General features: G+C 38.5%; 7 protein-coding genes and 1 pseudogene across 20 annotated transcripts; 6 read left to right on the top strand and 2 right to left on the bottom strand.

Moving 5' to 3' along the window:
* The first annotated feature begins 3,955 nt into the window (after positions 1-3,955).
* On the top strand, positions 3,956-29,374 carry ANXA7 (annexin A7). 4 transcript variants are annotated; one of them, XM_005226418.5, is made up of 15 exons: positions 3,956-4,015; positions 6,089-6,152; positions 7,310-7,364; positions 9,362-9,566; positions 10,143-10,244; positions 10,858-10,922; positions 11,333-11,398; positions 15,456-15,558; positions 15,775-15,869; positions 18,329-18,442; positions 18,683-18,853; positions 21,563-21,733; positions 21,814-21,889; positions 22,939-23,051; positions 25,434-29,374. In XM_005226418.5, the coding sequence occupies exons 3-15, from the start codon at positions 7,311-7,313 to the stop codon at positions 25,554-25,556; spliced, it is 1,458 nt and encodes a 485-aa protein (XP_005226475.1). In that variant the 5' UTR covers positions 3,956-4,015; positions 6,089-6,152; position 7,310; the 3' UTR covers positions 25,557-29,374. The 4 variants fall into 4 exon arrangements, with proteins under 4 accessions (XP_005226475.1, XP_005226473.2, XP_005226474.2 ...); XM_005226416.5 differs by lacking the exon at positions 6,089-6,152; NM_001075991.1 differs by lacking the exon at positions 11,333-11,398 and having other exon boundaries at positions 3,984-4,015; positions 25,434-25,911.
* Positions 29,375-29,615: 241 nt separating this feature from the next.
* CFAP70 (cilia and flagella associated protein 70) lies at positions 29,616-112,906 on the top strand. 4 transcript variants are annotated; one of them, XM_024986691.2, is made up of 28 exons: positions 29,616-30,066; positions 31,795-31,897; positions 33,093-33,282; positions 38,846-38,944; positions 39,114-39,193; positions 44,124-44,303; positions 46,444-46,626; positions 49,431-49,525; positions 53,067-53,166; positions 60,134-60,268; positions 69,058-69,228; positions 69,413-69,493; positions 71,809-71,900; positions 75,206-75,266; positions 75,576-75,770; positions 77,131-77,262; positions 82,202-82,327; positions 84,388-84,521; positions 84,634-84,749; positions 84,948-85,172; positions 96,363-96,521; positions 97,206-97,327; positions 99,070-99,222; positions 99,655-99,816; positions 101,942-102,031; positions 106,658-106,759; positions 111,243-111,290; positions 112,579-112,906. In XM_024986691.2, exons 2-28 carry the CDS (start codon positions 31,835-31,837, stop codon positions 112,657-112,659), a joined length of 3,375 nt encoding a protein of 1,124 aa, XP_024842459.1. In that variant the 5' UTR covers positions 29,616-30,066; positions 31,795-31,834; the 3' UTR covers positions 112,660-112,906. The 4 variants fall into 4 exon arrangements, with proteins under 4 accessions (XP_024842459.1, XP_059738522.1, XP_024842460.1 ...); XM_024986692.2 differs by lacking the exon at positions 29,616-30,066 and adding an exon at positions 30,079-30,378; XM_059882539.1 differs by lacking the exon at positions 31,795-31,897 and having other exon boundaries at positions 29,832-30,066.
* Positions 112,907-114,236: 1,330 nt separating this feature from the next.
* MRPS16 (mitochondrial ribosomal protein S16) lies at positions 114,237-116,068 on the top strand. The gene is made up of 3 exons (NM_001075474.2): positions 114,237-114,418; positions 115,085-115,345; positions 115,828-116,068. Exons 1-3 carry the CDS (start codon positions 114,406-114,408, stop codon positions 115,959-115,961), a joined length of 408 nt encoding a protein of 135 aa, NP_001068942.1. The 5' UTR covers positions 114,237-114,405; the 3' UTR covers positions 115,962-116,068.
* Positions 116,069-119,507: 3,439 nt separating this feature from the next.
* On the top strand, positions 119,508-126,325 carry DNAJC9 (DnaJ heat shock protein family (Hsp40) member C9). Of its 3 annotated transcripts, none has more exons than XM_059882490.1 (5): positions 119,508-119,807; positions 119,977-120,117; positions 120,720-120,974; positions 123,150-123,236; positions 126,076-126,325. In XM_059882490.1, the coding sequence occupies exons 1-5, from the start codon at positions 119,628-119,630 to the stop codon at positions 126,145-126,147; spliced, it is 735 nt and encodes a 244-aa protein (XP_059738473.1). In that variant the 5' UTR covers positions 119,508-119,627; the 3' UTR covers positions 126,148-126,325. The 3 variants fall into 3 exon arrangements, with proteins under 3 accessions (XP_059738473.1, XP_059738474.1, NP_001192615.1); XM_059882491.1 differs by having other exon boundaries at positions 125,542-126,325; NM_001205686.1 differs by lacking the exon at positions 126,076-126,325 and adding an exon at positions 123,594-124,004 and having other exon boundaries at positions 119,519-119,807.
* On the bottom strand, positions 125,820-175,867 carry FAM149B1 (family with sequence similarity 149 member B1). 4 transcript variants are annotated; one of them, XM_005226424.5, is made up of 14 exons: positions 175,634-175,867; positions 170,662-170,766; positions 169,585-169,714; positions 156,097-156,239; positions 155,230-155,346; positions 147,861-148,025; positions 144,320-144,507; positions 135,517-135,641; positions 133,896-134,002; positions 131,038-131,262; positions 129,536-129,659; positions 129,173-129,298; positions 127,355-127,433; positions 125,820-126,175 (listed from the first exon to the last, which is right to left on the bottom strand). In XM_005226424.5, the coding sequence occupies exons 1-14, from the start codon at positions 175,678-175,680 to the stop codon at positions 126,102-126,104; spliced, it is 1,755 nt and encodes a 584-aa protein (XP_005226481.1). In that variant the 5' UTR covers positions 175,681-175,867; the 3' UTR covers positions 125,820-126,101. The 4 variants fall into 4 exon arrangements, with proteins under 4 accessions (XP_005226481.1, NP_001071462.1, XP_005226482.1 ...); NM_001077994.2 differs by having other exon boundaries at positions 169,587-169,714; positions 175,634-175,831; XM_005226425.5 differs by lacking the exon at positions 131,038-131,262.
* A 97-nt stretch (positions 175,868-175,964) lies between these two features.
* ECD (ecdysoneless cell cycle regulator) lies at positions 175,965-204,672 on the top strand. 2 transcript variants are annotated; one of them, XM_005226400.4, is made up of 14 exons: positions 175,965-176,130; positions 177,853-178,058; positions 181,467-181,584; positions 184,018-184,105; positions 184,216-184,394; positions 185,979-186,171; positions 187,049-187,177; positions 188,852-188,977; positions 190,789-190,874; positions 199,049-199,155; positions 199,289-199,472; positions 201,957-202,024; positions 203,565-203,779; positions 204,387-204,672. In XM_005226400.4, exons 2-14 carry the CDS (start codon positions 177,854-177,856, stop codon positions 204,615-204,617), a joined length of 1,929 nt encoding a protein of 642 aa, XP_005226457.1. In that variant the 5' UTR covers positions 175,965-176,130; position 177,853; the 3' UTR covers positions 204,618-204,672.
* On the top strand, positions 199,479-201,950 carry LOC101902840 (tRNA (guanine(10)-N2)-methyltransferase homolog; annotated as a pseudogene).
* A 194-nt stretch (positions 204,673-204,866) lies between the features above and the next one.
* Positions 204,867-223,022, bottom strand: NUDT13 (nudix hydrolase 13). 2 transcript variants are annotated; one of them, NM_001045905.2, is made up of 9 exons: positions 222,912-223,002; positions 217,363-217,454; positions 213,981-214,120; positions 212,338-212,472; positions 211,244-211,350; positions 209,628-209,753; positions 209,400-209,511; positions 208,198-208,352; positions 206,321-207,099 (listed from the first exon to the last, which is right to left on the bottom strand). In NM_001045905.2, exons 2-9 carry the CDS (start codon positions 217,443-217,445, stop codon positions 206,899-206,901), a joined length of 1,059 nt encoding a protein of 352 aa, NP_001039370.1. In that variant the 5' UTR covers positions 217,446-217,454; positions 222,912-223,002; the 3' UTR covers positions 206,321-206,898. The 2 variants fall into 2 exon arrangements, with proteins under 2 accessions (XP_005226396.1, NP_001039370.1); XM_005226339.5 differs by lacking the exon at positions 213,981-214,120 and having other exon boundaries at positions 204,867-207,099; positions 222,912-223,022.
* Between the last annotated feature and the right edge of the window lie 3,515 nt (positions 223,023-226,537).

Below are 226,537 nucleotides of genomic sequence, written 5' to 3'. Positions count from 1 at the left end.
GGAAAACAGTCTGGCAATTTCTCAAGAAGTTAAACATTGAGTTACCATTTGATCCAGCTATTCTGCTCCTAGGTATGTAGGAGCAGAGAAATTAAAACATTTGTGCACAAATGTTCATAGCAGCGTTACTCATAATAGCCAAAAGGTGAAAATAACCCAAGTGTCTGTAAACTTGTGAATAGATAAAATGTGGTATGTACATATAATGAAATATTTGGCCATGCTGGGAAGGGTTGAGGGCAGGAGAAGAGGGTGACAGAGGATAAGATGGTTGGATAGCATCATCAACTCAATGGACATGAGTCTGCACAAACTCCAAGAGATAGTGAAGGACAAGGAAGCCTGGTGTGCTGCAGTCCATGGGGTTGTAAAGAGTTGGACATGATTTAGTGATTGAACAACCAGAATGAAGTACTAATTCATGCCTCACATGGATGAACTTTCATTCATCCATCTTCATGTTAAGTGAAAAGCCAGTCATAAAAGACTACATATTGTCTGAGTGCATTTATATAAAATGCTTAGAGTAGGCAAATGTGTGGAAACAAAGTAGATTAGTGGCAGCGTAAGATGACTGATGAGAGTATTGAGGATGATAGATAAAACATATGGGGTTTATTTTGGGGGTGATGTGTTTGCTAAAATTGATTGTGGTGATGGTACAGCTCTATATTGAAAACCATTAAAGTGTACACTTTGTATCAGTGAATTAAAATGAAGCTGTTACCAAAAAACAGTTTTTTAAATCAGAGAATGTAAAAGTGAGAATATTTGGTAAGTGCTTAACACAGTGCCTAGCACATAGTATGTATTTAATAAATGGTAGCTATTACTGAATACATACCACTTCAAATTTTATTCAGTAACATAAGTAGATTGAATTTACTGTGCAAGATGGCTTGACAGTGGAAAAATGGGTTGGAATGCCATTTTTATGGTTCAAATGATGTACACGTCAGCTAAAGTCGTTTATAGAACGTATGGCAAAGAAGAGGTAATTTCTAGCTGTAATGAGGAAAGCAAATAGGTAAATAATGACATTTTGTAGCTAGAACATATAAGTAAAATATATAGGGCTTGATTACTGATTGATATGTGTGAAGTGTGATATAGCTAAGAGTCTAATCAGGAGACAGAAACCACATAGCAATGGGTGACACAAAAATTTCCAGCTTAGAATGGTGATGACAGTACATGAAAGTGCCTTCACTTCATGCTAAATGCTGACGATTCCAAATCTGCTTTTGCCCTTAAAGTGTTTACAGTTTGCTAGTAGAAGACTGACAAAAGCAGGAGCAATATAATGAGTTATATTTTCTAAAGTCAGCATATGAAGTAAAAAAAATCTGTATTTTCAAAACTACATTGAAATTCCCTTAGGATAACACTCTACTGTGGATGACAACATATCCATCTCTCAACAAGTCTATCAGAATCAGTTTTTTCCTCCAGTATTGGGGAAAAAAAACCAAAAAACTATTTAGTTATCACTGGATGAAATAATTGGCTTGAGTTTGGGGGGCCCTGTTGTAGTCAACAAAGGATTTATTGAACATTTATTTCTCGTCACTAGGGATATCCCTGTTCTCAAGGAGCTTACATTCTGAGGGCAGCAGAGGGAGATGACACATAGTAAATACAGAACTTGATCTGCTTTTAAGTGCTACAAAGAAAATTAAATAGGGTAATCAGTGTGTTTAACTGGTGGTGGTGGTAGTGGCAGTGGGGCTACTTACGCTACAGTGCTCAGGGAATACGTACCTTTCTGAGGAGATGGATGATATTTGAGATATACAATGCAGAACATTCTAAGTAAGAGCAATAACAAGTGCAAAGATCCTGAGAATGTCTGGTGTGTTTGGTCACAAGGCTGGTATGTTTAGACCGAAGGTCGTTTTGATCAGAGTTTACTGCTTGAGAAGGTAGATGAAGAGGGATGAAGTCAGCAAGGTAGGCAGGGGCCAGATTATGTGGGGCATAATAGACCATGGCTATTTGAATTTGGATTTTATTCTGCTTTCAGTGGAAGTTAGTAGAGTTTAATCAAAGAAATAATATGATCAAATCCGTTATTTGGGAAGATCAGTCTAACTCAAGGAGTTTCTTAACCTCAACATTACTGACATGTCAGGCTGAATAATTCTTTGTTGTAGGAGGGTGCCCAGTGCATTGGAGAAGGTAACATCCTTGGCGTCTCCCACTGATTCTAGTAAAACCTTTCTCCTGGTTGTGACCAAAACATCTCCCAACTTCGCCAAATGTCCCACTGGGGACAAAATTACTGTTCTGTCTGTACAAAAGCTGTGTGTTAAGAATGTTCACATTAGGAGAAGCAAAATGGCTCCTGTTTCACATGAACTCTGGAGAAATTGATGACCTTCAGAGGTGTTTTATTTTGTTTTTGCAAAGTTTATGTGGTTAAATACAGGTAAGGTAAATGTATGCTATGACTACTGTTAAATGTGCCATAGCAGATATCTACAAAAAGTTTAGTTTGGTGCACAAAGGGAGTCTACCCAAGAGAAGGTAAGGAAAAGGTCAGGAAAAGCTGCTTGAGGCAGGAAGGAGATGGGTGATCTTTGAATTGAATCTTAATAGATTCATAATTGTTGGAAGGCATACAGTGCTTTCTAGGGAGAGGCAGTATGAAGAAAGGACCTCTGATCCTAGAAGGCCTTGTCAGGAAAGAAGGATGAACTGAAAGGATGAAGTGGAAAATCCAGTGGTACTGCCTGAATAGGCTAGTGGATATTTGGGCCTATAGCTCAGGAAAGTGGGCTGGAAATAGGCTTGGAAAATAACCTCTCAAGGTGATAGGGCAGAGGGAAGGGCAGGGATGAAATCAGCAAGGTATTAATAGTAATATAGAGCAAAGAGAAGTAAGGACACCCTTGTTATGGAATGCTGAGATTCCAGAAGTCTCCAGGCAGACTGGGCAGAAAGGCCCAGTGTTTGCCAGACAGACTGGTGGGAGCTGGGAAATTAATGCTGGGTTCCCAGAGAGTTGTGCAGTATCGTTTAAATTTTGGCAGTGACCTTTCTCAAGTACCTTAGATTTCATCCCTGTTGTAGGGCCATGCATATTTTGCCCTTCCCACTTAAAAATTTCATCTACCCTATCCCACCCCCATGAGGAAGCCTTGGATAAGTTCTCGAAGTTTAGTGTGCATAGACCTACCTTGAGGACTTGTGAAAACAAACTGCCAGGCTTCACCGCTAAACTCTGGAGGTGAATTAAACTAATTCAGAAGGTCAAAGGTGGAGCCCAATAATTTGTGGTTCTAACACGTTTCCAGGAAATGTGGCAGCTGCCAGTCTGGGGACCACAGTTTGAGAACCACTGTAAAAGGTAGCTGTCTTTTTGTTGCTTTGGAATATAAACTTTCTTAATGAGTTTAAAATACTGCTCTGGGCCTTGAAATGCCCTCAAATGTTTAATGCTAGTGTGTGTGTAAATTAGGGCTCTGGTGTGAGGGGAGCCTAGAATCACCTAACAACTCCCTTCTGGAGTGGTTTTGATTAATGAATCTCGTATTCCCACTATTTATGATCCCCATGAATATTCATTCCACAAGGCACTATTAAAAGACACCGTTCTTGTCCTTAGAAGATAACCAGAGAGGATTGCACATCAGGCAGAGAGGCTGTCCCTGGTCTCCAGTCTCGAGGCTTCTGCCGCCCTCCACTGATGCCTCAGAACCGGCTGAGTTTCTCAAATGGCTTGAGAGAGCCCGGAAGGAACTGTGATAAAACTGGCTGGTGCACCCGAAAGGACCTCCTCCTCGCAGGTGGAGCGGCGACGCGGGGTCGAAGGGAAAGCCCGAGCCGGGGTCCCAAAGGTCGCCCGGATGGGCCCCGCCGGCACCGCCCTGTCCTACCCCAGAGGCGTTCCCGGCCGCGGCTGCGGCCCTAACGGGCTCCGGTGGCAGCCCGGCGCCCCGCCCCTCCCGGACCCGCCTCCGGCTCCATCTTGCTCCGGACCAGGTTGGGCCGTGACGCTGCTCCGCGGGGTCAGGTGAGGAACGGCGCCCCCTACCCTTGCAACCCCTCAGCCCCTCGGATACCTCGCCCCGCCCAGCTCCGTGGCCGGCCACCCGGGAGTGGGCGGGGCCCCGCCTGCGGCCTCGAACCGGCGCGGGGGACTGGGGGGAGGCTGGAGGGGCCTATAGGCCCCAGGGGTGGCCGGCGAGCCGGTGCGCGCATCTTGGGACCCGGGCTGCCTGGTGGGGACGTTCGGCCGGGGGTGCATTCGGGCGGGGTCGGCGAGGTGGCCAGACCACGGGAAGTCCTGTTCGTCAGTTGTCTCTGCCCCTCGTCTGTCCAGGGATCCTAGGGAGCAGTGAGGCCTCCGGCGCAGGCAGGTGGACCACAGGTGGAGGGACTGAGGCCAGAGGATGGGCCTGCTGAAGCGGCCCTCTAGGAGAGCTGAGTAGGAAAGCCAGTGAGCAGCTAAGTCCGACTAGATTTCTTGGTGACACAGCAAATTTAGGGAAACTTGGGGAATTTGTACTTTGCTTAGTGAGCCCTAGGACGAATGCGGAAGCCTGAAATTGTACACTGGCCCAGGTTTATAATTCTTGGAAACTATTGTAGGAAGTAGCATTCCAGATTTGATTCCTAGTTCCTAAACGGCAGCAAACCTATGCGGATATGAGCCTAACCTGGGTGAACTCTTCTTCAGAAGAAGATGGCTGATGTCCACTGTAAAGTGACAGAAATGAAAGGAAGTCGTCCAATTGCCTCTAAACTTCCTTAACTTCTGCCAGTTGGTGGGGAACTGATCTGATAAAGTAACCTGTCCTAATTAGATAATGAGTATAATGAGTTACCTACCAGTCAGGGAAGGGGTTTCAAGCACTAGATAAGGAGGTAGAACTACTGCAAACCGAAGCCTTTCAGTCCTCACTGGTGGTGACCTGCCTCCAGTTCTTTATCGAAGAGCCCTTGCTGACAGATTTAAATGGTCCTTCCCAATCAAGAGGCAGATTTTGGAAAATCCTAGTATCTACTGTTGGCCATCTTCATTCACCCTTCCTGTTTTGTTTCATTTGTTTCATAAATTTGGAACAGCTACCTCCTGTGTACCTGGGCATCATGCCATCTCTGAGACTTGCCTAGGGAGACCCAACCCTTTTAGTAGTTGACTCACTGGGTGGAGATGGTCTGGAGAACCAGGAATGCTTTTCTAGTCTTTTAAAAAGTAGTTGCTGACTAAGAATGTTGAAAAGGACGTAAAAGCTGTGGTTCACCAGTATAGTCTAATTGTTCTTTGGGCAAAGTTGAGTAGTTTGTTGAGTCACCCTTGGGTTTGTTTAAGCTTTGTACAAAAGCTTTTAAAATCTGAAATAGATGATACATGCATAATTCCAAAAGGTCTATCGCTACTTTGAAAAGTCTCCTTATGCTCTAGTTCTCCTCTCCGAGGTACTGTTTCCTACTTTGTTGAGTCTACTTTCAGGGATATTCTCTATATACAAATAACTGTATGTTTTACACATTTGGTTGCAGAATATCTATGCAGTTTTTCACGTTGCTTTTTTCCCACTTAATGTGACTTAGAGATGGTTTCTTATATGAATAAAAGGAGAGCTGCTCATGTTTTTTTATTCAACTGTTTCTTTTGTATTGGAGTATAGCCAGTTAACAATGTGATACTTTCAGGTAGACAGCAAAGGGACTCAGCCATACATATAAGAGAGCTGCTCATTTTTAATAGTTGCGTAACATTTTATTGTATGGCTTTCTGTAATCTGTTTTAGCTGTCCCTTATTAATGGTCTTTTAGGTTGTTTTTAATGTTTTATTTTAGCCACACTGTATGGCTTGTGGAATCTTAGTTGCCCGACTACGCCCTAGCAGTGAAAGTGCTGAATCTTAACCATTGGACTGCCAGGGAATTCCCTAACCTTTTTTTGTTACAAATAGTGCTGTAATGAATAGCTTTGTATGTATAATAATTTTGCATTTTTGTAAGTATTTTTATAAAGTACATCCTGGAAATGGCATTGCATTCTACTCTTTTAAATTATTATTCTTTAAAATATACCCAGATTCACTTTCTTAAAGTTGCATTGTTTTCTTATATGCAGATAGTGTTTATCTTCATTCTGTTCTGACACTCTTGTTGGCATAATTCCTCTAGAACCCTTTAAGGTAAGACTTAATGTAGTAGTTTTAGACTGTAGAAATAGGACTTTGTCACTGGAACAGTTCCTGAGATTCAGAAATTTAAATAACTTATGTAGTCTTTGGTGCTATAACACTTGTCTTTAAAATTATTATTAATTTCTCCCATAAATTATTTTCAGACTTTTTCTTTGGAACCTGACCTCTTTTACCCTTGGTCCCTCTGACTGTTCTTAGAGGGTATTGCTTCTCCTTTATTCCTTTTATCAACTGGGCTTGGAGAAGAAGGGAAAAAAAAATGATTTAACATCCTTTGCATCCAGGTCTTTGGATCCCAGATGACTGGTTCAGAACTGTCTGAATCAGTATTCTTATTATCTTTCTTAATAATTTTTAACTTCCGCTAGATATATGCCCACTCATTTTCAATTTAGCAAGTTTTTAGCTTCTGCACTGTGCTATGTCATAAGGGACTCAATAATAATTTAAATTTATTTTCTAATTTTCCTGTACTATATATTCAAAAGGCAGGCTACTTCCCCCTGCCCCTCTCATCTCTTTATCAGCACCTAGAACAGTGCTTGTTACATTATGGGTTTTTGTAAATGTTGAACTGGATTTGTTTGGGATCTTTTTTATTTTAACTGGAGTATAGATTTACACTATTGTGTATATCAGTGTTAGTTTCAGGCGTATAGCAAAGTGAATCACTTATACATATATCCACTCTAGATTCTTTTCCCATGTAACCCATTACAGAGAATTGAGTAAAGTTCCCTATGCTAAACAGTAGGTCTTTATTTGTCATCTATTTTATATATATTAGTATGTATATATCATTGTTTGGGGTCTTGATAAAAGAAAAATACAAATCATTTATAGCTGTACTGGGGAGAAGAGCCAAAACACATATTGATAAACTTGCCAAATTAAATGGTAGATTCAGAAATGCCTAAATATTCTGATATCAAAATATTGCTCACAGACCAGCAGCAACAGCATCACCGGGAAGGGTAGTTAGAAATACAGAAGCTCGGGCCCCATCTCAGAACTACTGAGTCAGCCTGCCTGATAGGCTCTTTCTTTCAGAAGATGTGATTTGATTTAGATTGTGACAATGTATATCTTCAAAGGTCTTATTCCTTATATGAAATTACAGAGGACATTTCTTATTGTTGTTACAGAATGTCATACCCAGGCTATCCGCCCACAGGCTACCCACCTTTCCCTGGATATCCCGTAAGTATTGCCACTTAGGATACTAAAATAGCTCATGTCCTGGGAACAGGTGTTGCATAGGACCAGCCAACCCATGACAGATGTTACAAATATGCTAGAGCAGCAGTCATAAATTCAAACAGCCAGAAGTACTGAGTAGAGTACGTGAGTGAAGGCAGGGTTGTGGAGGAACTACAAAGACTTGTGTCACCTATGGAAAAGCACCTGTTAGTCCTCTTCAGCCTGATGTGTCCATACAGGGAGGTTGATTCAATGTTGCTGGATATTCTATTTCTTTAAGTAAAGCTTAAATATAAATAAAATCTAGATTTTATATGAAACTGCCCATTTTTTTAAATTGGGAAATGCATATTTTAAAATGTTAAATACTGTATGATTCAATACAACACGTATGTAAACTAAATCCATCCTATGAGTCACTGGTTTTTAACCTGTGTGTTGGATGTTTAAATTAAGAAGGGCTTGACTCAGAGAACGCAAATTGCAGTGGATTAGAAGGCCCTGGATTTGTAGTTCTGAGACTTTTAGTATTCTGAGTACATGTTATAAATGTGCTACCAAGTTCTACTTTGCTGTTGACCTGTACTGTTCCGAGGACTAACCTCATAGCGGTTAGTGTATTTCCGTTTTATGCTCATAAGTATGTAGGGCTTCTTTGTAATTCTGGGTAAATAGAAAGAGGGGCCTATATGGATTAGTGACAATATGTGTACCTGTGTGTAAAGTGAATATATAGTTCTCCTGAATTTGTCATAAGAGAAATGAAATTTGTAACTATGTTCCCAGGTCCCTATATACTAAACTGGACTCTGGCAACCATTTCTGTCAGTATAGGCTAATGCTAAAACAGACAATCTCAACATCCCGATGGCTCAACACAATAAAAACCTATTTCTTGCTTACTCCAGTCTCCTAGAAGTCAGTGGTGGGGATGATGGGGGAAGTGTGTGGTAGGGAGCTAAGAGACCTTGTTCCATTTCATCCTGTGGGTTTTCAGGCTCCTTCTATCCTCTGTTGCCTTAGTATATTGACTCTACCATCCTCTAGTGCTTTGGAGTCCTCCACTGGATTCTTTGCTTCCAGCTGGCAGATGAAGGAAATGAGAGAGGAAGAGACATCTTAGAGGATTGGGCAGGAAGTCATGGGGACCAGGCTGGAAGTGGTGTACATTACTTCTGTCCACTGTCCTTTACCAGTATTCAGTCATATCCTGGGAAATGTAGTCTCTGTGGCCTGGAAAAAAGTTTAGTGAACGTGTAACAGTCTCTTTGGGCTTTTTCCCAGGTGGCTCAGTGGTAAAGAATCCACCTACCAAGCAGGAGAAGTGGGTTCAATCCCTGGGTCAGGAAGATTCCCCTGGAGAATGAAATGGCGACTGATTCTAGTATTGTTACCTGGGAAGTCCCACGGACGAGGAGCCTGGCAGCTACAGTCCATGGGGTCTCAAAGAGTTGGACACGACTTAGTGACTAAACAACAACAGTCTCTTCAGACTTAGACATTGTATGATCTGAATTGAGGTCCCAAATGTCACACCTAGTATGTGCTCAGGTCACTTTTTTATTCTTTCTGTTATACACAGGTCCAGGTGTATTACAAGAAAGCCATGAATTCTTCTCTTTAGGGTAGAGAGGCAGATCTTTCCCGTATTTCCAGGTGCTAGGAGAATGAAGAAACTATACTGAGCTTTGCTAGTTGTTCATGAAGCCTTGAGGTGTTTTGTTTTTTTTTTTTAGCCTTGAGGTTTGAAAAGAGACACTCCCAAATAGAGAAACAGACTCTTCTTGCCTAACACACGTAGATTTACATAAAACTGAATTCTGACAGGTATCCTGACAAACTACTATACTGATAAACTAATATGAGATATCAGGACTTCTAATGGGCTTTTTAATATGTAAAAGAATAAGCTAGATCTTAACAGTTATCTCTGTTTTCTTAGCTAGGTTCTGTTTCTCAATGATCACAGTCATTTGAAAACTTTTCTGGTTTTTCAGCCTACGGGTCAGGAGTCATCTTTCCCCCCTCCTGGTCAGTATCCTTATCCTAGTGGTTTCCCTCCGATGGGAGGAGGTGCCTACCCACCAGCACCAAGTAGTGGCTACCCAGGAGCTGGAGGCTACCCTGCCCCTGGTGGCTATCCAGCCCCTGGAGGCTATCCTGGTGCCCCACAGCCAGGCGGAGCTCCATCCTATCCTGGAGGTGAGTCGTGGGTTGTGGAAGTAGTGTAACACTTCTTTTCTTGTCTCTTTAATCCTTTTTGTTCCTGCTTGTTTTGTATGAAATCAGAGTTTTTCTTAGCCTGCTTTCTACCTTAGATAGTAAGGACTTAGCTGGCAAGGTAGAGGAATAAAGATTCTGAGGAGGCATGAAAGCTGGAGAATTCTCAGGAGCGATCTCCAAAATTCTGTGGGAATTAGAATAAATCTCATGGTCATAAAGGACTAATGGTTCACTTGATAATTTGTAATCTTAAGAACTGATTGAGACATTTGGTTTTAGCATGATTGTGACCTTAGGACAGCTCTCGCCACAAGATGTAAAAAAAAAAAAAGAAAGAAAAAACTTAGCACTTTTATATTGTAAGTCATTAGGGCAAACGAAAGAAGTAACATTTTTTTAATGTATTTTTTAATGGGGAAGGAGTTGTTGAGAAGTTGAATTTAGACCAAAGGGACTGCTACTGTAGCATTATAGATTATTTCTTTTATTATTTGTAAAGTTTTCACTTCGATCATGAGACCTGTCACTATAGTTTATTTTTCTCTCTTCTTCCAGGCCAAGGGTTTGGAGCCCCACCAGGTGGAGCAGGCTTTCCTGGCTATCCACAGCCACCTACACAGTCTTATGGGGGTGGCCCAGCACAGGTCCCACTGCCTGGTAGGTATCAACTGTCCAGAAAAGCACAATGGCTTGATATTTTGAATTTTTCAGTTGCCATTGAAAGAACTTAGTTTGTGTTTGGGATCATCTTTAGTAAATGTTTATACTAAATACTTATTAGGTACTATCTGGTTTCATGAAAATGTATTAACCTGATAAAAAAGGTTTAATCATAAGATGGAAAGAAGGACCAGTTTTTTTCAATTAAAAAAAATTATCTCTCCTGAAGCCAAAAAAAAACGAAACCTTTAGGAATTTCTCTGTCATTCGTGTAACACGAAGGGAATGAGCCCAGAACCATGTGCTGCCATCCTTTCCAAACAGAATCAGAATTTAATCTGGTTCAACTATTTTGTTCTTCTTTTTAAAGTATTATTTTTAAAGAAATTGTGTTAAATTGTTTTAAAGAAATTACAACATGGAATATTTTTAAAGGTCCTTGTGACCAAAGTTGTTTTTTGATTCAGTATATCATGATACTTAAAAATTATTCTAGTGAATAACATAAGTGTGAGTGTTCTCATATGTTTCCATATTCGTAATAAATCAGTGCTGTTTTGAAAAAATAAATCAGTTAATACCTTTTGCTGTATTTTTTCTTAATATATAGGTGGTTTTCCTGGGGGAGCGATGCCTTCTCAGTATCCTGGAGGACAATCTCCTTACCCTAGTCAGGTATTTTTGGTTCCTGTCTTTTAAATTAAGTCTGCTAAAGAAGGGCCCTACGCCTTTATTGATCTTAGAGATTTCCTTGAAGCAGGGAAGATGGTCTCTAAGAGACACTTAAGACTTTAATCTTTGCTTCTGATAGACTGCATGCGCTTTGGTCCACCCGTGTCCTGATGACTTTGATAAGACAAACATAGGTCCCTTCTCTCAGGTGATGACACCCATACTCTTTTTTCCATAGAGATTCAGTCATTAGATTGGATTCTTGGCATTGGTTTTAGTTCTTTTTCCTCCTCCCTTGCTGGCAGTATAACTATGAACTCAGGTGGCTGGGTGATTGATATTTCTAGCCGTGTTTTATGAAGTATGGTTTTATTTTCCATTTTTGCCTTTATAACTTTCCACTCTTCTTTCAGATCAATACAGAATCCTTTCCTTCCTATCCTGTTTTCTCTCCTGTTTCTTGGGATTATAGCAGTGAAGTGAGTAAGGTTTTCTGATGTTCACTAATCACTCAGTCCCCTAAACGTGCCTTCATTTGTTTCTAATTTCTTGTGTATTTGTCTCTCACCACTTCCTCGAGGGCTCACGATAGCTATTTTATCTTCATGTCCCTGTAGTGCTTGGCAGGCCCTTTAAGCATGATAGTGATTAATGTCTGTTAAATTGATTTTTCAGTAGTCTCAGAAGGTCTCCCATATATCAAATCCTTGCCCCATTTCAGTATAGCTCCTTACTTTAATATTAAGTTTTATTCTTTAATTGACTTGTTAATTCCTTTATACCCTATGCAGGTTATTAGGAACATAAGCAGTTTTATGTTTACTTTATCTTGATTTTCTCATTTCATACTGTCTATTCATAAAAGTCTAGCGTTTTTAAGCTTTTTCTTCAGCTGGGTTGGGAAAGGGATTACAGTATTGGAAGAGAAACAATTTAGCCATTTTCTGGCTTACTTTCCTGATTTGAGGTATTTGAGCTCCAGAGAGATTAAGGAACTTGTCCCGGGCCACACAGCTAGTGAATGACAAAGCTGAGACTAGATCCTAGCTCTTCTGCTTTTCAGAACAGCAGTCTCTTTGTTAAAATATGCTACTTTACTGATAGAGTAAATGATATTCCTTGAAAGCCCATAGTAAATTGCTTTCACTTCTTTTTTTAAAAAATCGTTGAAAGTTGATTGTTAATCATATTATAAATCTGTAGCTATTCTAAACATTTGTTATGAGAATTTTTATTTTAGTTTAGTTTAAGCATGCATATACTTTTAAAGACATCATTTTATGACTGAATATAAAAGATTTTTAAACATAAAAACACTTAAAGTAAAATACACGTATACCTGCAGCTTATCTTGTGTAACAATTACTACCTTAAACTAAAACCAGGCAGTTAACAGAGCAGTAGATTTTGGAAGAGCTTTTAGATGGAGATGGAATAGACTACCTCGTGAGCTCCCTGTCACTGAAAATCCGCTGGTGGAGGTTGGTTGCTGTGTGTGTGACTTGGTTGAGCAGTTCAGGCAAGTGACCTCTCTTGATTGATCCAGTTCTAATTCTATGGCACTTTTTCAGCAAGAAGGTTGGAATCAAATGGGTGTCAAAGGGTGGAAGTCTTGGTGGCTGATAGTATGGGCTTTGCGTGCTGGGAAATCCTCTGCAGTTAGAGATTTGACCTCAAAAACATGGACCGTGATTTCTTTTGAGTTCAAAATAATGCCTGCAGGATGATAGTATTCTCGATGACAAGAGACACTTCAAACTTAGACTTTGAACAAAGAATAAAACAAAGCCATTTTTCCCTCCAGATGAAAAATGGAATAGGTTTTTGTTGTTGTTTTTGTTTTTAGAAACAAGATGACAAAATGCGAGTCATCAAACAGTACCTGATGGGAGTTGGTTTCTCTTTCTACCTAGTTCAGTGTATTTTAAACAGAACCTTCTGCCCTGCTTAGGATTTTAGTCACAATGGTTACATCAAAGGAAACTTTCATAGTTTTTGATGCATTAAGCCTCATGTAAAGGCAATATGTTGAAAAAATTTTTCAACTTGAATATATGCTACAAGTAGAATATTTTTAGTTTTCCTTAAAACCACAATACAAATATTTCTTGTTAGTTCTTTGCTTACATTGCTAGCTTAGAAACTAGTGACAGATGATTGTTAGGCTTATTGGTAGGAAAAAATGTATAGATGAGTGGGAGGAATTACAGACTGTAAAAGTGTTTGCTGAAAGATGGTCTGGTCTGCTTCTCCCCAAACACTTTGTCCCCACTGCTGCTGCTAAGTCGCTTCAGTCGTGTCCGACTCTGTGCGACCCCGTAGACGGCAGCCCACCAGGCTCCCCCGTCCCTGGGATTCTCCAGGCAAGAACACTGCAGTGGGTTGCCATTTCCTTCTCCAATGCATGAAAGTGAAAAGGGAAACTGAAGTCGCTCAGTCGTGTCTGACTCTAGCGACCCCATGGACTGCAGCCCACCAGGCTCCTCCGTCCATGGGATTTTCCAGGCTAGCATATTGCTGTATTCAATGGGTATAACTTGAAATACAGTTTCAGTTGCCTACATAGCAGCTGAATAATTTTATATTTTGAAACGATGTTGATTTCATCTTTAAATGATACTTTAGAAATACTTGGTTAAATAAAATATATTATTAAAATTAATTTTTAAAAAATGTGGTGGGATATCATCTTGTCTCATCTCATCTCTCTTAAGCCCTGATTTGAGTCTTTTAAGAAAACTAATAAACTGTTTCATAACTTTGTATTCAGAATTTTTAAACTTAATTTTGTAATAATTTCAAACATTGAAAAGTTGTAAAAATTATATATGGTTTAGTTACTAAGTGTGTCTGACTTTTTGCGACCCCATGAATCGTATGCAGCCTGCCAGGCTCCTCTGTCCATGGGATTTTTCCAGGCAAGAATACTGGAGTGGGTTGCCATTTCCCCCTCCAGGGGATCTTCTGACCCAGGGATCAAACCCAGGTCTCCTGCATTGCAGGCGGATTCTTTACTGACTGAGCCAATTCCTATATACATACCCTCTACTCAGATTCCCCAAATATTAACTTCTTACATAAATACAGTGATCAAGAATTAATGTTTTAATGACACTATTACTCCACCTTTAGACCTTATTCAGATTTCATTAACTGTCCCAGTAATGTCCTTTCGGCTCAGGATCAAATCCAGGATTAAACACTGCGTTTGTTGCCATGTCTCTTCAGTTTCCTTTAATATGAAATAGTTCTTCAGTCCTTGTTGTTCATCACCTTGACACGTTGGAAGAGTACTACCAGTTATTTTGTAAAATATTCCTTTATTTGGGTTTGTCTGATAAGTCCCTCTGAGTAAATCTAGGTCATGCCTTTCTAACAGGAATACCACAGAAGTGATGCTGTGCCCCTAGTGCCTCTTACCAGGAGGCACTTACTGTTGATGTGCCCTCTTCCTGGTGATAATTGGTGTTGATCATTTGTTTCAGATGATGTCTGCTAGGTTTTCTGCTGTAATGTTACAAAGTATACACATTATACTTTTACCCACTAATTTTAGCATCAAATTAGTGATTCTTGCCTGAAACACTTATTACTGTGGTCTTTGTCATTGGTGATTTTTAAATTTCTTCATAGATTGGTGTTTAAAAAATGTATCCATTGTTTTGCTTTTTGGTTTATCCTTAAAAAATTGATGAATAACTCCAAGAGTCTCTAGTCATCAATTTCATTTTTTGTGCTTTTCTTGTTGTAAGATGTTTTATTTTATGTCTAATAATCAGAGCCTATACTGAAAATGAAGAGAGATTACCAAAATTACATTGCTTGTTTGAAATCTCACTGGGCAACTCCGACTCTGCCTCCCTAAAGCCATTATTATATTCTTTAAATAAAACACTGCCACTCATCTCACACTGCTCAGGGATCAATCTCTTTTCCCCCCTATTCTCCCTTGAAGGAAACCAAGGCATAGAAAGATTGTGACTAACTTCACAAGCTTGACTGTCTTGTTTCCTGAAAGTTTGGCGTCTTGCTGTCTTTTGGCAGGAGAAGGATGGTCTGTATCTGTTCCGCCACAAAAATAAATATTCTTGTCCTGAAATCTCAGCACTGGCTTTCTTGCCTAAGAGTGATGATTGGAGAAGTCTTAAGTTGTTGTCTTATTAGCAGAGAAACCTGAGTTGGGAGGGATTTTTTTTTTTAAGCTAGTGTTTCTAGTATTAAAGATGTTGAACATTTTTTCGTACTGTTTTTCTCCCAGTTTTATTGAAACCCAATTGAAATAGAACATTGTGTTAGTTTTAGGTATGTAACATGTTGATTTGGTATATGTATATATTGGAGAAGGAAATGGCACCCCACTCCAGTGTTCTTGCCTGGAGAATCCCAGGGACCGGGGAGCCTGGTGGGCTGCTGTCTATGGGGTCGCACAGAGTCGGACACGACTGAAGTGACTTAGCATAGCATAGCATAGTATATATTGTGAAAGGATTAGATTACCACAACAACTGACTTGGATTTTATGCCTCTTGTTCTTAGCCTGCTCCGATGACTCAGGGAACTCATGGAACAATCCGACCCGCTGCCAATTTTGATGCCATGAGAGATGCTGAAGTTCTTCGTAAAGCAATGAAGGGTTTTGGTAAGGAAAACGTATTTTTGTCTTATTTATAGTAAGTTCAAGTGTTTGGATATAAAGTAAAAATAAGGTTTATATCACAAAACCAAGTTTATATGTGAGCCTGTGTGCACACGCCTCAATTTAATCTAGCACCAGCCACCTTGTAATCGAAAAAATGTCCTCAGCGAGCACCCCACAGAGACCTCATCCTTATTTAGACATGTGTGGTTCTTTCAGGTACAGACGAGCAGGCAATTATAGATGTTGTGGCCAATCGTTCCAATGACCAAAGGCAAAAAATTAAAGCAGCTTTTAAGACCATGTATGGCAAGGTATGTTTTGTTTTGTTTCATTTTCTTTTTAGGACTCAGCAAGAACAGTGGCCTGTAGGCCCTGAATTCTGTCAAGTTGGATACTACATTTTTATTAGTACTGATAAGTATAAAGTAGAGATAGCTAGACTTCAGAGACCCCAGAAGAGGTGTATTCAATATTTATTTCTCTTAAAAGCCTTTCCAATTCTAGAGTAGTCCTTGATCTCATAATCATACCCATTTACTATGTCTGATAGGTGACACACGTTCAGTAGAAAGTAGATTATGACCATAATCATAATCAGTACCTTGGTTCTCAGTCTTCTCCTTGAAGTGGGATTCAAGGACTTCTTATGTGGCCGTTGCTTATTCTTGGCCTGTGGCATCATCTTTCACTTCTCTCCCTCCTTGTAAACATATCCTGTTTTACAATTTTATAGAACCTCTTGCCATTCCCTGCACACATGCTTCTGTGGTTGATATATGTTGTTTTCTTGTCCTGGAATACCTTTTCTTCTTTTGCTGCGTGGCAGACAAGCTCTCCAGAATTTGGCTTGTTTAAGCTACTTTGTGAAGTTTCTCTCATTGCTTGTTCCACTGTGATCTCATAGCACTTTGTAAAACCTCTACTGTAACTAATCTCAGTGCCCACTCCCTAAAAACTGTGAGCTGCCCTAGGGCAAACCATGTCATATTCATCTTTGTGTTTATAGTACCAAGGACAGGAACAATAACAGATAGCCACATAAATATTTGTTGAGTGGATGATCAGTGACTAAATCCAGCAAGGTTCTATGGCTGACAGGTGCCATGGCTTCTTAAATATAAAGGGCAAGAGTGGGTAGCATTGGTTTGTCATTCAGATAGGAATCCTAAAAGTTTTCTGACATTCTCTGGATCCAATTAACTTTTCTCAGAGTGGGAGTAGAGGCCCACTGACCTGATTCATCTTTTCTACTCTGCTTTCCCTCTCTGCCCAACCCAGAGTCCACTTCCTTACTCTTAAGGCTCCTTAAGCGACACAAGGTCTAGATTTCCCTTAGGGTTCAACATCAGACTCATTTTTCTCACAAAAATATTTTTTGTTTTATGAATTTCTTTAGTTCACATGTAGTCTGTGCTTTCTTGTCCTAAATTTTCTCATGTATCACTTTTGAGTTAAAACTAAATTCCCAGACTATTTTCCTTACCCACCGCCACTTTTTGTTTGGACTTCTTATTAGTAAAAACCCTGTCCTCTAGCCAGCTGTGGAGTCTTTGGTCCCACATTCTTCTTTCTCAGTCAGTCAGTGAATATTGTTTCAGTGCCTGTGTATGCCAGGCACTGCGTTGTCCTGGCAACTGGTTATTGCTTGTCTTGTTGATCTAATCTGTAAAAAGGCTCTTTAGAAATGTGTCTTCTATCTCCTTTTTTTCTTTCCATTTACACTGTCACCACTCAAACCCAAACCTTTATTACTCCTTATCTAAATATTCCAGCAGGCTAAATTTCATATATATCTTTGGTCATTATAATCCATACTGCCTGTTGTTTTCTTATATAAAAATTTTCAGTGACTCCTCCCAGCATGCAGAATCAAATCCATGTTCTTTAGCTTGGTATTCAACGTAATAATCCAAGAATATAGTTACAACTTTGTTTTTATTAATGTCTAAAAACATTATTCGTAACAAAATTGGTTGTCTTATTGTCCCATTGAAAAAATTTTGCTCATTCTTGTGTCTATACTAAGTAATTCTCAACCTGAGCAGAATATCATAATTTCTTTCCAAATTTAAAAACACATGCAGAATCTCTGAGTATTCATTCTTGACATAATTTTTTTTTTTAGAAAAATTCTGCAGATTATTTTAATGCATATAGCCAAGGCTAGGAACAACTTTTCTGTTCTTGTTTGTGTCCCTCCTCCTTACCTGAAATATCTTTCTCCTTTCTCTTTGCTAATTTTTACATACTCTTCAATACCTTCACTAAAATTTTCTCTGAAGCTCTCAGCCCACTTTAACTTTTCCTACTTCAACTTATTTCTGTGCTGCTTATTCATCTGGTGCTGGAGAACAGGCTGCTTTATTTTAGTTTTTAGATGTTTGTCTTTTCTTCTCAAATAAGAACACAATGATGATGATTTCTGCTTCCTCATAAAACAAGAACAGTTTTTTATACTAAGAAAATACGTGTTTATCATTTTGTTAATTTGAACTATTCTTTGTTTCCGATTCCTCTTTTTTGGTACCTGGTATAGTGGCGGAACTACAATAAGTTTATTATTAAGTATTTATTAATAGAACAACTAAAATATATCTTCTTGAATATAATAAGCTTAAATACTTAATTCTGTAGTGTATGATATTCTGAACAGAAATTGAGGTTTTCTTAAAGTAGTTCAATTCCATTTTTCTCGTATTTCCCTTAAAAATTTTAAGCAAAACAAAATTTGGAGAGCTCATATACTGAATTTGTGTTTGTTATGTAACAGGATTTAATCAAAGATCTTAAATCAGAGTTAAGTGGAAATATGGAAGAACTGATCCTTGCCCTGTTCATGCCATCTACGTATTATGATGCCTGGAGTTTACGGAATGCGATGAAGGTACTATATGGCATTTACTTTGAGTATTTTATCCTATTTCAAATGTAAAACCCCATAAATTATGCAGTTCTGAGTTTACAGTGACAGGTAAACCAATACATTATTTTATACCATCTGAATATATAGAGCTTTTCAGTCTGGAGGCCAAAGTTATGTTTGGTAGAACATTAAGATTTAATAACTTCCAGAAATTTGCTTTTTGTTTGTAATTCTCTCTCATTCTCCCTTCATTTCACATAGGGAGCAGGAACTCAGGAACGTGTGTTGATTGAAATTTTGTGCACAAGAACAAACCAGGAAATCCGAGAAATAGTCAGATGTTATCAATCAGAATTTGGACGAGACCTTGAAAAGGACATTAGGTCAGATACTTCAGGGCACTTTGAACGTTTACTTGTATCCATGTGCCAGGTGAGTATTGAATTCAGTGTCTGAGTGTTGGTGGAGGGAACATTCTTTACTGCCTACTGCCAGTGGGCATTCTTTATTCCTTTTAATATCTAGCCCCCGTGGAATCTTGACATCTTTAAGAGGGACAACAGAGAATCATCTGTATGGGTTTCTTTGTTTCTGTATTGAAAATTATTTCTGTAAATCTGGTTGTTGTAAGGAGTCAGCAATTAACCACATGAAGGTTGTATGAAATCAGAAATCAACTTGAGGCTCTGTGTCTTAGAATGAAGCTGCATCTGTATTTTTAAGGTTAGCATTGTTCTGCCAGTTAATTGGGACCATCGGCTGAAGATATGCAGGTCTGCCATGCGAGTGCAATAAGAGTGAGACAGAAATGCAGAAAACATGTCAGCATCCACTGAAACACTGTGCTTAAGTACCGTCCTTGTTCTGATTCCCTAGATGTGCTGGCAGAGTTGCAGAAAATTCTCCAAATAGGGTATATGTAATGATACTATAAATAATCAGGGTATATTTGAAAGAGATGATGCAAAAGACTAGCACACTGATTCGGTATCAGGAGTTACTGGCTCTCCTGCTAGTGCACAAGGTTGGACAGTCTTGAAGATTCTAAAAGTAGACAGGCTCTCAGAGCAAAGGGATGTAGTTGCAGAAAAGGCAGTGTGCCAGAGCGTGTGGGTATGGAAGTGAGAAAACAAAGCAAATGGTGGGAGGACATTGAATTTACCTCAACCAGTAACAGAGCAGGAGGGTAGGTTAGCAGGAAAAGAAAATCAGAAACAGAGTTAATGCTAAAAAACGAGTATTCAGACTTTAATGAGGTGCTGAATGTCTCTTTATGCAGGGTTCAGGGCCCAACCATTTTACAAAATAAAGAGCCCTTGTCCTGGAAGTGGCTTTCTAGGACAATGGGACCATATTGTGTGCTTGAAGCCAAAGGCAGTCATCTGGGGAGTTGTTGTTGAGCTCCTATTGCCTGTGCTGTATTCAGCCCATTTAGAATAGGCTTCTATACATTGCTTGTGCCAATGCTCTTCAGACAACAGTTCCTCAACCTTCAAGGAACACATCTCCATTCTGTTCCTCAGACAGACACTAAGACTCTAGAGGGCGACCTTTTCCTTGTTTGGGTTTGTGTTTCTGTTTTAGAGAGAAACCAACTACCCAAGTATAAGCTTTACTCTTATTCAGGCCCAGAGCTTCCTCTCTCCCTCCCTCCCCGATCCCATCCCAGGGAAGAGTTTGGTCTATAAATTGATACAGCCTGTCAGTACTTGTGTTATTTATAGCTTCTTCTTAAAGTCTCACGCATCATTTTTATGCATACATTCATAATAAATACTTACATATTAAGATTACACTTGGATGAATGAAAGGAAGTTCACGGAGCCTCTATATTATATGCTTCCTCATTTGGCTTAACTTCCTTGGAGGGAAGGGCCTTGTCTTGTCTTGTGGCCCCACCACATAGCACATCCTGTTGGTTCTGTTCCTCTGGAGAACCCTGACTAATACGGCCTGATACAAAATAAGTGCTCCATACCTTTCAGGTACATGGTGAATATAAAGTGGAACTCAGTATAATGCTGATCTTAAATCCCAGCTAAGCAGAACCATACTTTGTTCATTTGAGTGGTAGTTCTTATCTCCTAGGAGACCAGGTCCTCAAAGCATGGCTTAGGAGTCGCTTCATCATGAGAAATCTAAAGTTACTTCAGACCTTGGAGTTCAGGGATATCCAGCTTCTGGGACGTCTCAGTGCGTCTCTCCCCAAGCTAGACGAGAGACAGTGCTCACTGGCTCAGAACTTGGACTGATGGAAGGAGACCTTATCACCAGAGAAGCGAAAAGTGAAATTCCTTTGATGGCCGAGGGATTTCTCCCAGAGGGTAGAAGTGGCTGCATTGTTAGTGTTCAGGACTTGCTGGATCATGAGTCTGTGTGTGTGGCCACAGCCTCTGGAGGTGCTATAGTTTGCAGTTTCAATACATACCAGTCTCTTTCTCCTGGCCCAGTTACCACCCTTCAAAGCACCTCCTCAGAGAAGCTTTCCTGGACTCTCCTGGGCCATTTGTCATTCCCTGCTCTGAGCCTGCATTTAATTCCCAGAGATTTTGGTTGTAGCCCTACTCACTCTTTGGAGACATCTTTTATCTCCTTCATGGGAGGAATGGAGTAGTGATAATCATTTCCAATCTCTGTGGTTTGTATCATACCTAGACTTTCAATACCTGCTACTGGAGAAATGTTTATTGAATAAAAACAAAAAAACCCTGCAGCTTGTAAACCAAGGATCAAACCCAAAAGAGTGATTTATTTAAGAATCCCTGTCTCTTTAGTCTATCGAGAAAGCTTTTTAAACTGAATATCAGTAAAATTTTCTATACCTTCAAAAGTAAAATGTCTGTGTAATTTTTTATGGAAACGTTTTCTAATTTAGCTCTCAAAGCCCTGTAAAACCTCTCGTTTTAATATAACCTCATCAAACCATGATCTACATTATAAAATCCATAGTTGGCAATGTAATAAAATATTAGTTACACTAGTATAGTTTCTTTGGAAATGAAAGATAAGCGTGACAAACTTTATGCATTAATTTTTAGTAAATTGTCCTTTTAAATTCAAAAATGACCAGATTGGAAAACCTTGTTTTAAAAATAAGACTTGTATCACTTTCTTCTAACTCCTGCATTCCTTTTTTTGCAGGGAAATCGTGATGAGAACCAGAATGTTAACCACCAACTGGCTCAGGAAGATGCTCAGCGTCTCTACCAGGCTGGTGAGGGGAGACTAGGGACAGATGAATCTTGCTTTAACATGATTCTTGCCACAAGAAGCTTTCCTCAACTGAAAGCTACCATGGAGGCCTATTCCAGGGTATGAGCTTTTCTTTTGAAGATTTTGCTTCTATTTTAAGGTGTCAAAATATTTCAACCCCTATACTTTTTTGTCTACAGATGGCTAATCGAGATTTGTTAAACAGTGTCAGCCGTGAGTTTTCCGGAAATGTTGAAAGCGGTTTAAAGACCATCTGTAAGACACTTTTCCTGTTTTCGTGATTTGCTTTGTTTTGTTTGTAAATGAGTGAGGCTTTGAATAGTTGTTCCCATTAAAAGGTGATTCTTAGTATAGCCTCCCTGGAGTCTGCTTAGGCAGAGACAAGATAATCCTATGTTTTTATATGCAGTTCCCTATGAATGGTTGGTGGTGTGATCAAATAGGATTGTTTTGGAATTATTTGGTCGTTATTTTCTATGCCCTTCTTGAGGACTATACAAAAGTATATAACGGATTGTAGCATTTCCATTAAGGTAAATGGGAAAGCCCTAAGGAAACTAGAGAGTGCCACCACACAAAGCATCATTTTGAGCCCCCAAATGCCTTTCAAGTATTTAGCCAAATGAGACTCTTTTCCATTTGAAATTAAAAACCCAATTTTTGGTCCTGACGTCCAGAAGCTTAATGAAATGGAAATTTTGTTCTCATGGAGAATATAAGACTAAAGAGAATATTAGTAACACATTGGTATTAGCAATTGAATATCTTATAAATACTACTATTGTAATTGTAGCTAACACAGTAATGTACAGTTAGTCCATCTCTGTGAAAGGTAGAGCCTTTGCTAACTTAATTTTCCTATTATCATTCTCAAGTCTGTGTTTTCTTATTTATATTGGAATCTGTCTTACATCCTTCTTTCAGTCAAATGATACATTTGACATCTAGAATTCAGATTTTAGTCATTATTCCGTTTAGTTAGGTATTACCAGGGTACAGTTGCTACACATTTTCTCATGTTAAGGGGGGAAAATGTTAAGAATTTTAAGTGACTGCATCTGTGGAGAGAAAATGGGATTTACTGGCCAGAGGGAATCTTGTAGAATTGAAGGTAGACTATCTGATGCAGCTGGAAAGAAAGATGGATGCTGAGAAAAATCAAGGGGGAGAGCACTCTACAACTCACCTAAGATTTCTGAGATAATTACATAGGAAATGATCAAAAGCAGCTGGAAGTGATAGATGAAGCTGGTGTGTGGACATCTTTGTCATGATTTCACGTCTGAAGCCTCTCTCACTTTCAGTGCAGTGTGCCCTGAACCGCCCTGCCTTCTTTGCTGAGAGGCTCTACTATTCTATGAAAGGCGCCGGCACAGATGACTCCACCCTGGTCAGGATTGTGGTCACTCGAAGTGAGGTGAGGCGCTTACTTTCTGTCTGATCTTCACTTGATTTTGAATATTGATTCTTTTTTCTTAGCAATATTAAACACAATTTTTCTTCTAGTTTTATTGAGATGTAATTGACATACCTCACTGTATAAATTTAAAGTGTGCCGCATAGAAATTTGACTTACATACATCAGGAAGTGATTATCACAGTAAGTTTAATGAACATCCATCATCTTACAAAATATGAGATTAAAGGAAAACATTTTTCCTTGTGATGAGAACTTTTAGGATTTACTGTCTATACATAAAGCAGTGTTAATTATATTTATCACATTGTATATTACACCCCTAGTAACTTATCTTATAATGGGAAGTTTGTGCCTTTTGATTGTCTTTCTCCAATCTGCCCCCCTCAGTCCGCTACCTCTAGTAACAAATCTTATTATCTTTTTGTTTGAGTTTGTTCATTTTTGAAGTGTATTTGCCTACAGTACTCTGCTGGTTTCTGTTATAAAGCATTGTGATTTTACATTTCTATACATTTTAAAAGGATTCCCGTGAAAAGTCTAATTATGACATATCACCATACAAAAATACTACTTAGTTATTGCCTGTACTCCCCACTCATTCACACTCTTCACTCATTTACTTTGCAGCTGGCAGTTTGTACCTCTTACTCTTTCACCCATTTCCTTCCCACCCCCAACCCCCTCCCTTCTGGCAGCTACCTGTTTGCTCTTTGTGTCTATGACTGTGTTTTGTTATATTTGTTCATTTGTTTTTTCAGATTCCACATGTAAGTGAAATCATGCAGTATTTGTCTTTCTCTGTCTCACTTAGAATGTTAATTTCTTAAAAGTTCCTCCGTTGGTTGTCAGTCCATGAGTGACGTTAAGAAAGAGCTCTCTTTCATTGTTGGCGGAGGTTGTATAAAGCATAGTGTTCACCTTTTTCCTGCTGTGAGAGACTTGCTTTAGTGAAACAGACTGCCAGGAAATTCAAGAAGAGTTTATCTTTTGGGTTTCATTTTGCTTATGTAAAAAAGTGGATGAGGGAATTCCCTGGTGGTCTAGTGGTTAGGGTTTGGCACTTTCACTGCCAGGTTCAGCACTCAGGGATTGAGATCCTGCAAGCGTGAGGCGCTGCCAAAAAAAAATCAACAGGAAGCTGTATGAAAGACCTATGTAGATCAACCTTATTGGACATAGAAATTCTTAAAATTTAGCATGCACTGTATAATAAAATAACTTAAAGTTTTATCTTTATCTTTTTACTTAAATATAGCCTCAAATGTATTCCTTTCTTTGACTTAGTATATTTAGTAGACTTTTTTTAATTGAAAGAAGCATATACTACGAAATTATATGAAAGAAGGTAAATCATTTTTTAAAAGACAACTATAATACAATATTTGGAAAAACTTTGTTGTGTCTTTGTTTTTAGATTTAAATTTTCTAAGCAGGATCTCTTTTTCTTTATAATAAAATACACATAACACAAAAGTACCATTTTAATCACTTTTAAGTGTATAGTTCCGTGACATTAAGTACATTCCCATTGTTGTACAACCATCACCACCAGAACTTTTTCAACTTAAAAAAACTGAAAATCTATATTCATTAAACAATAATTCACCATTTTTTTGCTTCCCAACTCCTAGCAGCCACCATTCTATTTTCTATCTTATGTATTGCAATATTTGACTACTCTAGCTAATTTATATAAGTGGAATCATAAAGTATTTGTCCATTTTAACATTTTTAGGGTTCATCCACATTGTAGCATGTGTAAGAATTTCCTTCTTTTCTAAGGCTGAATGATATTCCATTGTATGTATACATCATGTTCATGTCTGACTCTTTGCAACCCCAGGAACTATAGCCCACCAGGCTCCTCTGTCCATGGGATTTTCCAGGCAAGAATACTGGAGTGGGCTGCCATTTCCTTCTCCAGGGAATGTATACACTACCTTTAGTTTATCCTTTCATCCGTCAATGGACACTTGGGTTGCTTCCACCCTTTGACTGTTGTGAATAATGCTGCTTTTAACATGGGTGTACAAATATTTGAGCCTGTTTTTCACTTTTGTGGATACTCAGAAGTGCAATGGTTGTGTCATGTGGTAATTCTATTTTTATTTATTTGAGTAATTACTATACTGTTTTCCAGTGGCTGCACCATTTTACATTCCTACCAGCAGTGAACAGGGATTCCAACTTCTCTGCATCCTGGCCAACACTTTGTTAGTGCTGGTAGAAATGCTAGCTATAAAATGTCAGTCCTTTGGTGTTTTTTCCCCTCTGCTTTGGTTATACTTAGGATCTTTTCACTATTAAAGAACAATTTAATAAATTATCAGTTTTCTTTAACTTTTTTCTAATATTACAAATATCGTGTCTTGCATGCAGATTGATCTTGTCCAGATAAAACAGATGTTCAGTCAGATGTATCAGAAGACGCTGGGCACAATGATTGCAAGTGACACGAGTGGAGATTACCGAAAGCTTCTTCTGGCCATTGTGGGCCAGTAGGAGAGATTTTTATAAATGAATGAAGCTATTCAAAGCTTATCTTCAAAGCAATGACTGACCTGCATGCAGCAACATCAACCCTCACCTAACCAAAAGAGCTTTTACTAAGGACCGTGTCAGGGTATTGTGCTTGGTTTGCACATGTGGTTATTGCCTTAATTCCAATGTTCTTTTTTTCTCTATGTACAATCAAGTAAAGCCATATCACAATGATGAAGTAATAATGCAATGTTTGTAAAGCATAATTCTCACTGCTCTTATTCTAAATAGGACACCGAATTGAGTAAAAGTCACAACAGTTTCAAATTCTGTGTGATAATATTGAATAAATTTTAATAAATAATATTGAACATTAGATAAACCCTTTGCTTTCCATTGGACAGTTATAGTTGGTAGTATGTCAAAATTGTATTACTTTTTAAAACAAATTCCGCTGTTTTGACCTAAAAGAGTAATTTGCATCTTACTTCACATAAATCAGTATTCTATATTCATAAACGTTGAACTTCCCACATAGAAAATAGTTTAGTATTGGCTGTAGCAGCTTTTTAAAAAGAGATTATATGTTTATATGCCTAAAATATATAGCCTACTTTTATGTCTACTAAGACTGCCTATAGATCTTTATTGGCCCTTGATTTAAAAAAAAATTATAAAATACTTTTAGTTGCAGTTTAATCATGATTCAAGAAAATGAAGCTTGACACATAAAAGGTGCCAAATTAATAAATAAATGAAACTTAAATCATCTTCCTGGGAGATTGAATATTAGTTCTTTGGAGAAGTCGTTCAGGAACTCAGTGCTATAGCAGTGTGATTTCAAACCTGGGTTTATTCCCAGTACTGAGCAATTGCTTATTATGTTGAGCATTACAATAGGTAGTTAGGGAAAGTACAAAGGAAGGAGGTTTGTAATCTAGTGGGTGATCTAAACAAAACTTAGGATACAAGGATATTGTTACATTATAAATTCTTCTGAGAATAATAACCCTATTTGTTCTTTTTGTTGAACTCCCTGGCACAAAGCAGGTATTTAATATATATATGGTGAATGATTGTAGTAAAAATTGAGGGAAAGAAGAGTAAATATCAGTTATAATTCAATGAACAGTTGTTTGGGGGTAAGTGCCAAGGGACATACATGCAAGGTGGTATAAGACACAACCTGACTCTTAGAGAGAGAGGCCTATGTACAAGTGTAGTGTGAGGCGAAAGCAAGATACACTGGTAGAAGGGTAACAGGCCAAGGTAGATTTCTGACATAGATTTTGGAAAAATAACTAACAGCAATAGGATTTGGTAAAGGAAAAGGGGTATAAGTTATTAAAGGAAGAAAATTTGTGAGGAATATATTTTTAAACTTTTAAAGATTGATATATATCATACCATTCATCCTTTTAAACTGTACAATTTAGTGGGTTTTTAGGATATTCACACACTTGTGCAACAGTCACCACAATCAATTTTTGAATATTTTCATCACCCAAAAAGAGAACTTAACACCCATCAGCAGTCAAGCCGTCTTTCCTTTCTTCCTGCCTGTCCCCTGGCAGTCACTAATCTACTTTCTGTCTCTATGGATTTCCCTCTTGGGGGCTTTACGTATGAATGGAATTACACAGTGTGTGGCCCTTTGTGTCTGGCTTCTTTTAATCAACGTACTGTTTTTAAGGTTCACCTGTGTTGTAGCATGAATCAATACTTCATTCTGTTTATGGCTGAATAATCCATTGTTTGGATCTACATTTTGCTTGTCCATTTATCAATTGATGGACATTTGGGTTGTTTTCACCTGTTTACCATTATGAATAAGGCTGCTATGAATATTCACGCACAAACTTTTCTATGGACACAAGTTTTCAATGCTCTTGGCTATAATAATAGGAGTGGAATTGCTGGCAGTAGTATCTTTATGTTTAACTTTTTGAGGATCTGCCAAACTATTTTCCAAAGCAGCTGTACCACTTTACAGTCCTACCATCAGTGAATGAGGCTCCCAGTGTCTTCATTCTTCCCGACACTATCATTGTCTCTTTGATTCTAACCATCCTAGTGGATGTAAAGTGGCATCTCATTGCAGTTTTGATTTGCATTTCCCTAATAACTAATGAATATATTTTCTTGATTGGCCATATTTTCTTGATTGTCCATTTGCATATCTTCTTTGGGAAAATATTAAAATGCCTGTTTTTAAACTGGGTTACTGAGAATTCCCTGGCAATCCAGTGGTTAGGACTCCATGCTGCTGCTGCTAGAGGCCCAGGTTTGATCCCCTGTTTGGGGAACTAAGATCCCACAAGCCACATGGTCCCAAAAAAGATTACGATGTGTGTAAGGCAGGATAGTTATCTCAACACAAATACAGTCGCAATCTTCACTTGGGAAAAAATCCAGGGAGAAACGTCTTACTCAACAGTTACATGTTTTTATATTTGAGAACTTTTATGACTTATAACACTAACTTTAAAAGCATTTTTCTCAATTTTTATAATTTTAACATGTTTATTAGCAGAAATGCAATTTATTTTTAAAATTAGACTCTGGTGACTATCCATGGAAAGTAATGTGTGAGTGTGTGTATAGTTTAATAATTTGTTTTGAAATAATTTCAAATGTATAGAAAAGTTGCCAGGACAGTACAAAGAACTCCCATGTCCTCTTTACCTAGATTCTCATACAGTTAACATTTTATTGGTTCATTACTTACTCTGAGTGTGTGTGTGCGTGCATATGTCTTTTGTTATTGGTCTTTATTTGAACTGTTGGTGGGTTGAGAGAGCAAACTGCAGTCATGCTGTCTCATCACTCCTAAACACTCCAGTGGGTGTTTTCCCCTGAACAGGGTCACTCTTCTACATAATGGCAAACAATCTTCCACATCAGTAAATCAATATTGGTACAATACTACCACCCAATCTAGTAAGCCTATTCAAATTTTGCCCACTATCCCAACAATGTCTCTTCATTTCTGGGTCAACATCCTATACAGAAATACGTACTGCATTTAGTTGTGTATTTTCAGACTCCTTTAATCTGGAAGAGTTGCCAGTCTTTTGTAGCTTTACAGTTTTATTAAAAGGTACAAGCTTTTATTATAGGATGGCTTACAACCTGGGTCCTTTGTCTGTAGGAATACCACAAAATGATGCTTTGCTTTTCTCAGTGAGTCTCATCAGGAGGCATAAAATGTAGACTCGTCCCCACACTGGTGATGTTAACCTTGATCACTTGATCATGCTGGCTTCTTAAATTCACTGTTTTTCCCTTTGTAATTGATTAGTATTCCAAAATCATGCCAGTAAACTACTCCTTATCAAATCTCCACATACCAGCCTTAGCACTGAAGACTCCTGTCTAAATCATCCACTCCTATAGTTGGTGCCAAGTGGTAATTCTCTATTTCAATCATTTCCTCTCCATTATTGGATTGGCATTCAACTGCTATAAAGAGCTTTCCTTTCTCTTCATTATATCAATGTGAACTTGTGTATTCCTATCTTATTCAACAGATTGTAATCCATTATTATTGTTTACTTTGATGTTCAAATTGTCTGATCTGGCCAGTAGCCCCCCTCAAGTGGCTCCTAACAGTGTAACATTTTAAAGTATGTATACTGCTAAGATTCATACACACGGTGAATAGCTATAGTTCATTCATTTCGACTGCTTTGTAATATGCGATTTTTTAAATATATTATCAGTGTATTCATCCTCTCTTCCTTTGGGTTGTTTCCAGGTTTTTGCTATTGTATTTTGCCTTTCCAACTCTGAGGTAATGCTGAATTTCAAATGTATTAAATTTTTCCATTAACATCATATACTTGGGAGTCTGTTTATTGTGTAAATATTGCGCACTAGAAGCAGAGTGGTTTTGCATTCTTCCCAACAATGTGTGAGGCACTTATTTTGCAAATATTGTCTTAGCTGCATTTTTCACGGAGAAAGACTTAAATCATCTGTTTTCAAAATCGTTTAATAAAGATTTTTATCTTTAAATAAATTTCCTTTTGGTTTGCCTATTTATGGAGGGTTATTGAAAGAAAGGAAATGGCAACCCACTCCAGTACTCTTGCCTGGAAAATCCCATGGACGGAGAAGCCTGCAGGCTACAGTCCGTGGGGTCGCGAAGAGTCGGACACGACCTTCGTGTGTGAAATACACGAATTTCAATAGTGAAATTAAACTTTCACTATTGAAAGAAAGGAGTCAAGAAAGCAAACTCGAAAGTGGAAAACTTTGTACTTAGCCAACACCCTGGGTAAGGGAAAGTGGCATCTACGAAAATACGAAACCCCAGCTAGACACGGAGGTCGTGGCTCAGGAGCAAGGTTTCCAGGGCGCACGCGCAGAATCTCACCTGGCGCCCCCATCCTTCTTTCTTCCCCCGGACAATGTTATCGCGAGTCTTGGGATCAAGTCTTGGGATCAACTTGTGGCGATTGCGGAGGCAAAGTTATCGCGAGAAGTAATTGGTTGCTATAGTTGCGAAAAACGCTTCTGCGGCTGTTCGGTAAGACTGATAGTACTCCTTAGAAAATCATCCCTTTTCGGGCTCACCACTCCAACCCTGTGGCCACACCGCGTTACCTTAGTCTCTTCTCCTTCAGCTTAACCCACAGGCCGCATCTCTGCACGATTTTACTCGCATACAAACCTGAAAGCTGCCGACCCCGCTAAGCCCCCGACTCTCCCGCCAGGCCCAGGCCTCCCACTCAAAGCCAGACTCAGAACCCACTTCCCGGTTTGTGCCGAGATTCCCCCACAAGATAAGCGCACACTGGACTTCTGTCCCCAGACCACCGCCAGTAACATCATCTTTCATGTAAACTGTTCCTTTTTCGTTGTTTTTTTTAGCGATTTAAAAATTGTTTTATTATATTAAAATTTTAAAGATTGTAGTATAGTTGATTTACTGTAGTGCATCTAACCTATTTCTAAACTGACTTCCCCTCCTGAAACTTCTGAGCAGATAACAAGAAACGCGTACCTTGTCAGTGGCAACAGGAGCCCCCACCTGACTGCCTTGACTATAACTTTTAGCTGGCCAGATTTCTTGCACTCATTTAACAAATATGCTGCTAATGACTCTTGCCGACAAGGCATGATGCCAGGCACTCAGGGGCTGCAGAAATGTGTGACAGATTACTTGTCTTTAAAGGAGTAATTGAGCATTCAGTAGCACTCAAGTAGTGCCTGTCAATAACACCTTTTGTGCAGTGCTTCATTGATTAAGCAGTTTTACTATTTTAGTGGATATTCACAACAAATGTGTAACAGAGCAGGTTATATTATCTGTTTTACAGAAGGTGACACTGAGGCCCAGAAAAGTTAGGCATTTCTCCAGGGTCAGGCTAGTGAAGGCCTAATTCGTGTACTGTTATTGAAAAAGAAAAAAGGAAACTTATGTACAAGATCATTTCAAATATAAACTTGGTAAGAAAGTTGTCAGGGCCACTTAGGCCCTAAGTCAGCCTGGAGACGTAACTGTTTCACAAGTGATCTGAGACTTGTAGGTAACGGAAAATGAGCGAGTTGTTAGAAAGAGGCAGAATACTTACAAAGCTTGGGGACAGAAATATCTCTCTTTTTTTTGTACCACCAGCCTAGACACACTTAACAAAGTATATCCTATGAAAATGTTGGAATTGCATTAAGTTCCATTTTTAATTGAGTCAGAAAATATGACCTCTTTTTTTCCTTAACAGCTATCCAATTTATTTTTGAAATTGTGTCCTTAGTGTTGTAAAATCATTTGAAAATATCTTTGACTAAATAAGACATAATGTCAGAACTTTTTTCAGTGGGCTAACATTCTGTATGCTTGCTACTTTCTTGTTATCAAAAGATGTTTTTCTAAAACTGAGAGATTAAATAACCCTTGAGGGGAGTCTTGCACATCAGAAAAAAAAAAAAGAAAAAAGCTACCAAAACCACTATGAAGGATGTGGGGGATGGGAGGTGGGGTGATGGCTTTCCTACCCTCTTTGCCTTGTCATAATTTGTTCTTAATGGGTAGTTACATGTATAAGGACGATTTTTTAGCACTAACCAGCAGAGTCATCCTTGTGACTAGCTCCCTAAAGCACTGCCTGTCTGGCACCAATGATTGGAAAGGGGACAAAGCAGTACCAGAGTAAGGCATTTCCCTAGGTTTTCCCCTGGTATTGGTTATGCTGTACTGTGGATAGTCGTGCAGCTGTGGCGTATAAGGGAACAGGTTCACTTATTATGTTCACAGAGCTCAGAGAAGACCAGAGAGACTTTGCCCAGGTGCTGATATGGAGCAGGTGTCATCAACAGGCAGACCTGTGCAGATCACTGTGACAGAGGGATATGACTTGGTAAAGTTATTTTCGGGAATCCTAGAAGTCCCTAGTTTATTCGTTCTTCTTAAAAGTACTTTTGTCTTCAGTCTCTTGTCTCTCTGTCAGTCATCCTATTGTGGCTTGGGGAAGAATGTGTTGGGAACATTAGCAGGAGGAATGGAGTTCTGCATATTTCTGTCCCACCAGATCCCTTGGCTTTACATAGTAATGGCACTTCCTTCTCAGTGTTCCTTATTGTCAGTCTATAATCTGCAAGTCATGTCAGTGTGCATAAAATACCTGGCAATTTAAATACTAAACTTAATGAGGGTAAAACAGCTGGTTTTCATTTTCCTAAACAGCAGTTCCTTTCTCCTGAAAAGGATCTGAATTCTTCCAGAGCTTCTCTTGTGATTAATTTCATTTGATGAAACTACAGTATAAGTATTAAACTTTAAAAGAATAATGAAATGTCAAAATATTCATTCAGTACTATGAAGTCAAACAGCTTATTCCAAAACAGGATATAATAAATGATCTCTACTTTATTTGAAAGGTATATATAAATGTGTATATATATATACATAACAGCAAAACACTAGAAAATATATTATTACAGGTAATTAGTTTTTCTATGTGCTTTCCTCACTTTTTCAAAACTTCCACTCCAATTAAAAATGAAATCATAAAAAATTTCCACAGTGTGCTTTTATAATCATATAAACACAATTGAAAAACTTATTTTTCAAAACTTCCAACTTAATGGCCTTTAAATAGAACATTGCATTTAGCTACAGCTGTATTCGTTTAATGACTTTCTGCTGCTGCTGCTGCTGCTAAGTCGCTTCAGTAGTGTCCGACTCTGTGCGACCCCATAGACGGCAGCCCACCAGGCTCCCCCGTCCCTGGGATTCTCCAGGCAAGAACACTGGAGTGGGTTGCCATTTCTTTCTCCAATGCGTGAAAGTGAAAAGTGAAAGTGAAGTCGCTCAGTCCTGTCCGACTCTTCACGACCCCATGGACTGCAGCCCATCAGGCTCCTCCATCCATGGGATTTTCCAGGCAAGAGTACTGGAGTGGGTTGCCATGACTTTCTACTTCCCCCATTTGTATTTGTGGTATAGCTTGTTAGAAAAATGTTTAAAATGTGTCAGTTTAAGTCACAATGGGTTGCCAGAGGTGGGAAAATTCTCTATTTGAATATAATTGTGAAGTATGTTTCTGTCAACAGAAAGGTTTTAAAGGAGATACTTCAGTTACCTTTATTCGTGCAGAATTCAATCAAGTGGTTCTGGGAGACTCTGCAAAAATTACTGTTTCTCCAGAAGGAACTGCAAAATACAACTTCACTTGCAGCTTTGAGTTCAATCCTGAAGGAGGAGGAATCGCTTTAGATGACCTCGCCCACAAGCCTGTGTTCTGTAAGTCCTTGTGATTCTAGATACATTAATTATGTGAGTGATCAGGGTATTCTGAGGTATTTAGTAGCTCTTGTTGGGACAGATGAACACATCTTAACCTTTTTAATCTAGGAATAACACAGAATAATTTGAGTCTTACCTGGTTCTGGCAGTTGTCACTATGACCTGCTAATTTTAATCAGTTTGTATCAAAGACCTTTTGACATGTAACTGGACTTTTTAAAATGACTTAAAACTTTTTTCCAGATTGGCTTTATTCTTTCCAGCGGTTGATAAGAAAACACATATATGATAAAAAAAAAAAAAGAGAATTTATACAATTTTGAAGAAACAGTAAGCAATAACATAGTGAAGTATACATTATACAGAGTGAAATATAAGTATAAGTATAAGTATACATTATACATAAGTATAAGTATATGTATATGTATAAGTATACTTATAAGTATATGTATAAGTATACTTATAGTATAAGTATATGTATAAGTATATGTATAAGTGTGTATAAGTATATGTATAAGTATATGTATATGTATAAGTGTGTATAAGTATAAGTATATGTATAAGTATAAGTATATGTATAAGTATATGTATAAGTATATGTATAAGTGTGTATAAGTATATGTATAAGTATATGTATATGTATAAGTGTGTATAAGTATATGTATAAGTATAAGTATATGTATAAGTATAAGTATATGTATAAGTATATGTATAAGTATAAGTATATGTATAAGTATACTTATACATAAGTATAAGTATGTGTATAAGTATATGTATAAGTGTGTATAAGTATATGTATAAGTATATGTATATGTATAAGTGTGTATAAGTATATGTATAAGTATATGTATAAGTATATGTATAAGTATACTTATACATAAGTATAAGTATGTGTATAAGTATATGTATAAGTGTGTATAAGTATATGTATAAGTATATGTATAAGTATAAGTATATGTATAAGTATAAGTATATGTATAAGTATACTTATACATAAGTATAAGTATGTGTATAAGTATATGTATAAGTGTGTATAAGTATATGTATATGTATAAGTATAAGTATATGTATAAGTATAAGTATATGTATAAGTATAAGTATATGTATAAGTATATGTATAAGTATACATTATACAGAGTGAAGTAAGCCAGAAGGACAAACACCAATACAGTATACTAACGCATATATATGGAATTTAGAAAGATGTTAACGATAACCCTGTATACGAGACAGCAAAAGAGACACTGATGTATAGAACAGGCTTATGGACTCTGTGGGAGAGGGAGAGGGTGGGAAGATTTGGGAGAATGGCATTGAAACATGTGAAATGTCATGTATGAAACGAGATGCCAGTCCAGGTTCAATGCACGATGCTGGATGCTTGGGGCTGGTGCACTGGGACGACCCAGAGGGATGGTATGGGGAGGGAGGAGGGAGGAGGGTTCAGGATGGGGAACACATGTATAATTTTTTTTAAATTAAAATTGAATAAAAAAAAATAATAATGATAAAGCAATAACATAGAAAGAAGTAAACATACTCTTTTATGAAAAAAAAGAACCCCAAATTTGAAAGCAAGACCAGTGATATATAGATAATTTGATCTATTCATGTGTACAACTCATTTTAATTTCCCTAAAAATATTATTTAAGAACTATTTAGTAACTAATAAATTCTGTTAACAGTCAAACAAGAATGAAGATAATCCTCAAATAAATCCATGGGCATAAATGAATAGACATATAATTGGACTTTGCCGCGTTGGTCTCCTAAGCTGGTTTGGAAGGTTTTCCTTTGTATTCTTATATTTAGGGCTGTCAGATTTAGGGGGAAAAAAAAACAAAGCAAAAAACTATTTGAGACATATTTACACTAAAAAATTATTTGTTCTTTATCTGAAATGCATATTTAATTGGGCATCTGGCAACCCTATCTATACTTCTGTATATTCACCATACTGTAGAATGGTGTAGAATTCACCATACTGCAGTTTTTAACTATCTTCCTTTTTAGAGGAGATACTTTTTGAAATCAGACTGTATCTTAGTTCAGAATTTCTAGCACCTGGAAATATCTGGGATATAAAAGGGCTCAAAAATATTTGTTGAAAGAATGAATGGATAAATAAATGGATAGTTTCTATATTCACACTTTTACAGTTTCTAGCTACATAATATTATCTCTGAAACAGTTTGTCCCTAAACCTATGCTGCTAAGTCACTTCAGTCATATCCGACTGTATGCGACCCCGTAGACGGTAGCCCACCAGGCTCCCCCGTCCCTGGGATTCTCCAGGCAAGAACACTGGAGTGGGTTGCCATTTCCTTCTCCAATGTGTGAAAGTGAAAAGTGAAAGTGAAGTCACTCAGTCGTGTCCAACTCTTAGCGACCCCATGGACTGCAGCCCACCAGACTCCTCCGTCCGTGGGATTTTCCAGGCAAGATTGCCGTACTGGATTGGAAGTCTTTTTTTGTTTTATTTTGTTTTAACCCATATCCTTTTTTTTGATAGGGTGATTTTAAATTTTTTATTTTATTTCTTTATTTTTATTGAAGTACAGTTGATTTATAATGTTGTGCTTGTAAGGTAAGGGAGTTAGAGAAGGCGAGGTTCAGAAAAAAAAGGAGACTGGCACTTTACAGGAACAGATCACCTTTAACGAGGCGAGAGGGGGCAGCAGTCAGATTAGGGAGCTGCTGCACTAACCTAAGAAATGAGTAAGTGTAAATAGGCATGTATGTGGAAAGTTAGGGTCTTAAGGAGACCCTAACTTAAGAAGAACCTGTTCTTCTCCAAGGTTGTTCAGAGTAGTTATCTCTTAAATGCCTGGGGCAAGGAATTTTGGAGATTGGCCAGGGGCTGGACTAGCTAGGAGCTGGGTGAAATCGACCTTAATGTCCATTTTTTCCTTCCCTTGAGAGTTCTTTGTTTTGCATAGAATGGTGGGGAGGACCCGAAGGGGAGTGTTAGCTCCAGGCTATTTTGAGCCTTGTAACTTTCCTTCAGTGCTAATTTCTACTATACAACAAAGTGACTCAGTTATACACATATATGCATTCTTTTTTAATATTCTTTTCCATTATGGTTTATCCCAGGAGATTAGATATATTCCCTGTGCTATACAGTAGGACCTTGTAGTTTATCCATTCTAAACTTGATAGATTGACTTATTAACCTCAAACTCCCAGTCCATCCCTCTCCCTCACCCACTTTGCCTTGGCAACCACAAGTCTGTGGTCTGTGTCTGTGAGTCTGTTTCTGTTTTATGGATAGGTTCGTGTGTGCCATATTTTATTTATTTATTTTTGTTTTGTTTTGTCTTTTTTATTATTAACATTAGTAGCCTTGAGATATGTTTAAATTAGAATTGTCATTTTGAATGTTCACATAAAGATATACTATAACTTGACTTATGAGGACTTTTTTAATTTAAAAAGTTTTTATTGGAATATAGTTGATTTACAGTGCTGTGTTAGTTACTGCCATACAGCAAAGAGTCAGTTACACATACATATATATCCACTTTTTTGTGCCATATTTTAGTTTCCATGTATAAGTGATATCATATGGTATTTGTCTTTCTTTTTCTGACTTACTTCACTTAGTATGGTAATCTCTGGTTGCATCCATGTTGCTGAAAATGGCCTTATTTCAATCTTCATTATGAATGTCTGATATTCTGTTATGTGTGTGTGTGTGTGTGTATGTATGTATCCTCCTTATCCATTCATCTGTCAATGGACATTTAAGTTGTGTCCATGTCTTGGCTATTGTGAATAGTGCTACCATGAATGGGAGTACATGTGTCTTTTTTGAATTTTTTGAATTATGTATCTTTTGAATTATAAATTATAGATGGATAAAATGTGCGTACAAAATTAAATTATGTACCATAATTAAATAAATAGAATAGTGAAGCCTATCTAAGTATTTTGCTAATGCAGAAGCCACAGAAGGAAAACAAAATACATTTTACATAAGCAACTATAAGATATCACAAACTGAGATACAATTTGCAGTTCTGTTCTGTACTTTCCCTTTAAGGAGCTCCTATATACCAATTAAAAAAACACCTAGAACCTAATAGATAAGTCCACAAAGCATATGAAAGAGATCTGAAAATTTCACAGATAAACATAACTTACGGTTAAACATATGGAAAATGTTCAATCTCATTTAATACGAGAAATAAAATTAAGCAGAGATTCCATTTTTACAATTAGCAAGATCACAGAGTTTAATAATGTAACATTTAGGCAAGTATGTTACCAAATTGTATTAACTTTGCCAAAAATGCTGACAGAGGAACCTAAATTTAGAGGAAACAAGGATTGAGAAATAAATACAATGAGAAAGAAAAAAGATGAATCCAGAAGATGAGATTTTCTCTGTAACTGTCCTGATGTCTTCAAGAAAGCAGTGCCATATTAAAATAACGTATGTGGGAGGAGGGACGGTTGTAAATGAAAAGAACATGAAGAACATGACAGCCAATTGCAACATGTGGCCTTTGAGACAAACCAGCTACAGAATAAATTTTGGGGCAGTTAAGAAATGTTAGATGTAGACTGGGCATTAGATGCATTAAGGCATTATATTTAATGCTGTTATGCATATTTACTAGATGCGATAGAGATGTTGCGGTTATATAGGAAAGAATAATATTTTGGATTTGTATACTTTAATATTTGGGAGTAAAATGTAAAGATGTATGTAACTTCCTTGGAAGTATGAAGCAAATATATGCTAACTGTTGTTAAACCTCTGTGATGGTTATAGGGATATTCATTATACTGTGTGTGTGTGTTAGTCGCGTCCAACTCTGCGACCCCATGGACTGTAGCCCACCAGGCTCCTCTGTCCATGGGGTTTTCCAGGTAAGAATACTGGAGTGGGTTGCCATTTCCTTCTCCAGGGGATCTTCCCAACCCAGGGATTGAACCTGGGTCTCCTGCATTGCAGGCAGATTCTTTACCATCTGTGCTACTCATTTTTACATATTTGAAATTTTGCATAATAAATATTGACACATACAAGGAATGATGCTGCAGTGAAAAAACTGGTACATACCTTGCATGCTCTATAAATTACTCCAAGGTGTGCTAAGGCCTGTGCTAGGCAATATGGGAAGATCTGGAACAGTGTTTTTCAAACTACAGATGGTGATTTTTAGTCTTTCTGAAAATTGATTGAGGGAGTCATGACCAGTAATTTCTTATACATGAAACATAATAGAAAATACCTAAGGATTTTGAGCTAGTAAGGATGAATAATACGTGAAACTTTGTTATAATCATATGTACCAGTAAATTATACTTATGTGTGTACATGATTATGATATAAAATCCTTTTTGAAAATAACTTGCATGGAAAAAAGTTTAATAAGTCACTGAGAAGGTCCAGTGTCTCCCACAGGGAGTCGCTAATAATGGTGCCTTCTCGAGTTTCCAGTTCATTTCTCTTAACTTGATTTCTTTGACAGTGCTTTGTTTGTTGCACCTTGGTTATCTGATTTGTGAGTTAGACATGTTCTCATTTCTTTGTTTTGATTTTTCTAGTAACAGTGACTGAAGTTTTACCAAAGGAAAAGAAACAGAAAGAGGAGAAGACCATGGTTCTTGGTCAAGCTGCGGTGGACCTTCTTCCTCTACTGGAAGGTCAGATGTGTGATTTGCTCAACAGCAGAAATAACAAAGCTCGTAAAACTTAGTTCCAGAGAAGTACAAAAATACCCTCAATGAATTTGAGAGATGCGATGAAAAGATGAGCACAGCTATCTCTGCAAAACCCTTCCTTTTCTGGCTTGACTTGGGCTTCTTTTCACAGGAGAAAGTTCGTTTGAAACAATGGTACCACTGCACCCTGTGCCAGGTTCGCCCATAGAACCTTTTCGATCAGGTGTTAAGGTAATCAGAGTTTTAACTCTCCAACATTTCAGCCTGATACTCAGTCAAGACTGTCTGCACTTAAGGTTCAGTTTAGTTGAGTTTAATTCTTCAGGCACCTTCTTTCCTTGTTTTCACAGGCACAGTAGTACTAGGTTCTGGGAAACAAAGATAATAAGGCAGAATCCTACCTTAGGAGTTCATAGTCCACACATCAAAAGTTATGACCACCATTGTGATTAAATGGTGGGGTGGGGTATATGGACACAGAGTAGATATCTGTTACTTTGCCCAGGGGTATATATAGGGAAGGTTTAACCGTAAAAATACTTCTTTAACTGTGTCCTGGTGGGTTAAATTAAGTAGTATATGAAGGCACCTAACACAGTTTCTGTCATGGCAGCCTGCCCCTGACCACTGGAAGAGGGGAAGCATGAACTGGTAGGCTGTGCCACTGGTTTGTGTTCTGGGCTTTGTTTCACAGTTTCTCCTGGCATCGGTAGCTTCTTGAGGCTCTGCTTTTACCACTCTTGTGCAGGTACACACTCACTCTTCAGCGGATACCACAGCTGTCTTCTGTTTCGCACAAGTCAAGGAGAGAGAAAGGCCTAACTGTCCCAACTATTCTGAATGCAGTTCCCTGTTTAACAATTGAGGTGGATCCTTCCTGATTGTTGTGGATTCTGCCACAATCCACTCCTACCTCTGCTGTGATTCTCTCCTCTTATTGTAGGATATGATTGTTTTTTTCTAGTTTTTTTTGGTCGATCTGATTTAATTTTCTTTCTGTCTTTCAAGGATTCCTAAAACTGTGTAGTCCGGTGATGGCATTTCTTGTTCTCGGGCTGTTATAGCATTATTGTTTTATTGATGATAAGGATAATCATTTAGTATCTTTCTGTCATTTCATATGCTGGAAAGAGGTAGATATTTGAGCTCCATTTGCCTTCCTTGGTCCAGTGTCCCAGCTCTGTGCTGTTGATTTCCTTTAAATCACTGTAGGAGAAAAGTTAGTCAAATGATTTGCCAGTCCTCATGACCTCTGCTCATAATATTCCTGTGTTTAATTGTTTCACATACTCAAGGAAAAAATATATGACAAGAGTTCTCACTAATTTTATGTATTAGCATATATACTAGTTTTTTCAAGACTCAGAGACTAAAATTATATAAACCTGTCCTTGAAAAGGAGACTTCAATTTGTCATCTGGTATTCCTTGTCATATTCAATAATACATATTAGAAACCTGAGGGACATTTCACTTATCTTCTCAGAGACGTATTGATCAGAGATACCACATTCTCCAATGTCTCTCTTTCTTAAAAATCTTTCCTCCCTTTGGTATTCTGATTTCTAGCTCACTAACTATACGTTCTTAGGTTCCTGCATTGCATCTCTTTCCCCTGGTGGTGGTGGTGGTAGTACTAAGTCATGTCTGACTGTAGCCCCATGAACTGTAGCCCACCAGACCCCTCTGTCCATGGGATTTCCCAGGCAAGAATGCTGGAGTGGGTTGCCATTCCCTTCTTCAGGGGATCTTTCCGACCCAGGGATTGAACCCAGGGCTCCTGCACTGCAGGCATATTCTTTACCATCTGACTCACCACTGAAGCTCCTCTTTTTCCTCTATCTGTTGCTTAGTATGAAGGTTCTGTCCTTGGTCACCTTCTTTTCTTAATCTGTGTTCAACTCCTAGGGGAGGGCTATCATCCATAAATTTGAGGGGAAGGGTATCATCCATGAATTTCACATGCAGAGTCTGACATTCTGAAATTCAGGAGAGGGGTCTGAGCTGCTGAATTAAATTCTTCAGACCCCTCTCCTGAATTTCAGAATGTCAGACTTTACAATTGCCTACTGATGTCTCTATAATGAAATTCCACTCAACATTTTAAAACTGAACTTAGCATCTTCCTTTTATTTTATATTGGATAGTGGCATCACTCATTCATAAATCATAGGACATATATAGAATCTATATTACTTCCATGACTGCTCACCTGGACTCTGACAGTAATCTGCAAATTGGCCCTACACCAAATCCAGCCTTTTCTATCTCCTCAGTGCCTTTGGAATCTCTCTTCTTAGCTTTATTCTTACACTTTATCACCTTGTAATCTCTCACCTGGAACATTACAAGTAGACTTGTAGCTGCCTTTGCTTCCCTCCAGTTCTGCCTCTTTGCCACCCCATGGCTGCAGCAAGCCAGGCCTCTCTGTCCATCACCAACTCCCGGAGTTCACTCAAACTCACATCCATTGAGTCGGCGATGCCATCCAACCATCTCATCCTCTGTCGTCCCCTTCTCCTCCTGCCCCCAATCCCTCCCAGCATCAGGGTCTTTTCAAATGAGTCAGCTCTTCGCATCAGGTGGCCAAATTATTGGAGTTTCAGCTTCAACATCAGTCCCTCCAATGAACACCCAGGACTAATCTCCGTTAGGATGGACTGGTTGGATCTCTTTGCAGTCCAAGGGACTCTCAAGAGTCTTCTCCAACACCACAGTTCAAAAGCATCAATTCTTTGGTGCTCAGCTTTCTTCACAGTCCAACTCTCACATCCATACATGACCACTGGAAAAACCATAGCCTTGACTAGACGGCCCTTTGTTGGCAAAGTAATGTCTCTGCTTTTGAATATGCTGTCTAGGTTGGTCATAACTTTCCTTCCAAGGAGTAAGTGTCTTTTAATTTCATGGCTGCAATCACCATCTGCAGTGATTTTGGAGCCCAGAAAAATAAAGTCAGCCACTGTTTCCACTGTTTCCCCATCTATTTCCCATGAAGTGATGGGACCAGATGCCATGATCTTAGTTTTCTGAATGTTGAGCTTTAAGCCAACTTTTCACTCTCCTCTTTCATGTTCATCAAGAGGCTCTTTAGTGCTTCTTCACTTTCTGCCATAAGGGTGGTGTCATCTGCATATCTGAGGTTATTGATATTTCTCCCGGAAATCTTGATTCCAGCTTGTGCTTCTTCCAGCCAAGCATTTCTCATGATGTACTCTGCATATAAGTTAAATAAGCAAGGTGACAATGTACAGCCTTGATGAACTCCTTTTCCTATTTGGACCCAGTCTGTTGTTCCATGTCCAGTTCTAACTATTGCTTCCTGACCTGCATACAGGTTTCTCAAGAGGCAGGTCAGGTGGTCTGGTATTCCCATCTCTTTCAGAATTTTCCACAGTTTATTGTGATCCACACAAAGGCTTTGGCATAGTCTATAAAGCAGAAATAAATATTTTTCTGGAACTCTCTTGCTTTTTCAGTGATCCAGCGGATGTTGGCAATTTCATTTCTGGTTCCTCTGGCTTTTCTAAAACCAGCTTGAACATCTGGAAGTTTACGGTTCATGTATTGCTAAAGCCTGGCTTGGAGAATTTTGAGCATCACTTTACTAGTGTGTGAGAAGAGTACAATTGTGCGGTAGTTTGAGCATTCTTTGGCATTGCCTTTCTTTGGGATTGGAATGAAAACTGCCCTTTTCCAGTCCTGTGGCCACTGCTGAGTTTTCCAAATTTGCTGGCATATTGAGGGCAGCACTTTCACAGAATCATCTTTTAGGATTTGAAATAGCTCAACTGGAATTCCATCACCTCCACTAGCTTTGTTTGTAGTGATGCTTCCTAAGTTCCACTTGACTTCACATTCCAGGATGTCTGGCTCTAGGTGAGTGATCACACCATCGTGATTATCTGGGTTGTGAAAACCTTTTTTGTACAGTTCTTCTGTGTATTCTTGCCACCTCTTCTTAATATGTTCTGCTTCTGTTAGGTCCCTACCATTTCTGTCCTTTATTGAGCCCATCTTTGCATGAAATATTCCCTTAATATCTCTAATTTTCTTGAAGAGATCTCTGGTCTTTCACATTCTATTGTTTTTCACTCTTTCTTTGCATTGATCACTGAGGAAGGCTTTCTTATCTCTTCTTCCTATTCTTTGGAACTCTGCATTCAGATGCTTATATCTTTCCTTTTCTCCTTTGCTTTTTGCTTCTCTTCTTTCCACAGCTATTTGTAAGGCCTCTTCAGACGGCCATTTTACTTTTTTGCATTTGTTTTTCCTGGGGATGGTCTTGCTCCCTGTCTCCTGTACAATGTCACGAACCTCCATCCATAGTTCATCAGGAACTCTTGTCTATCAAATCTCGTCCCTTAAATCTATTTCTCACTTCCACTGTATCATCATAAGGGATTTGATTTAGGTCATACCTGAATGGTCTTATGGTTTTCCCCACTTTCTTCAATTTAAGTCTGAATTTGACAATAAGGAGTTTATGATCTGAGCCACAGTCAGCTCCCGGTCTTGCTTTTGCTGACTGTATAGAGCTTCTCCATCTTTGGCTGCAGAGAATATAATCAATCTGATTTCGGTGTTGACCATTTGGTGATGTCCATATGTAGAGTCTTCTCTTGTGTTGTTGGAAGAGGGTGTTTGCTATGACCGAATCTTGGTAGCCTTACTAAAAAAGATCATTCCTAGAGCTTTTCATGCTGCCAGAAATGCTCTTTCATCTTTGAAAAACAGAAATATGTTAAAGAACATGATTTTCAAATATTTAATAAAAAACATAAAATTTTTTTCAGCACTATATTTAAATTACAGAAATAATCATAAAATACAGACTGGCAATAAAAGCACCCTAATCTCACTCACTCATGTGCAACTATTAATAACATTTCAGTATAAAACTTTCTGATTCCTCTTCTATATATATTTGTATTCACACTTGCCCTCAGAAAGAAAGGGCTCCAACTTTGAGATAAGATTCTCTTCTTGGCTTTGTCTCTAACTTATGGGACCTAGAAAGAGTTATTTGAATCCTCTGTATGGAAATAATTAAACCTGACCTTCTTACCTTGAACAGTGATGTGAGATTCAAATGAGATAATGTAAAACCTGGGGAGGCCTCTGGTGTTTTAAAATTTCTGTGTAATTTTACTCTTTTATAGCAGTGCAGCCTTGAAGTTAAAGTATTTGTCGCAGAGCCCTTATTGACCCCAGCCCAGATCTCAGGAGGCAATCTTCTGAAGGTCACATTGGAGGCTGCCTACTCTGTGCCTGAATCCTTCCTTCCGATAGGGCCGCTGCAGAACTACATGGTTGGAATGCAAGTTCCGTCAGCTGGAGAGGTAAAGACTTACAGCTCGATATTTATACAGATTTAAACACTCGTATGGCCATCTCTTCCTCACCTTCTAAGATTTTATTCAAAGCAAGCTCTGTTAACAGCTGAGTTTTTTAGGCTCAAAAAAATGAAGTTTACTTCTGTTTTATACATTTATGTTAATTGTATAGTTTACATGTTACATATAGTCTATGTATAATTTATATCAATAAATACATATTTATTGTGGAAAATATGTAAATCACTTAAAAACTGACAATTTTTGGAAGTCGTATTTGTACAAAGATTACTTTTTTGCATATATATTGTAAATTTTGTATGGTGTTTTACATTATAGTCTTTTACATGCAAGTTATTTCCTTAGTCCAGATTTCTATAGAATGATGTGTATGGGTTTTTTGAGGCTCTTAAAAGAGATTTCAAATTGCTTGCTAAAAAAGCATAATTAGTTTCATCTGCTTTATTGCCATTTTACACTTTTTGTCTGGAAATCTCCAATTCCTCGTCACCATCAGCACTCTCACCTGCAGTGCGATGTCTCCAATATTTACCAACTCTTGTTATTTTCTTTTTTCATAATAGCCATTCTAATAGGTATGAAGTAGCAAACCTTATGTGTTTGATTTATATTTCCCTAGTGAAATAAAAATTAAAAGATGCTGAGCATCTTTTCATGTGCTTACTGGCCCTTTTATATCTTCTTTGGGGAAATATCTATTCAAGTCCTTTGCTCATTTCTGACCTGAGTTGTTTGTCTTTTTGTTGTTGGCATTTTGGGAGTCCTCTATATTTTTTAGCTGTTAATCCCTTACCAGATACGTGATTTGTAAGTATTTTCTCCCATTCTGTTGGTTGCCTTTTCTTACGCTGGTTAGTATCTTTTGATACCCCAGAGTTTTCAGTTTTGATGAAGTTCTATTTACCCATTTTTTAATTTTGTTATAACCAAGAAATCATTGCCAAATACGATGTCCAGAGGCTTTCCCCCTGTGTTTGCATCTAACAGTTTTATAGTTTTAGCTCTTATGTTTTGGCCTTTGATCCATTTTTTAGTTAATATTTGTATATGGTGTTAGGTAAGAATGAATCTCATTCTTTTGCATGGGAATAACTAGTCTTCTTAGAACCATTTGTTGGAAAGACTGTCCTGTCCGTATTGAATGGTTTTGACATCCTTAATTTTGGCAATTTTTGCTAGCATTATTGGGTTTTTTTTTGAGGAGCAGATTTTCAAAGATTGTTACTCTACTATCCTGTAGAGGCCCCTCCTTCACAGAAGTCTTAAAACCCAAAGAATTAGAATATTTGACTTATAGGTTATGCCAATTTTAACTTTTATAATAGACTACAAAATTGTTTTCCATAGTTATACCAAATTACATTTCCATCAACTATGTGTAAGAATATCATTAACTTTACAGTGCTGTCAACACTTAATATTTTCAGACTTTGACTCTGCCAATCTGTGGTTTAAAACAATATCTCATGGTTTTAATATGCATTTCACTTATTCATATTTAGCATGTTTTTATTTAAATGTTGGATTTTCTAATTTGCCTTTCTCTAAATTGTGTATTTATAGACTTTGCCAATTTTCTGTTGCAAATTTATTTTGGATGAATTGCAAATACAAAAATGTTTATATTTTTAGCCTTTGTCACATTTGTTTTGTAAAAGAATTTTTAAAAAGGTACATCATGACTCTCATATAAATATAAAATGAAATAAAGGGATTAAACCAATTCAAACAAGAATCTGAGCAAATGACCCAGATTTGTTCAGAGGTGAGGTTGCTTACCTTTTCCTGGTAAGCAACCAGGAAAGTTGTAATATGTTTGCTGATAATTCAAAACTTATCATCAGCCATAGGGCAATAATCAGTTATATTTTTACTGGACGAAATACATGTGCATATCTATGGACAAGAATAATTTGCATTATTATCAATTTTCTATAAATTACAGAATTATAAAATAGCACAAAGACAAATGAAGGACATAAGCCCCTCTTTAGACTCAGATAATCACAGAAGGGTCTATTAGACAATACCTGATATTCCATTGAAAAGACACTTCAGTAATCTTTTTTTGTCCACTTCATAGTCTTTTACAAAATTTCCTGTTACATGGTATTTATTTCTATAGAAGGACTATCCCATCTTCTTCAAGAACGGAACTCTGAAGCTTGGAGGGGAAAGAGAACCTGTTCCTAGGCCCAAAAAATGGCCTATTCCCAACATTCTGGCTCCCGGAGCCAACAACATTCCTGACAGTTTCATCGTTGGTGGTCCTTACGAGGAAGAAGAAGGGGAACTCAACCACCCCGAGGTGAGAGAATGAGATGGTTTGTGGTGGCAATCTCAGTGCACTGGCATATGATAAAACACGTTTACAGTTTGTAAATCACTGTAACTCATACACACCCATTACCTCTTAAACAGTTATGTCAAAACAATTATCTATAAAAATTCTGATTAAAATGTTTCCTGACTTAAGTCCAACAAGCAAAATAATTGATTTACTTCATATTTTACTCTTTATCTCATTTGCAATTTATTTATTTATGAGTAGGTTATGATACAGTCACAAGTTGAAAAAGCATTAAGAGATATGCAGTTGAATTCTCCCTGCTCGTCCTTGTCTCTTCTTCCTAATTCCTTCCTCGATCATCACCCTGAAAGTTAACCTTCACTATAGTTTCTTGTGTTCCTTTTTGGATACTTTTTTATGAACATAAATAAAGCAAAAGTACATAGTCAAAGGAAAACTCAGAAGCAAAAACGTTTAGAAAAGTAAAGTTTCCTAAAGATTCCTCACAAAAGGCGCAAGGGAGTCAGATTCCAGAAGGACTGGCTTATAGACATCGACAAAGTAAAAGGCAGGGATCAAATTGTTTTTCTTTAGGGAGTCCGCATTTACAGAAAGTATTCAAAGTCTTGCTGTTTTCAGAACTAGAACCTGTCAGGAAGACTATGCTATTTTTGCTTTATTTCAAGTGTGAAGTGTTTATTTATTTTTAACTGAGTATTAAACTACTACTACCGCTAAGTTGCTTCAATCGTGTTCAACTCTGTGCAACCCCATACACGGCAGCCCATCAGGCTCCCTGTCCCTGGGATTCTCCAGGCAAGAACACTGGAGTGGCTTGCCATTTCCTTCTCCAATGCATGAAAGTGGAAAGTGGAAAGTGAAAGTGAAGTCGCTCAGTCGTGTCCGACTCCTAGCGACCCCATGGACTGCAGTGCACCAGGCTCCTCCGTCCATGGGATTTTCCAGGCAAGAGTACTGGAGTGGGGTGCCATTGCCTCCTCCGAACTGAGTATTATATAAAGTGCTTAATCATATTGGAAGCACAGAAACTGTGTTTTTTCTTCATGTATTCATACACACAAATATCTACATGTATTCTTTTCCTATCATTTTTTTCCACAAATGGTGACATACTCACATACTTCTGCAGCTTGCTTTTTTTGCTTTATAGTATATCGTGGAGATTTTTCCCACATAAATATACGAAGAGCATTCTCATTCTTTTTCTTTATTTGTACTTGCTATATGATATGAAGTAGTATGAACATACTTTAATTTGCTTAATTAGTCTCCTGTTGGTGGACATTTAAGTTGTTGAAATTATTCTTTATATTCCTTCCTTTGTTCCCTCCTTCCCTCTCTCCTTCTGTTCCTTCCTTCCTTCCTTCATATTTTTCTACAACATATGTTTGTCAAGGGCATAGGAAATTCTGTAAACACATTTGCAAATGTGTCTTGAACAAACTGATAATCATTAGTGGAAACATTTGATGAAGTAATTATATAGTGCGTGGTTGAATTATTTTGGCGTCTGATTCTAAATATTTTAAATAGCGCCACTTGGGAAGCCCAGAGATAAGGCTAGCAGTATGTTAAAAATATTGTGTAGTGTCTTTTCTCATCATTGTGATTACTAAAAATTCATGCTTTACTTATATTAATATTTTCACTTAGATATTTTATTTTAGATATTTAGATTTTATGTCCCATTTTAGTTTGGATAACTAGTTCTCAACCTTGGTTGCTCATCACAGTCACCTAGAAAACTTTTAAAACAATGGTGGCCAAACTCTAACCAGGTCAATTGTATAAGAATTTACTTTTAAAGTAATACCATTGTGTATACGTACCACAGCTTTCTTAGCCATTCATCTGCTGATGGACATCTAGGTTGCTTCCATGTCCTGGCTATTATAAACAGTGCTGCGATGTTATGTCCATCAGCAGATGAATGGATAAGAAAGCTGTGGTACATATACACAATGGAGTATTACTCAGCCATTAAAAAAAATACATTTGAATCAGTTCTAATGAGGTGGATGAAACTGGAGCCTATTATACAGAGTGAAGTAAGCCAGAAAGAAAAACACCAATACAGTATACTAACGCATATATATGGAATTTAGAAAGATGGTAACGATAACCCTGTATACAAGACAGCAAAAGAGACACTGATGTATAGAACAGTCTTTTGGACTCTGTGGGAGAGGGAGAGGGTGGGATGATTTGGGAGAATGGCATTGAAATATGTATAATATCATATATGAAACGAGTCTCCAGTCCAGGTTCAATGCACGGTACTGGATGCTTGGGGCTGGTGCACTGGGACGACCCAGAGGGATGGTATGGGGAGGGAGGAGGGAGGAAGGTTCAGGATGGGGAACACATGTATACCCGTGGCAGATTCATTTTGATATATGGCAAAACCAATACAATATTGTAAAGTTAAATAAAATAAAATTTAAAATAAATAAATAAAGTAATACCAATGCCCAAGTTTTGATTTTTTGTTTTTAAAAGCTTCCAGATAGTTCTAATATGCATTCAGGGTTTAGAATCACTGATTGAGGTTATGTGAATGAATGTTTGGCAGTTAGTATTGGATTGAAAAAAGGATAATATAAGTAATTTCTTCTGTGTACTAAAGTACTCAAAACTTTAAGATGGTGTTAGTGTTTTTAGTAGTAGTCATACTTAAAGTAGTAATAGTAGTAGTAATAAAACTATTATGATCAAATCCATTAAAAGAATGCCCTCAGATGGAGCTGGAGGCAACCATGCCATACTGAGAGAATAAAAGTCTCTGTCTTATGATTTTATAGGATAGGGAATTTAGGAACCAAGCGGAATGCATGAAGAAAAGGATTACTTGGGACTTGGAAAGTCGCTGCTACCTTGATCCTCCTGCAGTGGTCAGGTAGGAAGAGGGAGGGAGTATGTCTAACCAATAGGGACTGTGGGAAGAAATGTTTTATTATACTTTTGTTTATTTACAATTGAGTTAAGGTGATCTGAGAGTCTCTTCTACCACACGTACTAATAGCAGGCTTCTAGTGATGGTGGTTTAACCATGTGGATTCTTCTCTTTCATATAAAAGAAGGTCAGACCTAGTATGTGTGGTGGCTCTAGGTACTATTAGGTATGCAGCCTCTTTCTCTTTGCTCTGCCTTCTTTGATGTGTGCATTCCATACACAAGGTTATCTCATGGGTCAAGATGGCTCATTGGCTCTCTAGCCTGCACGGTCACATTCCTGGCAGAAAGTTGGAAGAGGCAACTGCTCATGGATTAAAAAAGGAAACATGCGGGCTGTATTAGCCCTTTTTGTAGAACCTTCCTTCATCTCATTGCCCATCTCTCGAAGAAAAAGAGACTTAGGAAAGAGTGGTTTTGTTGGACACATTGTCACCCATACCAGATCAGGATTTATTTACTAAAGCAGAACATGACACAGTTTTGTGTGGTTACCTGTCAATCTCTGGTTGACCTAGTGATTAGGGAGAAGTGAGAAATAGAGGATTATCAATGTATGTATTATCTGAATGAAAATATATATCTTTTTTAATTAATAGGCTATTTTTAGAACAGTTTTAGAATTTTGGAAAAATTGATTACATATTTCAGAGTTCTATATACCCAACTTGATTGTAGTGTATAATATAAATGTACACTGTTTGATTTGCTGATACTTCATTAAGGATATATTTTTTGCTATTATTACTTTGAACAGTTATCTATTTGACTAATTAAAAGTAAGAAAAAAATTTAAATTTATTTTACCTAAATCTTTTTCATTCTGATTCTCTTCCTGTCGTTATATGGATCCATATTTTCTGACCCACCTCATATCTTTTTCTGTGAAGACTTTTAGCATTTCTTGCATGACAGGTTTACTGGCCACAACTTGTTTCCATTTTTGTTTGACTAAAAGTCTTATCTTTCCTTCATCTTTGAAGGATAATTCCAGTAGATACAGAATTCTAAGTTGGTAGTTTGTTTCTTTCAGAATTGTAAGTATTACACATCATTCTCTTCTTGCTTGCATGATTTCTGAAAGAAAATCCAAGATAATTCTTATCCTTGTTCCTCTATAGGTAAGTTTTTTTTTTTCTCTGACTTCAAGATTTTCTTTCTCTTTGGCTTTCTACAATTTGAATATGATATACCTAGGTGTAGATTTTATATATATATATATTGTGCTTGGTGCTCTCAGCTTTCTCGATCTGTGGTATCTGTCATTAATTTGGTAAAATTTGCAGCCATTGTGACTTCAAATATTTCTTCTGCTTCTTTCTCACTTTTTTCCCCTCTGGTATTCCTATATACCTTTTGTAATTGTCCCACATTTCTTAGATATTCTTTTGTGATTTAAAAACTTTTTTCTCCTTTCTGTTTCAGTTTGGAAAATTTTTATTGGCTCAGTAGCTTCAAGATCACAGATTTTTTTCCTCAGTTTATGTCCAGTCTGTTGATAAGCCCATCAAATTAATTTTTCTTTTTTGTTAGTGTTTTTGGTTTCCAACGTTTCCTTTTGATTCTTTCTTAGAATTTCCATCTCTCTATTTATATTACCCATCTGTTCTTACATGTTTTCTACTTATTCCATTAGAGCTCTTATCATATTAATCAATTATTTTAAATTATCTACCTGATAATTTCAAAATCTGTGTCATATCTGAGTCTAGTTCACACGATAGCTTTGCCTCTTCAGATGGTATTTTTCTTGCCTTTTAGCATTTCTTGTAGTTTTTTTCTTTTGAAGGCTGGACATTATGTTTTGGGCAATAAGAAATGTGGTGATTGGGTTTTCCGGGTGAGGTTTTATGTTAACCCGATTGGGAGGTAGGCTGTATTTAATTCTTTCAATAGCTGTGAGCACTAGAGGCTTCAGCGTCCTTTTACTCCTTCCCTATTGTCTCTGGGTATGCTCAGAGCTTTTTCCCAAATAGGGTTTGTGTTTGAAGATTCTCACTTATAATTCACTGTTATTATACTGGATCCTGTTGAATGGTGGTAGTGTTGGGGAAAGGAAGTTTTCTATAATCCTGTGATTAAATCTCAGTATTTTAATGAGTTTGAGTCCCGAGGTTGTGACTTCATAAGTGTATCTTTTTTTCTTCCTCGTCTCATGTGAGAGAGGAAGGCTAAATAGGGCTACTACTACTACTAAGTCGCTTCAGTCGTGTCCGACTCTGTGCGACCCCATAGACGGCAGCCCACCAGGCTCCGCCGTCCCTGGGATTCTCCAGGCAAGAACACTGGAGTGGGTTGCCGTTTCCTTCTCCGATGCATGAAAGTGAAAAGTGAAAGTGAAGTCGCTCAGTCGTATCCGACTCTAGCAACCCCATGGACTGCAGCCTACCAGGCTCCTCCGTCCATGGGATTTTCCAGGCAAGAGTACTGGAGTGGGGTGCCACAAATAGGGCTAGAGTTGTCTAATTGCCCTTTCCCTGGGTCAAATAAAACTCTGATGTAGTTTCCCTTATAGAGCAGGCCTTTATTACAGAGAACACTCTGGACATATTGTAATACAGTTACTTTTCCCTTCTTTCTCCCTAAGATAATTTTTCTTCTGTTTTCACCATAAGAATCTGATGGAACTCCTTGATTTAAATCCCAAGAAAGTATAGAGACTCCCTAAGAGTGGGCATCCAGTTTTTAACTCTCTGGTTAGTTCATTCTCAGTCTCCAGCAGTTTTTCACAATTATCTTTAAAGTGTTTCTACCAGTTAAACTGGCTCTAGTGGCTTCTGACGCCTGTAAGCTAATCTTAGCTATGCTTCTTTGTACTTGCTTGTTTCTCTATATTTCAAGGTGGTGATTTGCCGTATGAACTTAATTCTTAGGTGGATCTAAGAAAAGTCATTGGTTTTTTATTTGAACAGCTTTTTTCTTGTTGTGAAGACAAGAATGACAGCTTTCAAGCTCTTTATGTGTCCAGGGTGACACTGGAAGTCCTACTGGGATTACTTTCACAGTAGAAATAAATGTATTTTGTACTTTGTGCGTACTTGTTTGATTATTTCTTTAGAATTAATCGCTAGAAGTAGAATTTCTGGGTCAAGGACTATGAACATTTTAAAGACTTTTGATTCGTATTGTCAAACTGCTCTCAAAAACTATAATTTGCTTCTCCTAGCAATATAGGATAATTATTTTTGGAATTTTATAACTATGAAAAGGTTTTAAAAGTTCACATACCGAATAAGAATTTTTGCATATAAGTATTCGGTTACTTTTAAAGAGAGGAATACTTCATTTTTTTTTTTCTTCTTCTTCTTTTTTTTTTTACGACCCCATGGACTGTAGCCTACCAGGCTCCTCTGTCCATGGGATTTACCAGGCAAGAATACTGGAGTGGGTTGCCATTTCCTTCTCCAGGAATACTTCATTTTAACCTTAATTATACTAACCTCATTTTTGCATATAATGCTAATGGGCTGATTCTTGATTTGCAGCTTTCAGAAACGAATTGCTGATTGCCGATTTTGGCCTGTAGAAATCACAAGGGTTCCTCTGGTTGCTGTGCCCAAAGGGAAATCTGCTAAATTCGAAAAGGTAAATTTGTTCACTTAAAAATAATTGTAGAAGAAATGCTATGTCAGACCCAGCCTGTTACTCTGCTTCTAATTCTGATACCAAAGGAAAATGTGAACCGTGTGGCTGTTCCCTAGGGTAGCCAGTTCATCCTAATTTGCTTAATATTAATAATTTCCCAGTTTTAGTGCTGCAAGTCTCATGTGTCAGGAGACTCCCTTGTTCCTGGCAAATCAGAATGACTGGTAACCCTAGTTCCCTGTTGTCCACTAAAAGTTATTTAGGCTTTATTCTCAGATATCCTATTTCCCTTTAGCCCTCTGTTATAGTTTTACCACAAGTAAAACTATGAAATAGGCTTTGAATACATCAAAAGTAGCTAAATATTGGCTGTATGGTTCAACCTAATACATCTTTCCAAATTTATTTTAGACTGACCTACTTAAAATGTTTTAGCCTGCTAATTTTCATAGGTGTGCTACTACTCTGAAAAGATATAGCTTTGATGAGCCTGGAACAAGTTCTCTACTGTTTTTTGTTTGTTTATGATAAAAATAAATGCATGTGTCCGAATGACTCTATTTCCAATTCATCCCACTGACTATGCCAACAGTTGCTTCCTATCCTGCTAAAGAAGAAAACCACAGGAAGTAGGTCAATAAATGTCTACTGCAAAAGACCTGTCTTTAAAAAAATTGAAATATAGTTATTGCACAATATCGTTAGTTTTTCAGGTGTACTATATAATGATTTGACACTTACATACATTATGAAGTGTTCACCATGGTGAGTCTAGTAGCCATCTGTCCCCATGTAAAGTTATTACAGTAATATTGACCACATTCCTTATGTTGTGTATTATTACAGTATATCTCTGTGACATATATTACATAACTGGTTGTGTGGACCTCTTAATCTCCTTCAGTTGTTTTCTCTCACCCACTCAATCACCGCTCCCTTCGGGCAACTACCCGTTTTTCTCTGTTTTTGTTTTGTTTTATTCTTTCTTTTTGATTCCACATATAAGTGAGATGATGTGGTATTTGTCTTTCTGTGTCTGGCTTATTTCACTTAGCATAATACTTTCTAGATCCATCCATGTTGTCACAAATGGCAAGATTTCTTTTTTATGGCTGAGTAATATTCAAAAGCAGAGACATTACTTTGCCAATAAAGGTCTGTCTAGTCAAGGCTATGGTTTTTCCTGTGGTCATGTATGGATGTGAGAGTTGGACTGTGAAGAAGGCTGAGCACCGAAGAATTGATGCTTTTGAACTGTGGTGTTGGAGAAGACTCTTGAGAGTCCCTTGGACTGCAAGGAGATCCAACCAGTCCATTCTGAAGGAGATCAGCCCTGGGATTTCTTTGGAAGGAATGATGCTAAAGTGGAAACTCCAGTACTTTGGCCACCTCATGTGAAGAGTTGACTCATTGGAAAAGACTCTGATGCTGGGAGAGATTGGGGGCAAGAGGAGAAGGGGACAACAGACGGTGAGATGGCTGGATGGCATCATTGACTCGATGGACGTGAGTCTGAGTGAACTCCGGGAGTTGGTGATGGACAGGGAGGCCTGGCGTGGTGCGATTCATGGGGTCACAAATAGTCGGACACGAGTGAGCGACTGAACTGAACTGAATATTCCATTGTATATGTGTGTGTGTATGTGTGTGTATATATACCCACACATACACACACACATATACATATGCCACATCTTCTTTGTCTTTTTATCTTTTTAAATAAAGGTATATATTTATTTTTGGCTTTGCTGGGTCTTCGTTGCTTCATGGGCTTTTCTCTAACTGCACTGTGTGGATACTAGGCTCCAGTTGAAGCGCACAAGCTTCTCATTGCACTGCTTGTTGCAGAGCGTGAGCTCTAGAGCGTGGGGGCTTCAGCAGCTGTGGCATGTGGGCACAGTAGTTGTGGCTCCCGGGCTCTGGAGCACAGGCCCAGTAGTTTTGGCACTTGGGCTTAGTTGCCCCGTGGCATGTGGAATCTTCTGTACCAGGGATGGAACCCATGTCTCCTGCTTTGTCAGATGGATTCTTTACTACTGAGCCACCAGGGAAGCCCTTTATTTATCTATTGATAGACACTTAGGTCACTTCCATATCTATTTTACATAATCCTGTGATGAATATTGAAGTGCATATTTCTTTTCCAGTTAGTGATATTGTTTTCTTCAGGTAAATATGCCAAAGTGAAAATGCTAGATCAGATGGCAGGTATATTTTTAATTTTCTGTGGAACCTCCCTAGCGTTTTCCATAATGGCTCACCAATTTATAATCCCATCAACAGTACATTGTTGTACTGTTGTACTGAGAAGAGACTTCCCTTTTCTCCACATCCTTGCCAGTGCTTATCATCTTTTGATGGCAGCCATTCTGACAGGGGGCTTCCCACATGGCTCACTGGTAAAGAATCTGCCTGCCAAGACAGAAGACACAGGTTCAATCCGTGGGTTGGGAAGATCCTCTGAGGAGGAAATGGCAACCCACTCTAGTTTCTTTGCCTGGACAATCCCGTGGATAGAGGACCCTGGTGAGCTACACTCCATGGGGTCACAAAATGCTGGACACGGCTGAGCACACGTGCATGCTTTCTTACAGGTGTGAGATGATGTTTCGTTGTGGTTTTGATTTGCATTCCCCTGATGGTGCTTGATATTGAACATCTTTTCACATACCTGTTGGTCATCTGTATGCCTTCTCTGGAAAAATGCCTATGAACAACTTCTGCCCAGTTTTAAATCCAGGTGTTTGGGTTTTTTTTAGGTTGTGTTGTATGAGTTCTTTGTACTTGTTGGATATTAACCCCGTTTTGAATATATAGTTTGCAAATGTTTTCTCCCATTTAGTAAGTGGCCTTTTCGTTTTGCTCATGGTTTCTTTTCCTGTGTAAAAACGTTTTAGATTGATATAGTCCAATTTATTTTTACTTTTGTTTCCCTTGCCTGAGGAGTCATATCCAATAAATACTGCTGCCAAAGAGTGGATTGCCTCTGTTTCTCTCTAGAAGTTTTATGGTTTCAGGTGTTACATTTAAGTCTTTTATCCATTTTGAGTTTAGTCTTGTGTACATTTTGAGAAAGTAGGCCAGCTGATTCTTTTGCTTGTCCAGTTTTCCCATCACCATTTATTGAGGAGGCTGTATTTTTCATTGTGTATTCTTCTTTCCTATGTTATAAATTAATTGACCATATGAGTGTTATTTCTTTACTCTCTATTCTGTTCCATTGATCTATGTGTGTTTTTGTGCCAGTACCATACTGTCTTTATTACCCTAGCTTTGTGCTGCTGCTGCTGCTGTTAAGTCGCTTCAGTCATGTCCGACTCTGTGCGACCCCATAGGCGGCAGCCACCAGGCTCCCCCATCCCTGGGATTCTCCAGGCAAGAACACTGGAGTGGGTTGCCATTTCCTTCTCCAGTGCATGAAAGTGAAAAGTGAAAGTGAAGTCGCTCAGTCGTGTCCGACCCTCAGCGACCTCATGGACTGCGGCCTACCAGGCTCCTCCGTCCATGGGATTTTCCAGGCAAGAGTACTGGAGTGGGGTGCCATTGCCTTCTCCGACTCTAGCTTTGTAGTATAGTTGAAATCAGGGAGCATGATATCTTCAGCTTTGTTCTTCTTTGTTGAGATTGTTTTGGTTATTCAGAGTCTTTTGTGGCTCCTTTTAGAGCCTTTAGAGCCTCCTTTTTCGCAAATTTTAGAATTATTTGTTTTAGTTCTGTGAAAAATGCCCTTGATATTTTGATAGGAATTGCACTGAATCTTTAGTGCCTGGAGAGTAGTATTTTAACAATATTAATTCTTTCAATCATAAGCATGGTATATTTTTACATTTGTTTGTGTCATCTTCAGTTTCTTTCCTTAGTATCTTGTACTTTTCAGAGTACAAGTCTTTTGCTACCGTACTTATATTTATTTCTAGATATTTTATTCTTTTTGATGCATTTTTAAATGGGAGTGTTTTCTTAATTCTTCTTTCTGATAATTCATTGTTAGTATGTAGAAATGCAGTGGATTTCTGATATTGATTTTATATCCTGAAAATTTATTGAATTCATTTATTAGTTCTAGTAGTTTTGGGAGGCATCTTTAGGATTTTCTATATACAATACCATGTCTGCAAACAGTGGCAGCTTTATTACTTCTTCCTTTCCAATTTGGATTCCTTTTTTTTTTCTTTTTGTTTTCTAAGTGCTGTGCCTAAGACTTCTAATACTATGTTGAATAAAAGTGGTAAGAGTGAGCATCCTTGTCTTGTTCTTGATCTCAGAGGAAATACTTTCAGCTTCTTACATTTGAGGATGATGTTGGCTTTGGATTTCTCATATATGGCCTATATGATGTTGAGATGCATTTCCTCTATACCCACTTTCTTGAGGGTTTTTAATCATAAATGGATGTTGAATTTTATCAAATGCTTTTTCTGCATCTAGTTTGCAAATATGATTTTTATTCTTCAGTTTGTTAATGTAGTATATTGCATTGATTGATTTGTGAATATAAAGCTCCAGGAGTTAGTGATAGAGAGGGAAGTCTGGCTTGCTGCAGTCCATGGGGTCACAAAGAGTTGGACACGACTGAGCAACTGAACTGAACTGAACCCATTCATATATCCCTGTATTAAATCCCAGTTGGTCATAGTGTACAGTTCTTTTAATGTATTGTTGAATTTAGTTTCCTGATATTTTGTTGAGGATTTTGAAATTTATATTCATCAGGGATATGATTTCTAAAACAACATAATGCTATCATATGAAGACAGGACTTTAAGTCTAATTTCTGATTATTGTTTTTGTCTTGTTTTCTTTTTTTTTTTTTTGGTTATGCTGCATATTCATTGCTGAGCAAGGGCTTTCTCTAGTTGTGGTGAGTGGGGGTGACTCTGTAGTTGTGGGCTTCTCATTGCAAAGTACAGGCTCTAGGTGTACGGGGTTCAGTAGCTGCAGCACACGGGCTCAATAGTTGTGGCTCATGGGCTTAATTGCTCCATGGCATGTGGGATCTTCCTGGACCAGGGATCAAATCCATGTCCCCTGCATTGGCAGGTGGGTTTTTATCCATTGTATCACCAGGGAAGTCCTTTGATATTGTTATAATCAGCAAAATCAAAGAGATTACTTTTAACGTTGTAGAAATTAAATGTGTTTTCCTTCATTTAATTGATTTTTTCCTTGTAAATGTTTTCTATGGCAAACCATACAACCATTAAAAATTGTGTTAACATATATTTACTGACATGTTCTTCATCTTTGAAATGAGAATGTAGATGAGGTTAGGGTTGACAAATACATGATGGCAGACTGTCATTCATCCACCTTCATCCATGGCAGATATTACTGATCAATCAAAATATTCTTTCCTTTTGAATCCAGATAAGGACGTCGAATCTTTGTCAACACAGTATTCTAAAACACCTCCACTGATATCAGAATTTAAGCACAAGTTAAATCCTGTTTGTCATCACTGGTCCAGATGATTTGTAAGGCTCTTTTCATTTACGTGAACCTGTGAACTAAAGCTAAGGCCACAGTCTGATTTCTGTTAAGCTTTTGTTATTGTTGTTTTTTTGCAAAATTTCATTTTTTTTATTTTCTTTTTTTTTAATATTTTATTTTGTTTTTTAACTTTACAATATTGTATTGGTTCTGCCATATATCAAAATGAATCCACCACAGGTATACATGTGTTCCCCATCCTGAACCTTCCTCCCTCCTCCCTCCCCACACCATCCCTCTGGGTCATCCCAGTGCCCCAGCCCCAAGCATCCATTATCATGCATCGAACCTGGACTGGTGACTCGTTTCATATATGATATTATACATGTTTCAGTGCCATTCTCCCAAATCATCCCACCCTCTCCCTCTCCCACAGAGTCCAAAAGACTGTTCTATACATCAGTGTCTCTTTTGCTGTCTCGTATACAGGGTTATCGTTACCATCTTTCTAAATTCCATATATATGCGTTAGTATACTGTATTGGTGTTTTTCTTTCTGGCTTACTTCACTCTGTATAATAGGCTCCAGTTTCATCCATCTCATTAGAACTGATTCAAATGTATTCTTTTTAATGGCTGAGTAATACTCCATTGTGTATATGTACCATAGCTTTCTTATCCATTCGACTGCTGATGGACATCTAGGTTGCTTCCATGTCCTGGCTATTGTAAACAGTGCTGCGATGAACATTGGGGTACACGTGTCTCTTTCCCTTCTGGTTTCCTCAGTGTGTATGCCCAGCAGTGGGATTGCTGGATCATAAGGCAATTCTATTTCCAGTTTTTTAAGGAATCTCCACACTGTTCTCCATAGTGGCTGTACTAGTTTGCATTCCCACCAACAGTGTAAGAGGGTTCCCTTTTCTCCACACCCTCTCCAGCATTTATTGCTTGTAGACTTTTGGATCGCAGCCATTCTGACTGGCGTGAAATGGTATCTCATAGTGGTTTTGATTTGCATTTCTCTGATAATGAGTGATGTTGAGCATCTTTTCATGTGTTTGTTAGCCATCTGTATGTCTTCTTTGGAGAAATGTCTATTTAGTTCTTTGGCCCATTTTTTGATTGGGTCTTTTATTTTTCTGGAATTGAGCTGTAGGAGTTGCTTGTATATTTTTGAGATTAGTTGTTTGTCAGTTGCTTCATTTGCTATTATTGCAAAGTTACATTTTGTCCTAAAAAGCAACATGGAGAAATTGACTCTTTGGTTGAATATACATTATTAGAGTATTTGCTGATCAAACTACTATCTTTACTGTTAATTAACACTGTTAATATATATTATCTCAGTGATCATGGTATTATTAAACCCACTTATAAATAAATAAGCAGAGACCCAAGATGTCTATATAACTGGCTCAAATCAAGTAGCATAGCTAGTTCCTAAAGTTAGGTCTTTGCTCTGCTCAGTCAGAGCTCCAGACCTTATGGTACATTACTCTGTAACACTAACAGCTATCTGTTTTTATTCCTTTAGACTGATGACGAAGGTCAGTTTTCATTTCATGGTGTGGCTTATGTTAATATGGTGCCATTGCTGTATCCAGGTGTAAAGAAGATTCGGGGAGCTTTTCATGTTTACCCTTACCTAGATAGTACAGTCTATGAAAAGGTAAGAAAAATTAGTATAAAAGTTATCATCCTAATTTATTCTTATATATGTGTTTACTTATATCTTTAGCACACACATCTTTGCAGTTGATATTTGAAAACAAATGATACACTGGGATGTTAAATATAGAGCCTTGAAGTCTTTTGCCCTTGAATCTTAAAAACTTTAGGATAACAAAAAGCCCCAAACTGGAAACAACCCAAATTTCTATCAACAGGTATTCAGAAAAACAAATTATGTGGTATAACCATACAATGGAATACTATTTGGCAATAAAAAGGAATGAACTATTAAACATGCAACGTGGATGAATCTCAAATGTATTATGATAAATGAAAGAAACCAGACAAAAGAGAGTGCATACTGTATGATGCCAATGAAATACAGTTATCAGAAAGTAGAAAGCAAATCAGTGGTTGCTTGGGAACAGGGATAGAGGGAAGAATGGATTACAAAAGAAATATGAGAAAAAATTTAGAGATGATGAGAATATTGGTTATTCTGACTGATGAAATCATATACTTTAAATATGTAGTTTATATTGAAAAGCAGAGACATTACTTTGCCAACAAAGGTCCATTTAGTCCAGGCTATGGTTTTTCCAGTGGTCATGTATGGATATGAGAGTTGGACTATAAAGAAAGCTTAGTGCCGAAGAACTGATGCTTTTGAACTGTGGTGTTGGAGAAGACCCTTGAGAGTCCCTGGCACTGCAAGGAGATTCAGCCAGTCCGTCCTAAAGGAGATCAGTCCTGGGTGTTCATTGGAAGGACTGATGCTGAAGCTGAAACTCCAGTATTTTGGCCACCGGATGGGAAGAGCTAACTCATCTGAAAAGACCCTAATGCTGGGAAAGATTGAGGGCAGAAGGGGACAACAGAGGATGAGATGGTTAGATGGCATCACCGACTGAATGGACATGGGTTTGGGTGAACTCTGGGAGTTGTTGATGGACAGGGAGGCCTGACATGCTACAATCCATGAGGTCTCAAAGAGTTGGACACGACTAAGCGACTGAACTGAACTGATACAGGCATGAGTGCGTGTGTAGTCACTCAGTCAGATCTGACTCTTTGGTACCCTTTGGACTGTAGCTCACCAGGCTTCTCAGTTCATGGGCTTCTCCAGGCAAGAATACTGGAATGGTTTGCCTTGTCCTGCTCCAGGGGATCTTCCAAACCCAGGAATCGAACCACGTCTCCTGTGTCTCTTGCATTGGCAGGCAGATTCTTTACCCACTGAGCCACTGGGGAAGCCTCATATCAATCAGAATATTCTTTCCTTTTGAACCCATCCTTTTGAGTCCAGATAAGGACGTAGAATCTTTGTCAACACAGTATTCTAAAACATCTCCACTAAAATCAGAATTTAAGCATAAGTTCAGAGAAGGCAATGGCACCCCACTCCAGTACTCCTGCCTGGAAAATCCCATGGATGGAGGAGCCTGGTGGGCTGCAGTCCATGGGGTCACTGAGGGTCGGACACGACTGAGGGACTTCACTTTCACTTTTCACTTTCATGCATTGGAGAAGGAAATGGCAACCCACTCCAGTGTTCTGGCCTGGAGAATCCCAGGGACGGGGGAGCCTGGTGGGCTGCCGTCTATGGGGTCACACAGAGTCGGACACGACTGAAGTGACTTAGCAGCAGCAGCAGCATAAGTTAAATCCTGTTTGTCATCACTGGTCCAGATGATTTTATAGGCATACCTTATTTTATGGTACTTTGCTTTATCATTCTTCACAGATGTTGTATTTTCTTTTTACAAATTGAAGGTTGGTAGTAACCCTGAGATGAGCAAGTCTGTGGGTGATATTTTTCAGCCGCATTTGCTCACTTTGTGTCTCTCTCTCACGTTTTGTTAATTCTCACAGTATTTCAAACATTATTGTTTTATTTGTTATAGTGATCTGTGTTGTTCCTAATCTAATCATTTTGGCCTTTTTTTAAGTGAAGAAGTATTTTTAAATTAAGATCTGTACATTGGTTTTTGAGACATTGCTATTTTACACTTAATAGATTACAGTATAGTGTAAACATAGCTTTTATTTGCATTGAGAAACCAAAAAATCCATGTCTTGCTTTACTGCAATATTTGCTTTATTGATGTAGTCTGGAACCAACCTGCAGTATCTCTAAAGTAAGCCTATATTTCAATTTACCTCAATAAAGTTGGATACAAAATCTTTAGAATAATGCAAGAAGTCTATTGTGTTCAGTATGCGAAAATTTAAATCCATATACTGATTAATGAGCTATAATATGGTTCTTGCAATTTTCAGATGTTAAAATTAAAATTATTTATTTAAGAGAAAAATCAGTTTTATCATGTTGCTTCTTAGGAGAAAGTGCACCTTTATAAAAATCAATAATAATAAAAACACATTACTATTTCATCATCATTAGGACAGCTATTACTCAATAATAGAGTCATGAAAGACCCATCATCTCTATTTGAAAACCAAATGAGTAATAAACTCTGTATAAGTATCCTTTGAATCAGAAGTCAGGTTTATAGGGATGTGTCTGAAATAAATAATAGGATCAAAGCCCTTATATTCATGAAAACTTTTGGGGATCAATAATAGCAAAACTAAACTTAAGATTAAATGTCTAATAATACAGGATGGATTAATAGATTTTTGTAAATAAAAATGGTGGGACTTGCACCCATTAAAAAGGTAAGCATCATGGCTTCCCTGGTGGTCCAGTGGTTAAAGAATCCACCTTGCAACACGGAACATGGGTTCAATCCTTGGTTCGGGAAGGTCTCGTATACTGCAGGGAAACTAAGTCTGTGCATCACAACTGCTGAAGCCTACTTGCCTAGAGCCTGGGCTCTGCAACAAGAGAAGCCACCATAATGCAAAGCTTGGCCCCTCAACTAGAGAGCAGCCCCCATGCTCCACAATTAGATAAAGCCCAGTACAAAAGTGAAGACCCAGTGCAGCAAGAAAAAAAAGTAATGAAGTATATATACTTAGGAAATAAAAATTTTTAAAAAGATAAACATTAATGCTTTGTAGATAATTAAATGCAAAAAAGAAAGCAAAAATTTTGCATATAGCATGCTGCTGCTGCTGCTGCTAAGTCGCTTCAGTCATGTCCGACTCTGTGCAACCCCATAGGCTCCCCGTCCCTGGGATTCTCCAGGCAAGAGTACTGGAGTGGGGTGCCACTGCCTTCTCCGATAAAAGATTTAGATTGCCAAAAAATAAAAATCTTCTATACATAGAAGAAACCATCACAAACCAAATTACAGTGTACCTAAAAAATCAGGGAAAATGTTTGAGTATGTATCAGAACGATGACTATTATTCCTAAAATATAAACTACTTTATCCTACCAGTCGTTTCAAGGTGTTTTGGGTGAATCTGAGGGAAACAGAATATCATAATCAAAAGGTTATAGGCTTTGATGTCAGGCAGTTTCTAGATTGAATTCTGGAACTTCCAGACTAGCTGCTATTTACTGACTCTGGGCAAGTAACTAAATTTCTCTCAACTTTATGCATTAGTAAAATGGAGACAGTACTTATTTCCTATCATTGTTTTACATATTAAAAGAGATAAAATATGTAAAGCACTAGAGATACAGTTGACACACAGACATTTTTATTTATTACTTTTATTATATGCATGTGAAGAAGATTATTCAAATTATTCTTAGGAAAAACTTAAAAAACTTGAACAGATACATGTGATAGTCTGTTAAATGAAAAAGGATGTAAAACTACATCCACTGTGATCACAACTTTTTATAAATACATAATCATAATTTTTTAAATATATGAAAAATACTTGAATCACTTCTGGCTATGTCTGAGTGACAAGGCAGTCAAAGTATTTTCTCCCCCTAGAAGCAACTATAAAGCTCAACCCATTGACAAAATGCCATTTCAGCACTCTGGAAATTGACCAAAGATATCAACAAACTGAGAAGTATTAATGCATGAAAAACTGTGGAGTTTGAGGCATTCTTGCCAACATCTGCTTCTAAACCACCTCCTCCTCCCTTTACTCTGAAAGTGAAAGTCACTCAGTTGTGTCTGACTCTTTACGACCCCATGGACTGTAGCATGCCTGGCTTCCCTGTCCTTTACTCTCTCCTGGAATTTGCTCAAACTCATGTCCATTGAGTCAGTGATGCCATCCAACCATCTCACCCTCTGTCATCCCCTTCTCTTTTTGCCTTCAATCTTTCCCAGAATCAGGGTCTTTTCCAATGAATCAGCTCTTCACATCAGGTGGCCAATGTATTGGAGCTTCATCTTCAGCATCAGTCCTTCCAATGAATATTCAGGGTTGATTTCCTTTAGGATTGACTTGTTTAATCTCCTTACTGTCCATGGGACTTTCAAACGTCTTCTCTAGCACCACATTTTGAAAGCATTACATAGATATAACTTATATACGATAATAGTAGCATAAAGGATGGAGAATAGAATGGAGCTGTAGTACAGTAAAGTTTCTGTTTTTACAAGAATTAAGTTAGGCTCAATGTGCAATAGATTGTGATTAGTTCAGATGCATACTGTGATCTCTAAAGCAACCACTAAAAAAAGTATGTGTGTAGGTACCATACACATGGAAAGATCCCCTAGAGGAGGGCATGGCAACCCACTCCAGTATTCTTGCCTGGAGAATCCCATGGACAGAGAGGAGCCTGGCGGGCTACAGTCAGTAGGGTCGTAAAGAGTTGGACATGACTGAGCGACTTAGTACTCACTCACTCACCATACACATGCATAAAAGTATATATATATATATATGTATTTAATATTAAAAGAAGGCACTTAAAGGAGGAACAGAGGAGCAAAAAAGACAAGATATATAGAACACAAATAGAAAAATGTCAAATATAAATGTAAATATTTTAATAACACATGTGAGTAGTCTAAATACACCAATGAAAAGAAAGAGGTTATGAGACTGGATTTTTAAAAAATGTTGGGATTTGAGAAATCAAATATATGATACCACTTATGTGTGGAATCTAAAAAATAATACAAATGAATTCATATACAAAACATAAACCTACTCAGATTTAGAAAATAAACTTGTGTTTACCAAAGGGGAAAGAAAGTGAGGGGAGGGATAAATTAGGAGTATGAAATTAACAAACTACTGTACATAAAATAGATAAGCAACAAGGACTTACTTCAGAACACAAGGAATTGTTTTCAATAACTTGTAGTAACCTATAATGTAAGATAATCTGAAAGATATGTGTAACTGAGTCACTTTTCTGTATACCTGAAACTGAAAACTGTAAATCAACTATATTTCAATAGAAAATCAAGATTCAATGATATGCTACCTACAACAAATACGTTTTGATTCAAAGACACATAAGTTGAAGTAAAAGGATGGAAAAGATAAACTCTGCAAATAGAAACAGAGCTAAGTGGCTATATTTATATCAGATAAAATAGACTTCAAGATGAATAATATTATTACAGATATAGTGTGGCATGTCAATTAATCAGGAAGATGAGATTTATAAATTATAGATTATTATATATAATACATGTGTAAATAATAAATGTATATACATATATACTAACAGCAGAACCTCATTATGCATGAAGCCAAACTCAACAGAATTGAAAGAGGTAATAGGCAGTTTGGCAGTTAACATTTAGAAATTTCAATATTCTACTCTTAATACTTGGTAGAACAACTATTTAGAAAATTTTTGTTAAACGTAATTAATTTATGTTTAATAATTGTTTATAATTAATAATTTAATAAACAAAATTACTTTAATATAGAAAATCTGCATTAAATATAACCATAATCTATATTAAACTTACCATATGTGTGTATGTGTGTGTGCTCAGTCATGTCTTTGCACCCCTATGGACTGTAGCCCACCAGTCTCCTTTGTCCATGGGATTTTCCTAGCAAGAATACTGGAGTGGGTTTCCATTTCCTCTTCCAGGGGATCTTCCCAACCCAGGGATTGAACCCATATCTCCTGTACTGCAGGCGGATTCTTTACTGCTGAGCCACCTGGGATTCTCCAAATTTACCATGTGAAGTGAAGTGAAAGTCACTCAGTCATGTTCTGTCTTTTTGCAACCCCATGATCTGTCCATGGAATTCTCTAAACAAGAATACTGGAGTGGGTAACCATTCCCTTCTCCTAGGGATCTTTCCAAACTTACCATACAACCCAGCAAATCATTCCTAGGAACCTACCAAGAGAACTGAAAACTCGCTTTTACATAAAGACATGTATATGGATGTTGATAGCATTATTCATAATAGCTAAAAAGTCACAGCAGTCCAAATGCCCACAACTAGTGAATCAATAAGCAAATTATGGCACATCTATACTAGGGAATCAGTTCAGTTCAGTCGCTCAGTCGTGTCCGACTCTTTGAGACCCCATGGATTGCAGCACGACAGGCCTCCCTGTCCATCAACAACTCCCGGAGCCTACCCAAACTCATGTCCATTGAGTCGGTGATGCCATCCAACCATCTCATCCTCTGTCGTCCCCTTCTCCTGCCCTTGATCTTTCCCAGCATCAGGTTCTTTTCCAGTGAGTCAGCTCTTTGCATCAGGTGGCCAAAGTATTGTTGTTTCAGCTTCAGCATCAGTCCTTCCAACGAACACCCAGGACTGATCTCCCTTAGGATGGACTGGTTGGATCCCTTTGCAGTCCAAGGGACTCTCACGAGTCTTCTCTAACACAACAGTTCAAAAGCATCAATTCTTCGGCACTCAGCTTTCTGTGTAGTCCAACTCTCAACATCCATACATGACTGCTGGAAAAACCATAGCCTTGACTAGATGGACCTTTGTTGACAAAGTAATGTCTCTGCTTTTTAACATGCTGTCTAGGTTGGTCATAACTTTCCTTCCAAGGAATACTAGGGAATACTATTTAACAATAAAAAGGAGTGAACTACAATTAATGTAATATGCCAAAATCATTGAATTTTATTTTTCCAGAGCAAAACTGGAAGAATTCATTTCCTTGTCTCTTTTGGACTTGCTGCTGAAACAGAACCTTATTTCGCCTTTATTGATCGTCTGCTCCATTCTGAAGCTTGCTTAGATGTTGCCCAGTGAATTCCATTTTTAATATTCATGGGCTAGCAGTCTTTAGTACCATCCCCCTAGCCTAAACAGAAAAGATCCAAAATTGTAAATGCTTCATTCTGTTTCAACCAAGCAGAAAAACAGATTCTCATAGGAAGATGCTGTTTAGACCTGGAAAGCAGATTTTTTTCTCCCCCAAATCATGGAATTTTGACTGTACTTTAAATGGGTAAATTGTATGGACAACAGAACAACAAAGCTGTTTTTAAAAAGGAATGAACTACTGATACATGCTGTAACATGGATAAGCCTCAAAAACATTATGCTGAGTGAAAGGAGACATAAATGACTGCATGTTGTGTAATACCTCTTACATGAAATGTTCTCTTCCAGATGTTAACATTTGGAAAAATCTGCATCTTAGAATATATGAAATACAGCAATTATGGTAGAGGTGGCAGGGTTGTGAATAGTATTTAGTATTCATAATTTCTCTTTAATATTGCCATACTATTTTTTAGCAGGTTTATTAAGGTATAGCTGACATATAAATTGCATATATCTAAAGCGTACAATGTAAAACTTCTAATGTAGGTTTGCATATGTGAAACTATTACCACAATCATGAACTGAAAATATCCATTATCCTCATCTGTTACCCTTCTCTCCCTCCTCTGTCCGCTCCTCCCCGCTTTTTGGGGGGAGGGCAGTCTTATTTCTTTCATTTATCATAAATTACATTTAGATTCATCCTTGTTGTTTAATTATAAAGATTATTTTTAGATTCTTTTCTAGTTATTTATCTATAGTTTGAATTTCCCCTTGCATAGTTTTACTTTAAACTTGTACTATTCTTCCAACTATAAGTGATAAGCCAGTAGTTTTTAGATAGATAATATTTCTTGTACAGAAATAAATTCTATCGCTTAAAGTTAATCTGAAACTATGTGTCAAAGTTTAAACACTTTGTGGTACCAAGTTATGAGAAACCAAAACAAGTGAGTTTGAAATTTCTCTTAAATTTCAAACCCTAGTTTAAAAACTAGGATAGGCAGCTAATTTTCTATGAATGGTTTTATCAGTTCAACCTGTATGGCAAGGCAATTAAGCTTTTTTGCTTCTATTTATCTCTGATTGTACTATACTAAAATTATTTGGAAAACTAAATGATGTTAAAGAATAATGTGCTCAGAAGTTCCTCCACCCTTATACATAGTGAAATCAGCAAGAGAAAAACAATATACTGTACTAATGTATATATATGGAATCTAGAAAAATAATATTGATGAACAGCAGGGAAGGAAAAGAGACACAGATGTAGAGAATGGTCTTGTGAACACAGGGGAGGGAGGGAGTGGGAGAAATGGGGACAGTAGCCTACGGGGTCGCACAGAGTCAGACACGACGGAAGTGACTTGGCAGCAGCAGCAGCAGCAGCAGCAGCATATACACGCCATCCGGTGTAGGAGGGATAGCTGGTGAAAAGTTGCTGTGTAGGACAGGGAGCCTAGTCTGGTGCTCGTGATGACCTGGAGGGGTGGGATGGGGGAAGGAAGGAGACTAAGGAGGGAAAGGGCATGTATATAATTATGGCTAATTTGTGTTGTTATATGGCAGAAACCAACACAACATTGTAAAATTTTTAAAAACTCAATAAGAACAATATAAAGTTGTTTTTTTTTTAAGTTTGTTTCATTTGCCTGTGAGTAATTACATTTTTTGTTTGTTTCTTTTCAGACCAAGTGTTTATTTAGCTTGTTCCGGGATACTGGCCATAATTTGATTCAGAATAATAAAGTAGGCGGAATTAATTCTCCAGTGTCTAAACCAGTTGTTTCTAAGAACCTGAAAGAGGATAAAACAGTCAAAGAAAAGGATATGGAAGGAAAGCCTAGGCCTGGGGATGTGGTAGGTTGTCGAGAAGTTGATGATTTTGCTGGTTTTGTTACTTTCCAGAGGCTTGCATTGATTTCTGTTTTGATGAATTGCTTCATTTTAATTGACATTTTGATGCAACATAATGGTCCTTGCTCCTGCTGTTGTGGAGACCATGTAAGAATTGAGTTTTTGATGTGTGCTTATTTTGTTTCAGCAAGCACCTAGTATAAAATCTCAGAGCTCAGATACTCCTTTGGAAATGGAACCCTCCCTTTGCAACAATCCAGAAGGACAGGTAACTGCATGAAGAGTTAGAAAATTAAGTTTGAATCCATCAGTCCTTTACTAAGCAGATTGTATCATATAGTGGAAAATGCTCAGGAAAATTCATTTTCTGAGTAACCATCCCATATTTGCCATGACTAGCTTATGACCTTGAGTAAGGTCATGTCTTTGTCTTGTTGAGACTCTAAAATGAGTGGATAACAGATTAATTTCAAGGTCCTTCCTAGCATTAAAAAATTATGTCTCGTTAATTATGCTTATTAAGCCCTATTAGGGATGTAGAGATACATCATGTACAGCATTTATTCATATGCTCTCAACACTCTGGTGGGCAAAACAGATTGGTATGTAACTAAGTGTGAGACAGACCCTTGATGACCGCTGTAGCAGAGGCACAAATGAAAGCGCTGTGTGGGCTCAGGAGTCAGAGGAGGCAGCCTCAGAAGTCTTCAGGAAGGGGTGGCATCCAAGCCAAGTAGTGAAAGATAAAGAGAACCCTCTGCCAAATGGAGACGGAAGGAGAAGAATTTCAGGATCAGAGAATAACTTGAGTCAAGACACAAAGAAGGTAGCAGAACTCAGGGTATGTCAATTAATTCAGTGTATGATATAGAGAAATGACAACCCACTCCAATATTCTTGCCTGGAGAATCCCATGAACAGAGGAGCCTAGCAGGCTACGGTCCATGGGGTTGCAAGAGTCGGATACGACTTGGCGACTACACCCCCACCACCACCATGATACAGAGAAATGAAAAGAAAGTAATGGCTCTAGAAGGAGGTGATAAAGAAGAGAGAGATTGAGTTGGGGTTTAGAAATGCTTTGAAAGGCTTGCTGAAAAGTGTGGGTTTCATTCTGTGGATGATGAGGGACTGTTAAGCCTTATCTCAGAAATGCACATTTAAGTTTTTAAGTCATGTAGAAATAATACCTCATGAGTGTGTCAGGGCAATACTCTTGCCAGGATATAGAAAAAAGAGACTGAAGTTGTGGTAGGGGATTCAGACGTCGGTGTATAGGTTTTTCCTATAGTACAGGTGAGTGTCAATGACAGTTTAATCTAGGGACAGGGTTGTAGTAAAGAAAGTAAAAAACTCGCAGAGGCAAGGTATGAAATTTGAAAGCTTTGGGTGTTGAGGAATAAAAGTTAAAGCTAACTTGGGTTTCAAGCCTCACTTTCTGGAAAGATGACAGAATCATTAGAGAAAAATAAAGATAGTGGTTATTATAGGGGAATGATAAATTCAGTTTTGGACCTGATATATTTAGGATGCTGGCAAAAATCTAGGTAGAAATGTCCTAGGTTGAAGTTGATAGATGGTACTTAGAAGGGTGTGGGTGGGAATGTCAGAAGGTTATGATATTATTTCTGCAAGACTCCTGAAAGATGTTTGCTAGAAGATAGAATGACACTCACTTAAAAGAATTTTAAGAATGATATTGAACAAATTAAACAAGACTTCAGCTGGGGTAGATGTTTTCAAGAGTAAAATTGAAAACCTTTTTCTGCAAGAGATAACCACTGCCACTATTTTTTAAAAATATTTATTTATTTATTTACTTATGGCTGCCCTAGGTGTTCGTGGCTGTGCTTGGGGCTTTCTCTAGTTATGGCAAGCTGGGGTTTCTCTTCGTTGTGGTGTGCAGGCTTCTCCTTGCAGAGGCTTCTCTTGTTGTGTAGGAAGGGCTCTAGGCACACTGGCTCCAGTCATTGCAGTACTCAGGCTCAGTAATTACGGTGCATGGGCTTAGTTGCCCTTCTGCATATGGGATCATTCCAGACCTGGGGTCAAACCTATGCCCACTGCATTGGCAGTCGGATCCTTAACCACTGGACCACCAGGGAAGCCCCCCCCCATTACTATCTTTCTTTCCAGTTATTTTTCTATCTAAAAAATATTTTAAGTCGTAATCACACTTGCTTGCTTGCTTGCTAAGTCACTTCAGTCGTGTCCTACTTTGCGTGACCCCAGAGATGGCAGCCCACCAGGCTCCCCCGTCCCTGGGATTCTCCAGGCAAGAACACTGGAGTGGGTTGCCATTTCCTTCTCCAATGCAGGAAAGTGAAAAGTGAAAGTGAAGTCACTCAGTTGTGTCCAACCCTCAGCGACCCCATGGACTGCAGCCTACCAGGCTCCTCCGTCCATGGGATTTTCCAGGCAAGAGTACTGGAGTGGGTTGCCATTGCCTTCTCCGCATAATCACACTATATATAGTTAAATATACAATTTTCTCATTTATATTGTGAGCATTATAGTACTAAAATTTTTTCATGAATATGTATTTTCCTGGAAAGAATAAATTAGAGAAAAATGTCTTTGCAGCAATATGTAGAAGCAGGGACTTACATTGTGTTGGAGATTGAACTGGACAAAGCCTTGGTTCCGAAGAGAATGCCAGAGGAACTAGCCAGAAGGTGTGTGCCGATGGTTCTTATACCTGTTTTGCAAGACAATTTAGGTGACTTCCTTTAAAGGAAGTTGTTTTGTCCACATAAATGTAATTTTTCTTGGGTTAAGCAGCAGACAGTTTTCTGGGTGTTTTTTTTTAATGAAGTTTTTTTCATTACTTTTGTCTTCTTTTAAAAAAAGCCATATATACCAATTACAAAAATATTGAAAATTTCAAGATCAGCAAGAAAAAAAAAATCAACAAGAAAGTATCTAAAAATACCCAGATTTCTTTCTACTCACCCAATGATAACCATTTTTAACACCTTGGTATTTATCCTTCTGGAGTTATTGTAAGTCTCTATATTACACACACACACACACACTCCTCTCATATAAATATGTGTAATTTTTTAGAACTATGCTTACGTTGTACCACAGTGCTTTGATTGTGTTGATAAGAAGTTGTCTGTTTCATCAAGGTTATCCAATTTATTGATGTATAATTATTCATGGTATCCTTTATTGTCTTTTTTATATAGATAGATGGAGAATAATGTCTCCATATATATGAGGAATCCCTCTACATTTCCTCTCAATCCTCATGCCATTTCCCTACCAACACCCTGCACCCCAGGCCTAAGCAATCACGTATCTACTTTTTGTCTGTATAAATTTGCCAACTCTGGAACATTTCATTTAAGTGGAAGCATATACCAATGTGGTCCTCGTTGGCTGGTTTCTTTCATCTAATATGATGCTGTGAAGGTTCATCCAGCATGCAGCGTGTATCAGTATTTCATTTCCTTATTGTTGAATAGTACTTCATTCTATGAATGTACCACATTTGGGCAATTTACTCTTACTATAGCATTCTGTAATGATTATATTAAAATGGAAATCAATTCATATAACTCCTCTCTTCAGAAGCTACCAGTGACTCCCATCATACTCTGAGCAAAAGTCAGTCTATATGACCTACAAGGGGCTGGCTATGTACTCTGCATGTATTTTCTCCTCATTTTTTTCTGTCTAGCCAAAGTGGCCTCTTGTTATTGCTCACACATGCCAGGCATACTCTTGCAGCAAGGCCTTTACACTTGCTGCTTGCTTTTCCTATAATTTCCTTCACCCCAGATATCTACATGACTTGCTTCCTTACTTCTATCAGGTCATACTCAAGTATTATCATCTCAGTGAAGCTTTCCCTGGTGAAATATGCTCCCCATCTCCACCACTCCCAACCCCCAACATAGTTTGTCTGCCTTCTTGTATTATTTTTCTGTGTGGAACATATCACTAACATATTTATCTTATTTATTGTCCTTTTTTCCCCCAACTAAAATGTAAGTGCCACGAGGGCAAGAATTTTTGTCTTTGCTTAATACTCTATCCCTGGCACCTGGAAAAGTGCCTGGTGGATAATAGGCACTCAATATATATTTTCAATGAATGAATAATATTGTCTCTGGAAAGGAAACTGGGTGGCTAAACAAGGTTGGCAGGAGACCACTTACTATATATTGGTTCATATTTCTTAAATTTTGAATCATATGGATATATTATCTAGTAACATAGATAAAATTAAAATTAAGAGTTATGAGCAAGGTCTACAATTACATAGAACCTATTCTCACTTTTCTTTTTGGCCATGCCACATAGCTTGCAAGATCTTAGTTCCCCAACCAAGGATTGAACCTGGGCCACTGCAGTGAAAGCACCAAGTCTTAACCACTGGACCACCAGGGAATTCTCATGCGAAGAGCTGACTCATTGGAAAAGACTCTGATGCTGGGAGGGATTGTGGGCAGGAGGAGAAGGGGACGACAGAGGATGAGATGGCTGGATGGCATCACTGACTCGATGGACGTGAGTCTCAGTGAACTCCGGGAGTTGGTGATGCACAGGGAGGCCTGGCATGCTGCAATTCATGGGGTTGCAAAGAGTCCGACACGACTGAGCGACTGATCTGATCAGAAAGAAAAATTGGATTTGTGAATTTTTTGGTAAATTTCAAGACAGTATAGTATACCTAAGTAGGAATCTGAAACTCTTAGAAGGAAGAACTATAATTCCGTTTGTCTGTGTGCTCAGTCACTCAGTCGTGTCCGACTCTTTTCAACCCCATGGACTGTAGCCTGCCAGGCTCCTCTGTCCATGGGGATTCTCCAGGCAAGAATACTGGAATGAGTTGCCATGCCCTCCTCCAGGGGATCTTCCCAACCCAGGGATTGAACCCAGGTCTCCCACATTGCAAGTGGATTCATTACCAAGTGAGCCATCAGGGAAGCCCCTGATTTCTTTTGGGTTCTTGTAAGAACTCCTGGAAATGGAAGGTAAAAGTTTTGGTGTAAGTAGTTTAACAGTGATAAAATGTATTTTCTTATTCACTGTAAAGTTTTTTTTTTCCACTGTAAAGTTTAATGTCTTTACTGTAGCTTAATGCAGTCTTATAAATTATGACCAAGAGTATACTTTTTATCCTTATTGTTATTCAGTCACTCAGTTGTGTCTGACTTTTTACAGCCCCATGGACTGTAGCACATCAGGCTTCCCTGTCTTTCATTATCTCCCAGAGTTTGCTCGAACTCATGACCATTGAGTCGGTGATGCCATCCAACCATCTCGTCCTCTGTTGCCACCTTCTCCTCCTGCCTTCAATCTTTTCCAGCATCAGGGTCTTTTCAAATGAGTCAGTTCTTCACATTGGGTGGTCACTGTATTGGAGCTTCAGCTTTAGCATCAGTCCTTCCAATGAATATTTAGGATTGATTCCTTTTAGGATTGACTGATTTGATCTCCTTGCAGTCCAACAGACTCTCAAGAGTCCTCTCCAGCATCACAGTTCGAAAGCATCAACTTTTCCTACTGAAGAGGAAAGAAAAGCTTTCACTTGCTTGTACCATTTATATTTCCAAAGCTTTGTGCTTTCAGAGACTCTACCAAAAGTCATAACAGCTACTGTTAGTAGCTACATAAAGCTACTAAAGTCGAAACACCCATTTCTTTCTAATGCCTGAGTTATGTAGTTTCTTGTGTACAAGAGATTTTAAAAAAATGAATAAGGGTAAAGCCTGGCCTCAAATTAGCCAGAAGTGCAACTTAGCTACTTTCCAGGTAGCTATTTAGTGGTTTCCTACCTTCCTTCCTAATTCACAGTTATATGCTGTTCTGAAGTTCACATCTAGGTTCTTACATGAGATAATAGCATAGTGGTCCAGTGTGATGGGCAACTGACCTTTGATATCCCTCACCCAGACCTTTGGCGCTGGGAAATAAAAGAACATACATCTGGATATAAGAAAGTTTGTGTGTTTTTTTTCTGATACAGGGTCAAGGAAATGATTCCTCCAAGGCCACCTCTTACCCGTAGGACAGGAGGAGCTCAGAAGGTAAGTGCCAAAGCCAAGGTGAAACTCTGCGATGTTGAGTGCACCCACTTGAAAATAGAGCTTGGGCTCTTCGGTGTGTTTTCCAGAAGGGGTGAGAAATTGTAGCTTCACATATTTTCCCTCATGCTTCTATCTGACCAGATTAAACATACAGTGTTTAATCTTTGGCTGATGGTTTCTGAGATGGGAAGAAAAGGGCAATTTATACCTAAAGTATTACTGAATGTAAAACCCAGTCCAGTTTCAGACTTTCCTTCCACGTCTTGACCTCTTTGAGGCCCCTTTACCAGACACTTTGTATTTTTCTAGGCGGTGAGTGACTACCACAAGCAGATCAAGAACATTTCTAGAGCCATTCTGAATGAATATCACAATATGTTTGGGAAACAAGTAGTCAAGACTGGTAATGATATAGACAGTGAAACCCTGGAGGAGCAGAAGTGCCAGCTCAACTATGAACTTAATTGCTCTGGAAAATACTTTGCTTTCAAAGAACAACTCAAGGTAAATATTAATTTATTAAACCGTGGATTTTTATGAAGCATCTTATCTGCATATGTAGTTATCATTTCTTTTCCAGTGATGTTCAGCTATGCTCTACCTTTCTTGCTACTGATACAAAGACCTATGTCCTCCATGATGGAATGTCTAGAGACATTCTTCCACTCCTGTATAGTCTTGGTATGGTTCAGTATCCATACTGAGTGTAAGCTTGTAATAAACTAATTCCTCACTTGAAGTTAGGCCAGATTTGGGGCCAGATTTCGTGTTGCATTAGCAGGCAGACACTCTGTACCTGGTGTTGATTCCATGACAATTTTCTGTTTCCCATTGCAAACCTTTTCCAGCCCATAGAATCACTAAGATTTGAGAAGTATTTACTTAACAATAATTTCCCAAATAATAATGGCTAACATTTATTGAGTATTTGTTGTATACAGACGAATTTTTAAATATTCCATATTTTACTAATTTAATCCTCACAACAACTATAAGAGAAAGGTACTCCTCATTTTATAGATAGAGAATTGCAGTATTTAGTTGATTAAATAATTTGCCTAAGATTACAGAGCTAGTAAAGGTCAAAGATGGGATGTACATTCAGGCAATCTGGCTCCAGACTCAACATTCTTATTTGCTAGACTGCATTGCCTTTCTATGTACATTTACTATGTGCCCTAAACTGTACCAAACAGATACAAAGAAAGTATGTGGAAATAATAAAGTGAAAAGCAACGGATACCCATGGAGACAAGAGGCCATTCTCAGGTGGCATAGGCACATCTCAGTTTGATTCCTGGTTCTACTATTACTAGCTGGATGTCCTTCTTCACCTGTTATTTCTCTTTGGCCTCTCAATCCTCTTTTGAAGTAAGATAGGAATACCAGAAGTACATATCCATTTAATAAATGAGGAAACCGAAATACCAAATGTAAAATAATTTATGAGGTTGTACAGTGGCAGGATTAGAACCAGGATTCCATTGTTCAGTCTCTCAAATCAGGCCTTTCTCCTTTTCTCCCTTGAATCATGTTGCCACTATGAAAAACATGATGCATAAACATAATGCTAAGGTTTTCTTTGTCTTTGTGACTCTCTTTGCAAAGTGTGAATCCTGTATTGACCATATTGATGATGATGGTAATGTCAAGAAAAGAATGATGTCATGAATACATACTTTGATGTCATGCAAAGTATGTTGATTGGGGGAAAATCAGAGAGCCAACGGTCTAGCAGTCACCAAGGAAAATCATTTCACCTTCTGGATTTCTGATGAGCCTTAGATCAGAAGCTCAAGGGAGGTCTGTGCTGTTAGCATGCTGCTGAACTGTGTTATCACATGGTGATGCGTGTCTCTTGCAGCATGCTGTGGTAAAGATTGTGAGAGAGAAGTACTTGAAGACAACATCATTCGAAAGCCAAGAGGAGCTGCAGAAATTTATCAGTGAGCTGTATGTTTTCTTGGTGGATCAGATGCATGTGGCCTTAAACCAGGTAGGTGCCTTAGAACTAAGCACTCTTCCTTTTCTCTGTAGGTCATCAGGGTCTCCTCTAAATAATTCCTTTCTTCTTGCCTCTTTTCTTCCTTAACTCCACAGACATTTATTGGGGTAGCTGCTCTGTGCTAGGCATTGAAAACACAAAGATGAATGAGAAACTGCCTAACTTATAAGACTAATTTTTGGAAAAATAAGGGGGTATCCTCTTTCATGCAATCTCAGAAACTACAGAATGATCTCTCTTCATTTCCAAGGCAAACCATTCAATATCACGGAAATCCAACTCTATGCCCCGACCAGTAACACTGAAGAAGCTGAAGGTGAACAGTTCTATGAACACCTACAAGACCTTCTAGAACTAACACCCAAAAAAGATGTCCTTTTCATTATAGGGGACTGGAATGCAAAAGTAGGAAGTCAAGAAGCACCTGGAGTAATAGGCAAATTTGGCCTTGGAATATGGAATGAAGCAGGGCAAAGACTAATAGAGTTCTACCAAGAGAACACACTGGTCATAGCAAACACCCTCTTCCAACAACACAAGAGAAGACTCTACACATGGACATCACCAGATGGTCAATATAGAAATCAGATTGGTTATATTCTTTGCAGCCAAAGATGGAGAAGCTCTATATAGTCAGCCAGGAGCTGACCGTGGCTCAGATCATGAACTCCTTATTGCCAAATTCAGACTTAAATGGAAGAAAGTGGGGAAAACCACTAGACCATTCAGGTATGACCTAAAGCAAATCCCTTATGACTATACAGCAGAAGTGAGAAATAGATATAAGGGACTAGATTTGATAGTGTGCCTGATGAACTATGGACAGAGGTTCATGACATTGTGCAGGAGACAGGGATCGAGACCATCCCAAAGAAAAAGAAATGAAAAAAGGAAAATGGCTGTCTGAGGAGGCCTTACAAATAGCTGTGAAAAGAAGAGAAGTGAAAAGCAAAGGAGAAAAAGAACGATACACCCATTTGATTGCAGAATTCCAAATAGCAAAGAGATAAAGCCTTCCTTCAGCAATCAATGCAAAGAAATAGAGGAAAACAATAGAATGGGAAAGACTAGAGATCTCTTCAAGAAAATTAGAGATACCAAGGGAACATTTCATGCAAAGATGGGCTCAATAAAAGACAGAAATGGTATGGACCTAACAGAAGCAGAAGATGTTAAGAAAAGGTGACAAGAATACACAGAAAAACTGTACAAAATAGATCTTCATGACCCAGATAATCACGATGGTGTGATCATTGACCTAGAGCCAGACATCCTGGAATGTGAAGTCAAGTGGAACTTAGGAAGCATCACTACAAACAAAGCTAGTGGAGGTGATGGAATTCCAGTTGAGCTATTTCAAATCCTGAAAGATGATGTTCTGAAAGTGCTGCACTCAATATGCCAGCAAATTTGGAAAACTCAGCAGAGGCCACAGGACTGGAAAAGGTCAGTTTTCATTCCAATCCCAAAGAAAGGCAATGCCAAAGAATGCTCAAACTACCACACAATTGCACTCATCTCACACACTAGGAAAGTAATGCTCAAAATTCTCCAAACCAGACTTCAGCGATATGTGAACTGTGAACTTCCAGATGTTCAAGCTAGTTCTAGAAAAGGCAGAGGAACCAGAAATGAGATTGCCAACATCCACTGGATCATCAGAAAAGCAAGAGAGTTCCAGAAAAACATCTCTTTCTGCTTTATTGACTATGCCAAAGCCTTTGACTGTGTGGATCATAATAAACTGTGGAAAATTCTTCAACAGATGGGAATACCAGACCACCTGACCTGCCTCTTGAGAAACCTATATGCAGATCAGGAAGCAACAGTTAGAACTGGACATGGAACAACAGACTGGTTTCAAATAGGAAAAGGAGTACGTCAAGGCTGTATATTGTCACCCTGCTTATTTAACTTATATGCAGAGTACCTCATGAGAAATGCTGGGCTGGAAGAGGCACAAGCTGGAATCAAGATTTCCGGGAGAAATATCAATAACCTCAGATATGCAGATGACACCACCCTTATGGCAGAAAGCAAAGAAGAACTAAAGAGCCTCTTGATGAAAGTGAAAGAGAGTGAAAAGTTGGCTTAAAGCTCAACATTCAGAAAACTAAGATCATGGCATCCAGTCCCATCACTTCATGGCAAATAGATGGGGAAACAGTGGCAGACTTTATATTGGGGGGCTCCAAAATGACTGTAGATGGTGATTGCAGCCATGAAATTAAAATATGCTTACTCCTTGGAAGGAAAGTTATGACCAACCTAGACAGCATATTAAAAAGCAGAGATATTACTTTGTCAACAAAGGTCCATCTAGTCAAGGCTATTGTTTTTCCAGTCATCATATATGAATGTGAGACTTGGACTGTGAAGAAAGCTGAGCGCCAAAGAATTGATGCTTTTGAACTGTGGTGTTGGAAAAGACTCTTGAGAGTCCCTTGGACTGCAAGGAGATCCAACCGGTCCATCCTAAAGGAGATCAGTCCTGGATGTTCATTGGAAGGACTGATGTTGAAGCTGAAACTCCAATACTTTGGTCCCCTGATGCAAAGAGCTGACCCATTTGATGCTGGGAAAGATTGAGGGCAGGAGGAGAAGGGGATGACAGAGGATGAGATGGTTGGATGGCATCACCGACTCAATGGACATGGGTTTGGGTGGGTTCTGGGAGTTGGTGATGGACAGGGAGGCCTGACGTGCTGCGGTTCATGGGGTCGCACAGAGTTGGACACGACTGAGCAACTGAACTGAACTGATGCCAGTTATATGTTCATATAGCTAGGGAGAAAAGAGAAAGTCTGAAAAGATTTTTTTGAATTTGGCAATAAAGAGGCTGTTGTTAACCTTTTCATAGCGGTTTCATTGGTCTAATGAAGTAGATCCAAGTTATAGTGAATTGAGGAGTAAATGAGTGATTAGAAAGCAGGTGGATAAACATTCAAGAAGTTGGAAGATAAAAGGAAGGAGTAGGAAAGTAGTAGCTAGAAATTAGAGATTTTCTTTTTAAGATGGAAAAGTCTTTAGAATGTCCTCAGGTTTAGGAAAAGGAGTCAGTAGATTGGGAGAAGTTCAAAGTTGAGGGGAAAGAGAGGACAATCAATGGCAAACTTGGGATATACAAATGGAAAAGGATCAAGAATTTAGATGTAAGGATTAGCCTCAAAACAGAGAAGGATGTGATACCTCTTCCTCTGAGGTTGAAAGCAAAGACATACAATGGATGCAGGAATAAACAGTTTAGGGGCTTCCCTTCTTGAGCACTGGTGGTTAAGTGGTTAAGAATCTGCCTTGCAATGCAAGGGATGCTGGTTTGATCCCTGGTCTGGGGAGATTGCACATGCTGTGGACCAACTAAGCCTGTGCACCACAGCTACTGAGCCCACGCTCTAGACCCCGAGAGCCACAACTGCTGAGCCCATGTGCTGCAGCTGCTGAAGGCCCATGTGCCTAGAGCCTGTGCTCTGCAACAAGAGAAGCCACCGATGAGAAGCTCACACACTGCAATAGAGAGTAGCCCCCGCTCTCTGCGACTAGAGGAAGCCCACATGCACCAACAAAGACCCACCACAGCCAAAAAATTAAATAAATCTTAGAAAAAAGAGAAACAATTTGGTTGTGGGATTCAAAAGTTGAAGGATTTTTTTTTTTTTGCCTAATAATTTCTATTTCCTCTGTGAAGTAACATCTTTACTGAAAGTGAAAGGAGTAAGTGTTGAATGTAGTTTGAAGAGAAGAAAATTTAGATACTGCCTAGCATAATGGAAAATGTTGCTGAACAAGGACAGATACATAGATTGTTGAGAGTAGTAAAGTCTTCAGCTAAGACCATATGCAGTTTTCTTCAGGCTCAATTAGCAGCTTCTGCCTAAGAAGGAAGAAGTCAGATTGTGGGATTGTTTTGATTTGGGAGTTGTCTGAGCAAGTGCAGGAAAAGGACAAGGATGCCCAGGACTTGAGTGTGCTGGTGAGAGAGCAGTATGAGTAGATAATCATGAGGTCCAGGCTTATCCATTTGGGAAATTATAGGTGTATTGGAAGTCAGAGAGCAGTTTTAAGGGGACTAAATGACAAGAAGACAGAAGGCTTGTAATGTGGGTATGGGGAGTGGATATTAGAGGTAAAATATTTCTGGTTTGGGCATAGGAGTGTGTTGCTATAGGGATTTGGAGCTCAGAATTAGAAAGAACGGAGTACAGAGGCATTAACAATGATCAGAAGCTCTCTTTGGCCCATCTCAAACTGAGCTTCACTCTTCACATTCCTTAGTAACTCTCATTGTTAAAGTCAACGATACAAGTTTTATTTCTGGTTAAGAAATCGGGGGAGGGGTCTTCCCTGCCCCTGGCCTCTGGCCCAAGAGATTGCTTATTATACCAGACCTCCTCTTTCCTATCTGGGTATAAAGGATATGTTATTTTTCCTTCTACCTTTCTGGCTATGTCTAAAATGTCTCCTTGGTAGAATCTGTCTATATATCCCATTGAAAATATAGATGTAGCTGCCAAAGATTTGTTTTCTCGATGTTTGAAGATTCTGGCTAGTTCTTGACAACCTTTTCATGTCATGACCCCTAAAAAATGATAATATTTCTGTACACTAGAGAAAAAGAAAGAAGCTATTTGGGGTTAAAAGTGACTTAGGGATGCTGACTGCCCAGCCTTGAGGAGAGCAGTTCTGCTGTAAATAATTTTTACTCACTTCCATGAGCTCAGACTGTTGGTGTTCAGATACCTGAGATTCTATTTCACCCTCGATATTTATCTGTTGGTTCACACTCACTCTGTTACTGTACTGGTAAGACTGTGAGAAACCTCAATATCATTTCAGACATCATAACTAGAGTCTCATATCTGGTTTATTCTTATAAAACTTCTCTGCTTATAACTGCTTCATTTTGTCTGCCTGTCATCTTGATGCTGACAAGACCATGCCAGATGATGTCCAAGGCACCCCTCCAGCCATTTATACTAGCAGTGAACAGCTTGGACTCTTTGCCTTTGAAGCAGAAGTCAATGAGAACTATGAAATGGCAACAGTGTACTATGAAGAGGTAATTAAACATCTTTCTGGTGGTTGTTGCTACTGCTAATTGTATAATATGGGTATAATACATAGGAGTGTTTGATTGTTTAAAATCCAACCTTGTTGGTGAAAAGATGGACACATAGATCAATAAGAGAGTCCAAAAATAGGTCCATAGAAACAGAGCCATTATATTTTTGACAAAGTTGTTTACAGATTTAAAAATTCAATGCCTAAAGGATAGGCTTTTCAAAAAATTGTGTTAGAACAGTTGGTTATCCATATGCAGAAATGAGCCTCAAGAGGCAGAAATAAAGATGGCAGAGTAAGGGGACTTGGAGGTCACCTCCTTGCCTTAAGCATGTTAAAAATATACCTACATGTGGAACAATTCTCACTGGAAGCTGACAGAAGGGCTCATGTACAAGCAAGGCTGTAAGAAAGATACACGCATAATTTAGCTGAAAGGGAAGAAAAGTGAGCTGGTTGGGACCTGTGACCCTAGGAGGGGACTCAGAGGAAAAGGGAGAGTGCAGTGGTGAATATTCACACTGAGGGGTAAGTGAGTCAAGCCGCAGACTGGGTGTCCCAGTCCTGGATTACTGTGTAGAGAAGACAGGGCGCCTTTGCGGGTTGGAGGACTGACTGCTGGGACAAACAGAAAGGCTGGAGAAGCCTGGGCTCCGTTTATGAAGAATGCAAGTGTCCTGGCTTGCCCCTGAGGCAGGGCAGAGCGAGATCTGCCCTACAGGCTGGCACATTCCTCACGGCCGCCTTACCATGCATCTGGGCCCAAGCCAAGCCAGTGCTCCAGCCCCACTCAGACCACACCACAGCATGGCACTGGATCTGGGGGCCACAACCAGGAAAAAAAAGTCTAACCTGGGCTGCATCTGAGAAGAGCCACAGATGGCTACATAAGCAGCCATTGTTACAGCTATATGCACAGGGCCCAACTTGCTTCACACACCCTCCCTCTGGTACAAATGTCCCAGTGTAGGGAGAGGGAGAAACATGCACTTAATGGGAACATAGCTGGAGGAAGATTGTCACATCCAGTTGTGAAACTGTTGCCCTGTGTTTTCTTAGGAGAATTTTATAGTTTTAGATATTACATTTAGGTCTTTGATTCACTTGAATTATTTTTTTGTATATGGTGTTAGGTAAGGGTTCAACTTCATTCTCTGCATGTGGATACTCCGTTTTCCTAGCATAGTTTGCTTAAAAGATTGTCCTTTTCCTACCGAATGGTCTTGACACCTTTGTCAAAAGTCATTTGACCATATATGTTAGGATTTATTTCTGGGCTCTCCATTCTATTCCCTTGGCTTATATGTCTGTCTTTATACCAGTACCAGACTGATTATTGTAACTTTGTTAAGTTCTGAAATCAGGAAGTGTGAGTTTTCTAGTTTTGTTCTTTTTAAAGATCATTTTGGATATTCAGGATCCTTAAGATTCCATATGAATTTTGGAATGGGCTTTTATGTTTCTGCAAAAAAATATCATTGGGATTTTGATAGACATTGCATTGGGTCTATATATTGCTTTTCACAGTATTAAGTCTTCTAATCTAATCTGTGAACATGCAATGTGTTTTCATTTGTTTATCTCTCTTCTTTTTAATTTCTTTCAGCAATGTTTTATAGTTTTCACTCATTATAAGTTGCTTTTATTATTACATATTTGTGGATAAGCTGATATTTGCCTCCTCAAGACTGTGACAGAAGTGATTATATGTAAATTTTTAAAATGAAACATAAATGAACCTTTTGGTTCCCAAGTAATTGGATGAGCATATGGTGACCAAAACACTGATACTAGAAAGCAGTGAATTGAGGATTTATTTTTTTTTTGAGGATTCATTTTTTACATTATTTCAATAAATATTTATTGACCACATAATATAAGCCAGACAAGTGACTGTTCTGGGCATTCAGAATTTAATGGTAAGCAAAAAAGAAGTCATACTTCTAATTTCATAGAGCTTATAGTATTTCTGGAGTGCTTGCTATGTGATGTTATGTGCATGAAGGATGTAGCATAGTGTCACGGTAACCTTGGTCCTCCTGATGTTTCATGTGGCAGAGGTTAGTTCGTGAGCCCCAGAACCTGGAGCACTGGCTGGACTATGGTGCCTTCTGCCTCCTAACTGAAGACAATATCAAAGCACAGGAGTGTTTTCGAAAAGCCCTTTCCCTGAACCAGAATCATATCCAGAGGTATGGTTGGAAGGGAGAGGAATGAGTAGGAGCAGATAAGCTTCTGTGTGCGTTTGCCCTGGTTCCTGCAACATGGGCCATGTGGTCAATCATGCTGGTGGTCTCTTCTCAGCTTGTTGCTGTGTGGTGTCCTGGCTGTCCTGATGGAGAACTATGAGCAGGCAGAAGTTTTCTTTGAAGATGCTACTTGCTTGGAACCGACCAATGTTGTAGCCTGGACTTTACTTGGTTTGATACTTTCCTATGATACAAATGTATCTTCTTTCATTAGAAGATTTTTCCTTTCTCCTTCCATTCTTTAATGGCTCATCATGTAATTCTTAAACTTTGGTAGAAGTGTGGGAAATTTAAATGAAATGTTGTCATTCTTCAGTATTTGATAGTGGGAAATTAGTCACCTTTGTTTCAACGTCTTTTTTTATTCAGGCTTATACTATGAAATTCAAAATAATGATATTCGAATGGAAATGGCATTTCATGAAGCCTCCAAACAGCTTCAGGCACGAGTTCTTCAGGCACAAGTCACGAAGCAGAAGAGCACCGGTACTATAGAGTATGTTGAAGAAGGAGGGAAAGCAGAATCCAGCTTAGGTCCTTGGGGAGTTACCAATGTTTCTTCTACAGCAGCCCTCAAAGTGGAAGCCCCCACAGGTAGGACCAGGGAGATGGTGTGTGGCTATTGGAAAAATTACTGGCCTCATGAGTAGGCTCTGGCACATAGTAGGTACTCAGTAAATAGTTGTGAAATGAATGAGAAAGTGGAGTTTTGAGTTGTTCCAGGGCTACCAGGCAACAGTCCTTCTAAACATTTCCTCATTCATGTGACTGAAAGTCGGAAATTTCTACTGTTGTTGCTTGTCAATTTTTTGAGACTTAAAATTTTTGAGAATTTAACATCTCTATGTATCCCTAAAAGGGGTATCATTTTAGCAGATTCTTTTCCCCCTCACTCACTTCCCCAGGATCTAAAGTCTCAGTCTTGTGATTGTAAAATTTTTAAATTTATTTAATCACTTTTTTTCCCTGTTTTTCACTGACATTCTCCTTTCCTCCACTTAAGGAAATCATTCTAATGTGTTTAAGTTGTGTGTTTTTGTGTGTTTCTTGCATATGTTATTTTGTTTATAAGTTATTACACTTATTAACACAAAATTGTTATTTTGTGTACATGTATTTTCAACAGTTTAGGGTATAATGAATATTTCATAAACTGCACATATTTAATGTGTACAATTTGAAAAGTTTTGACACGTGAACACATCCATGGAAACATCACCACAGTTAATATAATGAACATATCTGAAAACTCCAAAACTTTCTTTGTGCCCATTTGTAATCTCTTTCTCCCATCCAAGTACTCAACAGGTCTGACCCTGATCAGATGAGATCTGGCACATTCAGGGTGGTGTGGCTGTAGACTGTAATCTCTTTCTCTTGCCCCTGTTTCCATATAACCACCAATCAACTTTCTGTTACTATGGATGAGTTTGCATATGTTAGACTTTTACTTATTTATTTATGGCTGCCCTGGGTCTTCATTAATGTGTGCAAGCCTTCTCTAGTTACAGCGAGTGGGGACAACTGCTCTTTGCCATGGTGTGTGGGCTTCTCACTGTGGTGGCCTCTCTCATTGCAGAGCAAGGGCTCTAGGGGTATGGGCTTAGCTGTGGATCACAGGCCCAGCTGCTTCGCCGAATGTGGGATCTTCCCAGACCAGGGATCCAACCTGTGTCCTCTGCATTGGCAGGCAGATTCTTAACCACTGGGGATGTCCCAATTTTAGAATTAAGAAGAATTACACAGTATATACTGTTTTTTTGTCTGACTTTTTGCACTTCAGTTAGTCAGTCAGCTCAATCACTCAGTCATGTCCGACTCTGCGACTCCATGACTGCAGCACGCCAGGCCTCCCTGTCCATCACCAACTCCCGGAGTTCACCCAAACCCAAGTCAGTTGAGTCAGTGATGCCATCCAACCATCTCATCCTCTGTCGTCCTCTTCTTCTCCTGCCTTCAGTCTTTCCCAGCATCGGGGTCTTTTCATGAGTCAGCTCTTCACATCAGGTGGCCAAAGTATTAGAGTTTCAGCTTCAGCATCAGTCCTTCCAATGAACATTCAGGACCTATTTCCTTTAGGTTGGATTGCTAGGATCTCCTTGCAGTCCAAGGGACTCTCAAGAGTCTTCTCCAACACCACAGTTCAAAAGCATCAATTCTTCGGCGCTCAGCTTTCTTTATAGTCCAACTCTCACATCCGTATATGACTGCTAGAAAAACCATAGCCTTGACTAGACAGACCTTTGTTGGCAAAGTAATGTCTCTGCTTTTTAATACGCTGTCTAGGTTGGTCATAACTTTCCTTCCAAGGAGTAAGTGTCTTTTTATTTCATGGGTGTAGTCACCATCTGCAGTGATTTTGGAGCCCAAGAAAATAAAGTCTGCCACTGTTTCCACTGTTTCCCCATCTATTTGCCATGAAGTGATGGGAACGGGTGCCTTGATCTTCGTTTTCTGAATGTTGAGCTTTAAGCCAGCTTTTTCACTCTCCTCTTTCACGTTCATCAAGAGACTCTTTAGCTCTTCTTCACTTTCTGCCATAAGGGTGATGTCATCTGCATATCTGAGGTTATTGATATTTTTCCTGGCAATCTTGATTCCAGCTTGTGCTTCATCCAGCCCAGTTTTTCTCATGATGTACTCTGCATATAAGTTAAATAAGCAGGGTGACAATATACAGCCTTGACGTACTCCTTTTCCTATTTGAAACCAGTCTGTTGTTCCAATTCTAACTGTTGCTTCCTGACCTGCATATAGGTTTCTCAAGAGGCAGGTCAGGTGGTCTGGTATTCCCATCTCTTTCAGAATTTTCCACAGTTTATTGTGATCCACACAGTCAAAGACTTTGGCATAGTCAATAAAGCAGAAATAGATGTTTTTCTGGAACTCTCTTGCTTTTTCGATGATCCAGCAGATGTTGGCAATTTCATTTCTGGTTCCTCTGGCTTTTCTAAAACCAGCTTGAACATCTGGAAGTTCACGGTTTATGTATTGCTGAAGCCTGGCTTGTAGAATTTTGAGCATTACTTTGCTAGCATGTGAGATGAGTGCAATTGTGCGGTAGTTTGAGCATTCTTTGGCATTGCCTTCCTTTGGGATTGGAATGAAAACTGACCTTTTTCAGTCCTGTGGCCTCTGCTGAGTTTTCCAAATTTGCTGGCATATTGAGGGCAGCAGTTTCGCAGCATCATCTTTTAGGATTGGAAATAGTCCAACTGGAATTCTATCACCTCCACTAGCTTTGTTCGTAGTGATGCTTCCTAAGTCCCACTTGACTTCACATTTAGGATGTCTGGCTCTAGGTGAGCGATCACACCATCATGATTATCTGGGTCATGAAGATCTTTTTGTACAGTTCTTCTGTGTATTCTTGCCACCTCTTCTTAATATCTTTGGCTTCTGTTAGGTCCCTACCATTTCTGTCCTTTATTGAGCCCATCTTTGCATGAAATGTTCCCTTGGAATCTCTAATCTTTCTCATTCTCTGGTCTTTCTCATTCTGTTGTTTTCCTCTATTTCTTTGCATTGATCACTGAGGAAGGCTTTTTTTTTTTTTTATCTCTCCTTGCTATTCTTTGGAACTCTGCAATCAAATGGGTATATCTTTCCTTTTCTCCTTTGCTTTTGGCTTCTCTTCTTTCCTCAGCTATTTGTAAGGCCTCCTCAGACAGCCATTTTCCTTTTTTCATTTCTTTTTCTTCAGAATGGTCTTGCTCCTTGTCTCCTGTACAACGTCACGAACCTCCATCCATAGTTCATCAGGCACTCTGTCTATCAGATCTCGTCCCTTAAATCCATTTCTCACTTCCACTGTATAATTGTTAGCGATTTGATTTAGGTCATACCTGAATGGTCTAGTGGTTTTCCCCACTTTCTCCAATTAAGTCTGAATTTGGCAATAAGGAGTTCATGATCTGAGCCACAGTCAGCTCCCGGTCTTGTTTTTGCTGACTGTATAGAGCTTCTCCATCTTTGGCTGCAAAGAATATAAGCGATCTGATTTCAATATTGACCATCTGGTGATGTCCATGTGTAGAGTCTTCTCTTGTGTTGTTGGAAGAGGGTGTTTGCTATGACCAGTGTGTTCTCTTGGCAGAACTCTATTAGCCTTTGCCCTGCTTCATTCTGTACTCCAAGGCCAAATTTGCCTATTACTTCAGGTGTTTCTTGACTTCCTACTTTTGCATTCCAGTCCCCTATAATGAAAAGGACATCTTTTTTTGGGTGTTAGTTCTAGAAGGCCTTGTAGGTCTTCATAGAACCGTATAACTTCAGCTTCTTCAGCAGTACTGGTCGGGGCATAGACTTACATTACCGTAATATTGAATGGTTTGCCTTGTAAAAGAATAGAGATCATTGTATTGTTTTTGAGACTGCATCCAAGTACTGTATTTTGGACTCTTGTTGACTATGATGGCTACTCCATTTCTTCTAAGGGATTCTTGCCCACAGTAGTCGATTTAATGGTCATCTGAGTTAAATTCACCCATTCCAGTCCATTTTAGTTCGCTGATTCCTAAAATGTCGACATTCACTCTTGCCATCTCCTGTTTGACCACTTCCAGTTTGCCTTGATTCATGGACCTAACATTCCAGGTTCCTATGCAATATTGCTCTTTATAGCATCAGACCTTGGTTTCATCACCAGTGACATCCACAACTGGGTGTTCTTTTTGTTTTGGCTCCATCTCTTCATTCTTTCTGGAGTTAATTCTCCACTGAGCTCCATTATTAGCATATTGGGCACCTATTGACCTGGGGAGTTCATCTTTCAATGTCCTATCTTTTTGCCTTTTCATACTGTTCATGGGGCTCTCTAGGCAGGAATACTGAAGTGGTTTGCCATTCCCTTCTGCAGTGGACCACATTTTGTCAGAACTCTCCACCATGACCCATCTGTCTTGGGTGGCCCTACATGGCATGACTCATAATTTCATTGAGTTAGACAAGACTGTGGTCCATATGATTAGATTGGTTAGTTTTCTGGTGGTTTTCATTCTGTCTGCCCTCTGATGGAGAAGCATAAGAGGCTTATGAAAGCTTCCTGATGGGATAGACTGACTGAGGGGAATACTGGGTCTTGTTCTGATGGGCGGGGCCGTGCTCAGTAAATCTTTAATCCAGTTTTGATTATTTTGAGACTCAAACATGTTGTTGCCCATATCAGTAGTTCATCCTTTTTTATCGCTAAATAATATCCTGATGTATGGAGATACCACACTGTATTTATTTAATTACCTGTTGATATATATTTGGGCTGTTTCTAGTTTGGGACTGTTAAAGTTGCTGTGGATATTGTGTACAAATTTTTAGATAGACATGGACTCTCATTCTTTTGGATAAATACTTATTATTATTTTTTATCACAAAGTTGTGTCTGAGTCTTTGCAACCCCATGGAATGCAGCATGCCAGGCTTCCTTGTCCTTCACCATCTCCCAGCATTTGCTCAGACTCATGTCCATTGAGTCAGTGATACCATCCAACCATCTCATCCTCTGTCGCCCCTGATACTGGGAAAGATTGAAGGCAGGAGGGAAAGAGGATGAGATGGATAAATACTTAGAAGTTGAATAGCTGGGACTGTTCAACTTAGAAATTGAATATCTGGGTTATCTAGCCATATGTTTTTTAATTTTCTAATATATGAGAATTTTTCCAGATATACTTGTTTCTTACTTCTAATTTAACTTAATAGTGGTTAGAAAATGTACTTTACATGATTTGAATCCTTCTACTTGTTTTATGGTCTAGTGTTTAATCTGACTTGATCCATGTACACTTGAAAAGAGTGTATATTCTGCTGTTGCTGAGTGGAGTGTTCTATAAAGTGAGTTTAATTAGTTGATTGTGTTGTTCAGCTCTGCAAATGCTTTGTGGTTTTGTGCCTTTGAAGTTTTGTTTAAATAGTTCTTCCTACCTCAAGTCACATTTTCTTCGATTAACTTTATAATATTAGTTTTACATTTACATGTTTAATCTATCCAGATTCCATCTTTGAGTGTGATGCTAGGTGGGAACTAGTTTCATTCCACGTAGAGAGATAATTTTCTCAAAAGCATCTGTTAAACAATCATCTTTTATCATTTGATTTAAGGTGTACATGTCTCTGAGCTCTAAGTTCTGATTTGTCTGATCTTAAAGCAACATCACACTCTGTATTGCTGTGGTGTTACACTGTGCCTTGGTTTCTGGCACATGAGGTTTTCCCATTTACTTGCCTTTTGTATACCTGATTTACCTGTTCATGAATCTTTATTCACCTATATGAATTTTATAGTGAGTTTATCAAGTATGTTAAAAATCCAGTTGGACATTTTATTTTGACTGTATTGAATTTATAAATTAATTTAGGGATAATAGACATCTGTGCTTCTGTGCTTGGTCGCTCAGTCATGTCCAACTCTTTGCGACCCCATGGACTGTAGCCTGCTAGGTTCTTGCCTGGAAAATCTGGGAATACTAGAGAGGGGTTGCCATGCCCTCCTCCAGGGGATCTTCCCAACCCAGAAATCAAACCCAGGTCTCAAGCATTGCAGGTGGATTCTTTACCGTCTGAGCCAACAGGGGACTCCAGTAGACACCTGCGTATTATTAACCATTCTATCCAAGTGTGGAGAATCTCTCCATTTACTCTGGTCATCTTCTGGGTTCTTTTATTAAAGTTTTTAACATTTTTTCCCCAGTGAGGCCCTGTTTAAGTAATTCATAGTTGTTTTATTGATTGCATTGCTATCATAATAGTATCTTATTTTAATTATTTTCTCCTTTTATCTATTAGTATAGTGAACAACATACTTAATATTTATTTTCTAGTTGGTTATTGCTGGTATTTTTTAATGTATGCTATTGATTTTCTACATTTTAGTGTATACTATTGTTTTGTAGATTTGACTTGTATATGATAATCTAATTTGACTCATTTTTTTAAAATAGGGAGCTTAGTTTATTTATTTCTTTATTTTCAGCAGTGCTGAGTCTTCGTTACTATGCGGGCTTTTCTCTAGTTGCGGAGAGTGAGGGCCACTCTCTGGTTGAGGGCAGAGTTCTCATTGCAGTGGCTTTTTTTATGGCAGAGCACGGGCTCCAGGGCATGCAGGTTCAGTAGTTGCGGCACTTGGGCTCTAGAGCAGAGGCTCAGTAGTGGCGCACAGGCTTGGTTGCTCCTTGGCATGTAGGATCCTCCTGGACCAGAGATGGAACCTGGGTCTTCTGCACTGGCAGGAGGATTCTCCACCACTGAGCCACCACGGAAGCCCGTAATTTGACTCTTATTGATTCAGATAGATTATTACTTCTATTGTTTTTTCCAGATATGATTATTATATCATCTGCCAATAGTGATAGTGTTACCTTTGCTTCCCAATTCTCATACTGCTCACCTCTTTTTATTATTTACAGTAATATGTTGTAGTTGTAGTGTTCAGCCTTGTCTTCTTTCCCTAAGGGGAATGAGTTTAAAGTTTGTCTGTTAAATCTAAAATATGGTTTAAGATTTTTCTTAAAAAAAAACAAAACCTTTACAGAATTAAGAAGTCTCTTATGTTCTTAATTTCCAAAGTTTTTTTCATTAATAAGTATTGATCCTTATCAGATTCTTTTTCTGCATCAATTAAAAAAAACTATTTTCTCCTTTTATCTATTAGTATAGTGAACAACATTGATAGATTTCTTTTATATTTAACAATCCTCACAATAATTGAATAAATACTGCTTGATCATAATGTATTAATTTTTAATATACCTTTTGATTTGAATAGCTAACTCTTTATTTTGGATCTTTGCATCTGTATTCATAAATGAAAGCCTATAATTTTTTTTGTCTAGTTTTATGATCCAGATTAATAAGTACCTTTTATTCTTTTGCTTTTAGTGTTTAATGTATTTGTATTTTATATTTATTAGAGTTATTCATGGCATTTTCTACTTTTTTTGCATTTTCTACTTTTTAGAGTTTGTCAATTTCATCTAGGTTTAAAAAATTCATTAGAAGGACATGTTTTTTCATATTAATATATTATTTTTATACAGACTTTATTTTTTAGAGCAGTTTAAGTTTCTAAGGTTGTGTCTTGTTCTTTTATTGATAACATATTCAGCTATCTCTTCATTTCCCCATTCTCTGTTTACTTCTGTGTGTTAGATAGGTCGGTTGGCTACATTTCCCAGTCTTGAAGAAGTGCCTTATATAGGAGATGTCCAATGGGGTCCAGCAGGGCACTCTTCTCAGGTCACCAGAGGTATACACTCTAGAAGTATCCCTCTTCTCTTGTGGCAAGGTGAACTTTATGGGCATGCTGGTAAGCAGGACTGGCCCCTGGCCCAATTGTCCATGAGGCTGTGCCTCATGTGGTAACTGAGGGCCCACTGGATGGCACAGTATTTTTCTGTGTGGTTGGTTGTGCATCCCCGAGGGACTCAAGGCTGGTGCCAGTCCACTGGTGGGCAAGTCCGTGTCCCCAAACAGCTGTTCTTGAGCTCCAGGGGAGCTCACAGCTTTGCCAACCCACTGGTGAGTGGGGTCGATTCCCAGTGGTAATAGGCCAAAGGGAAGATTCTAAAATGGCATTTGCTAGTACCAATGTTATTGTGGTAGAATGCTTCAAAAATGGCTGTTTCACCAGTGTCTGCATCCCTAGAGGGAGTACCAGTTAACTTCTGCCACTCCAGAAGGTTCTCCAAGACCAGCAAGAGGGTCTGACCTGGGCTCCTTTCAAGTTAATGCCTCTGCGCTGAGACATGGAGCATGTGACATTTTGTGGATGCCCTTTGAGTGGAGTATCTATTTCCTATAGTCCTTTGCCTCTTCTTATCCTAAGCCCCACTGGTTTTCAAAGCCAGATGTTCTCGGGGCTTGTCTTCCTGATGCAGAATCCCTAGGTTGGGGAGCCTGATATAGGGCTTAAACCCCTTGCTCCTCGGGGAGGACCTCTATGATGGTGATATTCCTCTTGTTTGTGGATCACCAAACTGAGAGTGTGGATCCTGACTATACCATGTCCCCATCCCTCCTACCATCTCATTGTGGTTCCTTTTTGTCTTTAGTGTGGAAAACATTTTCTTCTAGTCTCTGTCATTTTCATAGATAAAGACAGCTGTTCTATAAGTGGTTGTAAATTTGGTGTATCCATGGGAGGTGGTGAGTTCAGGGTCTTCCTACTCTGCTATTTTGGCCACCTCCAGTTTCTTTTTTTTCCTTAAGATCATCATGTCTCAATGATCAGTCTGCATATATAACCAGTCTCTTTTTCCTGAAATGCATATTGGATTACCTCCATCTCTAATAGTTTGGGTTTCCTTCTCTTTCTTGTTCTGCCTACAACGTGGGAGACCCGGATTCAATCCCTGGGTCAGGAAGATCCCCTGGAGAAGGAAATAGCAACCCACTCCAGTACTCTTGCCTGGAAAATCCCACGGATGGAAGAGCCTGGTAGGCTACAGTCCTGACGCAACTTAGCGACTTCACTTCACTTTCTTGTTACATCCATTAGGTGTAATCATTTCCCACTAATACTGCCTTCCTTTCTAAGAGCTCACCTCCCTTCACAGTTTCTATTTCACTTCTCATAACTCTCAAATGTCTGTCTTTAATGCTGACGCCCCTCCAGAGTCCAGCAGTGGATTTTCCCACTAGGTAACTCATCTCCTCATATGGGAACCTGACTGCATTTTTATATTAGGCACCCAAGCTCGTGATCTCAGAGTCAGTCCTGCTTCTTCTTGCTTGCTTACTTGACCTTCCCCGTTTCCTTATATCAAATTGATTTCCCAGACCAGTTGATTGTCTTTCGAAATGCTCTCTGCACCTCCCTTTTATATTTCCACTGCTATCCATTACCAATATCCAGAGCATTATAACAGCCTCATTACAGACTTCTTCATCAACATTTTTTTCTCCTTGCTGCATAGTACTGCTAGAGTAATCTTCATAAAATACCACTTTAATCCTCTGATTTTTCTGCTCAAACTCTTCACTGTAACCCTATTCTTTTTCTTATAGAAGAAAACTCCTAGCATTCAGATATCAATACAGTCTAGCCCCTAACCTCCCTTTCCTTAATTTTTGCTATGCAATCCTCAGTACCCATTAAAATAATTAACTTGCTACTCCCAAGCTTTAGCCCCTACCTCTTTACCTATCCAACTTTTACCTATTTTTCAAAGCCATATCTTTTTCTCTAGCTGAGAGTGACCTCTTCTAAGTCAGAGCCAGTTGGCATTGATCATTTCCTAACTGACATTGCTTTTTATTTTTATTCCTAAAACATGTATTTATGTGAGAGGCAGCATGGTATGTTTAAGAGCTTCAGGAAATTAACTTTTCTGTGGTTCACTTTGTTTAATGGAACATAACAAACATATCTCATAGTGTTGTGAAAAATAAATAAAACTATGCATTACAGTCCTTATGTTCAAATACAGTCATGTTCAAATAGAGCTACTTTATATGATGATGATGGTGATGATTTTTGAATAATGAGATAAAATAGAATTCTTGTCCTTAAGGAGTTTTAATATTTTCTAAAACTATGTTAATATTCTCCTTTGGATTCTTGAGATTCTAGGTTTGGCATATAGCTTTTGCAATAGGTATTTGACACTATCCGGACTTGGCTTACAGCAGCTTTGGACTAGGGAGTCACAGTGACAGGAGCTGTGCTGTCAGTGGGGCTTGTACTCTTTAAATTAATCAGAAACATAAAAGTCTGCAGAACAGTGTTTCTTCCCATGAAATATTTAGGGGATATGTATGCTCTGGAAGTTACTTGTATTTTATCTCCTTTTATAATAAAATTTTTTCACTGTATTTGTCTTTCATTTTTTACATTATGAAAACATGATAACACATTTATAGGAGACTTGAAAATGCAGAACAGAGTTACATGTAGTTCCACTATATATTACAATTACTTTTTAAAGTAGGTAAATTAAGAGTTTTAGTTGGAGATTCAATATCAAGCTCTCAAAAATTAACAGAATGAATATACAGAGAAATAGAAGGATGTAGTAGACCTGAAAAGCACTATAACCCAATTTGACATAATTAAGATTTACACAATTTTCATATAACAATAGGATACAAATTCTATTCAAGTTCCCATAGACTATAAACTATGAAGACATTGGAACACATCCAGGGATATAAGACCAGGTGCAAAAATTTCATGGTCTAAATATACTGAAATCATGCATTCTGTTCTCTTTTCACTGTGGTATTATGTTAGAGATCAATATCAAAATATATTTGAAAATAACCCACATATTTTCAAGTATAATATGACATTTAGCAAGAGAGATATTTGACTTAGGTATTGAGAGCCTCAACAAAATTAGAAGACTCAAAAAACACAGAGGGTGGTTGCAGAGAAGAAAGTGTTTGAATGAGAAATTAATATCAAAGATACTTTAAAAATCTCATTTTGGGGAAGTTAAATGTCAAAATTATTTGTAACAGAATAAAAGTGAAAAGAGAATTTACCAGAATTTGTTGTACACTGAAGCTGCTCAATGCAATTAAATACAATGTGGAGTCTTGAATGAACTATGAAAAGAAATAATGGACACTAGCAAAAGATTTTGTGAAATTTGAACAAAATCTTACTTTAATAATACTGTATCACATGTTAACTTCTTGTTTTTTTACAACATAGTATTTCTTTATAATTTTCAGAATTGGATTAGAAGTTTCAAGCCTCGTTCAAATTTTTTCCTATAATAAACATTTAAATATTAATACAGTTTAGGAAGGTGTTTTTTTTTCTCATTAAAATATAATCTTTTTTAGGACTAGGAGCTCCATTATCCATTCTAGATGAATTTCTTGATGAATCCTCTCAACTGCAGTCTGATTCACATGAACCCATTTTGTCTGTACAATGTCAGGATCCAGCTACCAGCCAAAAAGCATCCAACATATTTATCAAGGAAACAGGATCAAAAAAAGGTAACTAGAATAAGGATTTCTGCTTGAAAGAAGGGCATAAACAAAGTAGACAATGATAAAGACTCTTATGACGACCAAAATGGCAGTCTCGTTTGAAGTTGATTGGCTTATCTGTTATGCTAAATTCCTTCATATGAGGCTAGTCTCTGAAATCTAATCTCAGTAGTGCCACTCTTTCACTTTTAGCTCAGAGAAATAGCCAACAGATCTACGACTTTCTAACAGTGAATTTTCATGTTTGGGATATCTGAAGGTTCAAAGTATCTAGAAATCTGTTTCACATTCAAGAAGATCTGAATACTTTTTTTGGCCAGAGAGGGGGTGGGTGCATGCTGTCCAATGTGTGGGATCTTAGTTCCCTGACGAGGGATTGAACTCATGCTTCCTGCAGTGGAAGGGTAGAATCTCAACCACTGGACTGCCAGGGAAATCGCAGGAAGATCTGAATTAAAAAAAAAAAAAAAAAACTTTCATTTCAGTCAACTTGTATTTGGAACCATCAGTAGACTAACCTTGAGAACCTGTGAGATCTCTTTGGGGGTCATTGTTGTAGAATAATCTATTGCTTTCAAGATTATACTTTCTCTCTTGTAATTGAGTAGAATACTCTCCCTTCTATGTGTCTGAGCTTCTGAATTTTTTCTTTATATCTAATTGTCTATTATTTTAATATCATATTTTCAGAAGCCCTAAAATCTCAAGAGTCATCAACTTGTCTGCATTCCACCCCTTATAGCGTTTCCCAAACTCCTACCACCATTTTCATGGAGACCATACGCTTCTTGATGAAAGTCAATGCTGTGCAGGTAAGAATATTTGGAATAGGGCAAGTAGAGGGAAAGATTTTAATGAACTACTTATTCTGTTCTGCTGCTGCTGCTGCTGAGTCGCTTCAGTCGTGCCCGACTCTGTGTGACCCCATAGACGGCAGCCCACCAGGCTCCCCCGTCCCTGGGATTCTCCAGGCAAGAACACTGTAGTGGGTTGCCATTTCCTTCTCCAATGCATGAAAGTGAAAAGTGAAAGTGAAGTTGCTCAGTCGTGTCCGACTCTTAGCGACCCCATGGACTGCAGCCTACCAGGCTCCTCTGTCCATGGGATTTTCCAGGCAAGAGTACTGGAGTGGGGTGCCATTGCCTTCTCCCTGTTCTATTATAGTGGTGTCTTTGCAAGTTTAAATGTGTATGATGCAGAAATCAAACATGTTTCTAAGAGCACACTGTAGGCCTAGTGGTATAAACATCCAAATCTGAACTCCTCTCTGTGGAAAGCGTTAGCAGACCTCACTGCCAGTCTGCTCCCTATAGAACATCAGCAAAGCAAAGTCAGACTCTGAGCTGTGTAGCCTGGTGTTACTTTAATATGGGAACTCATATTATGTGAGCGTTAGGGATTCACAGGAGCCTAAGCACACCCTTCTTTCCTTCCAGATTCTGAACCAATTGAAACTATTACACAGTGCTATTGAGGGATAAAAATATTAATTTTTTATTGGTAAAACTGGGCTGGATATGTGATTGATCCCAGATCTGACTTAGCCATGCAGTCATAGGTGGAAGAGCTTGAGAGTTGCAGTCTCCTCCCAGAGAAGAAGAGCATCCTGCAAGGTCTACCTACCGCATAGGCAGTGAGAAGCATATCCATGAAGCAAGCAGTAAGAGAGAGAGCAAGATTCAGGAGCCAAGAGAGCTGGCCCTCAATCTGTAGAGTGCATGCCCCACTGAGGGTGGGCAAACTCAAGAAAGGGCAAGAATTACAAACTCATTGAGAGTGGACCACATAAAACAGGAGCCTTTAATATACTAACCATTCACAGTAGAGAAACAGGCTTTCTGTCTCCCTAATTAGATGAATCACTTCCCCCCATATCCAAGAGCCTGAATGCAGATAGAGGAAAGAGCTGCAGAACCTTCTCCTGTGTTTTCCTAACCAGGTATTAATGTCAGTGGAAGTTTCTGTGTTATAGGCTGGGATGAGAACAGAGGGAGAAGAAGGGTTTCCCTTCTACCTAGCAAGTACATATGAGTTTGTCAAATTTGCAGGCCTTAAATCATATTAAAAACAAAGACTAGCCCAAAGTGTAACTGGTGAATATAACCAATGTTTGAGAGTATGTCAGAAACAGACATTATGTTTCTAAGATCCCAAATCTACAATTTTAGAAAGGGAAGTTTTGCCTCATTCTGAGTTTCCTTGTAAACACAAATGCCTGAACATTTACCTTATATGTTAATTTGGTGGTTGATGAAATGCCTATGTATGCTACGCAGCAGGCTAAAACTCGTCTAGTGTGACGAGCAAGACCAGGATTGTATAGTACTACAGGTAATTAATTTGGAAATATTTCTACATGAATAGCTCTTAATGGAACCATGATATGCTGAATGTTCATAACTCACCTCTAACCTTTTGAAATCGATAATCATCTCATTCTATAATATGCTCTTTATTATTTATTATCAGAGACATAATCTTCAACCATGAGAGCTGTGGAACTGACACAGTGCAGTCATTTACATGTTTCTTATCATCTGATTTTTCCTTGCAGTACGTACACAGAGTGCTTGCCCATGAGCTACTGTGCCCTCATGGAGGCCCCAGCTGTGAGTATTATTTGGTGCTGGCCCAAACACACCTTCTCAAGAAGGACTTTGCTAAAGCAGAGGAATACCTTCAACAAGCAGCCCAGATGGACTACCTGGTAATTACTTTTGCTAGAGCATCTTAAATTTATTTTGGAGAAGGGACAAGCAGTTAAGTCATTTTATCTGGTTTCCTCCCATTTGTTTTTCTTACTTAATCATGACTTTTACAAAGGCCAGAGAAAAGATAAGGACAGCTCTTTAGCAGACAGCTTATCTACTTCAATTTTCCTCAACTTCTGCTTTCTCTTTGTGAACACCGTCATGGTTATGCTTGAATGTTTTCTTAATATTTACCCGAAGGACAAAATGACTTTGAAGAATGAGAGGGCAGTCCTAGAGCAGTATTTCCCAGTGCAACTGTGAATGGCTCTCTTTCTAATTTGCAAAAACACACGGACTTCATTTAAATCAAAATGTTAGACAAAAATCATTAATATGCTTTTAAATACTATCTCATCCCCTGTGCTGCTTGTTCTTCACTTTCTCAGAACCCTAATGTCTGGGGCGTGAAGGGTCATCTCTATTTTCTGAGTGGAAATCATGTGGAGGCCAAGGCATGCTATGAGCGAACCATCAGTTTTGTAGTGGATGCTTCTGAAATGCACTTTATCTTCCTGCGCCTGGGGCAAATATACCTGGAAGAGAAAGAGGTGAGGAATAGAGGATGGGGAATAACTGGTCATGGTCTGGGACCTGATTAACATTAGCATTCTTCTTTGAGGACTAAAAAATAGTAATATGATAATGATACTTTTACATCCAAAGGTAAAGTGACTTGCTCAACATCAGATAACCAGTGATTAATAGAAGTAGAATTCAAACACAGGCAGTCTAATATTCAGTACAGTTCAGTTGCTCAGTTGTAGCCGACTCTTTGCGACCCCATGGACTGCAGCACCCCAGGCCTCCCTGTCCATCACTAACTCCTGGATCTTACTCCAACTTATGTCCATCGAGTTGTTGATACTATCCAACAATCTCATCCTCTGTCGTCCCCTTCTCCTCCTGCCTTCAATCTTTCCCAGCATCAGGGTCTTTTCAAATGAGTCAATTCTTCACATCAGGTGGCCAAAGTACTGGAGTTTCAGCTTCAGCATCAGTCCTTCCAATAAATATTCTGCAAAAAAACATTTATAAAGGATATACTGCTTTGTAATAAAATAAAAATACTGTGAAAAAAATACTGAGAAAAAACATTTACAAAGGATACACTGCTAAAGGACTGCTATCCAGAATATACAAAGAATTCTTAAAACTGAACAATAAGAACATTAAGAACAACAGTTCTTTAAGAAAACAATATTTAAGAAAAGGGCCAAAGACCTTAACAAACAAAATACAGATGAAATACAAAAGAAAGAAGGGACCTGCCTGATGGTCCAGTACTTAGGACTCCATGCTTCCACTGGAGGGGTGCAGATTTGATCCCTGGTCAGGGGACTAAGATCCTGCATGCCACACAATGTGGCCAAAAAATTTAATGAAAGAAGACATACAGATGGAAAACAAACACATGAAAAGATGCTCCACATCATCTATCATTAGGGAAATGAAAATTAAAACAGTAACAACCCTGGGGAAGGAAATGGCACCCCACTCCAGTACTCCTGCCTGGAGAATCCCATGGATGGAGGAGCCTGGTGGGCTACAGTCCACGGGGTCACAAAGAGTCGGACATGACTGAGCGACTTAACTTTCAACAAGCATACAAAATGTGTTGTATGAAAGTAGGGAGACATGCTAATTAAAATTAAAACATCATTAAAAAAAAAAAAACAGTAACGAAATATAACTATACACCAAAATGGCACATTGACATTGCCAAACGCTGCTAAGGATGTGGGAGCAACAGGAATTCTCTTTCATTGCTGGTGGCAATGCAAAATGATATAGCTACTTTGTAAAACAGTTTGGCAATTCCTAACAAAATCAAAAATATTTTTACCCTATGATCAGCAGTTATGCTCCTTATATTTACATAATGAAGTTGAAAACTCATCTCCACACCAAAACCTGCACATGGATGTTCATAGTAGCTTTATTCATAATGGCCAAAACTTGGATACAACCAAGATGTTTTTCAGTAGGTGAATGGATAAATAATCTGTGGTATAGCCAGATAATAGAATATTATGCAGTGCTAAAAAGCTATCAAGCTGTCAGGCTATGAAAAAACAAAAGGAGCTTAAATGCTTTATTTAGTGAAAAAATCAAATGTGCGCAAGCTAGGTGGTGTATGATTCCAACTGTATGATATTCTGGAAGAGGTAAAACCATGGTGACAGTAAAGGTGTCAGTGATTTCCAGGGACTGGAGGAAGGAGAGTGATGAATAGATGAAGCACAGAGGGTTTTAAGGGCAGTGAAAATACTCTAATGATGGAAAAATGTCACCCGTTTGTCCAAACCCATAGAATGTACAACACCAAGAGTGTACCCTGAGGACAACCGTGGACTTTAGGTGATGATGATACGTCAGTGTAGGTTCATTAGTTGTAACAAAGATAGCCCTCTGCTGGAGGATATTGCTAATGGGAGAGCCTATGCATGTGTGGGGACTAGGGGTAATTGGAAAATCTCTGTATTTTCAGTTTTGCTGTGAACATAAAACTTCCCTTAAAAAGTTGTAATGTGAGTCCTTAATGATCCAAGGACTCATCTAACTTAGACTGGTGTGGAGTGTTAATACAATTACAGAAGCCCCATGATTATTCTGGCAATGCAGTATTTAAAGCTTCTAGAGAAACAACAGCTTAGTGGTGCTTTCTTTCTACAGTATGAAAAGGCAAAGAAAACCTACTTGCAAGCCTGTAAAAGATCACCTTCATGCCTTACCTGGCTAGGACTGGGAATCGCCTGTTATCGGGTAAGAGTATGAGGTATTGAGACTAGCCTGTGCATACAGCTGACCTTGACTCCTTGGCCTTCCAGGCATCCATGGGGTTTGAATGATGGTGGGAAGGCTATCAGGGCAATCTTCTCTAATAAAAAGCTGCTCTTCAAAGCTGTTCAGTAGAAAACTGAAGTTCAATCTGAACTACAAAAATAAAATGTTCTTTAAAAATCTCACAAAAACTAGAGTGTGAAGCTATATAATAAAAAAAATTAATGTTATTTGGTACATAAGCTCGTAATTTTATGATGTTACCTGTAAGAGAAAAGTGATATAGGATGTGAAGAATCTACTCAATTAAAGAAGCTAATTGATACTTATTAAGCTCTGTGGCCCTTCTATATTCAGGAAAAGTTGCTACAGCTTCTTGTAGATCTTCTGTTCCTCTGCCACTGAAAACTCTTTAGTCACCCTTCCCTCCTTTCCTCTAATCTTTGAAAGAGGCATGCATTCTCCTGTTCTGGTCTAACTCCTTCGTGCGTGTTTGTGGTCTTTCTCTCTCCTTTTCTCCTAATCCCTTACTTTATTAATATTTTTTTTTTATTTACATCGTTAAGCTTTCCTTCTCACTCAGCTCTTTCCATGTACTTTCCTCCTTCTTCAACAACAACCACCTCCCTGGTTGTTACCCTTAACCAAAAGAGTGTTTATGTGCCTTGATTCCTATCCATCATTGCTGTTTTATTTTTTAAATCATAAAAGTAAAATATGATCATTATAGAAAATATAGATGATACACAATATGAAGAAAACATGAAAGTATTCTTAATCCCGCCACTGATGATAACCAATGATGTTAACATTTGAATGCAATTTCCTCCAGTCTTTTTTGGTACATATATGGTGCTAGTGGTAAAGAATCTGCCTGCCAGTGCAGGAGACACACGAGACACAGGTTTGATCCCTTGGTTGGGAAGATCCCCTGGAGGAGGGCATGGCAACGCACTCCAATATTCTTGCTTGGAGAATCCCATGGACAGAAGAGCCTGGTGGGCTATAGTCCATGGGGTTGCAAATAGTTGGACATGACTGAAGTGACTTAGCACGGAAGTAATTTTAATGTATAAGATTGTAAATAATATATTTGCTGCCTTGTAATCTTTTTTCTACTTGACAATATAGCATTGGTACTTTCTCACATCATCAAATAGTCTAAAACATGAATTTCGATAACTGTGTAGTATTCCCTGGTTTGGATGAATAAGTAAGATTACCATGTAATTTATCATATAAACCTGGACTTTTAAGAATGTAAAGGGCAATATTAATAATTACACTGGGATATAGCCAACTGGGACTTATATAGAAGCTGTGTGCCCTCGGTTCCACCTTCCCAGAAAGGATGTAAAACAACTGTTGGTGTTAAAAACCAAACAGCACTTTCGAAAGTACAAGAAACCAGCTATATAAACTAGTCAGCATAAATCATGCTTCTGTTTAAGTAGCATGAAAATATTTTTATTGATATAGAAATTCAGAAAAACTTGTGTTAAGCCCTACTGCTAAGATGTCCAAGTAATCTCTGCCCGCAATGAGTGTTTCAGGCATAGTTATACTGTATCTACGTGTGGGTATATCACAATTTACTTGACCAGCCACTTAGTATTGGACTTGTCATTAGTTTCTACAATTATTATAAATAAAGCAGGAATAAACATTCTTAGACATAAATCTCTGTGCTTAATTCTGTTATTTCCTTAGGATATATTCATAGAGAATGTAGAAAAATGTTAGTCTTTATACTGTCAACTCGTGTCCTAGAAAGGCTATATACTGATTTTTACTCTGCCAGGTATGAGAATCCATTTTACTGTTAACTTCATCAACAATGGGCGTTATCTTTTGCCAATTTGATATGTATCTTTTTTTCTGGCTGTGCCGCACAGATTGTAGGATCTTAATCCCCTGACCAGGGATTAAACCTGGGCCCTTAGCAGTGACAGCATGGAGTCCTAACCACTGGACCACTGGGGAATCCCAATATGTATCTTAATTTACATTTTCATCACTAAAGAAGTTGAAATCATGTGATACAAGTATTTCTTTACTTGTAAATTATATGTTCATTTCCTAGGTTGCATTTACCCTTCACTTCCTTGCAATTGGATGTATAACCCTAACACTTGGCTGAAACTTCTCTGACAAGGACCACATATAACTTCCTAATTGCCAAATGCAGTAGACTCTTAGATAAATTCTCTGTGACACTTAACCTGGTGACTGCTAACTTCTTGAAGCCCTCTCCTCCATTGACTTCCACAAGGGTGTCCTTCTCAGCCATTTTGCTGACTCCTGGTCTTTTACCCACCACAATTGTTGGGTCCTCCTGGGTTCTATAGCCAGCTCTTCTCCTGTCACCGTATTTCTTCTCACTAAGAAATATCATCCACCCCAGTGGGCTTAACTACCGCTTGTGCCCCAGTGAATTCTAAAGTTTCAGTTCCTAACACTTGCATGTTCTGACCCTTATGTCAAACAGCTCCCTTTGGTGGAACCCTAGACACCTCATAATGTACATATCCAAAGTATAACCTAACTTGTCTCTGAAGGATTCTCACTTTCCTTAAGCCTGTAAGTTCCCCTTTATTCCCTGTCTCAGTGAATGGGACTAAATGAACTCTGTCAACCAAGCCAGAAACTTAGAAGCTCTCCTAGTCTACTTCCATTACTTTTAATTAGGCACTGAATACCCTATTAATTTTGTCTCCTAAACATCTCTTGAATCTGTTCTCTCCTCTCATCCTACTTTTGCTGCTCGAATTCAAGCTTTATCCCCTTTACTTGCTAGGCTGGTCTCCCGTCCTCCCTCAGTTCATCTGCTGCGTTGTTGTTATCAAAGTGGTCTTTAAAATATGCACATACCTATTACTTCCCTATTTAAACCCTTCAATACTACCCCTTGTTTCAGAATAATAATCAGATTTTTTTTTGAATGATCTGGTCTCTCCCGAACTCTTTCAGTGTTATCACTTCCTCTGTTCTCTTTCTCTCTCACCTTATTTCTCTCTCCCCCACCCATCTCTTCTCCAGCCACACAGGTTTATTAAGAGTTTCCTGAGCATGCCATTCTCTCCGAAGCCTCCATGCTTCTGTATATGAAATTCCTCTTACCTGGAATGCCTTGAAATATAGCTAACAAACTCTTATTTATTCGTCAAGATTGACTTCAGCAATGTTTCTTCTCTGAAGCCATCCTTTACTCTCAGGAAGAACTATTCCTCTGTCCCTCCACTAAATTATATATACATACATGTATGTGTGTGTGTGTGTGTGCTTGTTTTGTTTCAGAACTCTTCATGTGTTTGAGTTTTCATTTTGTCTTAACTTTTTATATATCGGTCATAAAAGGGCAAAGGTTGTATTTTTTTCTTTTGTATTTGAGAACAAAGGTTGTATTTTTTTCTTTTGTTCAAATTATCTAGCATATTGCCTGGCACAGAGTAAAGCCTTAGCAAGTATAGGTTGATTAAATAATTAATATCTCCAAGACATTTAAAGTGTGGGAAAATGTATGGGCATTTTTGAAAGGCCGTTGTTCATATTGTCTTGGGCCTAGAAACCTATTATCATCTTTTATAAAGTAGGAAAATGAACAGCAGTTTTACTAGGGAGAGAGAAGTATTTTATCCTTTCCTTAGGTGGCCTTTTGGAAGATTTTACAAAGCAAACTCACCATATTAGGAGCAACAATGATATCCATGTGCTCAGAGCTCAGGGAGCACCCTAGAATCTCTGAATATTTTATAGATTGCTCAAGACTGTGCTATCAATAACTAATGTTAGGGGGAAGAGGAGCTTTCTGACCAATAGTAATTTGACAGACTAATAGGACTTTGACTTAAGAAAGGGATACATGATGTAAATGAAACAACTACAGATGTGTCTGACATCCCATTGTGTACAGGGAAATCACTGAATGATGCACATATGATAGTGAATACTTTTGGTTTTTTCATCCCTGGCACCTGAAGCTCCATGGGGCATGGAAGCCCTCATGGGCCTGCTGCAGAGAGAGGGAAGAAGAGGTGTATAAATTGAGAGCCCAGCAGACAGGGCTCCAGATTCGCCTACCTGATTTTTTTTTCAGTAGTATTTTTTTCTGCATGCTTCTTATTTACTTAATTATTTTTGGCCACATGTGGTCTTAGTGGCAGCATGTGGAATCTTTGTTGTGGCATGTGGGATCTTTGCAGCACATGGGCTCTTCCTTGTGGAAGCATGCTTCTCTCTGTTGTGGTGAGAGGACTCAGTTGTCTCATGGAATGTGGGATCTTAGTCCCCCAGCCAAAATCGAACCCACATCCCCTGCACTGGAAGGTGGATTCTTAACCACTAGACCACCAGGGAAGTCCCCTACTTGACTTTTTAATCAGAGCAGTTCTACTTTTAACTCGTTCATATATGGTAACACCACCACAAAAGATTTTGTTTGAACAATGATTTTTGTTGCTAATTTTTTTTTAAGTTGGAAATTATTAGTATGGGTCACATATACACCAGTACTATTTGGACATAGCATTTTCAGCTGAACAGATTCTAGCTGGCTTAAGTGGAAATTTCTCTGACTTAACAAATCACGTATCTTCTTTTTCTTTCAAGCTGGAGGAGCTCACAGAGGCTGAGGATGCTCTCTCTGAAGCCAATGCTTTGAACAACTACAATGCTGAAGTGTGGGCATATCTGGCTCTGGTCTGCCTGAAAGTGAGTGTTTATTATCATTACACAGTGTCCTTGGGCAGAGAGGTGAGGGGCCAAGTAAAGAAAGGGATAGTGGGAAGGCCATCAATTCATGATAGTTGAGGTTTGATGAGCTTAGATTTGGTCATTTTACTGATGATGAAGGAGGGCCCATGTCTAGGAAGCTTCTCCTTAGAATGTGCCTGAAAATTATATGTTTAGGCGTGTTTGGAAAAGAGGTTCTAAAAACAGACGTGAGGCACTTGGACTTGGTGGCCTCAGGTGAGTGGTAAAGGGGTGGACTGGAATTGACCACCAGTGGGGGTTTCAGGTGGAGTGGGCTCTGTACGACATTTTTGAGCTGCTCATCAGGCCCAGCCCCAAGCCACACAAACCAAGCCCAGCCCAGTGTGTGCCCTGTCCCAAGATGAAGGAGCATGTACAGATCAGATCGTGGTCTGGGGCTGTAGTTAGGAGATGTGCAAGGGTTATGCCGTGGGATGGCAGATTAGATTTGGGGAAGAGAGGTTCTCCTTCTTCCCTCCTTAGCACCCCTCTCATGTTTAGGACCTCAAGTCTGGGAATTGTATAGTCACTCCACTTATGCTCTGGATCTACCAAATGTAGTATATGGTCTATAAAATCCATATAAAAATCCAATGATTAAAAAAAAAGGCAAAGTAGCCTATAAGGGTATAGACATAAATGAATTACCAACAACAGGAACAACAGAAATCTCTGATAGACTGAATCTATTTTCCCCAAAAGTCCTATCATTTAAAACATGTACCCAATGCTGTGAAGCATTCTTCTTTGTAATTGTCTCTGACATTTTTCTCTGAGAGCAGAATTCAGGTAGATAGCTTAGCTATTCAGAAAGATAGGTTAGATATTTACCTGAGTTCTTACCTCAGCTCTGCCAAACTAATCAGGAAAGGCATGGTGTTTATATTTTAAATGTATTCAGGACTGAAGTGACTTAGCAGCAGCAGCAGTTATATTTAATGACCTGAGTTCCTGTTTCATTAAAGTAGTTTTCATTTAAGGGAATTAAAAATGGGAGTGATATTGTATCAGAATGTAACAAGGTCAGATACCAGCAAAGGAGAGTCTCTTATAGTGTTTCTGAATCATTCCTTCCTGTTGAACTGCTGGCTAAGGGTGGAAATTTGTGATAGCTGCTTTACCTGTAGGAAATAACCCTCTCATAATTAAAATAACTTGCTTCAATAACTTGCATATTAGCGTAAGATTCAAATTGGGAATGATGAGAGTGGCCCTCAATTTTTTGTTGGCCAACATAACACAGAACCAACAGGGGATATTGTGATTATAAGAGAAACTAACAAACTAAAAATGATCGAATTTTCTCTTTGGAGTAAATATCAGTATGAGGAATACCTGAGTTCTTACCCCAGCTCTGCCACAACTAACTGTGGGATCCTGGACAATTTATTTAAACTTGCTGGGCCTCAGTTTCTTTATCTATAAGCTAAAATGCAAGATTTCAATATACTTTGCTCAGAAACTGATTGATAAAATATGGAAAAAATTACGGATATGTAAGTATAGGAGACAGGGATCAAGACCATTCCCATGGAAAAGAAATGCAAAAAAAGGAAAACAGCTGTCTGAGGAGGCCTTACAAATAGCTGTGAAAAGAAGAGAAGCGAAAAGCAAAGGAGAAAAGGAAAGATATAAGCATCTAAATGCAGAGTTCCAAAGAATAGCAAGGAGAGATAAGAAAGCCTTCCTAAGCCATCAATGCAAAGAAATAGAGGAAAACAACAGAACGGGAAAGACTAGAGATCTCTTCAAGAGAATTAGAGATACCAAGGGAACATTTCATGCAAAGATGGGCTTGATAAATGAGAGAAATGGTATGGACCTAACAGAAGCAGAAGATATTAAGAGGTGGCAAGAATAGAACTGTACAAAAAAGATCTTCACCAAGATAATCATGATGGTGAGATCACTCACCTAGAGCCAGACATCCTGGAATATGAAGTCAAGTGGGCCTTAGAAAGCATCACTACGAACAAAGCTAGTGGAGGTGATGGAATTCCAGTTGAGCTATTTCAAATCTTGGAAGATGATGCTGTGAAAGTGCTGCAATATGCCAGCAAATTTGGAAAACTCAGCAGTGGCCACATGACTGAAAAAGGTCAGTTTTCATTCCAATCCCAAAGAAAGGCAATGCCAAAAAATGCTCAAACTACCGCACAATTGCACTCATCTCACACGCTAGTAAACTAATGCTCAAAATTCTCCAAGCCAAGCTTCAGTAATACGTCAACCGCGAACTTCCAGATGTTCAAGCTGGTTTTAGAAAAGCCAGAGTAACCAGAGATCAAATTGCCAACATCTGCTGGATCATGAAAAAAGCAAGAGAGTTCCAGAAAAGCATCTATTTCTGCTTTATTGACTATGCCAAAGCCTCTGTTTGGATCACAATGAACTGTGGAAAATTCTGCAAGAGATGGGAATACCAGACCACGTGACCTGCCTCTTGAGAAACCTATATGCAGGTCAGGAAGCAACAGTTAGAACTGGACATGGAACAACAGACTGTTCCAAATAGGAAAAGGAGTATGTCAAGGCTGTATATTGTCACCCTGCTTATTTAACTTATATGCAGAGTACATCATGAGAAACGCTGGGCTGGAGGAAGCACAAGCTGGAATCAAGATTGCTGGGAGAAATATCAATACCCACAGATATGCAGATGATACCACCATTATGGCAGAAAGTGAAGAAAAACTAAAGATCCTCTTGATGAACATGAAAGAGGAGAGTGAAAAAGTTGGCTTAAAGCTCAGCATTCAGAAAACTAAGACCATGGATCTGGTTCCATCACTTCATGGCAAATAGATGGGGAAACAGTGGAAGCAGTGTCAGACTTTATTTTTTTGGGCTCCAAAATCACTGCAGATGGTGATTGCAGCCATGAAATTAAAAGACACTTACTCCTTGGAAGGAAAGTTATGACCAACCTAGACAGCATATTCAAAAGCAGAGACATTACTTTGCCAACAAAGGTCCATCTAGTCAAGGCTATGGTTTTTCCAGTGGTCATGTATGGATGTGAGAGTTGGACTGTGAAGAAAGCTGAAGGCCGAAGAATTGATGCTTTTGAACTGTGGTGTTGGAGAAGACTCTTGAGAGTCCCTTGGACTGCAAGGAGATCCAACCAGTCCATCCTAAAGGAGATCAGTCCTGGTTGTTCATTGGAAGGACTGATGTTGAAGCTGAAACTCCAATACTTTGGCTACCTGATACAAAGAGCTGACTCATTTGAAAAGACCCTGATGTTGGGAAAGACTGAGGGCAGAAGAAGGGGACGACAGAGGATGAGATGGTTGGATGGCATCACCGACTCAATGGACATGAGTTTGGGTAGGCTCCAGGAGTTGGTGTTGGACAAGGTGGCCGGGTGTGCTGCGGTTCATGGGGTCGCAAAGAGTTGGACACAACTGAGTGACTGAACTGAACTGAACTGACAATATACAGCCTTGACATGTTCCTTTCCCAATTTGGAACCAGTCTGTTGTTCCATGTCCAGTTCTGTTTCTTTTTTTTTTCTAACTGTTTCTTCTTGACCTGCATAAGATTTCTCAGGAGGCAGGTCGGTGGTCTGGTATTCCCATGTCTTTCAGAATTTTCCATAGTTTGTTGTGATCCACACCGTCAAAGGCTTTGGCATCATCAATAAAGCAGATGTTTTTTGAGAACTCTCTCTCATGCTTTTTCGATGATCCAGCAGATGCTGAGTGAAGTCTATTAGTGAAGTCATATTATTCTCATTTAAGTCTTTCATGAGTACTTCATACAAGAAATAACTAGAAGTAGTGTTCTCCCTTCATATCCAGATCTACATGCAAGTAATGCCAGTATCTGCTTCTTCCAATTCATAGAGATGGGATAAATTTTTGCAGTTAAAAACTTGGACTCTGGAGCCAGGCTGTATTGTTTTAAAACCCCATTTACTAGCTTCATAACCCTGGCAAGTTATTTATCTTCTCTGTGCCCAGACTTCTCTATCTGTAAACTGGGAATTATAAATAATAGTGTCATGTAAATAATATACAATATAAATGTAAATAATAGTGGTATATATGTAAGTAAAGCACTTTAAAAGTGTAAGTGATTAAAACAATGTAAACTACAAAGCAAGTGCTATGTGTGAGAGCTAATATTAACAGAATAGCTTCAATACTGAGAGGAACAAATGACTTATGGTGCTTTCAGGAAAAAAAAAAAAAGGCCAAGTTGTCTTTCAGCTATTTGAAATGGAGGAGGAATATATATATATTTATTTATAAGTATATATTATATTTACTATCTGGTTTTCCCCCCACCTTTCATTTTCCTGCTTCCACTCTTCATTCAGAGGTTCTTAACCAAGAAGCTGTGGAATCTTCTGCTTTAGGTAGCAATGGCGGCAGTGTGCCTTCTCCTTTGAATGATTATGGTATGTCATCATCACTAAATTGTGCTGTTTTTTCAGGCTGGACGGCAACTGGAAGCTGAGCAGGCCTACAAGTACACGATGAAGGTATGATGCAGATACCTTTGCTATTTGTAGTATACTGACGTTGGGAATGCTAGGAGGAAGGTGCTGGCTTAATTCAGGACTTGACTTCACAGCATTTCATGATATGAAGATTTTCTAGAGGACTTTCTTACCATCTTTGCCATACCCCACATATTACCATGGGATATCTTTTTTTTACCCTCCATGGGCCTCATTATCCTCACATACAAAATGAAGGTGTTCTTCTAGTCCAGCAGTCAGCAAATTTTTCTGTAAAGGGCAAAATAGGATTTGTGGGCCACGTGGTCTCTCTTGTAGCTACCACACTGTGCCCTTGAGGTGCAAAAGCAGCTACAGGCAATATGCAAACAAATGAGCACAGCTGTATTTCGAATAAAACTTTACTTACAAAAACAGGCAGCAGGCTGGATTTGGCTCATGAGCTATTGCTTGTGAATCCCTGGTCTAGTCTATCAGTTATGATTGCAAATAATGTGACTTGGAAGCCAGTGGCTTAAACAAATTAGGAGTTTTATTTTTTCTCATCTAATGAAAAGTCCAGAACATACTGGTACCACAGCTCCACAGTGTTAACAGAAACCCAACCTCTTTCTGTTTCACCTATCATAACATGAAGTTCCCAGCCCTTACAGTTGCAAGACAGCCATTGTACCTCAAGCTATCACATGCATATTTCAAGTATAGTAAAGATCAAAGCAGGCAAAGGACAAAAGGGCCACACTAGCTATTTCACCTCCCTTTAAAGAGATGTGACTTTAGCTTATATTTCATTGATCACAATTGAAATTATTGCTAGCTGCAAGGGAAACTCTGTCGCTTTTTAGTTGCCTACATTGCTGCCCTGAAAAGAAATGAAGATTTTGTTAGTAAAAGAGGAGAGTGGATTTGTAGGCAACTAGATGTGTCCATTACACATTGAGATTTTAAAATTAAATTCAAATCTAATGATTTTGATTCCTATGTATTTTATTCCTGTCTCTCACCTGCCAAGAATATATTTGGGTATTAGGGTAAATTTTTTAAAAATAAACTTTTTTTTTTACACAAGAAAAATGCACAAATTGTGAGCATTCATACCATGTAAATTTTTGTAAAGTGGACACTTCCATGTAACCAGCACAGTGTTCTGAGGACTTTTTAATGGAGTTACCATGAAACAGAGAATATAGGAAGAGCCAATTCCAACCTGAGGAACTATGTTCTTTAGCTGTGGCCCCACAAATAAGGAATCTCCACATAACTATGTCAGGGGTGACGTATGTGTTCTTCCCTTCTACCTCTTACACAGTTAAAACTGAAAGATGAGAATCTGCTTGCAGAGCTCCACATGGTTCAGGAGACGGTTGGCTTTGGAAATCCATCTTTCTGACATCCTTCTACCTGAAGAATTTTCTGCATAGGATGCTGAGCCCCTTTCTTTCCAAGAGAAATTAAACCCTGGATGTTTTACCAGAATAAAAACTGGGGATAAAGAAAGAAAGGATCATCAATATAACTGATACCCATTCATTTATTTCCATTGTTTTACTGAATGGCTATTGTTACTGGATGTTTCACTGTTTGACAGTTAACTGGATGGCAATAAAAAAAAATCTAAATAAAAAACTCAGAATTCATCAGTTATGGTATGCTGAGATATACATAAGAATATAACTATTTGTGTGTGTGTGCATAAGTAAGGTATAGTATGTTCATTATTAGTTTCAGGTGAAAGCTTATCAGAATTACTCCTGTAGGAAGTCAACTGCTAAGATCTGTGACCAGGTTCACTTACTGGAACTTAGGAATTAAGGCATCATTTTCTAAGGTGGGTGGAAAGGAAGAATGCTGTGCTGGGTCACTGCATTAGGACAAAGAGCACATGAGTTGTGCCCAGATCTAACAGTGAACAGAGAAGCTGAATCGAGTGGTCTTTGCTTACAGTATCTTCATGGATGTAAATCACAAGGGCTCCATGAAGGATCCATTACTCTTTAATAGATATAAAACTCCTCACAATTGAGGCCGTTATTCTAGGGCTAGAAATGACAAAGGAACCATACCTCACCCTTGTCCTCTTGGATCAGTGCACAGCAAAACCAAAAATAAAGGCTTCCTGTCTTTATTTTTTAAAGGAGGACACAGAGAATAAGAGGGACATGGAAAAACAGGAGGGGAAGTGAGAGGCACATTGGTAAACACAGGATAAAATCAACTCTACATTCATTTATAGTTCTTCTCTAGTCTCAGCCCTAATGCTACCTCCTTTATGAAGTCTTCCTGAGGAATTACTAGGTTCACCATCTCTTCTGCTCACCCCAAGACTGTGTACTGACCACCCCTAGTTACTCTGATGTAACCTCACCGTCTCTCCCCGCCGGCCCACAACCGCCTGCCCCTCCACCTCCCGCCACGACTGTCAGCTGCCTAGGGGCAAGGACAGCCCTCTTTCATCTTTGCGTTCTCTGGCACTGCGCCTAGGCCCTAACTGGTGCTCGGAAAACATTTGCTGGAAGGATGGATGGTGGCCTTCTCTGCTGGTCTCAAAGCGGTCTCAAAGAATCTGCCGCAATACGTAAGACCCGGGTTTGATTCCTGGGTCAGGAAGATCCCCTTGAGGAAGGAATGGCAACCCACTCCAGAATTCTTGCCTGGGAAATCCCATGGACCCAGGAGCCTGGTGGGCTACGATGCATAGGGTCGCAAAGAGTCGGACACGGCTGAGTGATTAACACTTTCACTTCACCCCTTTCCGGGATTCTCCCAGTATTCCTCCCTCGGGCAGAGACCTACAGAGCAGTGAGGGCCGGAGATCCCATCGGGCTCGGCTCGCAGAGCATTCCCAAGTTGTACCGCTCCTTCTTCGTGGCAGTTAAGACACCTTAAGGCTCTCCGTGTTGTGTTACGGAAGTGCAGGGACGGGACCGGAAGAGGCGGGGCGAGTGGACAATTCCGCCTCCGGTACCAAGGTGCCTGGGCTGGAGTGGCGGAGAGTTGAAGTCCGCGGTTCTTCAGCGTTGAGCCTTCTGGTGGGTTGTCCGCGCAGCCGGAGGCCGTAGAGCGGATTCGCTCCGGCTCCGGGAAGCTCCGAGGCGTCGCAACTGGCGCACAGGCCCCGGGGCCCGCCGGCTGCGCCATGGTCCAGCTCAGTGAGTGCTGGGGGCCTTGGGAGACCTTCCGGGCGGTCGTGGGGATAAGAGGGAGTGTGGACTGACTGGAGCTGCGCTCTCCTAGACGAGCTAGAGACAGTCCGTACCTGAAACTGCACACGTTTGATTCTGCCCTCAGTGGTTTTCTTGTTCGCTTTTAAAGTTTTCGCTGAACTCCTATGAGATAAATGGCGTTCATTTTATAGATGAGGCAGCTGGGCTTCAGCTTGTTCCAGAGACAGTAAATAGCAGGCCTGTGTTGAGTGCGTTGGGTATAGCTGGAGTGTTTAAGAGGAGTTTCACAAAGAAAGGGTTTCTGAGGCAGACTGACAAGAATTGGTTGAAAGGAAGGACATTTTGGGCTTCCCTGGTGGCTCAGAGGTAAAGAATCTGCCTGCAGTGCAGGAGACCCGGGTTCGATTTCTAGATCGGGAAGATACCCTGGTGGAGGGCACAGGCAACCCACTCCAATAGTCTGCCTAGAGAATCCCATGGACAGAGGAGCCTGGCTGGCTGCAGTCCATAGGGTCGTACAGAGTTGGACACGACTAAAGCGACTAAGCAGCAGCAGTAAGGACATTTCAGTGGATGAAGGGGGTTGTCTCATTTCATTTTCTGCATTTTGTGCACTCGATTCTTGTGTCTTAACCACTTATTTGTCTACAGCTACTGTCCTTTGCAAGGCCTACCGTGGAGGCCACTTAACCATCCGCCTTGCGCTCGGTGGCTGTACCAACAGGCCTTTCTACCGCATCGTGGCTGCTCACAACAAGTGTCCCAGGGATGGCCGTTTCGTAGAGCAGCTGGGCTCCTATGATCCAATGCCCAACAGTCATGGAGAGAAACTCGTTGCTCTCAACCTGGACCGGATCCGGCATTGGATTGGCTGTGGAGCCCACCTCTCAAAGCCTGTGGAAAAGCTTCTGGGTAACTCAGCTAAGCTTACCTCTTTGAGGGGATTTTAAATTGAAGTCATTTCCAAGATGATGAGAATTAAGAATGATTTTCACTATCTCCAGGCTAATCAGGACTGGAGGGAGAACTGAAATTGATCTAGTTGCCCGTTGAAATCTGGAGATTGCTTTTGTAGAGACTTCATGAGACCTTTTGGATGACTGAGATTTTATGCTAAAAAAAATGGGAATGGTGTGTCTTGCATGACTGTCAGTTGATCATTTTTTCAAGTAAGGAAAATAGTGTTAAGAAGTAGACAACATCCATTGTGACCTTGCAGTAAATGGAAGGAAGGGAGCTGGGGGAAGAGGTAAAAACATTTTGGCAAGTAAGGAATTTGTTTTGAATCTTTGTCTTGGATCAAATCTCTGCTAGACTTCAGGTAAGTGAAACTAAGTTCCCAGGTAAACATTAGTTTGTATTGTTATAATGAATGAAAATCCTGTTACTTTTAGGTCTTTCTGGCTTTTTCCCTCTGCACCCGATGGTGATCACAAATGCTGAGAGGCTGCGACGGAAACGGGCACAAGAAGTCCTCTTAGCGGCTCAGAAAACAGATACAGAGGCTACAGAAACAAAAGAGAACTGACTTCAGTGAACATAGCAGTGGAAACAAACTTGAAGTCCTCTTAAAATATTTGTGCAGAACACTTAGTTTTATTATTTAGAGGTCAATAAATGGAATTTTTTAAGTCATCCATGATCATCTGGCCTGATCTGAACAGAGCCCTGGGAGAAGTTTGTTCTTGATCGACATAAAGCTGGGTATAGATACTAATTAATTCTTCCAGCCTTCTTGAGGGGAAAGACAGTGGCTGTGGGGGAGGTTGGACTCTAGGTCCCCTGGGCAACTTTATAGCCTACTACCTTCCAAGATTTCCCTGTTTCAAAGTCCCCAACCAGCATGTCTGTGTCCTTTCCAAGTATTTCCTTCTTTAATCATTTATGGTCATCCCACCAACTCAAGAATACAGTTACTTCACTTACTGTTTTTGTAATTGCAGATTTACATTGTCTTGTCAACACACAATTTCAAATTTACAAAGGTAGTTTGTTACATGCTTTTAGGCTCTAATAATCTACTTTTTAAAGAAAGAATAACTGGAAGAAAGTAAAGTACCTATGTACAACTTCCATGCAAGGTTATTGGTGAGAATTATAAGGTATCATGAAATTAGGTAGGATTGTCTCCAGTTTATCAGTGGGGAAGCTGAGGTTCAGAAGTAGAAACTCGGTCAAGGCCACACAGTTTTAGTATTGGGCAGAACAGAGTCAGACCCCAGTGTTCCTACCTGGAGAGCCCTTTCCAACATGTTATGTCTGTAGTGGGGGTAGTGAGTAAAGATAAAGGGCTTTTCAAAAGTCCACTTTAAAAGTCAATGACAAAATTAGGTTGAGGTATCATGGTTAATATAAATGACTGGTTGTGTCTCCCAAAAGCCTGTTATCTGTTCCACCATAACTGTAGCAGGGTTAGATGGCTTTAGTCGTCACACTGAATAATATAAATTTCATAATCTGGTGTAAAACTAAAATATGGGAGATTTATAGAGGAGATTCTAAAGCCCTATTGTTGTACCAACCTATTCTCAGTTTTGTATTCTGAGAATAATTGCCAGCCACCTCAAACTCAGGTCATCAAGGCTCTCTGAGTTGTCACTGGATGGCCTCCACTTGCTTTGGGGAGGATTTAAAGGCAGGACAGGCAGAGAGCAACTGACTTTATGGGAGTTTGATCTTGAAGGTAGGAAAAAGAAATGCTTTGAAAACCATTTCAAAGTTTAAAGGAGAACAGTCTACCCTGGAGAGTTTGAAGTCTTTGGAGAAACCTTAACTGGTAGAGTAGAGGAGAATGTTGGAGAAGGCAATGGCACCCCACTCCAGTACTCTTGCCTGGGAAGTCCCATGGACGGAGGAGCCTGATAGGCTGCAGTCCATGGGGTCACAAAGAGTTGGACGTGACTGAGCGACTTCACTTTCACTTTTCACTTTCATGCATTGGAGAAGGAAATGGCAACCCACTCCAGTGTTCTTGCCTGGAGAATCCCACGGACGGGGGAGCCTAGTGGGCTGCCCTCTATGGGGTCGCACAGAGTCAGACACGACTGAAGGGACTTAGCAGCAGCAGCAGCAGCAGAGGAAAATGTAATTCTGGAAAGTATTGACCAATGAAGGGAACTGATGTGAAATAGGTATTATTTTGAGCTGATGAATTTCTGCTAATTCGCGTATTCACTTTGTGCCCTGGTCTGTCTTGTCTTTAAGACACACATATGGAAACTTCTGTGTAAGCTCATCCTCTCCCTGATTTCCGAAGTTTCCTCTATTCCTCTTGCTTTGGATTTCCAGGCCCAGATTTTTCACCAATTCTTGGATGATTGCATCTGTCTGTCTTGCCACCATCTCAAATCCAACAAGCTCAAACCCACGTCTGCACTTTAGAAAGCCTTTGTTGCTAAAGCTTATATTTTTATCAAGATGGGGGTTTGGATCATGTTATCTCCACCAAAGTGGAAGGTGATTCAGGAACTGGAAGGTGAATGGAAATGATTCTGTAATAAATGTCAAATCTAGAACTATCAATTAGAGAATTTTTAGAAGACTGGTATTTTGTGCTTTTTGTTTAATGTAGGTTTTTACAATTGCAGGGCTCAAGGGAAAGTCCCTGCCTAGCAGTCCCAACTTGTTATTCAGTCACTCAGTCGTGTCCAACTCTTGACGACCTCATGGACTGTAGCATGCCTATTCTTCACTCTCTCCCAGAGTTTGCTCAAACTCATATCTATTGAGTCAATGATGCCATCCAACCATCTCATCCTGTTGTCCCCTTCTCTTCATGCCCTCCGTCTTTCTCAGCATTGGGGTCTTTTCCAATTAGTCGGCTCTTCACATCAGGTGGTCAAATAATTGGTGCTTCAGCATCAGTCTTTCCAATGAATTTTCAGGGTTAATTTCCTTTAGGATTGACTGGTTTGATCACTGTGCTGTCCAAGGGACTCTGGAATCTTCTCCAGCACTACAGTTTGAAAGTATCAATTCTTCAGCACTTAGCTTTTTTAATACTGTCTAGGTTTGTCATAGCTTTTCTTCCAAGGAGCAAGCGTCTTTTAGTTGTATGGCTACAGTCACCATCTGCAGTGATTTTGGAGCCAAAGAAAAAGTCAGTCACTGTTTCTGTTTTTTCCCTATTTGCCATGAAGTGATGGGCCTGGATGTCATATCTTGGTTTTTTGAACATTGAGTTTTAAGCCAGCTTTTTCACTCTTTCACCCTCATCAAGAGACTCTTTAGTTCTTCACCTTCTGCTATTAGGGTGTTGTTATCTACATATCTGAGGTTTTCGGTATTTCTCTCTGCAATCCTGATTCCAGCTTGTGATACATCCAGCCCAGCATTTCGCATGATTTACTCTGCATGTAAGTTAAATAAGAAGGGTGACAATTTACAGTCTTGACTGACTCCTTTCCCAATTTGGAACCAGCCCATTGTTTCACGTCTGGTTCTAACTATTGCTTCTTGTAGTAGTGTAGTTAATCGCTCAGTTGTGTCTGACTCTGCCACCCCATGGACTGTAGCCTGCCAGGCCCCTCTGTTCAGTCCATGGAATTCTCCAAGCAGGAATACAGGAGTGGGTTGCCATTCCTGTCTCCAGTGGATCTTCTCCACTGGGGTATCGAACCCAGGTCTCCATTGCAGGCCGATTCTTCACCGTCTGAGCTACAGGGAAGCCCATACAGGTTTCTCAGGAGGCAGGTAAGGTTGTCTGGTATTCCCATCTCTTTTAAGAATTTTCCACAATCTGTTGTGATCCCCAAATTTAAACCAAATGAGATTGCCAAATGCTGATGTTTCGCTGTTTTTTACTGGGAAAAAAGGCAAAAAGAAAGCAGCGCTAGGTTCAACCTAATATGAACCTTTACATTGTTGCATAAACTGAGCTGGGACATTGGGGAAAAGGTAGGGATGAGGTTTTCAGAGTAAGGGGAGGACGTCCGGAGCTCAGAGAACTTGTGGAAGGAGATTGCGGTGATGGGAGACTCACCGCCTCAATCCTGACAGTCCCGTTTGGCCACGCCCCCATCCCTCAACGGCCGTAAAGTGCGGCGGCGTGACCCCGCCTCTTCCGGCGCCTCTTGTGACGCTAGCGCCTCGGGCTTTTTGCGCGGGAAAAGGTAGGCGCTCTTGAGCTGTACTTAGTGTGGCTGGGTCAGGTGTTTTCGCTGAGCCCGCCGCCCCCTTCGCACCGCTGCCGACCATGGGGCTTCTGGAACTGTGCGAAGAACTATTCGGCACCGCCGACCTTTACCAAGTATTGGGCGTGCGGCGCGAGGCCTCAGACGGCGAGATCCGACGCGGCTATCACAAGGTGTCCCTGCAGGTGCACCCGGATCGGGTGGGCGAGGGCGACAAAGAAGACGCCACCCGCCGCTTCCAGGTGCGCTAGACTCTATCCACGGCCGCCCGGGCTTCCCTCCGTCTTATGACCGCCCTGCCTCTCGGGGTAGAGTGAGCCGAGCCCGGCCTGGCGTTTTCTAATCTTTATTTCTCGCGGCGCGGTTTCAGTGAGAGGCGGAAGGGTGATTTTAGTGTACTCTTTCCCGCAGATCCTTGGAAAGGTCTACTCCGTTCTGAGTGACAAAGAACAGAGAACATTATACGATGAACAGGGAACAGTGGACGAGGATTCTGATGTGCTCAGCCAAGACCGGGACTGGGAGGCCTATTGGAGATTACTCTTTAAAAAGGTAAAGAACTCTGGGGATTTTCTTACGACCGTTCCCATTTCTCATTCAATAAACCTTTATTGAATGCCTCTAAGACCTTGCGTTTTGTGTTGTTAAGAATGAGGATTTTTTATTTGGTCTCTAAATATTAGAGAGACCCACTTCTTTGAAGAAGGGCAAATTTAAGCGTTCTGTTGAACCATGTATATATGTGTGTTATAACACATGCACGTACATACATAGATGCACACACTTACTGAAATGGGCCTTTAACTCTTGGTGTAGAGTGTAGTGAAAGGGAGACATTACATTTTTTTATAATATATGCTTTATTTTACAAAGCCAGGTGTAAGCCCCAAGTATTTTTCTGGGTCTCTTCTCACCTTTGGAAACTTCACTTAAATTTTCTGGTGTGTAGCTTAGCAATTCTGAAGATTGGACTAGGGAGAACTCTAGAAAATCTTTAGCATAGAAAATTTGCTTCCTTGCAACAATTTCAACTCAAGCAGCTGTTGTATTTGGGGAGAAATATTTTGACACCTGAGTTAACTTTTTTCTTGTATTCCGATTATTTAAAATTAACTTTGAATCAAAGTTACAGCATGTGTCTCTCATTTGTTCAGATATCTCTGGAAGACATTCAGGCTTTTGAGAAGACATACAAAGGTTCTGAAGAAGAGCTGACTGATATTAAACAGGCCTATCTGGACTTCAAGGGTGACATGGATCAGATTATGGAGTCTGTGCTGTGTGTGCAATACACAGAAGAACCCAGGATAAGGCACATTATTCAACAAGCCATTGATGCTGGAGAGGTCCCATCCTATAATGCCTTTGTCAAAGAATCGAAGCAGAAGATGAATGCAAGGAAAAGGAGGGTAAGATTTTGAATGCCATATATCTTGACTACTTCCCAAAAGAATTTGAGGATATATATAACAACGAAAATATATATAAGACTGCTGAAATAAAGATAAGGCTTAACTTCTTTTCTGGTTGCCATCTAACTTAATGAGCTCACTAAGAGAAACTTTTTTCCCCTACTCTGTTGTGCTCAAAAGGATTTTACTGCGTGGATTAGATAATCAGTATCATTTGAAAGTAGCACTGAAATATTCTTCATATGGGCCAATTTTTTTAACCTTGCTGAGGCATTCTAAGGCAGTAAAGTAACAGAATCCAGATACCTAGGCTCCACATTCTCACTTGGTTAAGGGGTGAGAAGGTGACAGAGACTGTAGGACTATGTCTTATTAATTCAAATTCCTGTATTCTTGCCCAGTTTTGATGGCAACCCATTCCAGTACTTTTGCCTGGAAAATCCCATGGAGGAGCCTGGTAGGCTCGTCCATGGCGTCGCAAAGAGTCGGAGATGACTGAGTGACTTAACTCACTTCGATTCTTGAGTTGGACCCAGAATATACATTAAAAAAACAAAAAAAAATGGGGAGATGGGGTGAGTGAAAAAAAAAAACAACCAAAAACCAGTTTATTTTGATAATGATGTATTTCCAAACACCCTTTGAGGTACAATTTTGTAGAGTATCAAGGATTGTGGTTTGTGTGTCCTTTTCACCCATATTAAACTGGGGAGTTGGTAAGGGGAAGGACGATGGCAAGGGAAAGGAGCTTAAGGACATCTGGGGTTCAGGAGGGAGCAGATTCAAGGTAACAAATACCTGTGCCTCTGGTCTTTAGGGGAAGACCGGACTGGTATTAAAGTCACTCTTGCCTCAGCCTGGCTTTCATAATGGGAACTCTAGGGAGAGCAGATAGTGTAAGACTGTAGCTTTTTGGTGGGTACTTTATTTGTATGGCTGAATTGGAGGTGGAGTTAGGTCTGTGGCTTTTATGTAAAAAGATGCAGGAAAAACCTGACAAGTGTGTTGAGAGAAGTGGAATGTGTATCAAGATCATCACTTTGGCTTATAGGCTACATCTGTCTAGATTTCAAGCTGACAGTTTAAGTTGGCAACTTTTTTTAGGTGAAACTGAGCACAGCTGTGTTCAGTAATAGCCTATTAGCTTGAGAAACTTCCCTAGAGTTTGTGGGGTGGAGTGGGGAATGGAATAGTTTTGACAAAGAGTTCTGCAAACTTAGAGAAAAAATAGTATTAAAAAAAAATTGATTTCAAGGACTGAAGTAGGCAGAGGAAACTCTTTTATTAGAGTAACAAGGTCCTAACATATCATCATTCTCAGTATTAATAGTATTCATTGCTGTTGAGAAAATTCTCTGGGGACTGGGGCCTCTCATAGTCTTAGGTGTTGCCCTGGAGAATGAACTTACTAACCTTTCCCAAGGTATTCTTGTAGTAGTTTGGAATCAGTGCCCTAGTAAAATTTGGCAAGAGGAGGTGGGTTTGAAATCTGGTAAAGAAACGTTAAAACGGAATTTGTTAGAGTTTATCCTAACTACTTAGGGGAAATTTTAAACCAGGGTTGCACTCTTGGCTACCACAAGTCACATGTAGTAAATTTGGTTTCCAGAGGAGGAATCTGAGGTGCCTGTGTCCTGGCAACGTTTGAGGGCATCCTTGGTTAAGTGACCTTTCTTAGCTCTTCTAGCATTTTGTTTTCCTTACTGTCCCCCTATGGTTTATGGAACCAAATGACCTGCTGCTGCTGCTAAGTCGCCTCAGTCATGTCTGACTCTGTGCGACCCCATAGAGGGCAGCCCACTAGGCTCCTCCGTCCCTGGGATTCTCCGGCCAAGAATACTGGAGTGGGTTGGCTGCCATTTCCTTCTCCAATGCAAGAAAGTGAAAAGTGAAAGTGAAGTCGCTCAGTCGTGCCCGACTCTTAGTGACCCCCATGGACTGCAGCCTACCAGGTTCCTCCATCCATGGGATTTTCCAGGCGAGAGTACTGGAGTGGGGTGCCATTGCCTTCTCCGACTAATTGGAAAAAGAGGATCTACTGCTTGATTTTATCCTTTTAATTTATATAATCCTCAAATTGAAATGGTCTTAACAGATTTACTTTTGGGAAAGAGGGTGTATTTTTAGTATTTGCTAGGTTGGCATTGTATCTCACACGAGTTTCTGTTTTAGGCTCAGGAAGAGGCTAAAGAAGCAGAAATGAGCAGGAAGGAGTTGGGGCTTGATGAAGGAGTGGATAACTTGAAAGTAGCCATTCAGGTAAACTGTCAGGTTGTCTGTGAAGCTTACCGCCATTTCTTCCAATTTCTGCTTCTTACTGCTAATATTTCTTTGGAGTTTATGTAGTATTGTAGGCATTTTGTTTTCATCTTTTAAGACATTCAGGTACCATACAGTCATCCTTTTAAAATGTACAATTCAGTGGTATAATTCAGTGGTTTTTTAGTATATTATTGATCAGGTTTTACAATCATCAGCACTATCTAATTCCAGAACATCTTCATCACTCTAAACACTAGCAGTCACTCCCTATTCTCCCTTTCAGCAACTGCTGAATACTTTATTTCTGTGGACAGTCTTGAGTTTTGAAAGCTTGTGTTTTAACTTCTTAAACAGAGCAGACAAAAGGATCGGCAAAAGGAAATGGACAATTTTCTGGCTCAGATGGAAGCAAAGTACTGCAAACCTTCCAAACGAGGAGGGAAAAAAACGACTCTCAAGAAAGAAAAGAAATAATGGAATATTCTCTTCAAAAGTCCATAGGTGTTAACTGATGCCTTTGTAGGCAAGGTACAGTCAAGATTTGAAGACAGAAGTCAACTCAACTCTTGAGAAAAGTTGTCTTTCAAGCCTAAATTATTTGGATCAACTATCTAAACCAAGTAGACTCTCTCAGCCTGGTCTTAGTTTATCCTAGAAATAGGCTGACATTCTGTGAGGTCCTCCTCTGAAGGCATTGGTGGTGATCACCGAGGGAGCGGGAGGGGAATGCTTCCCGAGAGCACTCTTCTGTGTGTCTCCTGTATGAGGAACTCTCTAGCATGCAGATCTGTCCCTACCACTTTTAGCAGTTGTTATTTTGCCACGTAGGAGTGAGCTTCAGGGTATTCAGTGGTGTGTGTTTTTTAGGACATGTGCTCTACCTAGCCTTCGACACTTGCTGGGCATCTGTTTTCCAAATACTTGCCAGTTTGCTTTCACTCTTAATGTTCTTGCCTAGGTCCTCTCTTTTTTTTTCCCTCCTCAACCAAGTTTGGCACTCTTTGCTTGAGGTGTATAGGAGAAACAGGTGTTCAGATTACTTCAAGCACTTTTGTAAGAATTGTACAAGATGAAATAATCAAGTGAAAGATGACTGTTAAGTTCCCAGGGCTTTTTAAGTGATCCCAATATGATCATTTAAAAGATGATTTATTAAATATATGAATGGTGCCTAGGATAAAGGAGAGAAGAAAAGTAATTCTAGCCAGCATTGTAGCAGATAGCCTGGTTTAAGTTCCATAAAGAGATGCTGTAATCCTCTGTAACTGCTGAATGTCCTTAGAGTCAGGTTACTGAGCTTGTCAGAACTTGTTTCCTCATCTATAAAAAGGTGAGGCTAAATGATTGTTAACTCTGACCTTGAAAGGCAAGCTGTCTTGATCCAGTGGTTTGTTATCATGTACTTATGGTATTGATTTGTGAGAATAGTACAGAGATTTTCATTTATATTTAGTAGAATTGGTAGGAGTTCATTAGAATATATGAAAATTTTTTAGAGACTGTTCAACTTAAAATCTCTGATTTGTAAGCTAATATATTCAATACCATATGCATAAAACAAGCCTCCTGTTACTGAGATTCATGTACATAATTTATCTGAGGTAAGCGTAAGACATGTTTTCAGTTTGTGATTACAAATAGGTTAAAAAATACTCTTAATTGTATTAAAAATACAGTTTAATGCAGGTTGTCTGCTGTATCTGTCTTCATATGATAGTATTAGAACACTTTGAAACAATAAAATTATCCCAATTGATGATCATTTGAATTTATCAACTCTGAAGATTAATAGAAGATCTAAAACCAATATGATCATCAGAATTAAAATTCAACGAAATTAAATAAGTTTAAGCCATAGTTAAAACCATTGCTGCATTCATGAGTGCACTTGGGAAAGGTCCATGTGAAAATCAGAAGAATATCAAATCAGAAAATCAGAAGAATGTCAAAGTTCTCTTCCTTTGCTCTAGTATATGTTTATACTAAACAGAACAGCAGGGTTTCAGGAATTTTAAGAAGTTGTGTCTTGCTGGCTCACTAACAGAAAGATTCTATAAATTTTTAAATTGCTTTTCTTAGACCTGCAGGAGAAAATCTAGCAAGGCAGGTGTGATATTTGGGGCAGCAGGGGTTTGAGGGGGTGGGTAGGAAATGACCACCAAAGTACTTTGAGAAGAAAACAAGTGTAACCTGATGTCAGGCAGCTGTTGTAAGGCTGAATTGTCCTACCTGGGGGAAAAAAAACATTCATTATTTATTACATGGATTACTTTATACCAGTGCTCAACATTTATGTTTTTAGTTATTCATCCCTGCCATATATATCTGCCTATGGATTTGGACATCTAAGAGAAAAATTTAGGAATCACATCTGTTTTTTAAGGAACTGTCTCCTAAAAATGACTTAAAAGTGAGTACACCTCTCCAGAAATTAACACAATAATGTTAAAATAAATTAACACAAGTAATTAAGCCAATAATAATGTTATCAAATGATTTGCTACATTTTGTGTACACGTAGTCTGATAGAATGCTGTAGTAATTGAACTGATCATTGTTAACAGACAACATGAGCAGTGATTTGGAGGAAATTATTCATTTGTTACATCTTTGGCTACAAACTTTACTGTCCAGTGAAGTGATTAACTTATGCTGAACAGAAGACAGTAACTGGAGATAGAAACAGTACCCATGTAGTCTTTGGCTGATACTGTTCTCAGTCTGTTGTACCAAAATAATTCACAAAGATGGTTTCAGGTTGTCTCTTGTATACAAGGTCTGCATCATGAGATGACTGAACATTGATTTGTGAAATCTTCCCATGTGTTCCCTGCAGCCCGAAGCAAGTTCTCCTCATTCGTGCTACGGTCCCTGCCTGGTTCTAGAGATTGGTCCACTTCTGTTTTGAGATTTTGTAGATCCATGTAACTGAGGACCTGAGAGACAAAGATAACATCGTAGAGTAACATGAATAGACATTCTAGATTTGATCGTCTTGAGCTCCTATGTACAGACTTTTTTTGCTCCAGTTATTAGACTTTAAATTTGGAGACTGTGACTAAGTAGTAAAGTTTATATTTACTAAAGCAGTGAAAATCGTGTTTGCATATTTTATCATGTAAAAACAAACAAAATCTATGTAAGATGTGATGTAGTAACCTAATTTTAGAAAATAGTCACTAATTGAAAAGGAATAAAATGTGTTTCACTTAGCTAAACATTATACTAGTTACACTTGACCATCAGCATGGCCAGATGTAGTAACTGTAGCTCAGAGGCAGTAGTGCTTCCCTGAGGACTGATCCAAGAACAGAATCTGCTGACGGCATCGACTACTAAATGTTGCTGCTAGGAACCTGAACTAAGAGAATTCACTTGAACTACAGAGATGATTTCAGGCAGATTACTTTTTAACATACTTTAACATACTTGCTAATTAATCTGATTATTAACAGGAAACATTTCAACTGCCTGGTAATTCTAAATTTCACCTATAACATAAGGAAAAAATGACCCTGATGGTGAGAAGACCATTATAGGAAAAATTAAGATGTTCTTAAATTTCCTCCTATCACTCCTATGAAAATAGAAACTATAGAATATAACTTAGAAGACAAAAAAGTTAATGGGATGGAATCAGACTCCTCATGTCTTGACATTGTGAATTTCTTTTCTTACCTTGGCCTAGCAGTTTAACTAAATTGAATGAATGTGGTGGCTCTGCTCTAAGAAAACTTAGAGCAGTTTAATCCATAGCAATACAGGTTTTTGCCTACATAATAAAATCCATGCAGTGTTTGAATGTTATGAAAATGATTTATTTGGCTTAATTTGTTTATATTAAAAAAAAAAAAAAAAGCATTGTTTACTCTGCCAGAATGGCAAGAGGAAAATTTATATATGAGAAAACAGATCTGGAACTTCTTGGCTTTGAGCAGTTAGAGTTCTCTTATTTTTCTTTTTATTACTATATCCTATATTCCAAAATGAATTTGAGATGATTTACAAAGATGTAGGAAAACAAAATATAAAATCTGGAGGAAGAAAAAATAATAAGCATGGGAAAAAAGCAAGATCTTAACAAGACTGTAGTAAAATAAGAGCCATGACCCCACCTGTCCCCGCAGATCCCCTACCAGGTCGGGCCTGGTGAGGATACTCAGCAGCACACACACGACGATACTGCGTATCTGGCTGAAAAAGAGAGAAGATGAGTCACTGCTTACAGTGTGACTTCTTCCAGAGGATAATGTGTTAGTTGTTTTACAAGGGAAAGTCGGACAGCAATGTAATTGGCATCATCTGTCAGTCTGAGGGACAGTTGGCTGAATATACACTTAACATTCCAAGTTAAAAATCCCAAGCCAGCAGCCCACAGAATGATTGTTAACTTGTAAAAATTGCAAGTTCTGCAACTTTATTAATATGCCTTTAAGAAAATCTTAGCATTTATAAATAATCCATATGGTTTAATATTTCTAAGTACTCATAATTGGCTCTCAAGGGAATTTGAATCTGATTTCCATTGCCTGCTAACTGTTTAAAACAACAGAACAGAACGACCTCCATGCTTAAAATGTGACTCTCAATATGGGACTCAAACATTTCAAAACTGCTTTAAGGGATTTAAAGGTTTTAAGATACAACTAAAATATCCACATGCAGATACTAAAAAAAAGAGCTATCAATGCCGTTTTGCTGATACTTCTGGAATAAAAAACATCTCAGTTTCTTGTCAGCATTGGAATAAGAGATTTGAGGGTTTTTTTTTTTTCCTCTCCTGATGAAGCCCCATGTTTTCTATCAATGGTCAGCAAACTTTTTTTTTTTTTAATAGAGGACCAGATAGTAAACATTTCAGGTTTTGTGGAACATACTGTCACTGGAACTAGGAAAGCAGCCACAGAAAGTACAAATGGTGGCTCTGCTCTAAGAAAACTTTATTTACAAAAACAGTCAGTTAAGCTGAACACCTCATGAACTAGAATAGAGGCAAGAAAAGATTCTTCCCTAGAGCCTGCAGTGGGAACGTAGCTCTGCTGATACCTTGATTTTGGACTTAACAGACTCTGGAACTGAGAGAATAGATTTACATTGTCTTAAGCCACCCAGTTTGTGGTAGTTTGTTAACGGCAGCCCTAGGAAGCAGTACAATGTCCCATTCATTTATTCTCACCACTCTTCTAATGGAGGAAAAAGATCATATGGTGCTTTAGGCTGATACAGTTTAAGGATTATGAGTTGAGATAAGTGGGTTGCAAACACCACTGTCTTGAAAACTGGTTTAGGATGTGGGTGCTTGGTTCTTGAGCCATAAGTGTGCCTCAGTCACTCTGAGCTTTCCAAGCCCTCTTGTACAAAGCAAATGCCATGGGGCTGAGCTCCTGGCTTGTAGTTTGGGGCAAGGTCAGTGCATGACCTCTAGTCTCCCAGTCAGGTTGTTTCTGATGTTTAAAAGTAAAAGGGCTAGTAAATGTACATTTAGTGGTGACAGTGTTAGCATTTCAAACACCAGTTAACAAAACTCTGAAAGTCTTAACTTGCTCATCCACCAGCCCACAACATAATCTCTTACCACTTTTTGTTTAATTCCCTCAGAGCAATGTTAAAAGAATGAAGGTAATGCTAATCTGATATGCACTGGGGTTTAACGTTTTTTTGCTTATTCTCAGAAATATCTAAATTTTAAATTGCTTAGAATTTGCTATTTATATATAAGGCTTTTTACCTTATTTTTACAAGTTAAAATAATGAGTGGCAGAGAGCAGTTAGAGTTTCAACAAACATACTTAAAATGTAAAACACTATTTTTATTAGAACCTCAGCTTTTACTCTTAGAGTTGATTAAGTCACCATATAAAGCTTTAAGCCTGCCAAACTAGTTTTTTTCCCATTTCCTCAGCTATCAGACAATAGAGGAAGTATGTCACTACCAAAAATGACTGAGTTGTATTGGGCCTGGAGAAGAAGTCAGGTAGCAGGAGCTTCTCCTGGGGCTGCTGATGGTTAGGCTCATCCACCACAGCACTTCGAGCTCGACTGGAATCGCTATGGGTTTTCTGCAGAAGGGATAAGAATTACAGAAACAGTTAATTTATAGTGGAGCTGTGCGTGTCCAGTATCAGCCCTAACAGGTATGGTAATTGCAGGCCAAGCAGCTCCAATTCCATTGTCAAATTAGAATTCAGTTTGTACTTTTGACAAAATACAGAAGTCAAGACCAGAGCACAGATCCTGCAGAATTACTGACTATGAGGTTTTATAAACATTGGAAAGGCAATAGGAAGGAGACATACCGTTTGCCTTTGTGGCCCCACCGTGCTCAAGTGTTCTGCTTCAGCTGTCCCAATAGGTGGCAGCAGATTATTTCGACTCAGTGGCAGTGGTGAGGGAGAGGAGAGCGAGTCGGCCGCCACAGGGCTGCAGATCCCACCAGCAAAAACCAAGATATGAAAGCATAAAATTATAATATAAACAAATTGGTTAGAATCAAATACATTGAACAGATGAGTTTAATATCATGCACAGAAAGCTTTAAGCTGCCTACACTTATAAATGAAGCGATCTCAAAGGATTTTGGAGAATGAAAATTTTGGGCTTTCTTCACAGTATTTTCTTATTTTTTGTTGAAACGTCATCCTGAGTGCACAGCAGAATTTGACCCTTTGTCCCACAAAGAACTGGAATAAAACAATTTTCCCTATCCTGAGTTGTATTTTTTCTGACAAATTCATAGATTTGTAATTTCGCATCTGATGAAACTCACAGTTCTGGGCCTTCTGGTTGTCCTTTCCACTAAAAATTATAATTCCCAGGTACGGATCCTAAACTTTATTTCCTTCCAAAGGATTTGGAGCAGTTACAATATTACTCATGCCCAAGACAGTAATTAAAGCTGAACGATACTTTTCATATCCCAGAACAAAACAAAGCAACTTATTTTTCCACTTCGGGAAAAAAAGCATTGTCAGAGGGATGAGAGATTAATTTTACATCAAAACCACTCATACCCAAGTGAATGTATAGCTCTATTGGTATAGATCATATACCAATAAAGTCAAAATTAAGAAATGTTGGGAGAGAAGTATAGTGACATATGCTTCATTCAGAGGCTGAATTCAAAACGCTGAATTCAGTTATGGTGTTATTAATTCCTACCCTTGATCATAGTCTTAGAAATCAACCCTCGTAACATGTTTTTTAAATTAACAACTAATGGAAGGATTTTATTTTAAAAACTTGGAGTCTTTTGCACAATGAGGTGGGAAAAGGGAAGAGGACATGTTTACTTTTATTTCCTAAGATGTGCCAAGGGACATTTTTTCCCTGGTGTACAGGCAACTACTTATCTGAGATTTACAAAGTTTTCATTGTCAGTGAAATAAGTAAATCCTATTGGTATGGAAAAATATTAAAGGAGATTTAATCATCATTTGGGGGAAGAATTTTATGAGCATGTTCCCACTAAGGAAAATGTTTTAATAAAAATATATATAGAATGTCTTCTATTCCTTTGATGAGTTCTGTTGGAATATTCTAGCCAACATTTTATTTGTGGAAATATGTTTAGCTAAATCAGAAGGAAGATAAGTATAATCAGAAGATAAGTATATATTTTATTCAAATATAACTCCATTTTCTTCTGTATTAGATTTAAACCAGTGTACAACTCATCATAAGAATATGTAGTGATTACTGCCTAGGCATATATTTCAATCTTATCTTTAAATTCATTCTATATGTAAAATTCTTCATTAGTTTTACCACAGATTCCAGAAATTCTGCTTTTGAAACCTACACTCGGGATCCTCTGCGTATTTCGTCCATAAGTCTTGGTGTTCCAGCGCGTGAATGGCTTGTGCTGATGGGATGAAGGGTACGCGGTGGGGGGTTGCGTCTCCTGGCGGACTGCACTGTATATGACAGAAATGATGTACTAAGCTTCAGGGCTCGATTTGGCCAATTTCGAGTTGAAAAGATGGTACTGGACCCAGGTCTCATAAGTAGCTTGTCATCAAGATCTCTAGTGGCCAAATATCAGAAACCCACAGTGAGATCAAGACTGCTCTGTACAGGGAGACAGAACTCAAAGGGTAAAAAGCCTTAAACTTTCAAGTACATTCAAGGGAGAGAAAGGCAAAAAGAGAAAACAATCAATAAATAACCTAGTTTTAGATGTCATATAATCTATCTCAGGAATGAGAATGTGTACCTGAAAGAAGGACATCATTTCAGTCTTACACATGATTTACTAGAATGGAGACTTGGGAAAGCAAGTACTTTATTCACCTGCCATCAGAGTCACTTCTTCAGTTACTGGTAAAGGCTAACCTGCAGTGTAGGTACTCCAAAGTGCTTCCCAGAAGTTTACCTCAGGGAATGAGCTTCCTACCATGCTGGAGGCATTCTTTTTGCTGAAGGCATGTCATCAGAAAGACTTAGTTGAAGGGCCAGTATTGCTGCTTAGTAGTGGTGTGGCACTAGTGTGCTTCCACTGCAGAGATTAAAATGCTGAGCTAGTTAAAGCCCACAGGGGTAGGGGTTCCTTAGAAAAAGCTGGGAACAGGAAAAGGGTTCAGAGCCTTGTGCAGCCCAGGTCAGTAGATCTCCATTTGCGTAAACAACTGTGAAATACAATACTCTTTTGTAAGTCCTCTGTAAATAAAATACCATATTCAACAGTTCAGTAGCTTAAACTCTGCCCCACAGATTCAGGTGCTTCGTTTTTGTGTTTAAGCAGATGAGAGACCGTTTGATTTTATTGTAAGGCACCTAAGAGATAGTATTTACGCTGTGATATGGAGGGAAAGTGGAAGAATAACACTCTGCCACAGGCTTTGGCTTTCATCACGTTCTTCAAGCTTTCAGGCCACTTTGGTATCCTCTAGCACAAACTATGCCTCAGTGTTTGGAGAACTTTAAAGGAAAAACGCCCATCACAGAACAGGGCTAAACCTTGAGCATTACTTGTAAGAGATATTTCTCGTCTTGCCTCCCTAACCATTCACTTAAGCCCTTTGTTTACACAGCCTACCTGCTTTCTAATTATAGGAGTTTAGGCCTTAGCTGCTCTTCATTTATCTTTATTTTTCCTCTGGACTACTCACTCGTAAGTGGATTTATCACCTCCACACTTCTAGATCAGTCTCCAAATCTGACCTCTTCTATACAGTCCATCATCGTAAACTCAACAGACCCTACACTCATCTCCCCTGTCCCCAAACCATCTTCCCTTGAGCTTGAAATCTGAGTTCACCTTTATTCCTGTTTTTTATAGAATCTGATTTCTTTTATGATAACTCTTCAACTATTTTATTACTTTTTTAGTCTTGGCTACATCTTGAGAACAGACCCATAGCTGCCTGAATTCCTGCATTAGATTCCTTTACCTTTAGTTCCTCCTTCTTTAATCCAATCTATGTTCTACTGCTATGAAATCTTTCAAATTCCTGATTTAAATTGATGTTCTCCAAAGCTGACTCATACACTGCTGGGTGGGAATGTAAAATGGTACAATTCTTTTGAAAAAATTTTATGAAAGTTTATTATAAGATTAAACATACCCTTTCACTTCTGTATATTGATAAATGAGACCATATGTCCACAAAAAAGACCAGTATAAGAATATGTATAGTGCCTTTTATATATAACAGCCCCAACCTAAAAAACAGCCCGTGTTCATTAACAGAAGAATGGATAAATAAATTGTGGTATATTATTAGAATACTAGTTGGCAGTAAAGGAGAAGGCAATGGCACCCCACTGCAGTACTCTTGCCTGGAAAATCCCCTGGATGGAGGAGCCTGGTAGGCTGCAGTCCATGGGGTTGCTAAGAGTCAGACACGACTGAGCGACTTCACTTTCACTTTTCACTTTCATGCATTGGAGAAGGAAATGGCAACCCACTCCAGTGTTCTTGCCTGGAGAATCCCAGGGATGGGGGAGCCTGGTGGGCTGCCGTCTATGGGGTCGCACAGAGTCGGACACGACTGAAGCGACTTAGCAGCAGCAGCAGTTGGCAGTAAAAGAGAATCACATGCAACATGAATGGATCTCAGAAACAAGACATTCAAAACCCTCCACTGTCTGGTTCCAAAGTTCTTTAATTCCAGTCTCTGCTTTCCCACTAATCACACCAGTGGTCTTTTGATCAGAACATTGAAGTTCTAACCTATTGCCTCCTATTCTACTATAGCAAAAAACGATCTGCTTTCTCTTCTAAATATTTGTATTTTCCTGTCTCCAAACCTTTCCCCACATCATTTTTCATATCTAGAATAGCCTTGCTACTCTTCTCTGCTTATCCAAACTTCCATCTTACAAGGACACATTTAAAACCTGAACTTCCCACCAAAATGCTTCCCTTCTTTGGGGACTGCCATAGTGTTCACTCACTCGAAGTACACACACTTGGTACTCAGCCACAGGAATGCCCTATATGGTTAGGTCTCTTTTTAGTTGTGTGTCTTCTCACCACTTATTTTATCAGCTCCTTGAAGTTGGAGACCATTTTCCTTATATGTTTTTACTCCCCACATATCTCTGGTTGCTTGGTAGGTACTCAATACATGCATGTTGATTGACTTGACTTTGCTTTCCTTTTATTTTTTAGTGATCTACTTAAACTCTATAGTCGTAAAATTTTATACTTCTTACAGGAGCTTGTCCATTAGAGAGAGATTTCTTGGCTGTAGAGGCATCCCATGAACCAAGAGACCATTCACATTTGGCTGATGACCACTTGCTGCTTGACAGAGACTCATCTACATGTCAAAAGAAGATGTTTCTCATTGGTTGGTGAAGATACCAGCTTAGTTTCCCAACTTTGCCAAAAGTTAATATTTCCAAATTAGATCATTTATATATTTTTTTTTCCCATGCCTTAACTTTTGTAGTATCTTGGCCAGTATCCCAGCTGGGGCCCCAAGTCCACTGTTAAGATGACAAGATCAGAGTCACCCTCTTCATTTCTGAATGGGGAAGCCTGATCAACTTATGTGAAAGCAATTAATAGCCAGTCTCATAGGGGAAAGAGAACCTTTATTATTATTTACATTACATTAGAAAAAACAACATGGAACAAAAATGGGGAGAATAAGGGTAAACTCTAGTATATAATCTCTTTTACCATCACATAATCCTGTGCTCTGCTAATGCTTTCTCTGCTACACCTGGAGCAGTCAGCTCTCAATAATAAGCTCAAATCTGAAGACTATTAGAAGGAGTTAAGCTTATTTGTTCTAATGTTGGCAGGATTTAGTCTTACATGGACTGCCACTGCCACCTTAGTGTCCTGTTTATTTTCTCTCTTAGGTAATCAGTTCAGGGCCGTTTCTGGTTAGCTCCTCCTCTCCCAAGTAGGCATTTTTCTCCTACTTTCTCTCTAGAATATTTGGATTATTGCTTCTCCTTCCTTTGGTCATCAACAACTAGAAACGTGTATGTTAACTTTTCAGAGCTTGGGCTACTTAAACCATAAGCAGACCAGTTTGACATATAGAAGTATTTTATTACTGTCACAGGAATATTAGATTACCTGGGTCATCCTCCAGTGTGATAAGATATGGGCCTTACTGAGTTTATTTTTTAATTGAAGTATAATTGATGTACAGTATAAGTTACAGGTATGTATAGTATAGTTATGTACAAGCTGAATTTACTTTTAAATAACCATTTAAAAAATATAGCTGCACAATATCTGGCCAGTATACCAACAAAGCAAACACTAGATCAGGCTCATCAACCTGCAAGAAATGGCCATCTTTATATGCTTAAGACTTTTTTGAAACCATTTTCTCTTCCCTTTGGTTTGCCTTTTACACCTGGGTAATGATTGCTAAACCTCCAAAAGCAAAAAAGTCAACAGATTCAAATATAAAAAATAAAAACCAGGTAGGTCAAGATAACAGAAAAAAAGAGGGAAGAAGTCAAAAAGAAATTCAAAAGATATAATGTTAAGGCCATAGAAAATCTGACATTGGCCCCTCATTTCATTATATATTTCATTCTTCCCAAAGCTGCCTGGAGCTGACCATATAATTGAATCTCAATTGCACAGCTTATAGATACCTTTTCAAAAGAGCTGAAAATTACTTATCAACTCTAACTTGCTGTTTTTTCAAAATGAAACTTTTGCAAGGAATCGCTGGATTACTATGAAAACACATAAGTTTACTGGAAAAAAAAGTCATAGTGATACAATTAAGGCAAATAACTGAGCAGACTTCTCTATAAGAACAGGCCTAGGCTCTCCTGTTCATTCCCCTGTGGGACTTACCGGATGTGAGGTGACAGACAGCACCTTAGACTGTGGCACTCGAGGTAAGACCAGAGGTTGTAGTTCACTCAGCACACAGGGGCTTTGTGAAGCTGGTCTGGTGATTGCAACATTACTCTCATCATCTGAGCAAAGGAATAGAATCTATTATCCATGGATATCTTCAGACCCACAGCAACAGTACTGTGAAAAAAAATCTCCCCTGAGAATTCATAATCTCAAGCTAGGCTTCACTAATCTTTATAACCCAGTTTCACACCACCTGCATGGTTCCAAAAAACCCTTTAAACCATGAATTTATTTTAAAGTGGTTTCTCAGGCTGGTGATGCCTGTTGGTTCCTGGAAGAATGAAAAGCAAAGATTATTAGAGCAAAGCTATCTAATGGGACATTTGGAGATTGAAGGAAATGTTCTACATATGCACTCTCCATGATAGTGGCCTCCAGCCACATGTGGCTATAGAGGATTTAAAATTTGGCTAGTGTGGGGCCTAGTAAAACTTACAAGTTATTGCAGAGTAAAAGAAACCATAAACAAAACGAAAAGACAACCTGCAGAATGAGAATAAGTGTTCGCAAATGACATGACTTAATTTCCTAAATATACAAACAGCTCATATAGCTCAACAAAAAACAACCCTATCCAAAAACTGGCAGAAGACCTAAGTATATATTTCTTCAAAGAAGACATACAGATGGCCAATGGGCACAAGAACAGATGCTCAACACTGCTAATTATTAGAAGAAATGCAAATCAAAACAGTGAGGTACCAACTCACATGAGTCAGAATAGCCATCATTAAAAAGTATACAAATAACACATGCTAAAGAAAGTTCAGAAAAAAGGGAACCCTCCTACACTTCTAGTGGGAATATAAGCTCATGTAGCCACTGTAGAAAACAGTATGGAGGTTCCTTAGAAAACTAAAAATAGAGTTACTGTATGATCCAACAATCCCATTCCTGGGCATATACCTGGACAAAACTATAATTCAGAAAGATGCATGTACCCCAGTGTCCATAGCACCACAAGAGCCAATACATGGAAACAACCTAAATGTCCACTGACAGATGAATGGATAAAGATGTGTGTGTGTGTATATATATATATATGGAATACTACTCAGCCATAAAAGAATGGAATAATGCCATTTGCAAAAACATGGATGCAGTGAGATTATTACACTAAGTGAAGTAAGTCAAAGAAAGGCAAATATCACATGATATCATTTGTAGAATCTAAAATATGACACAAACCTATTTGTGAAACAAAAAATTATGGACATAGAGAACAGACTGGTTTCTAAGGGGGAGGAGGATGAAGGAAGGATGGAGTGGTAGACTGGGGTTAGCACATGTAGGCTTTTATCGAATGGATTAAAAAAAACAAGGTCCTACTGTATAGCACAGAACTATATTCGGTATCCTATAGTAAACCATAATGGAGAAGAATATTAAGTTATGTATATATGGATGACTGAATCACTGCTGTACAACAGTAATTAACACAACCATTGTAAATCAACTATACTTCAATTTAAAAAAATTTAGTGTGATTGAGAATGGAATTTTAAAATTACCTAATTGTAATTAATTAAAAATTTAAATAGCCACGTGACTAGTGAAACTTCATACCCATTACCACTGCCAGTTTTTGTGGCAGCGGTAATTACATGTCTCTGGAGAAGATATATACTGAGTGTATAATAGTGTCACATGTATATCCACTTGCATGCATATTGTTTATGGCTGCTTTCAAGGACAGAGTTAAGTAGTTGCAATAGATTGGATGGCTGGCAAAGGCTAAAATATTTACTGCCTGGTTCTTTATACACAAACTTTGCTGACCCCTATTTTAGGACATTTCAGTCAACCCACCAAACCAGTCAGAGATCCTCTAGCTCCATTTTAAAATTACTTTCTTCTTTTTTTCAAACTTTAAGTTTCACAATAACCTTAATTTATGGATACACAGAAAAATAAGTGGTGGTTAGCATATTTGAAACGTTGTGCATGAAGTATTAGTTACTTGGGCTGCCATTAAATGCCAGAGACTGGGTGGCTTAAACAACAGAAATTAATTTTCTCACAGTTCTGGAGCCTCAAAGTCCATGATCAAGGTACTGTTGGGGTTGGTTTATAGTGTGACCTCTCTTCCTGGCTCCTAGGCACAGTTGCCTTTTCGCTTTGTCTTTGTTTGCATGACCTTTGCTCTTTGCATGCATAGAAAGAACTCTCATGTCTCTTCCTTTCCTTAAGGATACCAACCCTATAGGATTAGGGTCTCACCATTCCGACCTCATGTAACCTTAATTATCTCTCTAAAGGCCATATCACCAAACATAACCACATTGGGTGTTAGGCCTTTTGGATGTTAAGGGGAACACAATTCAGTCCATAACACATGGATAAACCATTTGTTTATCCATCAGCTGATGGATGTTTAGGTTGCTTCCACTTTTTGACTCTTATGAATAATGCTGCTGTCAGCATTCATGCAAGGCTTGTGTGTGGCTATATTTCACTTCTCTAGGTTATATACCTTTGAGCAGAACTGCTGGGTCATATGGTAATTTAACTTTTTGAGGAACTGCCAAACTGGTTCCATAGTGACTGTACCACTTTGCATTCCCACCATTAATTTACAAGCATTCCAATTTCACATCCTCATCAATATTTGTTACTGTCCTTTTTTAATCTTTAATACAGTCGCACTAGTGGGTATGAAGTGGTGTCTCATTGTGGTTTTGGTTATTTGATTCCCCTAATGAATAATGATTTTGAACATCTTTTCATGTACTTATTGGCTATCTGTATATCTTCTTTGGAGAAATTGCTCTTTGAGTTATTTGCTGATTAATTGGATTGTTTTTTCTTTTGTTTCTGGGTTGTAGTTCTTTATATATTGTGGATACTAGATTCTTATTAGATGTATGGTTTACATAGATTTCCTCCCATTTTGTAGGCTGTCTTTTCACTTTCTTGATAATGTCCCTTGATACACCCTAAAGTATTTTATTTTGATGAAATCCAATTTATCTGTTTTTTCTTTGGTTATATGTGGTCTTGGTGTCAGATGACATCTAAGAATCAGCTGCCAAATCCAAGCTCATTGAGATTTACTCCAATGTTTTCTCCTAAGTTTTATGTAGCTCTGAAGTGTGTTCCTTTGGTCCATTTTGAGTTGATATTTTTTATATGATGTGAAGTAACGGTCCAACTTCATTCTTTTGCAGTTGTCCCAGCACCATTTCCTTTTTTTTCCCCATCTGAATTTTTTTTTTTTTTGATTGACAGAGTTGATTTACAATATTCAGTAAGTTTCAGGTGTACAACATAGTGGTTTACAATTTTAAAAGGTTATACTCCATTTATAGTTATGATAAAATATTGGCTATGTTCCCTGCCAGCATCATTTCTTAGAGAGACTCTTCTTCCCCCATAGGCTTGGCTCCCTTGTTGAAAATCAATTGACCATAGATGTGTGGGTTTATTTATGGACTTTTTATTCTATTCCATGGATCAATATATGTTCTTATGCCAGTACTACACCGTTTTGATCACTGTAGCTTTGTATTATCTTTTAAAATCAAGAAGTATGAATCCTCCAAATTTGTTCTTTTTCAATATTGTTTTGGATATTCAGGATATCTTGCATTTCTATATGAATTATCTCTGCCTTTTAAAAAAGGCAGCTGGAATTTTGATAAAGTTGCACTCAGGCTGTAGATATATTCAGGGAGACTCCTGGAGAAGCCCACGGATGGAAGAGCCTGGTGGGCTGCAGTCCATGGGGTCACGAAGAGTCAGACACGACTGAGCGACTTCACTTTGACTTTTCACTTTCATGCATTGGAGAAGGAAATGGCAACCCACTCCGGTGTTCTTGCCTGGAGAATCCCATGGACTGGGGAGCCTGGTGGGCTGCCGTCTGTGGGGTCGCACAGAGTTGGACACAACTGAAGAGACTTAGCAGTAGCAGCAGCAGCCATCTTAACAATACTAAGTCTTCCGATACATAAGCAGAGCCTGTCTTTCCATTTCTTTGTGTGTGTGTGTGCCCAGTCACTCAGTCAAGTCCAACTCTTTGCAACCCCGTGGACTGTAGGCTGCCAAGCTCCTCTGTCCATGGAATTTTCTACACAGGAATACTGGAGTGGGTTGCCATTTCCTACTCCAGGGGATCTTCCAGACCCAGGAATCGAACCTGCATCTCTTGCGTCTCCTGCATTGGCAGGCAGATTCTTTACCACTGCACTGCCTAGGAAACCCCTTCCATTTCTTTCAGTTCAGTTCAGTCACTCAGTTGTGTCCGACTCTTTGCGACCCCACAGACTGCAGCATGCCAGGCTTCCCTGTCCATCAGCAACTCCTGGAGCTTATTCAAACTCATGTCCATCAAGTTAGTGATGCCATTCAACCATCTCATCCTCTGTTGTCCCCTTCTCTTCCCACCTTCACCCTTTCCCAGCATCAGGGTCTTTTCCAGTGAGTCAGTTCTTTGCATCAGGTGGCCAAAATATTGGAGTTTCAGCTTCAGCATCAGTCCTTCCAATGAATATTCAGGACTGATTTCCTTTAGGACTGACTGGTTGGATCTCCATGCAGTCCAAAGGACTCTCAAGAGTCTTCTCCAAACCACAGTTCAGAAGCATCAATTCTTCGGCACTCAGCTTTCTTTATAGTCCAACTCTCAAATCCATACATGACTACTGGAAAAACCACAGCTTTGACTAGATGAACCTTTGTTGGCAAAGTAATGTCTCTGCTTTTTAGTATGCTGTTGAGGTTGGTCATAGCTTTTCTTCCAAGAATCAAGCGTCTTTTAATTTCATGGCTGTAGTCACCATCTGCAGTGATTCTGAAGCCCAAGAAAATAAAGTCTCTCACTGTTTCCATTGTTTCCCTATCTATTTGCCATGAAGTGATGGGACCAGATACCGTGATCTTATTAGTTTTCTGAATGTTGAGTTTTAAGCCAGGTTTTTCACTCTCTTCTTTCATCAAGAGGCTCTTTAGTTCTTCTTCTCTTTCTGCCGTAAGGGTGGTGTCATCTGTATCAGTTCAGTTCTGTGCAGTGGCTCAGTCGTATCTGACTCTTTGCGACCCCATGATCCGCAGCACGCCAGGCCTCCCTGTCCATCACCAACTCCTGGAGTTCACCCAAACCCACGTCCATTGAGTCGGTGATGCCATCCAACCATCTCATCCTCTGTCGTCCCCTTCTCCTCCTGCCCTCAATGTTTCCCAGCATCAGGGTCTTTTCAAATGAGTCAGCTCTTCGCATCAGGCGGCCAAAGTACTGGAGTTTCAGCTTCAACATCAGTCCTACCAATGAACACCCAGGACTGATCTCCTTTATCTGCATATCTGAGTTTATTGATATTTCTCCCAGCAATCCTGATTCCAGCTTGTGCTTCATCCAGCCCGGCATTTCACATGATGTACTCTGCATATAAGTTAAATAAGCAGGGTGACATATTGTCACCCAAGGGTGACAGCCTTGATGTACTCCTTTCCTAATTTGGAACCAGTGCATTGTTCCATGTCTGGTTCTAACTATTGCTTCTCAACCTGCTTAAGATTTCTGAGGAGGCAGGTCAGGTCATCTGGTATTCCCATATTTCCACGGTATGTTGTGATCCACACAGTCAAAGGATTTGGTGTAGTGAATAAAGCAGATGTTTTTCTGGAATTCTCTTGCTTTTTCTATGATCCAACTGATTTTGGCTATTTCATCTTTGGTTCCTCTGACTTTTCCAAAACCAGCTTGAACATCTGCAAGTTCACAGTTCACAAACTGTTGAAACCTAGCTTGGAGAATTTTGAGCATTACTTTGCTAGCATGTGAGATGAGTGCAACTGTGCCGTAGTTTGAGCATTCTTTGGCATTGCCTTTCTTTGGGATTGGAATGAAAACTGACCTTTTCCAGTCCTATGGCCACTGCTGAGTTTTCCAAATTTGCTGGCATATTGCAGCACTTTCACAGCATCATCTTCCAAGATTTGAAATAGCTCAACTGGAATTCCATCACCTCCACTAGCTTTGTTTGTAGTGATGCTTCCTTAAGGCCCACTTGACTTCACATTCCAGGATGTCTGGCTCTAGGTGAGTGATCATATCATCATGGTTATCTGAGTCATGAAGATCTTTTTTGTACAGTTCTTCTGTGTATTCTTGCCACCTCTTCTTAATACCTTCTGCTTCTGTTAGGTCCATACCATTTCTGTCCTTTATTGTGCCCATCTTTTCATGAAATGTTCCCTTGTTAGCTCTAATTTTCTTGAAGAGATCTCTAGCCTTTCCCATTCTATTGTTTTCCTCTATTTCTTTGCACTGATCACTGAGGACAGCTTTCTTTAGGCCTTACCTATTTTCTTTCAGTGTTTTGTAGTATTCTGTGTAGAAGTCCTATACTTCCTTGGTTCAGTTTATTCCTAAGTATTTTATTCTTTTTGATAATAGGTAAATAAATTGTTTCCTTAATTTCATTTTTGATTGTTCATTGATAGAAGCTGGAAGAATTTTGAGACGCATGATAGAGAAGTCACAAATTACCTTGAATAGACTTAGGAGAAATTTGGATTTGGAGGGTGCTGTAGGGAGGGGAAAGCTCAGAAGGAAATGAGGAACATACTAGAAACTGGAAGAAGGGAGAACATATTAGAAACTGGAAGAAAGGAGATGCTTGTTATTTTGTGACAGAAAGTTTAGTGAAATGGTCTTTTATGGTCATGTGGACAGGCTGAACTTTCAAAGTGATGATTTTGGTTATATAGCTATGGAGATTTCCTAGCAAAGTGTTAAAGGTGAAGCCTGATTTTTTTTCTTGCTGCTTATGATAAGACACGAGATGAGAGAAATTGAGGGAAAAACTATTAAACATAAAGAAAACAGGACTCAATGATTTTGAGAATTCTCAATCTCTCTAGATGCAAAAGATTCCAAAAAAAAGGAAGGCTATCAGGCCCCCAAAATTCTACTGGCAGGACACAACCTAATAAAATTACTTAGCTACAAACATGATACCTTTCATGTTAACAGGGTGACTCAGAGGGTGAAATCAAGAGCTTAGAGGGGAGACCAGAGAGCTAAGAGGATTATTTCCAGGCCTTGAAACTTGATGAAGGAATCCCGAATATTTTCACATGTGGATTTCAGAATTGCTAGGGATCCCTTCCCCACCCCAGCCTTTAACTGGAGTGTCTATAATGGTTATCCTTTTCATGGCACACTACTATATGTTGGGTTTGTTGAGGTCAAATACCAATAATTTGTCTCTAGGAACAGAATGGCTGGATTAAATAGTTAGATGTTTATGTACCTTTGTATTTAGTTTCACAGGGCTATAGAATAGAAATGAATTGTGCCCCCAATAACTTCACTTGCCCTGTATTACATCCAGGAACTTCATTCTTACCTGATTTCAAAAATCTTTGGAGCTGAGGCTCCGTCATTCCAAGAATGATTCTCTTGGAAACTTTTAAAGACAGTTGACTGTACTTTGCATGTGGGAGCACATGACTTACTGGTGGCCAGTGGGAGGACTGTAGTGGACAAATTCCAATGTGGCCCCCCGCCGCCAGCCCATGATTCTCATCTCTGGGTGTTCACACCTTTGTGTAATCCCCTCCCTTGGACGGTGGGCAGGACCTGTGACTTGCTTCAAACCAATAGATGATGGTAAAGGTGATGGAATGTCACCCCCTTGATTATGTTACATAATCTTCTGTCTTGCTAGTAGATTAGCTCTCAGTCTTTCTTACTGAGAAAGCTTTGGAGAAGTAAGCTACCATGACTACTACAGCTACAAGAAACTGGATGCTTCCAAAAACATGAGCTGCAACATGAGAACCAGCTCTGACCAACACCCTGATTACAGCCCTGTGAGATCTTAAGTAAAGGACTAGCTGGCTGTTATTGGACTTCTGACTCACAGATCTGTGAGATAATAAATGTGTATTGTTTGAAGCTGCTAAGTTTGTGTTAATGTTTTGTGCAACATAGAAAACCAATGCAGACAATTGTTAAGACATTAAATATACATTTGACCATATACTCTGACAGTTCCACTCCTAGAAATCTACCCAAGAGAAAAAGGAAATATATGTCAAAATGTATGTCTTGTACCCTAGTGTTCATAAAAGCACTAATAGACCAAAAATGAAAATAGTCCAAACATCCAACAACAAATAAATGTATAAACGAGTTATGGAACAGTGGAATACTACTCAGCAATAAAAGGAATAAATTATTGACACATGGATGACTCTTAGAATGATTTATACTGGGAGAAAGAAGATGATTAAAAAAAAGAGTCAATACAACATGATTCCATTTAAGCAGGTAAGTTGTCACTTCAGGATAGTGAGTTGGGCAAGGGTAGGAGGGAGGGATTACAAGGTCATGAACTTTTGCGGGTAATGGATATGTTCACTGTATTGACTATTATAGTTTCATGGCTGTATATACATAAATCAACTTATTATATACTTTAAGTTTTACTAGTTTATTGTAAATCATTTCTTCAATAAAGTGGTTTTTAAAATGTATTTGTGACTTGCACATGTTTTTTTTTTTCTCACAAATAATTACATTCAAAAAGAAAGCTCAGTCTCTAGTCATCATAGACTAGGCCTCTTTACTCATCCAGTCATTCCCAAATATTGTCCAACTATCTGTTAGTTTCTATAAGAAATACAAATATGATTCTTTTGTACTATTAAGCATATAATCTAATAGACTGGTTAGGGTTTGGAAGTCTTAATTATTTTTTTATATTGTTTTCACAAAGAGCCTTACCAGAAGCAAATCCCTCCCAGTGAGTACGTGTCAGCTGCTCCATACAGCTTAGGACCTTGCTCCACACATCGTCAAACACATAAGCAAGGACATCCTCTTTCATGCAGTAAAATGGAGCAATGGGCGGATACCCTAATTTCTGTTTCTCTGTAGCTGCTTCTGATTTCTTTCCATGAAACTCCTCTTCCCTGTAACAGAAACAAGAGGGAAAGATTTCATGGTTCTTCTTCACTGAGTGTTCACCACTATCTTTTGTGCTGCTTAGGAATGTGATCTGTGCTTCTCCCCGCTAAGTCTGACACCCCCCCCCAACCCTTGACATATGTAGCACAGATATTAAGTTCTCTTGTGAGCTAAGGAAGTTTTTAACAGAGGAGACTCTGCATTTTCCTTTTTACCCCCATTCCACCCCATATTCTGGCAAAAAACAGAACAAGAAAAAGAAGGGTGAGAATCATTGTACTTTTTTTTAGCTTTAAACAGATGGCACTGTCAGTTGAGCAACAAGCAAGCTATGACTTGAACACAGAAATAATCTTTTTCTTGTAATTGGATAACATTTAGATTATATTAATGTGACACACTGAATGGTGTAACTGTGATTAGCTGCATAGTTATTTGAGGCAGTGATTCATTAGGGAAATAGTCCACATAGATTATTATATTGTATACTTTTACTAACCTAAATAAACATTTGGTAGTTGATTGTAAAGGAAAAAGAGAGAAACCCAACAGCATAGGAAGCTACTCGGGCTCTTCTGGAATCTGTATCTAAAATTCAGAAACTCCCAGTTAGGCAAGGCTATCTCTTCTCTGGCACTGGGTATCAATAGCACAAATAGATTTCTAGGGGAAGAAAATCTGGCTGATAGATGTGCTTATCTGTGACAGTATAAACTAAGACAAAGCAAATTGTGGAACTGACTTGGGTAACAGTGAAAGTTACTCCTAGGGTAACAAAGTACTCAAGAATGAAATAGGAAACTAGGCTGGAAAGAAGGATGCTAAGATTTAAGCAGGACAGCCAGACTCTCTTTGCTTCTCCTTTCCAAAGGAAGAGCTAGCCTGGCATTAAGTGGTGGAGGAGGCTGTGTGTGTGTCAGTTGCTCGAGTCCGACTGCGACCCCATGGACTATCGCTTGCCAGGCGCCTCTGTCCATGGGATTCTCCAGGCAGGAGTACTGGAGTGGGTTGCCATTTCCTTCTCCAGGGGATCCTGACCCAGGGATGAAACCCAGGTTTCCTGCATTGTAGGCAGATTCTTTACCATCTAAGCCACCGGGGAAGCTGAATAGTATTGACTGTATTTCAATTTATATTTCTTTTAAGAGGAGATAACATAGCCATATGATGAAAATTCAAATTGCTTAGAAGGAAATGTATACATGTAGTGAAAAATAAGTTTCCTATATCTCTAGCCCAGTCCTCATTCCCAGAAGCAAACATACATGAGTCCAGAGAATGTTCCACCTTGCTCATCCAATTATCAATGTATCCTGGCCCATGATCCCTTATCAATATATATATATATAAATCTGCCTCTTTAAAAAAATAACTGCAGAGTATTCCATTGGATATACCATAATATATGCAGCCAGGCAGCTGTTGATCAACTAACTTTTTGCTTTTATAATCAATACCACAATATATTTCTAGAGATATTCCTTATATATTAGGTTACAGCCCAATAAACTAACAAAAATGTAAGTAAAAAATGCATTTAATATACCTAACCTGTTGAACATTATAGCTTAGCCTAGCTTCCTTAAATGTGCTCAGAAGACAAATTAGCATACAGCTGGGCAAAATTATCTAACACAAAACCTATTTTATAATAAAGTGTTAAATATCCCATGTAATGTATTTCATACTCTACTGAAAGTGAAAAGCAGTGGTTGATGGGTATAAAATGGCTTAAGTGTGTTGGCTGTTTACCCTCATGGTAGTGTGCCTGACTGAGAGCTGCAGCTTGCTGCCACTGCGCAGCATCCTGAGAGAGTACTGCATATCGCTAGTCCAGGAAAAGACAGAAATTCCAATGGACAGTTGCTATTCAATGTGTATCACTTCTATACCATTGTAAATTCAGAATTCATAAGTCAACTCATCTTAAGTTGGGGACTGTATGTATGTAGTTCTTTGGCTACATAGGTGTCTTATTTGTAGGGTAGATTCCTATCAATAGATTATTGAGTCAAAGGGTATGTGCATTTCAATTTAAAGAGGTGGTATAATTCTCCAGTAGTGAAAGAATATGCCTATTTTCTCGTTCAAGGAATTATCAAATTTCTTTATCTTTTGTCTTTTGATAGTCTGTCAGGTAAAAGAGTACTCATGATAATTTTGATTTGCATCTCTGAATGAGACTGAGTTTCATTTCATATATTTAAGATCCATTTTCTTATAATGTGAACTCTGCCATGTTCTTTGTTTTGTCCTTAATTTTTTCCTTATTGATATACATGTTAAGGAAATTAAGCCTCTGTGCATGCATTAACTGCAAATATTTTTGCCAGTTTGTCTTCTGACTTTATGAATTTTTTATGCAGAAATTTTATTTTAAGCAGTTATTTTTAAATGACTTGTAGATTTTAAGCTATAGTTAGAAAGGCCTTCCCTATTCCCAAACTATTAAAAAAAATCTTTCATATCTTATTTTCTTCCAAACTTACATGATTTCATTCATGACATCTCAGTATCTCAGTGGTATCTCTAAAGAGAAGACTGCCTTCCTAAAAATCTTCCCTGTATTACTTGAAAATTCATTTGGGTTTGAGTCATGAACATCACGTTTTGGAGTAGTTAAATCAGCTTTATTTAAAGCTAAAATGAAGGGAAAAGACCTTTGAGGAAAAAGGAGGAGAAAAAACAGATAATTTGACTCAGGCCAGATGAAGTGAAAGGGAAGGGGGAAATCTCTGGAAAATCAAAAGAGCATACATATGATTCTCTTGGAACAATTAGCTAACTCATTGGTACTATGTATAGAAATCTGAGTTATGTCTACCTAAGCCTAGGACTGTATACATTGAACATAAAAGTCAGCATGGCTCAATAGGAAATAAGGGAAGAAAAGTCAGAATCATGTGACACTAACTAGACCTAACCACAGCCTCATAGCCTGAAATTCTCACTTCCAGATGTGCCACTGTGACTATCATTCTGAACTTCTAAAGACTTAGAGGAATAGTTTAAGACGTTAATATTTCAGGGATGTAGCATGGAACAGTAAGGGAGCCTGGATTTAGAATAAGATGAATAAAGTTTCCATGAATTACTGGTGATAACTGACAAAGAAAAATCAAATTATGTGGAGAAAAAATTAATTCATTTAAACTGTTTAATCCCAGGAAGAGGCAAATGACATGTGCAGGAAAAAACAATGTATATCAATTAAGTCTATGAATGCTGGACAACTGAGAAGTAACAGAACATAAATAACATAAATTTAATTATAGATAATACTGGTGCCATACTTTAGAAAAATAGATACTAATACACAAAACAGGGGAGTAAAAAGTTTAAAAGATACAATACTCACATATCTGTGTGGTCAAACGCTAGGTATTCCTCTATTATTCCCTCAGAAAATATTATACAGTCTTCTTCTCTTTCCATAGAACACAAGCAAGGGGATTTGGCAATGGAAGATGCTTTAGGACCATATGAAGATGAAAAATGTAACTTCTTTCCCCTAATGCCAAATCTGGGAGACGGGAAAAACAGTAATTATGTTCAACATAAACAGTTCTCACAGGAACTCATTCATACAAGTTTCAGCTCAAAGTCCCTTCCCCTGGTGACACCTTCCTGGGCTACTCTAAACCTTAATACCTATTATTTCTCAGAACAGGAATAAATATGAGCCACACACCCACTCCGCGTAGGTGTATTATGCACCTAATACTGAAGCAGTTGCATACTACTTGCTATCTTTTCAGCTGCAATGGCTATGGCTACAACATAAGCTTTTTTTTTTTTTTTAATCTAAGAATATTTACATTCATGTTCAACTCTTTGAAGTACCTCAGGAGATTACAGGTTTATTTCAGTAACTTCATTGTTGTTGAAAATGCATGCACATTATTGTGCAATCGATCTCTTGAACTTATATTGCAAAACTGAAACTCTAGTATCCCTTAAACACTAACTGCCCCTTCTCCTTCCTCTCCTCCTTTGGGCAACTATACTTCTACTTTCTGTTTCTATGATTGGACTACTTTAGATACTAAATATGGGTGGAATCATATTGTATTTGTCCTTTTGTGACTAGCTTATTTCACTTATTAAATAATACTTTCAAGGCTTATCAATCCATATTATAGCATGTAACAGGATTTCCTTCTATAATATTCCATTGCATGTATATAAATTTTCTTTATCTATTTATCTGTGATGACCATCTGGGTTGTTTCCACCTCTTGGCTATTGTGATTAATGCTTCAGTGAATATTGGTGTGCAAATATCTCTTTGAGATCCTCCTTTGAATTTTTTTTGGATATATACCTGAGTGGGATTGCTGGTTCATATAGTAATTCTATTTTTAGTGTTTTAAGAAGCCTCCATACTGTTTTCCAAGAGACAACAGGAGACTTCTCTGTAGCTCAAACGGTAAAGAATCTGCCTGCGAGGCAGGAAACCAGGGTTCAGTCGCTGGGTTGGGAAGTTCCTTGGGAGGAGGGAATGGCAATCCACTCCAGTATTCTTGCCTGGAGAATTTCATGGACAGAGAAGCCTGGCGGGCTACAGTCTGTGGGCTCACAAAGAGTCAGACACGACTGAGCACCTAACACAGCCCACACTGTTTTCTTTAGTGGCTGTACTGTTTTACACTCCATTCCCCCCAACAGTTCACAGAGTTCCAATTTTTTGTCTACATTTTTGCCAAAAGTTGTTGCTTTCTGTTCTCTAGATAGTGGCCACCCTGATGATGGGTGGTGGTGGTTTAGTCACAAAGTCGTGTCTGACTCTTGCGACCCCATGGATTTATAGCCCACCTGACTCCTCTGTCCATGAGATTTTCCAGGCAAGAATACTGGAGTGGGTTGCCATTTCCTTCTCCAGAAGATCTTCCTGACCCAGGGACCAAACCAGCATCTCCTGCTTTGCAGTCAGACTCTTTATTGCTGAGCCACCAGGGACACCCAAAGAGACTGTTAAATGTTGACTAAATGCTTTCTCAGGCCACAAAACTAGACTGCATTTCCCAGGACCCCCATACAGTTAAACGATGAGTTCAATTCAGTTCAGTTACTCAGTCATGTCTGACTCTTTGCGATCTCATGAACTGCAGCACACCAGGCTTCCCTGTTCATCACCAACTCCCAAATTGCTCAAATTTATGTTTAACAAGTTGGTGATGCCATCCAACCATCTCATCCTCTGTCGTCCCCTTGTCTTCCTGCCTTCAAACTTTCCCAGCATCAGGGTCTTTTCCAACGAGTCAGTTCTTCGCATCAGGTAGCCAAAGTATCAGGGCTTCAGCTTCAGCATCAGTCCTTCCAATGAATATTCAGCACTGATTTTCTTTAGGAACGACTAGTTTGATCTCTTTGCTGTCCAAGAGACTCTCAAGAGTCTTCTCCAACACCATAGTTCAAAAGCATCAATTCTTTGGCGCTCAGGTTTCTTTATGGTCCAACATTCACATCCATACATGACTACTGGAAAAACCATAGCTTTGACTATATGTACCTTTGTCATTAAAGTAATGTCTCTGTTTTCTAGTATGCTGTCAAAGTTTGTCATAGCTTTTCTTCCAAGGAGCAAGTTTCTTTTAATTTCATGGCTGCAGTCACTATCTGCAGTGATTTTGGAGCCCCAAAATAGTCTCTCATTGTTTCCCCATCAATTTGCCATGAAGTGATGGGACTGGATGCCATAATCTTAGTTTTCTGAATGTTGACTTTTAAGGCAGCTTTTTCACTCTCTTCTTTCACTTTCATCAAGAGGCTCTTTAGTTCTTCTTCATGTTCTGCCATGAGGGTGGTGTCATCTGCATATCTGAGGTTATTGATATTTCTCCCAGCAATCTTGATTCCAGCTTGTGCTTCATCCAGCCCGGCATTTCGCATGATGTACTCTGCATAGAAGCTAAATAAGCAAGGTGACAATATACAGTCTTGATGTACTCCTTTCCCAATTTGGAGCCAGTCTGTTGTTCCATGTCCTGTCCTAACTGTTGCTTCTTGACCTACATACAGACTTCTCAGGAGGCAGGTAAGGTGGTCTGGTATTCCCATCTCTTTAAGAATTTCCCACAGTTTGTTGTGATCTACACAATCAAAGGCTTTACTGTAGTCAATGAAGCAGATGTTTTTCTGGCATTCTCTTGCTTTTTGTATGATCCAGTGAATGTTGGTAATTTGATCTCTGGTTCCCCTGCCTTTTCTAAATCCTTCTTGAACATCTGGAAGTTCTCAGTTCACGTACTGTCGAAGCCTGGCTTGGAGAATCTTGAGCATTACTCTGCTAGCATGTGAGGTGAGTGCAGTTGTGCCCTAGTTTGAACATTCTCTGGCTTTGCCTTTCTTTGGGATTGGAATGAAAACTGACCTTTTCCAGTCCTGTGGCCAACTTTTCACCAAATTTGCTGGCATACTGAGTGCAGCATTTACACAGCATCATCTTTTTTAAAAAATAATATTTATTTATTTTGGCTGTGCTGGGTCTTCACTGCTATGTGTGGGCTTGCTCTAGTTGCGGCTACTCTCTGGTTGCGGTTTGCAGGCTTCTCGTAATGGTGGCTGCTCTTGTTGTGGAGCACAGAGTCTAAGGCGCATGGTCTTCGGTAGTTGCCTCACATGGGCTCAGTAGCTGTGGCACCTGGGCCTAGTTGCCCCGTAGCATGTGGGATCTTCCCAGACATGGGACTGAACCGGTGTCCACTGCATTGCAAGGTGGATTCCTAACCACTGGACTACCAGGGAGGCCCTCACAGCATCATCGTTTTGGACTTGAAATAGCTCAGCTGGAATGGGTATGAGGTGGTTATTTCATTGTGGTTTTGATTTGCATTCCTCTTATGATTAGTGATGTTGAGCATCTTTTCATTTACTTGTTGGCCATTGGCTTATCGTCTTTGAGAACTGTCTATTCTCTTGTCCTTTTTCTATTTTTAAATTGGGTTCTTTTTGTTGTTGTTGGATTGTAGAAGTTCCTCATGTGTTCTAGATATTAACCCTTTATCAGACATGACTTGGAAATATTCTCCCCCATTCCACAGGTTGCCTTTTCACTCTAATGATTTTTTTCTTTGGGTACACAAGAATTTTTGAGTTTGATGTAGTCCCATTTGTTTATTTTTGCTTTTGTTTTTAGGTTTTGATGTTCTATCCAATAAATCATTGCCAAATCCAATATCCTGAAGCTTTTCCCCTATGTTTTATTCTAGGAGTTTTAATAGTTTTAGATCTTACATTTAGGTCTTTGAAATCCATTCTGAGTTAAGTTCTGTATATGGTGTAAGATCAGAGTTCCACTTCATTCTTTTGCATTGTCTTCCCAGCACCATTTGTTGGGGGGATTGTCCTTTCCCCACTGTGTAATCTTGGCACCCTTGTTGAAAATTATCTAGTCATATACACAAAGGTTTATTTTCTAGTTACCTATTCTTTTAATGATTTTTTAAGGGTTATAATTCTGCATACAGTCATACACTTTGGCAACTTATTAGATATTATAGTTAATTTTCGTTGCAGTATGTATTTAAACTAAGGGTAGATAAGCCCCTTAAACTAACTTGCAGCAGAAGATTACGAAGTTTTTTTTCATTTTAAAAAATCGTATTTATTTATTTATTTTGTGCTATACAGCAGGTCTTTGTTGGTTATCCATTTTAAACATAGCAGTGTGTACACGTCAATGCCAAACTCCTTAACTATCCCTTCCTCCCATCCTTACCTGCCCTGGACCTGGCAAACGTAAGTTTGCTCTCTGTGAGTCTCTTTCTGTTTTGTAATTAAGTTCATTTGTATCATTTCTTTGTAGATCCCACATATAAGGGGTGTCATTCGGTGTTTCTCCTTCTCTGCCTTACTTCACTCAGTGTGAAGCTTTAGGTCCATCCATGTTGCTGCAAATGCATTATTTCATTGTTTTTAATGGCTGAGTAATATTCCACGGTATATGCTGCTGCTGCTAAGTTGCTGCAGTTGTGTCTGACTCTGTGCAACCCCACAGACGGCAGCCCACCAGGCTTCTCTGTCCCTAGGATTCTCCAGGAAAGAATACTGGAGTGGGTTGCCATTTCCTTCTCCAATGCATGCATGCATGCTAAGTTGCTTCAGTTGTGTCCAACTCTGTGTGACCCCATGGACAGCAGCCCACCAGATTCCTCTGTCTGCGGGATTCTCTAGGCAAGAATACTGGAGTGTGTTGCCATTTCCTTCTCCACCACTGTATATATGGACCACATCTTTATCCATTCCTCTGTTGATGTTTTTTTTCAAATGGGAATGTTCTCAAACTCATCTGTTCAGGATCCTTTTCTGGCCTGTGTTTTCTCCTATGCTACCACCATTTTCTATTGTTAAAAAGTTCTTGGAATTCCATTTTGATCTATACAATAATTGTTTTGATTGATAACACTGTTTTGCAGCCATAATATAAGTTCATTTTCATGGAGTTTGTTGTGAAATAAATATGATATTTAATTTAGTTTTTTTAAAAAGTTGATTCTAACTATACTCTAGGCATTGTTTTAGGTGTTAGAGATACAAAGAGAAAGCGACTGTATTTTTGTATTGTTTTTATACCAATTTCCTCTGGCCCAAGAACTCAAGAATGGAAGCTGAACCAAATATCTTATTTAGTACGTTTGAGATGTGAAAAAAAATCCGATGTGGAAGAATTAATGAATGAGAGTGACAGAAGATAAAGACACGTATGTAGACTGGGGCCAGTTTATGATATAATTTTAAATTTATCATAAATTCAATGGGAAGCTACTGAAGATTTTTAAGTGAAGGACAGAAAGGACTAACCATGAACTTTAAAAGGAAAATCTGATGTAATGTGGAGGGGCAAGAATGGATATAATTTGAAATGTTATTTTGTAGAAAATCTTAGTAGCTGATAAACCTCATATTTCATGGAAAACTAATTTGTTAAACTAAAAAATACCAAAGTTGTATTTCTGACACATTTTTTTCACATCACTTATTTTAAAAAGTGGAAAAATTGCAGCATCACCACCAACTTACATATCCTCAACTACCCAAATTTTGTTCTCAAATACTAGTAGTCTCTCAAAGAAGTTAAGTGTTTCCTTGACTTTCAGCTGCTTCCATGTCTTAAAGAAGAAAAAAATATTTTTCCAGGATAGGACTGGAAAAAAAGGACAAAAATGAACCAGCGTGACATGGCTGTAACAATTAGAGCATCAATAATAATTATGGTTAGTTAAAATATATAAATATTTTGCAGTACAATGAGTTCCTTAATGGTACTCAAGAGAAAAAAATATCAAGTATGGACAAACTGGTAGTGATATGAAAGTAAATATGGATTATATTTAATTTTTTATTATTTTCTTTAAGTAGTGATATCCTAATATAGCTGAATAACTTGCTTCATTTAACTATATGTCTGTATAAAGTACAGATAGGTATTTATTTCATCTGTATAGTGAAGAAAAGTAATTATTGAATACTGTTAAGTCAAATAATCCAGAACCAAAAATAAGAAAGACCAAGCAGCAATGGTAGTAGCAAGTAAAACGGACAGAAAAGATGTCTGCAGTGTGTTGCAGAATCATGATTTAGCCAAACGTCCTAGAGAAGGAGGAGTTAACTGCTCAGACTTGTTCCTCTGGAATCTCTAAAAGGAAATGCTATTTACAATTATAAAATAAAAGGTATATATAAAGTTTAAACTAATAGATCAGGTAAATATATCTTAATCGCAGGATCTAAGTTATCTAATTTTGGTCTGTGAGAATTAAAGAATACATCCTTTCTGTGGGAGACAAATTAGTCTGTAAAAATCTGAAACTTATATAAAAGGAGTAAATTTTAAAAGGCTTATTGGTGTAATACATGAGGCTTAAATTTAGAAAGAAATCTCAGCCTGGTGACCAGAACCTTGAGTTTAAATCACTCTGAAAGAAGTAAACAAATCCCACTCTCTGACCAAAAATCAGTTAGTTGATAATCCAGATCCCATAACCTTAACTAACCTAAGACAATAATGTTTTACTTTGTGGTCTGATGAAATTACTACAAGCTTTAAAAGGCATCAAAAGCAAGCATCACTACAACTCTTAACCAGTATCAGTATAAATAAAATTACAGTCTTAGGCAATAGTTAAGGAATAATTTTAAAATGAATTAAAACCGTGACATTTTACTACAGAATTAAGGATAAGCATAGGTTTTTAAAGCAATCCTATCTGGGTTTATTGTGCTACTGTTAAAAGAGTTTGAGGTATTCAAAGAATTAGCCATTTTAGCTAATGACTAATTACCCATTTTAATAATATCAGTTTCAGTTCAGTTCAGTGGCTCCCATAATAATTAGTATTACATGTTTAAGAAAACCACTGTTTCAAAGTTTTTTTCAAAAAATTTTTAAATTCTATTTCTTAGATCCCTGAATTTCTTTAAACCACTCTGTTGACACATTTATTCCAAGAAGAAAGTGCTTGTATTTATAGATAGACATAGATATGACATAGATATAAGTATCTATGGATATTAGTAACTCTTAAAATTCTAGAGAAAACCTTTTTTTTAAATTAAAACCTAAGTAAAAAAATTCTAGTATGCATAAAGACTATGATTAGTCTTACAGAATTTGCTGTGCTTTACTAAATACCAATAAATAAGTATTTTAATCCTTTAGTGTAAGTGGTAGAATAAAATACTTGCATATTTAGAATACATAGACACTTACACATTAGAATACTTACATAGTAGAATCTCTTTCTTGAGACAGTGTTGCCTCACGTGAAGCTGAAACAGCAGAAGGGGATCTAGGGTACAGTCCATAACCTTCACTTGGAGTGATTATCTGCCGACCCAGAATCCTTCAAAGTGAAGAACATAAAGAGACGGTTAAGCACCTTCATCCAGCATACATACAAAATATAGGTATTGTTGGAACAAATGTGATGGCTCTACAGAGAAGTCTAGTACATAGTCCCTTACTGATTTAGAATGATTCTTGAGAGAAATGTGAATCCAGAGCCTTTCTGAAGGTATCTCTCTCTCCTATACAATGGACACAGAATGGATGAAGCTTTTCCACCCCACGGAAAAAGAATCCAAGGAAAGTGGGCAAACATTTAAATTTACCCTCCACCCTCCATAACAATCTTCATTAAATTTGCTAAAATGGGTGAAAGCCAGGCCAAATTAGTAAAAACTGAATTATATTCTTAAGAACATGAAGCTTTATAAATTTTAAGTATGTGTAGTAGTGTGGTTTCTAAGGGAAGCTTCCTAATAGCCTGTATCTGCTTTCAAGTATACATGTATAAGAATTTACTTATAGACAGTAATCAAATACATTTTCTGACGCTTTTGTTCAAAAGGTCTCTTTTGGACAGATACAGATCACAGCTACTGATATAGAAACTATTTTACTTGATTAGGACAACTAGTTATGAAAACTCTGAGAAACTTCCATCAACATGAGTTTTCTATCATCTGAGGCTTTATACCATATCACCTTAATGATACAAATCCATGCCCATAAAGATTTCAGAATACAAGGTTTCTTGGAAATCTGCTTTTCAAATTTTAGTATTAGCCATGAATGTACAGGATCTCAGTACCTGAGATGAGGAAAGCTACGTGTCCACTGTTGGCACTCTTCTCGTAGACTTTTAGTGTGTACACTCAGCTCCTGCTCATACAAGAGCTCGTCAATGGCTGTGAACATGGCCTGGACTTTTTCAGTGGCATTTTGATCAAGTTCCTAAAAGAAATTATCACCCCAAAATATTTAGGTGAGCTTCAGTCTCTGTTAAGAATCATAATCATAAAGGTGGAAAGCAATCAGATTTTGTTTTGTTTTCAATATTTAGTCCATTTGTGTGAAAGAAAAGTTAGTCAGTTTTTGAATCTTAGAATATTCAGATGGCTTCCCTATTCCTATTTGAAGAGAATTTGTAGAAATAGCAATGTTTCTAAGCAACATTTTCTTATCATACAATCCAGAAACGAATAAAGAAAAATAAAAATTACCAATAATTCTACCACTCAAAGACAATGATTGTTAATTTTATTACAGTTGCTTGGTTCCAGTATTTTTTTAGAGCTTAATGTAGACAGTCAATCCTAAAAATATATTATTTTGTAGTTTACAGTTTTCACCTCACAATTTAGGTTAGATCTTTACCCTATAATCTATCCTTTTGCAGCAGCCAAAGGGATGGGAATCTGATCATGTTATCTGATTCTCTGCCTACTCTTTACTTCATCTTTTTTATGTGCCCTTTTACATTCTGGAGGAAGAAAAGTTAATACCTTTTAAAAGTATAAGGTAAGAAATATGTATTTTAACTTTTAACAGTGAAAGTCAGGTTCTATCCAAAAAAAAGGAAGTGGCAACCAATCCGTTTTCTTACCTAGAAAATTCCATGGACAGAGAAGCCTGGTGAGCTACAGTCCATGAGGCCAAAAAGAGTCGGACGTGACTGAGTTACTGAGCACACAGATAGATTTAAGGTTTAACATTAAAGACTCAACACAAATATATATATATATATATTTATATATATATATTCATTTATTTGGCTGCGCCAGTTCTTAGATGCTGCACACAGGATCTTTGATCTTTGTTGCAGCATGCAGGATCTTTAGTTGTGGCATATGAAATCTAGTTCCCTGACCATGGATCGAACCTAGGCCCCCTTAGTGGGACCTCAGAGTTTTAACCACTGGACCACCACCCGGGAAGTCCCTGTGTTTTATCTTAGGTACACATGCTGGGTTGCAATATCAACTACATGTCTTAGTGTGGGTTGCAGTTTAAAAAGTTTGAAGGTTACTTTCTAGTCTAAACCTTCCTTCAGCTTACAAGATTACTGAAAGGGACAGAAAGGGATGTAGGGGTTTAAGACATCTTTCGCCACTTTGATAAATGACATTCCAATTATGTAAAACAAAAAATTTTTTAAAAAGGACTTTGATATGCTTCAACTTCCCTGAAAGCATCTTCTGTGTGATTTTTATCTTTGATATTCTTTAACTTCCCTCTCAGCATCTTATATTGAATTTTAGTATTAGTGTTGTTTTTAACACATAAAATGTTATTGTTATTTGTTTTAGTAACTACCAATAAGGCGTGCCAATTATTTTTCTCTCTGTTGCTTCTTGTATCCCATTTCTTTCTTCTGGCTTTATTTCCCTTTTGCTTCAGTCTGTCCTTTAATCATTCTTTTAGTTGAGTATACGTGAATGGGAAACTCTATAGATATTCAAAATGTCTTTATTTTGCCTTCTCTACACACACGCACACTGAATGACAGTATATCATATTTATGTAATAATTTTATTATTTATCATATATATGATGGAGATACATCACTCATTTTTTCCTTAGCACTTTAAAGATACAGGATCATTGTCATCTGATGTTGTTAATTGTGAGCAACCTATTTTAAGTCTGAATTTTACTCCATTATATGTAGTCCCTCTTTTCTAGTAACTTTTGTAATTTATTAAAATCTTTGATTTTAGTCTAGAAATTTGTCTGTTATATCTAAGTTATCTAAATTCTTGACATGAAGTTGCTTATTATATTTCCTTAGTCCTTTTTCTTTCCATAAGGTCAGTAGTTATGTCTTTGTCTTCATTTCTAATCTTGTTAATTTATGTCTTATTTTTTTCTTGATCAAACTGAAAACTTGTCAATTTTGTTTACTTTCTCTATTGTTTTTCTGTTTTCTATTTCATTAATTTCTACTCTCATCTGTATTATTTCCTTCCTTCTGCTTGCATTAGATTTAATTTGCTCTTCTTTTTTAGTTTCTTAAGGTGGAAGCTTATGTTAGTGATTCAAATATGCTCCTTTTTTTCTATAGGCATTTTTCTTCTATGGAGGTATAACTGACATACAAGATTATATTAGTTTCTGGTGTGTATAACATAATTCAATATTTGTATATAAAGCAAATCAGTCTCCCCAGTGAGTCACCATACGTTGTTACAGAATTTTTTTCCTTGCGATGAGAATTAAGATCTTTTATCTTAGCAACTCTCAACTGCGTATAGAGTATTTTAACTATAGTCACTATGCTGTACATTACATCCTCATGACTTATAACTGGAAGTTTGTACCTTTTGATATTCTTCATCCATTTCACCCACGCCCAATCCCATCTCTGTCATCACGAATCTGTTCCATATCTGTAAGCTTGATTTTCTTTTTACATAGGTATTTAAAGCTGTAAATTTCCCTCTAAGCACCACTTTAGCTATATCTTGTAAATTTTGATATTCTGTTTTTCCCTTTCATTCAATATATTTTCTGACTTCCCTATAGATTGTTATTTAACTCATCAGTTGTTTAGAAGAGCACCGTTTTAATTGTCAACTACTTGGGGATACCTAATTTATATCATTGTTCATTTCTAACTTAATTCTAACATGGTTGAACATACCCAGTATAATTACAATCCTTTTAGATTTATGAGATTTGTTTTTTATGTGAAGATTATATATTCTCTTGTCATTGGGTAGACTCAAGTTAGGTCAGGTGTTAACAGTATTGTTCAAGTCTTCAATATCCTTCCTGATTTTGTTTGGTTGTTATATGAAATATTAAAAGTGGAGTACTGAAGTCTCTAGCTACAACTTTTTGTTTCTTATTTCTCTTTTAAATTCTGTAATTTTGCTTCATATACTTTAAGGCTTCATTGTTAGGTGTGTATACATTTATAACTATTTTATTTTCCTAAAGAATTGGCCTTTTAAAACAAAACAAAAAAAAAAAGAATTGGCCTTTTTATCATTATGGAAATGTCCTTTTTTCTCATGGTATTTTCTGTCTTAAAGTTTACTTTGTGTTCAAATTCAAGCAGTTTTATGGTTCTTAATTTCTGTGCCCTCTCAGATCACCTCTGCATTTGTGTGCTAACTCACATCAACCAGGGATGTGTGCATAGTTTGGGCCCTCTCTGTTCTTTCCTGCATGGATATGTGAAGAGTTTATTAGGGCCTCCTGTGACTTATTTCCCAGATGCTTGATAAATTTCTGGATAGTCTGCCAATCCATTTTTTGCCCCAGTTAGTACTGAAACTTCAGACTATCTGAGCCACTGTTTTTCCTTCTCCATATGCCACTGAGTGTGCTACTGTTGTTTAAAATGATATTGGATATAAAGCCCATCCAAGTTCCACTCCAAATCTATTGAGACCTCTCTGGTAGTGAAACTGCTAGTTTTCAGGGGCTTCCTTGGTAGTACAACAGGTAAAGAATCAGCCTGCACTGCAGGCAACCCCCATTTGATTCCTGGGTAGGGAAGATCCCTTGGAGAAGGGATAGGCTGCTGCCGCTGCTGCTGCTAAGTCGCTTCAGTCGTGTCCAACTCTGTGCAACCCCATAGACGGCAGCCCACCAGGCTACCCACTCCTTACTCTTGGGCTTCCCTGGTGGCTCAGTTGGTAAAGAATCTGCCTGCAATGCGGGAGACCTGGGTTTGATCCCTGGGTTGGGAAGATCCCCTGGAGGAGGGCACGGCAACCCACTCCAGTGTTCATGCCTGGAGAATTCCATGGACAGAGGAGCCTGGCCAGCTGCAGTCCATGGGGTCACAAAAGGTCAGAAATGACTGAGTAACTAAGCAAAGCACCCTTTAAAGTTGAACAGACTTTTAGTGTTCCTAACTCAAAGTTTTCTTAATTTTGATGAATAACTGCTTCTCCATTTTCTGTGTACCTTAGTTAATTTTCAGAATCCTGAAATGGTTGCTTTTGACCATTACATCCAGTTTATTGTTGCTTTTGGGGGTACTCACTCTGTCATACTATTTACAAGTCCCACCTCAGAATTTTCTCCTATTATATTTATTGCCTTTGTCCGGTTTTGACATCAGTAGTACACTGATCTATAAAGTGTTTGTGTGACTGTTATTTCTTCGACAAATGTATGTTCTTCCATCTGAGCCTGGAGTTTTCTTTATGAGAATAGATTGATTCAGTTTAAGAGTTTTACAGCTGTTCAGATTTTTAAGGACTTTGTCCATTTCTTTTAAGTTACAGAATTTAGTGGCATAAAATTGTTTATATTATTATGTTAACAGTCTTTTATTTAATGTCTGTAGAATTTGTAGTGACATCTCCTCTTTCATTCCCCATATTTGTAATTTGCATTTTCTTACTTTTCCTTGACTAATACCACTAGAAGGCTTACTATTAATCTTTTCAAAGGGTAAACTCTTAAACTTGTTCATTTTCTCTTTTATTTACCTATTTTCTATTTCACTGATTTTGCTTTTAATTCTTTCATTCTACTTTGGGTTTAATGTACTCTTCTTTCCTAGCATCTAGGGTAGAAACTTAGGTTATTCATTTTAAAGCTTTCTTCTTTTCTTAAATAAGTATTTAAAGCTATAGATGTCTTTATAAGGACTGCTTTAGCTGCTTCCATAAATTTGGATGTTTTGTGGTTTTATTGTCATGTAGTTGCAGAATACCCTCTAATTTTCCTTGAAATTTAATATTTAGAGCAGTGTTGTTTAATTTCCAAATACTTAGGAATTGTTACAGGTATTTTATTGTTATTGATTTCTATTAAATCTATTGTAATTAGAGAGCATACGCTGTACGATTTCATCTTTTAAACAATATTGAGATATTTTATGGTCCATCATACAGTCTGTCCTTGTGAGCATTCCATATGCTCTTAAGAAGGATATGTACTCTGCATTTGTTGGGTATACCATCAGATCTTTTATTTATTTCTGACTTTCTAATTGCTTTATTAATAACTAAAATCTCTAACAGTAATTATGGTTTCACCTAATCTCTTTAATTTTATCAGTTTTTCTTCATACATTTTGAGACTCTATTAGATGTTTATTTATTTAGAATTGTTATATCTTCCTGGTATACTGTGTTATGGACTGAACTGTGTCCTCTCAAATTCCTATGTTGAAGCCCTCATCTGTAATGTGATGCTATTTCGAGTTAATGCCTTTAAGGTGGAAATTAAGGTAAAATGAGGTCCCAAGGATGGAGCCCTAATCTGATAGAACTAGTGTTCTTGTAAGAAAAGGAAGAGAATCAGAGATGTCTCTACCTATGCTCATGCCCAGGAGAAAAGTTACAGAGGATACAGTAAGCCAGGAAGAGTAGTCTCACCAGAAATCAGCCATGATGGCATCTTAAGTTTGGATTTCTAGCCTCCAGAACTGTGAGAAAATAAGCACCTGTTGTTTAAGCCACACAGTCTGTGGTATTCAGTATGGCAGCTTCAGCTAAGGCAAACTGCCCTAAGTGTTACTATATTTTGTTTTAAACAGGTTTTTGTTTGTTTGTTTTTTGCCACACAGCATATACAGTCTTACTTTGTGCCCCCTGCAGTGGAAGCCTGGAGTCTTAACCACCAGACCCTCCAGGGAGGTCCCCAAACTGCCTTTTTATCACTAAAAAATATTCTTTCCCAGTGATCGACTAGGTGTCTTTAGGTTTATGTTGTTTCATGTTAATACAACCTTGTCAGCTTACTGTGTGTATAATTTTCTCTGTCCTTTTCATTTTAACCTACTTGTGTCTTTATATTTAATCTCTTCCATATGGTGTATGGGCCTCCCAGGTGGCACTAATGGTAAAGAACCTGCCTGCCAACACAGGAGACATAAGAGATGCAGGTTTGATCCCTGGGTCAGGAAGATCCCCTGGAGGAGGGCATGGCAACACACTCCAATATTCCTGCCTGGAGAATCCCATGGACAGAGGAGCCTGGCAGGCTACAATCCATAGGGCTGCAAAGAGCTGGACATGATTAAGTGACTTAGCATGCACACATATACTATACAGTTGAGTCTTGCTCTTTTTTTTTTTTTTAATCCATTCTGCATTTTATCCATTTTTTACCCATTCTATTTACATTTGTCTTAATCGTTGACATGGTTGGATTGAAATCTACCATCTTGCTATTACTTTTCCATTTGTCCCGTTTTGGGAGGTGGGTCCTTATTCTTTTCCTTTCCTGTCTTTCTCAGGTTAATCAAATGTTTGTTACTATTCCATTTTATTTTTCCCATTGGCATCTTAGCTTATTCTACTTAAACATTTTTAATGTTTGCTCTAGGGCTAATAATGTGCATTCTTAACCTATCAAGGTCTAGTCAGTCAACATTTTACCACTTCATACCTCCCTCTTCATATACTTTTCACTTCTCTCTCTTGATACCTGACACAAATGTAATAACTTTTTGTTATCACAAATGTAGTAACTTTATAACACTATACTTCTGTTTATATTCACCCATCTTTGAGTTGTATTTGTCTCACCTTTTACTTCTATAAATATAAACTCCATCTTGTACTTTTTTTGCTTTATTCAGCTACTCATCCCTTAGAGAAATCACCAAATAATATAGACTTTTCACTTATTTATCTTCTGGTGTTCTTTATCGCCTCATGTCCTAAAGATTCTAACTGCTTCATCTGCCCAGAATTCTGATCTCTGTTACTCAGCAAAATGGGACCACTATGCTTTGTTTGGACTCTGTCTTACAACTCCATAGTCAGAAAATTATTCGCAGGCAGGAAGCCAGGTTAAATAGGGGCCTACCTTATGAGTTTCTTTTCTCTCAGGGATTATAGGTGTAGGTTGCCTGTTAACCAATACCTCAAGAGACAGTCAGCATGGAGTTTCAAAGCCAGAAGAGAATAAGGAAAGCATCAACCCGGGAAGGCAGCCTGGTATAAGACATTGAAACCCAAGCACAGTAAGAAGGGCATCTGTGTAGGAAGATGGACTCTTGTATGGTAGGAGCCTAAGAGAGATAAAGTGAACATCTAAGCAGTTTTCTGACCCTGAGCAGTGTGAGAAGGGTGTTCTAATTACTTTGGCAGTGTACCAAATTACTCCAGAACGAAATGGCTCAAAATAGCAATGATCATGTGTTATCTCTCCAGGTTTCTACGTGTCTGGGATTTACATAGCTCACAGCAGGAATGGCTTGTCTCTTCTCCACAGGTGAGATACCAGTTGAAAAGCTCAGAGGCCTGGAGCTGAAAGTATCTGAGTGCTCGTTCACTCAAATGTCTAGCAGGTAATACTGGCTTTCAGCTGGGGCTTCAGTTTCTCACTACCTGGGCTTTTCCATGTTGTTTAAATGTTCTCACAATGCAGTGGCTGAACTTCAAGGTTAAGCATCCAGAGAGAGAGAGAGAGAGCCAGATAGAAGCTGCGTTGCTTTCTAACCTAAAAATCATGCAGCATCACTTTCACTGCATTCTATAGGTTGAGGCAGTTAAACAGTCCATTCCAGGTTCAAGGGGAAAGAACACAGACACTATCTCTCAATGGAGGAGTATTAGTATCTTGTAAGAAGAGCATGTTAGATGCGATATATATTAGCATGGCTTTTGAAAATGTAATCTGTCACAGTGGGTGTTTGCATGGGAAGCAGTTTGTTGCAGAGTGATGGAGCACAAGTGAGATGTGGATGTCCATGTGGAAGAGCAGTCAGCTTATAATGTTAGAACAACATTTAAGAAAGGGAAGTTACCATACAGGGAGTAGGCAGCCCCACACAGGGTGGCAGCCCAGTGTGAGGAAGGTTACTGTACAGAAGCGAGGATAACATTGGGTGTCTGACTGAGCAGGATGAGGAGATCATTCAGTGGGTGGGAAGGTGCAAGGGGCAGTGACCCAGCACAGGGTGTTGAAACATATGTGGAGTGAGAAGGGCATTTGCAGAGGTTAGGAGGCAGTGAATTAGTGGGGAACTGGTTATGTTCAGGGGGATTAATCAAATAAGTAAATATATTAATTATAAGGGGAGCCATGTTCTATCAGAGAAAGAAGTTACAAATTTGCAAAAGGAAAAAACTAGAATGAAATGGGTCATTTCACAGTGGAATAGGAAGAATACTTCTGTTCCCTAGTTCTGTCCACTGGGAGGGTTTAGGAATCAGTGACACCTAAAAAGCAGTAAGCACACTTAGCACCCAAATCTTGTTTCTAAACATGGCACTGAAAGGAATTAGGGCTTGTTGGAGAAGTGGCTGATTCCATGGCTGGGGCAAAGAAAATATAAAATAAGCCTGGATACCTTGTGTCAGACAGTAAGGAAATACTCAAAGAATGATGGGAACATGTCAAAATGGCACAGAAACCAGCTTGAAGAGAACTCTTACTGGTCAAATCTGGGACAATTGGAACTTCAAAATAAATAATGATAACTATGTATTATAACTAACTGAACAAAATAGGAATCCTTGAGTCTATACTGATGTAAACCATAAACTGAAAGTTAGAGGAGGAATAGGATAGTAGCTACATAATTTCAATGTACCTCCCCATAAAATACTTGTAAATGCAAAGGAAAGTCATATTAAGTGATTAAAGTGAACAATATCAATAATGGGAACTACACGCCATCTAATAGAATGAAATGAGAAAAGCAAGCTCATTTCTTGGGTATCACAGATTGAAGAACTAGTCCAGATTGAGGGAGAGTACAGAGACAGGACAATGTGATACAAGATTTTGCTATGAAGAATATTATTGGGACAACTAGTGAAACTTTAATGGAATCTGTGTATTAGATGGCAGAAGTGTTAATTTCCTGAAATTGAGGCTTGCCCTTTAGTTACATACAGTGTCCTTGTTTGAAGGAAATACACACTAAAATGTTTGGTGCAAGTATCATGTCGGTAACTTACTCTCAAACCATTCAGGAAAAAAACAGTTGGTCTTCCATATCCATGGGTTTGTAAATGTAAAAGCCATTTACATTGTATTAGGTATTTTAAATAATCTAGAGAGGATTTAAAGTGTGTGGAAGGATGTGTGTAGGTAATATGCAAATACCGTGCCATTTTATATAAGAGATTTGAGCATCCATGGATTTTGGTACTCATGGGGGGTCCTAGAATCAGTCCCTTATGGATATCAAGGTACGAATGTTCTTTTTACTATACTTGTAACTTTTCTGTAAGGTGGAGGTTGTTTCAAGTTATTAAGAAAACACAGTATGCAGTAATAGCAACTGATCACAAAACTTGAATTTCATTAATTAAGATACAACCTTACTAACAAAATAATGGATTTCAAAGGAATAACCTACTCTGACATACATGTGAAATCTGCAATGAAATGTTTGTGTAATTCAAGGAAAATATCAACATTATTTACATACTAACCAGGAACCTTGAACAAAATCACAATTATAGGTATAAATTTTAAAGAGAAATGTATTCTTCAAAATGTTAAACATAAAGTTTTTATATCACCCAGCAATTCCACTCCTAAGGGATATACCTAAGAATATTCAAAACATGTCCACAGAAAAAGTCATACACAAATGTTCATAGTAGCATTATTCATAATAGCAACAAAGTGAAGCAACCCAAATGTCCATCATCTGATGGATAAATAAAATTGGTATATCAATGCAATTAAATTATATTCATCAGTAAAAAAGAAGTACTGGCATATGCTATAACATGGATAAAACCTGGATATATGCTAGATGAAATAAGCCAGATATAATAAATGACACAGTATATGCTTCATTTATATGAAATATCAGAACAGGCAAATACATAAAGACAGAAACCATATTAGTTGCCAGGGGCAAGGTGAAGAGAGAAGTGGAGAGTAATTACTAATGGAGACTGGGTTTCTTTTTGGGATGATGAAAATGTTCTGGAATTAGGGTAGTTTACACAACAGTGAATATACTAAAAAACACTTGTTTACTTTAAAAGAATGAATTTTCTGTAGGTGATTATAATAGTAAAAAAGGTAAAAATAATCCATAGTCTAATCTAGTGTTAAACAGATAAGAAATCTATTAAAATATTTAAATGAAATATCAGACGTTTTGAACATGTGACAAAGAATATACATTTCTGCCAGAAGTCAATATTAGCCTACAACTCAGTTCCCTTAAAAAAGATAACTCTATACCTATATACTAGCAAAAATAGATTAAAAATACAATTTTTCATATACCATGCAAGGTACCTAGGAGTAGATTTTCAACAAATGTATATTACTTTTATGGATAAAATTATAAAAATGTATTAAAAGACATTAAAGAAATGGATATTAAATGGATAGATTTATATACCAAATTTATGATTAGGAGAATTCACTATCATAAAGATAGCAGTCCTCTCCAAATTGACCTATGCAATTTAATAATCAGATTCTAACATACATGAAAAAGACTGGCCAATACAATTATGAACAGTGTAGTAAGACTTCCCTATCATATATTATAGATTATTATAAAGCTATAGTTTCATTAAAGTCAGTTGTAGTAACATGATTTTAGAATAGAACAGATTAGATAGCTCAGGAACAAACCCTTTTATATTTTGAAATTTAATCTACATCAGAGGTAACAGCAAATCAACAAGAAAAGGATGCAAAAAGGATCAGGAAGATCCCCTGGAGAAGGGAATGGCTACCCACTCCAGTATTCTTGCCTGGAGAATTCCCTGGACAGAGGAGCCTGGAGGGCTACAGTCCATGTGGTCACAAGAGTCAGACACAACTGAGCGACTAACACTTTCATGCTACTACTTTCACATGGAAGAAGCTGGAAATGTGTATGTGCATTTTTAGTGATCACAATGACCAGAGTTGCTACAGGTATTTAACAGGCAGAGATGATGAATACTAAACATCCTGCTATATATATGGGACACTTCTGTATAGCTATATCCAAAATGCCAAAAATGCCCTTGCTTAGAAATCCTGAACTAGTCAGTAAATGGTGCTGAAACAATTCATTATCCACATAGAAAAATTAAAATTATGTTCCTTCTATATGAATGTACAAAAAAACCATTCCAGGGGATTAAAGACCTAAGTGTGGAAGAATTTGTGAACATTACAAAAGCCACTTATCAGGAAAAGATATTTGCAATACATTTAACAAAGAATTAGTGTATTAGTCATGAACTGCACTTAGTTACTATTAACAAGAACAATAATAGTGGCTTAAACAAAAGTTTATTTTTCTCTCATGAAAAAATTAATCTACAGGTAGGCATTAAAAGCTGATATGGTAGCTCAGCTGATACGGTAGCCCCATGGCTATCAAGAATTCAGTTTCTTCTATCATTTCCATCCTCAGTGATGCTTTATGGTTCAAAATGGCTGTTTTTACCTTTAGCCATAGGTCCATGTTCCAGGCAAGAATTAGGAGAAAGGGGATAAATGGAAATAATGGCATTCCAGAAAGCCCCATCTCCTGACTTACTGTACAATTCATTAGCTACCTCCACCTGTAACAGCAGTTGGTAAATAAGTTTTCAACTGGGTACAATACCCAAAGTTCTGTAGTTCTATAGGGTGAAGGGACACAATACAGCTTCCTAAGAGTCTCTGTTAAAAGTATTTAGAGTAGGGGTCAGCAAACTATGACCAGTGGGATAAATCCAGCCCACAATCTGTTTTCTAATAACATTTTATTGGACTTCTGTCATGCCCATTTATTTATACACTGCCTATGGCTGCCTTCTCAGTGAGCACTGAGGGTCCTGACAGTCTGCAAAACCTGAAATATTTACTCTTTAGTCCTGAAGAGAAAAAGTATACCTTCCTTATAGCTCAGCTGGTAAAGAATCCACAGGCAATGCAGAAGACCCTGGTTCAATCCCTGGGTTGGGAAGATCCCCTGGAGAAGGGAAAGGCTACCCACTCCAGTATTCTGGCCTGGAGAATTCCACAGACTGTATAGTCCATGAGGTCGCAAAGAGTTGGACACAACTGAGAGACTTTCACTTTCACCACACCTAATCTAAAAGATAAAGAACTCCTACTAATTAATATTATTAATTAGTAATAGAATAGAAAATGATAAATTAAAAAATAAGTGAGTATGAAACATAAATAGGCAATTCACAGACTACAAATATACGCAATATCATGTATGCACTGTCCAAAGAATTCTAAGCAAAAGTAGCCAGATATAACTATTAATACATACTATAGGATTCCATTTATATGAAGGGCAAGAAGAAGAAAACCTGGTGATAGAGATCAGAATAGTGGTTATCTTTGGGATTGGGAGAGGGCATCGAGGAGCCTTGTGGGAGCTGACTGTCTATATCTTGGTCGGTGTACTGTTTTCATACACACACACGTGCATGCATGCACACCCAATACATAAGTTATGCACTTTTCTATAAGTTGTATAATTTTTTTTTCCTCATCAACCCCACTGCATCAGATACCCTTTAAAAAAAAAACTAAGGGACTTCCCTGACAGTCCAGTGATTAAGACTTTGCCTTTCAATGCTGGGGGTATGGGTTTTGGGGAGCTAAGATCCCACATGCCTTGTGGCCAAAAAAACCAAAACACTAAACAGAATAAAAATACCTATTGCATCAAGGTGATAAACATGCATAAAATTTGTCTTTTAAATTTTCTTTGAAGGTTGCTGGTCTTAAATACAATGGGAGATAGTCATGAATGAATAAATAAATCTCATCACAACACTCAGTTAATTAATAATAGCTGAATAACATCTTAGGTAAATACCTTTAATCTTTTTTTCTAGTATATATAAGCAAAAATCTATGTAAAATAAAATTAGAACCACACTACACATATTGTTTTTAATGGGCTTTTTTTCATTTAACAATATATTTTAAACACTTTCCGAGTCTATATGGCTTAGTAGTAACTTTCAAAAACATTTTAAACAACAAGGTAATATTAGTAGTGGAGAGACACATTAGTGGACTGAGCACAGCAAAATAGATCCAGGGTCCAGATCTATACTGACCTGCAGCTGTTTAAGCCAAACACTAAGCATCTTTAAGGATCAACTACTCAGAAGATTGATGCCTTCTTTACAGCTATTTTAAAGGGTAAATAAACAAAGTAGGAGGGACTTTCCCGGTGGTCCAGTGGTTAAGACTCCACACTTCCACTGTTTGATTCTTTGTTGGGGAATTAAGATCCTGCATACCACATGGCGTGGCCAAATAAAATAAAATAAAATAAAATAAAAAATGTAGGAGAGGGAAGGCATGAAATATACTGACCAAACTGACAAATCCTAACTCCCAGAAGAGTCACACAAGCACTCCATTAGACCAGTAACATAAAACTCACACCATATCCCCAGGAGAAGTCTGAGCTGCCCTCAGTAGAGATCCCTGTGCTTGTATAACTTGGAAAAGCAGATGTTGAATTTCCAGTGTCAGCTGATGTAAAAAGTGATTCTTGTGTGATGTCAGATTCACTAAATGCACAAGTGGGAAGGAAAAGAGAAAACAGAAAAATTCTTATATTTCCTCAAGTTTCTGTAGCATTAACTACTCAGCAATCTTTTAGGTGATAGGCATTTGTACAAATACATCCAGAGAGACAAAAATAAATGAAGAATTTGAAATGTAAGCATCACAGTAAAGTCTGACCCAATTCCTACAGAATTGATGGCAGCCATTCTAAATAATTCTAGTCTTAGTTTACAATTAATATTTTTTAACACTTCACTTATAACATCTGCCCTCAAGAAACTGAAGACATTTCAGAAATACTAGGAATAATATGTGAACTTGTATGCCACTTCTGGTTTACTAAGCACTTTCACAGACATTAACTGCATTTTATCCTCACAGCAATCTGGTGATGGAAAACTCACCAGTACATCTAGTGATGTACTTTAAGACAAAAACTCTTGCAATTTAGTACTAGATTTTGAAACAAGGTTTTATGACTATAATTTTTGTATGATACCACAATTGCTTTTCAGAACCCTCTGTGAAGTTACCATCTCCTCTGTCCTATTTCTTAAAATAATAATTGCAGCTAATATTTACTCTGCGTTTACTATATTTTATCTCATTTATATTCACTACATCCTTTAAGGGATACTATTACCAGGTAAATAACTTGCCCAATACTATTCAGCTAATAGGTGGCAAAACCAAGATTAAAAATCAGGTCTGTTTGGATTCCTCCTGAGTTTCTGCTATTAACTACCTCATAATACTGTTTTTCAAAGATTACAAAAATAAGTATGTTTCCACTAGTTGTTCCAGAATGGAAGTTGAATGGTATTGAAAAATGTGACAAAAATTCTTTTGTTTCATTAGTACAAGGCTTGATACCAATCCTAAGGCAAAAAGCCCAAAACTTTTGCCATTATCAAGTGCAATAAGCAAACAGTACACTTTGTGTCATTACCTTTGGGAACTTAGGTCTTTTTCATGGCTGTCATTGGTAGAGGAAATTTCATCCAGTTGTTCAGGAAGAGGATGATGATTAAGAGCATGTTTTGTTATTCTTTTCCTGTGAAATGGAAAAACAGTTATATTTTTTTGTAAAGAAAAAAATATATACTTTTCAGTAACTTGATCTACAAGTTAAGTCACCTACTTCTTGCTGTTCAGGAACTATCCAATGCAATAGCCATTAGCCACTAGGAGTTAAAATGTGGTCAGCTGGAAATGCTGCTGCTGCTGCTGCTGCTAAGTCACTTCAGTCGTGTCCGACTCTGTGCGACCCCAGAGACGGCAGCCCACCAGGCTCCCCGTCCCTGAGATTCTGCAGGCAAGAACACTGGAGTGGGTTGCCATTTCCTTCTCCAGTGCATGAAAGTGAAAAGGGAAAGTGAAGTCGCTCAGTAAAACACACAGAATTTTGAAGTCTTAGTACAACAAGAATGTACCACTAATTATTTCATTTTGGTTACATGTTAAAATGATAATATTCCGGATATACAGGGGTTAAACAAAATATATTAAAACTTATTTCACTGCAAATTAAAAACATAATAAGGTATAAAACATACTTATTAGAACAGCTAAGATAAAATACAGTGATAACACTAAATGCAGGCAAAGATATGGAGAAACTGGATTTCTCATACATTGCTGGTAGGAATGTAAAATGGTACAACCACTCTGGAATAATTTCACAGTTTCTTATAAAACTAAATGCATGCATTTATCATAAGACCTACCCATTGCACTCTTAGGTATTTAATCCCAGAGAAATGAAAATTTATGTTCACACAAAATCTGTACACAAACATTCAGAGCAGCTTTATTTATAATTGAAAAAAAATTAGAAGAACTGAAATGTCCTTGCACAGGGGAATAATTAAACTTTGGTATCTCTACACACATAGTGGAATATGATTTAGCAATAAAAAGGAGTGAACTGATACATGCAACAACTTGGATGGATTGCAAAGGCATCATACTTACTGAAAAAAGCCAATCTCTAAAGGTTACATATACTATATGATTCTGTTTATATTACACTCACAAATGAGAAAAATAGAGAGGTGAAGAAAAGATTAGTGGTTCCAGGGTATGGAGAAAGGAATGGAAGTGACTAAAAAGGGGTATATAAGGATGTTCCTTGGTGGTGATAGAACAGCGCTGTATCTTGATTGCACTGGTGGTTTAATAAATATATAAACGAGACCAAATTGCATAGAACTATGTATACATACACATACACAAAAGAGTGGATATAAAAATTGATGAAAACTGGGTAAGGTTTGCAGTCTGCTTAACAGTACTGTACCAATGTCAGCTTCATGGCTTTGAAAGCTACATAAGTTGTCATCATTGGGGGAATCTGAGTGAAGGGTTCATGGGACTCTATGCACTATTTTTGTAACTTCCTGTAAGTCCATAGTTACTTTAAAAGATTAAAAAGTTAATTTCACCTGTTTCTACTATTTTTTAACGTATCTGAAAATTTTAAGTTATGTGTTTTGTATTATATTTCTATTGAACCGTGCTGTTCTAGAGAGTTCAACATGTGCGTTAGAATAAACTATGAAAAAAGTGGAAGTGTTAGTTGCTTCAGTTGTGTCTGACTCTTCGTGACCCTATAGACTGTAGCCCGTCAGGCTCCTCTGTCCATGGATTCTCCAGGCAAGAATACTGGAGTGGGTAGCCACTCCCTTCTCCAGGGGATCTTCCTGACCCAGGGGTCGAACCTGGGTCTCCCACACTGCAAGTAGACTCTTTACCACCTGAGCCACTAGGGAAGCCTCAGAATAAACTATGGGGTCAATTATTGTATGTTCCAGTCCTAATTATCTATAGTAGACTTTCTTTCCCCACAAAATCCTATAGTCCAATAACTTGATAGGTTAAACAAAGTTACACAGGTTTATTTACAATAGGTTTTCCCAGGGCTTTTAATACGGAAATGTGTATTATAAATGTAATACTCTTGTTTCACAAGAAAGGAAAGTGAGGTACTGAAGGATTAAGTGACTTGCTTAAGGTCATATGGCTAGTAAGTGATGGAGCCAGGATTCAAATCCAGATAGTCTGAGGCTGCTCAGAGCAGATGAATAGTTTGAGATTTTAATAAATTGTACCATTTTTGTATATAAAGACCCACTCAGCAGAATACTTTAAATTATTTCTCAAATGGTGGAGCTGAATTAGTGGAGAGCTTTTTTCTTCTCTCATTCAATGATATTATAACCAAAAGCTTGTCTTTGAAACAGTGGTGGTGATCAGAAATGTGGATTCCAGCGATGAAATAGAAACTTAAGACATATTTTAGTCTGTCAGAGAAATTTGGTTATGAAGTAACAATCAGATAATACCAAAGATATATTAACTTTGATCATAGACTTATGGTTATTAAATAAGAAAATGTATATAATTTTTAGAAATGGGGTGAAATGATAATGTCTGGGGTTTTCCAATATTTCATGGATGACAGGCTGAAAAATATACAGATGAAATATGAAGCAAATATACTAAAATTTTGATAACTGTTTTAATGTAGGTCATTATATTATCCACTATACAATTATGCTTGAGATTTATCATTTTAAAAATGTTAAGCTGTATGCTTATGCCAAAATCTTTTTAATATCTATAATTTGTAACTATTAGAAAACTAAAGTTAGTTCTTCAAAGCAAATTATCATTATAACACCAAAAGGGAAAAGTACCTTTAATATACTGTTATTTAAATGCATATAATCTTCATTATTGTCATTATTCACACTATTCTGACACTTCTAGAGAATCATCTTTTGGGAGAGTTATCTTTAGGGAGTATGAAATCAACAATAGAGAACAAGTAACATAACCAAGCGGTTCAGTGGTAAAGAATCTGCTTGCCAAGGCAGAGAAAGCAGGTTCTATCCCTGGGTCAGGAAGATCCCCTGGAGAAGGAAATGGCAACCCACTCCAGTATTCTTGCCTGGGACATCCCATGTTCAGAGGAGCCTGGTGGGCTACAGTCCATGGGGTCACAAAAGAGTCAGGTGACTAAACAACAACATCATAACCATTCTGGGTCAATAATACCGGTCCAATAAATGCAATCAACAATTTTTTTCCATAAATGATACTTTTTTTCACTCTCATAATGGTCAGAATTAATTATAAAAGCAGGTTTTTGGCTAAGCCCTGCTCCCTAGATTTGGAAATGACTTTCTTCTTCCTAGTTCCTAAAAAGCTTAACTGAGTTGCTTCTGTGTTCTATCCTATTATTTAATAGATAACAAGCTTCTGAAAGGCAAGGAAAGATCATAGACTGATTTTCTTTGTATGGCTATTGTACCAAATAGAGGTGGGAAGGGACAAGGAAATTACCACTTACTGAGGACCTACTATGTGTCAAGCTCTATGCCATCACTTTTAGATAAGGTCTTAGCCTATATTGCAGAAGTGAAAGCTCAAAAATTTAGTAATTTGCCTACAATTAATAAGGCTAGAAAAGAGTCTAAACACAAACCCAGATGTAACTGAAAATACCATGCCTGTTATTACTCTGTATAGGTAATAGTTAATAAATGTATGGTTGTTAAAATTACACAGTTCCGTGGAAGAAAAAAAATTGGCATTTGGGGTTGAAAAGCCCAAGCTCAAAACCTATTGGTTATATAATCTTAAGGTATGTACCTTTCTTATATTTCATCTGCTGAAAAACTTAAGATAATCATACTCATCTTACAGAGTTGTCACAAGAATGAAGATGTGAAAGTATTTTTGAAAGTATAGTGAAAGTGAAATCGCTCAGTCCTGTCCGACTCTTTGCAACCCCATGGACTGTAGCCTACCAAGCTCCTCCATCCATGGGATTTTCCAGGCAAGAGTACTGGAGTGGGTTGCCATTTGCTTTGTATCTTCCCAACCCAGGGATAGAACCCAGGTCTCCCTCATTGTAAGCAAGACACTTTACCGTCTGAGCCACCAGGGAAGTCTAAAGTATTAACAAATGTATGACAGTATCATTACTTTCTAAATTACAACATTTCACTAGGGGTGGGAGGTGGGTCTTTAAGCCAGAAATATTTGCTCTCTGGGCTTCCCTGGTGGCTCAGATAGTAAAGAATCTGCCTGCAATATGGGAAACCCAGGTTCCATCCCTTCATCAGGAAGGGCATGGCAACCCACTCCGGTATTCTTGCCTGGAAAAATCCCATAGACCGAGGAGCCTCTATGGTGATCCAGAGAGTATCTAAGAGTTGGAAAAGAATGAAGTGACTTAGCACACAGCACACTTGCTCTCTAAAGTCTCAAAAGCAAAACTGATTCTCAAGGATTCTGACACTAAGTTGCAGAGGTGGGGAGGCAGTTATGTGTAATGTTTATCCCCACAAGCTTCAAAATCAGACAACAGGTTTATATTTCAGTTCCACCACCTTCTGGCCGTGTGATCTCTGGCATGCTACAACCTTTAAACCTGAGATCTTTATCTGTGCAAAATAATAATAGTTCCTATCTGGTATCCTTATTGATAAGAGTTGTGAGCTAATGCATATAAGTAGCTTTGCATTGCGGTTGGCACCAGACGTATTCAACTTTCTTGTAGCATTCAGCTATTAACAGCTTCACTAGTTGTCAATGGCCATTGACACTGGGGCATGAGACACGTGGAAACTACAAAATGCCTTAGGAAACCAAGTTCCTAAGCTCAAGAAGTGCAGGCCAAACAGACCAAGTTTCTGGGACTGCACAAGTAACATGCCCTTATTAGCGGGAGAAGGAAACAGAAGGGCCAACGTCCGGCAAAGCTGGTAGGAGAAAATTACAAAGATTTTCTTTTCCCTCACCCTGGGAAAGGTAAAAGGAGCAAGGGACTGGGCAGGAAGGGTTCCCAGCGCGCCTGCGACCCTCCTCGGCACCCCCCGGCCCGGGCTGGAGTAGCTGAGCAGTTCACTCACAACTCCAAGTTCTGTGGCACCGCCTTCCTAGTGTATCTGGAGGTCATCCTCCTCTTCCTCCTCAGCCTCGGCGGGGGCGGACAAGCCAGGGTGGGGGCCTCCAAGCCTGGCCCTCGCGCCCGCTCCGGCTCGACCCCCTCCCGCCACCTTCCGGCCCCGTCACGCCCCGTTTCCTAGACTCCAGATCGCCACTTTCCCAGGGTCCCCACCTCCCTAGTCTTCCGGCTTGCCTGTGGGGGCGGAAGTGACGATATCACAGGAGCACTCGCCTAATGTTTCCGCCGACGTGCATCGGGACGACGGCCTGGGGTTCCGAGGCTGAGTCGTTTCTGACTTTCGGAGTTTCCTCTGGTTCTGGTTCCAGACGAACGTGTGGACCCATCCTGGGCCAGGCTGTGTCTACTGCTGGCAGTTCCCCACCAGCTCACTAGGTAGGAGAGACGGCTAAGGAAAGGTGCTGCAACAAAGACTTGCCTAAGAGGCCCAGGCCCAGAACGGTAAGCGGAATTTGCTTCATTTTGTTGGGTGAAGGAGAGAGCCTAGTCTGAGTAAAGAGCCCCTAGACTCCAAGCCAGGCCTCTGGTGCTTGGTTGCTCCTCTTGCTATGCTCCCAGTTTTCTCATATATACAGTGTGGAGTTAGGCTTCGTGGTCCCAAAAGTCCCTTCTAGCCCTGTCACTAGAGGACTTCCCTGGTGCCTCAGACTGTAAAGCGTCTGCCTACAATGCTGGAGACCCGAGTTCAATCCCTGCGTTGGGAAGATCTCCTGGGAAGGAAATGGCAACCCACTCCAATATTCTTGCCTGGAAAATCCCATGGACGGAGGAGCCTACAGTTCATGGGGTTGCAAAGAATCGGACACGACTGAAAGACTTCACTTCAGCCCTGTCACGAAATTCTTCGTAATAAGGCTTTCCTGTGGCTTAGATAGTAAAGAATCTGTCTGCAGTGGGATAGGCCTGGGTTCGATCCCTGGTTCGGGAAGATCCCTTGGAAAAGGAAATGGCGACCCACTCCAGTATTCTTGCCTGGAGAATCCCATGAATTCCCAATCCATAGGGTCGCAAAGAATCGGACACGACTGAAGCGACTTAGCACGCAGGCACTTGGGTTAAAAGGCCAAATGATAATTTGGACGGTCTGTAGTGAAAGAATGTCTGGATAGAAGACGCAAGTTCCTTTGGACCTCATTTTACTAATCCGTTAGAAAAACAAGTCTGAAAATAGAATTGCAGCCGTAAGATCCAGCGCAGTTTTTTCTTTTACCAAGCCTCTGCTGCTGCTGCTGTTGCTAAGTCGCTTCAGTCGTGTCCGACTCTGTGCGACCCCATAGACGGCAGCCCACTAGGCTCCTCCATCCGTGGGATTTTCCAGCAAGAGTACTGGAGTGGGTTGCCGTTGCCTTCTCCGTACCAAGCCTCTCCTGGCTACAGTAGTGAACTAGTACTTTTGTATGTAAGCGAAACCTTTAGAAAATAGTTATTTACCATCTCCTAATATCCCAGAGTTATACCCTCTGAAACCTGAAAAGGGGGAAAATTTAGAACAGATAGTTGTAGGATCAAGAGCCATGGGCAGATTATTTGGGGATGAAATGATAGGAATGAATGTTTTGTAGTTTTGAATTCCTCTATCCCACACAATGGGAAAGATTTAAATTCTGCAGAGGAAGGAGATTGTGCTTAAGAACATTTAAATATTAAAAATTTAACTAGGGGAGGATTATAGAGATGATAGGTAACAGTCTCATTCTCCAATTAAGGGAAAAGCCACAGAAAGGGAAAATGAAATGCCCAGAACACAACTGGGACTTTTGGCAGACCTGGGACTTTTGATAGTGTTTCAAAAGATGTTATTGCAATGTTTCCAAAAGTGTGTTTTACACACCACTGATAATGCAAGGGCAAACATTTTTTATTTTATTCTTAATGCTTATTTATTAGTTTGGGAATGTGGTAGTGGATTTCCATGTATTGTATATTAAAAATTCTTTTAATATAATTATGAGTATAAAGCTATCATTAAAAGAATATTAAATAAGTGTTACCATAGTTGGTATGTGGTCAATGCAAAAATCATGATGATGGTATGTGAATCATTGAATTTGGGGAAACAATGTTAATGGAATTGCCTAGCATAGTTCAGGGACTAGGATATTACTTCTACATTATTCTATATGGCTTATATTATTGAAACTTTAAATGTAACTTTCAAAGAAGAATGGAGGAAAATATGAAGTTTGCTACAGTGGAAGACACCGTAGAGTATCGCCTGTTCCTGATACCAGATAAACCAGGGGACCCAGAAGAACACAGAGAGATCCTTCAAAAGTGTATTGAGAGGATAATGACCCAGTTTGCACCTATGCTGGTCCCCTATATCTGGCAGAATCAGCCTTTCAATCTCAAATATAAACCTGGGAAAGGTAAGGTTCTTTTGCTTATTTTGCTTTGATACATGTGACTCTTGATGTCATTCTGACACCAGTGATGTGTAATAGTCCACAGTTCATTCAGTGTTGTCAGGAGATTTATATCCTGAACTTTTATGGTATTTGCCGAAATTCAGTTAAGCTCTTGAACTTAAAAAATTTTTTTAAAAATTCATGTTGATGAAAGCTTTCTAACAGTCATTATCTTAGGAATCAATATATACTCAACATTATCAAGCCATGGCTTTTCTTTTGAACTTTACTATGCCATCATATATCTAGGTACCTACACTAAACAGGTTCAGGCTGGCTTCTTTAACCATAGTTCTTTCAGCTGTTACTCTGTATTCCTCAGTCTTGATGGTGTGCTTACTAGGCTGCCTTGTTTCAAATAGTTGTTTTGCTAAGGGTCTAAGAGTGGCTCTGCTTGGCTTATAAAGAGAAATGATTGAGCTAAGTAACCACTATTTTCCACACAGAAGCATTTTGTCATTCCTTCACTGCTTCCCTGTATTGTCAGTGCTTGAGGTCTGACCTGTGGCCAAATAATGGCACTTTGTCATCTCATTTCTTATAACTTTACTAAAATGAGTCATGGATAACTTACCAAGGCTCTACTAATACAACAACAACTTCTGTGGGGTCTTATTTCATATCAGGAGCCTGACATCTTGTGATTCCTTCATTCTGGCTCATTTTAGTGCTTCTCTGTTACCTTTTGGCTGCTGCTGCTGCTGCTAAGTCACTCAGTCGTGTCCAACTCTGTGCGACCCCATGGACTGCAGCCCACCAGGCTCCCCCGTCCCTGGGATTCTCCAGGCAAGAACACGGGAGTGGGTTGCCATTTCCTTCTCCAAGGCATGAAAGTGAAAAGTCAAAGTGAAGTCACTCAGTCGTGTCCGACTCTTAGTGACCCCATGGGCTGCACCCTACCAGGCTCCTCTGTCCATGGGATTTTCCAGGCAAGAGTACTGGAGTGGGGTGCCATCGCCTTCTCTGACCTTTTGGCTAGCAGTTGCCAAATGTAAAACGTTAATTTTATTGAATGCCTTATCACTGATACGTGTGATACTTATTGGCAAGAACACTGTCCCATTAGCATAACACAGCCAAAACCAATTCCCTATCTTTTTTGTCAAAAATAATTTTTACACAGTATTTTCTTGTCTTGCTTAATTGTATTACTATCCACCTAGTAGTCAAGCTTGTTAGTAATTTAAAATCATCCTCAAATCCTCACTTCACCATGTTCCACAGGCACTAAATCCTACTGTTATTACCCCTGAAATCTGACCCTTTCTCACATCTCTTTGGCTACAGTCTAGGCCCTCTTCATCTGGAAGACTACAGTGGCCCCCTAACTAATCTCTCTGGTCCCAATGTCTCCAGTTCCTGACAGAGTTGACAGTTACCTTTGTAAAACGAATCTGATCATGTCACTCTCCTAACACCGTGCAACTGTTCTGCATTGCTTCTGGATGAAATTAAAATTGAAGTTTTAATATGTAAAGTGAAAGTCACTCAGTCATGTCCAACTCTGTGACCGCATGGACTATACAGTCCATGGAATTCTCCAGGCCAGAGAATTCTCCAGTGGGTAGCCTTTCCATTCTCCAGAGGATCTTCCCAACCCAGGGATTGAACCCAGGTCTCCCTCATTGCAGGAGGATTCTTTACCAGCTGAGCCACAAGGGAAGCCCTTAATATGTAAGGTAGATAAAAATGAAGGCACTCTAACTGGAGCTTCTCTAGCTGAAGAAACTTGGGAGATCTGGAGTAGGGAGAGGAGTTGGTTGGGCAGTTTGTCCCACCTGTGTGGCGCTTTTTTTGCCATGGCAACTCTTGAGACACTCCACAGTACACTTGTTTGACCTTCATTCTGTTAATATGGTATATTACGTCAGTTGGTTTTCCTGTGTCAAATCATCTTGCATTCTAGGAATAAATCTCAGTTGGTCATGGTGTACAATCCTTTTAACATGTTGTTGAATTAGTTTGCAAGTGTTTTGTTGGCTCATGCTGGCGTCATAAAATAAGTTTGGGAATGTTTCCTCCTCTTCAGTGTTTTTTTTTTTTTTTTTTTATGTTAATTCTTCTTCAAATGTTTGGTAGAGTTTTCCAGTGAAGTCATCTAGTCCTGGGCTTTTCTTTGTTGAGAAGTTTCTGATTATTAATTCACTTTCCTTACTTTTATAGATATGTACAGGTTTTCTACTTCTGTGTGTTCCAGTCTTGATAAGTTGTATATTTCCAGAAATTTATGCATTTCTTCTAAGTTATCCAGTGTGTTGATATACAGTTGTTCATTGTGTTTTCTTATAATTCTTATTTCTGTGGCATAGGTTGTGATATTCCCTCTTTCATTTCTGATTTTAGCTATTTGAGTCAGTTTTACTTAATCTAATGTTTTGTCAATTTTGTTGATCTTTTAAACAAACCAACTCAGTTTAGTTGATTTTTTAAAATATTGTTTTCCTATTCTTTATTTCGTTGATCTCTGCTCTAATCTTCATTATTTCCCTCCTCCAGCTTGGAGTTTAGTTCTTCTTTTTCTAGTTCATTAAGGTATAAGGCTACGTTGTTGATCTGAGATCTTTTTATGACTGTAAACTTCCTCCTAGCACTGCTTTCTCTGTATCCCATATGTTTGGTTTGTTGTCTCGGTTTTCATTGAAAGTGTTAAAGTGAAAGTGTTAGTTGGTCAGTTGTGTGTCTGACTCATTGCAACCCCATGGACTGTAACTTGCCAGGCTCCTTTGTCCATGGAATTCTCTGGATAAGAATACTGGAGTGGGTTGCCATCTCCTCCTCCAGAGGATCTTCCCCACCCAGGGATTGAACCTGGGTCTCCTGCATTGTGGGTAGATTCTTCAATGTCTAAGCCACCAGGGAAGCCCTGGTTTTCATTAGTCTCCCAATATTTTATAATTCCCCTTATGACTTCTTCTTTGACCCATTGGCTATCTGAGTATATTGTTTAAGTTCTACATGTTTTTGGATAATGCACTTGTTTGAAAATTTCTGCTGATACTCCCAGAACACACAATCATCTGTCATGCCTCTGTGCCCTTACGCATGCACGTGCTCTCTCTTTCTGGAAAGCCTACTGTGGTCATTCCTCCAGAGGCGCAGAGCTCAGCTATCACACACTTTGTGACCGCGTAGCCCTCAGTGTACACCTCTGTTCATCATCTTGTTTTGTGATTGGTTGTCTATCTCTAAGCTCTTCAAGAGTAAGCTTCTTATATCTTGTTCAGGATTGCAACCCCAGCTCCCAGTATGTGGCCATACTCCTGGAGCATAGCCAGTCAATAACAGTTTGTTTAATTGAATGATTGCTTGTCCTTTTATTTGAATGGATACATTTATTTGATTATATCATTGCTTTTCTCTTATTTTTAGGAGATGTTCCTGCTCATATATTTGGCATGACAAAGTTTGGGGATAACATTGAGGATGAATGGTTTATTGTTTATATAGTGAAGCAAATTACAAAAGAATTTCCAGAGTTAGTAGCAAGGTATTACAATTTTATTAATAATTCTTAAACAAGTATCATATTAATGCATATGTATGGAATCTAGAAAAATGGCACTGATGAAGCTAGTAGAGAACAGACTTGTGGCTAAAGTGGGGGAAGGTGAGGATGGGATGAATTGAGACAGTAGCGTTGACATATATGCACTATTATGTGTAAGATAGATAGATAGTGGGAAGTTGCTGTATAACATAGGGAACCCAGCCTGTGCTCCGTGATGGCCTAGAGGGATGGGGTAAGGGGGAGGGAGGCTCAAGAGGGAGGGAGATGTGTGTGTGTATGTGTATATATATACACATACACATACACACACACACACATGTATATGTAATTATGACTGATTTGTATTGTACTGCACAAACCAACAAAACATTGTAAAGCAGTTTTCCACCAATTAAAAAATAAAAATTAAAAAAATTAAAGAAGCCAGCTTTATCAAAAAATAGTAATTCTTAAGGAATTCCATTATTGAAAATGACTACATTTTTATCCATTTAGTAATATTTTTTTCTGTGGCTGGTGGAAATTGTACAGATTTGAGATGTAGATTTTAAATGTGACTTCTGTGTTTTCTTCCTTTTTGCTGGTGACTTCCTTTTCTTAAAGAAGAATTAAAGTATCATCTGAGAATTATTTCACACAAAACCTGCTTAGTTTAGGTTTTCTCTTTTTTTTTATTCTTGTTATAAAAGAACAAATACACATGGTAAATAAAATTCAAGCAATACAAAAAGGTGTAACTGCTCTGATTTCCCAAAAGTAATCACTATCAAATTTCTGTGTCTTAAAAAGAAATTCATATATATATATGTGTGTGTGTGTGTGTGTGTGTATTTCACAGATTTCTCTATGTCTTCCTCTAAAGCTCTATTTTTTTTTTTGAGAAACTATAGACAGAAGAAATTTAAAGAGACATCAGTGAACAATTGTATGGATAGGAAGCAGAGTAGATAATAATGCATTATAATTCAGTTTTTAAAATATTATAGGAACTGATAATTCTCTGTCATTCCCAAGTTAGTTGCTCTGTGGCATATGGAATGTTCCCAGATCAGGGATCAAACCCAAGTCTCCTGATTGGCAGATTGACTCTTAACAACTGAGCCACCAGGGAAGCAAGAGTGTTTTAAAACAAACCTCCAATATTATACCATTTGATTTTTAAATACTTTAGGATGTAAACTTAAGAGATAATGCAACACTACTATTACCACACCTACAAATAGGTAGCCATACTTATTAAATAAATGGTAGAATTTTCAATAAACAGGCACAAATATGGTAGTTTATTTCTTTACTAGGGTAATAAGGAGGGGCCAGTGCCTTTCATATGCTGATTCTGATACTTATGTATGCAGTGATGGGTCATACTTACCCACTAGGCCTCTAAAGAGTTTTAATAAGCATCTACCGTCTTGTCAGTTTTTTTTTTTTAATTAGAAAAAGAAGGACGTTTTTCCTCTATGTGTCTGCCAGATTAATATTCCTAAAGTAGGGCTCAAACCATTTTACTTCCCTACTCTAGAACATTTCATTTGTTTTGTTTATAAAATTAAACTCATTCTCACTGGATTCTGCCAGCATTTAAAGCTCTTCACAAAATGATATAACTGTGCTTTTCTAGTCCTTTTGTTGTTGTTGTTGTCAGTCTTCAAATCTCTCCCTTAAATGCCACCTCCATAGTTTTGCTTATGCTGTTCCCACTCCCCAGAGCATCTCTCCTTTTCTGGATATATTGTATCTCTACCCATTAAAAGTGAAAATAATCTGGGACAATATATATAGTATGCTACAAGTGGTGCAACAGAAGAAAAGCATTTATATTCCTACTGACTACACATAAGCAAACTCTAGAAGGATAAACAGGAAGTAACAATGGTGGAGGGGTTGGGCATATAGATACAAAAATAACAAGGAGACTTTTTCATTGTATAACTATTTATGTATTTTTTAAAAGTTTTAATCGTGTGACTGTATTACATACTCAGAAATTTAAATTTTTAAAAAGTGATGCAGATGAGACAAAACGAAAGTGTCTTTCAGGGCCCAATAGTACTTCCTCCATAAAGGTTTTCCAAATCTTGGCTGTATGTGATTTTTTTCTTTTTTCTAAGACCTATGTACTTGGTATATTTTTCACATTTTTTTCTGCTGCTATTTATTTATGTACTTATTTTTTTCTCCTTATCACTCTCGAATTCCTCCTTAAAATTTTAGAGATTCCCTTCAGTACTTAATGGTATCTTAAAACGTTGTGCTTAATTATAGAAATCTACATAATTATAGAAATCTATGGTATATACTCATTTATTTATTTACTAAGATTAGGGCAAAAATGTATTAGAACAAATCTGTTTTGATTATTAGCAAATATGCACTTCTTTTAATTCAAAGTTGAAATTTCTTTTGCATTAGGATCGAAGACAATGACGGTGAATTCTTGTTAATAGAAGCTGCTGACTTTCTCCCTAAGTGGTTGGATCCTGATAATAGTGCCAACAGGGTAAGTATATCCAAGTTTAGAAAATTTATAAAGGTGAAACCATTTTGCATCATTTTCATATGTATCTGGATTTTGTCAATGCCAGGTATGGAAACTATATCACTTTGCAGGTATTTTTCCACCAAGGGGAGTTGTGCATTATTCCTGCACCAAAGAAATCTGGAACAGTATCCTGGTTACCTACCACACCTCCAACAATCTCACAAGCACTGAGTATAATCTCAACACACCCAGAAAAAATTCTGGCTTCAGAATCTGTACGAGCTGCTGTGAATAGACGCATCAGAGGGTAAGAAAACTGACACTTTTAGTGTCACACTGCTAGTCAAGGAGCCTTTTGACTTCGTGTTGCTCAAGTCTTTTGATGAATCGAAGCATTTCTTTCACCTAGATTAGTGCTGATTTTCATTCTGTCTTTATCCTTTGTGAAATTGACCAACAAATTAAACTTCCTGTGTTTTAAAATCAAGAAACAGATGTATCTTTTAGTCGTCATTTGAAGGTTCTAGGCCCAATGTTTTTGCATTTATTTACCTTAGAGAGTGTGGCCAAGTATTATGTAGATCCATAGATTAAAATTTTGGACCTTTAGAGATGAAAATCTGAGTGAGTACAATCTGTTCAGGAATTTTCTTTCATTCTGGGTGTATATATGGGATTCTCTTACTTGTTGGAGTGTGTTAGGTTCTATTCAGAAGAGAACACCTTAGTCTAATAATGTATTAGTTCAGCCATTCAAATTTGAGTACCTATTAAATGTTTAGTACTATTCAGATCATAACAATATTAGATAATAATCTCTTTTAGCTTTGCTTCAGTACACTTTGTACCATTTTTTAGGAGAATAAATTCTGATTTTCTTTTCAAAGTATAGTAGTAACATTTTCGTTGTTTTTATTGGACCACCTTAATCCCTTTTCTTTATTTTCCATTTCTTTCACTTTTTCTTTCTCTCTTTTCCTACCTGTAGTCTTTAGTATATAGAATTTCTTTTTTAAACAATTATTTTTTTGGCCACTCAGCATGGAAATCTTAGTTCCCCAACGAGGGAATGAACCTGGGTTGTTGCTGGCAGTGAAAGCGCCAAATCCTGACCAGTGGACCAGCAGGGAATTCCCAAGGGTGACAAGAGAGTTGTCACTCTTTTCTCTCACTCATCTCACTCCTGATGAACCAAGACAAGATAAAATGTTAAGAGAAAAGTAAATGGTATAAGAATCCTAGATATTTACATCAGTTCAGTTCAGTTGTTCAGTTGTATCTGACTCTTTGCAACCCTGTTGCCTGCAGCACAACATGCTTCTCTGTCCATCACCAACTCCTGGAGCTTGCTCAAGCTCATGTCCATTGAGTCAGTGATGCCATCCAACAATCTCATCCTGTGTCGTCCCCTTCTCCTGCCTTTAGTCTTTCCCAGCATCAGTGTCTTTTCTAATGAGGAAGTTCTTCATTCACATCACATGGCCAAAGTATATTGGAGGTTCAGCTTCAGCATCAGTCCTTTCAGTGAATATTCAGTACTGATTTCCTTTAGGATGGACTGGTTTGATCTTGCAGTCTCTGGGACTCTCAAGAGTCTTCAGCAACACCACACTTCAAAAGCATCAGTTCTTTGGCGCTCAGCTTTCTTTATGGTCCAACTCTCACATCCATACGTGACTACTGAAAAAACCATAGCTTTGACTAGATGAACCTTTGTGGCAAAGTAATCTCTGCTTTTTAATATGCTATCTAGGTTGGTCATAGCTTTTCTTCCAAGGAGTAAATGTCTTTTAATTTCATGGCTGTAGTCATCATCTACAGTGATTTTGGAGCCCAAGAAAATAAACTCTGTCATATCATAAAATAAAAGTGATTATGTTACCTGTCACAGGTACCCAGAAAAAATTAAAGCCTCCCTTCATCAAGCACACTGCTTCCTCCCAGCTGGCATTGCAGCAGTGCTGAAGCAGTGCCCCAGATTGGTGGCTGCAGGAGTCCAGGCATTTTACCTCCGGGACCCCATTGACCTGCGGGCCTGTCGTATTTTCAAGACATTCTTGCCTGAAACACGAATAATGACATCGGTAAGATATCTCTCTTGGTCATTTAGTTTCTCTCACTGAAAGGAATGTTGAACATTATTTTAATTGTTCACTAGGAAAAAATTGGGAATATTCTGTTTCCTCATAGCAAGTTAATATAGACTTTTTGTTGTTATTGTTCAGTTGCTAAGTCATGTCCAACTTTGCAGTCTCATGGACTGCAGCACACCAGGCTTCCCTGTCCTTCACTATCTCTCTGAGTTTGCTCAAACTCGTGTCCATTGAGTTTGTGATGCCATCCAACCATCTCATCCTTTGTTGCCCCCTTCTCCTTCTGTCCGCAGTCTTTCCCATCATCCAGGTCTTTTCCAGTGAGTCGGCTCTTCACATCAGGTGGCCAACGTATTGGAGCTTCAGCTTAAGCACCAGTCCTTCCAATGAATATTCAGGGTTGATTTCATTTAGGATTGACTGGTTTCATATCCTTGATTTTTTTCTTTTCTCCTATCCAGAAGAGGAAGACTATAAGAGACCTGACTTCCTATTTTATATCTCAATGTTTCCTAGCTATTTCTGACCACATTTTCCCTATTTGAGCAATTATATCTTTCTTAGCAATAAAACATTTCATTTCCTCCGGAGAATTAAGAATTATTCTTTATCATCTACCTGCCAAAATTGCCATGTAATGTACCTTAGTGACAACTAAATATAGACAGTGAAGGTAAATTTTATGGTGTGTGAATTACATCTCTGTAAAGCTGTTACTAAAAAGTGTAGACAGTAAATAGGTTGAGTCTTCTTTGCATTTATCTGAATATGAAGCTCATAAATGAAGTTATTGTCGTTAACTGTGAAATGATAGTCAGGCATTTTAATTTCAGGAAGAGACTCACATATGTTGTGTCCCAATGTCCAGGTCACTTTCACTAAATGTCTGTATGCACAGTTGGTGCAACAAAGGTTTGTGCCGGACCGGCGGAGTGGATACAAGCTGCCTCCTCCATGTCATCCCCAGTACCGAGCCCATGAATTGGGCATGAAGTTGGTAATGTTGAACCAGAAAATTTAATTTTCTTCCTTAATGTCAAAGGGCTCTTCACAGAGTAATGACACAACTTAGAAATCTAGAAATACACTCTGTTAGTGTGAGAATGTAGTAAGATGTGGTATTTGAAATAAGGCAGAATGGATTATTCTTTAAGGGATGATAGAACTGTGTGTCCAGCTGAAAAAGTTATCACATCTATGCCAAAATAAATTCCAGTCGGACCAAATATTTAAGTGAAAAAAACAAAACCATAAAATTTGGAAGAAAGCATAGGAAAATTTATGAAAATATGAGTAAGAAAGTCCTTCCTAAGCATGACTTGAAACTGGAAACAATAAAAGATTGATAAATTTGATTATATAAAAATTAAACATTTCTATATGGGAAAAAACCCATAAATATAGTCAAAATACAGTTAACCTGGAGAAAGTGTAAAATATTTTTGCAGTTTAAATTACAAAGAGTTAAAATAAAACTAGTAAATGACAAAAGTTGCTTTATCTAGTATATACATTGCTACAATTCAAGGTGAAAAAAATAGTAGCGATCAATCAAAAATGATCAGAAACCATTAACAAATAGTCCAGAGAAAAGGAAATATAAATGATTCTTATGAAAAATGTTGACACTTGCTCGTAATAAAAGAATTGCAATTTAAAACTACAAAGTAATGTTTTTCACCATTTGATTGACAAGTATCCAGAAGTTTGATAACAAATACGAGGTTTGTAAAAATACGTAAAGAGGTACCCTCAAACATTATTGATAGGAATATGAGTTGATTCAGTCTCTTAGAACAGTTTATCACTTTCCATAATATTTAAAATGAACAAACCCTGCTGCTCAGCATTTTCACTTCCTGAAATTTATCCTCCATATATTTCACTTGTTCACAAAGACATATGAAGATACTCGTGAAAGCATTGTTTATAGTAGCAAAAGACTGGAAAATACTTAAATGTCTACTAGTAGAAAGATAGTTGGATAAATTGTGGTCTGTCCATGAAGTGGGATGGATAAATTCATATGTTTGTATGAAATCCATCTCCAGGGCATATCACTAAGAGAAAAGCAAGGTTCAGAGCAGTATGTATGTTGCCATTTAGTGATGAAGGGGACGAAGTAGGAGGATGTATGTATGCACACGCACACATATCTGCTTGAGGGCAAAGATTACTTCTGAAAGGATATGCAAGGAATTGGTGGCAGTTTTCTCCAGAGTAATCAGGGAAGCTCCCTATTAGAATTATTTTGCCTTGTGCATTTATTATATTTTTTAATCAAAGGACTCTTAAAATGAAGTGATTCCCTCCCTTTACTGTTCCTAAGACCATGCTTAATTCATTTATAATTGTGTTAGACAAGAAACCTTTTGCAACCTTTTTTAAGCAAGCAAGAAGCAAGTTTAAATTTCTAGTTTTTTAATCAGTGAGAAGAGAAATCTCTTTCAGGAAAGTAAGAATTTTTTGTTTTCTGTTATTTGCTTCCCCTTTATAATTTTTAGTAATCTGTAGAGATTAAGAAACTTGGAATTAAAGTCATATTTTTTTCATAAAATTTAAAGACTAGTATAAATGTTCACATACCCATATGTCCAGTCACCTAGTTCTTGAGTGTGGTTAAATGGAAAGAAAGTAACCTAATAATAAAAATTCTGTCTTTTCCATGTAGGCTCATGGATTTGAGATCTTATGCTCCAAATGTAGCCCACATTTTTCTGACTCCAAATCCCTTGTGACTACGTCACCACTCTGGGCTGGCTTCCTTGAAAGTCTGAAAAAGAATGATTACTTTAAGGTAGGACTTACTATGCACTCTTTAAACTGTATAGTCTAGGCAAAATCAAGCCAGTGATCTAGTGTTAGGTCCATATTTAATGTGTGACATAAATGTAAGAACTAGAGTTAAAAGGGACCATTCTAGTTTGGTGGTAATAAGGGAGTGTCTATAAACTGTTTCTAATATTTTAGAAAAATTAATAACATCTATGCTGCTGCTGCTTCTGCTAAGTCGCTTCAGTCATTTCCGACTCTGCGACCCCATAGACGGCAGCCCACCAAGGCTCCCCTGTGTCTGGGATTCTCCAGGCAAGAACACTGGAGTGGGTTGCCATTTCCTTCTCCAATGTATAAAAGTGAAAGTGAAGTTGCTCAGTCGTGTTGGACTCTTAGCGACGTCATGGACTGCAGCCAACCAGGCTCCTCTGTCTATGGGATTTTCCAGGCAAGAGTACCAGAGTGGGGTGCCATTGCCTTCTCCGAATAACATCTATACAAAGTGATAAAAGTTATTATTTATATCAGATGAATAACTTGTGCAAATCTATGAAGCAAACATGAGGACGCCAAATAGAAAAATTAGCAAAAACATAGATTAAAAAATTATATGACCTAAATGGAAAGGAAATCCCAGAGAAAGGGGATGTATGGAGATGTATGGCTGATTCACTTTGCTGTACAATGACGTACACAACAGTATAAAGCAACTCTGCTCCAAAAAAAAAAATTACGAAAAGGGAACTAGTAAATTTCTCTTAAAATAATCACTCTCACACATAGTAAAGATATGTATTTTAACACAATAGTAAAAAGCATACGAAAGATATTCAGTGCTGTTGAGAATATAGTGAAAATAGTACACCTATACATTGCTGATAACGTTGTAATAGTTGCAACCTTAACTGGAAAGTAATTTGATACTGTATTCAAAGAATTGTACAGAAGTTCAAACTTGGAACCTTCACTTTATTTTATTATTATTTTTAATTGGAAGATAATTGCGTTACAATGTTGTGTTTCTGCTGTGCAATGCATGAATCAGCTATAAGTATATGTATGTCCCTCCTCCTAAACCTCCCTCCTCCGCACAACCCCACCCCCTGTAGGTTATCGCAGAGCACAGAGCTGAGCTGCCGGTGCTGAACAGCAGCTTCCCAGTAGCTGTCTGTTTCACACATAGCAGTGTATACGTGTCAGCACTGCTGTCTCAATTTCTCCTGTCCTCGCCTTCCCCTCCACGTTCATAAGTCATCCTCTACGTCTGTGCCTCTGTTCCTGCCTTGCAAACAGGGAAGCTTTATGTTAAATAATCTACACTTTAAGGAAACATCCAAGAAGTAGAAAAGTCCTTAAGAATATGATAATTTTAAAGATTGTGTAGTGGTAGGGAAAACTGCTTATATATTGTTAAAGAAGTATTAAGCATAAATGCCATCATAAACATGCCTGTGAAAGCTAGAAATGATAGTTAAGGTTAGGGTTATGCTATTTTTTGAGCTCTATTTGTACTTTGTTTTATAAATTAATTGCTGGTTAATCAATTGTTTCTTTATAACAAGTTATTAATAAATAATAGAAAATGATAGAAAACCTCCCAAATTGGAAAGAGGCCCTTAAATGGTGAAAAGGATGAGGTCCTATCACGTTTAGCCTAGTCCCTTTTTTGGAGAAACTACATCCATGAGAAAACAAGGACGAGGAGTCAGGCCTCATGCTTTTTGTACAATATATTACAGTATTGTATACTGCCTCCCTGGAAGTTGCTGGTGAGCAGATTATTTTAATGATACCATCTATACCAGGTTCTGATGGGCATTATTATTTTTTTAGGGACTGATGGAAGGTTCTGTTCAGTACCAGGAAAGGCTAGAAATGGCCAAGAACTACTTCCAGCTCTCTGTAAATCGGCCAGAAAGGTGAGTTTATCTCTACCCAAACAGGGCAGCAGAGTGATAACTTTCCACAAGTTAAGGAGTTACTTACTCCTGAGATGGCTGCACATATTGGAGTTTCTATATTTAAACTGTTAATGGCAGGACTCATGACTACTGAAGAAGCTGGTGTCAAGACAGGAGGTGTTGTTATGGGAGTTTTCTGGCACTTGTAGCCATTACCACCACCACCACCACCACTTTCATCATCATCATGTAATGGCTAATGTATGTTGAGTACTTACAAAGCTTAGGCCACTAACTCATTTAAACCCCTCTTAAAGCCCTTTGAAATAGATATAATTGTTATTTTCCCTATCCACAGCTGAGAAACTGAATCTAAGAGAGGTTATGTAATCTGCCAAAGGTTACACAGGTCAAAATGACAGGCCTAGGGATTTGAGCTCACGGATTCTGTTAATGAGCCACATGCTTAATTTCTGTGGGAATGCTGGGCTGTGTTCAGCTTTTTTAGGTGGATCTGAAACACAGGATGAAGCAGGCATTCAGCTTCCAAATCATAGCTCATTCTAACCTGCCATATGTTTTCTGGGGGAAGAAAGAAATGAGCACAGGGTTGAAAGAAAATGGTGGTAGTTTAGTCGCTAAGTCGTGTCCAACTCTTGCGACCCATGGACTGTAGCCTGCCAGGCTCCTATGTTTATGGGATTCCCAGGCAGGAATACTGGAGTGGGTTGCCATTTCCTTCTCCAGGGGATCTTGCCGACCAAGGACTCGAACCCACGTCTTCTGCATTGCAGGCAGATTCTTTTACCGACTGAGTTATGAGGGAAGCCACATGGAAGAAAATGGCTGCCCTTTAAAATTCGATAAAGTTGAGTTTCAGTTCTGGTAATACTGGAGTAACATATCAGACTAACCCCCTGCTAATTGCAGTGATAACACTGGACAGAATATTAAAAAAAAACAAAAACAAAAAAACAGTTATTTGAAGACACTGGAGAAAAAAGCAAGCAAAAATCAGAGGGAATAGGATGCTTTAAAGAAGAAAGTCCCTTTTGTCTGACTTGTCCGTTGAGGGCACGTCTAGTCAATATGGCCCAGGGATAATGGAGCTTCTGCAGAAGGGTTTATTGGGCTGAGGAATCAAAGGTCAGATTTTGAGCACTGGAAAAAATTCAGTTTATGTCTGCAAAACTGAATTTGAGATACTTAAAGCTAAGAATTGGACAAGACTGAGCGACTTCACTTTCACTTTTCACTTTCATGCATTGGAGAAGGAAATGGCAACCCACTCCAGTGTTCTTGCCTGGAGAATTCCAGGGATGGGGGAGCCTGGTGGGCTGCTGTCTATGGGGTTGCACAGAGTCGGACACGACTGAAGTGACGTAGCAGAAAGCTATTAAATAACGTGAAAGAAATAACTTTGTAAATGTTGTGGCTCAGAAGGTCCCCAGTTGTGTGTAGATGTGTGTTTTGTTTTGCTGTTGGGCTTTTTTTCTCAAACTGAACTGGTTTTGAACCCCACTTGTTTTGCCAACATCTCAAACATCACATATGTGTGTAATAAAATGTTACTTAAAGATTGTATGAAGCAAAATTGATGGCGAGAGAACTCTAACCTCAGTATCTGTGAGATAGTAATGACTTTACAGCAGTCTTTATTCTTGTGTATTCTTGCCTGGAGAATTCTGGACAGAGGAGCCCTGATGGGCTGCAGTCCATGTGATCGCAGGGTCGGATACAACTGAATGGCTAACACTTTTTTTTCCACTCTTTTGTAAGCGTCTAGGGACAGGGGAGCCTGGTGGGCTGCCATCTATGGGGTCGCACAGAGTCGGACACGACTGAAGCGACTTAGCAGCAGCAGCAGCAGCAGGGGTGCCTTTGTCCCATTCTCATCAATTTTACGGCAGTAATTTGTGGAAAAGAGGATGCCTTCTTAGGGTATGTTTTAAGGAAACTCGGGAAAGAAAGTAAAGGAGGTGGCTCTCATAGTTAGGGGAATCTCCCCCAGATGAATCTTGTCACCTCTAGAAGACCACTCCCCTGTTGAACAGCATTACGTTATAATCTTAGGTTGAAGAGAAGTTAAGAAATTAGAGAGACTCATGTAGGAGATTTAGGGCTATCTTATTCTCCCATGAAATAAGATAGATTGAGGGTTTGGTAGTTCTTTTTAAATAACAATGTCTTTTATTATTATACAAGTAACACTCATTCAGATGGCAAATAGAGAAAAATGTAAGAGGGAAAAATTTATATCATGACTAAGCTACTGTTATTCCAATGTATATCATGAATTAGCCACTATTATTATTCTTCTGATTTACTGCCTTCCAGGATTATTATTCCCCATAACCAATTGACTTGTTTAAAAAATTTTACATTATCAAGAAATTATGTATCTTGTTCATAATTTTTACTCGTTGTAATCTTACATTTTCCCATGACCTTAAAATGTTTTGATAAAGTGTATTTTTAAATAGCTGCACAGCGTTTTAGCAAATGGACCCTAATTTACTTATTACAAATAGCTTCAATATCCAACATTTTCATGAGTGTTGTAGGAGAAACTCTCGTTCACCAACCAGAATGACTTCTCTGCAGTTCAAAACCAAGCTCACATCTCGCTCGAGACCTGCTCTTGGCTCCTAAAGCTTCTGTTTGTTTGCTTTGTTTTTATTAGCTGAATTAATATCTTCGGCTGTTTCCTGCTGTCTTTTTAATTGTACCACCATCCTTCTTATCACCCAGATCTCCTGGCTCTCCTTGGATCCAGTCCTTAGATACTGTTCACTATTATCTTGTGTCTTACATTCTTTTACCTTACTGCCTGGCTAGATACTCTAATTATTTAGTTATTGAACTATCGGTTCAGTTCAGTCGACTACTCAATCGTGTCCGACTCTTTGTGACCCCACGAGCTGCAGCACGCCAAGCCTCCCTGTCCAACACCAACTCCCGGAACGCACCCAAACTCATGTCCATTGAGTCAGTGATGCCATCCAACCATCTCATCCTCTGTTGTCCCCTTCTCCTCCTGCCCTCAATCTTTCCCAGCATCAGGGTCTTTTCAAATGAGTCAGCTCTTCACATCAGGTGGCCAAAGTATTAGAGTTTCAGCTTCAACATCAGTGCTTCCAGTGAACACCCAGGACTGATCTCCTTTAGGATGGGCTAGTTGGATCTCCTTGCAGTCCAAGGGACTCTCAAGAGTCTTCTCCAGCACCACAGTTCAAAAGCATCAATTCTTCAGCACTCAGCTTTCTTTATAGTCCAACTCTCACATCTATACATGACTACTGGAAAAACCATACCCTTGACTAGACAGACCTTTGTCAGCAAAGTAATGTCTGCTTTTTATTTTTATTTTATTTTATTTTTTTGTTTCTGCTTTTTAATATGCTGTCTAGGTTGGTCATAACTTTCCTTCCAAGGAGTAAGTGTGTTTTAATTTCATGGCTACAGTCACCATCTGCAGTGATTTTGGAGCCCAAAAAAATGAAATCTCTCACCGTTTCCACTGTTTCCCCATCTATTTGACATAAAGTGATGCGACCAGTTGCCATGATCTTAGTTTTCTGACTGTTGAGCTTTAAGCCAACTTTTTCATTCTCCTCTTTCACTTTCATCAAGAGACTCTTTAGTTCTTCACTTTCTACCATAAGTGAACCATACTGAGCTATGCTGCTGCCGTTGCTGCTAAGTCACTTCAGTCGTGTCCGACTCTGTGCGACCCCATAGATGACAGCCCACAAGGCTCCCCCGTCCCTGGGATTCTCCAGGCAAGAACACTGGAGTGGGTTGCCATTTCTTTCTCCAATGCATGAAAGCAAAAAGTGAAAGTGAAGTCTCCCAGTCGTGTCCAACTCTTTGCGACCCCATGGAGTGCAGCCCACCAGGCTCCCCCATGCGTGGGATTGAACTATAGCTACACCTAAACTTATTTCTCAGCCTCTAGTGACTCTTCTCTTCCAATTCAACCATCAGAGCCAGGAGAATCTGCTTGAAATATATCTGTAATCATGTTACTTCCCTCTCTTAAAAATTATTAAAGATTGTAATAGTGAATAATTACAAACAATGGAAGTGTCCACCAATAATAGATAAATGAATTTTAGTGTATGTATATGTTGGCTTATTATCCATTAGTTAACCAGAGATTATATAAATATCCATAAATCTAAGTCATAATTTCTCAACCTTGACACTATTGACACTTTGGACCAGATGGTTCTTTGCTGTGGGGAACTGTCCTGTGCATTGTAATGTGAAGCAATGTCTCTGACCTCTACTCAGTAAATTCCCCTAGGACTGACTCCCCACTCCCCACCAATTGTGACAACCAAAAATATTACCAAATGTTGCCAAATTGTCACCGGTTGAGAATCACTGGTCTAAATGAATAGATTTTAAAAATACAATGTTGAATGAAAAATACAAGTAAAATGTAGGTGCTATGGATATAAATTGTAAAAATACACAAAATACTAAATATTATAGATACATATATCTTCATTCAGTCAGTAAGTATTTATTATCTCCTATGTGCCAGGCCCTATTCTGGGCACTGGGAATACAACAAGTGAACCCGAATTCTCCCTGCCCCGTGGAGCTGCATACTAGTGTAGGAGAAAGACAATAAACCATTGTATGATGACAGATGGTAAGTAGTACTTTGAAGAAAAGGCAGTGTTTGGGGAGAGAGATGTAAGGGCTGCTCTTCTAGGAAGGTTGACCAGGGAGACCTTTCCGAGGAGGTTTTCTTTCAAATGAGATCTAAGAATGTCAGGGATTGAGGCAGACAGGTGATACTGAGGGAATGGTATCAAGGGAATAACATGTCTGGTAAAGAAAACAGTGTTCTCTTACTCACTCAGAAGAGAACACTCAGTGTTCTCTTACTCACTCACTTCAGTGGCCCAGGAAGGTTCTCGTGAGAGCTGTCACTTTTGGGCAGCAGAGAAACAGACTGGAACTGATAGTGTTGATCATCAAAGGGAATACTAACTTTATCTATCATATATTTTTTAAAGTACGTGCTTAAAGAATTCACCTGCCATTGCAGGAGATACAGATTAGATCTCTGGGTTGGGAAGATCCCCTGGAGGAGGAGAAAGTGGCAACCCATTCCAATATTCTTGCCTGGAAAATTCTGTGAACAGAGGAGCCTGGCAAGCTGCAGTCCGTGGGGTCACAAAGAGTTGGACACGACTGAACACCACCAGCACATATATTACTAGTTTGGTTTTTATGTTAAATTTATCAATGTAATCATATATTTAGACTAGAGGTAAATATTAGCAGTATTTTAATTCTGGGTGGTAAGGCTATATTACCTTTTTGACTTATCTATATTATTTTAATCTCATAAAGCAAAAATTAAAAATAACAAAGAAGCCATCAGTGATCACTCACTCCTTACTTCACTGAGTCTAAACTTAGCCTTTTCAGCCTCGTTGTACTCGTCAGTCCATCTGTTCAGCCTCAGATTTCACCCTTAAGCCAAACTGAACCCGTTTGCTCTCTCTGAACATGTTCCTCACTCCCCACCTCTATACAAATGCTCGTTTTTCCCCTTACCTAGCTTCTCTATCAAAATCCTCTTGATTCTTTAAGGGCTACCTCAGCTTCTTCCATTAGCTCTTTTTTTTTTAATTTCTCTGTCTCCACCCAGTGAATGTAATTACCTTTTCCTATGATTCTTTGAACCATTTGGTATTTCTGTGTGTCTTTATATGTTTTTATCATAATTATTTGTGTATATTTCTTTTCTCTGCAATATTTGCATATTACAGAGTAGGGATAATTCCCTGTTACCCGCATGATTCAGCAAGGTATGCAAATGTTTATTAAATTTATGCAAGTCCATTATATAACTTGGTTTGTTCCATTATAAATAGTTAAGACAGAGTTCCATAAACTTATATAACAAATCACATCACCATCATAAAATAGCTCACTTGTCATATAAATCATCTCTGTGTGTATTTCCCTATCAGTTTATAGTAAGAGGAGCACAAAATAGTATCAGAAGACTTGATTTCAAGCCTTTGCTCTGTCCAACTCAATGACCTTAAGTTGTAGAAACTCACTGGGCTCTGAGTTTCTCCTTTGTAATACAGGATTATTACCTCCTTGTAATAGTAATTGTAATAGTAAATAAGAAAATGTATTTGAAGTGCTAGCCTAGCATTTAATACATGATAGATTTATTTTTGTGCATACTTTCTTCTGGGTTTTCATTTCCTCATAATATGATATATATAAATTGAAAGAGTTACACTAAATCAGCAGCTTCATGATGGTGTTCCATGGAGCCTGCTGCAGAGCAAAGGGGAAGGCAAGATGAGCAGGTCTCTGAGCCTCCAGCCTCCATTTCAGTCAAAGCAATCTTTCAGGGTTCTTTTTAGTTTGACTGAGGTATAATTGACAAAACTGTAAGACACTTAGGTGATTTGATATACCTATACATTATGAAAAAGAGTCCCACCACCTAGTTAATTAACAGATTCTTCACCTCACATATTTATATTTTGTGTGTATATGAGAACATTTAATATTTACTCTCTTAGAAGATTTCATTTACACAGTAGTGTTATCAACTATAGTAACCATGTTTCACATTAGATCCTATGACTGTATTTACTTTACAGCTGAAAGTTTGAATCCTTTTTCCAGGATTTTTGTGCTTATTTCCATCACCCCTTAGTCACTGGCAACCATTTTTATTCTCCATTTCCATGAGGTTGACTTTCTTTTTTTTTTTAGATTCCACATATAAGTGATATCATGCAGTATTTAACTTTCTCTATCTAGCTTATTCCATTCAGCATAATGCCTTCAAAGTGCATCCATGTTGTTGCAAATGACAAGGTTTACTTTCTCTCTCATGGCTAAATAATATTCCATTACATTCCAGTGTGTGTAGATATATACATTCCAGTGTATATCCAGTATATATATATCTCTCCAATGTGTGTGTGCTAAATTGCTTCAGTCGTGTCCAGCTCTGTGTGATCCCGTGGACTGTAGCCTGCCAGGCTCCTCTGTCCATGGGATTCTCCAGGCAAGAATACTGGAGTGGGTTGCTGTGCCTTCCTCCAGGGGATCTTCCTGACCCAGGGACTGAACCTGCATCTCTTACATCTCCTGCATTGGCAGACAAGCTCTTTACCACTAGTGCCACCTGGGAAGCCCATGTATATCTCTGTCTCTCTGAATTTATCTGTCTATCCATTCATCCATCTACACCACATCTTTATCCAGTTATCTGTTTGTGACACATAGGTTGTTTCCAGTCTTGGCTAACTGTGAATAACACTGCAGTGAACACGGGGATGCTGACATCTCTTTGAGATTTTGTTTTCATTTCCTTTGGATAAATACCCAGAAGTGGGATTGCTAAGTCGTATGGTAGCTCTATTTTTAATTTTTGAGAAACCTCCCTACTGTGTTCCATAGTGGTGGTACCAATTTGCATTCCCACCAACAGTGCCCAAGGGTTCCCTTTTCTCCACATTCTTGCCAATGCTTGATCTCTCTTTTCTTTTTAATGATAAATATTCTGACAGGTGTGAGGCAATATCTCTCTGTGATTTTTATTTGCATTTCCCTGATGACTAGTTGATATTGAGCACCTTTTCTTGGCATTTGTGTATCTTCTTTGGAAAAATGTCTATTCATTTTCTCTGCCCATTTTTGAATCAGATAACTTGGGGTTTTTTAGCTATTAATGAGTTCTTTTATATATTTTGACTATTAACCCCATATCATATATATGGTTAGTGAATATTTTCTCCCGTTCTTTAGGTTGTCTTTTCATTTTGTTGATGGTTTCTTTTTTTGCAAAGCAGTTTCTCTTTTCTTTACTTTTTGGACTTTTTGTTGGTTTGGCTGTGCTGTGAGGCTGTGGGATCCTCATTCTCTAATCAGGAATTGAACCGGGGTCATGGCTGTGAAAGAACCAAGCCCTAACCACTGGACCCCCAGAGAACTCCTCAGAGCAGTTTTTCTTTGAGCTCTTTTTATATTTTGAGTTCCTGGTGAAATTTTGAGAGGAAGGATTCAGTATCTTGAACAAATGTTTCAAAACAAATTAAACTAGATAATCCTTTCCAACTTTAAAATACTCTGTTTTTGTGGTTATTATTCTAAGTTCTCATTAAATACCCATGTCTTTGATTTTTTTATAGCTCTCATGCTATGAGCCCAGGTGAAGAAATCTTAACGTTATTGCAGACAATACCATTTGATATAGAAGAGCTTAAGAAAGAAGAAGCTTATCTTCCCCCAGAAGATGGTAAGTGATGGGCCAGGATAGAGCACGGAGTTAGAAAGAAGTAAAACATCCCACCAAGTCTCAGAGGGTACTTCACTGAGAGTACACCTGTGTCATGTGAGTATAGTATGGCAGTGTCACACTTCTTTTTCAGATGAACGGTGGTTAGATCTCTCACCAGATCAGCTGGACCAGCTGCTGCAGGAAGCTGCTGGCAAAAAAGAGCCAGAGCCCATTTCCAAGGGGCAGGAGGAGAACTATGACTTAACTCAAGTCTCAGAGAGCATGAAAGCTTTCATATCCAAAGTCTCAACCCACAAAGGAGCAGAGGTGCCTCGGTAATTTCTGTTAAAGTGTAATTATCTAAATAGTTAGAGGTTCTATGTTGGCATCATCCAATCATTGCCAGTTCTATGTTTTTTCTTTTCTTTAATTTTTTTTTTTTTTCAGTAAATGATTTTCAATACTTTGTCTTCCTCTTTTGGTACCTAGTACTATGATAGCTTACTTATCTGGAGTCAAATTTCTGATAACCTGATTATGATCCGTGAAGTAAGCCACAGAGATCACTCAGATCTAAAGGCCACTGCCCCAGAGCTGTGGAGGGCAACCATATTCTTTACTTTTTAGGCTTTTACTCAGAATATTATGGACTTTTAACATCTAGCTCTCATCAGGATCAGACATCTGATCTTGTACCCTCAAGTAGATTGGAAGCTTCACACTCGAAAGAGGAGGATAAGCGCTGCCGGGTACCTTGAACAGGTTATCTTCTGCTCATGGCACAGGAACACCTGGAGTTCCGCCTTCCGGAGATAAAGTCTTTGCTTTCATTTTTTGGAGATTAGTTCACCAGTAGTCAGGAAACTTATGGAAAGTCTCCTTTTTGGATTCTTAGCATTCCCTTTGAAGATATTGCCAGAAACTTAATTTTTCTGTGTGTGCCAAGTCTGTACTTGAACTATGGGGTCATGGAAAGTGTCCGGAGGAGCTGAAAGTTCTCTTAAAAGCTACCCTGTTGAGAAGATGGTTCTATTTCTGCATTCAGATTCTACATATAAAATAAAGATTCACACATTTAATAAAACCTTGACACAAGAAGAAAAAGTCAGATGAATAGATGCACTTCAATTTCTGTCGTCTGAAGGGAAAGTGAATTTAAAGAAGCCACAACATATATTCTCTATTTTGGAGGATTATGGTTTGGACCCAAACCACATCCCTGAGAATCCACATAATATTTATTTTGGGAGATGGATTGCAGATGAACACAGAGAGCTTATTGAGTCATACAGTGTCAAAAAGAGACACTATTTGAAATACAAGCATGGATGCTGGTTTATCATTCATCATGGCCAACCATGGAAAAGTGAAAAAAAAGGATACTGTATTTGATCCATCTGTTGGACCAGGTGGCCTTTTGATCGCTTCTGCTCATTTTGGTGCGTACGTATATGGGACAGGCGTAGACTGCAATACTGTTCATGGCTTGGGAAAGGCTAGTAGGAAAAACCGGAAATGGAGAGGACCGGATGAAAACATCTTCATCAGTTTGGTTTAGGGCAAATCTTCATCAGTATGGTTTAGAGAAGTATTACCTTGATGTCCTGGTTTCTAAACCTTCCTGGAAGAAGGGTACTTATTTTGATGCAATCATGACTGATCCTCCATATGGTATTAGAGAATCTACAAGAACAGGTTCACAGAAGGAAGTACCAAAGGGAATAGGAAATGTCCAGAAAGCCACGTTCCTGTTTCTTTGAGTTATCTGTGTGATATGTTTTTTGACCTGTTAAAGTTCTCAGCAGAGACCCTCGTATTAGGTGGAAGACTCGTCTATTGGTTACCAGTATACACTGAGCAGATGGTACCCTGGCACCTCTGCTTGAAACTCATCAGCAACTGCAAGCAGAAGCTTTCCAGTCACACATCAAGGTGCTTGATAACATGGAAAAGGTGAAGGAATTTGAGAACTGGGACCAGTATTCACATTTGCTGAGTGATCATTTTCTGCTATACCAAGGTCATAATTCCTTCCATGAGAAATATTTCAGCGGGGTAACAAAAAGAATTACCAAGGAAGAAAAATCTAGCAGGAATGAAAAATTAAGATTTTTGACAATGGAGAAAGAATAAGGATTTGATAGAAAAGACATCTGTTTGTGAATTTTCATGTATAATAAAGAAAATGTACTGTTTTAAATAACTTTATATAATAAAGTAAATGCTACAAAAAAGAGGAGGATGAAAGTGTTTATCAGAGGAAGAAATAATAACAGAGAACAAGAGGTGTTACATTTGGCAAGTAATAGGGGGAAAAAGGTAGATGGAATTGTTCCTTGCCCAGCCAAATACATCTTTATTAGTGTTGATGCTCATTAGCCTCATAAGATTAAAATTTATGTTCAGTATTCTCTCTTTAAGACAGCAGGGATAGGGAAGGTTTGATCTTTTTTATGTTTAAAGGTTTGGTTCTTAAAAAGATAGACTTTATTTAAATGAATTTGGATAAATAGCTTCTTTTGCTAATGCTAGATATATCTTATGGGAGGTGGTAGGTTGGCAGATCCCTAAATCAGCATAAGTTAAAAATGTGCATAATCAAAGTGCAATTTTTACTTTTATTTCTTGTATCTTTCCCATTTCTATTGCCCTACAAGATCAGTAAGCCTAATGGTTTTTAAAATTTAAACTACAATTTTCCTTGCTCTGCCTCCTTTGAAAGTATATCTCTGGTAGTGTGCCTAAGAACGGCACCAATTTAGACAAAGTTTCAAGGAGTTTTGTTTGGGATAAATTGTCTTTTTCCTTTAATCTTACAGAGAACCTTCTGAGGCTCCAATCACTTTTGATGCAGATTCTTTTCTTAATTATTTTGATAAGATTTTAGGTGAGTTACAGTGATGTTGATTTTGATTTTGCAACTGTAAGTTGTATAGAGATTGCTAGAACTTTGGAGCATTGGATCTCATTTGTATTTTGTTTTGTGTGTGTGCATGTGATTTTGAGTTGCTTTCAACTATTAATTATTGCCCTACCAACTAATTTTGCAGAAGATGCCTTGCTTAGTGCCCGGCATAGTAGTTGCTGCTCATTAAATCTTTGTTGAGTGAATGAATGCTGTGTGTTTAGATAGGGTTTTACATGGGCTCGAATATTACATTGTTCTTTTTTTTTCTCTTTTAAACATCCTGCACTTATATACTGGGCTTCCCTGGTGGCTCAGACAGTGAAGAATCCGCCTGCAATGCAGGAGACTGGGTTCGATCCCTGGGTTGGGAAGGTGTCCTGGAGGAGGGCATGGCCACCCACTCCAGTATTCTTGCTTGGAGAATCCCCATGGACAGAGGAGCCTGGCCGGCTACAGTCGATGGGGTCGAAAAGAGTCGGACACAACTGAGCGACTAAGCACAACAGCACTTATATACTACTAAAATAAAAAAAAACAAATAGCCCAATTAAGAAAAAATCAACAAAGGATATAAACAGGCAGTGTCTTGAAGAATAAATATAATCAATAAATATTTGAAAATAGTTAACTCTTTCTAGTAAACAAGTAAGTATACAATAAAAGTAAGAATTATTTTTTTGGCCCATCATATTAGGAAAAATTTTAAAGGTTGGTAATAATCAGTTTCCTCAAGTGTGGGAGAAAGGAGCACTGTCCAGCTGTGGAGGTGGAGGTGTAAGTTGTCTTTTCTCAAGGCAGTTTGGTATCCAGAATGTTCATAACCTTTGACTTTGCTATTTCACTTCCAGGAATTTACCTCATGAAAAAGCTGTGTGTGCTAAGGTGGTGATTGCAACATTGTAGTAGCAAAAACTGGGTTATAGTACAGTTTTACCCCCCACCAAAAAAATCATAGTACATTCATTTCATGAAGTATAATAGAGCCTTAGTGAAGAATGAGGTCCATTTATGTGTTTTGACAGCAAAGGACCTCCAAGATATATAAATAAATAGAAAAACAAACCATAGTTCAATGTATCTATGTAAAAAATATTTTGTATACACATACAGACACAAACAGAATTACATAAATGAAGGTCTGGGTACCCACTGAATTGTTAAAAGATGTTTAACTCTGGAAAGAGAATGAAATGTGAGACAATAACTCTATATAACTTGAATGTTTACATCAGAATGTATTCATGTATTATGTAGTTTTAAAATTGCTTAAGTAAAAATTTTTAATCAATTGAATTCACCTAAAAAAAAAAAATCTTTCAGCTCAGCCTGTGTACTTTTCTGCAAATGTCTGCCAGCAGTATCATTTTCTGGAGGGGATTTTTCTGAAGTACTTTGACTATGTATATTCACCTTTTATTTTTCCAAAGAATATTCTAATTCTTTTGATCTCAAAAGAATTTAGTATAGTCATGCCAAAAAAATGTACCAAGTGACTGTTTCTGTGTTGGGGTCTGTGTAGGTTCAAAGTCCCATGAATCAGACTCTGATGATCTGGATGAGGAAGACTCTGAATGTTTAGACAGCGATGATGACGTGGATCTTGAAACACAGGAGGCTGGAGAAGAAGCATCTGTAAAAGGGACTCTGGATGATCTCAAGTCATACATGGCCCAGATGGACCGGGAACTAGCACATACCAGCATTGCCAAAAGTTTCACCACCCAGAAGCAAATGGTATATGTTCAAACTCTTTCCCTTTTGAGTCTAGTACAAAGGACAGCTAAAACTATTTTATCTTAGTTTTTCTTTTGCATTTGTGGTAATTTTTTGTGATTTGAATTTGATCTTTTGATTTGAATAAGGTTAATTTTTTCCTAACTCTGGTTGGATGAAAGATTATTTTCTTAAACATAAGCTTAATTATACTGCTTATTGTGTGTTACATGTGGGTAGGAAAGAAATCTAGCTTCTTTCACTTAGAGAAAATTTCAGATTCTGTTTTATTTATTTATTTTTAACCATTCATTTTTTCCTGTTTATTTCTTTTAAAACTCTTAGGCAAGCTATAAATGTATCTCCTTACCTCTGGTTATCTCCCTTGGGCTATTTCAAAATTGGGAAGGAATCCATTTAATTTGTAGAAACTTTTCCTAGGAAGAAGTATGCTATAATCTTTGGAACCAGATTTTAATGTTTGTTAAATTACATAGTTTATTATTAGACTTCATTTTCTGTCAAGAATGGAATTTCCTTTCTAATATGTAACTCAACTTTACGTTGTTGCTTTTTATTGTAACTACCATCCAACCTAGTCTGACTTTCTTTTCCTTCCATGAACAAGGAACCTCTATCCCAGACTACCAATGACAATCCAGAGGAAGAAGATTCTGGCACAGGAGGATCTGTTATGACGCCAGTGGATGTAGACTTGAACCTGGTTTCCAACATATTAGAGTCCTATAGTTCCCAAGCTGGCCTGGCAGGACCTGCTTCCAACCTTTTACAAAGCATGGGTGTGCAGCTGCCTGACAACGCTGATCACAGACCCACAAGTAAGCCAACGAAGGATTAGCCAGCCAACCTAGCCTCTCTTTTTTCTTCTTGAATAAATATTGAGTCTGACTGTGCTCATTTCTAGTTTTGATTACTCATCTAGTAAAAATGTTTTCTTCAAGTTCATAGGTTAACTTCTCTGTGAGCCCCAAAGGTTGCCCTCTTTGCACAAGTCTTTTGTGATCTCAACTCTGGGGTGCATACAAGGTTTTGAAATCAGCAGAAGAAAGAGAATCAAGCCCTTGAGATAAGACTTACACACTCTATGTTTGGAACATTAAGTTTATCTTTATTCGGGATTAAATACTGGGTAGAGGTAGGAAGGTAGACTGGCAAACATAAGAAATGAATGAGCTGCTTTTTATTCCAGTTACCAGGAACGACCTTGAGTCAGTCTCCCTCTGGTGTCAAATAATTGAATGTTCTACCTGTTTTTGCTATTCTTCTTCAAGGACCCATCAGGTTCTTTTTATTCTTAGCACCTTCATGATTCAGTGCCACAAAAATATTCTCCAGTCAGGTAAGCCCTGTACCAAAGTTTCTTTTATTTATCTGCCATTTTTTAGGACCCCAGCCCACCCTGCCCTCTTTTGCCTCTGCTCTCAGTTATCCTTGGAATTCTAAGAAGCAAAGCACTCTTTCCAGTCACTCCTGGGAAACAAAGTTCAATGTGCAGCTCCTCCTATTAACTACTCTGATTTTTTCTTTTCCAAAACAACACGTTAATCCAAAAGTAAACAGTTACTTCGTGGTAAGTTGAGAAACTCATAACCAGGAATTCTGTACACTCCTCTTTCTATCAGTATTTTCAGATTGGGGGTATGTACACATGTGGTCACAAACACACCCACATAGAGAGAGAAAACATTGGGAGGCGGTACTACTCACGGACCCTGAACTGTTTTCTTCTAGCTGCAAGATATGAAGAAATCTCAGGACCTCTCTTTCTAGAGTGTTTTTTCCCTTCTGTGTGCCGGGTTCAGCCCAGGTCAGGGCAAGCTGCCAATCTCAACAGGACAATCAAGTCCCATCACGTATTATCCCTCAGCATTTCCCGATGACAGCAGTTTGATTTTCCCAAAGCAGTGATGGTGTGCTGGCAGTGGTGAGAGTATTGATCCCAGCCTCAAAAGGAAATTCAGGGCTTCATCCTCTCTAGTTCTAGAGTCTGTTTTACTTAGTCCTGTGGGACTTGGGTGTGTGAATCATCTTAGGGTCTCTGGCACTAGTGTCTTTAATCACTAGTTAGTTGCCTAAAGTACCTGAACATACGACTCTTGCCTCAGCTGTTCTTCTCAAACAGACTTCTAACAGCATTTCTTCCCAACACTGCTTTAGTCATTACACAGACTTCACACTAATAGTTCCCTCCCTCCCACCGTCAATTCTCGCTTTCTACAGTTTCCTCAGTTCATAAGATAGAAAAATACATCTGAACAGAGGCCAGAAATGTATTTCATTTCCTCCAGATCAGTGCTTTTCTCCTGTGATAAGGTACAGAATGGCATATGTGAATGACGAGAAATCCTAAATTTAGTTTATCCCGTAAAACGCAAGAAATGGTTCATCTTCACTGGTCATTTTGTTGAAGTTACTTTAAGTTTAGGAAAACAGGCATAGCAAGGGATACTCTTTTCCCTGGCTCGCAAACTGAGCAAGTAACAGCAAAAAATTGACTTACCCACTTGAGCCCCAGTGGCATGCAGTTACCTCAGCAGAACATCACTGTATCTGATTTATTACAGAGCACCTTGAGGAAGACCTTAATTCCTGCTTTCCTGGGATGAAGAACTTAAGGAAATACGACTTTTATTTAACTACTCTATATAAAATAATTACCTCTATGCAAATTCAAAAATGTTGTGCTACTTTTTAAAATTCTGTGAACATAAAAAGTAACTGAGTTGAGGTCTGCCATATATTTTTAATACTAAGATAAAATTTGAACTGAAACTATACCAGGCACATTTTGGCAGTTAGTGTAAATCCAGCATTGATAAGCCACATGCCAGAAGATGTTTGCTTCCGGAGAAGCAAATGAGTGAACACGGGCCTGGATCCAAACTGTTCAACTTTTGCTTTGACTTTTGTTATCTGATTGGGTTTGGCATTTTTGATTGCCTGTGGTTAGGAACTCTGTTAACACTGACAGATGTGTCCTGCTGTAGGCTCACCATCTGTTCTGCCTTGCGAGGTTGGCCTGGGATGGGCTTTGTCACCTCCTGTTCATCAGTTGTTCTCTGATGTGCCCCTCTTAGATCGTGAGGAGGGAGTTATCTGTTCAGGTGGCCTGATCTGAGCTAAGCAGGCAGGGGAGAACAGGTCGGTTTTTCCACCCACTCCTTTATCAGTTGGTGGGCAATGGCTAACTTGGGGGGCAACCAGAATGGGACAGCCCCACTCTGTTGTTGATTAGATGGGTTGTTTCTCCTCAGGACTGTGGCCACCTCATCACGACTGAACCAGGCAGCTGCTTCTAGTTCTCTCAAGTTCACCTGGAGCTGAAAGGCATAAGGGAAAATAGGATATAAAGTTAGAAGCTACTTAGAGTACAATGGCCAAGGGTGAGAAGATGTTCCAGAACTGAGCAATCTTAGAAGATGGTATCTGGATTTATTCACTGGGAGATGATTCTAGATAATGTCCAGAAGCAAAATAACCATAATTAAGGGAAGAGAGTTAAGTATATTTTTTAGATATTAAAACACACACACGCATGAAAAAAAATCGTGGAAGTTCAAATAGCAAAGTATTAAGAGTGGGTTGGGGGTTTCCTAACAGTCTAGTGGTTAGGACTTTGTGCTTTCACTGTCGTGTCCCCAGTTCAATCCTTGGTCGGGAAACTAAGATCCTGCGAGCCATGCAGTGCAGCCAAAAAAAAAAGTGGTTAACACTGAATGTAAGTTATGAATAATACTGTTTCCTTTTGTGCCTAAATGATTATATAACTAAAAAGGAAACATAAAAGTGTTACTCTTCTTTAAAAGGTAAGTGTTAATGATAGTCAAAAGCACAGTATCCTCCTTGCAGGAAGCAAAATAATGCAAACTGCATCCACAGTTTATTACAGAAACTGAGATAGGTTAGATATTATTGTATAGAAACCAAAGGACACAATAGGCAGAATTCAGCAAAGAGGGAACACAACACAATCTGTTAAGACTTATGAAAGAGCAAGATGAGGTTGGATAAGACAACATCTAAGTCCCTTTCAGTCAGAAGTTCCTGTGATTTTATATTATTAGTCCCCAACATCCTGACTGACTTGAACTATAAGACCAATTCTGAAATTAGTCATTTAACTTTTATATATTTATTGTGTGCCTACTCAGTGTAAAACATTGTTAATTTCCTGATGACGAAAGGTAAGTTGTCTCATGATTGAGATATATATACAAGGAAGAATGGTGCTCATGTTGACATTCCTAATTTTTATGATGAATTTGCTTATAAGATTGTAAATTCCTTAAAGGCATAAATCCTATTTTACACATCTTTGTATAATCTAGACAGTGCTGGACAAGGCAGGTGCTTAGTGGGTAACTGGGCCAGCTTGGATGAGGCAAAGGATATGTCGTAAGGAGAGCACCAGAACTTACCTCTGTCTGCCCTGGTTTCACGGTTGCATGACAAGCAATCATGAGTGTGCTGTTAGGAAAGGGCCAATGCTGGGATGCAGAGTAATGCAGTCTGTCCACCTCCAATCCCACCTCTTCTGCAATTTCTCTCCGGACAGTCTCTTCCAGACTTTCACCTATAAGTACTCAGATTAATTCAGGATAGCCCTGTATCAGGAAGGGTGATGCAGATGCCCATTTTCAAAAGGAGCATAAAAATGACTTCAAAGTCAAGGAAATACTCTTGGGAAAGGCCTAAATCTCTGAGTCTTTACACTAGGAATCAAATCTGGAGTTGGGTATCGAACTGCCAGTTCTTGAACCTGCTATGTTCGTTACACAAAATAAGAGTCCGAAAGGCTACTGCTGTCCTCAGCTTTTTAATAAAATTCAAATGCCACATATCAGCATTTGCCGATTTTACTGCAATGGGCTGAGAAAAAAAACAGCCTGTAAATAAATATTAAATTTAAGTTAATAGAATATTAATATGTATGCTGAAATATTTAGGAGGAAGTATATTAATGTCTGCAATCTATGCATCAGAAAATAAAATGGATTAATGGATGGATGGAAGAATGAACAGATTTGTGATAAAATAAGCATAGTAATTATCAAATTTAGGTGGTGAGTATATGGGTGTTGACAGTATAAATCTTCCAATTATGCTTATATTTGAAAATTTGCCTATAAAATATTGGAAAATTATAGTGCCAGAAGGTAGTTTCCTTGATATAACAGAAAATGTGCTTGAGATTCCAAGTACTCTGGCAATAAGAAAATACGTAACTATTGAACATTCCTGGTGGTCCAGTGGTTGAGAATCCATCTGCCAATGCAGGGGACACAGGTTCAGTCCCTGGTTTGAGAAGATTCGACACGCTGCGGGGCAACTAAGTGCCACAACTACTAAGCCCGGGCTCTCGAGCCTGCAAGCTGCAACTCCCGAGCCCACCCGCCACAACTGCTGAGCCCGTGTGGCCTAGAGTCCTGTTCTGCAACAAGAGAAGCCACCTCAATGAGAAGCCCGTCCACCACAACTAGAAAAAGCCGGAGTACAGCAACGGAGACCCAGTGCAGCCAAAAAAAAAATATACATATATATATATATATATATATATATATATATAATTGATAAGCTTTCATTTCCTTCAGTGTTATCTGTATATGCCTAAATTCCTTACCTATATCACAAAAACCTGCCAAGGCAGAATACATTCCCTTGGGAAAGGAACTCTGGCGGACAAGCAGGCATCGAGTTCCATCCGACACCAGAGTGATTACCACAGGTGCCACCTAGGGAAAGGGGACGGAAACTTAGCAGGGCTTTAGGGCCCGTTAATGAAACCACGTAATGGGTAACTAAGGAAAGCCTTTTGGCCGGATTATTGTCCTTTTAAAGCAAGGCTTACCTGTGGATAATAGATGATGTTATTGGAAGGGCACACACGCTTGCTGCCAGACACATTCTTCTTGGTGGGCTGCCCACTTCTGCTGCAGAACTGATGAGCATCATGCCAACGGAGAAGAGCCTGCGCCTAGGAATACAAAGATGGACTTGGTACCGTTTGGAGGGAATGTGGGTCTCATCTGTAATGGTGCTGGGGCTAATATTTAGAGCAACTCAAAGGGACTGCCATTCCCTTTCCAGCTCACCTACTTTAAATGGTTATTAATTATTTGAACTTTAAAATAAAGGAAATTCTCTGAACATATTCCTCTATCATTTTAAGTATGAATTTTTTTTAAAAAAAGCATATTTTAAATGTATTATGAATTATTTTTTTAAAGTGTCAGAATAAACACCCGTGTACTTATTACACAGCTTAAAAAGAAAACATTTCCTATATAATTAAATGGCAACCAACTCCAGTATTCTTACCTGGAGAATTACATGATTCTGAGAAGAATGGACAGAAGAGCCAGGCGGGCTACAGTCCATGGGGTCGCAAAGAGTTGGACACGACTGAGTGACTGAACAACAACAGCAACAAAACACCTCAATATGTACTCCCCAAAAAGTCTGGAATTTTTTTGCAAATAAAAAATGTTTAGAGATAGCTCTTTAACTTAAACGGACAATCCAATATTATATAACAACTGAACTGGGAAAAGAATTTGAAAAAGAATAGATATGTGTATATATATATGTCTGAATCCCTTTGTTGTACTACTGAAACTGACACAACAGTATTAATCCACTGTGCTGTACTGTGCTATGCTAAGTCACTGCCGACGTGTCTGTCTCTTTGCAACCCTAGGGACCATAGCCTGCCAGGCTCCTCTGTTCATGGGATTCTCCAGGCAATTTGAGTGGGTTGCCATGCCCTCTGCCAGGGGAATCTTCCTGACCCAGGGACCGAGCCTGAGTCTCTCATTCTCCTGCATGAGTAGCTGGGCTCTTTATCACTAGTGCCACCTGGGAAGCCCAATTAAATGGACAGTCAAAAGCCATTTCGGCAAGTGAAATCCAAAGGTGGAGAAAAAGTCATTAGGGCAGTGTAGAGTAACTTCTCACCATATGTATGTCATGCTGTGGGTCATTAAAAATGTTTATAAGGCCTATAGATCATAGTGCCATAGATCTATACACACTTAGGAGAAAATGGTACTGACAAAAACAGGGTAAAAGAAGAAGAAACACAGTGTCCTTTCTCCAAAGTCTATGATCTGCAAAAAATAAATCAAATCTTTCCCTTATACACTGCTGCTGCTGCGTCGCTTCAGTCGTGTCCGACTCTGTGCGACCCCAGAGACAGCAGCCCACCAGGCTCCCCTGTCCCTGGGATTCTCCAGGCAAGAACACTGGAGTGGGTTGCCATTTCCTTCTCCAAGGCATGAAAGTGAAAAGTCAAAGTGAAATCACTCAGTCACGTCCGACCCTCAGTGACCCCATGGACTGCAGCCTACCAGGCTCCTCCGTCCATGGGATTTTCCAGGCAAGAGTACTGGAGTGGGGTGCCATTGCCTTCTCCCCCCATATACACTAATTCACTAAATTTCCTACAGAACCAAGAAATCAATTTACCGTGGACAGCAAGGAGGCATCCTTCACATTCAGCTCAAAGAGAGCCTTTGTCAGCTTAATGAAAGACCCCTGGAGGGCTGTCTCTATTTCAGCTTTCTGTAAGGAAGCTAAAATATTAGAAAAGAGAATGAAATGAAACAAACGTCAGACTTTACCTCGGGTACCCTCTCTAGTATATCTTGTTAGAAGAGTGTTTCCCAAACTCACCTAATGAGTTTGCCACTCGACTAGCCACTCAACTAGGAAGAATAAAAAAATATTCAAGTTCTCAAGCCCCTACCTGGAGATTCTGAATAGCAGATGAGTGAGGCCCAGAAATCTTTTTTTTTTTTTTTTTAACAAGCACCAGGAGATTCTTATATTCAGGCAGATTTGGGAAACATTAGAGCATAGTGTTTCCCAAGATCCTCTTTGCGGCAATAAGGACATTTGCACTAGCCACACACTATCCCTGGAAAAAAGATGAAAATGGACCTTTGAGCCCCTATCTAAACCTCATTCCAGCATCATTGTATTCACAGCTGATGCCCTAAAATGGAGACAGAAGGCTTGATAAGGGCCACAAGCTCTAGTAAACCAGTTCGCAAATGCAAGTCTGAAGACTCAGAGCTACTCCAGGGTAATGTGTTTATTCACCTATATTGATAAGACAAATAATAATGTCATGAATTTTAAAACATTTCTTTCTTCTTAAGATATATAAAATACATGAAGGTAGACAGAATAATATCATAAACATCTGTGTACCACCATAGAGTTGAGAAAGAAAGCATTAAAAAATATCCTTTATGTAATGATGATAGTAGATGGTAGTATTTTTTAATGTTCTTACTTAAGTGCTTATGATTGGATGGCTTCACCGACTCAGTGGACATGAGTCTGAGCAAACTCCCGGATACAGTGAAGGACAGGGAAGCCTGGCGTGTTGCAGTCACAGGAGAGTCGCAAAGAGTCAGACACGACTTAGCGACTGAACAACAACTTAAAAACTGAGGTTGTTTTGTATTCTTAACATGTTCTTTGAAATTTTATCATGTGGAGTCCCAAAGCCTAAGAACCACTGGGAAGTGTCCATTAGGAATAATGTTATGTACCATTTATGGAAGAAGAGCTATTTAGACCTAGATCCAGAGCAAACCATGCTTCTTGCTCTTCTGAGCATCCAATTAGCACGGAATCTTCTAGTATTTGTGAGTCTTGTCCAAACTTACTCAGGAGCCTTTCCAACTCTAAGAAATACAAAAGGAGAAAGGGGGAAAAAAAAACACAGGGTTTTAATTAAGCCACAGGAGCCATACTAGACTTATTAGAAACCATCTACTTCAACTTGAAGTAGGCACACCTGGCTCCCAGCCACTGCCTGCATGCTAATTAGCTGTGTAATTATGACCTACTCACTTAACCTCCGTTGGCCTCCATCAGCAATCTGAAGAATTTAAAGGAATTCTTTCTGTGTAATCCTGTATTACTCTATGATTATATCATGAAAGGGGCATATCCCCTAGTTTTAAAGACACATCATAGTTAACTTACTAAAGCACTGAAAAAAAAAAGTGTCATACTTAAAATGGTAGACCAAAGCAGTTCTACAATTTCATCTCCAGATTATGCTGCTTTTATGGGCCAGGGTAGACTCCTCATCTGAGATCCTGGTCTGTAAAGACAAGTGCTATATTGGGATAAAATCTGTTCTGTGCATGAAGGATTCATATTTATTTGTTCATAATACAAGATTGCATTGCTAATCTCCAAATAATGTTTAGTACCTTCTGATAAACATCCTCATATACTTATGTACTGCCAGAAACTAGCAAAGTATTCCAACATATGCAGTGCATAATCCGGCCCTGGCAATGTGTTTAGAAGTTGGCATATCGTGACACAGGGCTTCCCAGGTGGTACAAGTGGTAAAGAACCTGCCTGCAATGTAGGCGATGCGGGTTTGATCCCTGGATCGGGAAGATCCCCTGGAGAATGAAACGGCAACCCACTCCAGTATTCTTGCCTGGCAAATCCTGCGGACACAGGAGCCTGGTGAGCTACAATCCATGGGGTTGCAAAAGAGTTGGCCAAAACTCAGCGACGAAACGACGACATGTAGTGACATCATGTAAAACTGAAAGGTAGCATCTTGAATGCCAATTCCTAAAGGCTTAGATATCTCTAGTTATATACCTTAAAAGCACATTATATGATATGTACTTATTAATATATCAATAATTATATAATATGTAATTATATGTAAATTATATATTTATGTAAAACTTATTATATCTCAAAGCAAGTTAATTCACGTTTAGCTTTGACCCTTCTAAGGAGAAATTAAGTCATGATGCACATCTTAAACAGTTTGTGCGCACATGCTAAGTCTCTTCAGTCATGTCTGACTCTTCGTGACCCTATGGACTGTAGCCCGCGAGGCTCCTCTGGCCATGGGATTCTCCAGGCAAGAATACTGAAGTGGGTTGCCATGCCCTCCTCCAGGGGATCTTTCTGACCCAGGGACCGAACTTGTATATCCTACATTGGTAGGCAGGTTCTTGACCACTGAGCAACTGGGAGGCCCATTCCATCACCAGAAAATATCCAACTGGGCAATTCCGTGTATATACTAAATGATTAATTGGCCAAAGCATTTGGAAAAAACCTGAACTCCAAAGTTGGAGGATTCTTCTCAGCGATTTAACATGGACTGAATTCTGTTCAGTGGCCACAGGCTGGTCTACTTTGGGCTTACCTAATAGGCTATGCTGGGGGGCCAGGTATTGATGTTCTGATTTCTGAAGCAAAGGAGCCAAGTTATGAAAGAGGTAAAATGCTCCTGTCTGCTGGGCTTTTTTACATGCATCATCATCTTCTTTCAGTTCACATAAATACCTGTGTTTTGGAAATAATCAAACCATTACAAAACTATACGTGGTTTCCTGTACAACATTCATCTTTGAGAATTATGTCCCTGCATTGCTCTCCCACCACAGTTATTTCTTTTTATTTATTTATATCCTACATTGCTTTAAAAAAGGATATGACTCTGGGAGATCATTCCCTCTGTCCTACTGTATACCTTACCCATACTTCTGTGACTGCACTTACATGGTTCTATTTATTAATCTATCTGTCTCCTCTAAGATTGAAATCTTCTTAAGGGCAGGCAGGGTCTGTTTTAGTTATGGATCTTGAGTAATTAGCATATTGAATGGCTCAATTCAATAAATATTTGACTTGAACTTCAACAGTAATAAATATTTACTGAATTGAACCTCAATGTACTCTGCCAATATGCTGTGAGGCAAGAATTTACATGCCATGGAGGGAAAGGAAAGTAAGTACAGTGATAAAACATCAAGCTCGCGATGGGAGCAGACTTTATTATTGCAGACAAGGAGCAAACATATACCTTCAGAAACCCCTTTTCAACCTAGGGATGATAAAATAAAATATTTATCTTAAATGCAGTCTTATTTCAAGCATCTATTCTCCCAAGTGGATGCCATTAGCTCCTTATCTCTACTAAAGGGACCACTGATGAAAGTGAAGCCATATTTGACATTTATTTAATAAGTAATATTTTCAGTAGCCAGAATTAAACTGTAGAAAAAAGAGCATCCTATAATTAGTTTCTCAAAAAAAAGAAAAGGAATGGAGCAAGTGCTATACCTTCATTAAAGATGGCCTGAGTCTACCCTTTCAAGAGCCTCAGGAATCAGGCAAAGTCTGTGTGGTTTGGGGAGGGCTGAATGTGGACTCCCCTTCTGGGGCCTTAGGGATAATGATTTTTGTTTTGTTTTTGTTTGTTTGGCTCTGCCATATGGCTTGCAGGATGTCAGTTCCCCGGCCAGGGATTGACCCTGGGCCACAGCAGCATAAGCCCATGAGCCTAACCACTCAGCCAGCAGGGAACTCCCAGCATAATGATTTTGACTGTTGAAATCCCTAAAACAGACTCTCAGGTATACAGTACATTTTGTCGCTTAAAGTGGGAAATACAGTTTACAGATATTTTCTGTGGAATCTGGGAGCTTTTGTAACATCAGTAGCATTAGCTCCACGTGAAACTACAAAGCAAAATGATAAACAGGGCCCGGTGGTATCTTTAGAAACCTATTTTTGACTGTATGATAAAAGCGATTGCAATGAGCTCTTTGTAAACAGAAGACAAAAGGAACCTGAGATTTTAATACTCAAGATATTTTTATAGTTATTGTGAGTGACTGTAATCTCCTGGGACAAAGACTCAGTGTATGTCAAAGGAGAGACAGGTGCACTCAGACATTACCAAATATTAATATAAACAACAGAACATACACTGGTGCCTTTGTAAAAAAGCAGTAAGAGTTGTACAACCCATGCTTTGCCCTAATGACCATAAAAAGCAAAACATCTACAAAAATAACCAGGTTAAGGTCTTAAACCCAGGGTCTCGTTGCACCTGGGACTCAGATCCAAAAACTTATATTCTTCTTGATTGGAACACGTTTTTTAGAAATGCATTTTCTTGTTGTACACCTGAAACATTGTAAAGTAACTGTATTTCAATAAAAAATAAGCTATAAGGATATATTGTACAGCACAGGGAATATAGCCAACATTTTATAATAACTTTAAATGGAATTTAATCTATAAACATTTTGAATTATTGTGTTATACACCTGAAGCATATAATAAATCAACTATGCCTCAATAATCAGTCACTTAAAAATGCATTTTCTCCTTTTAAGTATAATAGTATGGAAACCACAACACACTAAGATTAACAAACTTCAACTGTTGTTTTCTTGTTATAAAAGTTGACAAATAGTCATCCTACTGAAATTAGAATATGCAGTTACCAATTTTTTTAAAAAAGGGAAATCATTGAGAATCTCACCACTCAGAGATGATCACTGTTTATCCCTTGGAATTCTCCAAACTATGTATTAATATTATCCATTTATACATATACAATAAATTGTACAATAAATACTTTTAGACTCCATCTACTAATTTGTAGGCTTTTTTTCTTAAACATTAACATTTTCACACCATATTCTTCACTGACAAAATTTTATTTTTATTATTATTATTCATTTTCAATATATTTAATCACCTTAACACTCGTGTTTTTAGACTATTCAGTAATTCTTTTTTTTTTTTTTTTCTTTTGGTGCCGAAACCCGGGATTGAATATTCAGTAATTCTATTATTATTCTCAGGGTCTCAGCCTGAGAACTGCAAATAACTCAAATGTCAATATCTAGAACAAGTATTGCAATTTTGTTTTCTCACTCTTGCTCGTATAAGATTTTACATGGTTGTGTGCTTTTATTTTTTATTTATTTATTTATTTTGGTTGTGTGCTTTTAAATTCTGGACTGGGCGCTCATGTATGGGAGAGCTTTCAACATGAAAAGCTCTGGTTGTGAGTGTGTCCCTCCAGAGGGGTTTTACATTTGCTTTTGCAGGTCTACAAATGCTACTTAAATTCTTTTCATAGGTTGGGGATTTGGAACTACACCACATAGACGGTGCAAATTTATACCCCAAAATTGTATGACAGCAGGCTAGTGATTTCAAATTCACAGATTTTACATTTGCTCAGACTGATGACAAAGAAGTCCTTTTTCATCCTCCTGTACTGGTGTAGATACTTTTTTCCAGACTGCCTCTCACTGAGGTTTGTTCCTGGGGGAAGGAGTTTGGGAAGTGTAGTATGCAGGGAATGGAGTTACCTACCTTATTTTCAGCAACATTAATGAACTATTATTCAGTAAAGTTTTAATTCCATCATAACAGCTGTATCATAATTTAATTTGTCCCTTACTGTTCATTCATCCATTCAACAATATTTCAGTGCCTACTATGTGCTAGATACTAGGGTTCTATGCATGAGAGGTACCATAGTGGAAAAGACTATATTATTACCTTAAAAAAAGAACTTATATTTAAGTATGTCAGACACTTTAGATATTATTGGAAATTTAGAAATTCTCTAATTATATATAATTTGCATTGAACATCTTTACATGTAAATCTTAATCATACATCCTTAAGCCCCAATATAGAATTTTGAGATATGTATATTTTATAATTTTAATGGACCAAAGATAGAAAAATCAGAGCTCAGTTTGGTCAAAACTCACCGTGTCTTAGTGACATAGGTTGACAGCAGCCTATAGCACCAAAAAATTTTTCTTCTGCAAGCAGTTCCACAATACAGGGACATTGTCAGGTCCTTAGGAGAAAAAGGAATTAAAAGAAAAAAAAAAGAGCATGCAATTTGAAGTAATGAATCACCAAGAGGGTTATACTTTAAGCCAGAAAAGGATCACTTTTTAATATTAAGAAAAGATACACTGAATAGAAGTCATGATCTGGCTTCTAAATTATATCTCTGCTGCTAACTAGCTGTGGGATGTCAACTTTTCAGTGTGTGTGCTCAGTTGCTCAGTCATGTCTGACTCTTTGAGAGCATGGACTATAGCCCGCCAAGCTCCTCTCTCCATGGAAGTTCCCAGGCAAGAATACTGAAATGGGTTGCCATTTCCTACTCCAGGGGATCTTCCTGACCCAGGAATTGAACCCAAGTCTCCTGTGTCTCCCACATTGGCAGATAGATTCTTTAACACTGCGCCACCTGGAAAATCCCAACTTTTCAGTACCTCTTTCCTATCTACAAAATTAAAACCTGTTCTGCCTAGCTAACAGGTTGTGAGAAACAGATAACTGTCCACTAAAAATCCTGGGGTCCTCCTTTCATAATGTGGAATTCTTGCTGGGTGGTAGTTGCCAAGCCAACGCCCACATTTCTCTCCTCCTATTTGATGGTATTAAAATTAGGTCTAAACAGTATAATGTTACTGAAAGTGATGTGTATCTCTTCTAGGCTGGCACACTTAAGTATGGGTTTGCCTTCTCCATCTTTTCCCCATCTGCTTGGATGACTTCAAAATGGCAGAGCCATTAAATGGAGGAGCCTGGATCCCTGAATCACTGCTGCTGCTGCTAAGTCACTTCAGTCGTGTCCAACTCTGTGCGACCCCAAAGACGGCAGCCCACCAGGTTCCCCCATCCCTGGGATTCTCCAGGCAAGAACACTGGAGTGGGTTGCCATTTCCCTCTCCAATGCATGAAAGTGAAAAGTGAAAGTGAAGTCACTAAGCCACTTCATTCGTGTCTGACTCTTAGCGACCCCATGGACTGCAGCCTACCAGGCTCCTCTGCCCATGGGGTTTTCCAGGCAAGATTACTGAAATGGGGTGCCATTGCCTTCTCCACCCTGAATCACTACGTGGAGAAAAGCCATCCACCAAGCAAAGACTCCCCAGAGTAAGACGTAAGCTTCTACTATATTAAGGCACTGAAATTCTGAAGTTGGTTACAGCAGGTAGCATTACACTAATAGACCAAGTAAGCCTAGGATTGTCTCCAGACTAATGTAGCCAAATTTCTCAGAATATGTGAAAAATGAAGTCCCTTTGAAAATGCAGAAGAATCCTGTAGATAAGAAAAATATAAAATCACAAGCATTAGGAAAATATTTCAAAAGGCAGCTATGCAAACCCACATGGATCTCAGATATTTCCTATTTTTTAGTCTTTTTGTGAGAGGAAAAATAACTCTATATCTTAAGGATCTATTCTCCAGAAAGGGACGTCTTTTAAACTGTATATCAGTAAGCCTTTTATTCTCCATGAAAACTACAGTTCACATTAGCAATAAAAAAGTCAAAGAAGAAATAAGAAAATCAGTATAGTTAAATAACCAAACACCCTTTTATTTATTTATTTATTTTTAAAATTTATCTGAACACCCTTTTAACTGTGCCCAAGGGAAGCAAGTTTTGACACTAAACCACCAAGGAATGTCTAAAATTTAGGCCTACTTCTCAGTTGCATAATTATGAATCACTGATGACTAATCCTTGGACAGCTTTGCCTATAATCTATAATGTAAGGGTAAACTATATTTAGTAAGCAACATTCAACAAAATATTTATTGAGTACTGACTTTATGCAAGCTTTCTGAGGGGACACAATAATGTACAGGATAAAAATCCTGCCCTCAAGGCACTCTTGCAGGAGAGAGAAAGCAAATATATAGCTTTCACAGAAGGCAGATTGTGATATGTGGGCTACAAAGTATTCCAGGAGAATATTAAAAGTATAGTCTCTATTTTAATAACCCAAAGACTGGTGTGATATCCTGGAGGAAATGAATTTAAAGTTAATATTCCTATCTCAAGTCCAACTCTGAGAATGTTATTGATATGATATTTTTAGAGGGAAATTTTGAAATATCTATTAAATGGTAACAGTAAGCACCCTTCCCCTGCAATTCCACTTTTAAGAATTTATCCTAGGAAGAAAAGGATACATACAAGATGTTAATTGAAAATTATGATAAAATGGAATAACAGAGCTGTAAAAACAAACAGATAAGAAGATAACAGTACAACAAAACATATGTAGTAACAGAGAAAGATATTCAGAATATATTATTAAGAAAAGCAAAGAGTAGTTGGTTGGTTTAGCATTATCTAATTAATTTGTAAAGAAAAGGATATATACATATACAGGCCAGTAGAATTAATTAGATATGTATTTTTTTATTTTAAAAATGACTAGAAATCCACATGCCAAGCTATTAATGGTGACTAATTTGAGAGAGTGATATGGAGATAGGGATTAAAAAGGGTACTCATAATTTTTACTTTTTACATTTCTGCACTTACAAGAGTCTTTTAACCATGTGTTCATATTTCTTGTACATTCCCAGGATTAACTTCACTGTGAAGCTTTCTACAGGCCACTGTTCCCAGTAGCACTCCATCACATTCCCTGAGAGTCATGGGGAATTTCTTCGGTGAGTTCTTTGAATTCCTCTGGTGATACTGTAAGAGCTGTTTGTAGTTATGACTACCGGCTAATCTGTGTGGCCCACTGTGCTTTGCTGCCTGATGTTTTGCCTAAATGTAATGCTTACTAAATTCACCTTAGCCTACTGTGGATTTACATGGCCTGCTGACTCATAAGTTAATGATCTCAGAGCTGGTAAAAGACATAGTAAAGTTCCTCATGTAGTTTTTAAAAAGAATTGATAATCAAGAGGAAGACATAATTTAACTGAGAATTGTACCTTCATTGGTATAGTCATAAATCTAGTAAAGATTAAGTCTAATACCTTTTCTAAACGGCTCCTTTTTATAAAGCAGTGTAGACTATTTAAACAGAGAAAATTATTTCCTTTAAATTCAACTTTAATTGTATTTTCCTCTTTCAAATATATAATTTAAATTAGCAAATTAATACAATTGTATTACAGGACATACAGAAAACAGAATTGTGAGAGCACCCATATTATCACCACATTAATATAATTTATATACTAGTCTTTTGCACATATGACCTTTACATATTTGTAATCAGTAAACATTTTTTCAATTTGCTTTCATGAAACATGTCATAAGCAGGTTTCCATCTTTTTCTGTAAGTTTTATCTATTTATTTTTGGCTGCGTAGTATTACACCAAGCAGACTTCCATCCTTACTTGCTATATATTCCCCTAATTTTAGACATTAGGTGGCTCTGATTTTAAATTACCAGAAATAAAAAACTACTAAATACCTCTGTGCTGATATTTTCTGATTACTTCTTTAAGGTAAGGTCTCCAACATAGAACTACTGGGCCAAACTTTGTTTTAAAATCATATGGTTCTACATTGCTACACTTACAAAGTTTGATAGCATCTGGTTAAAAAAAAAAAAGAACTTTTATATTATATTTCATTGATCACTATTGAGATTCAAAGTGTTTTCAGATTTAATAATACTAGCTCCCCTTTTGTAAAGTGTCAGTTTGATTTCCTGTGCTTAGTTATTTATTGTGCCTTTACTCTACTTTTGCCCATTCTAATTTTTAAAATATTATAGGATATTTACAGCATTTTCCATAATATGACCACTGAAATGCATTGTAGGAACCACTGGTGTACTGCTTTTCTCCGGGAAATTGTCATTCAAACTGAAGCTCAGCACACACACACAAAGACTCTTAACAGTCAAGAAGCTATGTGAAATTACTTTTTGGATAAAAATAAAATTTCTGATGGCCCTATATTATTTATAAATCTAATGCAGGAAAAATTTTCCTACTGCTTTTCTGAAATGGTTTATGATTTCCACTTTTGGGGTCTTTGGTGTGATGTATTATTCAAAATGTATTGACCCAAGGGCTCACATTTGGTAAACATAGTGGTCTACAGCTAGAAAATATGCTGCATATGAAACACATCCAGTTGCTCAATTGCCCCATTAGGAACAGGATAGTTTGTTTGAATTGGCAACTATTATTATACTTTATGCCAAATCACGCACTGGAGATAAAAATGCACTATTCACACAATTAGTCTTAGAAGAAAATATTAGCACCCTTATTTTACTTTAGATGACAAGCTCAGGCCTGCCTTCTGTTTTGTTTACAGTGCAAATGCATGTCTCCTCCAAAGCAAGAAAGGGACAGGGCAGTAAGACTTGGACTGGAGAGACTCAAACTTTTTTCCTGGCTCTCCCACTGACTGAATTTGTGACCTGGAGTTGTCACCTAACTTGTTGGGGAGCTTGGTTTCTGCCTCATTTTTCACAGGGGAAGGAAAGGGAGAAAAGAGATCTAAAGTGTATTATTACTATGTCAGATTTTGACATACCTAATTCTCAGCTCTAATAGACTATAAAATCCTTAAGGGCTGGGACTGCATCTCCCTATCTACAGCATCTAGTATAGTCCCTATCACAGAAAAAACACAATATACTGAATGAAAAAGTGAATTTATTCCATTTTATAAGAGAGGAAGGTAAAACTTTGAGAGGTTAACCAATCTGAGATACAGTCTAGAAAGCAATAGATGAAAACTCAGAGCTATCTGGCTCCAAAGGTCATGTTTTGATGAAAAATACATGAGGAAGCACCTTCCAACATTCATGGACTATTTAAGTTTTTAAGAAGTATAATTTTTAAAAAGTACTTTTAAAAGTAACTTTTTAAAAAGACTGATACAGATAAAAGTTAATATTATTTTGACTAAAAACTATTAAATAATGATGAGGCAAGGCCCTTAAGCGGAACAATTTCTCTGAACCTCCTATAATAAAGGATTCATATATGCTTCTCATCCTGTTCATCTTAACAGATGAAAGATTCATTTAGAAAGCACTATAGCATGACAAAAAAGTCCACCTCTAATCTCTGTGATTACTTCTACTAAGAAGAGGCCAGGTTCAGTAGTGTTTGAGAGAGTCTTTTTCAGGGAGTCTGACTTTTGATGATTGTGGACCTCAGTGGGATGGGAAACATAGAGAATGGAGGAGCCACTGGGAAACCCATTTCAAGCTCTCAGTGACCAGCTATGTGGTTGGCTTTCTAAAAAATAAATGTTCCTCCCTTAATTCAAAATAATTCAGACAATGCAGACAAGTTAACAAATTCCATTTTTAAACGACTCTCCAAAAAAGTATCAGAAAATTATTAGCTGGAGTTAATCTGATAGCTCCAATAATTTATGATGCATAACTGTGGTTTCTGCAAGAAGGAAGAGAATCTGACAGAGAGCTTTTTTCAAGTTCTGGTTCAGTCTCTTCATAAAATCTTTCTTCCACTTAGAATCTGAATATGTTTCTCGTCCACTGTACTTACTCTGAATTCTCTTAGGGGTGCCTTCCTAGGCCTCAAGAATCCGAACAACCAGGGAACTCCAAGTCTTCCAGGGAAGTTGGACTCTTTCCTCAAAGAATGATTGCTGCCTTTGACACACTTCCCAGAATGCTCCTTGAGATGCACTCTGGGAAATGTAGTTCAATCCTCATGCCTGCTTGCTAAGCTCTCCAAAATTAACCATGATTGTCAAAAGCATGCTTCTGCCACACTTCCCAGAATCCTCTTAGGATGCATTCTGGGAATTGTAGTTCAATCCCCAGGCATGCTGCTATGCCCTCAAACTACATAGTCAACCATGGTGGTCAAAAGCATGATCTTCTATGATCTAAATTCATTACCAGGAGGACTACTCTGGTAATTCTAGCATTAGATCCGTGAAAGTGGAAGTGTTAGTTGCTCAGTCCAACTCTTTGTGACCCCATGGACTGTAGCCAGGCTCCTCTGTCCATGGAATTCTCCAGGCAAGAATACTGGAGTGGGTAGCCATTCCCTTCTCCAAGTGATCTTCCCAACCCATTGTAGGAAGATTCTTTACTGTCTGAACCACCAGGGAAGCCCATTAGATCCATTTTTCAATAAAAAATATAGTCTTTACACCCATCCTTCTACATAGAACAGGGCTTTCCTGGTGACTCAGATGGTAAATGAAAATTTCTGCCTCTGTGTAACTTACATTCTAGAGGAAGAAACAAATAAGTAAATACATAGTGTATCAAGTAGGTATAAATGTCAGGGAGAAAAATAAAGCAAGAGAAGAAGACACAGGATTTTGCTGTTTTATATATCTGCCTCATTGCTAAGGTGTCATTTGAGCAAAGACCCTGAAGGAGCTGAGGAAGGAAGCCAAGTGAGTATTTATGGGAAGAGAGTTGTAGACAGAAAAAAAATTATCAGATGCCAAGACTCTAGTGGGGAAGTGTGCCTGGCAGCTTTGAGGAAAGTCTAGGACAAAGCGTGGTGGTCAGAGATGAGATTAAAGAGTAGCCAAGCACCAGATCACGTAGCACTTTATAAGTCTTACAGTTCTTACAGAACTATTATAATGCCTTTGGCTTTTACTCTGAGAGGATGGGATGTTACAGAAGAGTTTGAACAGGAGAGTGAGATGATTTGACTTACATTTTTAAAAAATCACTCTATGTGTGATTAGACTGTAGGGGATAATAAAAGTTATTAAATCTTGAATGTCATTGTTAATATGTACCAGGTTACCTGGGAAAGAAGAGTAGTAGTTCCAGTTAGTTGACCAATTATTTCTTTTGGCCCTTACTATTAGCACGTAAACCTAAGCTTCTTATCAGATTGATTCATTAGCCTTAAGGAAGGCACAGAAAATTTGAGGGAAACAAGATATAAAGTCAGTGAATTCCAAAGGAATGAGGAAGCAAGCTTAGAGAAAGTTAAGGCTCTGGTAATTTTTTAAAATCAAAAACTATATTTTTTAGCAATTAAGTGTTAAGTGCTATAATAAAAAATAGTGCCATGGTCTAAGTGTTTCCATACCCCAAGCCCCTGATGAAATCCTGATGCCCAATCTTAAACTTTTCTGTGAGGTCTTTGGGCAGTGATTAGGTTATGTGGATTGAGCCATTATGCTCAAAGACATGGATGCTGTCATATAACAGGCTTGAGAAAACTTCCTTGCCCCTTTCACCACAAGGCACAGCAAGTAATCTGCAATTCGAAAAAGGTCTTACAGGAACCTGACCGTGCTAGCACCCTGATCTTAAAACCACAGCTCTAGCTCCAGAACTGAGAGAAATAAGTTTCTGGTTTTTTGCTAGCCTCCCAGTCTGTGGTATTCTGTTATAGCAGCCAAAACAGACTAAGACAAATAGCTAACATTAATTGTTTCCTGTATTCAAGGCACTATGCAAAGTGTTTTACATATTTATCATTAATTCTTGCATCCTAAATGATATACATTATTATTTACACTTTATAGATGAGAAAACAGAGGCTTAGAAAAGTTAAATACCTTGTCCATATTTATACAGCTAGTCAGTAGAAGGGCTGGATTTTAACTCAAGCCTATCTGACTCTAGACAGACAGTGTGCCTTTGACTATCATAATGTACGATAGACCTGGGTTATGTCTGACTAGGTATGGGGAAGGAAACTCAATAAAAATATTGGAAAACATTGGAATGCTGGAAATAATCTCATATTCATAGATTGGAAGACTTAATTTTGTTGAAATGGCAATGTTCCTCTAATTGATCTACAGATACAGTGCATCCATGTCAAATCACAGGTAGCTTGTTTCTATAAGCAACAAAATAAAAAGTAGGACTTCACCAAAATTTAAAAACCTTTGTGCTGCAAATGGTACCACCAAGAACTTGACAAGAACACCCACAGAATAGAGAAAAACTGTATTGGCAGTCATACATTTAATAAGGGACTTGTATCCAAAAAATGTAAAGAACACTTACAACTCCATAATAAAAAGACGACTAACTGAATTTTAAAATGATCAAAGGATGTGGATAGATATTACTCCAAAGAAGATACAAAAATGACTAATACAGACAAGAAAAGATGCTGAACATCATTAGCCATCTGGGATGTGCAAATCAAAATCACAATAAGATAACACTTCATACCCAAGAGGGAGGCCACATCAAAAGGGCAGATAATGACAAGGAGTGGTGAGGATGTGGAGAAAATGGAATCCTCACAAACTGCTTACAAGATCACAAGTGGTATAGCTGCTTTGGCAAACGCTTTTACTGTTCCTCCAAAAGTTAAACACAGAGTTACCAAATGACCCAGCAGTTCCACTCCTGGGTATATACTCAAAACAATTAAAAACATATGTCCACACAAAAACTTGTACACCAAATTTAATAGCCATATCATTCAAAATAGCTCCAAAGTAGAAACAATCCAAATGTCCATCAACTGTGAAGGGAAAAACAAAATGCAGTATGTCCATAAACACTATTTCATTTGGCAGTATAAAGAAATGAAGTACCGATACATACTAAAACACGGGTGAAGCATTAAGCATGCTAAGTGACTCTATTCACAAAAAACCACATATTGCATTTATATAAAATGTTTAGAATAGGCAAATTGATAGAGATAGAAAGTAGGTTAGAGGTTTCCTGTGGGATCCGGAGAAGGCAATGGCGACCCACTCCAGTACTCTTGCCTAGAAAATCCCATGGGCGGAGGAGCCTGGTGGGCTGCCGTCTGTGGGGTCGCCCAGAAGTGGACACGACTGAAGCAACTTAGCAGCAGCAACGGCAGCAGCATGGATAGGGATCGGGGACGTGTTGGAGGAGAATGGGGAGTGACTACTGGTTGAAACAATTTTGTTGTTGTTTTGGAGTGATAAAATGTTGTAAAATTGATTGTAGTGATGGTTGCACAATTCTGTGAACCTATTAAAAAATCACTGAATTGCATACTTTAAATGGGTAAGTTATATGTCATTTGAGTTATAGCTCAATAAAACTGTTAAAATATTCAGCCAAATAATTAATTATGTTTAACAATTACAGTACATGTTTAGTAGATACAACAAATGTGATGTAAGTAGCTAGAATCCTCATAGTTTTTTTAGGTCATCAGGTAAAAATTGTCTCTCCTAGGGTGTG

The sequence above is a fragment of the Bos taurus genome, chromosome 28 (genome assembly GCF_002263795.3).
Source record: "Bos taurus isolate L1 Dominette 01449 registration number 42190680 breed Hereford chromosome 28, ARS-UCD2.0, whole genome shotgun sequence".
NCBI classification, from domain to species: Eukaryota; Metazoa; Chordata; class Mammalia; order Artiodactyla; family Bovidae; genus Bos; species Bos taurus.
The sequence above is the reverse complement of the archived record's forward strand: the minus strand, read 5'-3'. Positions and strand labels throughout refer to the sequence as shown.

Bases quoted from the DNA above. Each gene is read 5' to 3' on its own strand.
- ANXA7 (XM_005226416.5), top strand. From the start codon at position 7,311: ATGTCATACCCAGGCTATCCGCCCACAGGCTACCCACCTTTCCCTGGA. The intron at 9,567-10,142 runs GTGAGTCGTGGG...CTCTTCTTCCAG, and splicing joins AGCTCCATCCTATCCTGGAG to GCCAAGGGTTTGGAGCCCCA. The intron at 10,245-10,857 runs GTAGGTATCAAC...CTTAATATATAG, and splicing joins AGCACAGGTCCCACTGCCTG to GTGGTTTTCCTGGGGGAGCG.
- CFAP70 (XM_024986691.2), top strand. From the start codon at position 31,835: ATGGAGCAGGTGTCATCAACAGGCAGACCTGTGCAGATCACTGTGACA. The intron at 75,267-75,575 runs GTAAGTGCCAAA...GTATTTTTCTAG, and splicing joins GGACAGGAGGAGCTCAGAAG to GCGGTGAGTGACTACCACAA. The intron at 84,750-84,947 runs GTTTGATACTTT...TTTTTTATTCAG, and splicing joins TGTAGCCTGGACTTTACTTG to GCTTATACTATGAAATTCAA.
- MRPS16 (NM_001075474.2), top strand. The intron at 115,346-115,827 runs GTAACTCAGCTA...TGTTACTTTTAG, and splicing joins GCCTGTGGAAAAGCTTCTGG to GTCTTTCTGGCTTTTTCCCT.
- DNAJC9 (NM_001205686.1), top strand. From the start codon at position 119,628: ATGGGGCTTCTGGAACTGTGCGAAGAACTATTCGGCACCGCCGACCTT. The intron at 119,808-119,976 runs GTGCGCTAGACT...TCTTTCCCGCAG, and splicing joins ACGCCACCCGCCGCTTCCAG to ATCCTTGGAAAGGTCTACTC. The intron at 120,118-120,719 runs GTAAAGAACTCT...TCATTTGTTCAG, and splicing joins GGAGATTACTCTTTAAAAAG to ATATCTCTGGAAGACATTCA.
- FAM149B1 (XM_005226424.5), bottom strand. From the start codon at position 175,680: ATGACCTCCAGATACACTAGGAAGGCGGTGCCACAGAACTTGGAGTT. The intron at 156,240-169,584 runs GTGAGTTTTATG...AATTTCTTTTAG, and splicing joins ACTTCTCCTGGGGATATGGT to GAACTTGATCAAAATGCCAC. The intron at 134,003-135,516 runs GTAAGTCCCACA...TTTGACATGTAG, and splicing joins TGTCTGTCACCTCACATCCG to ATGAGTCTCTGTCAAGCAGC.
- ECD (XM_005226400.4), top strand. From the start codon at position 177,854: ATGGAGGAAAATATGAAGTTTGCTACAGTGGAAGACACCGTAGAGTAT. The intron at 199,473-201,956 runs GTAATTTCTGTT...TTAATCTTACAG, and splicing joins AAAGGAGCAGAGGTGCCTCG to AGAACCTTCTGAGGCTCCAA. The intron at 203,780-204,386 runs GTATATGTTCAA...TCCATGAACAAG, and splicing joins TCACCACCCAGAAGCAAATG to GAACCTCTATCCCAGACTAC.
- NUDT13 (NM_001045905.2), bottom strand. From the start codon at position 217,445: ATGTCCCTGTATTGTGGAACTGCTTGCAGAAGAAAAATTTTTTGGTGC. The intron at 214,121-217,362 runs GTGAGTTTTGAC...TCCAAAACACAG, and splicing joins ACCTATGTCACTAAGACACG to GTATTTATGTGAACTGAAAG. The intron at 209,754-211,243 runs GTAAATTGATTT...TTGTATTCCTAG, and splicing joins ATGCCTCCTTGCTGTCCACG to GCGCAGGCTCTTCTCCGTTG.